We start from the raw sequence: 252,527 nt of genomic DNA, 5'->3' as shown, positions 1-252,527 counted from the left end.
GCCAGAGGAAATGACATTTTATGTTAGTTTCCTGGCAGCAAAAATGTAGTGATTCCAATATCATTAGAATACTGATATTTTGAAATAGAATAGTTCAGTGACGTGCTTTCTAGTTTTTAAATCAGAGACATTTGTCAAGCTTATGGTATAGGCAGCCAACCTGAGAGTTACCAAAACTGAAAAACAGTTCTTTTTTGCAGAAGTGAAGATGTTTCATTATTCAACCATGGTACATATAATCTCTCTTGCCTCTATGTTAATTCAGTTTTTATCCACTTATTTAAAAAGTTTCATTATATATAGGCCTAGCCATGTGTCCCTTTAGTCTTTCAGGGTGCATATCACTTTAACTACTACTGTTGTTTTTGTTAGGTGCTGGACTAGAACATAGAGGGTCCTTGCTCTCAGCGAGTTCAGAGACTAAGGGAAANNNAGGAACAAAGAGTACAAAGGCAGAAGTATTCTATGTGGAGGTAGTGCTGTCTGGAAAGGCATCATAGGACAGGTAACAAGCTAAATCTTGAAACATGAAAAGATATTCACCATTTAGAGAGAGGAAGGAAATGGAGGACATATGTATGAATTTGGGCAGATGCTTATTGGAAATGGTTCTGTTGTGTGTTTATGGTTTGAGCTTAAGGTTCTGAATTGTGGGTATAGTAGAATATGAGTTTAGTGGAGCAGAGAAGGCTAGAGTTGTGGGCAGTGGCCCGACCACATTAGCCTGTAGGTGATTGGAAACCACTGCAGATTTTTAAGCAGAAGAATAACAGCTTTCTAACAGGATTTCTTTTACTTCACCCTTGCTTTTAAGGCTGTACATGCAGCCTTCTATTGCTGAAGTTTGGCGACCTCTGGTGTTGAGCTATTAAAAATAAAGCTGTGAAAACTGTTTTCTTAGCTTTTGTCAGATGATTCCAGCTTTATGTCTTTGAAGAAGTAAATCCTAATTCCTAATTTAATATTTGTCAGTGTCTACATACATATGTAACTAAATGAACGAGAAAATGTTAGAACAAATGTGGATGGGACCTGGGTACAAATGAAATGATGAATTTAACCATGCACGGCATCCCAGAGGAGTGTGACCGACTTGATTTCTGATTCTTTGGATCTTTTCACCACCTAACCCCTCATGATCTAGGATGATGGGCCAAAGAAAAGGTGCTTTTTTGCAATAAATGGAAAGGTCTTATTCTAATAATAGCTAACTGAGAATATATACTTTTTCCAATGGTGTGATAATTTTTAACATCCCCTCCTTTTTTTAAAGAATATATTTTTTAAAGATTTTATTTATTTATTTTACAGAGATAGAGACAGCGAGAGAGGGAACAGAAGCAGGGGGAGTGGGAGAGGAAGAAGCAGGCTCATAGCGGAGGAGCCTGACGTGGGGCTCGATCCCATAACGCCGGGATCACACCCTGAGCCGAAGGCAGACGCTTAACCGCTGTGCCACCCAGGCACCCCCTCCCCTCCTTTTTTTAATTGTGTGGACTATCATACTTACAGAAAATACATACAACATTTATATGCAGTTTCATTTCCTTTAAGTCGAGGAACTCAGTTTTGAGGAAATCCAGAAATAAGGTTTTGTTTTTGGGTTGGTTGGTTGTTTTGTTTTGTTTTTTAAGTATATCTGTAGTCTAAAAGTTTGGGGGAAAATATTTTTCTGTCTTTTAAAATTCAAGGGAACTCTAACACTTGATTTGTATCTGAAATGATGAGGTCCATTTCAAACATATTTTTTAATCCATAAAATGAAAAGGTTCAATTTATATAATTTGAAAGATTCCAAATACATAATTCAGCTGGAGTAAATCAGGTAGAAGTATACTCTTCATAGAGTAAGTCAGGTAGAAATACACTCTGCATATAATAAAACATAATATAAAACCTAAAGATATACTCAAATAGAAATAGGACAGTTTGTTAAATTGTCCTATATTTATTATGTTGATTACAGATAGTGATGCATTTAGAATCTTTGCTCTTCATAACCTGTCAGCCACTTACCTTTCAGCCTTTAACATTGCTTTCCCTCCATTATCCAATTCTTAGTCTCTGTCAACACTCAGCTGTTACTTTATCCAAATCGGGCCATTTTCTATTTCACACTTAGTGTGTAGAGAATATGCTTCTGACTCATTTACTTCCTAGACTCCTTACATAAAATCAGCTCTTGTCTTTCCTTCCAGAGCCTTTCCTGAATCCCTTCCTCACTCGTGCAGGGTAGCACTTTTACCTCACACGTATCTACACTTAAACTTTGTTGTACTGATCTTTGCAGATTTTATAAGTCTCTCTGCCCTAGAGTTCTTTGAAGATAGAAACTCAGTAAATGTCTTGAATGAATGAATGACTTAAGAGGCTGATCAAAAATCTTTAAATGCCTGTTGATTGTCTTACCTTTCTTACATTCCTTTGCATCTTAAATCATACCTTAGCTTTCTTCAAGACTATTCATATTGTATATAAAATAATTCTGATTGTAGGGTTTGATATAGACTCTGATACTTTTAATGCTAGCCTTAACAGAGCAACATAAGAAAGATAAACATCTGGTTTTATTTAGTGTAGTAAATGCATCACAAATTACATAATGGTCTGTTTTACTTTTTAAATCAATATCATCAGGATGTAATTTACGTAAAATAAAAGTAGCTATTTTAAGTATTCAGTTTAATAAGCTTCAACAAACATACATAACCACTGTCTAATTAAGATTTAGAACATGTCCCCCACCCCAAAAATGTTCCTCTGTACAGCCTGAGGTGAGTAAACATCCCAGTGTGCCCAGGACCTGAGGGCTCTTCCAGAATAGCACCAGGCAAAACCAGGACAGTTGATCATTCTGTTCATGCCCCTTTGTAGTCATTACCCCATCTTCTGTGTCAGGTGACTGTTGGTCTGCTTTCTGTCACTACAGATTAGTTTTTCCTATTCTATAATTTATATGAATGTATATTTCTTTTGTATTTGGCTTTTTTAGCTCAACATGTTTTTGAGATTCATCCATGTTATTGCTTGTATCACCTGTTTATTCCATTTTATGCCGGGTTGTATTCTATTAGAACATATCACAATTATTAATTATCACAAACACGGATGTTTGACTCTGGTTCTTAGTTATTACAAGTAAAACTGCTATGAATGTTTGTTTATAAGTCTTTTTGCAGGTATGTGTTTATATTTCTCTTCAAGAAAGGACTATGACTAAAGTTGCCTGTCATGTAATAAGTGTATGTTAACTTTATGAAAAGTTACCAAATTGTTTTCCAAAGCAGTTCTATTTTTCACTCCCACCAACAACATATGAGAGTTCGTGTGTTCTACATTCTTATCTACACATGGTATTCACATTAATTTCAAGTATAGTCGTAAAATTACTGTTATAAATAGGAAATGACCCTCTTTATTTTAATTTCCTTGCCCTGAAGTCTCCATTTTCTGATATTAATGTAGGCACTCCATCTTTCATATGATAAGTGTTTGTATAGTATAACTTTCTGCATTTTAACCTGGGTGTCTTTATAGTTAAAGTTTATTTCTCACAGACAACATATGCTTACTGTCTTTTTTTATAGAGTCTAACAATTTCTGCCTTTAATTGGAGTGTTTAGACCATTTACATTCAATGTAATTATCAGTATGGTTGAGTTTAAGTATTTTACTTTGATATTTATTTTTCATTCCATTTTTTTTTCTCCTTTACTGCCACCTTACGGATATAATGAGCCTTTTTTATTTCCCCAATGGGCAGTTTAAGCTATACATCCTTATTGTATTTTTTAAGTTATTCTAGGATTGAAAATAGGCATGTTTATTTTATCACAGTCTATAAATAATAATATACTACTTCACATATAAAGTAAGAACCTTGCAATAGTATATTTCTATTTCCCCTTCCTGTCCTTCATGTTAGTGTGTAATACATTTTACTTCTATAATACTTTTATAATACTTTGTTATTGTTTTGCTTTAAGCACTCAGTTTCTTCTGAAGAAATTTAAAAGCAAGGGAGAAATATACATTTAGCCACATATTTACTGTTTCTGGTGGTCTTTATTCCTCTGTATAGGGAGGAATCCTCTTCTTCCATCCTGAAGTACTTTCTTATAGTGAAAATCTGATGACAAACTCTCTTAACTTTTGTTTGCCTGATAATGTCTTTTGAAGGTTTTTTTCACCAGATATACAATTTCTTGGTTTCCAGCTTTTCTTTTAATTTCATTCTTTAGAACAGTCTCTAGTTTCTTCTGGCTTGAATTGTTTCTGATGTGAAGTCAGCTGTCATTACTATTGTTGATACCCTGTGTATATGATGTGTCTCTTTTTAGAGTTGTGGGAAAGATTTTCCCTTTATCGATGGCTTTTACTAGTTGACTATAACTCCGTATGGTATGTTTTGTATTGTACTGCTTGAGATTCATTGAGCTTTTCAGTGAATTTTCATCAAATTCGGAAGAATTTCAGCCACTGTTTCCTTAGTTTTTTTGCATTTGTTTCCCCGTTGCCCTTCTCAGACTTGAATCATATGTACATATGTTTTTCTGGCCTTTTTTACCTTCATGCTTCAGCTTTTTAGTTTGTGGTGTTGTTTTTAGATTATTTATTTATTTATTTTTCAGTGGGGGAGGGGGGAGAGAGAGTGCACGAGCCAGGGGAGGGGCAGAGGGAGAAGCAGACTCCCCGCTGAACAGGGAGCTGACGTGGGACTCAATCCCAGGACCCCGGGATCATGACCTAAGCCAAAGGCAGACGCTTAACTGACTGAGCCACCCAGGCACCCCTATGTTGACCGTCTTTAAGCAGTTATGGCTCCCAAAGTAATTCAATAAGAGCATTAGTTTCTGTAACTTAGGTCTTACAATAAAAAAAATTCTTGCAGTACATTTGCAACATGGATGGAACTATAGAAGGTATTATGCTGAGCGAAATAAGTCAGTCAGAGAAAGACAAATACCATATGATTTTACTCGTGGAATTTAAGAAACAAAACTGATGAACATAGGGGAAGGGAAGGAAAAATACAATAAGATAAAAACAGAGAGGGAGGCAAACCAGAAGAGGCTCTTAACTATAGGGAACAAACTGAGGGTTGATGGAGGAGCGGTGGGTGGAGGGTTGGGGTGACTGGGGGCCATTAAGGAGGGCACTTGATGTAATGAGCGCTGGGTGTTATATGCAACTGATGAATCACTAAATTCTACCCCTGAAACTATATGTTAACTAATTTGAATTTAAATTAATAAGAATTAAAATTGAGGTAGAAATTCATGCTACTTACAATATGCACAGCTATATTGCCCACCATTTAACGTTCAAACCAAGATTTTACACATGTGAAGCAATCACAACAGACAAAAATATTAAAAGTTGTGTCCTTCATATTGCACATATACTTAAGCATGAGTAAGCATGGGATTTACAGTGAAAATCTACAATTCAGACTGAAAGTGATTTATCAAAATTGCTAAATCATAAGAATTCTTGCAAGAATTTGTAAAATAAGTTTGAGATTTGTTAAACTTTCTAATTTTCTTTAGCTAATTAGATGCTTGCATTTCTTCATGTAATTCTTCTGTTGCCTTAAATCTATAATATTAACAGTACACAATATTCTTTTTATTAAGTTGAATTATTAGATATGGGTAGATTTTATTTAAATTATGGAGGGTTTTTGTTAAGTCTGTTTTTTAAACTTACAGCCTCGTGATCTTATAAAATCTTAGTATATCCTGCACAATTCAAAAGGATTTAGATTTCATCTTATGGTATAATCAGTGGAGTTTAAGAAAATGATTTTTTAAAAATTAGTTTTAAAAAATCTTTTCCCTGTTTTTGCCCTTAATGTTGGGTAGACTTTAGGAAGTCAACGGCACATGCGTTTGAATCCCATATTTACAACTGACAAACTGTAGCTTTGAGAAGTCAATTTACCTCCATCAACTATAGGTTTCTTTTAAGTGTAAAATGGGTAACCAAGTATTATAAAGTTTAAATGAGAAAAGAAGATTGATATACCTCACACAGAGCCTTTACATACTGAGTGCTCCGTAAATATTTCTTCTCTTTGTTCTCCCCTTTTCCTCACTGTTGGACCTTTTGAAAGGAGAACTTAATATATACTGTTTCTGCTTACTTATTTCAGGTGATTATGGTCTGCTTGTTCTTTTCAGATGATTATGGTCTGCTTGCTCTTTTCATGGTTGATCTCACCATGATCAGAAAGGAAGTCACTTCCTGGCCAGATATAGTGAACACCTTTATTTTATCTGAGCTAATTATGTCATAAGTTACTCAACTCTTTGTTCTTTAAATGTTTACTTTCTTTGGCTTCCATGGTATCATTGTCTATAGAACTTCTTCCAGTTTCTTGGACTTCTGTCTCTGTTTTCTTTTTAAATTTCTCTTTTTCCACATATTTGTGTCCTGTGGGTCCCCATCTTTAGTACTCTTCTCCTTCAACCTGCTTTACCTGTTACACACTTTTGCAGCCACCTAGCATCTGCACATCAGGTACTACCAAACCTGTTTTTCTACCCTCAAGCCCTCTCCCAAATGATATGTCCATTATTTATCACTTACTTCTTCTTGATTGTCTTAAATATTATTTTCTCTTCCAGCTCTGTGCCTTCATGCTTAATAGCATCAGCATCTTCCACAACTACCAAAATTAGAAATAGAAATTGTTCATTTTGCAACCAAGTCCAATAAACAGATTCTTTGATACCATCTCCTAAAATTGGTTTGCCACTGATGAGATTTGAATTACGTCCTAGCTCTGGCTCTAATTAGTTCTGACCTCTGAAAAGTTGCTCCTTCTGGGCCTCAGTTTTTCTTATCTTTAAAAATGTTTGAACTAGGTCAGAGGTTGGCAACTAGGGCCTAGGAGCCAAATGCACTCTGCTACCTATTTTTATAAATAAATTTTTGTTTACAGCTGCCTTGTGCTACAACAGCAGAGTTGATTAGTGACTGAGGCTCTATGGCCTACAAAGCCTAAAGTATTTACTCTCTGGCCCTTTACAGAAAAAGTTTGCTGACCCCCTGTTCTAGAGGGTCTTCCATTTAGTTCCATCTCTATTAGCCAGCCTGGGAAGAACCTGGTTTTAAGATTTAAAAAAATAATAAGAAAAAGAATAGAGAAATGATTATAGTAGTTGAGTATTTGGCAAGAGAAATTAAACATAGAAAGTCCTGTGACATTAGAATCTTTGTTTTCCCATCTAATGGCCTTAATGATTCAAGATCATGTGGCTGTAACAAAGGAATAAGATCTCCATTGCTGCTTTGTGGTGACAGACTAATTTATTTGGTTAATTGTTTTAAATGATTGATAGTGTATAGATCAGAGATTCCATTTACTGGTTAGTAATTAGCTTCTTAAAAGTCACAAATACACGTATTTTGAAAGAAAAGGACACAGTTAAACTCTGACCATCAATCAGAATTATAATTAAGAGTCTTTTTGATATCACTGTTTGTTGAAGCAGATTATTTTCCACATGTACATACTGTGTATATTGAAGGAAGATTCCAAGTATGTAAAAAAATGCTTAAATAAAAGTCATAAATATTTAACCTGAATTATATATATGCTGACATGTGCTAATGTCTGCAGCTGACTTTGAAATGTATCAAAAAAATAAGGTGGATTGATATATGGATAGATGGATGGAAATGTGATGAACCAAACATAGTAAAACAATCATGGAATCCAGGTAGTTGGTATAAAGGAAGAGGGTTTTCACTGAAAAAAAAAATTGTGACTTTTCTCTGTGTTTGAAATTTTTCATTTTAAAATTTTGGGTACATGTTTAAATGTGAGTGGCTGTGAGACATGAATTTAGGGAGAAGATATGAGAGTGAAAACACACATATACACCTTATTAAAAGTTCGTATTAAGTAAACCTTGTGTATATTGCATATGTTTCTCAGCTGTTTTATTGTGTATTTCACAGATATACTTCAATTGGAAATATCCTTCTATTGGGAATGTTCTTAGGATGTAATAAAAAACAATAAGAATTATAATATTCACTTCAAGTAGTGTCCTGCCTTTTTATTATACAGTTTGTAACTTGAATTCTCTCACATAGCCTCTATCAGAAAGTTAACCAAAGGGCTGATAAGTCCATGTGATCTCTGTCCATACAGTAAAAGGATGCCTTTACTAATGGACATCATACAATTCTCATTTTTTTAGCATTCTTACCAACTTGTGGGGAGTTAGAAGCATGTCTTGTGTTAACAAAGTACTGAATAAATAGAGGGGGACTGCACAGCAAATACTCACTGATTCAAAAGTGGGCATTTCTTTTTTTTTTTAATTTATTTTTTTAATAATAATTTTTATTATGTTATGTTAGTCACCATACAGTATATCCTTAGTTTTTGATGTAATGTTCCATGATTCATTATTTGTGTATAACAAAAGTGGGCATTTCTTAAGTGTCATTTTGTTTATTGTGATATATGTCATAATCCAAAATATATTAAAATGTGTTCAGTGTAAAGCACAATAATAAGGCAAATATCCGTGTAATTATCACTCATACTAAGAATTAGAGGAATTACTTAAGTCCCATCCCAGTCACAATCTCTCTTATATCTTCCTATTAAGCTGAATAATCTATACTTGAATTTTTCTAATAAATATTCCCGTGTCTATTTTTAGTTTTACTATTTTACTATATTTACTATACAATTTTACTAAAATATAGTTTAGTCTTGCCTGTTTTTAAGCTTTATATAAGGCAGTCCTTATGTATGTATTTATTTATGTATGTATTTAGTATGTATTTATTGCTGAGTGAAAACTCACCATTTTGTGAGATTCATCAGAAGGTATGTGTAGCTCTGCTTCATTCATTTTCATTGCTAGTTAGTGTACCATTTTATGACTACACTACAGTTTATTTACTAATTCTACTTTTGGATTTTTGCTTGTGCCTGTAGTATTTTATTATGAACAATGTTGCCTTGGATATATAAAAAGTTCCTCTAGACTAGAGTATATACCTTAAAATGGAATTGTTAACTTGTAGAGTCATTGAAGGTATACATTTTTAAATACTCATTTATTCATGTCAGTGCTGTTGGGTTTTTTGTTCAGCAGTTAAAAGAATCCAGTGGGGTTGTATTTGGGGGGTAGAATTATTGATTAGCTCACTCTCCCTTTTTCACTCCTCTCCCTCTTTCCCAGTACATATAGACACACACACAGACACACAAGCGTGCACACACACACCCTTCATCAAGGGGTAAAATAGGATGTAAGTGTCTGCTTTATTATTTAAAAGTAAAAATTAAGATTCCTTTTTAGCCTTCATATTTTAAGTGTGAGATTTCCTGGCTTAAAAGTGTCTGTTATCTACAGCAACAAAGGCCAGAGGCTTCCCTTCCCAATACTAGATAATACCTTGCTCCTCTCTATAAAGCTGGATTTCTGCTGCTGCAAGAAGGAAGGGAGATACGTGTTTCCAGTGCCCAAAAGCAAGCTCTCCACAGAATGATGTGTTATAATTTAGATTATTTTTATACATATTTTCTTTTCTTTCCAGTAAAATCAGGGGTTTGCTCAGAAATTGTCTTTTAGAGATAAAGGTCAGTTTATAGTTAACTAGATTCCTTTTATTGACAAATAATACTACAGCTCTATAGCTCAGAATGTCCTTTCCACTTATCTTACTTAAACTTTATGTATTCAGATATTTAAATGATTCCTGAAAGATGTAATTGGCATACAATAAAGTACACATACTTAAAGTATACAGTTTGGGAAGTTTTGGCATATGCATGTACACATGAAACTACCACCATGAAATCAAGATAATGAACATATTCCTCACCCCCAGTAATTTCCTGGTGCTCTTTGTAATACTTCTCTCCAGCCTTTCACTATCATGGCTTTTCTTTCTGTTGCTGTAGACAAAATTTTCTAGAATTCCATATGAATGAAATTATACAGTAGGTGCTCTTTTGGGTCTGGCTTCTTTACTAGGTATAATTATTTTTAGATTCATCCATGTTCTTTTTTTATTACTGAGTAGCATTCCATCGTATGGATATACCACCATTTGTTTATTCATTCATCTGTTGTGGACATTTGTGGACATTTAAGTTCTGCTTTTTGGCAGTTGCAAAAAAGATCCTTTGCACATTTTTGTTAAAGTTTTTGTATGAACATATGCTTTCATTTTTCTTGGGTAAATACTTAGGAGTGGGAGTGATGGATGTATGGTAAGTATATGTTTAACTTTTTAACATACTGCCAAAGTGTTTTCTAAGGTGCCATACAATTTTACATTTCCACTAGCAGTGGGTGAGAGCCTCAGTTGCTCTACACCCTCACCAAGGCTTGGTATACACAATCTTTTTTTTAACTTTATTCTTCTGAGTAGGTATGTGGGTGGTGTCTTACGGTTTTAACTAGCATATCCCTGTTGATAATGATGTTGAGTATTTTTTCATGTGCTTATTTACTATCTGTGTCTTCTTGGGTAAAGTGTCTAGTTATAGCTTTTGCCCATTTTGGGGGGGTTGTTTGTCTTTTTGTTTTTGAATTATAGGAGTCTTCTGTATATTCTAGATAGAAGTCCTTTGTAGAATGTATGTTTTACAGATGTTTTCTTTCAGTCTGTAGCTTGCCTTTGTGTTTTCTTAAGAGTGTCTTTTGAAGAACAAAACTCTTAAAATCTTGATTAAGTTCTGGTTTTAGTGAATTCTAGAGAATTAGAACCAAAGAACAAACAAGCAAAAAAATCCCTGAAATTCTTACTTTGCCCTGATCACTGGTTGCTACCACAAATCAAGTACTTATTACATTACACTCCTTTTGTGTCACTATTTTTGAATTGTAAATGTCTGAAAATTTTAACATTTTATATCAGGCTTTAGAATTATAAAGATGAGTAATATATGTCATCTTTCTTCAAAGTGCTCATTTTTAGTAATTAATGTTTCTTCCCATCATCTGTCTTATGCAGTCAGTTCTGTATGCTTTCCTTTGTCCAGTGCATACTATATCTCTAGAGGCAATGAAGTAATCAGTATATTTTTATCTTGTATTATATTTATACTTTTTCCCACACACAAACATGTGAGTTCATTATAACAAGAAATCTCTTGTTCTTTGTATTCTTCATTTGTCATCGCATAGTTCCTTTACACAGGTAGCAGTCACTAAATATTCACTGATTGAATGGAGTTATTGATGACAGTGTCTGAGTAAGGTTCTCCTGATTAATTTATTGATAATAAAACCTTTGGCTATACTTTACTAAATGAATAAAGATCCCATTTCAGATGCCCATGATTGCAATAGATGGTTTTTCTCGATAGAACAAAGATGTTTGATTTTTACTTGAATGTTTTTAAGTGATCTTTTTTTATAACCCTGGTTTAAGATGATTATCATAAAAGTCTGTGTAAGGTAGTATAGCATAAGATCTATAGTCAGTTAAAAATCTTTTGTGAAGTCTGCTCTATTTAATGCGTTACAGACTTCATGACTTTGGAATTCTTTTTTCCAATGAAACCAATACATTAAAACGTAAAGACTGTATTTGTAAGTATATATAAAAATACGGCAATAACTTGCTTTCTCTGTCTAGGTCCTGGGGACACCAACAAGGGAGCAAATTAGAGAAATGAACCCCAACTACACAGAATTCAAATTCCCTCAAATTAAGGCACATCCTTGGACTAAGGTGAGTCAAAATGAGTTTTTTAAAAAGCAATTAACCAATAGTTAAACTTGGGTTTCTCATTGTTCTTAAACTGAACTATTTTGGTACTAGATAGCTGCCTGAGTAAAAGTACACTGCAGTTCTGCATGTAAAGATAGTTGGGAGGTTGTACTTTAGTGTTTCATTGGCTGTATAGTTTTGTTCCCACTGATTTCCTGTAGACCGTTTTCAGCCGGGGTTTTTATTTGTAGGTTGAGGACCTTTAAAATATAGAATTTCATTAGGAGTAGTATTGTATATATAAATTTTGACTACTTAAAAACTCAAAAGTTAATTTCTTTACACAGTTAGTAGTGCTTACTCAATATCATATAGCATATGAAAACATATATTTCATGTATTTTCTTTATTCTTTTTTGAAACAGTTTATAGGCCTTGTAAGTGATACTGTGTGTTTTTCTTCTTTTGTTTGCCTTCCTCTTGGTATTTTGGGAGGGGAATAAAAAGATTTGATCTTGCTTGGAGTATACATTGAAAGCATCAATATGTTAACGGGATGTCATTAGCCATTGGATAGCCTGACCAATTCTTAGAGCATAGATGGAACCAATTTGAAGAGCATAAGTACTAATTTACCAGAAAACTTTGTTTTTTGCTTTGATCCTTAATTGAAATGATTTAAGAGAGCTTTTGTTTAAAATTTTTTTCATTTCAGTTTAATTTGTGACATTAAGGGCAGAGAACAAAAAGTCTCATTAGGGCTTATTGCTAGAGTGAATCTCTAGCATCCTTATTCTACAGATTCAGAAACTCTGGTCAGAGATACCAAGTGACTTATTCTAGATTACATAGGTGGCCATGACAAAAAACTAGGATTAAATTTCTATTCGTGTGTGTGTGTGTGTGTGTGTGTGTGTGTGTGTGTGATGCCAGACTTATAGTTATGTACCATGCACCTCCTCTCATATTCACTTATATTTTTGTGAGTTAATAAATTTAGTTCAACTCTTGTGTAGTTCAAGCAGAGATTTTCTGTACTGAAAAAGGTACATATAACAGTTTGTTTTGAGCATTGATAGGTTCATTTAATTGGTTATAGATCTTTTATAATAAGAGGTGAAATAATTGAGAGCTGTAGATGAAATAGTTTATATTCCCAGGTTCAAAGTATGTCTTTTTCTCTCTCTAAATTGTATTATGATTCTAGTTACTTCCTTCAAGTTCTCACAATCTTATTATCTCTCTTCATTGCAGAAGATCCTTTTATTACTAATTACTTATCAGAGACCTTGGTATTTTAGTTCCATAATTATAAGTTAGCTTTCACTGACCATGATGTTGCCTTCCCCACCTCACTTAAAATTTATAATAAACACTCAATGTTCTGAGATAAATCATTCTTTGATCTTTACACTTAAAAGTATATTTTGAATCTCGGTCAGAAGGTACTTAGGGTCTCTTACCTGGCTCTAAATTCAGAGAATCCTAGGTGGCCTATTGGGATTTAAAGGTTGAGTTGCAGTTTGAATCCACTGAAGTTTTTATAAGTTAAAGTGCTTATAAGTGATTTGTGGTATACTATGATTTCAGTCATGTTAAAGAAAAAAAACAAAGACAATTCTGTATAATGAATAAATATAGGAAAATATTCCAAAATGCTAATGGTAGTTTGGGTGAGAAGAATGTAAGTGATTTTATTTTTGTTTTGCATTTCCATATTTTCATTAATAAGTATGTCATTTTTATGAAGAAAGGAAAATAAAGCTCTTTTTTGGTGTAATCTAAGTATTCCTCACATGCTACCCTTAATATAGAGTATCCGACCAATATAATGCTGAAAATGAGGTCATGAAATTTTATTTAACAGTCCCTATCACTTTTTTTTTTTTTTAATATCAAGACTGCTACCAGTATTAGTGTGTGTCATAGTCGACATCCTCCCCCCGCCCCTGGATTATATCTTTTCAAGTATTAGCCAAGATGGAATGTGAGGAATGGTAGGTTATAATTAAAATGCAGTCAATAGAAGATTTGTGGTCAATTTGTATGCTTTGCTCATGTGGATTCCTGATGTTTTATATCTTACACTAATGCTCTTCAAACTTGAATAATCTACACAAAGCCCTTTTATTTGTTTTATTTAGGCTTCCATTCCTATTTCATGTGTAGAATGAGGACTCCATTCTCCCACCTGTTTTTCTGATGAAAGTACTGTGAACTCTTCATTTATATAGTGTGCATTGAAATAATTTGATTTTCACTTGGTACAAATATATTTATTATATAATAAGCACACTTATGTTAATTTCTCATTAGTGTACACAGCTAGGTTGATGTTATTGTGGTTGTAAACATAAAACCAAATTCAGAACAGAAATTCCATGGTACCGTTCTGTCATCTGGATGAATCTAAATGATCCAAGATATGCTTATATTGTTTTTTAAAATAGGTTATTATCAAAATGAAAATACAAAATTCTTAATTTCTAGAAGGAACACAGCCCCCTCTCCCCTCTGTTATGATAGTAGACACCAACTTGAGAGGGCTGTCTTATGCTAGGCAGCCAATGAAGTTATTTTTTAAGAAATACATACTACTTTTCTCTAAGAAAAGAGCTTCTTGCTCTTTGAGGGCAGGTAAACAGAGTCTGGAAACATAAGCTGTTTTGCCTTTATTTTGGTCTTCTCGTAGAACCCACTTTAGCCCCATTTCCTAAAGCTGTGGACATGTGAACCCTGCTTCTCTGTGCTGCAATGTAGTACAGCTGTATCCCCAAGGATAGGAAGCTGGTGTACTCAAAAACATAGGCAGACATAAAGATCAAGAGATAAAATGTCTTCCATGGAAACATTGAGGTGAAGGGATTCAGGTGTCTAGGAAAGATAGCAAACAGAAGAACTAAACAGTGGGATGAATCTAGTGTGGTTTATGGCAAGAATCTTGAGAATTTAGAAATCCAGTCAGTTGCCCTTAACTATTACTTAATAGCCAGAGTAATCTAATTCATTGATAAAGGAAACTGGTGCTAATGTTTTGAAACAGGGACTGTTACTGGATCCAGTATAGGAGGATAAAGACCTTCTGCATTGGTGTTTACGCTGTAAACGTCAAAGAATAAAAAGCCAGAAAGAAAGCAAAACAAATGATGCATAGGAAATTTGAGAATTAAATAGAGATGGAGATTCATTTGGCAGAAGAGAGGAAGCTTAAATTCTGCATTTAGTATATGGAGGTATGGTTAAATCACAGTCTACTAGGTATGAAGGGAGGATCTGCTTATACTCTTTGTGCATCAAGTTTTTTCTTTTGTAAGGTAGTAGTTAGCTACTGTCTTTCTGATTCTTTTGTAATATGCATATAAAGGGATATTTTATTTTAGTTTTAAATAAATATAAAGATCCTGCCTCCAGTATAGTTCTATGATTTGTCTTATCTCCACTGCCCTGACTTTAGGCCATCGTCATATCTTAGAATTTGTTAAAACAACTTCCTAACCAATTTCCCTCTTTCAGTTTAACATCTTTTATAATCCTTATTGCTCTCAAAGTTAGTTTTCTTAAAAGCACATGTAATACTGTCACTCCTACATAAAAATCTTCTCTGTTTACGTATTGCCTTTAGGAAAATCTGACATAATGTGCGTATAAGGACAAGGGTGATTGTATGTTCCACTTAATGCTTGTTCAGTGTAATTATTAATTGAATGCCCTTTCACTCTCAAAAGTGTCCCATTTCTGGGTAAAGGTTGTATAGTCATTCTATCACTTACTGTTTCTGTCTTTTCTTTCCAGAGAAGCAAGAGGCTTATTCTTGTCCTGTTCCTAACCTTTCTAACCTCTTATTTTTGCCCAGAGAAGCCATGTATGTTTCTTTTTTACTAGTGTCTTCTTTTCACACTTAGAATGACCTTCTTCTTCTCTGCTTACCAGATCTTAACCTTTTCTCAAGACCTCAAATCTTAGTTCTCCCATGAAATACTTTCTAATTATTTGAGTTCTCCATGATTAATTCCCACCATGTAACTCTTATAATACCTTCCAAGTCATACCATATGTATTATAGCAGTTCCTAATTTCTTTTTCATAGTGGTAATAATAAGATGGATATCAATTACTTTAAAATGTTTGTTACTAAGTTTTTGGCATACATGATAAGTTTATTTAATAGTTAAATACATGTTAAATGTTTATGGGATATGTGGGACCATAGATTAAGTATCCTAGAAAGCAGTATCCACAAGTCAGTCCTTACATACTCAATTTCTTAGAACAGTAGCCACATACTTGAAAATGAATGAATTTAGTACTATTTACAACTAGCTAAGAGTAATCAGGAAGTTGAAGTTGAGGTCAGTTCAGCTGTTAAGGTACCAGACTAGACAGGACAGGTTATATTTATTATTCTCTATGCTTAAAGCTAAACATAAAACCCTACTATACTTATTTTTTTTCCTACTAATTTTTTAAGACGTTCTTTATAATCTTACCTTTTTTTCTGAGCCTTTCAATACAAGATTTTTCACTTGGTAAACTTACCTATTTCAACTATACATATTTATAGTTTAAAAAATGCCTTCGGGGTGCTGGGTGGTTCAGTTGGTTGAGCTTGGTTTCGGCTCAGATGGTGATCTCATGGGTTGTAAGGTGGAGCCCTGCATTGGGCTCCATGCTCAGCACGGACTCTGCTTGAAGATTCTCTCTCTCTCAAATACATAAATCTTTAAAAAATTGTTTTAATAATTAGAAATGTCTTCAGAGGGGTCAAGAGAGCACAAAACAAAACTTGTCAGACTTCTTTTTTGCAGGTAAACTCTATCAGCCTTTTCTGGTTTTGCTCACATGTGCTCCAGAAAGCATACAACTATGTTGGGACTTTAACTGGTTCCTAAGATTGTACTTGTCTGTTTTGTTCTATTGCTTAGGTAAATTAGTTTCTATATTATTACTTAACATCCCTCGACCCTGAACATTCTACTAATCCATTGTCACTTGTCTCGTTAAATACACTGTGTTCTCTACTGAATTTTCTACCTACATCTTTGTTAGTGTTAGAATGATCACTTTTCCTTGTCTAACATTTATTTTCCTATGTGAGTAGACTTCCTCACTTTTCTGGTTGTACTGGCTACAATCCCATTTCTTTGCTGGGAACTATGCACTTTAAAATCTAGCTACTTGGGTGGCTAATTCCTATGTAAGAGGAACAATATAAAAAAGAAAGAACACTAAGGTTTAAGTTTCAAGATCACTTGTGGGGAGCAGAGGGATAGGGTTGGGGTGGATTAAAAAAGAAAGCAAAAAATCTGCTTTTAATATATCATTTGTTCCTTAAAACCCGTATCTCCTATGTACCCAGCCCTGTGCCAGATACTATAAAGGATGCAAAAAAAAGTAAAATATATAGCCCTTGTTTTTGAAAAGCTTACAGGCGATATAACTGACTCAGTTGAAGCAAGTATTGAATAATATAACATAACCACATACTTGATTGTGCTCTGTAGGTGTTCAAAGGTGTTTCACATGCAGTAGGTCTAAGTCAGATCTCCAGTGAGGGTAGTGGAGGAAAAAAGGAAGCCTCCCTAAAGGTGATAGAAGGACTAGGTGGGGTGGGCTGTTGAAGGAGGATTTAGATTTGCTTAGATGTTGGTAAGGTCAGGAATTGTTGTAGCCTAGGGGACTGTCCCTTAAGATGAGGAGGTGTGGATGAAAAGAAAATGTTCCTATATTCCTAAGAAGGTCAGTCTGACTATAGTAACTATTTTATGAACAATAAGAGATTAAATTGAGTAAGTGGACATTTGGTAAATCAGACTTCTATGTAAGCCTGCAGTACTATTTTATTAGTGAATGAAGTTAGAGGAGGAGATTACATTGCATAGTTAACTGCTGATATCAACACATATAATATTTATGTGTAGTAGAGTTCAGGAAAACTCGGTAAGCCTTTTAATAAGTACAGATGAAATTTATTGAATGCTGGCTCTGTTGTGGCTAAGGAAAGGATGTTTGTGTTTCTTATGAATTATGTACCTCGTATCAGCTGTTTAGTAGACTTAGGTTCTTTTTGTAGCTACTTAACCTGGTTAATTAACATACTATTCAACAAATCCATGGCATTGTCTCACTTTTAATCCTGTATTTAGGTTTACAAATTGCAAATAATTTTAGATGATTAATCCATTACTTGAGAGCCAGCATTGGGGTTGCTCCTTAAGAGTTCATGGTTTATCAGTTTTTAACATTGGGTGCTTGTGTATTTTGTTTATAACCAGAGAACAGTGTCTGTTTATTTATCACAATGAAATCTAGGGAGCAGTAGCTGTTCGGAACTGGCACAGCACTTGTTCTGTGTTCTACTTAGATTATCATTGCCCTTAGGTATTTTACATTGCTCTGGTTGGCTGTTTAATACAGTAGAATTGTTGAGAGCTGATGCTGCAAGAATCAACTGTAGGCCTTGATATTGTATATATGATTTGCAAATGGTAATTTTAAAAGGCTTAAGATTCAGTCGTAACAGTTAGCTCCAGGTTGAAATTTGATACTGATGGCGAAAGTCTGTCCTAGGCCATGTAAGGGGAAAATTGCCTCTGTCATTTTTGAGTTATCCAAATGCAAATTTATTTTGAATAATTCTTCATTTAAGGACTCATTTGCATTTGTTCAATACCATAGAGACTTTCTTTTTGAAAAATGAACTGTTTCTCTTAGTTTCTTCTATGGACTAGTATTTGTGGTGACAGTTTGTTTCAATTTAAGAAAATGAGTTGCTGCACAGGTGAGGTAGTATTTGAATCACTTAAAAGTTCATGTCAGTGTTTTGGTTCTTTTCAATTTTTCCTTTCTGTTCTCTTTCTTTCTTTTGTTTATTTATTTATTTTTTGCTTTGTTCTGTTTTGTTTTATTAATTTTATTTTGTTTTTAGTTTTTACAGGGGGGTGTTTTGGGCTCTTCATGGCCTTGCTGACATACTTGGCTGGCCATATTTAGTCTGCGCACTAATTGTTAGTTGGCCCAGTTGAGTCTTACTTTGTGCTTTCAGTTTTTTTAGTCTCGCTTTCTATTTTTGTCCACCTGACTGTGTTTTAGTTCATGAGAGATTTTTATTCTGATGGGCCGGATTTTAATCCGTGTACTAAATTTTAGTCTGCAGACTAAAAGTAATCCGCGGATTATTTATTTTTGCAAAATATTAATTCCCCCACTGGAAACTATCCTAAAAGAATGTTAAATTCTCTTAGAATAGCCAAGGGAATTCACAGCTACTGGTGAGTTCTGCCATTTTTTGTTCTCAATACCTAGACATAATAGATCCTGCTACCTCCCTTGCATATTTGGCTCCGTTGTGCCTAGGTGTTGGTGTACATTACTATGCATGTCACCTATAACTGTGACTGTCCCTTAGTTGTATTGTTTATTGTATATATTTTTTGTTTAGCTTTTGGTGGGTGAATTGGGCATATTTGCACATGGAACTGTGTTGAATTTGTAGTGCTCAAAGATACAGGATTTTTTTTCAGTGAGTTTTTCCAAAAAGGAAAGAATGTTCTATATTTATTTTTACTAAGTAATGGGTGCAAGGGTATGAGGGGGCAAAGCCCACAATAGAAAAAGTAAGTTATACCCGCACTCCTGAGGTGATATGTCAATTGCCTGAAGAATCCTAAAATAATGAGAATGTCAGCAAATATCTTTTAGCAGGGAAGTCAATCCAAAATGGAGAATAATCCGCGGTGGCCTGATCCTTCTTAGCTCACACAAATTGAAAATATCTGGCTTGAAATCTGTAGTAATATAAATTAAATCTATTTATTACTTTCCTCTCATCACTAATAATTAAGCAAAAATGTTTATACTGTCTAACTGGAATATATTAATAGATAAAAATTAGCATATTGGGAACTGATATCTTTAAAAGCAGGCTAATATGCCCCCTCCCAGCCATGTCAATGGATGATGAATCCAGGTCGTAGAAGACCAAACACTTTACTTTGGGAAGTTTACTTCTAGATTTCATTTTGATTTTAACTTTTTTTGGTTTTGTATTTTTTTAATAAACGCACTGGCATTGGAACATAATAAATTAAAATTAAAATGTTTCTTTATTGTGCCTCACCATTGCGCAATCAAAATTTTTTTTGCATACACTGTGGTGAAATAATTTTTAAAACTTGGACTTGCTACTGTGGAGACTGATGTTTAAAGTTTATAACTGTATAAACATTTTCTATGTCCCCCCCCACACCATGGATTTCTTATAACACTGGATATATTTTTCCTTGCTGGACTATTCTCTTTTGGATTGACTTCCCCTGTTTGGATTATTTCACTGCATTATCATCTTTAGGATTCGTCAGGAACAGGACATTTCACCTCAGGAGTGCGGGTATGTACTTAATTTTTTTTTCCCAAAATTTCAGGGCAAGTCTATAAAACTAGGGGGAAAACCTTTTTTTAGAAAGGCTAAACCGTTACTCATTCTAGAAATGTAATAGTAAAAACAATGTAGGTAGCTGTGATTTTTTTTTTTTTTTTAAATCCACTGTGTGGGATAGGTTTTATGTATGGTATATTTAGATTATCAGTCTCCTGAGTGGTTTATTAACATCTAGACTGAAGTTTAGGAACTGTGGGGTTTAAAAATTATTTTTACAGGAGTAAATAGTATCAAAGATCCACAGAACTAAAGGTTCTGAATGTTAATTTAAATGAGTAAGGATTAAAATGGCATTAGAAACTTCGTTATTAAAAGCCATATTTCCGTTGTTATTGGTTTCCTTTTCTTTAGAAACAAAGATAAGTCAGAAGAGCTATTTTCTAGTTTGGCCTGTAATTTTTTGAAGTTGCATGCTACCACAAACGGTCACAAATCTGCAGCTTAGAAGACACTGGGCTTTGACTCCACATAATTTCCCACTTAACCTTTATCCATAGAGTACTAAACCAAGGCTTTGCTCATCAGGAATCTCTCAAAGGGTTTAAAATAATAATGGCTATTTTTTAAAAGGCAGATTAAGTCTTGATTTTAATGTGGGCTCTTAGAATGAATTCTTCTCTATTGTTTTTAACTCTTTGATTCCATGAGTTAGGATTCCCTGGCAAAATGGGCTAATATGTGTCTTAGTGCCAACATGGATGGTTACTTGTAGCCAGTAAGATACCAAATGGATGTGGACAATTTTTTTTAAAAATAATTAGAGATAAGCTTACAATAGTAGTTTATTAATAGCTTTAATACAATATCCTCATTAATGTAACATGAAATTTTTTCACTTAAAATACATTCACTGTCCAGCTACCCTACATTTGAATGTTGGCAAGAGATATTTATTACTACTTTTGGTGGTAGTTTTAATTTTAATTTAATTTAATTTTAATTTAACCCATATTGGTGCAAAAGCATTTTTCCTTAGACTAGCTAGCAAAATAAATCCATATGCTGTGAAATAAATACAAACAGCCCTCAGGGATCAAATATGTCGTAATGCTTAATATTTTTGTGAAAAATTTTCTGAGTTTTCCCACTGATTATTTTCTTTTACATTTGGAGTTTGATTATGGACCTGGCTAGGAAGCAAGAGAGGGAAAAATTACCGAGAACAGTGGAAGATCTAAGCATTTCAAATAATACAGTACCTTTAAGGTTTCCTTGACTGAGGTGAATCAGATCACTCAAAAGAATAAAGATAAAGCAACTTTTGACCATACAGAAGGTTTTCTAATATAGTCAAATAAATAATTAAGGTCTTTGGTGTTCTGAAACAAATTCCTAGGATCCTACTCAAACCAGTTTCTCAATTTCCATGGAAAATATCTTTATTAATAATAAACTTTGTGTAAAAACAAAAGAAAAAAAAAAGGTTTTCACTGTAGAAAGTTCTCTTATAGCCTCTTGAAAAGTAATGAGCTCTGTAGTAGTAACTAGTTCTGCTGCCTTCAGCCTAAGTGATAGTCAGATGTTATATGAGCCATTCTCATTAGGAAACCTTACTCCCAGTCTCCTCCATCCTCATCACAATCTACATGTCCTTCCCTCACTATTTCCCTCACTTTATACACTTCTGCCTCTCTCTTATATGTCTGTCCACTACCACTACCACACTTTGTTTGTTTTCCCCATCAAGGGATATATGTTTCATTTTTCTTTAGTTTCAAAGGCTTTCTGTCCATCTGTTTATGTTTATTTCTGTTTTTCCCCTTTCTGCTTTTATTCTTCAACTGTCCATAATTTAGAACAAAATTATTTTCATAGTTTTATGTATCGATTTGGAGTTTAAGACATAGATGTGTAGAAAGCTTTCTATTCTTTTAAGCAGACTAATTTATTTGCATTTTGCTTCAACACAGCCTTCAGTTGACTTTTTCTATGAGTTAATGGCGCTTAATGAAAAGTACATTTCTCTCTTCCTAATTAAGACCCTAGAATATTCATTCAAATGAGGGTAATCTGGCCATGTTTGTGATAACAGCTGTTCTTTGAGAAAACAGTTTTGGATATTTTGTCAAGTTCTGGGTATTCAAGAATTTCTTCAAATAAGATGGGCTCTGTTTATTGAAGAGATAATACCAAATCATTAGCATTTCTAGACCTAAAGTGAATAGCTTTTCTTTTTCAAAAATACTGATTGCCAAATTTGAGTAGTGCTGTCCGCTACTAACAATTATTCTGCTAAAAATCACACACAAGAGGCAGCCTTTTATTCTATTGCCACAGTAGTCAAAACTTTTAGAAAATTTCAATATTCTTCTAGTTATGCCTTCCTCCAGAACTCAGCCTTTCTCTTGTGCCTATCATATCATATTTTGTGTACATATTTAATTGTACTGCTCTATGATTAGCAAATGTAGAATTTTTTTTTAATTTCCCCTAGTTTTTTCTCTGAGTTTTTCTCATATAGTTCGTAATTAGCTGTTCACCCCAGTGTGGTGAATCATATGGAGTTAACTCTTTTCATTCTAGAAGGTTCTTTTCACAAATGCAACCATGTTGTTGTACATGGTGGGAATTAACTCATACTCAAAAGATAATTTGCTACAGTTCTTACAATAAAGCATTAATTGTTCTTTGCCCTTTTTTGTACTGCAGGTCTTCCGACCCCGGACGCCACCGGAGGCAATTGCACTGTGTAGCCGTCTGCTGGAGTATACACCAACTGCCCGATTGACACCACTGGAAGCTTGTGCACATTCATTTTTTGATGAATTAAGGGACCCAAATGTCAAACTACCAAATGGGCGAGACACACCTGCACTCTTCAACTTCACCACTCAAGGTAATTCCAAACACTTAGTTTTGTTTTTTACCATTTCTGAGAAAGCTACATATGTGTGTGAAGTGATATTCTTTTAATTAAAATCTGATAGGACAAAAGTGGACATGTTAAGTACTTATACAGGTAGGAAACATCCTTTCTAACCACTTATTAGGCTACTACTTGTATGGTTTTGAACAAAATAGTGGCAGATAAAATTTTTCCAGTAGAGGTAGCTTTTCTCATTTTTGGCAGATTATAATAAATCTTGGCACATGAGAAGTAATAGAGATTTCACTATTAAGACTAATGTACAATTTAACCTTCAAGTTTGTATTTGAAACTTAGAATATTAGCATTTCTTTTACTTTCCAGGATTTATATCAAATTTTTTAAACATGGAAATAAATTGGTGGCTATATTTGTATAAAGCCAGATATCTTACAAACAGAAGGAAAACTGGAATTCTAGTACTCTCTTTCTTAGAACTTACATAAGGGATGTAGATAGGGAAATTCTCTTGCCTTCTGGGGCTTGGCACCATTGATGCTGCTGAGAAAATGTTGAGAGGGAAAACGGAGTTTGTGCACTGATGGTTTCTAGGGAGAGTCATTATTTCTTAATCACTTTAGTGTTTGCTTTTCTTTCCTCTCTGATTCAGACCCTAAGTGATTCATTTAATCAACTACACTGCCTTTGATGCTGATTTTCTTCATAAACTGAACATTAAAAGTATGCAATTTCCTATAGATAAAACAAGCAATAAATAGCCGATGGATTGATTAGCAGCTTAGTCAAGCTAAAAATATAGAAGGGAGTTGGAGAGCTTTCTGTGACCAGGAAATAGATATATTTCCTTTATTCTAAGATGAATTTTCCTCCCATATTTAAACTTTTCTAAAATTGAAGGTGGGAAAATGCATCGCTTAAGTAGTAGATTTGGAAGACATGAGTTGCTAGTAAAATAGACTTGGATGATTCCATTGACTATCATCTTATGCAGTCAATAACATGTGACTACTAGCAGTGCTGCTATAGTCTTAAACTACATTCATAAAGGAAAAATGTTCAGATATCCTGGGATTAATTCTATTTAGGGCTGATCAGAAATCATTTGGAATGTTGTTTTAGGTCCTGGCTACACCATTTTAAGATTAACGTTAATGAATGGCTAGTAGGGTATACAAAGGAACAGAATTGACAATAGATCCTGGGAAAGTGAAGACTTAAGGAGCTTTTGAGACTGGTCTAAACATACCTCATGAATAATCTTCTAACGAAAGGTGTAGACCTGTATTCTTTCTCCTGATCATAAAATTGAAAATAGTAGTAGCAGAAAATTAGAGAACAGTACGTATTTTAGTTTATTATACAAACCTCAGCCCCTGGCATAGATCTATAGAGACTAAATAAAATTATTGATTCAATGAAGTTTTCACTTGTTTAACAGTGAAACAAGTTTTTGTTTGTTTGTTTCCAAAATACCGATCTTTATATCAGGAAAAAGCTGGATGATGTCAAATGTTATAGATAAGATTATTCCAATTTGGCCATAGGTTAGACTCTTTTAGAGCAAAGATTCTATGATTTTGTATCATTAAGAAAATAAGTTTTATTTTCAATTTTTACTGCTTTGTTTTAATCAAGAGTGGTACGTATGTATTGAGGAAAATGTTGAAAATGCAAAAGAAGTATAGAGAAAATTAAAATCACAGTCCCCAAATAATCACTTTTTAGCATTCGAATTAATCACTGTAAGATTTTATAGTGTAGCTCTTTTCAGTCTTTCCTCTAATGCATATACTGATAATCCTTGAGTATAAAGTGATACTCTACTTTCCCATTAAGAATATCCCAAAAAGGTTTCTTTTGGTTAACTCAAATGTATTTAAAATTATGCATTATAGTCTCTCATGCTTAACTGAGGGCTTCAGAGGGGAGGGGGGTGGGGGAATGGGATAGGCTGGTGATGGGTAGTAAGGAGGGCACGTATTGCATGGTGCATTGGGTGTTATATGCAACTAATGAATCATCGAACTTTACATCAAAAACTGGGGATGTACTGTATGGTGACTAACATAATATAACAAAAAAATATTATAATAAAAAAAAGATGATTTCTTTCTCCAAAGTCTATACAATAATTTCTATACTTACTTTTGTTTTATCTATGAATACAACTTCAACTATGAAATTCAGTTCAATATTCTGTGTATGTCAGGTAGCAGAGAAGCATGCCACAAATCCTTTGTATTTCTCTCCTATTTAGCTGTGAAAGGGAAAAGAATAAAATTTTTAAATAAAAAAATTATGCATTATATAAAATTAATATTTAGGAACTTTACATTTTTTACCTCTCAAATTTCGTAAAACAATTTTATTAATACTTTTTATATGTATCTTTTATATCTGTGTCTTTGTCATAGTAGAGCTGCATTTTGAGCTACCATAAATTTTTTTATTTGAAGCAGTTTTTGAGTCTATATGAGGCCACCACTGGAAATTCTACAAGTATCCATTTTCATAGGTTGTTTTGTTTTTGTACTCTAGGTATCTGTTTATTATCTGTACATATAACTATCTTCTGAGTTGCTTTTTAAAGTGGTCTCTAAAAGGCTGTGTATCCAGTGACATGCAACACTTGGCAACTGCAGAATCTTGGCATCAGAAACTAAGTTAATGTTAAATTTATTTGTCTCCCTTTTTTTAACCAGTTCTGTCAGGTGAACTTTAGAGTTTCCCAAACCAGTATTGATTGTGGTTTTATTCACACTAAGTATCTTCTCCAATAAGTACTTTGTTTCTCAAAATACATGAATCAAGGAAGCCTTTTGTCAAGTAAGCAACTTGGTAGAACCCCAAACACAACAAGATATTTATGCTGGATACATTTTGGAGAATAATTCTCCCTATATTCAGACATATTAGGTATGTACTCTGTAATGTATGTGTTAAACATTTTATTTAATCAGATTTTAAAATCCAGGATTCCGGGGCGCCTGGGTAGCGCAGTCATTAAGCGTCTGCCTTTGGCTCAGGGTGTGATCCCAGCGTTCCGGGATCGAGTCCCACATCGGGCTCCTCCGCTGGGAGCCTGCTTCTTCCTCTCCCACTCCCCCTGCTTGTGTTCCCTCTCTCTCCGGCTGTCTCTGTCAAATAAATAAATAAAATCTTTAAAAAAAAAATCTTTAAAATCCAGGATTCCATTTCAGTGCTCATGTGTACCATTTTAAAAATAACTGCGTTTGATTCTTTAGTCATTGACTAATAATTTTTCATTATTACTAAGAAAATAAAATTTTAAAAACAACTAAATTTGTTTTTCTATGAATTTCTAAACTTTTTTGAAAACTGAGAATTCATATAACATAAGGTGAGCCATTTTAAAGTAAGCAATTCAGTTTACTTAGTATATTCACAATGTTTTACCACTACTGCCTCAATCAAGTTCCAAAACATTTTCATTGCTCCTAAAGAAAACTCCATACCCATTAAGCAATCAGTCTCCATTAACTCCTCCTCCAACCCCTGGAAACCACCAGTGTGTTTCCTGCTTCTGGACTTAACCTATTCTGGATATTTTATATAAATGAAATAATATCATGTGACCTTTTGTGTATGGCTTCTTTCACTTAGCATAACGTTTTCAAGGTTCATCCATGTTGTAGCGCTGTATTAGTATTTTATTCCTTTTTATGGCTGAATAATATTCCACTGTATTATGTCTTAATCAGTACAGGCTCCTGTAACAAAATACCAGAGGCTCTGTGGCTTAAACAGTAAACATTTTTATCTCAGAGTTCTGGAGACTGGGAAGTTCAAGATCAAGGTGCTGGTAGACTCAGTGTCTGATGAGGGCCTACTTCCTGGTTTGCAAATGGCTACTTTCTTACCGTATCCTCATATGGTAGAAAGAGATTACCTCTCTTGTTTTCTCTTACAGGGCCACTAATCCCAATCAAGGGGGTTCTACCCTCATGACCTAGTTACCTCTTAAGGGCCCCATTTCCAAATACTATTACATTGGGGAGTAGGACTTAAGCGTATGAATTCTAGGGGGGTACATTCAGTCCACAGTGTATGGATACACCACATTTTTGTTTATCCATCATCTTTTGATGGATATTTGGTTTGTTTCTACCTTTTGACTATTGTGAATGGTGCTGCTAGGACCATTTGTGTACAAGTATTTATTTGAATACTTATTTTTAATTCTTTTGGGTATTGCTGAGTCATATGGTAATTCTATGTTTAACTTTTTGAGGAACTGCCAGACTATTTTCCACAGTGGTTTGCATGTTTTACATTCTCACCAGCAATGTACAAGAGTTCCAGTTTCTCCATATCCTTGCCAATACTTATTTTCCTCCTCTTCTTCTCCTTCTCCTTCTCCTTTTTTTTTTTTTTTTTCAATAGCCATCCTAGTGAGTGTGAAGTGGTGTTTCATTGGGCATTGTGGTCCTGAGTTTATTGCAATATAATGAATCATGACCTGGTAAATGTTATTTACCTATTCTCTAGTAAATTACACTCAGACAAATGGACATGAAAATAAATTGGCTTAGATTTTAGAATATGGTCTTGAAAATATTGGAAAGACTTGTGAACAGGCAGTTTTCATATTGTAAACTAATAGAATCAATAACTTTAATGTCCTTGAAAGTCCCTAAAGATTTTATTAACTTCAGCTTTGACACGTGCCTTTTAAAGTAAAGGCTCAATTTGAAGAAGAATAAATAATGTGGTTCAAACTTTATACATGTCTGATATTTACATATTTTTAAAAGGTGTGAAGATTGTTTTATTTTGAGATTTCAAATTGTTATATTTGCCCAGAATATCAAACATAACTATGGTTTTCTGTATGTCTGGATGTACATATGTATCTTTGGAGGACTTAAAGAATATGTATATATTTGGATTTGGTGTGTGTAGATGTAGTATGCAATCTCTACAGCTCCAAGTATTTCTGTGACTCTGCAAGCAATGAAAAGGATGTACATGAATGAACTCTGTAAATATGTCCTTGAAATTATTTTCCATAAAACTAAATGTATTAAATTGAAAGTTCCATCATTTTGAGAGATAGCCCTTGTTTTTTAAGCATTAAAATGCCTTATCTTAGCAGCTATTCTGAAACTGGGTTATGATCACCTGTAGTACTTTCTTCCTTTCCTTCTACATCAGTAGTACACTTGAAAAGTGTTTCTGTGTAAGGGCACAGCTGTCCAGGAAAGAAGTATTATTTGATGTTGTTATATTTGATCCTCTATATTCTGATTTTGGATCAATGCTTCCAAATGATGATCTTGTTTACCAAGGCAAAGATGTAACTGTTGTGCAGATACAACTTCAAAGCACATATTACTTAATTGCAATTAATAAATGATCAGAATAAAACTGGGTAATACAAGAGTTTGAAAAAAGGAGAATCAATCACCCAATTGGTTGTATAGCTAGAGAGAGTCCAGAGATAAGAAACACTAAGGGTGGGAGGGTGTTAGTCAAGTTCTGCTATAAAACACTCCTCCATCCTCACAAATTTTTGTGAAGTCTGTACTAATCCCCCCCAAATGGAATAAAGATAATTCCTTGACTGCATGTAGTAGGTACTTAATGAATGTTTGAGTGACACATGCCACTTTTAAATAAACCCAGTGTTGGTTCATGCAACCAATATTTATTAGACATTTCTAATGTTCTTTATAGTTGCTGTTAGTGTTGGGGTTTTTTTGAGAGAGAGAGAGAAAGAGAGACAGAGATAACGAGAGAGCACAAGCCAGGAGGAGAGGCAGAAGCAGGCTCTGCACTGAGCAGGGAGCCCGATGCGGGGCTCAACCCCAGGACCCCGGGATCATGACCTGAGCCTAACCGACTGAGACACCCAGGCGCCCCTAGTGTTGTTTTAATTAGTAAAGTAAACCTACATTTTGAATAGAACTATGAAGATTAAACACTTGAATAAAACACAGGGTTGTATTAAGGTAAAGCTTAACAACAAAGCTAATTGCACTTTGATGTTTATTTCTGTGCCATGAGTAATTAGCTATAAATGATAATTAGTATTACACTCATATAATTAAAACAAGTATTTCTGTGATGAGCTAGAGGAGGAAGAGAGATGAGCAGATATGAGACAGAAAACTTGGAGATCCTTTTGACCTCCTGGATCCACAAGTCAGATTATCAGATGTCTCATTTTTCTGGCACTGGTGCTTCAGTGTTCTGGGACCCCCTGACTGATACTGTCTGCATCTAGACATTGGAAACCTGGACAGACCTTTGGCACGCCCTCTTTTCCTTCGGTGTTTGGATCTCAAAGGTGGGACATAACTGAATCAGACCTTAGGAAGCAGGTGGAATCAGGAAATTCCAACAGGGATCATTATTTTCTATATTCACCAATTCCTTGCCTATTCCAAGGCTGGAATATATTGGGAAATAGGTTGCTTTGTATGTTTAAACGTGAGTCTCCCATTAATCCCACCACACATTCCCAATACCAATTTTCTACCTAATTTATAAGAAATTCTGCCAAGTGAAGTTATTTTAGCAAACATTATCCCCTGAGGGCAAAGGACAAGTTGGGAGTTGAGCAAAGATGAATAGAGATTATCAAAACATTAAAATGATTTAGTTTGAAGATTACTGTTTTATTACTTAGTTGGGTTATCTGAGGGATTGGTAGATTTGTGGGGATATATAGAGGAGTGGTGGCTTATTGGCTGGACCAGAAGAAGGGGGAACTGCTTAAATGAGAGTTAAAATAGGATGTTTGAGGCTGCCAGAGAGCACCATGCAAACTCAGGCAAATTGGATGTCTTGGGGTAAAACGGCAAGAGTATCTGCACATGAGGAAAGCAGATGAAATAGCAAAGAGGTTCCAGAAAGCAAGTGAAAAAAAGGACAATAATAGAGAAAACAAAAAAATAGGGGAAAAGGGGTGCCTGGGTGGCGCAGTCAGTTAAGCGTCTGACTCTTGGTTTCAGCTCAGGTCATGATCTCAGAGTCCTGGGATCCAGCCCCGAGTCGGGCTCCACACTTAGCATGGAGTCTGCTTGAGATTATCTCTCTCTCTCTCTCTCTCTCTCTTAAATAAGTAAATAAAATCTTAAAAAAAAAATAGGAAAGGGATCAGAGAGATTTTATTTTATATGTTACAGAATAGGACGTAATGAAAATGGAATTGAGATTAAGTTGGGGATAAGCAATAAAAGCAAGTGTTCTAGAATCCCAGTTCATCAATGGGTTATACTTCCTTCATTTGAAAGCAGATTACTTATTTATAAAATTTGTTATATGGAATTAAAATTTTTTTTTAATCATTGTAAATCATTATCATTATTTAGGGGGTTCCATGATCTTTGTAGCAATGAATTTTAAACCAATTTTCCTGTTACAGAATAGTGATACACATAAATATGGTCAGCTACCTGCTTATCTGCCTTTCTATGTCCTGGGCAGTTTCTTTTAGCCTCCCTTATCCTTAGCTACATCTAAAATGGCCACAGTAGGGGCGCCTGAGAGGCGCAGTGGGCTAATCATCCAACTCTTGATTTCGGCTCAACGTGATCTCAGGGTCATGAGATAGAGCTCCGCATCAGGCTCTGCACTCAGTGTAGAGTCTGCTCCAGATTCTCTTTTCCTCTCCCTCTGCTCCTTCCACTCATGCTCATGCTCATGCTCATTCTCTCTCTCTCTAAAATAAATAAATAAATCCTTAAAAATTAATTAATTAAATAGCCACAGTATTTCAACAACTTGAGGTAATGATGATTCTTCCGATATTATTCTCAAATTACTATAAATCCCTGAGTTGGGATTTTTTGGTTTAGACTTATTATAATTATTACATATTATTATAATTTACAATAGCAAGGATAAATTTACATAAGATAGAAACTCTTGTTTTACATGTGGGATATGAACCAGATCACAAAGTGAAACTCATAGACTGTTCTAATTTGCAATGCCTCTGTACGTTTTGTTTTTTTTTAAACTGAACTGTAAACTTTTTATGTGGCTATCCCTGTTTCCTATTGTGTGTTCTTTTGAGTGAAAATGACTATAAAAGGCCTTTATAGAACAATGGACTTGAGGAAATTTGGTTTTAAATTAAGTGGATTATTCTGGTAAATAAATAAGAAGTGGAGTTGTTCATACTTATCAAGGGAGTTGATGTCAGAATTATTCTTTAATATTTCATAAAAAACCTAGAAGAGTAAATTTTCTAGGTAAGCAAGTTGTACTCTTCTAGGTGTTAAAATGCTAAACCAATGGAAATACACTACAGGGAGAACTTGAGAAAATTCTTGAGTGACTGAAAGGAGGCAGATAAGTCTCTTAGTTCAGGTAGCTAAAGAACCAATGACAAAAATGTTGACTGTATTCAAGATATTAGGATCTAAATTATTAATTATTTATGAGAATTAATTGTCATTTTTCCCTGAGGTGATTTTGTCCACTGTTTGACCATACTACAGGGAAGAATGTGGAATGGTATAGGAACAAACAATCAAAAATTAATATCTTAAAGTTCTGTGTGTGGTTTGGACAGATATACTTCCAGGAAGACCAGAACACTAGTAGTATATGATTTATAACCAAGGCAATAAAGATATGCAGTATTGCATATGAAAGGAGGTAAGTCAGACAGACCTAAAGTCTAGTTCTCAGTCTTTAAACTAGTTGTAGACCTTGGCCAAGGTACTATCTCTGAGTTTCCTCACTTAAAAAAAAAAAAAAAAATTGGAGTAAAGAATATTCAAGGACACTTTCAGCTCCCAAATGCTGATTATTATAAAAATGAATTTACTTCAGAAAGATGAAGGAAGGAAGGAAGAGAGGGAGGGAAGGAGGCGGGAGGGAGCTAAAAACCACGATAGGGTGAGAATGTAAAATCATGGTATAAGTGGATACAGAAAACACAGACTCACTTTCTCAGGATGCAGAATATTAGCAGTATTATTTTTAGATGCCACAAAAGGTTATTAGCCAGCTAGATAAAATAATTCATATGCTACATTTATTATACTTCATCAAGAATGGAGTTGGTTAGGTTTGTAGGTTATTAAGACCTATTCTTTTTAATCACCAGAACTTTTAAAATACTAGCATTTTGCTAGATAACTTTCAAAGTCTATCACTTCTATAAATGTAGTATACTAAACGCATTCAGACATTTTTGGGTGACTGGTATAAATTGTGATACTCCCTCTTGGGCAGTTCCAAGGCAAAGTAGTCATGGATTTGTGTAGATATTATGTAGTCCTCACATTAAACATCGTTAATATCACCAAGAAACAGTAGTGAGCCTTGTAATTATTTGTTTACTATTTGTCTGATCTTCTAATTAATTTAGTTATTTGTTTAATTTTAGGATTTAGTTAGAAACTTAGGGATTTTCTGGGCACTTTGAAATTGTTAGGAGAGGAGAGGAGCCATTGTGATAGGGTTGTTTATCTTTTAAAAAAATCCAAATAAGCAACATTAGAATTTAGTAATGTGTGAAATCAAGTTGCACATCCCAGCATTTGAATTATTACTCAAAAAAAGTACACAAATAAAATGGACATGCCATTCTGAAAATCATCTAAACCTTTCTGTAGAGAAATACCACTTTGTATAGACAACCACCGGCAATTTTCATACATAGATAGGAAGCCTGATACACACAGGAAGACTTCAGACTAACTGTAGAAGAAAAAGTAAGTCTGCCTCTTTTAGTGACTCCTTTCTGGAGATCTGCAGGTTCGGTTTCACAGCTAATGAAGAATGTAACTTTCTACCTGATGACTGGCATTTTATTATATCACTGTAAGAGAAGGTCTGGTAAACAAAGGGATTGATTTCTTCCCTCTGGTTAACACATTGATCGCTTCTCCCAAATGTATTATCTTTATTATCAGCTTTCCCAATATCCACAGTTTGAACAAACATATATACCCTACATACCCACTGACCCACTGCTCCCCGCCCCCCCCACAAAAAAAAACCCAGGAAGGTTTCTTATCTACCTCTTATCCTTAAAATTGGGACTCATATATTTGGAAGAATAGAAACTTTAAGGAGTACTCAAGGTTTTGTCAACTAGATTTATGTTTTATTTTAATATTTTAAAAGATTGTTTTATCAGGCAGTCCAGTATGGTTAAATTTATTCAGTTTATCTTTTCATGGGAATGTTTCCTCTTTCATTTGCAATTCTAAACAACAGTGCAGCAAAATTCAATTAAATGAATTTGGTCTGCCTTTTGGCTGATAGATATCTATCTTGGTTTTATTGATAACTTTTTAAATTCATTTGGCTTTTCTTTAAACTGTCCATTAAAATGTTTGGTTATGGAGCACATAATGATTGATACACTATCAAAAGATTCTTGATATTCCCTGATAAACTATTGTGTGGTTTTTTTTTTTAAGAGACTTTTTTTTTTTTTAAAGATTTTATTTATTTATTTGACAGAGAGAGAGACAGCCAGTGAAAGAGGGAACACAAGCAGGGGGAGTGGGAAAGGAAGAAGCAGGCTCCCAGCCAAGGAGCCTGATGTGGGGCTCGATCCCAGAACACCGGGAGCCGAAGGCAGACGCTTAGCGACTGAGCCACCCAGCCGCCCCTACTGTGTGGTTTTTGATGTCATCTGTTTCATGTCATCTGCAGTTGGTTAAAGAAACCTTCACCATTGTTAACTTTTCTAAAACCTTGTGAACCTGTTGCCATGTTATTTTGAGCCACGTCTCTGAGATAGCATGGTCTGTCTTGTTCTTCCTACCTCTTCTCCAAAGCTAGCCCCACTTCAGTATTATGGACCTCATTGTTCCTTAATTATCTCCCTACTCTCAAGCCTAGCACACATATTTATTCAATAAGTATTAGCTTGCTTTTTATTTTCAGTCTCTTCTACACTCCTTATTCTTTGTCTTCAAGAATACATGCATTCTCCCTGATCCTGAAAGGCTCTTTTGCTCTGCTGTTCCTGTCCTCTAAGATACCATCCTTTTTTACATTCTTTGCCCACCCTGTAGTTTGTATCCACACTCACTGACTCAGTTTCTTTACTGAGTACTCACTGTCATGGATAGACAGGGAGACTGGGAGTAATTGTCATGAGCAAAAAATCATTTCAACCATTTTGTGCCAGCCCCATAGGAATGCCCGTGATCTGTCCCCACAAAAGGGGCAGACTTTAGTGTAGAGAACAGGACTATAGCAAGAGTTTAAGGAGCCTTCCTCTTCCACATAGGCGAAAGTTATGACAACAACCTTTCTGAAGTAGAGGAAAGGTAATAGATGGAAAGCAGTGGACCTCAAGAAATTCCTATAATTAGGGAAGAGAAGGACAGTGAGTTTATAGAGGTTGGGGGCGGGGGTTAGCATTCCTTAACTTTTAGAATGTTAAATTCAAACAAATTTGCAAAAGCCCTCCCCTCCACCCAAAGGCTACTCATTGACTCTAGGTTAAGAATCTAGTCCTTTTAGTTATTTTGTGGACTTTACTCTCCTCTTTGTCTTTGAAAATGGCAAAACCTCCAGGATCTCATAGGTTCTCCTTTTCTTGCCTCTTATTTTCTTCACTTTTCTCCTTCTTTCCTCTCACTAGTTACCTCTCTCTCCCTATCCAAGACCAAAATGGCTGTCTCCTCTCTAAGGAAAAAGAAGCTGCTTTTTTTTCAAGCCCTGCCCGTGTGTGTGTGTGTGTGTGTGTGTGTGTGTGTGTCACATAAAACCACCATGCCCCCACAACTGGGCATACAGATACATAGAAAGATAAGTGATCTGATAAAAGAGAGTAAATGAATGGGAGAAAGTGGGTAGCATGGACCACAAGTGAAGGGACGATATTCAGTTTATTTTAAAGATTATCTTAAAAGTGGCTGTGTCAAAATGTCTTATCTTAAAATCTCTGATCATCTTTTCCTTTTTTAGATTTCCTTTTAGATGTTGGGCACTTACTTGGTCATAGAGATTTTTTAATTTAAAAAGTGCTCCTATCCTGAATAGGTTAAATGCCTTTCTTGCTAGCTTATTTGTGCAGTTGTCCTTCCATTTTCAATTTCTGTTGATCAGACAAAGACAGTTATCTTTTTCTGTCCTGGGACCTAACTCACTGTTTCATGCTCAGTATTGATAGATAGATGGGAGCATGGATGGATGGATGGATGGATGTTTAAAAAAGGCTTTCTATTTTAGCAGATTTTAATTGTTACTGGGTTGGTAAATCTTCCTTTTAGGTTAATGAAGAGTAACTGCCACATTCATTAATTTTTATTCTAGAACCATGGAGTCATCAGCCATGGTAATTGGGATTCTCTTGCTTTCCTAGGTATAAGATTATGGGTTGAAATTGGACTAATTTGAATAAAACAACCTAGGATCTTCCTATTCCTCAGTGAGAACCAATACAGCTACTAAAGCTGATTTTGAGAAAACATTATCTCTTCAAACCTGATAAGTAGGGCCGTGATTTTCCAACTGTCTTCCACCTGTTAATTTGAGGAGCTTCCCTACATCTTCTCACTTAAGGGGAAAAAATAATGAATAGTCTTCTCTCAGTTTTAGGCTTTTGGTCCCATTCATTTTTCACAAATCTTGGCATGAGCTTGTTGGTTTTTGGTTTTTTGGTGTTTTTTTTTTTTTTTTAAACCAGAATCTGGTATCATTTAGCACAAAATTTAGGTGCCAGTTCAAATAAGTCAACGGGGCTTTGCAACAAAAAACATTTTTATTTTTTTAAATTTGTTTTTAAAGATTTTATTTATTTGAGAGAGAGAGGGAGGAGCAGACCCCACGCTGAGTGTGGAGCCCAGCGCAGGGCTCAGTCACACAACCCTGAGATCATGACCTGAGCTGAAATCAAGAGTCGGACACCCAACCGACTGAGCTACCCAGGCACCCCCAGAAGACATTTAAACTACAGTATTAAAACACTCTTTCACTTGCTAGGGGCTGGTGGGAGAGATGAATGGGGAGTGACTGCTGAAAGGTTTCCCTTTGAGTAATGACAGTGCTTTGAAACTAGACAGAGGTGATGGATGGTTGTACAACATTGTGAATGTATGAAATGCCACTGAACTGGGCACTTTAAAATGGTTAATTTGATGTTATGCAAATTTACTTTAAGATTGTACTATTTCTTATTTTTTTTATTCCATGCTATGTCTGTGAATTGTCAAAATGTATGTTTTAGCACAGGGAATAAAGTCTTCCTGTAGCTAGTATGGTTGTATAATTATCCCTTCGAATTACAGCACTTATTTGAGTGAAAATGAAGTTACTGGGTAAATGCTCGAATAACAAGAATTAACCAGGGTTATCCTGAGAAGACCAGGAGAACGGTCACATTACCTAAAGCTAACACCAGATTCTTACATGTAAAAGCTTACCACACTCCTTGCTATCTGTCTACATCATTAGATCCAATATCATCTTAAATTATTTCTTAAGGCTTATATATAGAACTTGATTCTCTGAAGAAAGCCACTCTGTATAGTATTGACAGAAACTTCTGCGTGCAGGTAAAAAGCCTATTTCAAACTAACAAAGTAACAATCTTACTGAGTTAAAAAGCAAAATAGAATGGAATAAGAGCATTCTTATTTTTAATAAAGCAATGAAACTTTAACTGTTGGGTAGGTTGGTCCATGCATGCGGTGGTGCATACATACATATACACACACAGACATTAGCCCTGTTCTCTTTTCTATAACACCATCACTCTCAATTCCTGTAGTCAAACATTGTCAGAGTAGTGTGGGAAAACCTAGTATATTTAAGTTAATGAAAGATGGAAATATATCTTAGTAATATGCTTATTCTCAAACTTTTGGCCAGTACGTTCCCCAAACTACCTTTAGTTCTCAGACATATTCTAAGTTTAGCAGGTAATGCCTTAGTTATATGTAAACATTTCTGTGGACTTTCTGTGTAAGTTGATTACTAGCTCATTGATTTAGTTTTAGGTGTAGGTTTATTGTGTCTTTTTTTCTTTTAAGCCAGTGTTTAAATGCACTTTTATGTTTATTGTTACCAATAAAAGTAGTTTCACCTACAAAGTTAAGAATGACCTCTAATGTGTGTCTTACCTTTTCTTTAGAACTGTCAAGTAATCCACCTCTAGCTACCATCCTTATTCCTCCTCATGCTCGGATTCAAGCAGCTGCTTCAACCCCTACAAATGCCACAGCAGCCTCAGGTGAGAACATAAGTCTCTTCTCTAAAAACATTTTATTTTTTTAGAAAGATGCGACTACATCTATTTTATTTCATGCGTTGCATATGAACATTTAATACCCTCCAAGCTTCAAAAACATAGTACAGCCAAATGAATAAATGTGAATAAAATGTTTCTTTGTTTCCAAAAAGCACAAATGGACTCCATAAATACTTTATATATAAATTGTAAATATCTTATTATAATGTTAAGTTCTGTCATCTTAGTTATCTTTAAAGTCATAATTTCTTGATAAATACACATCAGATGAGATGCCCATAGCAGAAAGCAATCTGTACAAATGCAAAATTATTGAAGATAATTTACTTTTGTTTCATCATTCTGAGTATAAATTATATTTGTATATTGGGGAGGCAAACTTTCAAGAAGTATAAAATATAGATTGGTGTAATTTAATCATTTGAAAGGACTAAAACTGTAACGCAGATACATTTAAGATTTATACCAGAATGTGACTAGATGTTGTCTATCTTAAAAAAAAAAAAAAAAAATGCCTTTATAGTCTCCCAGGTTAGAGCTCTGGTATACTGCTGGTCTCTTAGCCAGCTAATGGGGCCTGATTTAGTGAGAATTACAGATATTCTGAAAATAATCCAACCTTTGAATGAATTTAAAAGTTCTTCAAAGAATGGCTGGATGCCGTTTAAAATCAAGTTAGAAATATATAACAGCATAATTGGGCTCAGAATTTGGTACCCTTTTTTATCCCCCTCTAAAAAGCAGATGTCAGGAGCTGGCTCCGTTTTCATTAAATCATCTATTACATCGAAGTGAGTTGGATCAGACTCATTTTTGCCTAAGGGTATTGATGCTGCAGAAGATAAAATCTTTCACTATTAGTTCTTGGAATTCCTCGGTAAGGTCATAATCCATCTTCTGTTGCCTGATGCACAGTTGTTTGTTCCCGTGCAGAGATTTTTTAGAGCGTTGCTAATAAAGATGAGAAACATTTCTAGTCTATGTCCTGCCTTTGTTCCAGAAAAAGTCTGGAAAGAAAGGTTTCTTTTCTAGTTCTAGTTCCATCAGCACATGCTACTTTGAGAAAGTCATTTGAACTTTATTAGTTTTAGTAATGTCTTACTAGTTTTCTCGATCTGTAAAATGAGTGGCATCGCTCTCCTAGAATAATGTAAAAATCAAATATGTGCTGAATTGTGCTTTAAATTTTTTAAATAATAAGATTTTTAAAACTATGGCCAATTCATTTAGAAGGAAGATAGAATTGCTTATGTGAGCTATTAATAAACCTAAATAAATCCCTAACCCAAGTTAGATTTTAGATTACGTTTATTGTTCAAACCATGAAATAGTCCCTAGCCCTGAACTAATGCAGTTACTTATTGAGCTTAGTTTCCAGGACTTTTATTAAAATTGCTTTAGGGGCGCCTGGGTGGCATAGCAGTTAAGCGTCTGCCTTCGGCTCAGGGCGTGATCCTGGCGTTGCGTGATCCTGGCGTTACGGGATCGAGCCCCACATCAGGCTCTTCCGCTATGAGCCTGCTTCTCCCTCTACCACTCACCCTGCTTGTGTTCCCTCTCTCGCTGGCTGTCTCTCTCTGTCGAATAAGTAAATAAAATCTTTAATAAATAAATAAATGAATAAATAAATAAATAAATAAAATTGCTTTAGACTATGAATAAAAATGAAGTTAGAGATATAATAGCACCAGTTATGATTGGTAAGTTTTGGGTAATTTTAAATGATTTCCTTAGTATGAGATACTAAACAAGTTAAAGTAAGGTTTTTGGGCAAATTGCCTAGTATGACCTGATTTTTATGTTGCTTCAATACAAGTTACAGCAGATCCCCAAAAATATTTCATTGCTATGTATATATTCTTAAAGCCATTTAAATCAGATTTCAACATGAATATTCAAAATGACATTGGACTCTAATCCTAAGAGTTTACTTCACAGTTGAAATACATTAGAGTTTGAGAAATTTAGTAGAGGAATAGCAGGCTGAGGCTAAGGTCAGAAATTAAAACTAGTTGAGAAAAATGCCTGCCTTGGGCATCTTGGTAAATAGTTACCAAAGAGGGTATCAGTTACTGCTTTGAGCTTCCTAGTGGCTAAAGTAAATAAAGGAATATTAACTGTTAAAATTTCCCATTGTTCATTAGATAAGCATTCTGATGGCTTAGGAGAAGCAGAATGTTTCTGGGCCTGCTGTTTGAGAAGTACTTCTCCCTTAGGGCCTCAGATTTGGTACCGTAAGAGATAGTTTAAATGAAGTTCCCTTTACCAGTCCAGCAATAAATGTAATAATGAGCCTCATGTGGATACTTTTTTAAGTGCTCCTCTGTGTGAGCCAATGGCAAAACACCACAGTATAGTCAGGGGAAAAGTTTTCTTTAGGGCCAAAGTAGTGAGAACCAAGTATGTTACCAAACATATCTCAGGAAATGCTGATCTAGATGTAGGAATTGACTGTGCGACATTAATGGCTGTCTGTATTTAAATATGTACATATGTATGCATATATATATGTTTTAAATAAGAATCTGGCAGTGTGGGTTATATTCTTTAATAAGACCTTAAAATATACATGTTCTTGTTGTCCCTCTTAGCTTCAGTTTCCTTATCCATAAAACAGGAATAGTAAATACCCACTGCATAGACTTGTGAAAAGTAAGATGTAAAGTGTACAAAGTACTTAGCTCTTGTGTTACGTTCAGAGTTCAGATAGTGACTGCAGGTGAATTGATTAAGACCTGTTAGAAGGCATTACTATATACAATAAGAACTATAAGAGTTCATACTTTTTAGCTCACTAATCCCACTTTAGAGATCTTAACTTCAGGATACTTCTGATAACAAAAAGCCACCATGTACAGAGATGGAAATAGGAATAATTATATATTAACGAAAAGAAGAGCCAATCTGATCTGAATGGTCAAGAGGAAGAAGTTGTTTTGATACATTATGGAATCTCCATCTTTATATAATCATAAAAAAATCGATTATGTAGTTTATAGACATTTGTAGAAATATATACCTGATCTTATGTACCATGTTGGGAACTGCCAAAATGAATATTTGCATGTGGGTAGGGACAAGATAAAAACGGTTGTGTTAAATTAGTGGGTGTGGATGTTGATTTTTTTTTTTTTCTCATAACCTTTCATATTCTTTCTAAATTGTTTTTAAAAAGTACCTCAGTATCAGGAGGCATTATGGTTGATCATGGCTCTGATGAGAAATTCTTGAAAATTACATATACTATTCTCAGTCCATAAAGTATAATTTTACATATGTATAATATATAATTTTAGTATATAACCTTAGTATATATAATATGTAATATTAACACATATACATTTAATATATATAAAAATTCTGATTTTCTCCACACCCCCAACAGATCCTCTCATGTACTCCATTTGAGAAACCATTCATCTAAGCAATTTAAAGTAGTAAATCTTGAGAAACTGTGGTTTTACTGATCAAATATGAACCACTTTAGAGATTATGTGGTCCAGTGCCATGTGAGTTAAGTGTGAGATGTGGTAGGGAATTTCAAGTAGAGCAGTTTTCTCTGTTTTATCTGTTTTGTATATCAGTCTTCTGGGTAAGGTTTCTTTTAGTGCAATGGTTCCACTATTAAATTTAAAAAACACTGATTGCAGCTCATGTTTCTTACTCTCTGCTGAGAAGTAGCCATCTATCCCATGCTTATGTATATTCAGTATCTGGAAGCTCATTACTGCAAAAATAAACACATTCCATCTTTGTATCATTCTGTTAGAAAGTTTCTCTTTTTTTCACCCTGAAATTTGTCCCCCTATAACTTTCTTCCATTCAGTGATCCTATGCTGGGGTTACACACTCAAGTCCTTCCAATTTTAATGATAGCTAACTGCCTTCCATATTAATGAGGGTTTCAAATTCTAATCCTGAATATGTTCTAAGTGTCAGGGTGGGTTTTCTATACAGTTATATATCATCTGCACATTTCATAAACATAACAATTTTTTGCCTCTATTTAAGCAACTAATAAAACATCAACAGTACAAGGCAGGGCCTACTTAGAGATGTTTTTGCCTTTTCCCAAGTTACTGATAAAATAAGTTAAATGGTACTAGGCAGGGCTTACTAGAGATTATTCTTCTGGTGATTTCTGAGTGATTGTTTACCCCTCTTGTTCACTGAGCTACAGAAAAACCTTACAATATTTCATTTGTATAATAATGTTTTGAAAAACTTTGTAAAATGCTTTGTTGTTGTCAAGAAAACTTTCAAGAAAGTTTTTCCATCCAAAAGGTAACTCTGTCAAAAATGGAAATTAAAAAATTTTTTAAGACTTAGGGAAATTTCTGATGTCTGCTATTTGTCCACTGTGAGTTTCTGTAATCCATTTTAGAATTTGTTTCTTGGAGTTTGGATCCTGGGTTTAAAGACATTTAAAATGTGTAGATTGCCCTCACCTTCCTTGGGCTGCATTTTGTTTATTAGGATTTTTGTTATATCCTTTCCAGGTTGAAAACCCTTCTAACAGAAAAGGGAATCATGATAGGAGTTGGACAAGGTCTGTCTTCTCTTTTTACCTGGTCAGGGGGTTTAACTTTTTTTGACCTTGCTTTGACAACCTTATGCTGTTATTTAAACCAAATCTGGCCTGTTCTTATAGGTTCCCATTGTTTTCTATTCTTCCTTAAATGTGTGCCCCTCTTCTTAAAGTTATCTGTATTTAAAATGATAAGCTCATCAAAGAAAACCCTTTTGTTGGTTTCTTTGGTTCTTCTCCCTTTACTTTGCATTGAGATTATTTACAATTGCTTGGTCAGAGTTTTGTTTTTTTCTAATTTTCTATTTCTTGTCAGTTTTGAGCTCCTTTTGAAGACTATAGCCACAAAATCATACGTATTGTTCCCTGAACTTTTTGAAATGCGTTATACTGAAGTCATGGCTCAGATTTAGCCAGGGCCTGTGGTTCCCTTTACTTACTGTACTACAGTTACTTTACCCCAGAATTCCTGTCACCTACATCACCAGCCAGTCCTTTCTAGTTGGGTAGAATTAAACCCAGAATAATTTCTCCCATTGTTTATTTGTTTCCACTAGTTTTGAGAGTTGAAATGTTAGACAAATTAAGTCCATGGATCAAATACTTTCTAAAATCACAGTTACCATCCTTTCATCCCCTCCCCAAGTACTATTATCCTTTGACTCTTTACCACTCTACAGTGTTCTCTAGGAAGGCTGTATCCGTATCTTGTCTGGTTTTAGAATCTTCATGGTATTGCCCTCAAGTGTTCCTTTTCCTAACCCTTTCCTTTCTGTTGTCTCTTTATCTTAACCCAAATAGATATGGAATTTCTAAAAATACATAGCTTTTAAAAATGGGGATGTTTTTCCATTAAAAACATATAGTTATTTTGGAAAATTAAAGTCTCCCATATTCTCAATTCTAAAAATAATGAAAGGTAACATCATTTTATATTTTAGTCTGTATATGAATGGGCAGAGAGACACGCCTTTTGTTTGTTTGTTTGTTTTAATGGGCCCTGCTGTTCAGGGGATGGGGTATATAACTATGCATCCTAAGCCTGTACTATAATTTATTTAACTTAATTTCTTATTCTTAGACATTTGTATTGTATCTCAGTCTTCAGAAGTGTAATTGCCTTCCAGAAAGCTTGTCCCAGTTTATACTGCCACTGGCAGTGCACATATTTTTCCATTTCTCCATTACCTTAACATTAGCCAGCCCAGAGTGGGGGTGGAGAAGGTGCTGCATGCATGTGTGCACATATATTTTTAGGTGTTACCAACTTGGTAGCCAAAGAATGTGGGTGTCTTTTTTAGGTACAGTGCTATACCCATTTCCTCTTTTTGGCTCTGTGTTTGAAATACAGACTTCCATCCACATATGCCAATTTGATAGACTGACACCAATGAGGATGTATCTATCCTGAGTTAAGGTTTCAAGTTTGCTTGGCAAGTTATGTGTGTAGATACCTAAAGTTAAGCCAGCTCAGTCATTATTTTCCTCAGAGCAGCGTTAAGTATCATTTCGAGGAAATGTTTCTTTTTATTCAAAACATGTTTTCTCCTATTGAGTCAAAATTTTTGCCTGAATTTCTCCCCCTCCAAAAGTAATGTAAAATCATCTTGATTAAGTCGATAAGTGTTCTAACAAACATTCTTCTAGATGTTCTTCAAATGTTCCATAGTTCCTTGCTTAAAGTCACCTGCTTACAATCATATGGCTTTTCTTATTCTTTTTTCCTAAATTAGATCTTTTAACTTAAAAGGTGAAAATGTTTCCTGTGTCATCATAGCCTTTAGTTACCTACCCTGAGCAACCAACCCTCAGAATTAAAATATGCTCTACCCCGGAGCCCAAAGCACCTAAGATCTCTCCGCTGCTGGCAGATAAGAGATAAAGTCTTATTGACAAGCCCTCCAACTTTGTTAGTTTTTTGGTGGCTTACTGGCATCTGAGTTTTATTTCTATTTTTGAAATGACTGAAGCTACTTTGGTGTCTTGTGTCACACCTTTTCCTCAGAAAAACAAGAGAAGAGAGTAATGATGCTTTGCTAAGGAGGGGCCACCCTTCCTCTCCCTCATTATTATACACCCCAAATTGTCAAAGTCATAGTAGATACTATAAAGAGAAGAATGAAAATTGAGTCCTTCTCTTTATAGGTGATAATTTTACTTCATTAATGTAGATTATGATTTCAATTAAAATGTAAATTTAGGATGTACAATTGTTTCTCTGTGAAAATGGTCGTTTGTTCCTGTGTCAGTTAATAACACTAATACCAGAAACATAGTTTTTTAATAAAGACATTTCTACTTGGAACAACTTGAATAGGAACTTCCTGAGTATAAATAACATATCCCAGGCTGCCAAAATTTTATTTTTTAGAGGAGTTGACCTGTCATGAGACATTTGTAACTATTACAGAATGAGATAGTAGAAATAGAAACATAAAATGAGCTCAGAGAGCTTAAAGGAAATAAGGAAATAAAAGTATACTTAAAGTTAACCAAATATAAAGTCCTTGTAAAATACAAAAAGGATTCGATATCTGAAATATGCTCTTTTACTAATCTGCCAGTAATAAAAGTATTAAAAATTTAAGGATTTTGTAGCTTTTGAGAACTTGAAACATGTTTAGGATAAATAGGGAACGGAGTTTTTATTTTTGTTTAATTTCAGTTAAATTTAACTAACCATATGTAGTTAGCAGCCACCCTATTAAGACAGTACAGATAGAACATTTCCATCATTGCTGCTGGGCCAAACAGTGAACACTCCTATCACTCAGAAGGCTTTATCTTTTAGATAGATCCATAGTTGCAGAATACTGATTCATGGTGGCAGAACGTTTGGAACCCCAGCCTCCTATTTTTACCCACTGTGCTTTCCTCCCAGCCTGTTTTTCTTACTTGCTACTCTCTTTTTATTTAAACACTTTGGCAACAGATTATAAATGTAGGACCTTCCATTCACTCTCCTTCCCTCCCCATTGGCACATTTGATTAAACACATTTTGAGGCAGAATGGACAGGACTTGCTGATGCATTAGATGTAGGAGGGTAGAGAAAGGAAAGAATCAGGTGACAACTTTTGGTTTATGACCTGAGCAAGTAGGTGGGGCATTTTCCTCAGTACTGAGACAGCTGCTCAGCAAATCCATGACTCACTTATCTAGCAACTCTTACAGATATCTGAGAATCTAGGAGGTGGAGAAGAAACTATGGGTCCAATCCTAGAAAAATGTATGTATATCATATATGGAATTTTACACATCAAAATTTTCTCTAGGACAAAAATTGCAGCCTCATGGATTCTGTTGGGAACCTGATACCTTAGGGGGCTTCACCCTTGGCTTCACTATGGGGTTGCCCTACTTGTCATTTTTATCTCTGAATTCACACAGAATAAAATTGGTTTCAGTAACTATATGTACAAATTCCCTTTGCCATATCCAGCACAAAAGCTGTAGAACCATAGACTCTTCTTAGAATTAGGGAAAAAACAAGTGATCATCTGATGCAATTTTCCTTATCTTTTGTTTATTTTATTAGGAGCATACCTACATATCTTGTAGAGGGAGTTGTTCAGGGATGGTCTCATGGGCTTGTGGGCATAAATTCTACCTGGCATTTAATTTATTTGGACTATATGTATGTGTTACTTAAATGTTGCTACAGATCAAAATACCCCAAAATTTAACAGCTTAAAACAAGAATAAACATTTATTATCTCACATAATTTATGTGGGTCAGGAATTCAGAAGCAGCCTAGCTGGATGGTTCTAGGGCACGGTCTTTTATGAGGTTGTAGTCAAATGTCAGCTAAGGCTACAGACCTGGGAAGGCTTACCTGTGGCTGGAAGATCTACTTCCAGAATGACTCATTTATGTGCTTAGTGAATCAGTCCTGGCTGCAAGAGGCCTCAGTCCCTTACCATTTTTGTACCTCTCCCTAGGGCCACTTAGGTGTCTCACATGGTGGCAGCTGGTTTTCCCTGGACCAACTGATCCAAGAAAGAGGACAAGGTAGAAGCCACAGTATCTTTTATGTCCTAACCTGAAAGTCATACCCCATTGTCTCTGCAAATATCCTATTGGTTTCATAGGTCAGCCCTATTACTAGGGGAAGGAACTACATTAGGGCATGGACACCCAAGAGACATGACTCATTGGGGCCATCTTGGAAAGGGGCTAGCTACCACAGTGTATAAGAATGATCTTATACCTTTGTCCCTCAAAGCTGATTATTCTGTCTGTTCCTCCTCAAGTCCATCTTTGGGTGGTTGGTTGCTTGGTTCTGAAGTAGCATCAGAAGGATGGTAATGGGCATTGGTTTCTAGGAAGCTTGGAAGTCAGTGAAATATCACCTCTGTAGTGGTTTCCAAAACACTTATTATCTCTGCATACCCCATACAGACTGTTTGAGAAGTAGGAAATAAAATAACTGTACTTTTAATTCTTCTTATCATAAATTCACAGATCTGTTTTATGTAGTAACCCTTTTGGACAATAAAAATCGGCTTCTAGAAATCATAGTGGATTATGTAGGCGTTAGGTCTGAATGAAAGTCCCCTTAATTTCTTTTCTTCCTTTGCTAGGAAATCTTCTCTGCTGTCACTTGTAGTACCCATAAAGGCCATCATTCTCTTCCTCTAATACTTCTGTGGTCAGTTCTCCCATTTGTTAGCTCTACAACCATGGTCACATTGCTTGATTTCTTTGTGCCTCTATTTTCCCATTTGCAAGATGGGGGCAATAATTGTACTTATCGTTTGGGGTTGCTCTATGGGTATGCAGTGTACATAGTATGATGTCTGGCGCATTGGTAAGCATTCAGATGTTAACAGTTGCTGCCACTGACATTATGGTGGTGATGATGGTTATTGCAGTCACACTAAACTATACAATTTATGTATTTTTAGATGTCTCTTTTGCCTTTCCACTTATTGAACAATTACTATAACCCAGGTACTGTGCTAAGCCCTTCCTAGGCCTTATTTCATAGGCAGGTGGTACCGTCTCCATTTTACAGATGAGGAAATTGAGGCATAGAGAGGTTAAATAACTTGTTCCATGTCACATAGCTATTAAGGAGTACAGCTGGGTCTCATACTCAGTGTTTGTGGAGTTGGATCAGATTGAAGAAAGAAACATCATTGTGAATTTCAGGATAGCATCTCAAGACTAAAAATGAGATTATACAGTCTTTGGTTATTCATTGTTGAATTGGATGCTTTATAATCAAAAGATGTTAGCTGTCCTTTAAACCACAATGCCAAGTAGCATCACTTTTACCAGTATGAATGTAAAGGGAAGGGAATGCAGGATCTAGGAGCAAAATGAATTGTGCTGCTTTTAAGGAGTTACGGTTTAAATATTTGAGAATAGAAATTACAGTAAACATCCAAATCCAGTGACAGTTTTTAATTAATGAACATTTTTATTATAAAAAGCCCATATTAATTCAACTATGTAAGATAAGTTTACAGAATTGGCAGTAGGAGCAAAGTAAGTATGTACCAAGAAGAACTTACGAAATGTAGTTTTATTCAGTCAGTAACCCGGGTGTTCTGTGGGAGCTACTCTTGAATTTGTAGAACTTTACATTTTCTCTGTTGTGTGTTTCTCCTCCCTCTACTTTGCCTCTGAAAAACAGATCTCTCTGTTGTTTTTCTCACAAAGGACATAGATAATTTGATTTTAAATGTAATTTGTTGCAGTAGGCAAAAGTTTTTTTGTTTTTGTTTGATGAATGAATGCAGTGCTGTGACTTTAGCTTTCAAGGATATTTGTAATCAAAATATTTAGCAGTTAAAATTTTACTTAACCGGGGATATGGAGATAATTCAGAGAAAAAAATATGAAGTCATTAAATTACAAACCTGAGGAAAATAAGTGTCTTTTCAGATTTTATTTCAGAAGTTGAATTTGGTTCTTCAAATTCATGCACACAGTAGGATTTTGCTGAAGAGTAAATTAACATAATGAACTGGATGGCTATATAAATGAACCTTAGTGGGTATCCTCCAGTGTAGCTGATGCCTGCCATGCCTGTCATGGTCAAGCAGGTAAATTCCTCAGGATTGGTAAATCTCTTAAGTCTGGAAGACCAGAACATGAAAGTTTTACCTGTCCTCTTCATATACGAAGAATGAGAGAGAAGTGCTGCTGGATGATGATCGCGCATAGGTTCTGAGTGCCGTCCAACGCGGCACTCCTAGCTGTAGCAGGAATTTTTTTTTTTTTTTAAGATTTTATTTATTTATTCGACAGAGATAGAGACAGCCAGCGAGAGAGGGAACATTTGGGAGGGTTGTTATCATTCTGAAGTAGCTCTGCGGCCTTTCAGGCTTTTTCTAGACTTGTTTTTGAAGCACCCTGTGCCTGGATTATGAAAATGATTGTTTTTCTTGAGAAAGGCTTACAGGAACATGTGACCTGGACAGAAATTGATGTTCTCATTGATGACAGAATTTGGATGATCATTGAAGAATAAAATTCCCGCTAAGAAGGGCATATCTAAGAAAGACCAGGAGTCATGAATGAAGTATTAGACATAGTTATGTAGTGATTATTGGAAAAGGCATACACCTGCCCTTGGAGAAAGGTTCTGTGTCATATACCTTGCCACCTGTCCCATGGGCCATACCGAGGAGTTAATATGACTCCATGCATGGACCCTGATGCTGTAATGTTTGCACTTATTTTTGTGAAAACAGGATTAGAAGCAGCTATAAGTGTTTTTGAAGGAAATTAAATGAATTAAACATAACCAGTCAAATCGAGAGATATAAACATTTCTTCCCCAAGAGCTGAGTTAAGTGTATATAAGGGCAGATTATTTTGAGGGCAGGGAAATCAGGAATTTAGAAAAGAAGTTTTTATAGAGTGGCCATTGGAATGATAAAACGAATAGCTAATTCTTAAGTAAAGAGTTCCTGTGTATCTTTGGGGTCTTTTTGTTTCTTGCTCTAATTAAAAAATTCAAACAAAAAAGATCCAAGGACAAATGTTGCATTCAGTCATGACAGTTGTTTACTCATCAGAGGATATAGGAGAACTTCAGTCTCTAGGGAGACAAAACTTCTGAACTTGTTTTTTTAGTGTCACCAGCTTTGATGGTCAAGAGCAGTATGACTTCTAGGAAGATGGCTCTTCGAAGTTACCCATCCCAGTCAAGCCACATCTTTTCTTGCTCAGGGCTCAGTGTGAGGTGTTTGGGGGAAAATACACCCAGCAGTGTGAATTAGCAGTCACATGCATGATGACACAGGGACGCGGCTGGACTAGCCAACTGAAACAGCGGCCTGTTGCCTACCTGAGATGCAGTGCTGATCCAGGTGCAGCCGAATGCCCACTTAAATATGACTAGATGCTGTGGAATAGTAATGGACCTTTAAAGGGGGGGTAGGGAGTTGAAGTTAATTATAAAGTTATACATACTTCCAAAAGGTTAGGCAAAGTAAGCTCAGTGCCAAGATACTTAACTACAAGATGCTTTGTTGAATAAGTGAATCAGTCCTGCACTGGCTGTTTCTTTTTTTGCTCATTGTCTTCCATTTCTACGGATAATGAAGAAGAACTGTACTTAGAAAGTAAGCAGCTGAGGTTGATTTACGCATAGTGCTTCTGCCTCTCAGTGCTGACCCATGTAACGTTCAGTGCCTCCACGCATTTCACCCACTTAAGCAGATGGCATACATACTGTAACCTGGTTCAGAATGATTAGCAAGTTTTCCCAGCTGTGCACTGTTCACTTATTTTCAAGTGATCCAGGCTCGCAGCTGGGTATTCGTGCCCATACTGCTAATCCTAGCTGTAGCAGGAATTTTTTTTTTTTTAAGATTTTATTTATTTATTCGACAGAGATAGAGACAGCCAGCGAGAGAGGGAACACAAGCAGGGGGAGTGGGAAAGGAAGAAGCAGGCTCATAGCAGAGGAGCCTGATGTGGGGCTTGATCCCATAACACCGGGATCACGCCCTGAGCCGAAGGCAGACGCTTAACCGCTGTGCCACCCAGGCGCCCCTGTAGCAGGAATTTTGACAGAGTGGTCTCTGGCCCCAACTTATTCAAAGACACTTATCTTCCCTGCACCAGGTCCAGGCCAAGGCATGGACTCAGCTTTAAGCAGAAAGAAATTCAGATTTCATAGTATTGGCCATATTTAAAACAACCTTTTCAGATACAGCTTGGAAGACCACACAGCTCACAGTCTGCAGTTGAGGCAGTGTACTTTTCTCTTTGGGGGGATAAAGCATTGCTCATGCTCTCTCTTGGGACTTTTGATTTGCAGATGCTAATGCCGGAGACCGTGGACAGACCAACAATGCCGCTTCTGCATCAGCTTCCAACTCCACCTGAACAGTCCCGAGCAGCGAGCTGCACAGGAAAAACCACCAGTTACTTGAGTGTCACTCAGCAACACTGGTCACGTTTGGAAAGAAAATTAAAAAGAAAAAAACCTGCTCATTTTAGTGTTCAATTTTTTTATTATTATTGTTGTTCTTATTTAACCTTGTAAAATATCTATAAATACAAACCAATTTCATTGTATTCTCACTTTGAGGGAGATCCAGGGGTGGGAGGGGTTGTGGGGAGGGGAAAGCGGAGCACTAGAACACACAATCTCTTTCCCACGACAATCTTTTTTTATCAAAAGTCTGCTGTTGTATACTTTGAAAACAGGACTCCTGCCTCATGCCCCTTCCACAAAAGAAGACTTTGTTCTGTGCTGAAGTTTTTTTGAACTTTGTTTTCTTTTAAAGTCAAGTGTAAGACTTTGGTATAGTGCACAGCTTGAAATTGGTTGGGAGCTTAGCAGGTGTAACTCAATGGGGACTTCAGTGTCACTTGTAAAATTAATCCATATCCTCGGGTATTTGAAGACTTGCCTTTGGCATGTTGGTGGCAGGTGTGGCAGACAAAAAAGGAAATGTGTATCATTTGTATGTAACCCAGGGAGGTCAATAAAGTTTGAAGATTCTTAATTGACTCGATAAGGTTTTGTTTTGCTCTTAATCAGTGCTAGTGGTGAAGAAACTTAAATTGGAGGCTATCAAAGGAAGAGCATGCGTGCTCTGAGGGTGGATCTTTGTGTGCCTGACCAAAGCTTCCCTGCAAATCTTAGTACAGTTTTAAACTAGTGACCAGAAGACTGAAAAGGATGTTGAGCCAGTCACTCTGGCTGCGGAGGTCAAAGCTGATGAACCTGGAGGAAGGGGACAGGCCAAGAGGAGATCTCACCACTGTGAATGAATTTGTCCACATTTGTTTCTAAAGTTGCTTCCCTTGGAAAGATACACTTGAGAGGACATTATAGTTAAATAATGTGAACTGTAACAGTCTACTGGTTTATTTTTCATATTTTTAATTACAAATTGAGCTTGTAGAAATTGCCACATTCTGCACATAGTTCTAATTTTAAATCCAAATCTAGAATCTGTATTTAATTTTAGCTTTTTTTTTTAACCTCATGCTTTTAAAATTTTATTTATTGATGTATGTCAGATAGACCATTGTGATTTTAGGTGGTAGAAATATTAAGAACTACACATCAGAATGGTATAAACAGTCACGTGTACCTGCTGACTTTATAGGAAAGCTGATTATATAAATGTGTGTATGTATATATGTTATATATACATAGATTCAATACTGCCTTTTATTTTTGTTTTGTCCACAGTATCAAAATCAACTGGTTGAAGCATGAGAAGAATGTTTCCTCCCACACCCAGTTAAGAGTTTTTGTTTCTGTTTTCTTTGTGTATCAGTGAATGGTGTAAGACTCAGTTTCTGTTTTTGAAGAAAAAGCAATATTCCTTGGAAAGCAAAGAGGATTGAAGGATTATGTTTGCAGTGAGGAAATAGATTTTCACAACTAGTTTGTTTTATACTTTTAAGGTTGACATCTTTGTGGGCCTTATATACTCTAAAATGAACCTTAGTCACCTTGGTGCTTATGGGCCATTACTTGACCTATGAATCTTTAAGGCACAATCAGTTGTACTTTACATATAAAGATCACTTGAGTGATGGCCGCCTTTCCCTTCTACCCACTCTTTCCCTACACACCTTCCAAGGTTAGTTGATAACTGTAGGGCTGTAGAGCTGAGCCCTTGATCGTGTGTAACCCCTTCACCTTCATCATTGCCACCTTAGGTCGTGTTAGGGGTCTTGCCCTCCAGGTAATTTGGAAGTGGAGTCTCTTGGCAGCCCTCAGCGCAGGTCCCAGTACCCTGTCCTGCTTCTTTACCAAGTGTGTGTGACTCTCCAAGAGAGTCCTACTGCCTGCTGACGTGAACCAGTACCCAGAAGGGCAACTGTGAGCCATCTTAGTTTTCAGTCACTGTTCAGCTAAGCTCTTAGGCCACAAAAGGGGTTTCTCAGACCCCTGGTTATATCAGAGTTCGTGAGAAAGGAAATAACGCTCAAACCAAATCGAACAAATTGACTTTTACATTTCACGATGCGCTTCTGAGAGCTAATTAAGCTTTGAAAGAAGTCTGAATCAAAGTATTTGGCCGGGTAATTCCTAAAGGGAATGGCTTTGGTAGACCATTTTCAGACAGGATTTATAAAGCTGAACAGCAGGTCTATGACAGAGAAATGGACCTGCTTTCACACCAAACTGCCCAGCCAAACATTTGGACACAGACACTACTCTGGACTTGGTATATTTGCTAGAGTCTGTAAAAATCTTCTTGTTTTAGGAAACACTCCCCCTCCTTTGCCCCCATAAATGGGGTAAGAGAAGAAGAGAGAAAAGTCCGTTGCTTTTCTCTCACTTCTGTGTGTGTGTGTGAGGGCTGAGGTGCGTGATTTTTCTTTCTCAAGGATCATGGCGGTATCACAGAACTCTTTTATACAAGTGAGATCCAGGTCTCTGAATATCTTTTTGTAAATAATGATAATAATAATAATAAAAAGCTCCTCACCAAATTCAAGCTTGTACATTATATTTTCTTTCAATGTTTTTAAATTTAAGTTTTATTGTTTTGTATGTAAATATGTGGACCCAGGAACTGTTAATTAATGAGCAAAAAGTTACTGTTCAGGGCAGTGATTCTGTTTAATAATCAGACAAAATGTAGACGAGCTTTTTAAAGCCATATAGTTTTAACTCTGTACAGTAGGTACCGGCCTGTATTATTGTAACAATAACTCTAGCAATGTATAGTGTATCTATATAGTTTGGAGTGCCTTCGCTTCCATGTGTTTGTTTTTTGTTTTTGTTTTTCATTTTTCAAATTTTAATTGGTTTTTAAATCCATGTCTCCCTGTCCTACCCCTTTCCCTTTGAAATAATAACTCACTCCTAACAGTGTCTTTGCCCCTTCCACAGTTAATTTCAGTGATACCATGCTCAGGAGTGGAAAGAGGAAACCGTGTTCATGAACTCACTTCATTTAAGCCCTGCCTTTATTTTGGTTCTGAGCAGCTGTTTCCTCCTCAGTCAGTAGCAGTGACCGGTTTCATTTCATACTTAGTCCATCCAGGGACTTTGTGTCATGCCGGGGAGCCCTAGAGCTGGAAGAGACCGAATCGATGCGAGTTTGCTCATCTCTTCCCCAAATCCCAACCATGGGTCTTAACAAACAGCAGATTCAGGAGTCTTCCATGCTCCCCCTTTATCTACTTCCTTCCCAAATGAAAGACAGAGAGAGACAGTGGGTTTTTATAAATCCAAGTTTCTTAATAGTACCAGGTTTTGCTCCATTGGTCTAAAATGCTGTCATGTGATTACTAGCAGTTACTGCGCCCAGTGCCACCCAGCGGAGAGAGGACTGTTGTGTTAACGAGGGAACTCAGCCCATCCCCTCCCTCCTGCCACCTCTACCCCTGTTCAGTGAAATGTCATTTTCATTTCCTTCTTAAAAAATAAGTTTAATTCTTACTGTGTGCCCATCATGAAGGCCTTTTTTGAAAGAAAAAAAATCAAAATCATTTGTTTTGCCTCCAAGTACTCCATATAAGATGTCTTGAGTAGAAGAAAACACAAACTTTACCAAACCAAAGGTTGCTATTTTTGAAACATCGTGTGTTCATTCCAGCAAGGCAGAAGACTGCACCTTCTTTCCAGTGACATGTCGTGTCCGTTCTTTAAGTCCTCTTACTTTTTAAACACATATTTTTGGTTTGTGTTTTAACAAAGCCTGCCAACCAGTCATCTTGTCTGCACCAATGCAAAGGTTTCTGAGAGGACTATTGTATTCTCTATCCCTGTGGATATAAAGACACTGGCATTTCATTTCTTTTTCCCTTTCCTTTTTAAGGGATTTAACTTTGGAATCTTCCAAAGGAAGCTTGGCCAATGCCAGATCCCCAGGAGTTTGGGGGTTTTTCCTTTGTTTTAAACCAAAATTATATCTGATTTCTGTTGTTCTCATGTTAGTGATCATCTAATCACAGAGCCGAACACTTTCTCCCCTATATAGAAATTAAACTAAGCATGCTTTACAATAAAATATGTCTTTTCTGGTAGAAACCTGAGCCACTAAAAATAAGACAACTAGAAGCAGAGTAGAGTCCCAGACTAAGGTCTATGTTTGAGAGGCTTGAAAGTAATCCCTGGGGTTTGGATTATTTTCACAAGGGTTATGACGTTGTATTCAAGTTTGTTGCTCCGTTTTGCACCTCTGCAATAAAAGCAAAATGACAACCAGTACATAAGGGGTTAGCTTGACAAAGCAGACTTCCTTGTGTTCATTTTTAAGTTTTTTTTTTTCTGATTATATCTGTCTACAGGCAGATACAGATAGATGTATGAAAATGTGCTTGCCTGTAAAATTTGCATTTATAAATGTGTTGCCGATGGATCACTTGGGCCTGTACACATACCAATTAGCGTGACCACTTCCATCTTAAAAACAAATCTAAACAAAATTTATTATATATATATATATATATATATAAAGGACTGTGGGTTGTATACAAACTATTGCAAACACTTGTGCAAATCTGTCTTGATATAAAGGAAAAGCAAAATCTGTATAACATTATTACTACTTGAATGCCTCTGTGACTGATTTTTTTTTCATTTTAAATATAAACTTTTTTGTGAAAAGTATGCTCAATGTTTTTTTTTCCCTTTCCCCATTCCCTTGTAAATACATTTCGTTCTATGTGACTTGGTTTGGAAATAGTTAACTGGTACTGTAATTTGCATTAAATAAAAAGTAGGTTAGCCTGGAAATGAAATTAAAATTCACAAGTGTGTGGTCTTTATTTCAGTACCCAACCCTCTTTTCTTTACCCTACCTATTTTGCTACTGCAATATGTAGTCACATCACCATTTCCATTCCTCCAATTAGAGAAACATGGATCTTTGTTATAAAATCAAGACATGAACACTAGTTCCCGTTCTTTAAATGATCTTACTCCATTGTATAGCCCCAAGAGGTGCAGCTTCCATCTTGGAAACCTTTGGATTTGATGTAGAGGAAGCTTTGCAGACACTGCTTTGAAAAGAAAGAAAATGTCCTTGAAAGGGACGAATTTTTAAAACGTGTATAAGCTGCTGTCTTTGATTACTGTGTTCATGGTTTGGTGTAGCTGTATTTTCTTTTAACTTTCATCCCATTAGTAATGGTCTTTGGGAGTATCTGTAAAATATATGAACACCACAAACCATGGGGCTGTACCTCCCAGGTAACGAACACATGTTGTGTTTGAATCTGCTCATTTCCAATACTGGATGATGTATGTAAACATGTTATGTCTCTTAGTGCAAAAAGAAACATCATTTTTTTAGGGCTGGCTCACTCTGTCAGGCCTAATCTAAAGGCTAGATATAAAGTCATGTGACTGCTGCTTCAATAAAAACAAATTTATATTGGATAAAGTCTGCTCCTCTGTTTATTGCTCATTTTATTTATTGTGGCGGTGGGGTTGGCTAGTATTTGAAAGATAGTTAAACATGTTTACCAGTTGCAGGGGGTTGGGGGGAAGGAGGGAAAAATGCAAACATAAAGATGGCACCTGTGGGATGGGCCTCCTGATGGCATTTGAAGTGCATTTGTTTGGGATTCACTACTATTCTATTTCCTGCCCTATTTGAGTTGGAATTGAGCAAGGATACCCTTTTAACTTAAAAGCCTGAAAGACTGTGTTTTTAGTTTTGAAGGTTTTCCAAAGAGTACCGACCAACCTGTCCTTTGGACCACATTTCAGGAAAACAGTGATAGTGAATGCCATTTCATAGGAGTTCTAGATAGAGTAGTGAGGAAAGGGAGGGGTCAGGTTGCAGAGCTCTTCATGGAGAAGTTTGAGAAAGGAAGTAACCCAAAGTGATGAGATGAGCACCCATTTCTCTGGTGCAGAATACTCATCTGCTCTCCAGCACCCTCAGACCTGGGAGCACCGTGGCATGGTAAGGGAGCATGTCCGGAGGAAACTGAAGCTGCTGTGTAACATGCCATGATGCGGCCCACAGTTGTCAGAAGCTGGGAAGGGATGGCCAATCAAATGTCTGTTTCTCTTTACATCCTCTTCTCCAGAAAGGAGAGGCCACACACGCGCACACACACACACACACACACACACACACACACACATGCCGCAGCCTTCCCACAAGAAAACTTGTTGACGTCAATGCTTTAATTGGGTCCTTAATGTCTGGGCCGGTTAGAGCTTGGCTGTTGAGTGTCTCTGGCTCATGAGGGGGCCAGAAGGCAAGCAGTACTTACTTAGAAGGGCTTTTCTCCTGAGCTTTGGAGACGGACTCCATCCTCACCTAAGACAAGACCTCGAAAATGAACAGCCGCCACAGGGATGCCTAGAAACTGACAGTTCTATGTGTTCAAAGGCACAGGAAAGGGAGTAATGGAGCAATCCAAATGTTTGAGAGTAGCTAAGTGGACTCCGGCTCCTAGCCCTATAAAGTCAAGAGCCACAAAATTATTGAAGTATCCCTGTGTGAGCAATTTGGTGTATCTCACCTTGAATCTTAACTACACTTGGACTACAATAATTTTGATAAGATATATAAATCCTATGTACATATCAACTCAGCTACCCAGGTATTTTTAAAGTCAATACTAGGACATGGGAGTTGATATCCCACCTTAATTTTGCCTTACTGTAGCCTATATTTAACAATCATTTCGGGCTCTTGAGTGAATAGCACACTCAAAATTATTTCAGTAGGGAAGAGGAGATGCATATGATTTATGAATACAGTTGAATAAAATGTATATTTCCCAATGAGTGTAATTAGACAAAATTCCTGGGAACAAAACCTGTGTTCATTGTATTTGGAGAGAGAAGCTCCCCCCTCCCCAGTTTCTTTTCTAAAAATGAGTGTGTTCTATATCCTTAATGCAGAAGAGGCTGGGAAATCTGGGGAAATGGCAAGGAATATGTCTGCTTGCTTTCACTTAGAGTGTCAATGATTTCTTACGTTCTCAAAGTCGGGCCTGCTTCTTGTGAAATGGTAAAAGCTAAACAAGTCTCTGTTCCTTAAAATTCAGTTAACTTATAGCTTCATTTGCCTCAAAACATTAGACATTAAAAATTAATTCAATTACTGCATTTTTAATTTTGGTATATACACACCAACACATATACCATATTGTGGGGTGTGTCATTTTTATATGGATTTTTATATGGAATAATTTTATGAGCTAAACCAAGTTAAATCATTTTTGTTTTTACTCCAACAGCCTTCGGATGTGTAAAGGGCAATAGTAAAACAAGTAATGAAGAAATAGATATGTATATTATATAATAATATTTCTGTTTTCCCACACCCACATTTCTTTTTTTCCCCAGAAAAGAAGGCCAAAAAAAAGGTTTAAATCTTTAGCCAAAAATTAATTATTCAAGTCCTCTGGCCTTGATTTGCCACTGAACTCAGGAACATATTTGCTAAGTCTTGTCTTAGGTGTAGGATGCCTTAAAATTAGTCAAAATGTAATTTGCACAAAAGGCAAAAACGTTCTTACTCAAAATGGCTATAAACAAAGCAACCACTTTCATATTCTTTAGCTTTCAAAGGAGATGTGCAAACAGGAACCTAGAGTGCATGCATAGCTAGCATGTTTATTAACTGCCTGTCAACCTTGTCGCAGAGAGCACCCCAGTGTTCCAGCCTCAGGGGCAAACCCAAGCCCCAGGTCAGACGTGGAGCAGACCTACACTAAGTCACACGTATGTGCACACAGCCAGTTAGTGCCCTTCCTCCCACCAACACATGTTCCAGAGATCCCTCACTTGGGTCGCCCGGTGCATGCAGAACCCCACATAGCTCAGCATTCACAGGAAGAAATTCCTTGTGCTTCTTCTGGCCCTTACCACGCCTTTAGATCAAAGCTCTTTGTGTGTCTGCTTTGTTTTCTTAAGTTGAACTTGAAAGTCTTGGCGGTCAGGAACTATGTCTGAGTCGGCGTATACCCCATAGCAGGCTGCATATTGTTGGTGCTTACTAATGTGTTTGCATGGATGCAAAGACACAGAATGAAGGACTCAGAAGGAAGAAAGAATAGACACAGAGGTCATGACAAGCCTCTGACGTTTGCTGTAGACCTTCTGGCTTCTCTCACAGACACGAATGCACCTGCTGATGGACACAGGCCTGGAACTCACTGAGCAGCTCAGGATAGGAGGCTGCGGGTTGGGGAATGACTGGAGTGGGGAACACAGGGGAACTTAGTGAAAACATCCAGGAGCTAATGAACTTGGGTGTGGGCACAGACTCTCGGATGGTCCAGCCTCAGTCACCCCTTCCCCTCTCCCACCATGACACTAGATGCCCAGACCACAGGGCCATTTCTAAGGGGAGGGTGGTCTTGCCTCTGGATGGGCCTGACCTATAGGCCAGTGCACTCTCCATCAAAGTGTCTATGGCCTCACTCTCCCCAGACTGCGGTGGGGCCTGGTGAGACCCTCGTCCCTTTCCTGAGGAATGCTAGGCAGCACTGTCGGAGCTACGGCTGTGAGTTCCCCGGGAAGGCAGGGCCTGAAGGGCACCGTCAGCTCTCGGCGGCATCCGTCACTCTGGTCCCAGGAATGGCAGCTCCAAGGGCAGGACTCTGGCTCCGGCTGCCCCTCGGAGCTCTCCCAAGGCGGCAGCTGCTCAGCCATCTGTGATGTTGAACAACTCCCGCATGAGGGGGCTAGCGAAGGGGTGTATGTCCTGGATGCGCAGCAGCCTCTGGGTGTGCTGGGCGTTGATGCTGCGAAGCTCGGTGAGCACGGCCATGATCTTCAGGAACAGGAAGCTGCAGGCCGCCAGAGGACAAGTTGGGGGTGCGGTCCACCCTCACCCCATCCCCCAACCCTGGGACTGTGTTGAAGTCGCACAAGTTTGGCCGTATTACTCTTAGAACATCTCCGGCAAGCCAAGAGACAAGGCTCGGTTGAATTCCTTAAGCTTCTCTTCGTCTGCGGGTGAGAAGGGCAGAGCAGCCTTGGGGGGACTGAGGCGCGGACTTGCACCCCTCGCTTGCCCCTCATACCCTGGGCTGGAGTCCTTGGGCACAGACACCTCCATGGGAAAATCCAGGCATTGCTGGAGCCGGGTACAGAGGACGGTCTCGGGGGCGGGGTGGACTCCCTGCCCTGGCGGATGGCCGAGGGCCAGGACCAAGCAGAGACGTTGTGGAGGCAGGGACTACAGGCTGCCTGGCGGACCCTTCCTGGGTCCAACCTGGGATCCAGTGTCTGCCTGATGCCTCCTGGCTCCACACAGGGGAGGACCCCGCAAATCAAGACATGGCCCAGAGGCTGAGCTCACAATAAAGTCGAAGTGGGCCAAGGAAGGCCTTGAGGTTTGAAGTTCAGCCGGCATACCCTGTGCGGCCTTCACCCCTCAAGGCCCGGGCCTGTGGGACTGCTGAGAGCCAGTGGAGGGGTGGAAAGCCCTGTTGGGCCGAGCCCTGAGCAGCCTTCCTCCTTTGGCCACGACCAGAACAAACTAAGGAGTTTCCTACCCTGTCTGCTCGTGTTTGCTCCTGCAGGAGATCAGGTAGCACTCAGAGGCATGGGCTCTGGATGTGTCTGCCCGGGGCCACCTCCAGATCCCACCGATCTGGCTGGGGACCCTGAGGCAGTCGCCCTGAGCCTCCAGACCCTGGCGGGGGAGTGGCGGCACCCATCTCGTGGGGCTGTGTTCACGATTAAAGGGGACAATACGTGTAAACTGCTTGGTACCTGGGCAGGCACTTCTCCATGCAAACTGATTTGTTATTACCATCATCGTTGTCACAGTTATCTTTACTACCGCGCTAGTTACTGCGGGCTATTGTCAGAAGAGCCTGTAGGAGCCTCGGGGAGTACCTGGCTGCACCCATCCCTTGCCGACAGGAGTGGAAAAGGGCAGACAGGAGCTGTGCCTCAGGAAGCAACGTCCTTGGCTGGGCTTGGCCTCCGGCCCCCCTCAGCTTTCTCCGTTGTTAGGCTGGAGCTCAGACTGACTGGGCTGGAGGCCTCAGTGGAGGCCCCAGAATAGGGCCCCAAAGCCCTGGGAATCAGAGGCTGCCCTCTCCGAGAGGCCCAGACAGGCGGGGGGCCTAGAGGACGGGGCTGCTGGAGCGACCCCCTCACACCCTCCCTGCTTGCTGCTCACCGGTAGGCAGGCTGGGGCCGATTGCACTCAATGTAGGCCTTCAAGGCGATGGCGAACCTCTCCTGCAGCTGGTCCACCACGCTGCACTGCACTACCCCTGGGCGGTCTGGAGGGGAGGGAAGACGGCATGGTGCCAGCAAGGCCACGGGGCAAAGACAAGATCAGCCCGGCCCAGAGAGGGCCAATTGCCAGCCAACCACCTTCCGGAGCCAGAGGCGCCCAGGCAGGGAACGGAGGGTAGCCCTCCGAGGGTGCGTCAGCCCACCAAGCCAAGGAGAAGCCAGCCGGAGGGCCCCCTCCTGGTCATGCAATGAATGGGGGCAAGGCCACCGACTGGGCCCTTCCCTGGGGAGGGCAGGGGTGGGCCTGCCACCTCCTCCAGCTACAGCTGAGGGGGTGCAAGCAAGCCGGGGGCGGGGGCCGGGGGGGAGGGAGTGGCCAGGCAGGACAGGTGGGGTTCTCACCTGGGGAGAAAAGGGAGATGGCCTGCATCAGCACGTACTCCTCCTGATGCAGCTGCAGCTTCTTCAGCCTGTAGTGGAACTTCAGCATGGGCTCCAGGAGAAGCTGCTGGAAGCCACCTGTAGGTGGGTGTAGGATGGAGGGGCCAACTTCTCAGCCTTCCCTCAAGGGGGTCTTTTTTCCCATTGCCCAGTCTCTGCCCTGCAACCTCAGGACCCGCAGATCCTGGTGTGGCTCCTCTCCTCCCTCCACGCGTGTGTTTCCTTCCCTCCACCGGGGCCGGCAGGCCTCTCGCAGGCACCTGCGGGGTCTTCCAGGCAGTAGGACAGCCGGCCGCACTCCCAGGTTCCCGTCTCTGCATTGAACACCGTGTTGAATCTCAGCTGGCACAGCTCAAAGGTGGCCCCCTTCAGCAGGGAGATCTGGTCCTCGATGGGCAAGTCCCTGGCGGCAAGGACGGGGGGGGGGTGCCAGCTTCCACGCGGGGTGCTACAGGCCAGCCCCCTCCCATATCCAGAAATGGGGCCAGGGCGGGGGGCGGGAGCGGGCTGCAGTGGCTTTCAGATCGCCTCCGATGCCTCCCCTCACAGCAGCCAGGCAGGCTGCTCCTCCCCGCCCCCTCCCTCTAGGCGCCTGTTGCCGCGGGGGTCCGCACTGCCAGTGCAGCATGGCACCCCGTCTCCTCCAACTCCCCACACAGCCTCTGGCCCACGGTGCATGCCTCGGCTCCTCGTCCCCAGCCTCCTACTTTCTGCCTCAATGTCCCCACTTGGGATGACTGCCCCTTTAGCTACCCGTAAGTAAATCCTGCTGGTCCTTCAAGCCACACTGTCTTTGCACCTCCCAGAAGTCCTTCCTCAGGTGCCACTCCCTTGGCAGGAGGTCCACACTGAAGGCATAGCTGCTTCCTGCCGTCCGTTTTGGATTTAATATTTCTACTGCTTCTCTCCAGGCAGCCCAGATGCCGTGAACCCCCTCTCCGGGCACTGAGGACAGGCCTAGCCACAGTGGCTACCTCTGACATTCGTGGTTAGGCTGAGCCCCCTCCCAATCTGAGAGGCCTGACTCCCCACTGAGGGGCATTCCCAGTAGGAGCCCAGAAGGAGGACATTGAGGCTGGCTCTTGAGGGGCCCTCTGCCTGGCTTTGGTCTCCTTGGAAATTCGGTCCCTTGTTTTCTGCACCACCCCCTCTCCATTCAGATCCATAATCGCAGGAAGTTGATCTTATTCTCTCAGGTTTCCCAGCGCCTGGCTCAGGACCTGGCGGGTAGCTGGCTTTGAACTCTGTGCTCCCTGCTTCCAAATCCGGCCCCTCTGATGAACTGCGACCCTGTGCAAGTTCCTTGACCTCGGTGAACCTGTTTTCTACTTGTAGAATGAAGGCGGTGGTAATGCATACCTCTGGAGGCATTGTGCTCACAACTGCGCTCCCAAGAAATGCAAGTAACCTCACACCTTGATGTTACACTCTGGGTCATCGGATGTCAGGGGGAGTCTGCCAAGATCCACACACGTAAGCAGGCCTTCTCTTACTGCCTTGACCTAATTCGCTACCATCTGACCCGTGGCCACCCTCACCCCATTAAATAAGGCCTGCGTGTCACAGGGCAACTGTGGGCTCCTGGACTATAACCTGCCCTCTGTCTACTGATGGAATCAGGGGTTCCTTGTGTGTGTGATTCAGCTGTACCTGTCCAGGCCTGGAAAGGCCAGTGGCCAGACCCAGGAAAAATATACCATGGCCATGTCCATACCAGGCAGACTACGTATCATGGGGCTATGGCTGCCACCACGCCACAGGTCCCGGGGTTCCTGCCAACTCCAGCCGCCCATCGTGGCCCCCACACCCAGGTCTCAGGAGCCCAACCTTTGGTTCTCAGGACCCTTCACAACCTTCTCTTTGAGTCTATTCCTGTCTCTCCCCTTCTCCCTCTGGACTTCTTCCCTGTCCTTCCTACTCCTTCTTTGCTCTGGAACTGTCAACTTGTGATTCCTGCCCTTCCGCGGGAAAACAGGAAAGAGGTTCACTATCTGAATGTCCACCGTGTATGTGCCGGACGTTCCCAAGACGTTTTCTCATCTCATACAACAGCCTTGCAGCTGGGCATCATGGCAGACGCGGAGGCCGGGCACAGATGGCTTCCGTGGCAGGCCCAAGCTAATGAGCCTACAGCCAGGGCTCCACTCCCCAGCAGCACCAGCTGCCCTGACGCGGCAGGGTAGGTAGAGATAGAGGAACGTCTTTTGGCACCAATATCCCCCAGATTTAGGGGAATGCACCCTAGACCCTTTGCACCTGCTGGCCACTGCCCGCTCCTCTCCACACGCATCCAGCCAGCCACTGTGTCCTACCTGAAGTGGGAGATGACTTTGGCAAAGTTGATGATGCCTTTGAACATGTAGGTTGACATGTCGGCCATGTGGGGCAGCAGGGAGAAGATCTCTCTCCCGCAGCTGTCAGCCTGGGGTTTGTAGTTCCAGATGCTGCCGTCTTCTGCCCGCAGCCGCAGAGAGACCTTCAGTGAGCACAGGTCTTCCCTGATCTGGCTCCACTTGGCAGCTTCTTCCCCCACCGGAGTCTGCAGAGATTCCGGAACCTCGCCACCACTGCTGAGCGCTTCTGGAAGCTGAGACAGGAGCCGGGAGGTGGAGAGGGGACAGGAGAGACGGCATGTATTCTCCCAAACAGGTTCCTACACAGGCCACTGCTGCAGCCCGAGCAGATGCACACTAGTGCAGGCATACACACGAGCGCACGCACACGCATGCACACTCAGACACACACGCATGCGCGTGTGCATGCACACACACGTCAGGTGGTGCACTGTCTGGATCTGTGCGTCAACATTCCCTCGCATCTCTGCCTGGTCAGAAATGGGTTTGCTCTCTGCCCAGGGGAACGTAAGGGGTCTCCACCTATGGGTGTGTCCCAAGCATCCCTGACTTAAAAAGGAGGTTGTGGGAGCCACGGATGGAAAGAACAGACTTCCGGGGTCACTGGCTGACAGCTCTCTGAGCGGAACTGGTCACCTGCATGCCTGTGAGCAGAAAGCAGGAAGAGAGCACCGGCGTCAGACGCGGCTATTGTTGCTGAGATGACAAATGTGTCTCTGTTCACAAATGCCAGACCCCCAACAGGTCCTGACCCTGTCCTCACAAAGCCCTGAAGGCCGACCACCCTGGAGTAACTCAGCTTCCAAAACTCTGTTTCTGGCTCAGCTCCACTTGCTACCTGCCATGGAGGGAGAGAGCAGAGATTCTCAAACCTGAGCATGTGTCAGAATCACCCAGGGGTTCTTGTCGAAACACCAACCGCTGGGCCCCACGGTCAGTGTTTCTGATTCAGCAGGTCTAGAGTGATCCGAGAACTGGCATTTCTAATGATTTCCCAGGGCCCCTGCTGCTGTGCGGACTGGGGCCACTCTTTGAGAACCCCTGGGAATGAGACTAGGGTTTTGAGGAGCTAGCATAATGGCTGAGCCAACTCGGGAAATCCTCATACCCGGAAATTCTTGAAATTGGAGAAGGTGGTGTCGAAGGTTCTCGTCTGAGCATCCATCAGCTCTCTGATCATTGTCTGCTGCTCCTCAGTCAGACCCTTGGCTCCCACCAGCTGGGTGCCCATCCGTTCTCTCTTTTTCCTCCTGATCAGAGCCCGCCTCTGCTCCACAGCCGCATCGGACATGATCACTGCAGCGACAGCCGGGAACAGGCTCAAGCACCTGCAGGAGCTTGGCTGCACATGGTGACCCTCCCCAGGCAGCAGGAGGGGACGTGCTGGTGACAAAAAAACCCACCCTGTCCTAGACTGTGGGCTCCCCTGGAGAAACCCTGGGTTAAGGACAGAGAACGAGGTGCAGCTGGTATGCACCCTGTCCTAGACCACGGGCTCCCCTGGAGAAACCCTGGGTTAAGGACAGAGAACGAGGTGCAGCTGGTGTGCACCCTGTCCTAGACCATGGGCTCCCCTGGAGAAACCCTGGGTTAAGGACAGAACGAGGTGCAGCTGGTGTGCACCCTGTCCTAGACCATGGGCTCCCCTGGGGAAACCCTGGGTTAAGGACAGAGAACGAGGTGCAGCTGGTGTGCACCCTGTCCTAGACCATGGGCTCCCCTGGAGAAACCCTGGGTTAAGGACAGAGAACGAGGTGCAGCTGGTGTGCACCCTGTCCTAGACCATGGGCTCCCCTGGAGAAACCCTGGGTTAAGGACAGAGAACGAGGTGCAGCTGGTATGCACCCTGTCCTAGACCATGGGCTCCCCTGGAGAAACCCTGGGTTAAGGACAGAGAACGAGGTGCAGCTGGTATGCACCCTGTCCTAGACCATGGGCTCCCCTGGAGAAACCCTGGGTTAAGGACAGAGAACGAGGTGCAGCTGGTGTGCACCCTGTCCTAGACCATGGGCTCCCCTGGGGAAACCCTGGGTTAAGGACAGAGAACGAGGTGCAGCTGGTGTGCTGCCCGAGGCAGTAGTTTTGTGACAACTTTGTGGCACGGTGGGAAGAGTCAGGCTGCAGAATCAAAAGGTGCTGGTTTTGAGTGACAGCTTTGCCACTCTCTAGCAGTGACCTTGAGCAAGCTCCTTAACCTCTCCAGTTTCCTTAACCTCTTTCAGTTTCCTTCTTCATAATCTGGAGCGACAGTGCTCCCCTCGCGCTGCTGCCACAATGAGGCATGGTGTGCCTAGCTGGCTCCAGGCACATGGTAAGTGGTCAGTCAGCAGCACCTGACAGTGACCTTCTTTGGTGGATTAGACACCAGCCAGACTCCTCAGAGCCCACCCCCGCCAAGGCATCTGGGACCCTAGAGAGCCGGGGCTACTGCTTAGCAAGAAATATCTACTCCAGCCACTTTCTATGTAGCCTGGAGCCTTAGGGTCTTCCTTGGATTTCTGGAACCTGCTTACATGTGCTGAGCAAAGAGGTGGGGGTTGGTACGAGGAACAGCAGGGACAGCCAGGTGAGGGCCTGACTCTGAGCTGGCCTGCAGGAAAGGCCCTCTGTCCACGCGCCCAGGGAACTTGTCCCCTGAAAGAGGCTGCCCACTCTGTGAACCATGGAGACAAATATGCACTGGAAGCTTCCAGCATTTTCCCCATCAGCTTTAATCTCAGAGTGACCTGGGAGCATAAGCGTACACCAGAGATCGACAGGTAGAATGAGAGCATCCTATGTCACCTGTCGCCTGTCTGCAAATGGTTCCTCTGTAGGACACCAGGTTTGGGAGGCTGATGGGCACTAGCTGCTGGAAGGTTGGGGGTCATATCACACCACGTGTCTCTGGCTTCCTTCTCCCCAGTTCACCTCATTCAATTTGGCTAAACCACCTTTAGGACAATTATGACGGCGACATAAAGAATCACGCAGGGACATCTGCGGAGGAAAAGGAGACTGAGATGCCAACCACACCTCCCGGAGCAGAGAATAAAGGTGCACCGGCATCTGTCAAGTCCCTCCGGGATGGGCCCGTGGTTGTGGGGCGGGCAGCTTGCGCGTGTGGCCCACAAGCTCTCCTCCCTGAGTCAGCCTGTTGCACACAGGCCACACGCTGACAGAGGCCCCTGTGCGTGTCTGCACACGTGCGCATACACGTCCCCACGCTTCCTTCCTACTTGAGCCCCGGTACACCTGTCCCAGGCTCACGGTGCGCCTGCGCCCCAGGCCGCGCCCCTGCCCGCCCAGGGCACTTCCCGCTGCTCACTCTCCTTCTTCATGCCGCTCTCCAGGCACTTGCGGAGGCGGCAGGCCTGGCATTGGCGCCGGGTCTTCCGTGTGATTTCGCAGGTGCCCTTCCGGAAGGGACACCTCAGCCGGGTGTTGCGTTTCATGGCTCTCCTGCGAGAAAACAAAGAGCGAAAGTAAGGTTCGGGGAACACCCAGGCTTCCTAGGCCGGGGGTGGGGTGGGGGCTCCAAGCTACACTTGTCCCTGGACCCTGTTGTACTCCACACGACACAGATGTTCATCTCTTGCTGGAACGTGGCCGCCGACGTGGTTGCTTTTGGACCTGCACTAGTCCCACCGAACCCCGTGGGACCGGAGAGCCCCTGAGGCTTCGCCACATCAGCCCCAAAGCGGGGCTTCTTCACTTAGGAGACGCCGAGCTGCCGCAGTGCCTCCCTGGAGGTCCTCCTGTGGGTTTGGCCCCCCAGCTGCTGACTGGCAGCCCAACTTACGGATTGTAGGGTGGGTCCTGGCTCTAGGGTCCATTTCCAGTCACATGTCCAGGCACCAAGAACTCTGCAGAGGGCCAAGTCATGCTGGCTGCCCCGGGACCTCCTGAGGGTCTCAAGTGGGCCCCTAGGTGGGAGCTGCTCTCCGCATACCCGGCCCTCCCTGAGGGCAGACGCCAGCTCCTCACACATTCTTTCTCTGCTTCCCTCCTTTTCTGGCCTGCTTCTTTTCCTCTTGATCTGAGCCCCGCATTGGGCTTTGGTCTTCATTTGGACAATGTGAACCCTTCTGTGCAGGTCTGTCTTCCTGTGAGCTGGTACTTTTCAGTCCTTAATTTTTTGACCTCCCTGTTTGCCTGTTTCTAGGTGAGACTGTTTTGTCCTATTCTTCTTTTATGCCATTCTTTGCTTAACAACCACTCCCTGAAGCTGATTTGAGCACTTGTGTTTTGGCTTTTCAAATTCTTTCCTCTTTTATGAACTGATTTTCCATTTTATTCAAGAGCACATGGAGGAACAAAAGGGGTATCTTAATGGAAGGGGCCCTTTCCCAGGTAAGATAGGAAGATGGAAGATGAAACAATCCTCTGAGATATTCATGGCTCTCCTGAAACAGTAGGAGGCTTTTGAATTGGCCACTGCCCCACATTCTGAACCCAGGAATAGGTCAAGCTGAGGCCCCGAAGCAGTGCCCAGTGGGCCAGTGGCAGAAGCTGTTAGACGTGACCCAGTGTGTTGGGGTGACAGGTGGGTGAAGGCTGGAAGGTAACTCTACCTGAAAAAGCCCTTGCATCCTTCACATGTCATGACATTGAAGTGGTAACCAGTCGCCTTATCCCCGCATACACGGCAGATTTGGGGACCCCCATCTCCCTCATCTGCACTGATGGCTGGCTTCCCAGGAGCTGAATCTGCTTCTTTGTAGGACACAGGGTCAGCATGCTTCCAGCTTTCTCCAGGTCTCACCTCCAGGTTTGCTTCCAGGCCTCTTGGTCTAGAAGTGAAGAAAACCACAGGGAATGAAGGGGCTGGACAGGGATGTGCTGAGACACTCCTCCCTGTGAGCCGTTCACATTCGGTCCGCTGAACCATGGGAGAACTGGGGGTGGGGTTAGACTCGTTATCGGGAGAGATGTCACACTGGCTGTGTGTGTAATAATAGGGCCTTGCAGGAACACATGTGAACAAGAACATGGCAAGAGAAGGTTACGAGGAAGAAATGAGAAGGAAAAAGAAAAGCCTGCCTGGGTGAGCAATTCTTGAATGGACTGAGATTAGCCTATGACCTGGTCAGAGGCCCAGGGGACAGGCCGCTTGTTGGAGATGCTTCTGGGAATGGGGAGACCTAGGGGAGACAGCCTCTCAGGCATGTGGTGGCCCAAGCTCCCAGAGAAAGCTGAAAAGGCTGGGAAGAAAGGGTAACCAAGCAAATGGGGAGAAAGAGAGGAGCCAGGCTCCCAGAGCACTGGAAGATAGTGGCCCACGTCCCAGTCAAGCTGGGGCATAAGTGCGTAATCAAAGAACTGGCAGCCGTTTGGTAGACTTGTGTTTGAGATGCTCGCCCCGGGGAACGTTCACCTTGACAGTATGCCTTGAACTCTATACTTGGAATGAGCACGGAGGATGGTGAGCAGAAATGGGGATCTGTCCTGTTCATGATGCCTCCCGAAAGCCTCTGGGCACTGATTGCCCAGGGCCACCACACCACTGATGATGTTGCCTTTTCTTAACCTCAAATAAAACTTTTAGTAAAATTTCAACACGAAAGTTTCTATTTCCAGCAGCATGAAAGATGAAAGCAAACAGTTTTGCCTGTAAATATGAATTAGAAATTAATCTGTCTGCAACACTGCCCCTCCAGAAAACTGCATATAAAATAGGCTGACTGGGGAACTTGAACTGAGCAGATGTGGGGGGAATCCCCCCTGATTTTTCAAATCATAATCCCAACCTCATGTGGGCTTGCAGACAAAATGCATACTTAGAGTGTTCCCAAAAATCTGAAGCTACGGATTTGGTGTAAAGAGATCTCAAGTGGGCAGTGCTCCCGGACACCCACAGAAGCAGACACACTCCTGCTCTTTAGGGGAACTTTCCACCAAGGCACAAAGAATCACACAAGTAATTTTCAAGAAATATGAGTAAAAAATCACAAATCATGAAGCAAACACCAACATGGCACCATAAGCAAGAGCCAGCAGAAACAACTTAACAGCAGAATTCAACATGCAAAGAATTGTCTGCCAAAGGACAAAGGGGAGGAGATGTTTACTTACACTGTGTCTGACTGATACATTCTCCAACTCTGTAATGAGGAGGTATTAGGATTAATGCCAGAGTCTCACCTCATAGCATTTGTGTAACTTTTACTTTGTTTTGCCTAAGTTTACCGTTAAGTAAACAGATCTGGTACATTCTGTAGTTCATTCTCTCATATCCTTATGAAGCCGCAGTTGGAGAACCCATGACAGCTTTGCTCCGAAGTCAGCTTCCAGCAAACCACACCTTCTGGGATCCACACCCTAGTGCGTCCTCTCGCACGAGGAATCTGGGATGGCCTGTGACCGATAGAATTGTGGAGAACCAACTGTGGGGAAATGACACTGTGTCAGTTGTGGGCCAAAGCCACAAGAAGGCCTGGTAGCTTCTGCTTCTGCTCTTTGGGGGAGCCCTAACCTACCGTGTGAGAAAGTTTAGCTATGCTGCTGGGGTGACCACCCAAAGGGACCATGTAGAGAGGCCATGTCAAGAGGGAAAGCCCTGAGAGGACAAGATGAGAAAGGCCCATATGCGCCAGTGCTCCAGCCCTCCCCACCAAGCCCCAGACAAGTGAGCAAGCCCTCGTGGACGTCCCAGCCCAGGTAAGCATCCAGCTGATGCCATGGAGCAGGACCCCTAGCTGAGCTCTGGCAGCACGGAATCATGGCAGAAAATAAAATGGTGGCTGGTTTAACCCGTAAGTTTTGGGGAGGCTTATTACGTGGCAAGAGATCATGGAAACAGAACTCCGAGAGTTCCGTTAGAGCTGACCTGGGGTGGATGGGGGTGCCATCTGATGCCTGCAGTTCTACCCTACTCCCCCCTTACATCAGTCCTGCCGGCATGGTGCCCTGTGGACAGGAAAATGACAGTGCCTGGGTGACTGGTATGTGCCAGCCACATCTCTTGTACATGTGAATTTAATAAGACTAATTAAACATGCAGTTTTAACTGAATCCATCTGGGCTCGCTCTGATGGTCGCACCTGTTCCTCACCGAGCTTGGTCATCTGAGCATGCTGGAGAACATGCACTGCAGGGAGGACACGTCTGAACTTGGGGAGAAAGGAAGGAAGGAGAGTGGTGAATCCCAGGGTGATAATGGAGGGAAATTCTAAAGGAAACGTGGAGTTAAGTTTCTGCTATGGAAGGAGCCAGGATCCCCAAGTGGGGCTGGGGGAGGACTCCGGGCTGCCCAGGAACCGGGGAAGGACTGCAGAGGCAGCCTTGGAGGATGAGAACTGCATGGCCCCTGGGTGGGCTTTGACCGTGGAGGACAGTGGCTACAGGAGGCTCACACAGACACCCGCGCAGAGCACCTGCATGGTGCTAGCTGAGCAGCTTCAGGCTCCAAAAGGAGGCCAAATGAGGCCCTATCCACAGACCTGGCGCCTGCTGATCAAGGGGGATTGAGCTGTGAGAGGCAGCACACTAGGCGTGAGTGTTTACACGACCTGGATGGTATGGGGTAGATGGCTGATCATGACAAAAGACCAAGAAAATCAGAAAAGTGTGTGAATATTCACGCTCCTCCCCAGCAGAAGGAATGTGTGAAAAGGAGGTGCCGAGAAGAGAGTCTACTTTGGGGAAGAGGGGGGTGGGAAGCCATCCACTAGTGACCCTTGGAGTCAGATATTGAGAGACTGTGTGTGAGAACATCGTGAGCCATGCTGTCGATACATCCAGGCCAGATACCGGGTATAGACTTGGGAAGCAGCTTTGTGTGCAGGGAAGAAGGAAATGCCCAGTAGAAAGCCCATGATGTTGCCTGTTGGGTTGCCAAGTTTAGCAGAGATGTCTGGAGGTGGAGAAAATTCTCACCAGAGCAGGAAGAGGAAAATGCTAGAAGGGGAAAGAGCAGGAGAGACACCCTCGCCTGGGTGCCGAAGTAGATTTGGGAAAGAGACAACACTAAGGAAGTGAGAGTGGAGATTGTCGTTGAGGAAGAGTCAAGAGCAGAGAGAACAAAGTTCAGGGACCCGCATGACCAGTGGCACAGGTGGCAAGGTGGGAGGAGCATGAAGACATGGAGAGGAGAGAGTAAATGGCCAAAGGGAGACTCTGATGATGGGTGTTTTTCGTAAGACAGCGGGAGAGAAGAGAGACTTTGGTTAATCCTGGGGCCAGAAAAGAATCCCAGAGAGAAAGCCAGCCATGATTGTCTTGGAGCCACAAGGCAGAAAGAGCAGACTGGCTGAACCAAAAAGCATTGTGGCAGTTGCCAAAGCAGGACATTTACTGAGCTCCCAGTGCAACGGTTCAGGGGCTCTCCCACCTCCCCCCACAACGTGCACCCACAGAGCTTGGCGTTCATCGGAGCACCCCTTACAGCACATGGGCACGCTGCACTTTGCTCCGTGATTCTCCAGAGTCACTGAGTGAGACACGGGCACTCTCCTCTTAGGCTCTTGCCCAGCTCCCTTGCCGGCCAGTGAGCAGAAGCACCCCAGCCAACAGCACACCCTGCCCAGCTAGTGCGGGAGAAATTTCATTAAGTTCTCGACTTAGTCAGTGGGCAAGTGGAGGTGCCATGAGTCAGCTTATGTGAGGTCTCAGCTTGTACAATTGGAGGGGTCTTCTTCAAGAAAAAGAACGCACGTTGCAAACACAGAATTAGGTACCAAAGAGAAGATGTCCTTGGGAGAAAGACTGAGAAAAGAAATCACAAAAAATTACAACTATTAATATTGTCCTTTGTGGGAGACAGAATAATGGCTGCCAGAGATATTCACATCCTAATCACTAGGACATGTAAATGTGTTTCCTTATATGGCAAAAGGGTCATTTACAGATGTGATTGAGGAAACAGACCTTGAGAATCAGAGAAACTCTCCTAGGTCTGGTCAGAGAAGGAGATGTGATAATGGAAAAGTGGTCAGATGCTACGTTACTGGCTTTGAAGATGGAGGAAGGGGCCGTGAACCTAGGAATCCAGGCAGTCTCTAGAAGCTGGAAAAGGCAGGAAACAGATTCTCCCCTAGACCTTCCAGGAGGCACCAGCCTGACAACATCTTGGTTTCTCCCCAGTGATACTGACTTTGGACCTCTGACATGTAGAACTATAAGATAATAAATTTTGTATTAAGCCACCTAGTTTGTGGTAATATGGCAGCAGCAGTAGAAAACAAATTATTCCCCTCATATAACAATGATATGGTAATGTCATTTTGCATGTGAAGAACCGAAAGATAATGAAGTTTTTTGTCCAGTATCATTGACCAAAATTTGCTTTTTATTATGATAATGAGAACATTTTCATCTTCACTTCTAGCTGAGGACTATTGTCAAACATAAGAAAACCTCTATCAAGATTCTTCCATATAAGACTTCATATTTGGAAGAACTTTCCGTGGCCGAGGTTCTGGCTCCACACATCTCAAACCTCACTCCCCTCCTTTAGCCCGTGCTGCCACCTGCAAGGATGGTGGATGAGCAGCAGAGCTGGGCATTCCTGGGACCCGTGGCTACACTGGGTGGTTAGCGGTAACTCCACATGCAAGTAACCGCCACCATATGCATACTCAACTGCATGTACCCCAACCCCATCTTCAGTGAGCCCATGGCCATTCTGCCAACACCTGACTTTAGGGAAAATAGGACAGTGGAGTAGAAACCGTCTAAAAACACCCGTGCTTGAATATCTTACTTTTGAAAATGTTACAAAGCATCACTGTGGGAGGGAGCCCATGTACGGAAGGGCCCAGAGGCCTAAGCTTCATTCGCTAGAATCAGTGTCTGCTCTGGTTCCGCTGTACCTGTCAACGAAGGGGCACAAGCCGCTGGAGTCTCCAGGAGAGATCACGTCTCAGACTGGCCGACAGAGCCTTTCCTGCTCAGTCTCCTCTGTGTGGCAGCCCGATGCCAAACGCCCTGACAAACACGGCAAAAGGAAGTCTTCAGAGAAGCCCCTTCCACTGGTCAGGCAGAGCGGGGCTGCCTCGCCTGCCTGCGGTTGACCCTGTCCTGCCTCTCTGCTGCGCTGTTAACTCTTTAATCTCCTTCAGTGACAAGGACTGAGGCTTCTTTTTCTATCTGGCCACTGTGAAGGGGGAAGAGCTGGCTTTGACTAGGGTCGGCAGCAAGGTGGGAGCTCCAGTGAGATCTGGGGCTTTGAAAGGAGACCCATCAAACAACGTTTTTGGTTTTTTTTTTTTTAAAGCACAGAGATCAAGGAAAGCTTTTGATAGAAAAAAGCATTACCCCCCTCCCTTGTCCCCTCACATCAGAAGACAGGATGTGTCAGATAAAATGCCAACATTTGTGAGACAATTACATGAGAAGAACCGGCGTGGCAGACGAGTATGCACAGCCTCCCATCTCTGTCCTCCTAAAGGAGACTCACAAATTCACTGAGCCTGACCTTGTGGGAAGAGGACACTCAGTCGACCTGCCCCACCCACGGCCACCCTCAGGGGGGCGCCTGGCTGGACCAGGCTCTGCAGGCCTGTGAGGATGGTGTGACTGCTCTCTCTAAGGGACAAGTGATCCACCGACCCACTGAGACCCTCTCCTAGTGCTACTGGATGTCAGATATACAGACAGAGCCAACTTAAAGGGCTGACGGGCTGAGGGGCTGCCTTGGGAGCCACCGTATTCAAAGGGTATCAAAACATTGCTGGAATAACTCAGAAACGAAGTAAACCATCAATTGTTTCCTTTCCTATGCTCCTTGACAGTGTAGACTAGTCTCTGTGGAGTGACCAGGGGCACTCCTATGCCTGTCACACGGGGCCACTCCAGCCAGCCGCCTGAGGATAAGGCTCTGACAACCCTGAGTAGCCTGCGAAAATCGGCAGACAGACCCAGAAACAGAATGATGTGCGGTGCAGGGCTGTTTGCAGGCAGTGAGTAGACTATTTTATTACCTAAACACTTAAACATCCCTTCTAAGAAGTTGTCTGGCTTGGAAAATGGCACAGAATAAATTACTTATTTTGGCCATGAAGGAAATGATACACATTTTGCATTAAAAAAGCATCACTTGCCAATAAATATATGAAAAGATGCTCAATGTTACTAATCATTAGACAAATGCAATGAGACCTCACTCTACACCAATTGGGGGGCTGCTGTCACAGAAACGGAAAATAACACGTGCTGACGAGGATGTGGAGAAATTAGAATCCTCGAGCACCGTGGGTGGGAAGGCAAAATGGCACAGCCACTGTGGAAAACAGGATGGTGGGTCCTCAAAAATTTAAAAATAAAACCACATGATCCAGCAATTCTACTTCTGGATTGAAAGCAGGGTCTTGAAGAGGTATTTGCACACCCATGTTCACAGCAGCATTATTCACAACAGCCAGAAGATGGAAGCAACCAAATTGGCCACCAAATGATAAAGGGTATACACATATAATGTAATTTTATCAGCCTTGAAAAGGAAGGAAATCCTAGCACATACTGCAACACAGATGAACCTTGGGGACATTATGCTAATGAAGAACCCATCACAAAAGGACAAGTACTGTATGGGTTCGGTTGTAGGCATCTAGAGCGGTTAAACTCATAGAAACACAAAGTCAACTGGTGGCAATGTACAGTCATTAGAGTTGATAATACAGTATTGCTAACGTAGTTAATCAGCTAGTAATGTTGTTTATTGGAAAGTTGCTGGGGTAGAAATTAAGCATTCTTCACACACACACACACACACACACACACACACGCAGTTAACTGTCTACTGTGTGGGGTGAGGGATGAGTTAATTATTTTGACGTTGGTAATCATTCTAAAATATATATGTCTATCAAATCATCACATTGTACTTTTTTGGTATTATTTATTTGAGAGAGAGAGAGAAAGGGAGAGTGAGAGGGAGAAGCAGACTCCCCACTGAGCCGAGAGCCTGATGTGGGACTCGATCCCAGGAACCCGAGATCATGACCTGAGCTGAAGGCAGACGCTTAACTGACTGAGCCACCCACGTGCCCCACATTGTACATTTTAAATATATACAACTATATTTGTAGTTACTTCTCAATAAAGTTTTAAAAGGTAGGAGAGTGGCTGCCAGGGCCTGGGGTGAGAGAGTAATAAGGAGTTGTTTAATGGGTAGAGTTTCAGTTTTACAAGATGAAAAAGTTCTGGAGATCAGTTGCACAACAATCTAAATATACTTAATGTTACTGAACCCTACGCTTAAAAATGGCTAAGATGGTAAATTTTATGTTATGTGTATTTTACCACAATTTAAAAATATACCATCACTTGTCACTAAATAAATGTTAATCAGATATTTAAAGAATATTAAAAGGGAAGCCAAAATATTAGACTGAAGCGGGTGACCACATACCTCAGTCCCGCTTCGCCTGGGCAGCCCTAACGCCCACAGAGAAGGCAGCCCGTGGAGCCAGGTGCCGGGCGGGGCTGCGAGGAAGCAGATGGCCAGGAGGCAGACGAAGCTGGAGGAAAGTAGTTAAAGAAGCAAAGGAAAGAAGGAGCAACAGTGGTTCAAAGCACTAGAATAATGAATAAAAAGATAACCAGGTCACAATCCAGCTGCACTGGAGCTTGGAGGACCTTCGCTTTCCAACCACATCGGAATCTCCGTGACAGTTAAGATTGCTGTCTGCTTCAGAATCCGCACCAGGTAACTCAGAGCACGTGCTTATAATCGAAGATCGGGATTCTGCAATGTTAAACAATGTGCAAACAGATCACCTGGGGAGCTTGTTAAATGCACGTTCCAAGCCCTGGGCCTGGGGTGGGTCCCGGAGTCTGCTGGCGCCTCTGGTCTGCCTCCCCACTTGGAGTAGCAAGGACCTACGAAATCCAGCTAACCCAGACCGAAAATCGGCAGTCCACCAAAGGGACGCGATGGAGAAGGTGACCGAGCGGCAGGCAGAGGGTAAGGCAATTCAAACATTTTTAGGGGTCGAGAAAATAGAGGAAGTAATCAAACACACATGTGAAATCACTGGCATTGTCAATTGTTGTTTAAAGTCGATATGCGTTTGGGGGTGAGATAGACAGCTCCTTCCCAGGGAAAGGGTGTGGGGAAGAGATGAATATATATTTAATCTTCAAATAAGCCAAATCAAACAGCTTTGAAGCCAGGTCACCAAGATTATGGGGAGGCAAGAGTGGGAAACTTGGAGTCGAAGCTGCAAGGGGTCTAAGTGGAGAGGGAAATTATAGAAAGTTCATGATTTTAGGGATAGAAACTATTGGAAACAGCAGGATTGTAATATATATGTATGTTTTATATGTAGTATGTCTTATGTGTGTAGATAGACATATATGTATCTACACCCGTAAGTGTATAAAATCAGAAATGTATGGATGTGTGTGTATATATGTCAGAACTGACCAGAGGGTAAAGAGGGGGAAAAAGCAGGTAAAGGGAAATTATAAAAGAATTGAGTTTCTGGGGCGACTGGGTGGCTCAGTCAGTTAAGTGTCTGCCTTTGGCTCAGGTCATGATCCCAGGGTCCTGGGACTGAGTTCTGCTCAGCAGGAAGCCTGCTTCTCCCTCTTCCTAGGCCTGCCGCTCTCCCTGCTTGTGCGCCCTCTAGCTCTCTCTTGCTCTCTCTCTGTCAAATAAAAAAAAAAAAATTGAGTTTCTACGAAGTTGACGGTGACGCTTATAAACTATTGGCTTTGTTCAATGAAGGGAAAAGGTTGGCAAATTTTAACTCATGGTACAGTTTTATTATTTATGAAGTGATTGCCAAATCATCATCTCAGGTGGGAGCGCCTGTGAGGTCTGCAGAGAAGGGTCTCTGCGAGGTTGAGCAGGGCCAGACAAGTCTTATTATCCCCTTTATGACTGAGGACTCTGGGGCTGTGTGTCCAAGGTCACAAAGGCAACAAATGATACAACTTTTCCCTTGATTCTGATTCTTTCTCTAGTGTGAAGGGATACACTACATACTATGTAAGTTGCATTTTGTAACAAAAGTCACAGGGATAAAATGAGATCATATATTTAAAGTTTTTTGAAATGGATCAAATATTGTGAACACAAGTGTCCCCCCTCCTTGGCCCTGGCATGGGACAGGCACCCAGAGGAAACTCAGACAGGAAACATCACACTGCATAAATTCAAGCGAGCAGTCAGCTGCTATCTTCAGGTGGCCATAAATGCAATTTGGCCTTTGTGCTTCCTAGGATGCAGTCATCAGATCCAAAGGGTCAGAAAATTTGTTCCCAGACACAGATCAGGGTTGAGATCTGGTGTCAGCCCAAGTCAAAAGTACACCCAGTACTATCTTTCAATATTTAACCGAGCACGATGACCTCTGAGTCAACTGCCTGTCTCTTCCATGTGTTTGCAGTGTTCCTGCTGCCTAGGGTTTCAGAGTGTGGCTCTGTTTGGAATTCATAGAGACCCAGGAGAATTGTTTCAGACAGTACATGAGGAATTTGGATGTATCTCTTTATGTTAATTTTCATTTGGATATTGTTATTTCAGTGTTTCACAGAAGTTTAGGAGATATGGCGGGTGGATGAGCAGGTGTTGGGTGGCAGCGAACTCTTCCCAGTCTCCTTCAAATCCTAGCATTTAGAAGGCCCCTGTAAGCCAGAAGAGTCCCCCACACACTCCTATGTCAAAGAGTCCTATAGAGAAGTCTCCAAGAAATAGGAGTTCACAGCATGAAATAATAATTAAAATCAGAAACATTGGGGCACCTGTGTGGGCTCAGTAAGTTAAGCGTCTGGCTCTTGGTTTTGGCTTAGGTCATGATCTCATGGGTTGTGGGATTAAGCCCCACATCCAGCTCCCTGCTCAGTGCAGAATCTCCTTGTCCCTCTCCCTCTGCTCCTCCCCCAACTCACTCTCTCTCTCCCCCCACTCTCTCAAATAAATAAATAAAATCTTTAAAAACAAAAATCAGAAACATAAAAATACCTAGACATCAAAGGTTTTGTGAATGGTATCCCTAGAATTGTGCAGTGTACAACTCCTACAACTGTATACATCAGCCCTGAGATTATCCTCAGTCATAACTAGTACTCTGCATTGTGCTGGAAGGCCAAGAAAAGACAATAAGACCAAAAAAAAAAAAAAAAAAAAAAATCTGACTCTGTAAAGGTGAGGAAGGAAAGAATAAAACTCATTTTACATATATAATATGGTTGTCCACCAAGAAATTCCAACAGAATTAACTGATAAAGTTTTACAAGTATTAAGAGAATTCAGTAAGGTGACCAGACAAAATATCAAAACACAAAATAGATTTTGGGGTGTCTGGGTGGCTCAGTTGGTTAAGCATACAACTCTTGGTTTTGGTTCAGGTCATGACCTCAGGGTGATGAGATCGAGCCCCATGTCGTGCTCAGTGCAGAATCTGCTTGAGTTTCTCTCTCCTTCTTCCTCTTCCCCCTCTCACTCTCTATCTAAAATAAATAAATAAATCTTTAAAAAACAAAACACAAAATAGATTTTGTATATATCAGTAAAGATCAATTAGAACAAGTAAAACTATAATAGAAGTTGGCTCTATAATATTTCCTATGTTAGAATAGGAAATAAATTAAAAAAAAAATCCAGCAGCAGACATGTAAAAATGAGAATTTAGTACACAATAGAGGCAACTTTCTTTTTTTTTTTTTTAAAGATTTTATTTATTTATTCAGCAGAGATAGAGACAGCCAGCGAGAGAGGGAGCACAAGCAGGGGGAGTGGGAGAGGAAGAAGCAGGCTCATAGTGGAGGAGGCTGATGTGGGGCTCGATCCCAGAACACCGGGATCACGCCCTGAGCCGAAGGCAGACGCTTAACCGCTGTGCCACCCAGGCGCCCCTAGAGGCAACTTTCAAATGAATGGGAAAGGGCAGAATTAATTTGGAAGAAAGGACTAAAGGCCTATTTTTTTTTAGGTGATAAAGTTATTAAAAGAAAGTGTGCTAATACTTTATTATCATCATCATCTTGGGAGGTTGAGAAGGCTTCCTTAAATAAGCCCCAAAGAACAAAATCCGTAAAGGATTTTGAGCGCATGTAGGAGAGGTTGTGTCCTGTGGGACAGGCTGCCTACAATAAAGGTAGAACACTCACGGGGCCCAAGCCCCAAGGGCTGGAGAGGGGGTTGGAAGAGCCTCTGAGGGACCCCTTGCAGAGATGATGAGGCCCTGTGACTGTCGTGCTGCTGTCTCAGCCCTGGCCCCGAGGGCTGCCAACAGGAACTCAGCGACTGAGAGCAACCGGGGCTGAGTTGTACCCAGCCCCCACCGGCCCGCACCTTGGTATTTTTCTAGATCAGGAGACTCCCAACTCTGCAACAGAGAGGGGGGCCGATTGTATGTATGACTCATTGTGGCTGATATAAAATTGAGATTTCCACTGTGATTATTTCTTTAGGAGGCAAGCGCATGATCAGGAAGCGTGGTTAATGGAACTCAGTATTAAGCGACCATCTTCATGGTTCTTCCCATCCTGGAAATGCGAACAGCTAAGGCCAACATGACACACAACCCTCTAGACTGCTGGCCTCAAATGTTAAGATCCATTTGTGTTCCCACACTTTTTTTTTTGCAGGGAGCTGGGGAGGCAATCTGCCCCCGGCAAAAGAGAAAGAAAGAAAGAAAGAAAATCCATACCTGCTTGGTGGCAACTTCTTTGCTGTGACTTCTCCTTTGGGGTCCGCTTCGAATAAGCAGGAACAAAGGATCAATCAGTACCCCTGAAGTCCTTGCCTTGGTGAAGACTGGAGCATTACCTTAATCTTTTGTCTTCTTGCAGTAGTGAACACTTTGGGCAGAGGCTCTGGCTCCCGCTGGAGTGAAGCAGTGCTTCCTCTTCCCTAGTCGTAGGTTGTTTCCCAGGATGTGAGCCAATCTTGTCTCTCCCCTACATTTCAGTCCAGGTCAGAGGTAGGCTCTGTGTGGCCCCCATCCGGCACTCCTAAGTCCCAAGTCCAGAGCTCCAACTAGCAAATGAACCGATTACCGTATTTACTCTCATTACATGCCCCCACTTTTTTCTCTCATGTCTTCACTGTAGAGCTGGAGAAGGGGAGGAATGCTGCTAGTATCTGCTTTGTCTAACTGGTTCTGTGCAAATTCATGCATCTGATGCTCTCTGTGCTATGGCCTCTGGGGCTAAGTTAATTCGAACCTAGATCTCCTAACATGTCTTCCTTTGTCTAAGCCACCTTCCTGGACAGTGTTACTTGACTGGGTGATGAGTGAGGGCCAGCGTGTGGAGGTGAGAGGGGGCATGCAGGGAGAGCGGAAGAGGGAGGGGTGAGGGGGCTGAGCCTACTGCAGGGGAGTGTGACCTGCAGCTCTAGCCTTAGGACTGACGGCTGACCGGGAGCCAGAGAATGGGTCTGAGACTCTGTCCTCCTCCAGGCCTGCCAGGAACCAACAGCCCCTCAGTCCACAGCCTGATCCTTCACGTTCCCAGGGGGGAGCTTGATGGCTGTTCTAGCTCTCAAGTCAAGTGAAAAGAGTAGACAAAAGCCAAAAGCAGTGGGTTTCACAGTATCTGTTTCTTCTACTTGCTTTTTTAAAAAGCTGCTCTGTGGCAGACGTGGGGAGTGGACTAGGCACGTGCTTCTGACAACAGTACAGCTGGGTCTTGGCGGAAGGAAAGAGGGGAGGAGGAGGGGGTGGGGGGAAGGAAACTAATCAGTTTCCCTGGACAGGGATAAGAATTAGAGCTTTCCAAACAATTAGTACCATCTTCTTGGGAAAATTTGGACTTCCTTACATTTGCTTCTGATTTAAATTGTTTTTATTTTGAATTAGATATTTTAATCCAGCCCTCCTGATAAGAAAAGCAGGAGTAAGTATGGTTTTCTTGTTTTTTAGTTAAACTGGTTTCTTCTCTTCCCCTCAATTTTCCCGTCCTGGATGTGAGAACGATTGGAGTCTAGGGTTAACGTTTATCAAGCAGTTGCTCAACTTGCTGTCCTCAACCAAATGCAGAAATACAACAGTACACACGTCTCACTGTTACGGGGCTGCAGCCAGCAGCGGTGACTGTGACCCATGGCCATGGGACTCCTTTCTTTCAGTCCCGTTTCTGTCTGTCCACAGGGGATTCTGCTAGCGCTGGGGAGCACTGGATTATAAATCCCACTGGTTGGGAGGTTAGCTTGGGCCTTGGACAGGGAGGACCTGGGAGAGATGAAATACTGGCTTGGGCTCGCGGTGGAAGCAGCCTGTCTAGGGCGCCCTGGGGGCTATATTCTGGGCCCAGCAAAGCTATGACCAACAGGCCAGGACCACAGCCGGGGGTGGAAGGCTGAAAAGGGTTAGGAGCTGACTCCAGGAAACCTTTATTCCTGAGATTAAAAGTAGGCCTCTCTGGGAGCACAGAGGATTTTTAAGACAGAGAAAACACTCCTGTATGATACTGTAATGGTGGCTACATGTCATCAAACAAACATTTATCCAAACCCATGGAATGGACATCACCAAGAGTGAACTCTAATGTAAACTATAGACTTTGAGTGATTATGATGTGTCCGTGTTGGTTCACTGATTGCAGCAAACGTACCGTTCTGCTGGGGGACGTCGGAAACGGGCAGGCTGCGAGGCTGAGCCTGTGCAAGGACGGAGAGCAGATGGGCAGTGCTGTACCTTTCTCTCCATTTTTCTCTGAACCTATAACCACTCTAAAAAAAAAGTCTCAAAAAAAAAAAAAAGTAGACCTTTGTAAAGAAAGGCATTTCTGTGCCTAGGGGCACAAAGGGGGGCAGGATCCCAGCTCAGGTGGGGCAGCTTGGCAGAAGTCCTTGGGCTGTGGGCAAAATACACAGCTTTCATCATCTCTCGAATCTCTCCCGGCTCACAAGGGCCTGGCCTTATCTCGCCTATAAAAATGGTGAATTATTTACAGCAGAAACGGGAGACTAAGAACAGGGCAAAGACACTCTTCTCAGGGATCTTCTGGGGCTCTTGGGAGCCCGTGGACCAGCAGGCGGGAGGAAGGCTGCGGGGCAACAGCCGGGAAAGGCGCCACCCTGGGTAAGCGCGGCACAGGGATGCCCGCGACGAGGGTCTGAGTCGGCCTCGGCGCAGCTGGCGAGTCCCAGCCCTCTGCTCTGCACGGCTTCCGTGGCAGCCCCGAAACGTGGAGCTCCTGAACCACTCGTCAGGGGAGAACAGATCTGACCACCCGCGGGAGTTTCCCCAGGGTGAGTTCACGGAATGTGTTACCTGGTCAAGGAATATTTATATTTGGAAAGAACAGCAGCGCAGGGGTGGTGGAGCGTGAGAACAGGTGTGTGTTTCACCCAGACAAGGGGTCCTCCTCACGATCTCTTCCGATTCCTCTGGGGGGCGCTCATGTAGGCGGCACATGTTTCTGAACACGTGTCCCCACCCGGGCAAGCAGGGTCCTTTCTAAATCTTTCTTTGTGGTCGTGTTTGTTATTTCTCCTCTTTCATTTCTGGTTTTGTTGGAGCCCTCTTTCTCTCTTCTTTTAGGAGGAGTCTGGCTAAAGGTTTATCAATTTTGTTGATCTTTTCAAATAAGCTGCTTCTGTTTTCATTGATCTTTTTTTTTTTTGGTTTTGTGTTGTTTCTATTTTGTTTATTTCTGCTCTAATATTTATTATTTCCTTCCTTCTGCTGGTATGGGGTTTTGTTCTTTTTCTCCTTTAGGTATAAGGTAAGGTTGTTGGTGATTTTTCTTGCTTCTTGAAGTAGGCCTGTATTGCTATAAACTTCCCTCTCTTTTTTAAAGTTTTCATTTAAATTCTAGTTAACATGCAGTGTAATATTAGTTTTAGGTGTACAGTAACTCAACATTGCCGTACGACACAAGGTGTTCATCAGGGACAGGCGCACTCCTTAATCCCCATCACCTCTTTAAGCCGTCCCCCCACCGACCTCCCTTCCGGTAACCATCAGTAAACCAGCAAAGGGGGGGGCGGGGGGGGCCCGAGGCAAACCAAGAAATAGACTCCTAACTATAGAGTAGAATTCCCTCTTAGAACCCCTTTTGCTGCATCCCAAAGATTTTGGACCATTGTGTTTTCCTTTGTCTCCATGTATTTTTTGATTTCCTCTTTGATTTCCTGGTTGACCCATTCATTGTTTAGTAGCCTGTTATTTAACCTTTATGGATGTATGTTCTTTCCAGATTTTGTTTATGGTTGTTTTTTGGTTTCATGGTGTTGTAGATGGAAAAGATGCATAATACGACTTCAGATTTTTTTAATGTGTTGAGGCTTGTTTTGTGGCCCAACATGTGATCTCTTCTGGAGAATGCTCCACGTGTACTTGATAAGAATGTGTATTCCACTGTTTTAGGATGTGATGTTCTGAATGTATCTCTTAGATCCAACTGGTCCAGTGTGTCATTCAAAGACCCCGATTTCTTGTTGATTTTCTGTTTGGATGATCTGTCCATTGTTGTAAGTGGGGCGGTAACGTGCCCTACTATTATCGTATTACTATTGATCACTTGTATGTTTATTATTAGCAGCTCTATGTATTTGGGTGCTCTCGTGTTGGGTGTATAAATATTTACAATTGTTATATCTTATTGTTGGATTGTTCCCTTTATGATTACATAGCATCCTTCTTTATTTCTTGTTACAGTCTTTGTTTTAAAGTCTATTTTGTCTGATAGAAATATTGCTAACCTGGCTTTCTTTTCACTTCCATTTGCATGAGAAATGTTTTCCATCTCTTTACTTTCAATCTGCTTGTGCCGTTAGATCTGAAATTAGTCTCTTTTAAGCAGCATATGGATGGATGGTTTTTTTTAAAGTTATTTTTATTTATTTAAGTAATCTTTACACCCAACATGGGGCTCGATCTTCCTTTTTTTATCCATTCCATCACCCTATGTCTTTTGACTGGAGCATTTAATCCATTTACATTCAAAGTAATTATGGATAAGTCTGTATTTATTTCCATTTGTTACTTATTTATGATTATTTTTGTAGTTCTTCTCTGTTCTTTTACTCTCCTCTCATGGTTTGCGGACTTTTTTTAGTGATGTTCTTGGGTTCCTTTCTCTTTATTTTTTTGTGTATCTATTACTGGTTTTGGATTTGTGGTTACCATTAGGTCTATATGTAACGTCGTACGCACATAGCAGTCTATATTAAAGTTGGTGGTCGCTTAAGTTTGAACCCATTCTAAAAGCACTAAATGTTTATTCCTCTTCCCCTCACATTTTAGGTATATGGAGCCATAATTTACATCCTTTTATTTTGTGAATCCCTTGATTGGTTTTTATAGACATACTTAATTTCACTGCTTCTGGGCTTCCTACTTTTCTTACTCCTGCTTATGGTGTTTCCTTTCTACTCAGAGTCCCCTTAACATCTCTTGTAAGACTGGTTTTTAGTGGTGATGAATTCCTTTAACTTTTATTTGTCTGGGAAACTCTTCTCTCCTATTCTGAATGATAGCCTTGATGGATAGAGTATTCTTGGCTGCAGGTTTTGTTTTTTTTTTTTTTTTTTTCAGTACTTTGATGATATCATGTCTCTCTTCTGGCCTGTTTTCTGCTGAAAAACCAATTGATATCTTTATGTGGTTTCTCTTATATGTAACTGTTTTCTTGTGCTGCTTTATCACTACTTTTTACCATTTTTTACTATGTGTCTTGGTGTGGACCTCCTTGGGTTTATTTTGGGGGGGGCTCTCCGTGCCTCCTGGATCTGAATTTGTGTTTCCTTCCCCAGATTTGGGAAGTTTTTAGCTATTATTTCTTCAAATAAAGTTTTCTCCCCCCTTTTCTCTCTCTTTTCCTATTTGGATCTCTATAATGTGAATGTTATTATGCTTGATGGTGTGGCTAAGTTCCCTTAATCTATTTTTACTTTTTATTTTTTTCTCTCTCCTGTTCATTCAGCTTGATTGCTTTCCACTAATCTGTCCTCCAGGTCACTGACCTGTTCTTCTGCTTCCTCCAGTTTACTATTTATTCCCTCTAGTGCATTTGAAATTTCAGTGATTGAGTTCTTCATCTCTGATTGGTTCTTTTTTATGTTTTCTCTTTGTTGAAGGTGTCACTGAGATCCTCCATTCTTTTCACAAGTCCAGCAAGTATCTTTATGGCCATTTCTTTAAATTCTCTATTAGACATGTCATTTATCTCCATTTCACTTAACTCTCTTGTGATTTTTGTCTTGTTCTTTCATTTGGGACATATTCCTCTGTCTCCTCATTTTGCGTAACTCTGTGTCTGTTTCTGTGTGTTAGGGAAGTCAGCTATATGTCCTCCTCTTGAAAGTCACGGACTTATGAAGAAGAGGTCCTATAATGCCCTGTGGTGCAATATCCCCTCTTTACCAGAACCTGGCACTTCGGGGGTGTCTGTGTGTGTCGTGTGTGCCCGACTATTGTGGCGGAGTTATATTTGCCTTCAGTCCAGTCATCTGCATTTTGTGGGCAAGGCTTGGTCCCTGTGCTATTAATGAGCTAGTCTGGGCTGCCTTGGCTTGAGTTGAGGCACAGAACTGCAGGGCACTCTCCCTCTGTTGTCCCCTGGGAAGCTTTCCTTGGTGGGTGGGGCCTGTAGTTAGACCAGATGTCTGCCTCGGCCCACTGCTGGGGCTGCAGTCAAATTGGTATGTGTGGTTTTCTTCCCTTCTCTCTGGGGCAGAAGTCACTTTAGAGTGGGCTGACCCTGGTCAGGCCTACTTGCACGCTGCCAGGCTTGTGGCGCTGCTTTGGATGGACTCCTGCCAAGGGCGTGTTTGATGGGGTGGATCTGCAGGAGAATATGGGGCCTCGGGGGTGTGGTGCCAGCAAGGTCCCACCTGGTCTGCTGCGGGAGGGAAACTGCAGCCACCTAGGAAGACTCCTGCTAAGGCTGGGCTGGAGAGGGCAGTCTGCAGAAGGGGGTGGGGGTGACGGTGCATTGTTAGCAAGCTAGGTGAGAGTGTTCACATTGTGCTGGTACCCTGCAGGCAGGCGAGAGGGCAGGGGAGGGAAATGGTATCCACCAGCTCTTTTGTTCTTGCTGAAGTCTCCCAAAGATCCCTGCCCCTCCAGCATATGCTCTGAGATTCCTGAGCAAATCTCCTTCCCCTATATGCCAAGTATTTTTCATTCAAACAGCTGCTTCTATGCTGTATCTCCATGGGGCTGTTTGTTTCATTGTCTCTTTAAGGGCAGGGACTCAGTTTCCTATCACCCTCCAGCTGTCCCAGGGGTGGGCTCACTGATTTTTAACGTTCCAGCTGTTAAGCCCCACTGATTGTAAGAATGCACGGTTAGGTCATATGGTTTCCAAAGCCGAATGTTATGAGGATTCGTCTTCCCAGTACAGGTCCCTTGTGCCTGGGGTGCCTGGTCTGGGGTCTGCTCCTCTCCTTTCCCCAACCAGTGGGTCCCTCCCTCCTGCAGACCATCCTTAAGTCAGTTTAGTTCCCGATCACGTCATCGCCCTTCCTGCCATTTTCACTGTGGCCTCTCCTCTACATTTAGCTGTGGACAGTCTGTTCTGCCAGTCTTTGAGTCATGTTCTGGGCTATTTATACTGATGTGGGTGTTATATATGTGTATCTGTGGGATGAGGTGAGCCTAGGCCCCTCCTACTCTGCCATCCTCCCCAGAAGTCCCGTGATCACTTTCCTACCATTTTTAAGTTGTCCTTTTCTTGGTTCAGCATCTGCTTGGTTGTTATAAACCTTTGACTTTTCTCAAGAGTTCTGGCAATGTTGGTTCTAATAGTTGCTGTTTGTTCCTCAGTGTTTCTGCGGAGGGGCAGGACTTCGGAGCTGGCCACTCTGCCATTTTGCTGAGTATCCCCAGTGCGAGTGGATGCCTCACTTCTTAACTTCGTAGTGCACATCTCTGCTCCCTGCACTGTGCAAGGAAGTGAGACGGGAGGTTTGTAGTAAGACTTTCCTTTTGAGAAAAGTGTTCAATGAAACACGAAAGCCTATTTCAGAAGCCCGAGACCTTGCTGTGTTGGGTTTTGTGTCCATATTGGTCATAATGGTAAAAAAAACCTCTCCTCAGAAGAATCTATAGGCATATTAGCCTTTTTTTTTTTTTTATGATTAGTATCTTTTGGGTCCTCTGCAGATAAGTCATGAAGACATTCTCCAATGTTTTATTGAAGGAAATTTATTGTTTAAGCTTTTAATTCTGAGATCCAACCCAAATTAATTTTTGTGTTTGGTGTGATGTAGATATCAAGACTCATTTCCCCCCCTTTATTTATTCAGTTTTTCTAGCACCATTTATTGAAAAGACTTTCCTTTCCCCATTACACAGCTTTGCTACCGTAGTCAAAAGTCAATTAACTGTAAATGTATGGGCCTATATCTGGGCCCCATATTCTGTAACATTTATCCATTTACCTATCCTTATGCTAACATTATGCTGTCTTTATAGCAAGTTCTGGAATCAGCTTTATAGCAAGTTCTGGAATCAGGTAGCATGAGCCATTGCACTTTGCTCAAAATTGTTTTGACTGTTTCATAGCCCTTTGTTTTACCATGTAAACTTTAAAATCAACTTATCAGAGTTAAAATGCCTGTGTTGTTGGTGATTGCATTGAATCTATAGATCTATTTGGGGAGAGTTAACATCATAATAATGATGTATGTTCCAGTTCACAAACATTGTATATCTCTTCATTTAGGTCATTAATTTTTTTTCATGGTGTTTTGTAGTTTTCAGTGCAGCAGTCTTCTATGTCTTTTGTTAAATCTATTAAGTTTTAAGTGTTTAGGTCTTTTGATACTACTGTAAATAGAACTTAACTTTTCTTTGTATCTTCCAATTATTGGTAGTATGTAGAAATACGTATTTTTCTGTATATTGCCCTGTGTCCTTTGACTTTATTAAATAAGTCTAGTAGTTTTTCTTTAGTATTTCTTAGGTTGTTCTGTATAAACAATTGTTTTCTGCAAAATGTTTTTAGTTTTGTTTCTTTCCAATCTTTATGCTTTTTTTCCCCCTTACCTTATTGCATCACTTAGAAGCAATCTTGAGTAGAAAGGTGGTTGTGAATATCCCTACTTTGTTACCAGTTCTGAGGTGGGTGGCATTCAGTAGTTCACCATTAGCTATTATGCTAGCTGTAGGATTTGTATGGATTCTTTTGTTAGATTGAAGAAGTTCCTTTCTAGTCCTAGTTTTTTGAGAATTTCTAGTCCTAAAAGAGTATGGGATTTTAAATTTTTCTTCAATTATTATGATCATAATGCTTTTATCCTTTTTTTTCTATTAATATATTTCTATTAATAATATATTGATTTTTTTAAAAGATTTTATTTATTTATTTGACAGAGATAGAGATAGCCAGCGAGAGAGGGAACACAAGCAGGGGGAGTGGGAGAGGAAGAAGCAGGCTCATAGCAGAGGAGCCTGATGTGGGGCTCGATCCCACAACGCCGGGATCACGCCCTGAGCCGAAGGCAGACGTTTAACCGCGGTGCCACCCAGGCGCCCCTAGCTTTTTATCAATAATATATTGATTTTTGAATGTTAAACCAACCTTGCATCTTTGGAATAAATCCACTGGTCCCGATGTAGTGTCCTGGTTTTTGTTTCATTTGTGTAGTGCTGGATTTGATTTGGTAACATTTTGTTAATGACTTTCAGCATCTTTATTCATGAAGGACATAGATCTTTAACCTTATTTTCTTATCTTTGTTAGGTTTTGGTATCATGATTTTACTGGCCTCTTAAAGTGGGATGGGAAGTGTTTCCTCTTTACTTTCTGAGTTTGTATAAAATTGATATCAGTATCCTTAAATGTTTGATGAATTTATGGGATTGAATTTATTTATTTGATTGATTGATGAATTCACCACTGAAACCATCTGGTCCTGAAGGTTTCTTTGAGGGAAAATTTTTTGATAAACAATTTAATTTACTTAACAGGTATTGAGCTATTCAGATATTGTATTTTATTCTTATATCTGTTTTGGTAAATTCTGTGTTTCAAGGACTTTGTCCATTCCATGTAAGCTATCAAATTTACTGTTACAAGTTTTCCAAATATTCCCTTATTCTTTTAATGCCTGTAGGACCTGTAGTGACATACCTTCTTTCATCGTGGTGATACCGCTCTCATTTTGACATTGATAATTTGTTCCCTTTTTAAAACTAGTTTTGCTAGGAATTAATTTTATTAATCTTTTCAAAGAACTAATTTTTTTTTATTGTTTGTAAGTCTTCTATTCATTGATTTCTGTTCTTACCTTAAAAATCCCCCTTACTACTTAACTTTGGGTTTACTTTTTCTTTTTGTATCTTTCCTATTGTGGAAACTTACTTGGTTTTAAACCTCTTTTCTCATATGAGTATATAAAATTATTTCTCTCTAAGCATTGCTTTAGCTGCATCCCATAAATTTCAAAGTTGTATTTTCTCAATCATTCAGGTCAAAGTTTTTTCTAACTTCCATTGTGATTTATTTGATCCAAAGTTTATTTAGAAATATATTAATGTCCAAACGTTTGGGAATTTTCTTACCTTATTTTTTTCTTTTGATTTCAATTTCAATTCTTTGTGGCCAGAAAATATATTTCATAAGATTTCAATTTTTTGAAATTTGCTGAGACTTGTTTTACAGCACAGGATATGGCCTATCTCAGCAAATGTCCTGTGTACACTTGAAAAGAATGTATACCCTGTGGTAGTTAGGTGTCGTGTTCTGATTAGCATTAGGTCAAGACAGTGAGGAGTGTTGTTCAAATCGTCTGAAACTTTACTGATGTCTTCTTAAATGTTTCTGTCAACCACTGAGAAGAAGGTGCTACCTTTAGCATGTAATGTCATAAGATTTCTCTCCATTTCCCCCTCCCTAAGTCAAGTCTTTCTTCTGTGGCAGCAAAGCTGCTGGACTGGAGGACTGCCATTGCTGCAGATTGAGCACGGGGGTTGGGGAGTGGGTGGTGTGTAGACCTGTGCTGTTCTAACCTGAATCTTAAATAGGTTTTCAATGTGTTGGCCATCTCTGATCAATTTCTAGTGCCCTAAAATGGGCGCTTTTGACAATTTTTCTAGTCTGTCTATCTATCATCTATCTATCATCTATCTATCTATCTATCTATCTATCTATCTATCTATCTATTAGTGGAGGAGAATTGCTGGCCCCTTCTTTCTGTAATAATTAGAAGCTGATTTTATGGTAATGTTTTAATATGATGTCTTTAACCTTTATTAAAAATATTGAGAAGAACATTTCTGCGTCTTCTCTAAAACCTTTGTTGGAGGTTTTTTAAGTTATTAATGTTGTTTGTCCAGAAGAAGTGGGATAAACTCCCTTCGGGATGCAGGAGAGATGGCCCCTACGCCCTTTATGACTTACTTAGTTCCTTCGTAATACTCACCAGTTGAATCATAAGGACTTAAATATTTATTTGCTAGAAATGAATATTATAAATTAGAATTTTATTCTTGAAAACTCCTTTCATACCATAAAATACCAAGACATCACAAATGTTCTTCAAAATCATACAAGTGTTTGCTTTTACAAACATTATATAGAATTTCATTCAGTAAATACTTATTGAGAGATTCCCATGTGCCAGAGACTGTGCAGGCCCCAGGAATAATAACAAATGTACTCAGGAGGCATAGCCCTGCCCTCCCCGCAAAGCTAACAGTCCAGTTGGTGACAAAGATGGTTACGCAGGCAATTACAACCAAGTGTGATCTGGGCCATGGCAGAGGAAGTACAAGTGTTATGATTGTGCCCAGTATCTGTGTTTGCTCCTACAATTTTTTTTTCTGGTCTTTGGAATCCTTGAGGCTTTAGAAATAAAATACCATTAAAGCCTAGACTAGAGACATGTCTCCTATGGTACGTTTCTGAATGGTAAATACTTGGGGAGGGACATCCTATTCTAAATCTGGAATGTACATTAGATCACTTGGGAAGCTTTAAAAAAATACCCTTGCCTAGCTCCGCTTCTGAAGATTCTATCTTAATTGACCTGGTGAGGTCCAAGAACCAATTTGTTAAAGTACTCCATGATTTTAGCAAGCAGCCATAGTTCTGAACTATTAGGGCATTGGTTTCCAGTTTCCTCAACATTTGACACCTATAATAAAAGAAGCCTCCTTCAATGTTTTAGTTAAGTTTTCTGGGAAATCCTTCTTCACAATACTTATGGCTTCCTTCTACTGCTCTGGTGTCTGGTAGAGAGTGAGCCCTTATTGTCAACACTTCGAGATTCTAAAGAACATGGGCACTCATTCCCCCCGCCCCTCACTCACTCATCCCCAAGTGAGTTGGAGAAATTCATCTGATGGGTTAGAGTCGGACACTCGCTGAGCCACTTTCTGCATAGCAGTAGATGTAGTTACTTTGCTCTACCCATATCCTTTGCTTCTATCCCACAGTGATAATACAAATAGCTCAATGGTACTTACTGAATGCTTACCATATGCCAGCTGCTGTCCTGAGCCTTTTACATGAATGAATTCATTACATCCTCATACCAACCCCATGATGCACATTCTGTGGTTATACCATTTTAGATATGAGGAGGCTAAAGCTTAATGAGGTTAAGTAACTTGTCTGAGGACACACTGTCATTGGATGGGATTTCAGTGCAGACCACCTGGCTCCAGAGCATATTCTCCTAAGCTCTATGCCGCTCCCTGGCTAAGCGCACACTTGCTGGCTGGCCGTCTCCATTCTTCTGGTAACTGGGTCCGTAAGCCTCTCTGCGCAGCTTGCTGCGTGAAAGTACCCCAAGTCGTCTTAGTAGGTGCAACTCTACTCCCAAGTGGGTACCATGGTCCAGAATTGAGGAGGGGGATGAGAATTCCCTTGAATCAACACATACTTAGACTTTAAATTGTCTGGGAGTTCTGCACTTAAGGATTTGGAATCTCTAACAATTTTGGGCTTAACAGTTTCTCATCTCAAAGAGACCCTTAACTCATACTACACACTTCTTTGGATTTTACTTTGCTCGTTCTTAAGGATTTTGAAAAGCAATGCCTTTGTTAAGTGGCACAAGGATTCTCTATATATGATTATGCATCCATGAAAAAAAGTTCCCTACCTTACAAATCAGTTCATTGTGATTGTGTGTTGCTATTGATTATACTAGTCTAGTCCAACCAACTACATGGCTCCGGCTGCCACGGTCACATGGCTTTACACACGAGTTTTGCTCGTCACTCACGGTGTTTTATTTCTAAGAGCAAAGGTTATTAAAGTTCAGGTGTTTTAACTAAAGCCACTGTAAGTAGAAGGTTGCTAGTAACAGAAAAAAGTTTTCCTTCCCTGGTAAACTTGAATTAGCTAATGAGAATTCTGTAATACCTAGTATTTTCCTTTTTATCTAAATACAAATCTTCGTTTTAGCAGACTGCATAAAGATTGTTTTAGAAAATATTCTAAGTTTCACTATATGTTAATTATTAAAACCACTGTAAACACTTTCTTAAAGTAGGTATTGATTTTAACTCTAGTTCATTGCTGTATAGCAGGGATGGGAAACTACAGCTCATGGTCCAAATCTGGCTGCTGCCAGTTTTCGTAAAGTTTTATTGGAACATATTCATGTTCCTTCTATGTGTTATCCATTGCTGCTTTCACCTTATAATGGCAGAATTGAGTAATTGCAACAGAAACTGGCCCACGAAACCTAAAATCGTTTCTACCTGGCTCTTTCCGAGTAAGTCCGCTGTTGCGTGCTGTAGTACAGCGCCCCCGCCCCGCTCCCGGCTTCTATCCCATCATGCCTGATTTGCTGCTTCTCCTTTTGTCTTGTGTTCCTGATTTTTTCTTTTACAAGTGAATAACTATTACCTCATTCAGGATAGCATTTTTATTTTTATTTATTTTAAATATTTTATTAATTTATTTGACAGCGAGAGAGAGAGAGCGCGCACACAAGCAGAGGGAGTGGGAGAAGGAGAAGCAGGCTCCCCCCTGAGCAGGGAGCCCAATGTGGGGGCTCGATGCAGGGCTCGATCCAGGACCATGGGATCAGGACCCAAGCCAAAGGCAGAGGCTTAACTGACTGAGCCACCCAGGCGCCCCCAGGTTAGCATTTTTAAAGGAACAAAACAAAACGCAACTGCCCCCTTATTTGTGCAGTACTGTTATTTGTCAGTGATTCTCTGGCGAAAATAAGTTACCCTGACCACAGTTTTACTAATACAAGGTAAACCTTTTCAAGTTTATATGATCAAGTATTTTTTCAGCTCAGAAAATCTTTTATTATAACTTTATTTTTATTTTATTTGTTTTGTCTTTTCTTCTTTAAGAATTCATATTGCTTCAGGGTTGGTGATCCAGACCAACCTCTTTGTCATTTTCATCTCTTTATCCTCCCCAAGCCGCACTGGATGACAACACATTGAGAGCAAAATCACCTCTTTTATTCTCTGCTGTGATATTTCTGTTCTTTTACCTGCATCCAAATGTGTTTCACTGGATTTTTTAATCTTTTTTTTTTTTCATCTTAGCCAGTTTTCTTTTCTTTTCAGCCTGTATCTGTTGGTATCTGCTCTTGCTATTCTCTGCTGCGGTTTCCTAAGAGGCCATTTCTTTTTGCCTCCTAGTAAAATCGCCAAGCAGATACTTCTGAAGCTTTTCCTGTTTCCTAGAGAAGGGTATTTTCTAAGATAAGATTTTATTCTGTTTTCAGAGTAACATACATATGGGGCCCATGCAGATTTGTTGTTGATACTTTTTTTTCCTATTTACCAATCTTTAAATGAGGAGGGACCTGATGTTTGTCAACACACAGGATGGGCAGATTGCTCCCCACCAACACCTTCTCTGTGGGTGTGGCAGGAATATTCTTCTTAGACCTAAAGCTCAGTGGTAACTTGATAGCCATTGCACGGCTGTACCACAGCTTATTTTTCTATCCCTGTGTCCATGGAGGTCTGGGATTCTAGGTTAGGGGCGTCATGGAAAGTCCTGCTGTGCACATTCTCGTCATGCCTGTTGGTACACATACTTCTGGATTTCTACTGAGTATGTATCTAGGAGATGAAAAGCCAGGCCATGGGGTATGCATGCTTTCAGACTTAGCAGATAAGGTCAATGTACTATGAATATCAAGCCAAAACTACAAAAAGAAATATTCAGTAACATTTCCTTTTGCTTGATTCAGCAAGCGAGAATATCCTCCTAGTTAACGAACTGTTGAAATGAGAAATGAGAAAATTTTCTCTTGAAGTACAGCATCTGGGAAACCGAAAAGAATAAACTCCTTCATTTGGTTATTATTACTGAAAATCATTTTAGGTTATTGGAAGTTTATGGAGAAGGGAGATCTTTCCTCATGAATTATACATTGCCAACTCCGTAAGAGGTGCACATTTTGGGAGGAGCATAGACGATGGAATTCCATGTGATGATTTATACAGCTTCTTTTTAAAAAGATAATCTGTAAAAAAAAAAAAACCACAAAAAAAACCAACAAAAGTTTGATTATGTCATCTTTTAAGTAACAATCATTAGACCAGTACATCCAAAAAATTACTGTGATGCGATTACACAGAGCCTTGGTTCAGAAGCCAGACATCACCAGACATATCCCCGCTCTGCCACTTATGAGCCCCATGATCCAAATGTTTCTTAACTCACAGGGTCTCAGTTTCCAAATCACAGGACTTACAAACCTTACATTAACTGGATTATAACTGAAAACTTAATATGTATACACTGTAAAAAAAATTCAAACTACAAAAGGACATAAACATGAGGAAAATATATCTATTCCCCCCCCCCAGTCCCCAGGCCTACCGACGAATACTTAACCAAGTTCTTATTGATCTTTCCAGAAATATTTTGTGTATATTGTAGGCCTCAGGAATGTATATATGTTTGTATATATCCATATATATTTCTAGCCTTTAATTAAGGAACAGGACACATATGAGAAAATAAGAGAAAACCAATGTGCAGCTTAGTGAATTCATGTTAAATATTCGTCTGTGTAAATACCACCCAGGTCAAGAAGTCCTATAAGCTCCCACTTACTCCTTCCCAATCACAACACTCTATCTTCTAGAAGTTATCACTATTCTGATTTTTGTTTGGTTTTTACAGTATTCACTTCCTTGATTCTTTGTATCTTTACCTCCTAAGTATGCAATCCCAAATGCCAGAGTTCGGGCTGATTTTAGACTTTGTATAAAGAGATCCATACTGTAGATTTCTTTTCTGGATTTGGCATCTTTTGATACTTGCTCTATTTGTGAGATTCATCCCTGCTGTACTTAGCTCTGCTTCGTTCATTTTAACTGCTATGTAGTAGGAACTGACAAACTTTTTCTGCAGAGCGCCTGATAGTAAATATTTTAGGCTTTGTGGTCCCATAAACAAAATTGAGGATATTATGTAGGTCCTCAACAAGAGAAAACAAATTTTCACAAAATGTCTGATAAAATTCAAAGGCAATATAGAGGTAATAATAATTGACTACAGGTTTGTTTTTAATACAGGTCTACTAATGAGAAAAGTGGAAGTCTTATTTAGGGGATGACATTTTGCTTAATTGAGGTTCAGATCATCAACATTGATTACATATCACCAATAGCAGATAAACATTTGCAATGAGACCCCCAGCACCCTCCCCCCCATTTCAGCTTTGAAAATGTCCGTCACACAGATAGGTGCTGCCAACACTGATATCAATCTGTGAGCATATGCTTTTAATTGTGCATATTGATTGCTTGTGAGGCATTTACAGAACTCCATTACATTCTTCTCTTGATATTTCCCTCTTAACATGTCATTACAATGCATATTCATTGCTTCCACTTGAAGGTTAAGTGGACATTCCTCCATCGCACAGTTCGTTAGCAAAATTTCCTTTGCGCTTGTTTCAGAGTCCAAAAAAATGCTCCTGGAGGTGTAAACTCAGAAAACATATTCACTGCAAATATGTGTGGGAATTAAAATCTTGCTTCTTGTTTTAACTTGTGACAGCACAGGAAGTATAGAAAGCAGCTTGCCATTACTTGTGATTCAATGTTAGCTGCCATTGAAATGACTTTACCATAGTGTAAGTTCTGCCCTATAAGCTCTGTTTCGCCTTGTGATTTTAGGTTGGATTCATCAAAAAATATTATCAAGTCTACAGCAAAAGCTAATTTCCAAAGCCATTCAGTATTTCATAATAGTGGATAAGGGTAGTAATTAGAAAAAATCTCAATCTTAATCTGAGCTCAAAAACTCACACTGAAAGGTTCCAGTGCTAAGCCATCAAGTATCAGCGAGGTAGGCAAGTCAGGACATACAGCTATTTCTGACCAAAAAAATAATAATAATAATAATAAATGATGGAACAATAAATTAACAATGGTTAAATCCATGAGACTGAGTGAAGATCACTATTGAAACAGCTGGTTATATAACACACCATAGATTCAAACATGTGTTCACCAGTAAAAGGTTTATCCACTAAAAATCTGACATTCTGTGGGGAAATTTGGCCATGCATTCGGGCTCCTCTCGCTTGTAATCCATCACGTCAGCCCTTACTGATTTTAAAAGCCTTGCTGGTTTCTGTTTCCCCTAGTAAATAAAGACCCTCTGCCCTTGGCAAGCCTGAGCCCCAGCTTGTACCCAAACTGGACCAGTGCCCCAAGGCAAGAAAATGGCCAGTGATCTCAGATCACTTAGGAAGGACTTTCCTCTCTGCTGTTACAGTTCATCTAGTCCCTTCGATTTCCATAGCTCTCCAATGTCTTTAAAAATATGATGTTTACAACATATCCATTATTTTCTCCAAATGTTGCAGCTACCTACTACAACCCACCTGAAATCAGAAGACATGTCTATTTTCTGTTTCATTAAATTCTTTTTTCCCCAACTTATGCATGTTTTTCTTCAAATTTTTGTTTTTTCTTTCCTTTTGCTTTTTTGCATCTAATTGTTCTTTTTATAATTTCTTGAAAAGGACGCCTAATCTTACTTTCATCTTTTCAAATAAATGCCTTTAAGACTACAAATTTCTAAGCACCACATTAATAGCGTTCCACAAATTTGATACATAGAATTTTTGTCATTTTTCAGTTCCAAGTATTTTCTAGTTCTATTATGACACTTTCTTTGATGAACAGATTATTTATATCTGTATTTCTTAATTTTCAAACGTATTAGAATTATCTTGTCATTGATTTCTAGTTTCATTGCATTTTTATTAAAGAACACACTTTGCAGGATTTCAGCTATTCGAAATGGTTGACACTCGCTTTATGACCATATATATTCAGTTTTTGTGCATGTTTGCTGTGCGTATTCTTAAATAATATGCATTCTGTGGTTGGTAGGTATAAAATTGTATAAATGTGCATTAAGTCAAATTTCTTAATTATTTCAAGCCTTCCGTTTCTTATTTTCCCTCTGATTGCTCCATCAGTTCCCGACAGAGATTAAACTGTCTAGCACCGTTTGGATTTGTTTCCCTGTGCGGGCCTACTAAGTTTGCTGTACAAAGTCTGAGGCCATGTTACTAGATACATTCCTCTTTGCGACTCATACCTTCCCAGTGAATTAAAATCGTTATGAAGCATCCCTCATTTTGTGTGGTAGGGCTTTCTGCCTTAAAGTTGTCTTTGTCTAATATTAATATCGTTATGTCTGCTTTCCTGTGGATGATGTTTTCACGGTATCTTTTTTTTATCCTTTAACCTGTAAGCATTCTGTATATTTAGATTTTGTATATGCCTCTTACAAACGGCATTTATTTTTATTCAGTCTGGCAAATTCTGACTTTGAGCGATTAGCTGTTTACATTTAACATAAATTAATGATGAATCAATGATAAACACCTACAGTTTTATTCAGTGCCTTCTATTGGTTCTGTTTCCTTTTTCTCTCCCTTCTATCTTCCTCTTATACCGAGTGGGGCTTTGCTCCACTTTCTCCTGTTAGTTCAGATGTCCTGCGTCTGTCTCCTGTGCTTTAGGGGCTACCTCAGAGGTTGGACTGTCGCCTTGAGTCATCAAAGACAATGCTAAATAATACTTTACTCCCCTCCTAGGTAATGCAGATGCCTCAAAACAATTTAGCCCACACACGGATTTTGGACTCCCACACTACGTATGCTGTGTAACTGTAATGCCACTGGTGTTGCTTTTTCTTATTGTTTAATGCAGTCAATAAATATCCACATGTTCTTTATTTATCTCTGACTTTCCAACTGGGATAATCTTCCTTCTATTTGAAAAACCCCCTTTAGTAATTTCTTGTAGTGAAGATCTCCTAGTGACAAATTTTGTTTCATTTATCTGAAAATGTCTTTCACTGTCATTCTCAAAGGATATATTTGCATGGTATAGAATCCCATGTTATTACACTATTTCAGCATTTTGAAGCTATCATTCTGTTATTTTCTGCCTTTGTTTCTGATGAGGAGTCAACTTCAGGTTAATTATTGCTCTTCTGAAAGTAATTCACAGCCTTTTCCTCTGAAAACTTTTAAGATTTTTTTTCTTTTGTTTTCAGCAGTCATATTAAAATGTATGTAGGTATAGTTTTTTTAATATTTTTCTTCTTGGGGTTAAGAAGGGTTGTTAAATATTGAGTCTTTCACTGGTTTGTAAAAATTCACATTTCATAGGATTTCCCAACATATTTCTTCTCTTAGTAGTCAAATTTCTTGAATCAGTGGTCCAGTCCTACTATCCTTCTGTCTCTTCCTAACGAGTAAGTTATCCTACATCTACCGTTGCACCTCCTCTGTGGTTTCCACCTTTTTGTTCCTTTATTCTTTCTAGGTAAATCCTTCTGACCTATCTTCTAATTTATTAGTTTTCTCTGTAGCTGTATTTATCCTGCTCTTAAATCCATTCATTGAGTTTCTCATGTTGATTACTGTATTTTTAGATTCTAGAATTTCTATTTTCCTCAAATCTGCTATATCATTTGTATCATTTCCAGTTCTCCTGAAAATTTCGATGTTGACTTTTATCTCTTTAAACTAAGTGTCTTAGCTCAGGCTGCTTTAACAAAATACCTTAACTGGGTAGCTTAAACAACAGAAATTCATTTTTTCACAGTTCTGGAGGCTAGGAATCTGAGATCAAGATGTCAGCATGGCCGGTTTCTGAGGTGAACTCTCTTCCTGGTTTGTAGATGGCTGCCTTCTTGCCATGTCCTCACATGGTAGGGAAAAAGAGAGAACAAGCTCTCTGGTGTCTCTTCTTGTAAGGGCACCATTTCCATCATGGGGGACCCGCCCTCATGATCTCATCTAAGCCAATTATCTCCCACAGCCCTCATCTCCAAATACCATGATATTGGAGGTCAGGGCTTTAACATCTGAATTTTGGAGGGACACAAGTCTGTAGTACTTCATCCCAGACCCCCCTCCAAATTCATGTCCTTCTCACATGCAAAATACACTCATTCCATCCCAATAGCCCCAAAGTCTTAACTCATTAGAGCATCAACTAAGTCTCATTTAAATATCCTCTAAATCAGGTATGGGTGAGAGTCAGGGTATGATTCATCCTGAGGCAAATTCCTCTCCAGCTGTGAACCAGATGAGTTATGTACTTTTTTTTTTTTTAAGATTTATTTATTTATTTCGGAGACAGAGAGAGAGAATCCCAAGCAGATGCCATGCTGAACACAGAGCCTGACATGGGGCTTATTCTCATGACCCTGAGATCATGACCTGAGCTGAAATCAAGAGTTGGACATTTAACCAACTGAGCCACCCAGGCGCCCCTAGTCCCAGCTAGGAGCTGGAATCCCAACCCAAATGGAGGAGGCTTACCAGGGCCTCCAGCATGATCCTAGTTTTTGTCCCCCTAGTTTTACAAAGCTGGTGAAAGTATCACTCAGCTTTTTAGCCCCATTATCTAGAATGTGCATATTCCCTCGAGGTGGGGGGCGGGGAAGTGGCTGCAAATGCCAGAATCAACTCCCTGAATTTGTCTTCTCTTAGATGTTTGCCCAGGATTCCTCACTATAAGCTCTCCATTGTCTTCAAGCTGATTAAGAATATTTTAAAATCAATGGTCCATGCCCACATCCCTAAGCATTATTAAATAATCTCACATCTGTCCTTCCCTCCTTCCCACAGAGAAGGAAGAGAGAGTACATACGATGGGGGCAACTAAGCATCATGTTCCAAACATTAATAAAGCAGTAAAGAGATGCTTTATACTCAGAAGTAAATGCAGACATACTCAATTTGAACTATGTAAATTATTAATCTTATTAAATTTTCATGTAAGAAAAATGACTATCCAAGTATTGAAGGTGATTTTTTTATCACAATAATAAGATAGGCAAAATGCTATGGTCCTTGAATTTATATGATATAGATGTATGGATAATGTTACATGTAAATACATGGTTTATATCTTTGGGGGATTTCAGAGGTTATTTCATTATTAATTAAAAACAAAAAATTTTCTGCTGTGCTATTTTATAGCCATAGCTTGGTATTTAAGAGTTTATCAGTTTTCTCTCTGTTTTCTTTCTTAACTGCCCCCTCATTTCAATATTCCTTCCGTGATCCTCTTTGATTGAAACTTAAGGTCCACTAGATTCCCTTGCAGAGGGTCTATTGGTCACATAAGCCCAGGCAAACCTCTAGTGAAGGGAAATTATTGTATAAACTTACACAGTTAGTGGCAGAGCTGGTTAACACTCAAATCTTCTGAACGCCAGGCTCAAATCTCCCCGTAAGCCTTGTGCCTTCCCTATCCCGATCGCATACTCTCAGGCCAGAATAGCAGATGGTGTGCTTGAGCAAAGGAGGTTGAGAGAGACGGTGTAGGCAAAGGGTTCACTCCCTTTCTTCTGAGAATTCTCATAAGAATTGTACTTTCAGTTCACTCCCTAGCTCTGTTTTCTAGCTCTGTTCTCCTAGTAATTCAGTAAGGTAGTTTGTATCAACTATGTTACTAGGCAACACTACCTGACCTCCAGGTGGTAACTAGCATTTGATTGGAAGGAGTTATAAATGAACTAGTAATACCTAATGGGAAACCAGAGGTTTGAGTTTTCCTGAGTGTGCTGACTTTTGCAACCAAGTGCATCCATTAGGGGGCCCTGGACAACATGCCTATGGAATCATTACAAGACATCCTGGCCCCTGAGGCACGGAAACCAGGGCAGGTCTGCGCCTACCCAATGTAAATCTCTTCCTTGCACCTGAGCTCTGTAACCAGGGGGACTAAATAGCTATGAGTTCATCTGTGTGGACACGGCAAGAGCTTCCACATAAAGAGAAACATGGCTGCTGCCCTGCCCGAAGCTGTGGTTCTATTTATCTGAGTTAGACAGATACTCAACTCCTATCAAACCTGGTCTGTGTTAGTCTTGAGAATAGGAATGTTTAGTTGAGCCTCAGACCAGCTCCTGGTGGGCACTGCAGGCGGCATCTGAGCTAGAATTGGACAGGCTGTGCCTCACGCTGTGCTTACAACCAGCGTGATGAGACAGGGATACCCTGTCTACTCCCTCAGAACAAGCTGCTTTTTATAACACGACACATTGTACAGCTTTATTTGTGATGGAATACCACCATGTGCTTTAAGGACCCATAAAAAATTATCTAGAATCCTGTTTTCTGGACACAAGAGTCTGATTGCTATGACGTCATCTCTGTTCTCTAAGAATTTCAGTAGTAGATTGCATGACCTAGATGAAATGTGTCCATTTGAATGGGAGTGTGTCACTTCCTTAAACACATGATGGTTGTTGGAGTAGAGAGATGGCGGGACGCCGCCGCCCCTCCTGCTTCCTTTCAGATGAGAAACAAACTCACCTTAGCTGCGTTTCTCATTTTTGAGTTTCTTCCTCAGGTGACTTGTCGGTGTGTGAGGCCGCCTCCTCTTGCTGCCGCTGCACAAAATCCCTGTTGACCATGTCCTCTGCGTGGCTGTGGATGATCTGGTGGGCGGCAAGGATATGCTTCCGCTGGGCGGTCCGCACTGCGCCAAAGCGACAAGAAATTTTACTCGGAAAGTCTGAACAGAATCATCCCAAAGATTTTCAAGAAAGTAGTGACGGAAATGAGCGTCCTGTAACCCACATACTCCGTTGCTGAAGCTGATGAGACGCAGCAACAGTGACCGGCTCCCCGAAGTACGCCTTCTGCAGGGGAGCGGACCGGGGCTGATTACGGCTGCGCCCCCGTCCCGTCGTGCTCCCCCTCACCGGGCTGCCCTCCCCTGCAATGCCTGCGCTCCAAATCCTACCCTTTCGACAGAGCCCAGCAGGTCCCAGCTCCTCCAGGAAGTCTCCCCGGACTGGGCCGGCCCGCATTTACCATCGCCACGCTTGAGTTCGTCCAAACGCACGCGGCACTGAAGCACTCGGTGTGAGTTCCGTTTTGTTTTTTAACTAGGTTGTAGTGACTTAAAGGTAGACACCTTGTCTCCTACTTCTCTTTGAGCCTTTGTTCCTAACAGGGAAGATACTTGTTGGCTGATGATGAGTTTCCGAGCTCATGGCTTTAGAAGGTGGTCTTCGCTCCATACTCTAAGGATATTTGTCATCAAGGATTAGTGCATTAAGCATCCCGTTTCCCTCGGAAGGGACTAATCATGATGATGATGATGTTAGCACTTAGCATTTGTCCTTACTTTGTACCAGGCACTGTTTTAAGCAGTTGGCATATATTCATTTAAACCACCCCCACGACCCTAAAAGACTATTAACAATATCCCCATTTTCAGATAAGGAAACGGAGACACAGAGAGATTAAGTAATTTGCCCAAAATCATACAGCTAGTAAAGGACAGTAAAAAATGCTATGGATTCTGTGCTATTCAGGTGTCAGCGAGCTGTTTTTTTTTTTTTAAGATTAATTAATTAATTAATTGAGAGAGAGAGAGAGAGAGAGAGCATGCACACGCACAAGCAGTGGGAGCAGCAGGCAGAGGGAAAGGGGGAAACAGAGTCTCCTCCGGGCAGGGAGCCTGACGCCGAGCTCGATCCCAGGATCACAACCCCAGCTGAAGGCAGATGCTCAACAAACCGACCCCCCCAGGCGCCCCCCAGCAAGTTTATAGGGGATAAATCTCACAGCAATTTCCACTTCACAGCAGTATGGTTGAAAGAATGGGGACTTTGGAGCCACACAGACCATGGTTCAAATCCGTAAGTCATACAAAATCTCTAAGCACTAATTTCCATAATTGAAAAATGAGAATACATCTACAGCTATTTTAAGAAATTGAGATAGGTACTTTTTAAATGCTTAGTAGAGTCTAGAACTTAGCATGCACTTAAAATTTGGTAGTTACTGTTATTTCACATCTATATACGGGTCTCTTCAAGGTCTTTTCAATCATGCAATATCTCAAAATGGTCTGTATATATTATCTTAATTTGGGGTAAAGAGTATATATAATACATATGGTTCTTTTATTTGAAAAGAGAAACAAAAGGTCCTAGTGTGTGCTCCCTGTCCAGAGAAGAGGCTAAGGACTTGCCCCGCTTCCCCACAGACAAGTCCCACAGGATTCCTTCAGCTCAAGTGCCTCCTCCAGCTCCTTCCTCTCAGAGCCCAGAGAAGCTAGGGGAAGGGGTCACTGGTAACTATTAGACACACTATTTCCCTGCCTCCTTCAATTCCCTCAGTTAGAATTGACCTGAAGCAGGCTGACCTTGCTTTGGACCTGGAAAAATAAAAAGGAGCTGCATATTTTCTTACAGATTCAGAAAACACAAGATCCCTTTTATAAGGTAACAAAGAAACATGGATTATTTTATCTGAAAATTAAATACTGTTGGCATAAGGACTATCCTACACCGCTGACGGGAGTATGAATTAGAACAATCTTTTTGTGGGGGCTATTTGGTAGTATCCAGCAAAAGTAAAATGCACATACCCCATTTCCAGCACCGTACTGCTAGGAATTTACTATCAGTAGCATGACCAGGATAGGCATAAAATAGACTGCTTGCAGCACTGCTAGTTAAAGGAAACACACTGAAACAAACTAGATACTTATCACTAGAAGGTATAGGCTTAGAAATTACAGTACAATCATATAATGGGAAAATAAGATATTTCTTTGTTCTCTTTGAATGCATTAGAACTCTACCGTTGCTTTATTCCTATTAGGTGATCTGAAATGTTATACTTCTCTTAAACCTGTCCAGAATTCCCCTGCACAACATGGAAACCTTGTAAAAAAATTTTAAAAAACCAAGCTGTTAATGCACTTAAATTTTTAAATTTAAATTCAATTTAATTAACATATACTGTATTATTAGTTTCAGTGGTAGAATTCAGTGATTCAATCAGTTGCATATAACACCTCACCCCCTCCCCTCTGCCATCTTTCCCCCCTCTTCCGATCTCATTCTTTCTGATGGTTGAGTAATATTCCATTTTATACACACACACACACACACACACACACACAAACACACACACACACACACCACATCTTTTTATCCATTCATCAGTTGATGGACATCTGGGCTCTTTCCGTATTTTTTTATTGTAAATATTTGAGGCTTACAAAAGATAATTTTAATTTTTTAATTCTTTTTAAAAATTCCAGTACAATTAAAATACAGTTTATTAGTTTCAGGTGTACAATACAGTGATTCAACAATTCTATCCATTTCTCAGTGTTCATCACATTAAGTGAACTCTTAGTCCCCTTTGCCTATTTCACCTATTTGCCCACCAACCTCCCCACTGGTAACCATCAGTTTGTTTTCTATACTTAAGATTCTTTTTACTTGTCTCTTTTTTTTCTATGTTGATTTGATCTGTTTTTAAATTTAACATAGGAGTAAAATCACATAGTATTTGTCTTTGACTGACTTATTTCCCTTAGCATACATTCTGGATCCATCCATGTTGTTGCAAATGGTAAGGTTTCATTCTTTTTTTATGGCTGAGTAATATTCCATTGCAGATATACACCACATGTTCTTTATCTGTTCATCTATCGATGGACACTTGGGCTGCTTCCATAATTTGGTTATTGTAAATAATGCTGCAATAAACACACAGGTGCATATATCTTTTCAAATTACTGTTCATATTCTTTAGGTAAATACCCAGTAATGGAATTACTAGATCATTTGGTGATTCTATTTTTCATTTTTTTGAGGAACCTCCATAGTGTCTTCTACAGTGGCTGCATCAGTTTGTATTCCCCCCACAACTGCATGAAGGTTCCTTTTTTTTTTTTAACACATCCGTGTCAACACTTTTTTTCTTATGTGTTTTATTTTAGCCATTCTGACTGCTATAAGGTGATATCTCACCATGGTTCTAATTTGCATTTCCCTGATGATTAGTGACGGATCATCTTTTCATGGGTCTGTTGGCCATTTGTATGTCTCCTTTGGAGAAATGTCTGTTCATGTCTTCTGTCCGTTTTTTAATTGGATTTTTTTTTTTTTTTTGGTGTTGAGTTGTAGAAGTTCTTTATATATTTTCTAACCCTTTATTGGATATATTGTTTGCAAATATCTTCTCCCATTCAGTAAGTTGTCTTTTAGTTTTGTTGACTGTTTCCTTTGCTGTGCAAGAAGCTTTTTATTTTGATGTAGTCCCAATAGTTTATTTTTGCTTTTGTTTCCCTTACCTTAGGAGACATATCTAGAAAAATGTTGCTATGACAAATGTCAGAGCAATTATTGCCTGTGCTCTCTTCTAGAATTTTTATGGTTTCAGGTCTCACATGTAGGTCTCTAATCCACTTTGAGTGTATTTTTGTGTATGGTGCAAGAAAATGGTTTAGTTTCATTCTTTTGTATGTAAGTGTCCAGTTTTCCCAACACCATTTATTAAAGAGACTTTTTCTCATTGCATGTTCTTCCTCCTTTGTGGAAAATTAGTCAGCCATTATAATTGTGGGTTTATTTCTGGGCTTTCTACTGTGTTCTGTTGATCTGTGTGTCTGTTTTTTTGTGCCAGTACCATACTGTTTTGATTGATACAGTTTTGTAGTGTATCTTGAAATCTGGGATTGTGATACCTCCAGTTTTGTTCTTCTTTTTCAAGACTGCCTTGGTCATTCAGGGTCTTCTGTGGTTCGTTACAAATGTTAGGATTATTTGTTCTGGTTCTGTGAAAAATGCTGTTGGTATTTTGATAGGGATTGCATTAAATCTGTAGATTGCTTTGTGTAGTATGGACACTTAACAATTTTGTTCTCCCAATCTATGAACATGGGATGTCTTTCCATTTGTTTGTGTCATCTTCAATTTCCTTCATTGTTTTGAGTCCGCTCTCTCTCTCTCTCTTTTTTTTTTTATGAGTCTGGCTAAAGGTTTATCAATTTTGTTGATCTTTTCAAAGAACCAGCCCCTGGTTTCCTTGATTTCTTCTCTTGTTTTTTAGTTTCTGAAAGAAACTTATTTTTATTACTTCCTTCCTTCTGGTTTTGGGTTTTGCTTGTTATTTTTCTAGCTTCTTTGGGTATAAAGTTTGGCTTGTACTGCTATAATCTTCTTTCTTAGAACAGATTTTGCTGCATCCCAAAGATTTTGGATTATTGTGTTTTCATTTCATTTATTTCCATGTATTTTTTGATTTCTTGGTTAACCCCATCATTGTTTAGTAGCATGTTATCTAATCTTGATGTATGTGTCTTTCCAGTTTTTTTCCTGTGGTTGATTTCTATTTTCATAGCATTGTAGTTGGAATAGATGCATAAAATGACTTCAAACTTTTTAAATTTGTTGAGAATTATTTTGTGGCCTAACATGTGATCTACTCTGGAGAGTGTGCACTTGAAAAGAATGCCTATTCCACTGTTTTAGGATGGAAAGTTCTGAGTGTCTCTTTGATCCGTCTGGTCCACTGTGTCATTCAAAAGCACTCTTTCCTTGATTTTTCTCTTTGGATGATCTAACTGTTGATGTATGTGAGCTGTTAAAGTCCCCTACTATTATTGTATTACTATCAGTTACTCTCTCTACGAATGTTAATAGCTGCTTTATGTGTTTGAGTGCTCCCATGGTGGATGCATAAATATTTATAATTGTATCTTCTTGTTGGATTGTTGTTCCCTTTATGATTATGTAGTGTCTTTGTTTCTTTTTACAGTCTTTGTTTTCAAGTCTACTTTGTCTGAACTAAGGGTAGCTACCCAGGCTTTCTTTTCACTTTCATTTGCATGATAAATGCTTTTGCATCTCTTCACTTTCAATCTGCATGCATCTCTAGGTCTGAAATGAGTCTTTTGTAGGCAGCATATAGATGGGTCTTGGTTTTTTTATCCATTCTATGACGCTATGTATTTTGATTGGAAAATTTAGTCCATTTACATTCAAAGTAATTATTGATAGGTAAGTAACAAAGAGCAATAAGTACATGTTTTATGGTTGTCTTTGTAGTTCTTCTCTGTTTCTTTCTTCTCTCACTCTTTTCTCCCCTGGTTTGCTGGCTTTCTTCAGTGATATACTTGGATTCCCTTCTCTATTTGTTGTATATATATTACTGGTTTTTGTTTTGTGGTTACTATTAGGTTGATATGTAACATCTTACGCAAATAGTAGTCTATATTAAGTTGTTGGTCCCTTAAGTTTGAACTCATTCTAAAAGCCCTAAACTTTTATTCCTCTCCCCTGCCATGTTTTAGGTACATGGTATCATACTTCATATCCTTTTATTTTGTGAATCCCTTGACAGATTTTTATAGACATACTTAATTTTATGGTTTTGTGCTTCCTACTTTTCTTACTCCTGCTTACAGTCTTTCCTTTCCACTCACAGAGTCCCCATTAACATTTCATGTAAGGCTGATTTAGTGGTCATGAATTCCTCCAACTTTTGTCTGTCTGGCAAATTCTTTCTCTACCCTCTCTCCTTCTATTCTGAATGATAGTTTTGTTGGATAGAGTATTCTTGGTTATACATTTTTCTCTTTCAGTACTTTGAATATATCATGCCACTCCCTTCTGGCCTGCGATGTTTCTGCTCAAAAATCAGCTAGTTGTCTTACGGGGTATTTCTTGTATGTAACTACTTTTTTTTTCTCTTGCTGCTTTAAAAATTCCTTACCACTACTTTTTGCCATTTTAATTACCATGTGCCTTTGTGTGGACCTCCTTGGGTTGATTTTGTTGGGGATGCTTTGTGCCTCCTGAATCTGGATTTCTGTTTCCTTCTCCAGATTTGGGAAGTTGGCAGCTATTATTTCTTCAAGCCCTCCCCCCGCCCCTGCCACTTCTTCTCTGTCTTCTCCTTCATGGATCCTTATAATGCAAATGTTATTACACTTGATGGTGTGATTGAGTTTCCTTAATCTGTTTTCATTTTTTATTCTTTTTTTTCTCTCTTGTTCAGCTTGATTGCTTTCCATTACTCTGTCCTCCAAGTCACTGATGTGTTCTGCTTCCTCTAGTGTACTATTTTTTTCCCCTCTAGTGTATTTTTAACTTCAGTTATTGAGTTCTTCATCTCTGATTGGTTTTTTGTGTTTTCTCTTTGTTGAGTGTCTCACTTAGTTCTTCACCCTTTCCTCCATTCCAGTGAGTATGGTGATGACCATTACTTTAAATTCTTTCTCCATCAGGCATATTGCTTATCTCCATTTCATTTAGCTTCCTTGTGATTTTGTCCTGGTCTTTCATTTGGGACATATTCTTCTGTCTCCTCATTTTGTCTAACTGTGTTTGTTATGTATGTATTATGAAAGTCAGCTACATCTCCGGCTCTCAAAAGTCATGGACATATGAAGAGCAGGTCCTATAGTGCCCTGCAGTAGAACATCCCCGTTCACCAGACCCTGGCATTCAGGGGTGTCTCCTATATGTGTTCTGTGTGACTACTGTTGTGGCTGAGTAATGTTTGCCTTCAGCTTAGTTGTCTGCAAAGGCTCTCTGCCTGTTGTGGGCCAGGTTTGGTTCCTGTGTTGTTAGTGGGCCAGTCTGGGGTCACCATAGGCTTGATTTTGGTCAGCCCAGATGTTTGCCAGAGCTGTGGTCACATTGAATTACAACAGGGCATTCTCCCTGTGTTGACCCCTGCGAGGCTTTCACTGGTGGATGAGGCCTGCAGTCAGACCAGATGTCTGCCCACTGCTGGGTTCACAGTTGAACTGATGTGTGTGTGGCTATCTTCCCTTCTCCCTGGGGCAGGAGTCACTTTGGAGGGGTGCTGGCCCATCGGGGCTGCTTGCATAATGCCAATTTTGTGACACTGTTATAGATGAACTCCTACTAAGTGGAGAGGTTGGGAGAAGGTGGATCCACAGGAGAACATGGGGATGGGGCACGCTGTTAGCAAGCTAAGTGGAGAGTGTGTGCACTTTGCTGGTCCTTGTAGGTATCTGTTTATCTAGGCTGGGGTTGAGGGAGGTAAATGGCCCCTGACCGCACTTTTGTTTTTAGAGAAGTCTCCTAAAGATCCCTGCCCCTCCAGCACATGTTCTGAGATTCGTAAGTCTTCTCATAGACTCAAAATGCTGCTTCCATGCCGTATCCCAGTGGGGCTGTTTGTTATGCTGTCTCTTTAAGGGTGGGGATTGTTTCTTATTGCTCTCTGGCTCTCCTAGAGCCAAGCTGATTTATAAAGTTCCAAGTGTTGAGCCCTGCTGATTGTAAAACTTGTGAGGTTAAGCCCCTCTGGTTTTCAAAGCCAAATGTTATGGGGATTCATCTTCCCAGTGCAGGTCCCCCTTGCCTGGGGTATCTGGCAAGGGATGTGCTGCTCTCCTTTCTCCATGCTTGTGGTGTCCCTCCCATGGACAGTGTCATGGGTCAGTTTGGTTCCCGACCTGTCTCCGCCCTTCTTACCATTTTTGATGTGGTCTCTTCTCTACGTTTAGGTGTTCAGAATGTGTTCTGCCAGTTTTCAGGTCGTTTTTCTGGGTTACTTACACGTTTTTCTGGGTTGTCTAGGTGTAACCATGGGACAAGGTGAGCTTATAGGATCTTCCTATTTGGCCATCTTCCCTGGCCAATATTTCACTTAAATATTGATCTTCTGGTTGCACCCCTCTCTCTGGTAACCTGTCACCAATAGTCTGAAAGCTCCAGAAGAGGTGTTTTTTTTTTCTTGGTTTTTTGGTTTTTTTTTTGTTTGTTTGTTTGTTTGTTTTTAGTGCTTTTTTTGAGGGGGGGCAGTGGGCAGAGGGAGAGGGAAAATCTCAAGCTGACTCCACGTTGAGTGTGGAGTCAGACATGGGGCTTGATCTCAAGACCCTGAGATCATGACCTGAGCTGAAATCGAGTCAGATGCTTAACCAACTGAGTCACCCAGGCGCCCCAAGAGCATTCTTTTTTTAAGTCAATTTTTTTCTCTTTCTCTATTGACTAAAAGCATCAGTCTTCAAAACATGCCACTTTTGACAAGTGAAGATATTTGTACTTAGATACAGTCCTGGCAGAAGCAGAAGTTGTCTGTGGCACAGGCAGAGCAGCAGAATAGGTTTAAGCCCTTCAAGCATCTCAGCTTTCCAACACCCACCTTGTATGTGTCCCACCTCCAAAGGGCTAGTACAGTTTGAACCTTCTGCATCTTGTCAACATTTGCTTTATGTCTTAAAAAAAAAAAAAAAAAAAAACCAAATCACAAAATACACCTCTTTGGGGAACTTGGGAACTTCCTCTTAAAGAAGGTTTGGCACTGATACTCCATCACACTTACTAGAACTGTACCCCATCTATACTAGAGGTGATTACATTCTGGAATCAGCATGAAGAGAACTTGACAAGCTCTGAAATAAGAAAAGTCAGTGATTCTCCTTCAGAAATTTCTTCATACTTCTGGTCATTTTAAATCTCAGGGATATTGAAAATAGTTTATATCTTTTAAAAGAAATCACAAAGTAAAGCATTACATTGGCTTACCTTTTTCTTTGACAAAGTCCTTTTGCACCTCTGGGATCAGGAAACTATAAACCAACTCAGCCACAATCTCCTCTGACTGAAGCTGAGTTCGGCTAAAAAATAAAAAACAAATTAAACGATTTCCTTTGTTGCCTTACTTGAGCTGCTGATTTCTACTTAAGTTCTTGCTTGTGTAAGGGACTCCACTGCTCAAATCCCACTACTGCCTCTTCCTTGATTACGTTGTCTGAAATACTACACTTCTGGTGGGGCTGGTTAACTTCATACAAATTCGGATTTGACCCTGTCTTTCAGTTAACGTACCTGCCAGTAAGGGAATGTTAGAGATATATAACTTATACAAGAAGCCAAGACCTTGGGGGTGCGGTAATGGTGCACTTATTCACGTTGCTTTCATGCTTTGTGGTACTCTAAAAGTAGTATGTTAGTGATCCAGACTGCAGAGGATAACTGAAAATTCTACCCCCAGCACTCCTGCCATACAAAGATTTAGGCATGTTGACTTCTAAAGAGTTATGCAGTTAAAACAATGGACACTGAAGCAGGAGATATATACTTGTTTCTCCTTGGTGGTAAAATCTTAAGCTTTTGAAAAATACATATGAGTAACAGCAAATGCGCTATCCATTCTGCCATCTGTTCTCTTGGTACAAACCGGCTCTCCATTTCATAAGCAATGTCATTGATTTCCTCAGCCATCTTCTCAATTTCTGCCCTGGCTTGTTCTTCTGCAGTGTTCTCTTCGGTATTCAGTATTATGTCTTCCAGATAGGAAGTTACAGTACTTTGGTGAACTTTAATCACCTGCAAAAAAAAAAAATGCCCCCGTTACTGAGAACAGGAATACTACTGTAAACAACACCAAAAAAAAAAAAAAAAGAACACTGATTGACCTTTTTAAAGCACATCTATTTTGTTCATTAAGTCAACAGTCCCCTCATTGATCATTCCATTTTTTTTTTTTTCTCCTGTCTGGTCAGTCTGTTTCTAGCCCACCTACCCACCCATTCTGGGTAGCCCCCATCCATCTAGCCCACTTTAGAATTATGGGTCTTACTTAGGGTGGGCAATACAACACTGCAGAAAGATCATGGGCTTCAGTCAATAACCCTGTTTTGGTTCCTGGCTTTGTTCTTTCCAGCAAAGTGACTTGGTCAAACTACCCAACTGTGGCAGAGACTAAGAGGTATTTCCCAATGTCCTTTCTCTCCTTCCTCTTATGTAACAGACCCCCTGAGTTTTAGCTCTGCCAATAGGTGTTTAGAATAAAGACTACATTTCCTAGTAACCATAGTTCTGGTACATGCAGAAGTCATCTGTGCACTTTCTAGAAAGGATTTTTTTTTTTTTTAAGAGAGCGAGCACAACCAGGCAGGGGAGAGAGATAATCTTAAGCAGGCTCTAGCCAGTGTGTAGCCCAAGGTGGGGCTCAATCTCATGACCCTGAGATCACGACCTGAGCAGAAATCAAGAGTCAGACACTTAACTGACTGAGCCACCTAGGCGCCCCTAGAAAGGATTCTTAAAGGGAGAAACCTAGTTTCTCTCTCTCTCTCTCTTCTCATTTCATGGGGACCTAATGCTGGAGCACCAGAAGTCATCTTGTACTGCCACGAGGGCCATGACTTAAGGACAGAAAAGGAGTAAGCTAGAAGGATCCTGGGTCTCTGATGAATTTTTGAACTATCATACCCTGGACTGTTACTTTTTTAAGCTTTCTGAAGTTGTGAAATAGAGCCCACGTTTTAAAAAGTGCACAGTGACAGATGTACTGTGTAATGAATTAGGGTAAAGTCAGTACTCATGTAGCCACTGCTAGAATTCTAGAAGGCTGCTATGGGTTCTTCTGGACCACAGACCCTTTCCACTGTCATGATTTTATGGTAAACATTCCCTTTTCTTTACAGTTTTCCAAGTATGCAATCAGAAATAGTTAGAGTATGGATTAGAGGCATTGTAGATGTTCTGCCACTCCAGTTAAAAAGCTGACCATGACAATATGTAACTCAAAACTTCTTAAGCTGTGTAGAGGGAGAGCAATCTGTTTGGTTTAAAACAAAAAGAAATTTGAAACACACACAACAAATACTATTCATGAATCAATCCTAATTCCATAAGAATTGTGTAAATCCTGAAAATACCAGATCAAGTAAGAAGATCTCAAATGGATGCATTTTTAAAAAAAAAAAAACCTGATAATCCACACATATAATTCAGACAGCCCTCTTGGATAGGAAATTTTTTAAGGTCCAGGTTGGTTTTCTCTCTCTTTCCCGTGGGGTCCACATCTGGTCCAGGGGAAACTCTCACACAGCCTTTGCCTTGACATATTCTGGCTAGCCACCCATATAGCGTCATCTGTGCCCCTGGCTGGCCTAGCTCTCCTCCTCTCCATTCCTAGGGAGTCAGACACCCTAACTGAAAGAATACATATCAATCTCGCCAATGACCACAGGAAAAGAAACCTACCTCTGGGTGGGTTTTGGGGTGTGTGTGTGTGTTGGGGAGGGGGATGGGTAGTCACAGCACAGTTCCCTTTAAAGGAATCTTCTTCATAAATCCCCTTCAATTTTAACACTTGAGCCTTTATATTCTTGATGAGGGTGAGTGCTCTGAGATATTACTAGCTCCTTGAACTTCCTCTGAATTTACATATTGCTCACTTTGGAACGTCATACCCATTATGTCTTGGTCAGAATTCTAACTTACCAACCTGGTGCTCTAGTTTATATCTTTAGCCAAAACCTCTCTTCTAAATTCCATCTTGTCTATCCACTTGCTGAAATGACACCTTCACTAGAATGTCTCAAGCCTAATAAAAATCAAATTCCTGATTCCACCCTGCTCCTAAACTAATTTCCATGCTCCGCTTTCCCACATCAAAAAACCGTACTATCATCTTCCCAGCTGCTGAAGCCAGAAACTGGACATCTTCCTTGACTTCTTCCTGTTTCTCATTGGCATTAACTACTTCCACAGCCTCCTTCCTGATCTCCTTCTTTCCACTCTGTCCTTCTTCCAACCTGTTCTCCACACAGCAAGCAGAATAACCTGTTTAAAATGTGTAACTGGGCCCCATCTGTTTGCTTCATGAAACTTACTATATTTCCTAATTCTACACATTTATAGTACTTAAGCTCCAGGAGAAAAGGGACCATGTCTGGTTCCTCCCCTCCGAAGTATCCCACAGTGCCTAGCATATTGTAGGAACTCAATACATATTTGTAGAACACAATGAAAAACAAAAAATAAGTGCCATTTCATATCGTGACTTTCCTCTGGTGTGATTCGGCTCCTTACAAATAGCTTCCAGACATCCAGCTACACCCCCACTTGCCTCCTTAAATATCTGGTCCTCCTCCCTCAGGCGCCTTTGCTCGACTTGGCGCCGACCACTCTCTTCAGCTTCTCGCATCCTCCGCTGCCGTTCGGCCAGCATGGCAAAGGCATGGATCCTCCTCTCTTCCTGTAGTCTCACCAGCTCTTTGGACAGGAAGTCAAACATGTCTGCTAGCACCCTTCCTTCCAGTCCAGCCAAATGGTTTTCAACCAGTGAGACCTTAAAAATAATAGTAAAATTTTAAGGATACAAAACCTAAGCATGTGGATGTATAAGGAGGGATGCTGGATCACCCAGAACTTGCGACAGTCACTTCACTGGCAGAATGCACTTCCTGTTTATCAGGAATATTATCACTAGGATGGTGTCATCCCAAGCGTTCTTACTAAGAAAACTTATGATACAAACTTACACATGAGAAAGTGGTTAGCTCAGTCACTAACAGATTACAGTCCTCAAATTAGGAGGAGGATTTAGCAAAAACATTTCTTAGTATCCACACAAATTGGGTTTTTTCTTTCATTTTTACCCAGAAGGTAAAGTACTTCTATTTTCCCAGACATGAAGGGAAATGTCAAGATTTTTATTAAAAAAACTTTTAGAGTTCAATAAAATAGAGTCTTCTAGAAATTCACTCATGAAACCTTTTAATTTTTTAATGGTCCTTTGACACAAGTTTGGGGAATTCTAAGATCTTGAATAACATGAAAGTAGAAAACTGTGGTACTGTATTCTTTTAAATAACTTCAAAGTCATTAAGAACTATCTTTGAAACAGAGCAGGAAAAAGCCTTCAGGTCTATGTAATCATTGAGGTAAAGTCAGGGCCTGGAGTTCTCTGCCAGGAATAAGCCACAGTATCTATTCATGGATCTGTCTGTCCTGGCTTTGACACGTGGAGAATGAAAGTGTTTAAGAAGATTGAGTCCTTTGCAGCTTCATCCTGTTCCTTTTCTATCCTCAGGTCTATGGGAAAGGGCTCTTCTCTCAGTCATAGGCTCCCCAGAACCGACAGTTCTTCTGTGCTTCTCTGGTTTGTATCTGAGGAGAGGAAACCCACATAGGTCTCCAAAGGTGGTGAGGCTACTGTGTGAGACTGTCATTCAAGCGTGGACTTTAGCCCCGACACCCTCCCTCACCTCCCCCCAGCCCACACATACTTTCTAACCACAGAGTTCAGCTTTACTTATACGATAGGGGGAGGTGGAAAGAAAGGGCCACGCTAAGAGTGCCTCACTACTCCTTCCTTCTATAAACAGTGGTCATTCAGCCCAGAGACCACAAACAGATTCTCTCCTTGTCCCAGGATCACAAGCTTTCTCAGTTGGGGGGCAGATGCAACCTTTAAAATCCCAAATGGCTACCGTTCATGTCCAGCGTCCTCCCCCGGCAAGAAATTTGAGTATGCTACGGTAGTACAATCTAATTTGAAAATTAAGTAAAAATATTTAGGAAGTTGATTTTGCCGTGATCATATCATGCAGGGCAGGACATAACTGGGAACTGTGCATTTTCTGTACTATTCCCCATAGAAAATATAAGAGGAGAAAAGGAGAGGCTCAGCTGGAGGCAGACATGAGGCGCCGCCTCCCTCCGACTCTGGCACGTCACTGGTGGACCTCGGTCAGGCAGAAGGTAAGCAGGGTGAGTCCTTTGCTAAGTGACAGCTCTTCCCATTAACTCCTCCTTCAGCTCTTGGATGACATGGTATGAGTCAAGTATTTACCTACTAACTGGGACAGATGAGTTAAAAAGCCTGGACTGGCTTAGGTGCACCTGCTAAAGTCTATAATCAGAAACTTCGAAGGGCCAAGGAGGGCATTTTTCCATCCAGTTCTTGGGCCCTGGTGCTCCAGGGCGTTCTGCTCCCATCTGAACAGAAGTGCAGCCTGACTCTGTCATTTCCAGGACTCTCAGACCCGCGGATTCAGAGAATCTAGTGTACATATTCCCTTCTTCTTTCTCTGACCTTCCGTTGGGTCTCATAGCCTGTGGCTTTCGTCCTCCCTCCCCTACACCAGCTCCCCCAAATCAGAGACCATCCACAAGCCTGGTGTCACGTAAACGGAATAACGTGCTCATTTTCAAGCTGCCTGCCATTTGTGCCCAGTCCCACACGGCACAAGCGTTGTGTGTGTTACTAGGGTGGGTTGCATTAACGCCACAGTAAACTTACTTTCTCACGACACTAAACTCTGCAAATTGATGCTTTTTCATACCGATTTACAGATAAGTGGGAGTGATAGTAAAAGCATGTCTGCTCTGTAGTCAGCAACATTAAAAACTGTATACACAGACAAATGCCAGAAGAAAACAGGAAAACATTTACAGTTGTTGGGGTAGAGCTGCAATGAGCAGCTGTGGTCGGGCGACGCTGATGAGAGTCACAGAATACCCTGAGATTTTAACACACTCAACGTCAGTTTACCCAGCGTGAGCTGGGTGCAGCTCTAAAACTTACAAACAAGTGCCGATATTTTAAAATAAATTTCATGTCTCTCGCTTTTTTTTTTTTTTTTTGCTTTTACTACTTTTCATTCTGTTGAGCTCCCACTAAAATACAGTAGAATTACCAAATATCTAAGAAAGTTGGAAGGAAAACCTTTTAAAATGTGAGGTTTTTTCCTTTCTTTCTTCTTTTTTTTTTTTTTTTTTTTTTTTTTTTTTGCCAATAAGACCGTATTCAGTTCAGCGAGGGCACAGCCCATCGCAGTCCTGGACTGCGGCAGCGTTGTTTAAAAACGCCAACCGTGATAGAGTGATGGGATTGGGGGGGATGTTTCTTTTTTGTCATTTCATTTCCTGTTGTTACAATGCCACTTGTGCAATAATAAAAATCCGGGGAGACACCCTAACAAGAAAGCAAAGAACCTTGTGCTCATGCAAGTTCCTCTGCCGCTGTAAGGCCAGCGTCACTTGCTTCTCGGCTTTCTTCAGCAGCCTGTCATCGTCTTGTAGTGCGTGGCTGGTGCGCAGCTCCTGGATCAGCTCCAGTCGCTTCTCCTTCCCTTCAAACATCTGTAGCAAATCAAATCAAAAAGAGCCTTGCAAGTTCGCGTCCCCTGTGCGAGGCACTAGGACCCATGCGGGCACTGGTGAGGCACTTGGGAACAGTGGGTTCGGTTCTGCCTTCTCCACAGAGCAGGGGTGCTCTGCTGAGCTTCGAGTTCAGCCCTCTTTTCTACATCTCCCGCTGCTCAGGTCGAGAAAAAGCTGACTTAGCAGTTGTTTCCTCAGTTTCTTAAAGTGCCTCTCAAAGACAAAGTGGTTACTATAGGGTCATATTAGGAAACTAGACCCTCCCCTTCACTTTCTGTGCTCCTTCCCTACGAAGACTGAGGATGGTATTTTTCATAGCCGTGCTTTCTGTTCCAAGAGGTCTGCCCCCTGGTTTGTAATACGTAATCTGCTGTGACATTTTTCCTGGGGAAATATTCAAGGAGAGTAGAGAATAATGCTGAACACAAAATGCTCACCCAGCTTCCCTGGACATACTAGTTATAACTGAGTCTCTTATGAGGTACAGCTGTATGAGGAGAAAATTTTTTTTTCTGATGCTTTGTATCAGTGGTGCACTGGGTGTTATACGCAACTAATGAATCATCGAACTTTACATCAGAAACCAGGGATGTACTGTATGGTGACTAACGATATAATAAAAAAATTTTTTTTTAAATTAAAAAAAAAAACTGAGATGTGCTTGCACAAATAATGTGGCAAAGGCTTTACAGTCAGGAGGACCAGAGTTGAATTTGCTAGCAGTTAACATAATCTCAGACTCCAATCACTTGCCAGGAAAATGGGATAACTGATAGGAAAAAATCAGATGATATATGTAAAGCAAAGAATATATAATGTGAGCTTATAGTATGGGTTCAAAACTGTAGTTAGTACTACTTAGCTATTTATTATTCAGGTATTGCTAGCTATATACAAACTCAAAGAATTATGACTTTGTGGAAAATTAGGGAATCCACTTGGTCTGTGATGCCTTAATAGTCAAAATTCAGAAGCATCTGTCTGGCTTAGTTGGTAGAGCATTCAACTCTTGATCTTGGGGGGTCATGAGTTCAAGCCCCATGGTGGGTGTAGAGATTACTTAAATAAATAAACTTTTAAAAATAAGTCCAAATTCAGGTAAGAAAATTGCTGGATTTAGTGATTCTAAGGAAGATACTAATTTCACTTTGCCTCAGGTACAACTGTGACAAACAGCAAGCAGGTCCTTTCTCTCCTTGACACTGTGCCACCCACTTGGACAAACTATGACAGAAGGCGATGGGTAGGTAATTCAAGAGTATACAGTTCCATAAGACAGCAGGGTGCAAAAGGGAATTCACCCCAAGGAAGCGTGTACATACGCTTTCTATAAATCTATTCTCAAAGGAGAAGCAAAGGACCAGTGGTTGGACCCTACACACCGTGTTCTGAACAACTCTTCCCCGGAGTAACTTTTGAAGGTAGATCACAGCCATCTCTATATCTTCTTCTTCCTAAAAGAACAAAGTAAGAACCAAGCAACTTGAGAAGAGCAGCGGTCAGCATCAAATATTTTTTTGAAGACTTAGATCAAGCAAAAGACACTGTGCAAGATGCCAGAGGATTTAAAGAGAAATAAATAAGGCCTACACTCTCATGGAACATATAGTATTTTAAATGTTACGTACTGTATTGTTAAAATTATTTTTATCGTAAGACACCCTTAAAAAATCTTATCCAAAGCAAAAATTCATTCTATTCCTACAAATTAAGACATTTTCATTTTTCTGTACTCCTTTTCAGCCAAATCTTTCTTAAAGCAACAAGTATTGCTTATAACATCCCTTTTGCAATAGTTTTTTTCATGTTTGATCATGAATAGACAAGGAATACAACAGTCCGTGTCAGAGTCTAGAGTAAGGTGCTTCTCACAAGAATTTAGATAAGCTGGTAAAATCAGCTTAAGTAACTATGTGTCAAAAGCAGAAAGCAGAGCCTGCAAATTGACTTAAAGTGCCTCTCAATGCAAAAGAAAGCAACAGAAATCAACGGCATAAACACATGCGGAAGACAATGTGTCAACCACAGGGAGTGACTGGCACGAAGCCTAGAAAGGGGATGTCCAGAAACACATCCTGGCCAGTCAGTGGGAGTACCAGCAGTGCCTCCGCACAGGTCACCCTTCAGAAGCGCTACTGAGAGCTCCTGTCAACATCCCTACCTCTGACAAAGCACAACCACCTTCGCAATACGATCTGGCATCTTGTGAGAACTGCCCCGTACCGGCAGATGATGGGCTGAGAAGAAGGGCTGCTAAGAAGAATATCCTCATCTACTAGGCAGGCAGTTACCCTCCTGTCAAGCCGTACATCTGTACTGTGGCATCTCTAGCAATTTCTTGTGTGGTCGCGGGGGAGGCTGTCTAGTCCAAGTCAGCCCTGAATCCTGACTGACTCTGGTACCTTGCCCACACTGAGTTTGGAGATCTATGAAGGTGAGGTATGACCCTGGTCAGGGTGAACTCTTTGAGCCAGAACTACCTCAGAAGGCAGCCCGTCCTCATGACAACTCTGGCACTTCACTCCTGACTCCAGCTGTCACAGCCACCTCCCCATGTGGCTAGATGCTTATGGTAACTGATCATCATTCTACCTTCTTTTTTTATTTGACACACATGACGATTACCTTCTGATGCCTATTTTTCTTGGGAAGATTTCATTTTGCTTATTTGTGTGTGTCTGATGTTTGAAGCATAAGAAGAAATGCCATATAAGTCAGATCTTGAAAAGGTAACTCTGTTAAATTAGGTTTGCTTTTAACCCAAAGTATAAGAATAAACAGACAGCAGGGGCACCTGGGTGGCTCAGTTGGTGAAGTGTCTGCCAGTGGCTCAGGTCATGATCCCAGGACCCTGGGATCAAGTCCCGCATTGGGCTCCTTGCTCAGCGAGGAGCCTGCTTCTCCCTTCCCTGCTCCCCCTGCTTGTGCTCCCTTTGTCTTTCTCTCTCAAATAAATAATCTTAAAAAAAAAAAAAAGAATAGACAGCAATACTGAATTTAGCTTTTCAAATAGAGTTTCAAACTTACATTGGAACTCATTTCCAAGGTTGGAGTTGGAAGCCGAGGTTGAGGTAGAGCCTTTCTTTGAAGAAAGCGCAGAACTTTCTTTGGTTCGAGAACTCTATTCTTCTTATCCAGTATTGCCTGGAATAGCACCAACTAGCGTCACTTTTTACCTTTGTATTTTTTTCCACTACTCGATCTAGGCTACAGATCGACTATTGATCAGAAATAATCTTCACTGTGGTTATGCTAGGACAGTTTGAGAAAGGCCAAACCTGGGTGCTTGTATGACCCAAGGGATGGTATGATATTCTTAAACATCAGCTAACACTGAATAAACTGGGCACATATTCTAGGTTTATCCATTTTAATCAAAGATTTGGGGGATTAAAATAAATTTTTTTTTTGAGATTTTCAAAGGTTTTGTCGTGTATGTGCAAGCAAACCCAACTCCTATTCTTCCACAAGAGCCAATTAGCTGTTTAAAACAAGTGCCTGGGCAATAGAAAATTTCCCTGTGCCACAAAGGACAGAAATATTTGGTATGTTATGGGGGAACTGAGGAGCATTAAATGGCAATTGTCTCCAAATAAAGAAAGAGCTTTCCTTTGGCCGTGAAGGCCTGCACCTCACGTTTCCTGAAAATGAACTTGTTTTCTTGTGAAAGAGTGTATGTGTGTTTTAATTTCAACATACATTTTTATTGATTTTACTTCTGATCACCAAAAGTCCCCAGAATTATATATGACATAAGGTTCTGTTCATTGGTTCTATTTTCAGCCTCAGGGGGATACTTTTAACTTAAAAGTATCAAAAAGTCTGATTTCCGTCATTTAAAAATCATATTTTAGAATCATGTTTTTCATCATATAATTTTAAATTAGTTTTCTCACAGAAAACATAGAGAAGTGATAAAATAAGCACTAAGCCAAAACTTGAAATTAGTAAACACATGTAAGTTGAGTAAAATTTGAAACCACATGAAATTATTGTGGTTTTAACAGACCCCTCTGAGTTTCTACAAAATAAAACTGACACCAAATACGTAACAGCTCTAATATATAACGGCTCTGCAATAACCACGACTGAGTCAACAGAAAGCAGCAGCAGTCTAAAAAATAGTGATTCTGAACTCGGGCATCTCTTGCATGTGTTGCCCTGAATAGCACCACAGGAAACCATTTTAAAACCAGTCAATCATAATGTGTTGGTAGGGATCTGGGAAAACAGGCACCCTCACATATTCAGCAATTAGTACATCATTTCTATAAGACAATTTGTCAGTATCCATCAAAACTATAAATGCAGGCACACTGCGGACCAGCAATTCATGTCTAGGAATTTTCTTCTAGATATGTTCATACATGTACCAAATTATATGCAAACCAGATTACTCAACGTAGCATTCTTTTTGATACAAAAAACTTGGGACAATATAAATATCCATCAAGAGGGAACTGGCTAGACATGGTACATTTATATGATGACATACCATGCAAAAAAAGATGTAATACAATTATGGGATGATCTCCAAGATATATTAAATGATAAAAGCACAGACAGAACAGTGTGCATTATATATTAACATTTGTGTAAAAAAGTTTAAGAAGATATTTGTATTTGCTTTTATATGTTTCTAAACATACATATATACACACCCATGTGCATATCTCTATATACAGAGAGCTATATGGATACAAATATGTTTGCTTGTAAGATCTTTCTGGAAGGAAAGATCTGAAACTAAAAAACACTGGTTGCCTCCAAAGAAGGAATTGCATAGCTGGGAGACAGGGATAGAAGGTTTACATTTAATACTCTTGTATAATTTACGAATTTTGAACTATGTGGATATTTTTCCCAGTCAGTAAATAAATTCTAAATATAAAAGAAATAATTTAAACTTTGAAAAAAAGCAATTGGATTTTAACAGTTAAAAGAAAAATGTTTGGTCAGGAAGTCCAATGAAAAGCATAATAAAACCAACAAATGAAAACATTTGAGAATTCCTTCAATCTGTCTTATTATCTTGAAAGGTAAATCTCAGAGAGAGAGAGAGGCGGGGGGAAATATGAATGAATATAAGAATATCAAGGAAATGCTGTTACCAAACAATACATTTTAACATGCTTAAAAGACAAACAGGTTAGGCAACTGAGTTTAATCCATGGTTTTCATAAATGGAAGAAAGAACTCATTGGTACACTCTTTTAACCTGCCTTAGGACATAAGCAATTTGACAAATCTTCAAAAATATATTCCAACCAAAATTGTACCAAGAATAGCCTGAAAATACTGTGCTGTGGAAATTATTTTATACTATTCCAGGTATTTCTCCTCCATAATTACTGTGACATAGCTCATGAAGTATTTTTTAAGCTTTATATCACCTGTACCTTCATATTTCTATGATTCTGGATTCTCAAAATAATGTAACCATAAGACTAAGCAGATAAACTGTCTGGACATAAACCCAGTATTTAGTGACTCACTTTAATTCAAACCAATATTCCAACTGACAGATTCCATCCTAAAGAGGACAGATAAAAGCAAGGACAATGAAAGAATGTGAATTCTCTGACAATATCAGCTACAACAAACATTAAACAGCCCAACATCCAGCCAGATTAATATAAATCCCACACTGCAGCCTCTTTACCTCAGTTCCTATTGCTTCATAACAGATGTCAGGCTATCAACAAAAAAACTAAACATTATTCCAAAGGCAGGAAAAAAAAAAACACAGTCTAAAGAGAGAAGTAACCATCAGAACCAGAGTCAGGACATAAATGTTGGAATTATTCAGACAGAAAATTTAAAATAATAATGATTAATAAGTTAAGGGCTCTAATGGAAAAGACAGATGACATGCAAGAGCAGATGAGTAGCGTAAACACAGATAGAAACTCAAAGGATCAAAAGGAAAGGCTGGAAGTCAAAACACAAACAGAAATGAAGAATACAGGGGAGGAGTTAAGATGGCGGAGGAGTAGGAGACACCGTTTTCAGCCGATCCTCCGAGTCGAGCTGGATAGGTACCAGACCAGCCTAAACAACCACGGAACCAGCCTGAGACGCAGGAAGACGCATCTGGATCTCTACAAATGAACATCTCCAGCGCTGAGTATTGAGGTACGAAGCGGGGAGCCATGAAACCGTGCACAGATATCGGAAGATAAACGGAAGGGGGAGGGAGCCACCGCGTTCGGGCGCCGGGGCGGTAGCCACTCTGCACGGAGAGCCGGGCGGGCTCATGATTTTGCAGCAACTCCAAAACAGCAGACTGAGATCAGAGCCGGGTGCGCGCGCCACCAGGCATCGCTGGCGGCATTAGAAACACAAAGGACAGAGACGCGCCGGCCCTGGAAGTGAGGGCTGGGACGCCGGGTGTGGGGCGCACATCCCGGACGCTGCAGGGTTGAGCAGTACCAACAGAAACAGAGTTAAAGTGGCCAGAACATTAGTAGAGAACAGGCCGCAATCCCTCTGTTCTGTGACAGAGGCTGAAATTTGGCCGCTGCTGCTCTGACTCTCAGAAGAGGCACAGCAAACCGCCAGGGAAAGCCGCCAGAGAACAAAAGCCTGGAAATACCGGCTCAGGGAGTGCCCATCCCCATCCTCCCTCGCAGGGGACACGGAGACTCTACCCAAACAGGGCTGCCTGAGTATCGGCGCGGCAGGCCCCTCCCCCAGAACACAGAAGGCAGGCTGAAAAATCAAGAAGCCCACAACCCGGGCGCCTGGGTGGCGCAGTCATTGAGCGCCTGCCTTCGGCTTAGGGCGTGATCCCGGCGTTCCGGAAAGGAGTCCCTCATCGGGCTCCTCCGCTGGGAGCCTGCTTCTTCCTCTCCCACTCCCCTGCTTCTGTTCCCTCTCTCGCTGGTTGGCTGCCACATAAATAAATAAATAAAATCTTTAAAGAAGAAGCCCACATCCCTAAGATCCCTATAAAACAAGGGGCACGGCCTGGGACCCAGTCAATAATTTGGGCTCTGGAAACCCCGCAACCTCTCTTCATCAGAATGACAAGAAGGAGAAGCCCCCCCCAGCAAAGAAAAGACAGTGAGTCTGTGGCCTCTGCCACAGAAATAATGGATATGGATGTAACCAAATTATCAGAAATGGAATTCAGAGTAACGATGGTCAAAATGATGAGTAGAATTGAAAAAACTATTAACGAAAAGGTTACTGAGAATATAGAATCCCTAAGGACAGAAATGAGAGCGAATCTGACAGAAATTAAAAATTCTATGAGCCAAATGCAGGCAAAACTAGAGGCTCTGACGGCCAGGGTCGCAGAAGCAGAGGAACGGGTTAGTGAATTGGAGGATGGGTTAATAGAGGAAAAAATGAAAATAGAAGATGGTCTTAAAAAAATCCACGCCCACGAATGTAGGTTACGGGAGATTACTGACTCAATGAAACGATCCAATGTTAGAATCATCGGCATCCCCGAGGGGGTGGAGAAAAACAGAGGTCTAGAAGAGATATTTGAACAAATTGTAGCTGAAAACTTCCCTAATCTAGCAAGGGAAACAAACATTCGTGTCCAAGAGGCAGAGAGGACCCCTCCCAAGCTCAACCACGACAAACCTACGCCACGTCACGTCATAGTGCAATTCGCAAATATTAGATGCAAGGATACAGTATTGAAAGCGGCCAGGGCAAAGAAATTTCTCACGTACCAAGGCAAAAGCATCAGAATTACGTCAGACCTGTCTACACAGACCTGGAATGAGAGAAAGGGTTGGGGGAGCATATTTAAAGCTCTTTCAGAGAAAAACATGCAGCCAAGGATCCTTTATCCAGCAAGGCTGTCATTCAGAATTGATGGAGAAATAAAGACATTTCAGAATCGCCAGTCACTAACCAATTTTGTAACCACGAAACCAGCCCTACAGGAGATATTACGGGGGGTTCTATAAAAGTAAAAAGGCCCCAAGAGTGATACAGAACAGAAAGTCACAGCCAATACAAACAAAGACTTTACTGGCAACATGGCAACATTAAAATCATATCTCTCAGTAATCAGTCTTAATGTAAATGGTTTGAACCATCCCATAAAACGCCACAGGGTTGCAGATTGGATAAAAAGAAATGACCCATCCATTTGCTGTCTACAAGAGACTCATTTCGAACCCAAAGATGCATTCAGACTGAGAGTAAGGGGATGGAGTACCATCTTTCACGCAAATGGACCTCAAAAGAAAGCTGGGGTAGCAATTCTCATATCAGATAAATTGGATTTTAAACTACAGACTATAGTTAGAGATGCAGAAGGGCACTATATTATTCTTAAGGGAAGTATTCAACAAGTGGATATGACAATTATAAATATATATGCCCCCAACAGGGGAGCAGCAAGATACACAAGCCAACTCTTAACCAGAATAAAGAGACATATAAATAAAAATACATTAATAGTAGGGGACCTCAACACTCCACTCTCAGAAATAGACAGAACACCCTGGCAAAAACTAAGCAAAGAATCAAAGGCTTTGAATGCCATACTCGACGAGTTGGACCTCATAGATATATATAGAACACTACACCCCAGAACCAAAGAATACTCATTCTATTCTAATGCCCATGGAACATTCTCAAGAATAGACCATGTTCTGGGACACAAAACAGGTCTCAACCGATACCAAAAGATTGAAATTATCCCCTGCATATTCTCAGACCACAACGCTCTGAAATTGGAACTCAACCACAAGGAAAAATTTGGAAGAAACTCAAACACTTGGAGACTAAGAACCATCCTGCTCAGGAATGACTCGATAAACCAGGAAATCAAAAATCAAATTAAACAATTTATGGAGACCAATGAGAATGAAAATACAACAGTCCAAAACCTATGGGATACTGCAAAGGCAGTCCTAAGGGGGAAATACATAGCCATCCAAGCCTCACTCAAAAGAATAGAAAAATCTAAAATGCAGTTTTTATATTCTCACCTCAAGAAGCTGGAACAGCAACAGAGGGACAGGCCTAATCCACGCACGAGGAAGCAGTTGACCAAAATTAGAGCTGAAATCAATCAAGCAGAAACCAGAAGTACAGTAGAGCAGATCAACAGGACTAGAAGCTGGTTCTTTGAGAGAATCAATAAAATTGACAGACCACTGGCAAGACTTATCCAAAAGAAAAGAGAAAGGACCCAGATTATTAAAATTATGAATGAAAAAGGAGAGGTCACGACGAACACCATTGAAATTGGAAGGATTATTAGAAATTTTTATCAACAGCTATATGCCAATAAACTAAGCAATCTGGAAGAGATGGAATCCTTCCTGGAAACCTATAAACTACCAAGATTGAAACCGGAAGAAATTGATTCCTTAAACAGGCCAATTAATTATGAAGAAATTGAGTCAGTGATAAACAACCTTCCAAATAACAAAACTCCAGGCCCGGACGGTTTTCCTGGGGAATTCTACCAAACATTCAAAGAAGAAATAATACCTATTCTCCTAAAGCTATTTCAAAAAATAGAAACAGAAGGAAAGCTACCAAACTCATTCTATGAGGCCAATATTACCTTGATCCCCAAACCAGGCAAAGACCCCCTCAAAAAGGAGAATTACAGACCGATTTCCCTAATGAATATGGACGCCAAAATCCTCAACAAGATACTTGCTAATAGAATCCAACAGTACATTAAAAGGATTATCCATCACGATCAAGTGGGATTCATACCTGGGATGCAAGCGTGGTTCAATATTCGCAAATCAATCAGCGTGATACATCATATCAACAAGAAAAGACTCAGGAACCATATGATCCTCTCAATCGATGCCGAAAAAGCATTTGACAAAATACAGCATCCTTTCCTGATTAAAACCCTTCAGAGTGTAGGAATAGAAGGTACATTTCTCAATCTCATAAAAGCCATCTATGAAAAGCCTACTGCAAATATTATTCTCAATGGGGAAAAGCTGGAAGCCTTTCCCTTAAGATCAGGAACTCGACAAGGATGCCCACTCTCGCCACTATTATTCAACATAGTACTAGAAGTCCTTGCAACAGCAATCAGACGACAAAAAGGGATCAAAGGTATTCAAATTGGCAAAGAAGAAGTCAAAATGTCTCTCTTTGCAGATGACATGATACTCTATATGGAAAACCCAAAAGAAGCCACTCCCAAACTATTAGAAGTTATAGAGCAATTCAGTAACGTGGCGGGATACAAAATCAATGCTCAGAAATCAGTTGCATTTCTATACACGAATAACGAGACCGAAGAAAGAGAAATTAGGGAATCCATCCCATTTACAATAGCACCAAAAACCATACGTTACCTTGGAATTAACTTAACCAGAGACGTAAAGGACCTATATTCTAGAAACTATAAATCACTCTTGAAAGACATTGAGGAAGACATAAAAAGATGGAAAGATATTCCATGCTCATGGATTGGAAGAATTAACATAGTTAAAATGTCCATGCTACCCAGAGCAATCTACACTTTCAATGCTATCCCGATCAAAATACCGAGGACATTTTTCAAAGAACTGGAACAAATAGTCCTTAAATTTGTATGGAAACAGAAAAGGCCCCGAATCTCCAAGGAACTGTTGAAAAGGAAAAACAAAGCTGGGGGCATCACAATGCCGGATTTCGAGCTGTACTACAAAGCTGTGATCACAAAGACAGCATGGTACTGGCACAAAAACAGACACATAGACCAATGGAACAGAATAGAGAGCCCAGAAATGGACCCTCGGCTCTTTGGGCAACTAATATTTGATAAAGCAGGAAAAAACATCCGGTGGGAAAAAGACAGTCTCTTCAATAAATGGTGCTGGGAAAATTGGACAGCTACATGCAAAAGAATGAAACTTGACCACTCTCTCACACCATACACAAAAATAAACTCCAAATGGATGAAAGACCTCGATGTGAGACAGGAATCCATCAAAATTCTAGAGGAGAACATAGGCAGCAACCTCTACGACATCGGCCAAAGCAACCTTTTTCATGACACATCCCCAAAGGCAAGAGAAACAAAAGATAAAATGAATTTATGGGACTTCATCAAGATTAAAAGTTTCTGCACAGCCAAGGAAACAGTCAGAAAAACTAAGAGGCAGCCCACGGAATGGGAGAATATATTTGCAAATGACACTACAGATAAAGGACTGGTATCCAAGATCTACAAAGAACTTCTCAAACTCAATACACGAGAAACAAATAAACAAATCAAAAAATGGGCAGAAGATATGAACAGACACTTTTCCAATGAAGACATACAAATGGCTAACAGACACATGAAAAAATGTTCAAAATCATTAGCCATCAAGGAAATTCAAATCAAAACCACACTGAGATACCACCTTACGCCAGTTAGAATGGCAAAAATAGACAAGGCAAGAAACAACAATTGTTGGAGAGGATGTGGAGAAAGGGGATCCCTCCTACATTGTTGGTGGGAATGCAAGTTGGTACAGCCACTCTGGAAAACAGTGTGGAGGGCCCTTAAAAAGTTAAAAATTGAGCTACCCTATGATCCAGCCATTGCACTACTGGGTACTTACCCCAAAGATACAGACGTAGTGAAGAGAAGGGCCATATGCACCCCAATGTTCATAGCAGCAATGTCCACAATAGCTAAATCGTGGAAGGAGCCGAGATGCCCTTCAACAGATGACTGGATTAAGAAGTTGTGGTCCATATATACAATGGAATATTACTCAGCTATCAGAAAGAACGAGTTCTCAACATTTGCTACAACATGGACAGTACTGGAGGAGATAATGCTAAGTGAAATAAGTCAAGCAGAGAAAGACAACTATCATATGATTTCTCTCATCTATGGAACATAAGAACTAGGATGATCGGTAGGGGAGGAAAGGGATAAAGGTGGGGGGGTAATCAGAAGGGGGAATGAAACATGAGAGACTATGGACTATGAGAAACAAACTGAGGACTTCAGAGGGGAGGGGGGTGGGGGAATGGGATAGACCGGTGATGGGTAGTAAGGAGGGCACATATTGCATGGTGCACTGGGTGTTATACACAACTAATGAATCATCGAGCCTTACATCGGAAACCGGGGATGTACTGTATGGTGACTAACATAATATAATAAAAAATCATTTAAAAAAAAAAAAAAAAGAAAGAAATGAAGAATACAGTCAATGGGCTCATCAGTAGACTCAACACAGCTAAAAGAAATGATCCCAGGAACTTGAAGATATATCAGTAAAAACTTACAAAACTGAAATGCAAAGAGAAAGAAATAAAACAAAACACCCTAGAACTGTGAGACAATATCAAAAGGAGTAATATGTGTAACTGGAATACAGATGGAGCAGAAAGAAAGAATGCAGAATAAATATTTGAAATAATAATGGCTGGAAACTTTCCTAAAGTAATGACAAACACCAACCCACAGATCTAGAAAGCTTAGAGAACACCAAGCAAGACCTTAAACAAACAAACAAACAAACAAACAAAAAAACACCTCAGGCATATAATATTTAGAGAAAACCTCAGACAGAGAAGTTTGAAAGAAGCCAGAGAGGAAACACACCTTAGCAACTAGGGAATAAGGATAAAATTTACAGTGGAATATTAGTCAGAAACCATCCATGTGGGATGCCTGAGTGCCTCAGTCAGTTAAGCATCTGCCTTCGGCTCCGGTCATGATCTCGGAGTCCTGGGATTGAGACCCACAGTGGGCTCCCTGCTCAGCTGGGGTCTGCTTCTCCCTCTCCCGCCCCCTGCTCTTGCACTCTCTCTCTCTCTCTCAAATAAAGAAAATCTTGAAAGAAAGAAAGAAAGAAAGAAGAAAGAAAGAAAGAAAGAAAGAGAAAAAGAAAGAAAGCCATCCATAAAAGAAGAGAGTAGAGTGAAATCTTTGAAGTGTTGGAAAAAACCCGACCAACTTAGAATTCTACACACAATAAAATCATTATTCAAAACTGAAAAGATCACAATTTTAAACTTACCTGTTTCAAAGGATACTATCTAAGTAAAAAGACATCCCACAGAATGAGAAGAAAATCTGCAAATCATATCTGACAAGGCTACCTCAGAATACACACAGAACTGCTACAACTCAACAATAGATATTAAAAGTAATGTCTATAATAAACAATAAAAAGACAACCCAATTAAAAAATAAGCAAAGGATCTGAACAGACATTTTTCCAAAGAAGATACACAAATGACCTGGGGTGCCTGGGTGGCTCAGTTAAGCGTCTGCCTTTGGCTCAGGTCATGACCCTGAGGTCCTGGGATCAATCCCTGTGTCAGGCTCCCCGCTATTGGGAAGCCTGCTTTTCCCTCTCCCTCTGACCCTTCCCCTGGCTCTTGCTTGCTCTCTCTCCATTGCTGTCTCTCTCAAATAAATAAATAAAATTAAAAAAAAAATCTACAAATGACCGGAAGGCACATGAAAAAGATGCTAAAACTCATTAATCATTAGACAAACGCAAATGTAAACCATAATGAGATACCAGCTAGGGTGGCTATAATAAAAAAAGATGGGTGGTAATAAGTGATGACAAAGACATGAAGAAACCAGAATCCTCATACATTCCTGGTGGGAATGTAAAACAGTGTAGCCACTTTTGAAACAGTCTGGCAATTCCTCAAAAAGTAAAACAGTTTACCTGGTGACCCAGGAATTCCATTCGTAGGTAGACTGCCAAAAGAACTAAAAAACTTACATCAACAGAAAAATTTGTACACAAATGTGCATAGCAGCATGATTTATAATCGACAAAAAATATCAACAACTTAAATTTCTATCAACTGTATCAGCCAGTGAGCAGATAAACAAAACGTGATATATCCACACAATGGAATATCATACAGCCATAAAAAGTAATGAGGTACCTGCTACAACATGGATGAACTTTGAAAACATTATGCTAAGTTCAAGAACCAGACACAAAGGCCATACATTGTTTGATTTCATTTATATGAAATGTTCAGAAGAGACAAATCCATAAAAAGAAAGATTAGTGGTTGCCAGGGGCTAGGGAGAAGAAGGTAATTGGGAGTAACTGCTAATGGGTACGGGGTTTCTTTTTGGGATAATGAGAATGTTTTGGAATTAGATAATGGTGATGGTTGAATAATCTTGTGTATATGTATACTAAAAACAACTGAATTGTTTATTTTAAAAGAGTGAATTTAATGGTATGTGAATTATATCTTAAAAAAAAATCATATAGGAGAAATAAAGACTTCCTGAGACAAACAAAAACGGAGAGAGTTCATTGCCAGGAGACCTTCCCTATAATAGATGGCAAAACAAGTTCTCCAGGCAGGAGCAAAATGACATAGGTCAGAAACTTGCATTTCTATAAAGAAAGGAACAGTGGCATAGAAAGAATAAATGAAGGTAAAATAAACTATTTTTCCTTATTTTTAATTGACCCAAAATATAATTGTTAAAGCAGTGAGAGTAAAAATGTATTGGGTTATTATAGCATATGGATCAGTGAAATGAATGACAGCAATGCCACAGGGACAGTAGGGATGAATGAAGAATAATCTGTTATAAGGGACCTGCACTACATGTAAAGTGACAGTACTATTTGAAGGTGGACTTAGATGAATTTATATGTAAACTCATATACTAGTTCACAAGACAAGCCTCACTAAGTTTCAAAGAATAGGGATCCTTGACCATAGAGCAAAGGAGTTAGAAGTTAATTCAAAAATGAGTTAAAATTCCTGCATATTTGGAAATTTAAAAACTTAAATACTCACAGGTTCAAAAACCATAACAGATGTTTTAAAAAATTAGATACTAATACTGATAAACACTCCATATAAAAAATAATGGAATATACCAAAATCAGTGTTTTGAAGGAAATGCTTACCCTTCAATACTTTTATAAAACTGATGAGTGCCTGAAAATTAATGAGCTACATGTCTACTTTAAGTTAGGAAAAGAACTACAAAACAAAAAGAAGAAAGATATATATGAATGGGAATTACTGCAACTGAAAAAATAAATATAGTAGAGAAAATCAACAAAGTCAAAATTTCATTCTTTGGAAAAACAATACCAAGAAAATTAATAAGCCTCCAGTAAAACTGAACAAGGAAAAAGAGTGAAAGCACAAATAAATAATATGAATGAAAAAAGTAGGCATGATTATAGATACCACAAACACTAAAAAGATTTTAAATAATACTATCAACAACCATACGCCAAAAAAATATGAAAAGTTAGTTGCAATAAACTTTATAAAGAAAATGTAATTTACCAGGGCACCTGGTTGGCTCAGTCGGTTAAGCGTCCATCCAACTCTTGGTTTTGGCTCGGGTCATGATCTCAAGGTCGTGAGATTAAGCCCCAAATTGGGCTTTGCACTGGGCATGGAGCCTGCCTAAGATTCTCTCTCTTCCTCACCCTCTGCCCCTATCCCACCCCTCTCTTCTCTCCCTCCCTAAAAAATAAAAATAATAATAAAAAAGAAATTTAAAAAAATTGTAATTTACCAAAAAATTGCAGACAGTTCTGTAAGTAGTAAGGAAATTGAAGGAGTAGTTAGAATTTTCCCATGAAGAAAATATCAGTGTCAGATAATTTTAAAATGAATATTCTACGAAACTGAAGAAATAGATCATCTTAAACAAATTTATTTAAACTCTTCTTCAAAAATAGAAAAGAAGGAATACTCTGCAGTCATTTCAGAAGACCTGCATAACTCTGACACCAATGCCATACAGAGTCAAAATGAGAGAGAAAAATAAGGCCATATCACTCATGAATATGGAATCAAAATTCTGAAAAGCATATTAGTAAATCAAATCCAACAATGTATTGTTTTTTTTTTTCTTTTTCAAATTTTTATTTCAATTCTAGTTGGTTAACATGTAGTGTAATATTGGTTTCAGGAGTAGAATTTAGTGATTCATCACTTACATACAGCACCCAGGGCTCATCACAACAAATGCCCCCAATACCCAACAGTGTATGAAAAATAAAACACCTTGACCAAGTTAGGTTCATCCTGTATGTAAGGATAGATTAATGTTTGTTTAAAAAACAAACAAACAAACACCTATAAATGTTCCTTATTACAATAATTTTAAAAAGAAAAATATATAATTACCTCAATAGATAGAAATAAAACATGTGAAAAAATTCAACATGAACACATGATTAAAAGCTTAATAAATTAGGACTAGAAGAGAACTTCCACACCCTAATAAAGAGTATTTGAAAAAAAGCTCTTACAGAAAGTGAGAGAATGAACCCAGAGTTCAGAATGGGTAAATGGAGATGGGAATGAGGTGGGAAAGAACCACATAGATATACATGAATTATTGTCAAAGTCCTAATTTTTTTTTGAGAGAGAGAAAGGGCACATGGGCACCTTGGGGGTTGGGTAGGGGCAGAGGAAGAAAGAGAGAGAGAATCTTAAGCAGGCTCCATGCCCAGCATGGAGCCACAGCAGGGCTCGATCTCACGACCCTGAGATCATGACCTGAGCTGAAATCACGCATCAGGCACTTAACCAACTGAGCCACCCATGCATCCCAAGGTCTTAATTTTTATATTGAGTAAGGGCTTCCATGGATTCTTTTTTTTTTTTTTAAAGATTTTATTTATTTATTTGACAGAGATAGCCAGCCAGCGAGAGAGGGAACACAAGCAGGGAGAGTGGGAGAGGAAGAAGCAGGCTCATAGCAGAGGAGCCTGATGTGGGGCTCGATCCCAGAACGCCGGGATCACACCCTGAGCCGAAGGCAGACGCTTAACGACTGAGCCACCCAGGCACCCCCATGGATTCTTATTCTTTTACTAAAACCAACTGAACAAACAAATGCAGATACCCGTAATGAGATTACATCACGAGCCAGTGAGTCTCAAAGGGTAGTTCCCGCAGATCAGCATTACGTGGAAACTTGTAACACATGCAAATACTCCAGCCCCACGCCGGACCTACTGAGTGAGAAACTTTGGGGATTGGCCCAGCAACAGGTGTTTTAACAAGCCCTCAGGTGATTGTGATGCATGCTGAAGACTGAGCAGCGTGATCATAAATCACGATTTCTCAAGTCTGGACACCTATAGTCAACGGACAAAAGGGAAGCACCGCTGGTGGGTGCGATGTGCTTGTTCCATGGGGACAACCGTTGCACTTTCGCATTTAGTTGAGATTTAAACCAGATTAGAGAGGACTTGAATGTGACTCCCTTTCTTCCTGATGCCCTGGTAACAAATCTAAAAGGAGAAAATGAGGCCTATTACACTATTAAAACCAGCAGTAATTCCTAGCACTAGAAACTTGCTACACCTCAATGTAGTGTCAGATTTTATGATGTAGATCCAAAGTCAGACCCACTTTTAGGAAGCAACATGACTTCTGCAAATGGGGAGAAGAGTCTACAGTTTGAAATGAGGGGAAAAAACACTGGTTCCACATAGCACTGGCAACTTCCAGAAGACAAAAGTCTGGAGAGGAGAAAAAATGTGGAGCTATGTGTTGGAGAAGTACTGGACATTGCAGTTTTGGAGCTGCAGTATTTCACTGCAGAAGTCCCGCTAACAGCCCCTTGTCTACGAATAAGCTTTGTACCTTATGAACCTCTGCCAACTCATGGTCCATCCTTGCTGCCCTCTTGAGAAAACCGGCTTTCGTAGTAGTGACTTTTGGCTTTGGAGGTCTGATTCGGGGTTGTGTCACAAAATCTGGGAGACATGACTCAAGTTCAACTAATCCTACAGGAAAGAAGTGCATGTTTTTAGTATTCAGTGATTAAACTTAGCGTTTTGAAAGCATATTGTTAATTTTAGTAGCTGTTTGCCAAGTGGTTTCATGTAGAATTATTGATAAGATATAGCTCACATAATTGAAGTGGCCCCAAAATGTAAAGCAAATTTCTGCATAATTAACTCATGTTCTCAGTAATTTAGACCATAAAATGAGAAACGCATTCTTTTTAAAAAGGATTTTATTTATTTATTTGAGAGAGCAAGGGAGAGAAAGAGAGCACACAAGCGGGGGTAGGCGCAGAGGGAGAAGTAGACTCCCCACTAAGCAGGGAGCCCGATGCAGGCCTTGATGCCAGGACCCTGAGATCATGACCTGAGCCGAAGGCAGCTGCCTAACCAACTGAGCCACCCAGGTGCCCCAAGAAATGCATTCTAATTAAATATTTCCCTACTAAAAAGTATTAAGTTCTATGATAATAACCAACAGAAAATTTGCGATCAGATGACACATGGGACCGCCACCCCACAGGGGACACACACCAATCTATCACAGTCTGCTCTGGAGATGGCCAGCCAGAGCTACACGTTCAAGAGTGTGACCATCAGTTCATGATCTGGGCCATGTTTACGGGTCAACTTGTCAACCAGAATTTATATAATCTAAATAAGCCTCTCCGGGACTTGGTAAGAGGTGTAGCCCTCTCCATGAATTTGTCCCCTACTTACCCATTTCCTTGCCCACCAGTTTCCTAGCACTTCTTCTTAAAGGGCTGATGTCATGATATATTTCTTGTTTACTTTGAAAACCTGGCATAAAAGCTTTTTTGGTTTCATTTTTGTGTAACTTTATTAGTGACATTGAACATGCTTAAATGTTTAGTAGCTCAATACTGATATATTGTTACATAGTATATCCATTTTTTATTTGGGTTTTGGGAGTTTTTATTGGTTTGTATGAACTCATTTTAATAACATTGAATGTGTTCATTGCTATTTCTTGAAACTTTTTAATTTGTTGTTTAGCCTTTAATCTAATACTTCTCTTCTAGTACTTTAATACTCCTCTTAAACTGGACTTGTAATTATGCAAATTGCTTACCTTCATAGGTGTTGAGATAGTGGTTTTTTACTACAAAGTCCTCTGAATTGTTGTCAGGGAAACGACCAAGACGAGACAGAGGTCCGTAGACCTGTGATGCATAATCACAATAATCCCTGATGATATTTCTTCTCTCCAACTTCCCTTCTATATTCTTTCCCTTTCGCACAAGTTTTCTGATTGCTAGAATAAAACATACCTTTGTGACTATCTTCAAAGTATTGTTCTGAACAAATGCATATTAATAAACCAGTTCTAGTTTTATTCACAGGGAAGCTACTGAAATGAATTTCATGACGGCCACTCACTGCAGCTGGGTCTGTCATGTGTGTGGCCCAGATCATCATGAGACAAGTGGGTGTGACAGAAGCTGAGTCGGTTAGTGTCCTCGGTTGGTACTCAGCAAAAATCTTTTGTAAGCGCATTCCAAGCTCTGAGGCAAGAAGGGGTATTCAGTAAGAGTTTGCCAAGCTAATGAAAGAAACTCAAAGTAACCAAAACATACACGGTCAGTGGAGAGTTGGAGAATTATTTTCTCCTAGGAAAATAATTGCAAGGGAGGGAAGACTATATGTTCTTCAATAGTCTCTTTCCATCTTGGCTAGCAGCAGAATAAAACACAATATACCCCAGCTTAGAGCTTTCAGAACTGTCTGGCAGTCGGAGGGAAAAGGCTCAGCTGTGCACATGGACAGTTGACTCATCTAAGGAGTCATGCTTACTTCCTCCGCCTGCACCTTTTCTTTCAGTCCCATCACGGACCCACCCCATTTGAGGGCTCCGCACCGCGCACTCCCCATGGGTGCAAAATCATACTGTGGGACTGCAAAGTCTTACTGTAAGAGGCGGCTGCCGGCGCCACTGTTGCCTTGTGGGCATTTACGTTTGATTCTCCATGCTTTTGTGTGTGACTCGGGCTTTTGGAATTAAATAAAAATAGTTTACAGTTTGTCATTTATCTTTTTCTTTATTAATTTCAGAGGTAGAATTTAGTGATTCATTAGTTGAATATAACACCCAGTGCTCATTACCTCAAGTGCCCTTCTTAATGCCCACATCACCCAGTTATCCCTTCCCCCCACCCACCGCGCCTCCAGCAGCCCTCAGTTTGTTATTTATCTACAAAAGTTAGTCAGCTCATCATTAGTTATAACAAGTACTGAAAAGAGAACATGTCGACAATATCTAACTGCATACCTAGCGGCTAGTTAAAGTTACTTTCTTACACACAAAAAAAGTTCAGGGGCATATAAGTGAGAGCAGATACCAGGCACCCGACTTATGGAGGGGGGTGGTCCTTGAAGGCCTCCCTGAGGAAGTGACATTTGAGTTCTGTCTTAGCCTGGGTTCCCCCAAAGGCAGAGCCTGAGACAAAGGCATGTGTGCAAGGTAGTTTATTTGGAAGGCAGCTGACCCCAGAGGGCAGGAGAGAGGGACAGGAGGAATTAAAAAATTAATTAATTAATTAATTAAGATAAAATATAACAAATAAGATAAAATAATAGGATAGGCTGGTGATGGGTAGTAAGGAGGGCACATATTGCATGGTGCACTGGGTGTTATATGCAACTAATGAATCATGGAACTTTACATCAAAAACCAGGGAAGTACTGTATGGTGACTAACATAATATAATAAAAAATATTATTATAATAAATAAATAAATAAATAATAAAATAATAAAGTAAGCAAGCTAGTAAAACCATCGTTAGTATTGTGAAGTACTGAAAAGAAACTGTTGACAATACCTAAATGCATACCCAGCATCTAGTTAAAAGTTATTTTCTCACATCAAGAAAACGTTAAAAGTTCACTGAGAATAATTTTAAGGAATTTTTATAATTGTTTTACTTTTGCTAGAAAAATAAGAAATTTGATTTTTTAAATATTGTGATTTTTCTATTATACATAGAAATTGCTAATTTGCACATATAACTGACACATTATAATTTTATAAGTAACTTACGTTAAAAGTTACTAAGCAAATAAAACTATAAAGTTAAATACTAATAAGTTAAAAATTTTTAAATTTAAATTTTATTTTTTTTGAGAGGGAGAGAGATAGAGGTGGAGGGCAGTGAGGGGCAGAGGGAGAGGGTGAGAGAAGCCTAAGCAGGCTCCACGCCCAGTGAGGAGCCCAGACTGGGGCTTGATCTCACGACCCTGAGATCATGACCTGAGCCAAAATCTACAGTCGGACATTTAACCAACTGAGCCACGCAGGTACCTCCTTTTTAATTTTAATTTAAAATTTTTATATAGTCATTCTTAATTATCCACTGACTGCCCTTTTTATGTGTATAGATATAATACATAAACAGATATACAGTATATCCATGGTATTAAAATTTCATGGAAGGGGGTGAGCAGGAGAAAAGATGTCTAAATGTCTCATTTAAGAGCAATAATAAAAAAGGTTGAGGAACAGGGCTCTCTATCCAGGACGTCAACCCATGAATATGGGAAGCCCAGCCCCTTACACTTACCCCCCACACACACATACTCACCCCATAATGTCAATAACTTGACTACCTGTTAGAACATCATTACTTGGTTTTCTTAGTGAGGAATTTTCCTCTACTCTTCTACTTTTGAGAAATAATTCATCTCCTTTACTTAATAACACTAGGACTCAAAAGAATTATATCTAAATCAGGTTTGATCAAAGAGTCAAGGCAAAGCCAACCCTCCCGTTCTCTACACCGTTCCTATTACACCATTACCTGATACATGTGTGTGCTGAATCTGTGCCAATTTTACCTCCTTTGCTTCCTGCAGTTGAGACCATCGGGCATTCAAGTGCTTCATGTTCACTTCGTTTTGATTCTCATCACGCTTTCGCAGCAGCTCTTTTAGAACTTCCAGGCGAATCTCCTGCAGTCTTTAAGTAAATCACCAAACGTAAAGACGTATTTGGTATCTCAGAGTGTTCTACTAGAGAGAAGGGAAACACCTGCCATAAACAGGATCCTCTTTTGGGGCTGGTATCATATTCATGTATTTAAAAAGACTGTTCTGGCAAAAGTGTGACAAATGGATTGGGTGTTTGGGGGAGGCAACTCAATGGGGAGCCTCTAAGAGGAATATGTACGGGCATAGTTCTGAAAGGCAAAGAAGAGTGTGCCAGGTAAATAAAGGGGCTCTCTAGGCAGATGGGCCTGACTGAACAACAAGATGTCTGTGCACAGCTCCAGGTCCACAGGTACTGGGTGGCGAGTTAAGTAATACAAGTGAAGAGAAAATGAGGCAGCATGCTATTTTAAGGAATAAATGTGAAAATGCCAGTGTCTGGTGCATATAGACATCCAGTCAATCTTTGTTTCCCTTCCACTTCCCTCTAGCCTGGTCTCCTAGAGCTGGCTACCTTGCTCGTGTACATACAACCACATACACATGACTTCAAACTTTGTACCTCTGGCCCAGGTATTTCTGAACCAGAATTCTGTCTGCTTGAATTTCCAGCTACCTCCTGACCACCTCAAAAAAAACCCACTCATTTTGTTCCCCCAGAAATCTACCCTTTCTTACATCTTCTTCCCTCCCCTAACAATTCCTCCTCTAAAACACTTCTCACATCCATTCCCTAGCTCGTGTTTTTATCATCCCTCTCCTAACCTGGACTCTAGTTGCTAATCGAGTCTCTCCTTCCAATCTTGCTCCACACAGCTGTCCAGATTTCCCTTCCTAAAATAGACATTTGAACATTTTGCTCTTACTTAAAAATTCATAGAGTAATTTATTCAGCCACTCATTTGTCAAATATTTATTAAGTGCTCACCGTATGCCAGGCAGGAAACAATGATGAACAGGATAAAATACCTTCTCTCAAGAAGCACTATTCTATTGGAGCAGGCATCTCAACTAGCATTTAAAAGACAAGGAGATAAAGACCAGACCAGAAGACTGAAGACTGTGGGAGAAGAAATGACAGCGTGCTATGTCTAGCACTATTCCCAGTGGATCCAGCAAGGTGGGGAAGGCTTCCTGACAGGAGCCATTAACTCCGTGGTCTTGAAGATAAACAAGGATTGGGATTTGCTACATAGACAAGGAAAAAGTGAAGCCTCAGCAGAAGAAAGTTCAACTCAAAGGACTAGGGACAGAGCGAACATGTCATACGGGTGGAGCTTCTCAAAGCAAACATGCAGGGGAGGGTGGGGAAGTACTGAAAAGTGAATATGGAGAAACAGGTGTTTTTAAAAATAAGCCACAAACCAATAGTCACCTTTCTCTCTGGAGTTAGAAATCCTAGGTTCATTCTCAAATTCATCACTTACCTAATTCCTTCAGTCATAAAGTGGACATAACAGTATCTATCCCATAAGGTTGTTATGAGCATTAAATGAGTTAATATATACAACATGGTAGAACAGTAGTTCCCAAACTTGAGCATGCATCAGATAATCTGGAGTCTACCACCTGACTCAGTAGGTCTGGGATGGTGCCCGAAAATCTGGATCTCTAACAAACTCTCAGGTAATGCTGATGCTGCTGGTTTGTGGAGCACACTTTGAGAACGACTGGCTTGGAACATGGCTCCAGCACATAGTAAGCACCCTGCAACTGTGCTCTATGAATATCATCAGACATTCATACATCTATGAATGTCATCTACAACACGCTCTGTGAATATCATCATCATCATCACTCATATTATCTACCTGATGGCTTCCTACTCACCCTTCAACATCCACGTCCGAGGCTACCTTCTCTTAATAATTTTCCCAAGTCTCCACCCACCCCAAACAGAACTAGCCAGAAACATTTTAAATGTTTTTAATGCCCTTCTGATATGAATATACCTCTCCAAATTGCAGCAATATATTTAATTTTCTACAGACAGGATTGGGTAACCCATACCTACTTTGCATTCTTTAATTGCAAGCTTTTACCAAAACATCACACAGTCTGGATTCAGGGTTAATAGAAGATGTTGTAAAAAGATAAACATATTTTGAATTCAGAACCACTCTGAATCTCTGTCTTGGTTCTTTTTTTTTTAAGATTTTATTTATTTATTTGACAGAGACAGCCAGCGAGAGAGGGAACACAAGCAGGGAGAGTGGGAGAGGAAGAAGCAGGCTCCTAGCAGAGGAGCCTGATGCGGGGCTCCATCCCAGAATGCTGGGATCACGCCCTGAGCCGCAGGCAGATGCTTAATGACTGCACCACCCAGGCGCCCCTCTAACTGTCTTGGTTCTTAACTTTCTTTTGTATAAGCACTGTCAGGGGCTATGGTAGCATTGTTCTGAGCAATGAAGTGCCTCAGCACAGCCTAGGACAAAGGACAACCTCAACAAGTTCCCCTCCGCTCCTTTCTTTATTGCTAGGGAGTTGTAATTTTGGGGTTTTCATCATTTCCACACATGCCAAGGACAGCCTCGTTACTGAAAATGTATTTGTTAAATGATTAAAAACCAGAAGTACCTCAGCATATTGTTACCAAGGTGTCCTGACTGTGAATCCAGTACCAGGGGGAATAAGAGGATTAGCTAGTAGGCTGATGGATATGAAGAGGGCCAAGGCCTAGGCAGAGTGGCACTGGGAATGAACAGAAAGGGTCAGTTTGAAAGACTGATGAATGGATAAAGAATATATATATATGTATGTATATATGATGGAATATTACTCAGCCATGAAAAATAATGAAATGTTGCCATTTGTAACAAAGTGGATGGAGCTAGAGTATATTATGCTAAGTGAAATAAGTCAGAGAAAGATAAATACCATATGATTTCACTCATACGTAGAATTTAAGAAGCAAAACAGATGAACATATGGGAAGAAGAAGAAAAAGGAGAGAGGGAAGAAAATTATAAGAGACTCTAACCGATGGAGAACAAACTGAGAGTTGATGCAGGGAGGTTAGTGGGGGATGGGGATTAAGGAGGGCACTTATGATGAGCACTGGGTGTTATATGTAAGTGATGAATCACTGAATTCTAATCCTGAAACCAATATTGCACCATATGTTAATGAACTACAGTTTAACTAAAAGTTTTTAAAAAGAAAGAAATTTCAGGGGCACCTGGGTGGCTCAATCAGTTAAGCATCTGCCTTCAGCTCAGGTCATGATCCCAGGGTCCTGGGATCAAGCCCCACTGAGTGGGGAGCCTGCTTCTCCCTCTCCCTCTGCAGCTCCCTCTGCTGCTCCCCCTGCTTGTGCTCGCTTTGTCAAATAAATGTAAAAAATCTTAAAAAAAAAAAAAAAGGCATTTCAGTGGGATTCTGTGATAGTCTAGATTATATTTTCTTTAAAGAGAAAAGGGAAGTCAAGAATCACAGATGGTTTGAGGAATTGTTCAAACCTGGGTTCCAGGCTTAACTTTAGAGAGAAAATTATAGAGCTCTTATTTCCAAAAGAACCAGAAACCCAACTTTCTATCTCTATAGGTAGAAGGTTGCTTTTAAACCCACACATTTGGGAAAATGCTTTACAGATAAAAAGTATTTACATTACTCCACCAGCACAGGTGCAGCTGTCTGGGTAATCTAGAACTTACTTTTCAATCTCCTGCTCTCTGAAGGCCCACTCCTTCCGCTCCATCGCATTCATCATCCTCCTCCTCTTCTCAAACTGGGAGGTGTCACTCAGGCAGGGAAGAGTGGCTTCCCAAGCACGCTTCTCCCGGGCACGTTCTATCATCTCAACCTCAGCTTGTCCTGCCGGGAGCCCTCGGCCTGGATGATGAAGCAAAGCACTTTAGAAACACAGGGACAAACTCATGTACCTTTCAGAATTTAACTCACTCCCTTTCAGTTCCTGTCTTCTTTAACTTCAAGGGTTTTGACAAGACGAAATGATACTAGGAAACATCCTCCTGATGTGCCTCACAGCTTGTTATCTGTGCCCTGTACTGCCTCTTTAGTTGTTCAGCCAGAAGACATTTAATTGCACATAAGATGTTAGACAATATTTGAAGATTATGTGACTACTGAATAATTATACCTTGGAATGCCCTATGTTAGACAAATCAATATTTTGAAATGCAAGGAAATATCAAAGTAACTTACAGAAGGTCACAGCTGGTAAGTGGTAGAAATCGGGATTTAAACATGGCAATCTGACCCTTGTGGTGTTATCTACTATTCTATACTTCCTCTCTATTAGAGAAATGAAATAAAAATGAACTATATAGAGAAGCCCACAGCTAACATCATACTCAACAGTGAGGATGAAAGATATTCCTCTAAGATCGGGAACAAAACAAGAGCCTACTCTTATGACTTCTATTCATCATCGTACTGGAAGTCCTATCCAGAGCAATCAGGCAAAGAAGAAATAAAGCCAACCAAATTGAAAAGGAAGAGGTAAAATGGTCTCTGATGATGATCTTATATATAGAAAACTATAAAGACTATCAAAAATGGTTAGAACTAACAAATGAATTCAGTAAAGTTGCAGGATACAAAATCAACATACAAAAATCAGCTGCATTTTTATATATTAACAATGAACTACCCAAAAAAACAAATAAAGAAAATAATCCCATTTATTTATTTTTTTTTTTAAAGATTTTATTTATTTATTCGACAGGATAGAGACAGCCAGCGAGAGAGGGAACCCAAGCAGGGGGACTGGGAGAGGAAGAAGCAGGCTCATAGCAGAGGAGCCTGATGTGGGGCTCGATCCCACAACGCCGGGATCACGCCCTGAGCCGAAGGCAGACGCTTAACCGCTGTGCCACCCAGGCGCCCCATTAATCCCATTTATAATAGGATCAAAAATAATAAAATAGGGGGGGCACCTGGGTGGCTCAGTCAGTTAAGCATCTGCCTTCGGCTCAGGTCATGATCTCAGGGTTCTGGGATTGAGCCCCTCCTTGGGCTCCTTACTCAGTGGGGAGCCTGCTTCTCCCTCTCCTTCTGCCCCTCCCCACCCTGCTCATGCTCTCTCTCTCTCTTCTCTCTCTCAAATAATTAATATCTTAAAATAATAATAGTAGGAATAAATTTAACCAAGGAGGTAATAGATCTATACACTAAAAACCATAAAATACTGATGAAAGAAATTGAAGATGACAAAAGTAAATGGAAAAATATCCTATGTTCACGGATTGGAAGATTAATTTGTTAAAATATACATACTACCCAAGGCCATCCACAGATACAGTACAATCCCTAGCAAGATCCCAATGACATTTTTTACAGAAATAGAAAAAACAATTGTAAAATTCATATGGAACCACAAAAAAACACCAAAGAGCCAAAACAATCTTGAGAAAGACGAACAAAGGTGAAGGCAACACACTTCCTGGTTTCAAACTATATTACAAAGCTATAGTCATCAAAACAAGATAGTATTGGCATAAAAACAAACACATAGACCAATGAAACAAAATCAAGAGCCTAGAAATAAACCCAAATATAGTCAACTAATATTTGACAAGGGAGTCAAGAATACTCAATGGGGGAAAGATACTTTCTTCAATAAATGGGGCTGGAAAAATTGGATATTTGCATGTAGAAGAGTGAAACAGAACCCCTAACTTACACCAATTATAAAAATTAACTTGAAATGGATTAAATACTTAAATGTAAAACTCCTAGAAGAAAACATAGGGAGAAATCTTCTTGATACTGGTCTTGGCAAAGATTTTTTGTATATGGCACCAAAAGCACAAGCAATAAAACCAAAAATAAACCAAATGGGACTACAACAAACTAAAAAGCTTCTGCACAGCAAAAGAAATGAGTAACAAAATGAAATGGTAACCTATGGAATGGAAGAAAATATTTTCAAACCATGTATCTGATAAGGGGTTAATATCCTAAATATATTAGGAACTCCTACAAATCAATAGCAAAACCAAAATAATGCAATTAAAAATGGACAAAGGACCTGAATAGACATTTTTCTGATGAAGCTATACAAATGGCCAGCAGGTACATGGAAGGTGCCCAACATCATTAATTATCAGAGAACTACAAAAGAAAAACACAATGAGATATTACTTCACACCTGTTAGGGTAGTTGTTTTCAAAAAGACAAGAGATAACAAATGCTAGCAAGGATGTAGAGAAAAGGGAACCCAGTACACCGTGTACACCGTTGTCAGGAATGTAATTGCTACAGCCTCTATGAAAAACAGTATGGAGTTTCCTCAAAAAATTAAAAATGGAGGTACCATATGATTCAGCAATTCCACTTCTGGGTATATATCTGAAGGAAATGAAATTACTCTCTCAAAGAGATATCTGTACCCCTCATGTTCACTGCAGCATTATTTACAGTAGCTAAGACATGGAAACAACTTAAGTGTTCATCGACACATGAATGTATAAAAAATGATATAAATGTATATAATTCCTATATAACGTATTAAATATAATTAACATTATATTGAATATAATGAATATGTGATGTAATAAAATTCCTTGTGTTTTATATGCAATATTTAATATAATTAACAATATACTGAATATAATTAATATGTGATGTTTTATTATTATATATAATATAAAATATATAAAATTCAGCTACACACAGAGGAAATCTTGCCATTTGTGACAACATGAATGAAACTTGAAGGCATTAAGCTAAGTAAAATAAATCAGGCAGAAAAGACAAATATTGTGTGATCTCACTTATGTCTGGAATATAAAAAAACTTATTTCATAGAAACAGAGAGTAGACTGATGGTTGCCAGGAGCAAGGGGGTGGGAGAAATGGGTGAAAGTGGTCAAAGGGTACAAACTTTCAGTTACATGATGAATAAGTTCTGCATATCTAATATACAGCATAATGACTATAGTTAACAATACTGTATTATATCCTTGAAAGTTGACAAGAGAGTAGATCTTAAATGTTCTCACCACACATACCAAAAAAAAAAATGGTACTATGTGAGGTGATGGGTGTGTTAAATAATATTATTGTGGTAATCATTTTGCAAGATATATGTATATAAAATCATCACATGGTATGCCTTAAACTTACACAATGTCAATTATATCTCAATAAAGCTGTGAAAAATGAACTGTACCTAAGTAAAAATATAACATTGTCTCTTATTTGATTTTTACATACATGATATTTTACTCTAAGTATCATTCTGCAACTTTCTTTTTTACTCAATTTTGTTTTGGGGACACTAGTCACACTGATACGCAGAGGTCTAATTTCATTTTACCATTGTAGGACTTGACCAAAATTTACGCTATCTTCTAAAAATTGATGTTTTAGATTGCTTCAGTTTTTTGATCACACATAGTAATGCTGCCACAAACATCCTTGTACTGGTCTCATTATGCCCATATGCGAATTTCTCTAGGATCCTTAGAAAGATCTAAAGTCTAGCAGCTAGATCATAAAACATAATCACTTAAAATTTTTCTGAATATTGCCAAACTTGCCTCCCAGAAGTATAATTTTGTTTAAGTCTTCTGAGATTGCCGTGGTGCTCTCCCACAGCCCATGCTGCCTTACCTCCTCCCACATTGTTTCTGCCTAATCTCAGTGGCTTTTTGTAGTCCTAACAAATACCTAGTAGTAGTTCACAGATTTGTTTTTTTCAGTTTCACTGAGAGTGTAATTTGTGGGAGTTGTGTTGTGCTTGCTGCTTTTGTGTGCTTTCTGGGAAGAGAAGAGGAAAGATGCTGATTTACATAGACACAGTTATACTGGGAATAGGGATTTGGATTAGAATTGCTCGAAGGTAAAAAATGTTTAGGGGAGAAATAATATCTATTCAAGCAGGAGTCTTCCATTTATAAACATGGTATGCTTCACTTTTTATCAAATCTTTGTTCACATGCTTAAGGAACACTTTATATTTTTCCCCATAATGCTGTGCACATGTTTTTGTTAAGTGACTTTCCTAGGTTATTATTTGTTTTTTTAAGAATATGATATTTTCAAATATTTCTAATCAGACATGAGCAATATCTGGAAAGCTGCTCTTTGCATGTCAATTTCACAATCACCTATCTTGAACTCAGGTTCTTAGTTCTGATAATTTGTAATTTCATTTGATTTTCTAAATGAGTAAATTGTCTGCAAATATAGTTTTACTTCTTATTTCTAATCCTCATACCTCAATTTTTTCCTCTTACTGCACTGAGTCAACATTTCTCAACTAAAGTGATATCACTGCCATATTGAGCAAAAAAATCAGTGGGTTCAGCTCTGGGAGAGTGGAGGATGAGAGGAAACTGAGCCCAAAACTAGCAGAAGGAAGGAAATAACAAAGATTAGAGAATAAACAAAATAGAAATTAAAAAAAAAAAACCACAATAGATCAATAAAACCAGGAGCTGGTTCTTTGAAAAGATCAACAAAATTGATAAACCTTCAGCCAGACTCATCAAAGAGAGGACTCAAAAATACAAAATCAGGAATGAAAGACAAGAAATAACAACCAACACCACAGAAATACCAAGGATTATGAGAATATTATGAAAAATTATATGCCAACAGATTGGACAACCCAGAAGAAATAGAAACATAACCTCCCCGAACTTGATCAGGAAGAAATAGAAAATTTGTGCAGAGTGATCACTTGCACAGGAGATTGAATCAGCAATCAAAAAATTTTGAGAAACAAAAGTCTAGCACCAGACATCTTCACAGATGAATTCTACCAAACATTTAAAGAAGAGTTAATACCCATTCTTCTCAAACTATTCTGAAAAATAGAAGAGGAAAGAAAGCTTTCAAATTCATTCTATGAGGCCACCTGTACCCTGATACCAAAACCAGATAAAGACACTACAAAAAAAGAGAGACAGGGAACTATAGACCAACATCTCTGATGAACATAAATGCCAAATCCTCAACTAAATATTAGCAAGTCAAATCCAACATATCATTCACCACAATCAAGTGGGGTTTTTTCCCGGGATGCAAGGATGGTTCAGTATCAATCAACATGATATATCACATCAATGGCAGAAGGTATAAAAACCATATGATCATCTCAATAGATGCAGAAAAAGCATCTGACAAAGCACACCATCCATCATGATAAAAACCCTCAACAAGTTTAGAGGGAACTTACCTCAATAAAAAAAAGAAAAACATAATATGAAAACCCCATTGCTCACATCACACTCCATGGTGAAAAACTCAGAGCTTTTCCCCTAAGATCAGAAAAAGACAAGGATGTCCACTCTCACCACCTTTATTTAACCTAGTACTAGAAGTTCTAGCCAGAGCGAGCAGACAACAGAAAGAAATGAGGCATCCAAATTGGTAAGAAAGAAGTAAAAATTGGTAAGAAAGAAGTAAAACTTTCATGATTTGCAGATGACAAGATACTATATAGAGAAAACCCTACGGATTGCAACCAAAAACTACCTGAACAGATAAATGAATTCAGGAAGGTCACAGAATACAAAATCAATATACAAAAATCTGTTGGACTACACACTAAATTATTAGTGTAGCAGAAAGAGAAATTCAGAGAACAGTCCCATTTACCATTTCACTAAAAAGAATAAAATATCTGAGAATAAACTTAACCAAGGAGGTAAAAGACTTCTACTCTGAACACTATAAAACACTGATGAAAGAAACTGAAGATGATACAAACAAATGGAAAGATGTTCCATGCTCATGGATTGGGAGAACAAATATTGTTAAAATGTTCATACTACACAAAGCAATGTACAGATTTAATGCAATCCCTATCAAAATACCAACAGCATTTTCACAGAACTAGAACAAATAATCCTAACATTTTTATGGAACCACAAAAGACTCCAAATAGCCAAAGCAATCTTGGCAAAAAAAGAACAAAACTGGAGGTGTCACAATCCCAAAATCCAAGATATACTACAAAGCTGTATTAATCAAAGCAGTATGGTACTGGCACAAAAACAGACACATAGATCAACAGAACAGAAAGCCAAGAAATAAACTGACAGTTATATGGTCAACTAATTTTCCACAAAGGAAGCAAGAACATGCAATGGGGAAAAAAACAGTCTCTTCAACAAATGGTGTCGAGAAAACTAAATAGCTACATACAAAAGAATGAAACTGGACCACTTTCCTACACCACACACAAATACACTCAAAATGGATTAGGAACCTAAATATGAGACCTGAAACCATAAAATTTCTGGAAGAGAGCACACACAATAATTTCTTTGACCTTGGTTATAGCAATATTTTTCTAGATATGCCTGCTGAGGCAAGGGAAAAAAGCAAAAATAAACTACTGGGACTACATCAAAATAAAAAGCTTCTGCACAGCAAAGGAAACAAAACAGAACTAAAAGACAACCTATGAAATGAGAGAAGATATTTGCAAATGACATATCTGATAAACGGTTAGTATCCAAAATATATAAAGAACTTTTACAACTCAACACACACACACACAAAAATCCAATTAAAAAATGGACAGGAGGGGCGCCTGGGTGGCACAGCAGTTAAGCGTCTGCCTTCGGCTCAGGGCGTGATCCCGGCGTTATGGGATCGAGCCCCACATCAGGCTCCTCCGCTGTGAGCCTGCTTCTTCCTCTCCCACTCCCCCTGCTTGTGTTCCCTCTCTAGCTGGCTGTCTCTATCCTGTCAAATAAATAAATAAAATCTTTAAAAAAATAAAAAATAAAAAATAAAAAAAAAAAATGGACAGGAGACATTAACAGTCATTTCTCTAAAGAAGACATACAGATGGCCAACAGGCACGTGAAGAGATGCTCAGCATCACTCATCATCAGGGAAATACAAATCAAAAACACAATCAGATACCACCTCACACCTGTCAGAATGGCTAAAATAAACAAGAAGCAACAAGTGTTGGCAAGGATGTGGAGAAAAAGAAACCTTTATGCACTGTTGGTGGGAATGCAAAATTTTTTAAAAGACTTATATATTTATTTGAGAGAGAGAGAGTGCATGCATGAGTGGGGGAGGGGCAAAGGGAGAGGGAGAGAGAGAATCTCCAACAGACTCCCCACTAAGCACGACCCCGACTCGGGGCTCAATCTCAAAACCTTGAGATCATAAACTGAGCCAAAATCAAGAGTCCAACACTCAACCAACTGAGCCACCCAGGTGCCCCAAAACTTTTTTTTTTAAGATTTTATTTTTAAGTAATCTCTATACCCAACATGTGGCTCAAACTCATGAACCTGAGATCAAGAGTGCAATACTTTTCCAACTGAGCCAGCCAGGTGCCCCGTGAATGAAAACTTCTGCAACCACTGTGGAAGACAGTATGTAGGTGCCTCAAAAAAATGAAAACTAAAATTACTATATGATTCAGTAATTCCACTACTGGGTATTTACCCAAGGAATACAAAAGCACTAATTTCAAAAGATGTATGTACCTCTATGTTTATAGCAGCATTATTTATGATAGACGAATTATGGAAGCAACCCAAGTGTCCATGGATTGATGAATGGATAAATAAGAAGTGGTTTATATACACAATGGAATATTATTCAGCCATAAAAAGAATGAAATTTTGTCATCTGCAACAACATGGGTAGAGCTAGAGAGCATAATGCTAAGTGAAATAAGTCAGTCAGAGAAAGACAAATACCATATGATTTCACTCATGTGAAATTTAAGAAACAAAACAAACCAACAAAGAAAAAAAAAGAAATACAAAAAACAGACCCTTGACTATGAGAACTGGAGCTTACTGGAAGAGGGGGAATGAGGGATAGGTGATGAGGATTAAAAAATACACTTATTGTGGGGCGCCTGGGTGGCGCAGTCGTTAAGCATCTGCCTTCGGCTCAGGGCGTGATCCCGGCGTTCTGGGATCGAGCCCCACATCAGGCTCTTCCGCTGGGAGCCTGTTTCTTCCTCTCCCACTCCCCCTGCTTGTGTTCCCCCTCTCGCTGGCTGTCTCTCTGTCAAATAAATAAATAAAATCTTTAAAAAAAAATACACTTATTGTGATGAGTGCTGAGTAATGTATAGAACTGTTGAACCACTCCATTGTACACCTGAAATATAACACTGTATGTTAATTATAATGAAATTTAAATTTTAAATTTTTTTTCAAAAATGTAGTGCAAAAGCAGGCAGACAGTACATAAACAAATGAGTGTGGCTGTATTCCAGTAAAACCGCTTTAGAGTCACTGAAATTTTAATTTCATGTAATTTTCACATGCTATAAAATAGCAGGATTTTTTTCATCTATTTTACAATGTAAAAATCATTCTTAGCACCCAAGCTATATAAAAAAAGGCAATAGGCCAATTTGGCTTGTAGACCATAGTTTGCCAATCCTGACCTAGTTTTAGTACTTGCTCCTTTTTAAAAAAAAATTATCATCTTTATGGGGCACCTGGGGGGCTTAGTCGGTTAAGCGTCTGCCTTCAGCTCAGGTCATGATCACAGGGTCCTGGGATGGAGCCCCACGGTGGGCTCTCTGCTCAGTGGGAAGCCTGCCTGTCCCTCTCTCTCTCCATCTGCCCTCTCTCTGCTTGTGCTTTCTCTCTCAAATGAATAAATAAAATATTTTAAAAAATTATCATCTTTAGGGGCACCTGGATGACTCAGTCAGTTAAGCATCTGCCTTTGGCTCAGATCATAATGCTGGGGTCCTAGGATCAAGCCCGTGTCGGGCTCCCTGCTCATCAGGGAGTCTGCTTCTCCCTCTGCCCCTCCCCCCATTTGTGTGGGCTCTCTCTCTCTCTCTCACAAATAAATAAAATCTTTAAAAAAATTACCATCTTTAGAAACTCAACACCTAACAATTTTAATGACATGTTTTTCTGGTTTTTTGCATATCACGTTCTCAAACCCTGCTTCTTCCTTTTGAGATCATTTTTCTTCCTACAGAAGTGTATCCTTTCATCTTCTTTTATTCAGATTAATAGCTAACATTTATAGGAAGCTTATTTACATGCTAGGCACTGGTCTAAGTACATTACATAAAGGAATTTTCTTAATCTGTACAATATCCTATGAGATAGATCCTATGAAATGTCCTATCCTATGAAAAGTCTTTATTTCACCTTCACTCCTGAATAATAGTTTGGCTGGTAAAAGAATTCTAGATTTGCAATTATTTTCCCACAGCATTTTTTTTTTTTAAAGATTTTATTTATTTGTCAGAGAGAGAGAGAGCACGCGCGCACGCAAGCAGGGGGAGAAGCAGGCAGAGGGACAAGCAGGCTCCCTGCTGAACAAGGAGCCAGATGCGGGACTCAATCCTAGGACCCTGGGATTATGACCTGAGCTGAAGGCAGATGCTTAACCGACTGAGCCACCAAGATGTCCCTATCCCACGGCACTTTAAAAATAATTCTATAAAATGTCAATTTGGTTTCTATCTCTTTGCAGGTAATCTGACTTTTCTCTCCAATAGCTTTTGCAGTTTTTTCCTTTTTCCTTTATTAGTAGGTGTGATTTTTTTTTTTTTATCCTGTTTGGTCCTCAATGAAATTTTTCAATCTGTGGACTCATAACTTTCTTTAGTCCTGGGAAATTCTCAGCCATTATCTTTTCTTGCATTGCTTCTCCACCATTCTATTATAAGATCTTACAATCCTATCCCCCATGGCTCTTACTTTTTTTTTTTTTATCTTATTCTAACTTTGAATATTGCATTCTGGAATACTTGTTCATTTAATCTTTCATTTCACTAATTTGTTCTTCAGCTCTGCCTAGTTTACTACTGAGCTCATTTCATTTCAAACTTCAAAGTTTTCCTTCCCTATGATTGCAATTGGTTCTTTTTCATAGCTCCCACTCTTGTTTTCATGCTTTATCCCCCTTTATCCCTTTGAGGATATAAAAAGTATTTCCCAAGTCCTTTTCAGATTGCTCCATTTGCTCTGTTTGCCCAGGAATTTATTTTCTCTCTCTCTCTTTTAATTTTTGTGGATCACTCCTGGTATCTGTGTTCCTTAGATGCTTTGTGATTCTTGGGTTGATATCATCTGTAGATTTCTCTCATGAGCACCCTGGGTAGTAACACTCTTTGACCTGGCAAGAGGGATCGCTCCCCAGCCTCATTCTTTAGAGCCCTGCCCATCATCATAGGACGAGGAGTTCAACAGACTATGCCCAGCTAGAGCTACTTTACTCTTAAAGACCTGAATTCCTTGAACAAATGGCCCAAGCCTCCTTCCACAATCTACATGGACATCTTCCCAGAATTCAGACTCCCAAGGGCAGATTATATGCTGCTGTCCATTCACCCTGTTTAAAAAGATTTTATTTATTTGACAAAGAGAGAGAAAGAGCATAAGCAGGGGGAGCAGCAGAGGGAGAGGGAGAAGCAGGCTCTCCACTGAGAAAGGAGCCCAATGTGGGGCTCGATCCCAGGACCCTGGGATCATGACCTGAGCCGAAGTCAGAAGCTTAACCAACTGAGCCACGTAGGCACCACTGTTTGTTCACCCTTAAACCCAAGGGGTAGCCAAGTGGCAGCTGTTTACAGGGATATGTACACAGAGATTGGAAAAACAAGATGAAGTAATCACATGCATACATGACAGGACCCTCATGATGTGGAACACAGCCAGAGGAAAAGGTAAGTCACAGGCAGTCTCTTCCCTTGCTGCCCCATTCCACCAAAGAATCCCAAGGAATCTAAGAATATTCTTTTTAATTAATTAATTAATTAATCTGTCTACCTATCAGAGAGAGAAAGAGAAAGAGAGAGATACAGAGCACAAGCAGGGGGAGTGGCAGGCAGAGAGAGAAGCAGGCGCCCTGCTGTGCAGAGAGCCGACAGGGGCCTTGATCCCAGGACCCTGGGATCACGACCTGAGCTGAAGGCAGACGCTTAACCGACTGAGCCACCCAGACATCCTGGAATCTAAGAATTTTCAATTTAAACTTATCATTTCAATTTGTTATAAAGATGTATTTGTGAAAAATACAGATTTTTTACTTAAAATATTTTACTTAACAGATATTAACTTTATTTATAATCTTTAAACATCTATACATACAGTATATAGGCCTCCATTTAAACTCCGACTCAGGGCCTCAAAAATGAGGGGGTAGGCCTGACTCGGTGGTTTTTACTGAGACTTCAACCTCTGTGTTGGCAGGCATTGGGCTTCAGTCCCACCTGTGGGCAAGAGAAAAGTCCTGCTTCCTCTAGTTCAGGCAGGTAATTCAGATCTGGCTCCCCACCCTTCACAGTCTCTGCTCATCATCATAGGTTCCCAGCTGTTTCTTTCTTTTAGGAAGAAGTCCTAAGTCTCCACTTCTAAACTATGGAACTTTTCTTCCTTTTTTTTAAAGTGTGTGTGTGTGTGTGTGTGTGTGTGTGCATATATATGTACATATATGTGTATGTACATATGTACACATATACGTATATATACATACATACACACACTAATAAACACATAACCAATATATATACTCATATATATACACTAATACATATTTAAATTCAGAGCAGAAGGGAAAAGTTTCAGCATATTTTTAATCTGTCATCTAGGTCTGAAAGTAGAGCTTATGCTTTCAAGTATGTTTGTCAAGAATGCTTCATCTGAATTCGTAAGGTGAGCCAGGAAATAAGAATCAAAACTAGAGCTCAGATATTAACGTCTTCATTGTCTATGACACAGACTTGACCACAGCAAATCATCACAACTGGGAAACAAAGGTAATCTCATTTTAATAAAAATCATTCCAGTGTACCAACTATCTCCACCACCTGGGAGGAGCTGGCCTCTCTGGCTCTGTTTCCCAGCTACAATCAAGTGAGTTCAAGAAGCTAATGTCTAGTCATTTCCAAAAGCCCCTTTCCTTATTAGTTTTTCTAATTTCACATAATATAGACCTAGGTCAGATTTTATTGCATTCTAAGAGTGAATTTCTGAACCTGAACATAGTAGCATTTCAGAGATAACACCAAAAGAAATCACTCAAATCATCCAAAAGGGTATGTAAGAGAGCTTTGATAAACTGCAAGATATTTTGGCCAGGTAAGATAATACTGTTACATATGGTGGCATACACACTCAGTATTATATACTCAAAAAAGATTTATGTGTAAAGAGGGAGTAAGGATTGCTCAATGAAAAGGAATTGATTCACTAGAAAACCAATGTGTGGGGGGGGATGAGTAGTCAGCAAATAACCACAAAATTAAGCTGAAATAGAACTTCAGCTTCAGGGATAAAGTATAATAGGACTCCTTACAATGGAAAGGGTATACCTCTCTTTGAACAAAAGTATCAGTAGAAGTATGAGTCTATGAGGTAGCTCTGCTGAGCAAGACATTTTAAATAGTAACACTTTATACCACAGTTGCCTCTAAGCACATCATTTCCAGGAACTCAAAAGCACGCACAGTTATCAGGACAGGCATCCTCAAATATTCAAGCCAATTACCAACTCACCCCAAGTAAGCGCAGCCAGGGTCAAGAGTTCAGGGATTGAATCCTGACATACTACATATTCTGGAGAATATGGATCAGTCTGAACTTCAGCATCCCGATAATCAGTCTGAGTACCCACAGTATACTTTGAAGGTACGGGAGGGTACTTAGCAGAAGTAGGAGGGAAAATATATGCCTCTGTCCTAAAAGGGAAAATTATTATAAAAATTAAAACCTGATCCAATCACTTAGAATACTATACAGTCAAGTAGAAATAAATCTTTAGCTTCACTAAGCCCATTCCCCCTTTAAACATGCACAAATTCATGAATCCAGTGTAACCAGGATTGTGCCCAAGTATCTTGAGAGAACTGCCTTGTTAGTCTCACCTCTACCAAGAAACTGAAGGGATAGAAAAGCCCAGGTCTACTCACAAAAGTACCTGTTTATCTGTGTATCACTGGGTGGGACTGTAGTATAAAACTATATAACCTAGATTCTAGGATGTCATACAGTTCCTTCTGAACCTGTTGGGAATTTCTACTTCTTGGTTTCTTTTTCCTCTGCTTTTAGTTATACAACCAAATTTAACTGTTTCCCTCTAGAAATGCAGGAGCAGAGAAAAGAGAAGAGATGCTTTCTGATTTTTTAAAAAGGCAAGGTTCTTTCAAGATAGATGACTCAATAATTAGTGCTAGGATTACTTGGTTATCTTTGGAAAAGTTACCTCATCCCTTGGACAAAAATTAATTACAGATATTTTAAGGCATTTAATGTAAAAATGAGACTACAAAAGTACTAACAGGAAACATAAGTAAATATACCATCTTTGAGTCAAAGTCTTTTTCAGCATGGCTAAAAAGCCAGAAACTATAAAAAGAAATGATCAACAGAGTTAAGGTTAAGTTGAAACTTCTATAGCTCAAAGTATTATAAACAAATTTAAAATATGAATGGCACACTTAGAAATAGGATGTGCAACATACATGATAAAAGTTAAACAGCCTTTCTATACAAAAAGCCCTTGTAAACCAGGACGACAGTAGTCTGTACTGTCAGTACAGTACATCAACACCAACAGAAAAATGGATAAAGAACAATTCACAAAAATGAAAACTTCTAACAAACATATGAAAAAATAATGAACATAACTAGTAATCAAAGAAAAGTAAAATAAAGCTGCAAGATGCTATTTTATTACATCACATAAGCAAAGATTTAAAAGACTGAAAATGCCCAGCATTGATGAAGGTATAAAGAAACAGGCGTGCTCAGAAACTGTTGATTGAAATACAAATAGACATAACCTAACAGGTAACTTAGCAATATCTATCTGACCTTTAAAATACTATCTTGCCCCAGCGAATATACTCCTAGGAATTTATTCTAGGAAATAACTGGACAAGTGTACAGAGATATATGCAAACACATTCATGAAGTCTGGTGTGTAAGAATAAAAACAAACTCTTTTTTATGGCCAAGTTTAAAAAATGGTTGTACCTGAGGTTATTAGGCATCAACCTTGTACCCATATTTTCATCTTTTTTTTTATTCTGGCTATTTTTAAGTACAGAAAAAAATTTTACATTAATTCATTTAAACATATGTCTACTCTTAACATAATTTTTATAACAAGTATATTTTATATACAATTTTTATAACAAGCACATATGCTTTCATGTTCTAGTTGCAGTGCTTTTTTCTTTTTTTTTTCCTAAGATTTTATGTTTAGATGTCCATCAACTGATGAGTAGATAAAGATGTGGTATATACATGCAATGGAATATTACTCTGCCATCAAAAAGAATGAAATCTTGCCATTTGCAATGACATGGATGGAACTAGAGTGTATTACACTAAGTGAAATAACTCAGAGAAAGACAGATACCATATGATTTCACTCATATGCAGAATTTAAGAAATAAAACAGATGAACATGGGGAAGGGAAGGAAAAATAAAATAAGATAAAAACAAAGGGGGCACAAACCCTTAAGAGACTCTTAACTACAGGGAACAAACAGAGTTGCTGGAGGGGAGGTGGGTGGGGGGATGGGGTAATTGGGTGATGGGCATTAAGGAGGGCATGTGATGTAATGAGCACTGGGTGTTGTATGCAAATGATGAATCGCTAAATTCTACCCTTGAAACTAGTAATACAGTATATGTTAACTTACTTGAATTTAAATAAAATCTAAAAAATAAAATAAAATAAAGATTTTATTTTTAAGCAATCTCTGCACCCAATGTGGGGCTCAAACTCACAACCCCAAGATCAAGAGTTGCACCCTCCACTGACTGAGCCAGCCAGGCACCCCAGCAGTGCTTTTTTCTTTTACTTTTTGAGTTTGCTTCCCTTAGTATCTTTTCCTCCCTTATCCAACTACAGCAGTACCTTCTCTGTATATCCTAGATCTAGGATATACTTGAATTATCCTTGAATCTTGCTGTATTTTTATCCACCCTTATTTTTCTACACTCACACAAATACACACATATAGAGGATTATTTTATTGTTTTGCTAACATGGAATCACATTATAAATACATTTTTGCATCTTGCCTTTTTAAACTAAACCATACTTAATGAGACTCTTTCCAATCTATTCACGTGGCTCTTTTTCAAGAAAGATTAAACTTAAATGATCACCACCAATAGAAAAACTAGTTCAAAAAATATGGCACACCTGTAATGGAATTTATGCAGCTATTAAAAGTAAAAATGTGACCAGTATTTATAAACATACAAAAATGTCCATGATTCAATGTAAAGTAGGAAAAAGGCAAACTACAAAGCAGTCTATATGTACAACGGGAGTACATTTTTATGTTTAAAAACTGTGTTTTGTGCATAGAAAAATGCCTAGGTGGATATACAACAAAATAACAATTATTTCTGGATAGGATTAGAGAATTTTTTCATGTTTATAGTTTTCTAAATTTTCTAATTTTTTTTTAACCTCAACATGTACTACTATTAAAATACGGAAATAAAAACAATATGGCCATTTCCATTTAAAAGAAAATATGTTTTCTAGTTGGTAGAAGAATTGTTAAATTACATAAACAAAAAAACTAAATATAATGGCAAAAAAGAGAAAGATCTCCATTTTAAAAAATAGTCAAAGGCAATGGGAACTGTTTATATATAGGCCAAACATACAGAGCTTAGCTCTAAGAAAAATGCACTTCAAGTCAGCTAGAAAGAAGCACCTACTTGGAAGTTCAACCTGTAATGAAATAGTACTTTAAATTGTTATTACTGCTGAATTCTATTGGTATTCATTTTTTCAGCAGCTGCTATGAATTTCTAACTTATGTAGATAATTTAGATATTTGTAATTTATGTTTTCAGCAGAAATTATTTGACTATAAAGATTCTAGTTGAGAAAATAACTTCAAATCAGCTTTTAGTTTAAATTAGTTTGAATCAAGAGAATAAATTGTTTTCCACATTAAAAATTACACATTTGAACCATCTGATCAAATATGCTAAGATTATGATAAAGCTTAATGAATCCTTCTAAGTTTTCTGATGACTTAGATCCTTCTAGGTGAATCAGAGGAGAGGATGCAAAGGGGGAATTCTACTTTGACAGAAGTCCTACGGTAACTTAACACAGTTTCTTTCCTAACTAACTTGTTATTTTTCTCCAACCTATTCTCTTTTCCTCCATTCCAGCTGGTTTTAGGGGAGAATAAACTGAATAAGAAAGAACAGTGATCTCTTTCCTACCTATCCCCAACTTCAGTCAGGACTCAAAAATGAGAAAGACCCCATTATCTGCTTCTTATCCGGCTTGAACCCTGGATCCCATCCACAGGCTCACTGGTATCCTGACAGCACCTACTGCTACTCTGTTCCCTCCATCCAGACCCTTCCTCCTCCATGACTGCACAGGCACCAGGAGTGTGCATGGTCTGCCATACCCCCTTCTAGATTTTACTTTCCAGGCCCAACAAAACTAAACACAAAGAGGAGTTTCACAAAGTAGCAAACCCTGTTCTGTAATTATGAACTCTAATAAAGGTTTGTGTTTTTTAAAGACTTAATGTTTTTGGAGCAGTTTTATGTTCACAGTAAAACTGAGGGGAAGGTACAGAGATTTCCCATATACACTTTGCCTCCACACATGCATAGCCTACTCCATTATCAATATCCCTCACCAGAGTGGTACATTTGTTACAACTGAGAAACATACATTTACACATGATAAGCTCCCCATAGTGTACATTAGAGTTCACTCTTGGTATTATACATTCTATGGTTTGGACAAATCCTTTCAATATATAGTATACATATATAATAACATCTGTCCACCATTATAGTATCATGCAGAGTATTTTCCCCACCCTAAAAATTCTCTGTGCTCCTTCTATTCATTCATACCCCTCCAACCCCTGGCAATCAATGATCCTTTTATAATCTCCATAGTTTTGCCATTTACAGAATGTCATATAGTTGGAATCATACAGTATGTAGCATTTCCCGATTGGCTTCTTTCTCTTAGTAATATGCATTTAAGATTCCTCCATGTCTTTTCATGATTTGATAGCTCGTTTCTTTTTCATGATGAATACTATATTACATTGTCTCATATACCATAGTGTATCCATCAACCTGCTAAAGGACATCTTGGTTGCCTCCAAGTTTTGGCATTTATGAATAAAGCTGCTATAAATACCTATGGTAATGTGCAGGTTTTGTGCAAACATAAGTTTTCAACTTCTTGGGTAAACACCAAGGAGCATGATTGCTGGATCATATAGTAAGAGTATGTTTAGTTTTATAAGAAAACAGCCAAACTGTCTTCCGAAGTGGCTGTAGCATTTTGTATTTCCCACCAGCAATGAATGAGGGTTCCTAGTGCTGGTGTTATCAGTGTTCCAGATGGTGGCTATTCTAGTAAGTACATAGTGACATCTTATTATTGTTTTAATTTGCATTTCCCCAATGACATATGATGTAAAACATCTTTTCATATGCTTATTTGCCATCTGTAGATCCTCTTTGTGAGGTGTCTGTTAAGGTCTTTGGCCCGTTTTAAAATCAGGTTGTTCTTTTTCTTATTGTTGTGTTTGAAGAGTTCACTACATAGTCTGAGTAACAGTCCTTTAGCAAGTATGTCTTTTGCAAATATTTTCTGTCTGTGGCTTGTCTTCTCATTCTTTTGACATTGTCTTTTGTATAGCAGAAGGTTTTAATTTTGTTTTCTTTAAGCTTTTACTTAAATTCCACTTAGTTAACACACAGTGTAATATTGGTTTCAGGAGTACAATTTAGTGATTCATCATGTACATATAACACCCAGTGCTCATCACAACGACTGTCCTCCTTAATCCCCATCACCCATTTAACCCATCCCCCTGCCCACCTCCCCTCCAGCAACCCTCAGTCTGTTCTCTATAATTAAGTCTGTTTTATGGTTTGCCTGTCTTTTCCCCCCTATGTTCATCTGTTTTGTTTCTTAAATTCTGCATATGAATGAAATCAAATGGTATTTGTCTTTCTGACTTACTTTGCTTAATAGATAATACATAATAATGCATAATACACTCTAGTTCCATCCATGTCATTGCAAATGGCAAGATATCATTCTTTTTTAAACATTCCATTGTGTGTGTGCGTGTATACATATGTGTGTGTGTGTGTGTGTGTGTGTGTGTGTGTGTGTGAGAGAGAGAGAGAGAGAGAGAGAGAGAGAGAACTTCTTTATTCATTCATCAGTCGATGGACATTTGGGCTCTTTCCATAATTTGGCTGTTGTTGATAATGCTTCTATAAATATCAGGGTGCATGTATTCCTTCAAATCAGTATTTTTGTATCCTTTGGGTAAATACCTGGTAGTGCAATTGCTGGATTGCAGGGTAGTTCCATTTTTAACTTTTTGAGGAACCTTCATACTGTTTCCCAGAGTGGCTACACCAGTTTGCATTCCCACCAACAGTGCATGAGGGGTCCCCTTTCTCCACATCCTCACCAACATCTGTTGTTCCCTGTGTTGTTAATTTCAGCCATTCTGACAGGTGTGAGGTGGTATCCCATCATGGTTTGATTTGTATTTCCCTGATGATGAGTGATGTTGAGCATCTTTTCATGTGTCTGTTACCACCTGGATTTCTTCTTTGAAAAAATGTCTATTCGTGTCTTCTGCCCATTTCTTAACTGGATTATTTATTTTTTTGGGTGTTGAGTTTGATAAGGTCTTTGTAGATTTTGGACACTAACCCTTTATCAGATATGTCATTTGCAAATACCTTCTCCCATTCCACAAATTGCTTTTTAATTTTCTTGATCCTTTGCTGTGCAGAAGTTTATTATCTTGATGAAGTCCCAATAGTTCTTTTGGCTTTTGTTTTCCTTCCCTCCAGAAACATGTCTAGTTAGAAGTGCCGAAGCCAAGGTCGAAGAGGTTGCTGCCTGTGTTCTCCTCTAAGATTTTGATGTTTTCCTGTCTCTCATTTAGGTCTTTCATCCATTTTTAATTTATTTTTGTATATAAGAAAATGGTCCAGTTTCATTCTACTACATGTTGCTGTCCAGTTTTCCCAACACCAACTGTGGAAGAGACTGTCTTTTTTCCATGGGATATTCTTTCCTGCTTTGTCACAGATTAATTGACCATATAGTTGTAGGTCCATTTCTGGGTCATCTATTCTGCTACATTGATCTATGGATCTGTTTTTGTGCCAGTACCATACTGTCTTGATAACTACAGCTTTGTAATATAATCTGAAGTCCTGAATTGCGATGGCTCCAGCTTTGCTTTGCTTTTACAAGATCGCTTTGGCTATTCAGGGTCTTTTGTGGTTCCATACAAATTTTAGGATTGTTTGTTCTAGCTCTGTGAAAAATGCTGGTGGTATTTTGATAGGGACTGCATTAAATGTGTGGATTGTTTGGGTGGTATAGACATTTTAACAATATTTGCTCTTCTAATCCATAAGTACTGAATGCTTTTCCATTTCTTTGTGTCTTCTTCAATTTCTTGCATAAGTGTTCCATAGTTTTCAGAGTACAGATCTTTTACCTCTTTGGTTAGGTTTATTCTTAGGTATCTTGTCTTTGGTGCAATGTAAATGGGATTGATTCCTTGATTTCTCTTGCTACTGCTTCATTATTGGTGTATAGAAATGCAACAGATTTCTGTACACTGGTTTTGTATCCTGCAACTTTACTAAATTCATGTTATCAGTTCTGGCAATTTCTGGGTGGGGTCTTTTGGATTTCCTGCATAGAGTGTTATGTTGTCTATGACTAGTGAAAGTTTGACTTCTTCCTTGCTGATTTGGATGCCTTTTATTTCTTTTTGTTGTCTGACTGATGAGACTAGGACTTTCAGTACTACTTTAAATAACAAAGATGAGAGTGGACATCCCTGTCTTATTCCCGACCATACAGGAAAAGCTCTCAGTTTTTCCTCATTGAGGATATTAGCTGTGGGTTTTTTGTATATGATGTGGAGGTATGCTCCTTCTATCCCTACTTTGTTGAGGGTTTCTATAATGAATGGATGCTGTACTTTGTCAAATGCTTTTTCTGCATCTATTGAGAGGATCATATGGTTCTTTTCCTTTCTTTTATTAATGTGGTACATCATGTTGATGGATTTGAACCACCTTGCAGCTCAGGAATAAATTCCACTTGTTTGGGGTGAATAACTCTTTAATGTACTATTGGATTCAACTTGCTACTATCTTGTTGTGAATTTTTACATCCATATTCATCAGGGATATTGGCCTGTAATTCTTTCTATTCAGGTTTTTCTCTGGTTTTGGAACAAAAGTAATGCAGGCCTTATAGAATGAGTTTGGAAGTTTTCCTTCCATTTCTGTTTTTTGGAACAGTTTAAGAAGAATAGGTATTAACTCTTCTTTAAATGTTTGATAGAATTCCCCTGGGAACCTGACCCTGGACTTTTGTATGTTGGAAGATTTTTTGATCAATGATTCAATTTCTTTGCTGTTTATAGGTATGTTCAAATTTTCTATTTCTTCCTGCTTCGGTTTTGGTAGTTTATAAGTTCTAGGAATTTATCCATTTCTTCCAGACTGCCCAATTGGTTGGCATATAATTTTTCATAACATTCTCTTATAATTGTTTGTATTTCTGTGGTGTTGGTTGTAATCTCTCCGTTCTCGTTTGTGATTTTATTTATTTGTGTCTTTTCTTTTCTTTTTGATAAGGCTGGCTAGGGGTTTATCAATTTTATTAATTCTTTCAAAGAACCAGCTCCTGGTTTCATTGATCTGTTCCGTTTTATTTTTTAAATTTCTGTACCATTTATTTTTGCTCTAATCTTTATTATTTCCCTTCTTCTGTGGGATTTAGGCTTCACTTGTTCTTTTTCTAGCTCCTTTGGGTATAAGGTTAAGTTGTGTATTTGAGATTTTTCTTCTTGATGTAGGCCTACCTTGCTACATACTTCCCTCTTATAATCGCTTTTGCTGCATCCCAAGGGTTTTGAATTTTTTTTTTTTAATTTGACAGAGATAGACAGCCAGCGAGAGAGGGAACACAAGCAGGGGGAGTGGGAGAGGAAGAAGCAGGCTCCCAGCGGAGGAGCCCGATGTGGGACTCGATCCCGGAACGCCGGGATCACGCCCTGAGCCGAAGGCAGACGCCTAATGACTGCGCTACCCAGGCGTCCCTGCATCCCAAAGGTTTTGGACCAGCATGCTTTCATTTTCATTTGTTTCCATGTATTTTTTTATTTCTTCTTTAATTTTCTGGTTAGCCCATTCATTCTTTAGCAAGATGTTCCCTAACCTTCATGTATTTATGGTCTTTCCAAATTTTTTCTTGTGGTTGACTTCAAGTTTCATAGCATTGTGGTCAGAAAATATTCATGGCATGATCTCAATCTTTTTGTACTTGTTGAGGCCTGATTTGTGACCTAGTAATTAATCTATTCTGGAGAATGTCCCATGTACACCCGAAAAGAATGTGTATTCTGCTGCTTTAGGATGAAATGTTCTGAATATATCTGTTAAGTCCATCTGGTCCAGTGTGTCATTCAAAGCCATTGTTTCCTTGTTGACTTTTTGCTTAGATGATCTGTCCATTGCTGTAAGTGGGGTGTTAAAGTCCCTTACTATTATTGTATCATTATCAGTGAGTTCCTTTATGTTTGTTATTAATTGTTTTATATATTTGGGTGCTCCCAAGTTGGGGGCATAAATATTTTCAATTGTTAGATCTTTTTGGATAGGCCTCTTTATTATGATACAATGCCCTTCTCCAACTCTTTGTTGCAGTCTTTGATTTAAAATCTACTTTATCTGATATAAGTATGGCTACTCTGGCTTTCTTTTGATGTCCATTAGCATGATAAGTGGTTCTCCATTCCCTCACTTTCAGTCTATAGTCACCTTTAGGTCTAAAGTGAGTCTCTTGTAGGCAGCATACAGATGGGCCTTATTTTTTTTTATTCATTCTGACACCCTATGTCTTTTGATTGGAGCATTTAGTCCATTTACATTCAGAGTGATTATTGTTAGATATGAATTCAGTGCCATTGTATTACTTGTTTTGTCCTTGTTCCTGGAGATTTCCTCTGTTCCTTTCTAGTCTTGGTTACTTTTGGTCTTTCTTTCCCACTCAAGGAGTCCCCTTTAAAATTTCTTGCAGGGCTGGTTTAGTAGTCATGAACTCCTTTAGCTTTTTTTGTCTGGGAAACATTTTCTCTCTCCTACTCTGAATGACAACCTTGCTAGATAGAGTATTCTTGGCTGCATATTTTTCCCATTCAGCACATTGACTATATCATGCCACTCTGTTCTGGGCTGTCAAGTTTCTGTGGATAGGTCTGCTGCTAACCTTATTTGTCTTCCCTTGTAAGTTAGTGACTTCTCTTGATGCTTTTAGGATTTTTTCCTTATCTCTGTATTTTGCAAATTTTACTACAATGTGTCTTGGCGTTGGCATGCTTTTTTTGATTTTGGTGGGAGTTCTCTGTGCCTTCTGGATTTAGATATCTGTTTCCTTCCCTAGATTAGGAAAGTTTTCAGCTATAATTTCCTCAAATAAGCCTGCTGCCCCTTTTTCCTTCTCTTCTTCTTCTGGGACTCCTATGATAAGAATGTTATATGCTTTGTGGAGTCACTGAGTCCCCTAAGTCTACATTCATGATTCAAAATTTTTCTTTACCTCTTCGTTTCAGCTGCATTATTTTCCATAATTTTATCTTCTATATCACTTATTCATTGTTTTGTCCATCCTTGTGGTCATTACATACAGTCAGTTTTGTATCTTGGTTATAGCATTTTTTAATTTCAGCCTGACTAGTTTTAGGTCTTTTATCTCTGAGGTAAGGGACTCCTTGGTGTCTTCTATGCTCTTCTCAAGCCTAGCTAGTATCCTTATGGTTGTTGTTTTAAATTCTGTATCAGGCATATTACTTATATCTGTTTCGATTAGATCTCTAGCATGACCTTTTCTTGTTCTTTCTTTTGGAATGAATTCCTCCGTCTTGGTATTTGTTTAGGTCTCCATCTTCTTCTCTGTGTTAGGAAAGCCTGTTATGTTTCCTTCTCCTGAGAGTAATGGCTTTATGAAGAAGAGGTCATATGCTGTCTAGGGCCTAACACTTCAAGAAGTTTCTCTAGTATATGCTGTGTGCACTCTGCTGTTGTGTTCTGGCTACTCTTTCCCTCAGGTCAGTCCTCTGAAGAGTTTCACCTTGCCTACATTGGGGACTGTTTGAAACTTGGCCAGAGTGTGGCAAGTTTTAACTATGTGTGCTCTGGTCTGCTTATTAAAAGAGACCTGATGCTTTGTAGCACTCTATGGTCAGTAGACTTGGTGTATACAGGGGGATTATGCTGGTCTTCTGGGGGAGGGGCCCACAGCTCAGGTTCTCAGGCACACTTGCCCAAGTAAAGAAGCACCTGCAGAGTGGAGGGGGCAGGGCTTGGTGTAAGCAGTTTATGCTGCCACCATTGGCTTGTGCTGCTTACTGAAGTTAGTTTATGCTGAGGGGCCGGGAAGGGAAATGGCACCAGCCCTCTCCCTCATCCTGGAGGGGAGAGATTGTGTCCACCACTGTCTCAGAAGCCCTTACTGAAGAGCAAACAATCTCCCCTGTGTGTCCCAGGTGTCCCTCAGATCCCTGCCTTCACCCTGTGTCTGGCTGTCTGCCTACCCAGCATTGTAGGGCACCTGTGTTTTATCCCAGGCAGGCCGCCTGAGTTTTACAGCTCCAAACTTTAGGGACCTGGCGTGGCTTGGACCTGCGCATTGGTCGTCTGGGGAAGGGTCTTGCCACACTGGTGCTGGTACAGGTTTGTCCCAGAAATAGCATGAACACACAGGAGTTTGGAGTAAAGGGAAGCAAAAAGCCAGTGTCCATGTTAGCCACCCTCAGGAGATGTCTGTGTCTATGCTAAGGGGTGGAGGAGCATAATGGTGCCTGCCACCTCCTTTTTCCCTGGAGAAGCAATTCCACTCCTCCCAGATGCACTCCAGGAAGGGGGAACCATCTCTCCCAGTGCATCCCAGGGGATCCTCAGGTCACACCATCTGCTCCCAGGCTCTCTGCCCTCCTTCTCCACAGAAGCACTGCAGCACCTACTGGGCTCCACACTGGCCACAGCGTGGGACTCTAAAACTCCAGTCTTTGAGTTCTGTTGATTGTAAAAACTCATGATAATCAGCCCCTCTCATTTTCCCAATCAATGGCTTTGGGGAAATGTTCTCCTTGTGTGATCCCCATGCAACACCCCCACCTTGCCTCTCTTCATGATCAGGGCTCCCTCCTCTCTGCAGCACCCGCCGTCTCTTTCTCCCCCACATCACATCTCCACACCGCCAACCTTCCTCCACGTGGCCGTTTCTCTCCCTCTGGTTGTGCAGTTTGTTCTGTCAGTACTCAGACTTCTTTTTTTTTTTTTTTAATGATTTTTTATTATATTATGTTAGTCACCATACAGTACATCCCCGGTTTCCGATGTAAGGCTCAATGATTCATTAGTTCTGTATAACACCCAGTGCACCATGCAATACGTGCCCTCTTTACTACCCATCACCGGTCTATCCCATTCCCCCCCCCCCCTCCCCTCTGAAGTCCTCAGTTTGTTTCTCATAGTCCATAGTCTCTCATGTTTCATTCCCCCTTCTGATTACCCCCCCTTTCTTTATCCCTTTCTTCCCCTACTGATCATCCTAGTTCTTATGTTCCATAGATGAGAGAAATCATATGATAGTTGTCTTTCTCTGCTTGACTTATTTCATAGCATTATCTCCTCCACAGTGCTTTCCATGTTGTAGCAAATGTTGAGAACTCGTTCTTTCTGATAGCTGAGTAATATTCCATCGTATATATGGACCACAACTTCTTATTCCAGTCATCTGTTGAAGGGCATCTCGGCTCCTTCCACGATTTAGCTATTGTGGACATTGCTGCTATGAACATTGGGGCGCATATGGCCCTTCTCTTCCCTACGTCTGTATCTTTGGGGTAAACACCCAGTAGTGCAATGGCTGGATCATAGGGTAGCTCAATTTTTAACTTTTTAAGGGACCTCCACACTGTTTTCCAGAGTGGCTGTACCAACTTGCATTCCCACCAACAATGTAGGAGGGATCCCCTTTCTCCACATCCTCTCCAACAATTGTTGTTTCTTGCCTTGTCTATTTTTGCCATTCTAACTGGCGTAAGGTGGTATCTCAGTGTGGTTTTGATTTGAATTTCCTTGATGGCTAATGATTTTGAACATTTTTTCATGTGTCTGTTAGCCATTTGTATGTCATCATTGGAAAAGTGTCTGTTCATATCTTCTGCCCATTTTTTGATTTGTTTATTTGTTTCTCGTGTATTGAGTTTGAGAAGTTCTTTGTAGATCTTGGATACCAGTCCTTTATCTGTAGTGTCATTTGCAAATATATTCTCCCATTCCGTGGGCTGCCTCTTAGTTTTTCTGACTGTTTCCTTGGCTGTGCAGAAACTTTTAATCTTGATGAAGTCCCATAAATTCATTTTATCTTTTGTTTCTCTTGCCTTTGGGGATGTGTCATGAAAAAGGTTGCTTTGGCCGATGTCGTAGAGGTTGTTGCCTATGTTCTCCTCTAGAATTTTGATGGATTCCTGTCTCACATCGAGGTCTTTCATCCATTTGGAGTTTATTTTTGTGTATGGTGTGAGATAGTGGTCAAGTTTCATTCTCTTGCATGTAGCTGTCCAATTTTCCCAGCACCATTTATTGAAGAGACTGTCTTTTTCCCACCGGATGTTTTTTCCTGCTTTATCAAATATTAGTTGCCCAAAGAGCCGAGGGTCCATTTCTGGGCTCTCTATTCTGTTCCATTGGTCTATGTGTCTGTTTTTGTGCCAGTACCATGCTGTCTTTGTGATCACAGCTTTGTAGTACAGCTCGAAATCCGGCATTGTGATGCCCCCAGCTTTGTTTTTCCTTTTCAACAGTTCCTTGGAGATTCGGGGCCTTTTCTGTTTCCATACAAATTTAAGGACTGTTTGTTCCAGTTCTTTGAAAAATGTCCTTGGTATTTTGATCGGGATAGCATTGAAAGTGTAGATTGCTCTGGGTAGCATGGACATTTTAACTATGTTAATTCTTCCGATTCATGAGCATGGAATATCTTTCCATCTTTTTATGTCTTCCTCAATGTCTTTCAAGAGTGATTTATAGTTTCTAGAATATAGGTCCTTTACGTCTCTGGTTAAGTTAATTCCAAGGTAACGTATGGTTTTTGGTGCTATTGTAAATGGGATGGATTCCCTAATTTCTCTTTCTTCGGTCTCGTTATTCGTGTATAGAAATGCAACTGATTTCTGAGCATTTATTTTGTATCCTGCCACGTTACTGAATTGCTCTATAACTTCTAATAGTTTGGGAGTGGCTTCTTTTGGGTTTTCCATATAGAGTATCATGTCATCTGCAAAGAGAGACATTTTGACTTCTTCTTTGCCAATTTGAATACCTTTGATCCCTTTTTGTCGTCTGATTGCTGTTGCAAGGACTTCTAGTACTATGTTGAATAATAGTGGCGAGAGTGGGCATCCTTGTCGTGTTCCTGATCTTAAGGGAAAGGCTTCCAGCTTTTCCCCATTGAGAATAATATTTGCAGTAGGCTTTTCATAGATGGCTTTTATGAGATTGAGAAATGTACCTTCTATTCCTACACTCTGAAGGGTTTTAATCAGGAAAGGATGCTGTATTTTGTCAAATGCTTTTTCGGCATCGATTGAGAGGATCATATGGTTCCTGAGTCTTTTCTTGTTGATATGATGTATCACGCTGATTGATTTGCGAATATTGAACCACGCTTGCATCCCAGGTATGAATCCCACTTGATCGTGATGGATAATCCTTTTAATGTACTGTTGGATTCTATTAGCAAGTATCTTGTTGAGGATTTTGGCGTCCATATTCATTAGGGAAATCGGTCTGTAATTCTCCTTTTTGAGGGGGTCTTTGCCTGGTTTGGGGATCAAGGTAATATTGGCCTCATAGAATGAGTTTGGTAGCTTTCCTTCTGTTTCTATTTTTTGAAATAGCTTTAGGAGAATAGGTATTATTTCTTCTTTGAATGTTTGGTAGAATTCCCCAGGAAAACCGTCCGGGCCTGGAGTTTTGTTATTTGGAAGGTTGTTTATCACTGACTCAATTTCTTCATAATTAATTGGCCTGTTTAAGGAATCAATTTCTTCCGGTTTCAATCTTGGTAGTTTATAGGTTTCCAGGAAGGATTCCATCTCTTCCAGATTGCTTAGTTTATTGGCATATAGCTGTTGATAAAAATTTCTAATAATCCTTCCAATTTCAATGGTGTTCGTCGTGACCTCTCCTTTTTCATTCATAATTTTAATAATCTGGGTCCTTTCTCTTTTCTTTTGGATAAGTCTTGCCAGTGGTCTGTCAATTTTATTGATTCTCTCAAAGAACCAGCTTCTAGTCCTGTTGATCTGCTCTACTGTACTTCTGGTTTCTGCTTGATTGATTTCAGCTCTAATTTTGGTCAACTGCTTCCTCGTGCGTGGATTAGGCCTGTCCCTCTGTTGCTGTTCCAGCTTCTTGAGGTGAGAATATAAAAACTGCATTTTAGATTTTTCTATTCTTTTGAGTGAGGCTTGGATGGCTATGTATTTCCCCCTTAGGACTGCCTTTGCAGTATCCCATAGGTTTTGGACTGTTGTATTTTCATTCTCATTGGTCTCCATAAATTGTTTAATTTGATTTTTGATTTCCTGGTTTATCGAGTCATTCCTGAGCAGGATGGTTCTTAGTCTCCAAGTGTTTGAGTTTCTTCCAAATTTTTCCTTGTGGTTGAGTTCCAATTTCAGAGCGTTGTGGTCTGAGAATATGCAGGGGATAATTTCAATCTTTTGGTATCGGTTGAGACCTGTTTTGTGTCCCAGAACATGGTCTATTCTTGAGAATGTTCCATGGGCATTAGAATAGAATGAGTATTCTTTGGTTCTGGGGTGTAGTGTTCTATATATATCTATGAGGTCCAACTCGTCGAGTATGGCATTCAAAGCCTTTGATTCTTTGCTTAGTTTTTGCCAGGGTGTTCTGTCTATTTCTGAGAGTGGAGTGTTGAGGTCCCCTACTATTAATGTATTTTTATTTATATGTCTCTTTATTCTGGTTAAGAGTTGGCTTGTGTATCTTGCTGCTCCCCTGTTGGGGGCATATATATTTATAATTGTCATATCCACTTGTTGAATACTTCCCTTAAGAATAATATAGTGCCCTTCTGCATCTCTAACTATAGTCTGTAGTTTAAAATCCAATTTATCTGATATGAGAATTGCTACCCCAGCTTTCTTTTGAGGTCCATTTGCGTGAAAGATGGTACTCCATCCCCTTACTCTCAGTCTGAATGCATCTTTGGGTTCGAAATGAGTCTCTTGTAGACAGCAAATGGATGGGTCATTTCTTTTTATCCAATCTGCAACCCTGTGGCGTTTTATGGGATGGTTCAAACCATTTACATTAAGACTGATTACTGAGAGATATGATTTTAATGTTGCCATGTTGCCAGTAAAGTCTTTGTTTGTATTGGCTGTGACTTTCTGTTCTGTATCACTCTTGGGGCCTTTTTACTTTTATAGAACCCCCCGTAATATCTCCTGTAGGGCTGGTTTCGTGGTTACAAAATTGGTTAGTGACTGGCGATTCTGAAATGTCTTTATTTCTCCATCAATTCTGAATGACAGCCTTGCTGGATAAAGGATCCTTGGCTGCATGTTTTTCTCTGAAAGAGCTTTAAATATGCTCCCCCAACCCTTTCTCTCATTCCAGGTCTGTGTAGACAGGTCTGACGTAATTCTGATGCTTTTGCCTTGGTACGTGAGAAATTTCTTTGCCCTGGCCGCTTTCAATACTGTATCCTTGCATCTAATATTTGCGAATTGCACTATGACGTGACGTGGCGTAGGTTTGTCGTGGTTGAGCTTGGGAGGGGTCCTCTCTGCCTCTTGGACACGAATGTTTGTTTCCCTTGCTAGATTAGGGAAGTTTTCAGCTACAATTTGTTCAAATATCTCTTCTAGACCTCTGTTTTTCTCCACCCCCTCGGGGATGCCGATGATTCTAACATTGGATCGTTTCATTGAGTCAGTAATCTCCCGTAACCTACATTCGTGGGCGTGGATTTTTTTAAGACCATCTTCTATTTTCATTTTTTCCTCTATTAACCCATCCTCCAATTCACTAACCCGTTCCTCTGCTTCTGCGACCCTGGCCGTCAGAGCCTCTAGTTTTGCCTGCATTTGGCTCATAGAATTTTTAATTTCTGTCAGATTCGCTCTCATTTCTGTCCTTAGGGATTCTATATTCTCAGTAACCTTTTCGTTAATAGTTTTTTCAATTCTACTCATCATTTTGACCATCGTTACTCTGAATTCCATTTCTGATAATTTGGTTACATCCATATCCATTATTTCTGTGGCAGAGGCCACAGAATCACTGTCTTTTCTTTGCTGGGGGGGGCTTCTCCTTCTTGTCATTCTGATGAAGAGAGGTTGCGGGGTTTCCAGAGCCCAAATTATTGACTGGGTCCCAGGCCGTGCCCCTTGTTTTATAGGGATCTTAGGGATGTGGGCTTCTTCTTTAAAGATTTTATTTATTTATTTATGTGGCAGCCAACCAGCGAGAGAGGGAACAGAAGCAGGGGAGTGGGAGAGGAAGAAGCAGGCTCCCAGCGGAGGAGCCCGATGAGGGACTCCTTTCCGGAACGCCGGGATCACGCCCTAAGCCGAAGGCAGGCGCTCAATGACTGCGCCACCCAGGCACCCGGGTTGTGGGCTTCTTGATTTTTCAGCCTGCCTTCTGTGTTCTGGGGGAGGGGCCTGCCGCGCCGATACTCAGGCAGCCATGTTTGGGTAGAGTCTCGGTGTCCCCTGCGAAGGGGGATGGGGTTGGGCACTCCCTGAGCCGGTATTTCCAGGCTTTTGTTCTCTGGCGGCTTTCCCTGGCGGTTTGCTGTGCCTCTTCTGAGAGTCAGAGCAGCAGCGGCCAAATCTCAGCCTCTGTCACAGAACAGAGGGATTGCGGCCCGTTCTCTACTAATGTTCTGGCCACTTTAACTCTGTTTCTGTTGGTGATGCTCAGCCCTGCAGCGTCCCGGGATGTGCGCCCCACACCCGGCGTCCCAGCCCTCACTTCCAGGGCCGGCGTCTCTGTCCTTTGTGTTTCTAATGCCGCCAGCCGCCAGCCGCCCCGCGCGCGCTCCCGGATCTCCCGGTCTCAGTCTGGATCCAGTGAGCGCACCGGGATTCCGGTGATCCGCGAGATGCCTGGTGGCGCGTGCACCCGGCTCACGGTCTCAGTCTGCTGTTTTGCGGGTGCCGACCTCGAGCCCGCCTGCTCCCCCGTGCAAGTGGCTACCGCTTCCCGGCGCCCGAACACGGCGGCTCCCTCCCCCTTCCGTTTATCTTCCGATATCTGTGCACGGTTTCATGGCTCCCCGCTTCGTACCTCAATACTCAGCGCTGGAGATGTTCATTTGTAGAGATCCAGATGCGTCTTCCTGCGTCTCAGGCTGGTTCCGTGGTTGTTTAGGCTGGTCTGGTACCTATCCAGCTCGACTCGGAGGACCGGCTGAAAACGGTGTCTCCTACTGCTCCGCCATCTTAACTCCCCATCGCCAGTACTCAGACTTCTTGGGTGTTCAGAAAAATTTGATATTTATCTAGCTGTGTTCAAGGGATAAGGTAAGCCTAGGATCCTCCTATTACTCTGCCATCTTTGCTCCAAAACCAGAAGTTTTTAATTTTAATAAAGTCCAGATTATCCATCATTTCTTAAAAGGATCGTACCTTTGGTGTTATAGCTAAAAAGTCATTGCCATACCCAAGGTCATCTACGTTTTTTCTTGTTATCTTCTAAAAGTTTTACAGTTTTGCATTCTACATTCAGATCTGTGATTCATTTTGAATTAATTTTTGTGAAGGATGTAAGGTCTGTGTCTGGATTGATTGATCTATTTATTTTGCATGTAGATGTCCTGTTGTCCCAGCACCATTTGTTGAAAAGACTATCTTTGCTCCATTGTATTATCTTTATTCTTTTTGTCAAAGATTAGTTGATTATATTTATGTGGGCCTACTTCTGGGCTCCCTATTCTGTTTCACTGATCTGTCTATTCTTTCCCCAGTACCACTGCATCTTGATTACTATAGCTTTATAGTAGGTCTAGAAGACAGGTAGAGTCAGTCCTCCAACTTTGTTCCTCTCCTTCAATATTGTGTTGGCTATTATCAACACATATTGACTATTCATATAAGCTCTAGAATCAGTTTGTTGATATCCATAAAATAACTTGTAGGGATTTTGACTGAGATTACATTAAATCTATTGATCAAGTTGTGAAGACTTGACATCTTGACAATATTGAGTCTTCTTATCCCGGAACATGGAATAACTCTCCATTTATTTAGTTCTTCTTTGATTTCTTTCACCGAAGTTTTATAGTTTTCTTCCTATAGATCTTGTATATATCTTATTGGATCTATACCTAAATATTGCATTTTTTATGGTAATGTAAATGGAACTGTATTTTTAATTTTAAATCCCGTTTGTTGCTGGTATATAGGAAAGCAATGGACTTTTGTATATTAACCTCGTATCCTACAGCCTTATTATAATCACTTATTGGTTCCAGTTTTTTTAGTCCTTTTTTCCCCTGATTTTCTACATAGATAAACATAGCATCTGTTAACAAAGACAGATTTCTTCCTTCCCAATCCATATAACCTTTAGTTCCTTTTCTTGACTTATTGCATTAGCTACGACTTCTATGATGTTGAAAAGGAGGGGTGAGAGGGGACATCTTTGCCTTGTTCCTGATCTTAGTGGAAAAGCTTTGCATTTCTCATCATTAAGTATGCTGTAGGTTTTGTACATGTTCTTCATCAAGTTGAGGAAGTTTCCTTCTATTTCTAGTTTACTCAGAGTTTTTATCATCAACAGTATTGGATATTGTCAAATACTTTTTCTGCCTCTATTAACATGATCATGTGATTTTTCTTGTTTAGCCTGCTAACATGATGGATTACACTAATTGATTTCCAAATGCTGAACCAGCCTTGCACCAGCCTGGTCATGGGGTGTATTTCTTTTTATACACTGTTGGATTTGATTTGCTAATATTCTGTTGAGGATTTTTGTGCCTATGTTCATTGATCTGCCATTTTCTTTTAATGTCTTTGTCTGATTTTGGTTTTAGAATAATGCTGGCCTCATAAAGTTAGAAAGCATTCCCTCTCCTTCTATTATCTAAAAGAGATTGTAGAGAATGGTATTATTTCTTCTTTAAATGTTCAGTAGAATTCACTGGCAGACACATCTGAGTCTGGTGCTTTAGGTTTTGGAAGGTTATTAATTATTGATTTAATTTCTTTAATATATATAGGTCTATTCACATTGTCTATTTCTTCTTGTGTGAGTTCTGACAAAACTCTTTATCCTAAAATATCTTGAATTATTTTGTGTCTTTCAAGTAATTATTTTCTTTAAAAAAAAGATTTTATTTATCAGAGAGAAAGCAGAGTGAGAAAGAGAGCATGAGTGGGGTGGGGGAGGGGCAGAGGGCGAGGGAGAAGCAGGCTCCCTGCTGAGGAGGGGGCCCAGGCTCAATCCCAGGATCATGAACCAAGCCAAAGCCAGATGCTTAACCAACTGAGCCACTCAGGTGCCCCTCAAGTAATTAGTCTTTTTATCTAGGTTATCAAATTTGCAGGCATAGTTATTCCTTTATGTTTTTAATGTGAATAGAACCTGTAGTGATGTTCTTTCTTTCATTTCTGATATTAGTAAGTTGTGTTCTCTCTTTTTTTTCAGTTATCCTGGCTAGACATAGTGATCTTGTTGAAGAACCAGCTCTTGGTTTTGTTGATTTTTTTCTACTGATTTTCTTGATCAATTCCATTGATTTATGCTCTCCTTATTATTTCCTTTCTTTTGCTTGCTTTGGATTTAATTTGCTCTTCTTTTTCTAGTTTCCTAAGGTGAAAGCTTAAATGATTAGTTTTAGTTCTTCTTTTCTAATACATGAATTCAATGCTATAAATTTCCCTCTAAGCACTGCTTTCAATGTACCCCACAAATTTTGATAAACTGTATTGTCATTTTCATGAAGTTCAAAATATTTTTTAATTTCTGTTGAGATTTCTTCTTTCTCCCTTGTGTTATTTAGAAATGTATCATTTAATCTCTACATATTCAGGAATTCTCTGTTATCCTTCTGTTATTAATTTCTAGTTTAGCTCCACTGTGGTCTGACAGCAGACATTGTATAATTTCTATTTTTTCACATTTGTTAAATTGTGTTTTATGGCCCAGAATGTAGTCTATCATGGTGAATGTTCTATGTGAACTTGAGAAGAATGTGTATTCTGCAGTCGTTAGATGAAGTAGTCTGTAGATATCAATTATATCCAGTTGACTGATGGTGTTGTTGAGTTCACCTAGGGCCTTACTGATTTGCTGCCTGATAGATGTGTCCATTTCTGCTGGAAGGGTGTTAAAGTCTCCAACTATGATAATGGATTCATCCATTTCTCCTTGTAATTCTATTAGTTTTTGCCTTACGTAGTTTGACCTTCTGTTTTTAGGTGCATACACATGAAAGAATGTATGTCTTTATGGAGAACTGAGATTTTTATTATTATATAATGCTTCTCTTTATCCCCAATAATCTTCCTTGCTTTGAAGTCTGCTCTGTTTGAAATAATTAGTATAACTATTGCAGCTTTCTTTTAATTAGAGCTGGCATAATGTATTTTTCTCCACTCATTTACTTTTAATCTATAGGTGTCTTGGGGCACCTGGCTGGCTCAGTCAATAGGACATGCAACTCTTAGATCTTGGGGTTGTGAGTTCAAGACCCATATTGGGCATACAGTGTACATTAAAAAAAAAGGGGGGGGACACATTACGGGGCGCCTGGCTGGCTCAGTTGGTGGGGCTTGTGACTCTTCAGCTCAGGGTTGTGAGTTCAAGCCCCACACTGGGTGTAGATATTATTTAAAAATAAAACCTTAAAAAAAATCTATATGTGTCTTTATATTTAAAGTGGGTTTCTTTAAAAAGAGAGAGAAAGAACAAGAAATAGACTCTTAACTATAGAGAACAAACTGATAGTTACCAGAGGGGAGGTAGCTGGGACAGGGGGCGGGGTGGGGGGGGGGAATGGGTGAAATAGGTGATTGGGGGTTAAACTGTAAATTTATCATGCTGAACGATGAGTAATGTATAAAACTGTTGAATCACTATATTGTACACCTGAAACTAATATAACATTGTATGTTAACTATACTGGAAATAAAATTTAAAAACTTAATAAAAAAAATAAGGTGGATTTCTTATTGACAAAGTATAGTTGGTTCTTGTTTTTTTGATCTATCTTGACTGTATCTGTCTTTTAATTGGTACATTTAGACCACTGATGGTCAAAGTGATTATTGATATATTTGGATTAATGTCTACTATATTTGTTACCATTTTCTATTTGTTGTCCTTGTTTTTTGTTTCTATTTTTTCTTCTACCATTTTTCTGCTTTTTGTGGTTTTAGTTGAACATTTTATATAATTTCATTTTATCTTTTTTTAAGTATTATCAGTTATTAAGTATTATCAGTTACACTTCCTTTTTTGCTTTTTTTAATTGTTGCTCCAGAGCTTGCAATATGCATTCAAAACTAATCCAAGTCCACTTTCAAATAACACTGTATTGCTTCATGGGTAGTGTACCTACCTTATATAATAACAAAAAAATCCTAATTCTTCCCTTCCATCTCTTTATCATTGCTGTCATTCATTTTACTTATATATAAGCATACATAAGCATACATACACACACACACACACACACACACACACACACACACAGAGTTGACCCTTGAACAACACAGGTTTTAATTGCATGGATTCACCTATACATGGATTTTTTTCATAAATACAGTACAGTGCTGTAAATGTATTTTCTCTTATGATTTTCTTAACATTTTTTCTCTAGCTTACTGTATTGTAAAAAAATATAGTATATAAATATAGTAACATACAAAACATGTATGTGTTAATCAACTGTTTATATTATTGGTAAGGCTTCCAGTCAACAGTAGGCTACGAGTAAGTTAAGTTTTGAGGGAGTCAAAATTATGCATGGATTTTCTAATATGTGAGGATGAGTGCCCCTAACTCCCATATTTTCAAGAGGCAACTCTGTGTGTATCAACTGTATATATGTTTCCAAACACATTGTTGCTATCATTTTGAACAAACAGTCAACTGCTGCATTAAAAAAATAAAACTTTTCATTTTACCTTCATTTATTCCATCTTTTCTTTATGCAGATTCAAGCTTCTGACCTTTATTATTTTCCTTTTCTCTAAAGAACTTCTTTAAACATTTCTTGTAAGGCAGGTCTAATGGCAACAGATTTCCTCAATTTTTGTTTGTCTGAAAAAGTTTTTATTTCTCCTTCACTTTTGAAGGTAATTTCATAGGATACAGAATTCTAGGTTGATTTTTTTTTCTCTCAACACTTTAAATTTTCACTTCTTTCTTGCTCACATGATTTCTGAGAAGTCAGAAGTAATTCTCATCTTTGTTCCTCTAGAAGTAAGGTATTTTTGTCCTCTAGATTCTGTCAAAATGTCTTCTTTATCTTGATTTTCTTTAGTTTGAATATGATATGCCTCAGTGTACTCTTTTGGCATTTATCCTGCTTGGTGTTCTCTGGGCTTCTTAACTCTGTAGTTCAGTGTCTGACATTAATTTGGGGAAATCCTCAGTCATTATTGTTTCAAATATGCCTTCTGTTCCTTTCTCTCTTTCTTCATCTGGTATTTCCATTACACATTTATTATATTTTTGTAGTTGTCCACAGTTCTTGGATATTCTGTTCCTTTTTTCAGTGTTTGTGTCTTTATTCTGTTTTCCAGTTTTATAGCTTTCTGTAGTTATATCTTCTAGCTCCAAAATTCTTTCTTAAGCTGTGTCCAGCGTCCTAATGAGCCCACTAACGGCATTCCTCATTTCTGTTACAGCATTTTTTATTTTAGCATTTTTTTTAGTTAAGATTTCCTTTTCTCTGCTTACATTGTCTATCTGATCTTGCATGCTATCCCCTTTATCCATTAAAGTCCCTTAGCATATTAATCATAGTTGTTTCGAATTCCTGATCTGATAATTTATCTGCCATGTCTGGTTCTAATGCTTATGCTGTCTCTTCAAATTGTGTTTTTTGCCTTTCAGTATGCCTTTTAATTTATTTCTTAACTGCTACACATAATGTACTGGGTAAGAAGAACTACAGTAAATAGGCCTTTAGTAATGTGTTGGTGAGGTGGGGAGGAGGGGGAAGATAAGTGTTCTATTGTCCTATGATTATGTCTCAGTCTTTTGGTGAGCCTATGCATATGGACTGTGAATTTCTTAAGTGTTTCTCAGTTTTTTCTCCCCCCGCCCAGGTGAGGCAGGATGGCTAGTGGAGGCTAGAATTGTACATTTTCCTTCCCCCAGGTCAGTTAGGCTCTAATAATAGCCAGCAGGTTAGGCTCTGATTATCTAGTTTCTCCTTATAGCTGACCTTGTTAAGAACAGTGCTCTCGCATATTTCAAAATGGTTCCCTTTCCACTCCCCCTACCAGAAGCACGAGGGGATATTTTTCCAATATTTACTGTGAGAACCTAGTTGAGATCCTGGAGGTAAATCTCACAAAATTGTGGGAGCCTCAATGACTAGGTCCCTCTAGAATTTTAATTTTCAGAGCCTCCAGCAATTCTTCAATTATTGTTCAGGTTTTCTTACCTGGACTTGGTTTCTGGAGTGGTTTCCACTCATGAATCTCTGGGATTCTGGGAAGCCATACCTTCTTGTAACCTGACTCTCTAATCTTAGGGAAGCAGTTTGCCCTGAATCCTCCCCTTTCTTACAGATCCAAGAAAAGTTGTTGCTTTTTCAGTTTGTTCAGCTTTTTACTTGTTGTTAGCAACTGCCAAGCTCCTTACATGTGGAACTAAAAACCACCACTGAACTTTTTAAAAGTACTAACTTTTTATCCTTTTCACCAAGATGCTTACATGAATCCAAAGGAAAGACTCCAACAGCTAACCATGAAAGGGTATGGCTGGAGAAGGCCAGCTGGTCCCCAGACAAGTCTATCCCTGCTAACATAAAGTGGATTATCCTCACTGCTCAGAAATTCAACCCTGCCGGAATTCCAGAGTTGACTTCATTCAGGAATACTGACTAATTCTTTAAAAACTTCTAAGAAAGACAGAGAGTATCTAAGATGTCAACTGTTATGGTTTAATTCTTATAGGGAATCTCTCATATCACATTTAGAGAAGAAGAGGCTTAGTGTTCATCACTGTAGACCTTGGAACTCCCCACAATTAAACAACTTTTAGACCTGATGTAATTATTAGCTCCAAAGTGGGTGATCCAGTAAGCCTGCTTTTAAAGAATTATCAAAGGTATCTATAGGGATCTACCAATCTCATATGTTCCCCTTTTCTCATACAGAGCATTTCACTGAAAACAAGGCTGCAGCTGTCCCCGAGTAAAGTGACACCACACAAAGTTGCTCTCTTTGGGGGGAGGGCAAGAAATCTATTCTCCATCTATATAAGAGCCAAAGGTATCCACACATAGTCTTAAAAAATCAGAGCCTGGGTGGCTCAGTCGGTTAAGCGTCAGCCTTCAGCTCAGATCGTGATCTTGGGATTGAGCCCCGTGTCAGGCTCCCTGCTCAGTGGAGAGTCTGCACACCCCGCACCCTCCACCGCCGCCCTGCTCATGCATAATAAATAAATAATCTTTAAAAATGAATCAATAAATTATCAGAGAATTGGATCATAACAGGCACTTATCTTAAGGATTACAGACATTTGATAACATATATTCTATTCATAAAATGCTGTATCATTAGGGTACCCTTTAAATGCTTGTTTGAAAGCCAAGCCCTATCTAAATTTCTGCTCAGAAATCCGAGACCTTAAAAAAGGTTTCTTTTCCTGATCATTTCATTTTTTTCTGTTATACACACATTAAGTTATACTGACACAGGAAACAGTATAGCCCTAAACAAGACTGGAGAACTGCACATTCATCCCAGATTCGGGGATGTTCTTTACTTCTCTCTCACCTTGGTCCACTCCTCTGTGGGACAGAAACCATGTTCTATTGATCTTTGTATATTAAATTACCTTGTGTAGATTAGATGATTATTAAATTATGAAATTCCAGTACTCAAAAACTATTTCATAACTGATTAGTTTTCTCGATAAAATTGTTGAAGAGCTGTTGCCAAATAACTATGTGTTTCAGGGAAGCAAAAGAGGATATTTAAAGCATTTTTTAACTTTTCTTTTTACCATAATGCATAATAAGAAAAACATTTTACATTATAATCATTACATATGAACATATATATATGTTAATAACATATTTGTTATAACATATTTGCTAATAACAGAAGTTATTAGCAAAAAGACAATTTACCCTCAATGTATCTCATGCTTTTGGTTATTTTCTATTTCATTTTCTAAAATGCTGTTCATGACCCACTAAAATATGTCATGACTTTCTAATGATTTGTGATCCAGAATTTGAAAAATGTTGATTTAGAGAACTATCTTCTGGAAACAAATATGGGAACAAATAATAACTAGAAAAAAAAGTTGTAAAATAATGGTTACTTACTTGGTTGCTGCAAAAACAACATTGAATGGCATCTGTTGATGAAATGGAAGGAAAGGCCTGGTGAAGAAAGAAGAACACAAACGTGTGGGATTTTTACATTGTGTGCTCTCTGGGCTTTATTCCAACCCTCATAGTAGTCCCTTAAAATCAGTGAGCTTGAATATCCCATATTGGTAATCCTCAAACCTGGACAAACACAAAATCACTGGAGAGTGGGGAGATTTTTGTTTAAAATGCAAATTACCAAGTCTAGCCCAGGAGACCCAGTAGATTTAAGGTCGTGCTAATGAACCTGCATTTGTACCAACCATTCCAATATTTTGCCTGCAGATGGTAAACAAGTCACACTTTCAAAAGCAGGGCCTCATGCCTGGGCTTCAGCGGGTCATGAGCTCCCAGCAACTTCTACAGTTCCCTGAGACATTCTGAAATTCTCAATGATTTAGTTTTAAAAACTACCCCCATAAAGTTTAGGAATTGAGTATACTATGTTGAAAATTTAACAGTTCTCTAAAAAGTCAGCATTATAAAACTTCTCTAAGGAAGTTGCTCACAAACAACAATGTGGATTACAAATTTCCTTTTCATGGAAGCTTATGTACATATGGCATCGAGACCATTTTTCTAACCACACAAGACCTATAGGGAGATCCTCATTTTATTCTAATCTGACTATATGACTATCACATGAGTATTGATCACAAATGAAGCAAAGTGAAACTTTCGACCGTGTTGGTTTTGGCAATATTCACACAAACACAGTGAATGTCGCCTATTTGTCTGCTTGTAACAATTTCTCATGTGCTACAACTGTCATGATGTCTCTGCTGTATCTCATTTGATTTGATGACATTTTGTTCTCAAATATACATTCTTATTTACAACTAGCATCTCTGAAGTTAGGCAGATTTAGCTAGAATCCCAGATCTGCCACTAGCCAACTTAAGAGGCTTCAAGCAATTTATTTTTCTTCTCTTGGTCTCAGCTTCCTTACTGATAAATAGGGATAATAGATCTTATTCTACATTTCTGTTGTAAAAATTGATTATATAGGGGCACCTCGGTGGCTGACTTGGTAGAGCATGCAATTCTTGATCTCAGGGTTGTGAGTTTGACCCCCATGTTATTTTTATTTTAAAAATAAATTTTTATTAAATTTAAATTAAATATTAAAATTTAAATTTTTATTTTAAAAACAAAATCTAAAAAAAATTGATTATATATATAAAGCACTTAAACTGGTACCTGACACACTGCATGCACTCAAAACTGATAGCTGCTATCATTATCACAAAGATATTATCATAAAGATAAAAATAATATCAGGGCTCATTTTCATTAGTAATTACTTTTTACCTTTCAAAATATTTATAGCGATTCCGGCCAGTAATTTCAGGATCTTCATAAGCCTCTTTAGCCATCTGAAAAGATGTATCAGTTCTAAAATGAAGCAGGAAAACATTATTAAAGTCTAACATGTCATTTCCAAATATAATTTATATTTCATATTTTTATGTCTATAAAGTAGGAGATGCACAGGGTATCTGAGACTGAGAGCCAAGTCTTCTACAACATGCACCTGACTGACCTACATCTCAGACTAGATAATAATTAGTTTCCCTGAGCCAGGAAACCAGGAGCTAACAACAGGAAGTAAGAGTAAGAAAAGAGTAGATTTATGAAATCTCACCTACAAAAATGCACACTTTCAATTAATAGTACATTGGAATAACAGAGTTTCAAGAGACAACTTTTTATGTCCAAGCTGAAAGGTAGCTTTTTTCTTTTAATTTACTAGGCATGACTTGTAAATAATTAAAAGAATAAAGAATGCAAGAGACTTGTCTCTGAAGGTGCTTTGGCTGCAAATCTCCAAATATATATGCATATATATTTAGATACTAGCAGAAGGGTATAGCTGCAATTTCTAAGATGGATCAAAGAAACAGATTCAATCACCTCTACCTCTACCTTTGGTGGCAAACTGTCATTTAATATATGTATTCACTCCAAGCTTCTGAGAATATCTACTAACCTATAAACCCATAACCATTGCCCCTGAATCAGGCCCGTTTTGGTTAGAGGGTTTAAGAGAGAGAATTTGGGGTCAATTGATCTAGGTGTAACATCGCAATTGTACTTTTAAAAAAATGCAGAATAAAAAAATCTTAAGAAGAAAAATGCTTTCATTACAAACATGCGTAGCAGCTGAAGCTACCTGACACTTACATGGCGAGCTGCCCGAGGGCTTCTCTGTGTTTCTCCTCCTGTCCTTTCCATTCCCGGCAGATGAATGGTGGGACAGGGTCTGCCTTGCTCCGATACAGAGAATATCTTGGGTAATGGATCAGATTACTGAACATGGCTCTAAACCTGGGAACTTTTCTCTAATATTAGGACAGGGAGATAGGGAGGAAAAGGACAAAATTTTACCATCAGATGTTCTAGAGCATTTTATTTATTACTGTAAATTTTGAAAGGTACAAACCAGTGTATGTAGCATAGAAAGAAGGGTAATTGTACATGCATAGAATATCTCTAGAAAGATACCCAAGAAACTGATGATAATGGATGATTATGAGAAGGGGGCTGAGGGTTAGAATTTGTTTCATACTATATATGTTTTTGTACTACTTGAATTCTTTTAACACAGGCATATATAACGTTTCCCACTGAAATAAATTAGGTTATAATGAGTCCTTTATTCACTATTAGTTAATTAATCTCCACACTGGGCTACAAGTATCGAGATGTCTTATGCCCTAGTAATCATGGCAGAGTAATTCCTGCAGAATATAAAATCCACTGGAGATCTCATGATTAGTCGATCTGATTAGCGTGGTTAGCAAAACTAGATGGTCCAAGTTCATTAGGCTACCTTAGTAATTGAATTAGACCTACCAGTCTCTTTCGAATCAGGTTAGCTTGGATATTTGCCTGTGTGTGGTCTTTCTCACTTGACACAATAAACAATGGATCTGCAAAATAAACAATAAGTGGTACAAGGAACGGAATATATCTAGACTGAGAATAATGACAAAATAATGTTACTTCTTAATTGGAAAACAAATTACAAGATTTAGATATTGCCTAACTCTACGACAGCTCATTGCCCTGTTAATCTACCACCAGTGAGAGTCTGTAAGATGCAGTTTCCTCTGTGTATTCCAAAGTCAGGTTATCGAATTGGAAGGCACGAAGTAGGCCTGATATGTTCTCAAGCACCAGGGCCTAAACACACCGTCTTTTCTCTCCTATGAACAAACCACTTTCTGGGTCTGGGTAGCCCAGGAAATACTCTAAGATGAGAAACCCTATATACACTAACTACACCCATTTGCAAGTGAAAAAAATAACACATTGGGGCACTACCTCCCATATTCAGTACAAGGGAAATATACACACTCTTAACAATATGTCACCTCAGAATTGATAAACATAGTAAGAAAATGTCATTCTCTAATAATAAATAAATAAAATCAGCTATAATTCACTCCTTAAATTTAGAAGGATGTTGATGATGGGACTGTTTTTTCTCCAAAGTTCAACAAAAGAATGCCCTATTATTGTAAGTATGGGCTTATTAGGTATATCTTTAAGGCAATGAAGAATATTTATGATTGATTATACCATCCCTTAAAATTAAACAATATATTAAATTCACAAGCAACCTCCAGATAGCGACTTGATTTCCGAAATAGATATCTCTTGAGAAACAAATACCCTGACCAACTAGTATAGATGACTTGGCAACATATTTCTTCACAGAAATTAATAATTGTTATTGTGATTTACAAGTAATTTAAATTTAATTTAATTTAGATAATGTGAGTCAATTCCTAGAGTCTAATAATTCCTCAGTTACCCAACAAAAATAGTATATTGGATGCAGACATTTAATATTCTCCCCAAGGTTGAAAAACTACAAGAGGTTCAGTTCTCTTTCACTCAAGAAAGATTTATTGACAGGTTACTATGTTCAAGGTGCCTGGAACATATCGAGAAAAAGATAAAGATCCCTGACTTCATGAGAGAGACAATAAACAACACAACAAATTAGCATATTATATAATATGTTAGAGGATAGTAAGTGCTACTAAAAAAAGTGGGGAAAGAGCAGGTAAGGGAGATTGGGTTGCAATTTTACACAGGGTAGTCAGGGCAGGCCAGGCCTCATTGAGGGGTGACTTTTTTTTTTAAGATTTTATTTATTTATTTGACACAGAGGGAGAGAAAGAAAGACAGAGAGAGAAAGCAGGGGGAGCAGCAGAGGGAGAGGGAGAAGCAGGCTACCTACTGAGCAGGGAGTCCGAGGTGGGGCTCGATCCCAGGACCCTGGGATCATGACCTGAGCGGAAGGCAGACAGTTAACCTGACTGAGCCACTCAGGCACCCCAAGGGGTGACATTTAAGGAGACTTGCAAGTGGAGAGTTAATTACACAGTCATCTGAAGGAAGAGCATTTGAAGCAGAGGAAATAGCTAGAGCAAAGGCTCTAGGATGGCAGCATGCCTGACATGTTTGAAGAACAGCAGAGACCAACAGGATTGAAAGAGTGAGAGGCAAAATATGGTAGATAAAAGGTCAGGCAAGTTACCAGGAGCCTAGATCACATGGGGCTTTGTGGACCACTGAAAAGACTTTGGTTTTTAATCTGAGCTGGGAAACCGTTGCAAGATTTTGAGACAAGATGTGACAAAATCTGACTTACATTTTAAAATGTTCACTGTAGGGGCTCCTGGGTGGCTCAGTTGGTTAAGCATCCAACTCCTGGTTTCAGCTCAGGTCATGATCTCAGCGTTGTGGGACTGAGCCCCGCATAGGGCTCTGTGCTCAGCGTGGAGTTTGCTTGGGATTCTCCCCCATTCCCTCTCCCCTTCCCGTCTGCTCCTCTGCCCCTCTGCCCACTCACTCATGTGTGGCTGCCCAGTAAAGAACAGACTGCATGGAAACAATGGAAAAGACAGGGAGACCTATTAGGAGGCTCATACAGTGAGCCTAGAGAAGAGATGATAGTGATGGCAACAGAAGTGACAAATTGGGGCAGGATTCTAGATATATTTTTAAGGTGGGACAGAGAGGACTTATTAATGGATTGGAATGGTGTGTGTCAGAGAGAGAGAGAGACAAGACAATGATGGCTCCAGGATTTTTGGACTTAGCAACTAAAGCATGCAGTTGGTATCAACTGACACAGGAAAGCCTGTGGTGGAGCAGGTTTGTAGGGAAAACATGAAAAGCATGCCCTCGGTGTCTATTATATGTCCAAGTGGAGAAATGAAGTAGGCAATTTGATATAAGAATCCAGAGTTCGGGAGAGAAGTCTGGACCAGTGATGTGAATTTGGGAATCATCACTTTTAGATACACTCTTCTTTAGCAGCAGCACCCAAATTCACACCTATGATTCAAGTTGAGAAGTGATGAAACTGGGCTGATTAAGAATGATGGGGCCAGATTTTGTGGCCCCAAATTACAGGCTAGTGAATTAAAGGCTGAATGAATGCACCTGTTTAAAGGGAAGACGGCTATAGCTTCAACATGTCAGATATATTGGGAATAGTATGGGACAAAGGGAAATTTTTTTAAAGATTATTTATTAGAGAGAGAGAGTGTAAGCAGGGGGAGAGGCAGGGAGAGGGAGAAGCAGAGCTGAAGGCAGAGGCTTAATTGACTGAGCCACCCAGGCGCCCCCAAAGGAAAATTTCTATTCATACTCTTAAGTAATTTAAAAGATGTTACTGGGTCTACAGTTCCAACTGTGTTGTTCATCTTAAATGAGTTTAGGCTGCATTTCCCCTAAATCTGAATAATAAATTATAAACCATTCTCTTCTTCCCATAAGGCGTACAAAGACAGGCTATCTATAGAAACATTCCTGCCGCCTATAGAAGATAATGACACAATACTGTGTGACTTAGGACTACACATTCTGCAACATACCCTACAACTGTGATCATAATCAGTGCTCAAAAGGCAATATAAGGACCTCTGAGATGCCCAGGTAATACGACTCACCAGGTATCACCTGCTTATTCCTAGACAGGTATTAAGTGCTTTATGTGCAATATTCCATTCAATCCTCACAAAAACCCAATGAGGTAGGCACTAGGCCTTCTTTTCATAGGGGAGGAAACTGAGGCTTCAAGAAGTTAGCCACTTACTGACAGTTCGAATTTCAACTCTGATCCTTCTGGCTTCCAGGCCTAAAATTATTGAAACCCCATGAATTTTATGGGTGAGAGTTTCCCACGGAAACCATGAGAAAGCCCTTCAGCCAATGTGCCCATACTGTAGAAACTGTTCTAGCAAGCCTAGGAAGTTGTCACAACCAAGTAATCATGAGAGAGAGGAAGTGCATTAAGCCCCAAAACAGAAGGATTACTTTTCGGCAAAAGTATAATAATTGCATATTCTGGGTAAAAAGAAAAGAGGAAAGAGCTTATGGTAAACCTAGAAAGCATTTTGAAAACATTTTTGGAAGCTAGGAAAACTATACCATATATTTCAAAGGCTTTCATTATCAGCAGTGTAGCTACTAACCAATGTACAGACTCAGGAAAGTGACAACATACGGCGGTCACTTCGAGAGGCGCTTGGGAGATACAAAGCATTTACCAAAAGACTGAGTAAAATACAAAATGGTATATAAATGAGGTAAAATCTATTAAGAAAATGATGTTAACCTAAAGTACCAAAAAAATGTAAGGTATCTGAATTCATCTTAATTGCTAGAGTGATCAGAAGAGTAAAGATTACATTTAATGAAGATGCCCAAAGCTTCTTAGAGGAGCAAAAGCCTTGCAGACAATTAATTCTGGGAAAAGCCCACTGGGTTTGAGGGGTGGGGGTGGGGGAAGTGTGAAAAAGCTGGAAAGGTGTTCATGCGTGCACCACTGACCACCACACTGACCCCACCACAGTTTTGTCAGGATGGAGGGTGGAAATCGGACCCAAGCCAGTCAATTCACTGGCTTGTCAACAACCTATCTTATTTCTCTCCTCAATTTTCAGCTAAGATACACGAGGACTCTATACAATTGGTGATAAGCTTTAGGATGAGAGGTCATGTAGACTGTCACCCCAGTCCCAGTCAGAGTAAGAGAAATCCATAAAGAAGTGGCTTTCTGTTAGATGGAAGAAGGAAACATATGTGCAGCAAAAAGCAAGGGTTAGAGTTGCCAGATAAAATATAGGGTGCCCAGTTAAATTTAAATTTCATATAGGCAATGAATAACTTTTTATATAAATAGACCCCAAATATTGCATGGGGCTAAAAATTTATACTAAAATATTATTCGCTATTTATTTTAAATTCAAATTTAACTGTGCATCCTGTATTTTTACTTGCTAAATCTGACAGCCTACACAATGCAAAAAACCATAAGGGCCAAGAAATCACACAGAAGGGCCCCACATCTTAGTTCTGACCTTCCCTGACTTGATTCTACTTTTTCCTGGCTATACTATGCTTCCTGTCCACTGATAGCTGTGAGACTGCCTGTTTTATTGGGACAATCCAAACTTTATTTGTTCTATTTTGATTAAGTTTCTGTTCCTTGAAAGAACATGGAAACATTTAGCAATCTCTCTGCAAAAAAAAAAAAAAGAGAGAGAGAGAGAGAGATTTTTAATGATAAAAGAGACAAGAAGCTTGATAAATTCTTTGCCTGTCTTTACTGAAGAGGTCTATCCAATTCCCAAATTACCTTTGAAACAAACACAGTGATGGTAAACACAGTTTACCTGACTTATTTTACAAGATGAAGCCAAGAGTGAAAAAAGAAAACCATGGGTCATAATAAGTAAGCAATCATTACATAGCCTCTACACCAGGAAATGGGTAACCTGTGGACTCCCATCCAATCCCCAGATGATCCTGGGAATCCTAGAGAAGATACCACATGGTTAAAAGCAATGCAAGGTTCAGGTGAAGAGCATGAGACTGATGAGGGCAAAATTAGAAAAAAAAAAATCATGCTTAACTGATTAAAATTCTTATAATAGTAAACTCAAAATCCAGTAAACATTTATGAAGTACCTAGCATATGTATCCACACTGGAATAGGTGCTGAGAAGGCTGCAAAACTGTATAAAACAAGTACCTAAAGAACTCAAGGAACTTCAGGTCCAGTAAAAGAGACAGAAATAAACAGACAAGCAGGGCATTAAAACAGACTGGGCCTGCCTTTATTGATCCCAAAGAATCCAGTGGACCTAGTTTATAAGCAATGCTTTGATGCGTAACAATAAGTTAAAAAATAAAACAAAACTGAAAACAAAGGTGAGATAAACTGCCACTTCTTTATCTACAAAGCCAAATTTGGAGTTGCCCAGGGAATGGGAGCGGGAAGGTCTTTTTTGTTGGGCACTTTACACAGTTTGAACGTGGGAATGTTGAGGGAATCTCCAAGTCTGCAAATCATTGCATACTTTTCTGGATAAGAAAACACCGGTAACAGGTTTCAGGAAGACTGCTTAAGGCTGTGCAAATGATCAGGAAAAGACGGTGGCGAACAGTAAGGCGATCCCGCGCCGTGTTCGGAGACGCTGAGCGCACCTCGGGCTTCCGACGCGCGCGGAGAGCACCGCCACCTGGGGAGCTCGGAGCTGCTCCCACCCAACAAAGGATAACCGCGGACAAGGGATCCGTCCTGAGGCTCGTGTTCCGTTCACCGCGCCCCTGGCCCTGCCACCGTCCCGAAGCCCACCTAGCCCAGGAGTCAAAAACCCCGGAGGGAGGTCTGGTGCCACCCTTACCGTACAGAAAATCATACGGTCGACTGGAGGAGACGTTGCCCCGGGCCCCAGACCTCACCCCGCACCGGGTCTGAGACACCTGCGGGTTGGCCTGGGGCTCCTCAATAGTCACCACATGGCTCATGGTGTCGCCTCTTCTCTCCGGCCAGCCGGGGACCAACTAGGGACGCCTAGCTGCAGTGTGCACCGTGGCTATGGTAACCTTCTCCCAAGCGCCGGTGTAAGGGGCGGGGCTTGAAACGGAAGGGGCGGGGCTGGCGTGGGAGAGGACAAATAGGGTCAGGAAAAGGGCGGGGTGCGGCTAGGCTGTGGAGAGGAAGGATTTGGCGGGTAAAGAGAAGCTCCGCAGTGCGTGAGGGGCGTGTGGGGCTCGAGGGAAGAAAGATCGAAAAGAAGGGCAGGCTTGAGGAGGGGAGGCTGCTGGGGTGGGGTAAGACGTCCTCGCTTCCCACTACACTCCCAAAACTGCCGTGCGCCTTCAGCCGCCCACCCTGGGTCGGCTCCCGGAGAGCCGGTGTCTGCTGCTCAAATCCAGCAGCGATTTGGCAATTACAGTTCTCAGCTCTTTCGGAAATCCCCGGGAAGTCTCAGAACCTTCTAGAATAATTGGGGGTCTTTCATTTTGGACATCCCCTTTCCGCGGGACTTGTTCTGCTTTTTAAAGCTATTAAAGAAGATTTTAAACATAGGCAAAAGTGAATCCATTTTTAATAACCCTCACGTACCCACCACCAAGAATCAACAATTAACATTTTGTATCTAGTTTCATCCCCTCCCACGCTCTGTGCTTGAGTATTTTGAAACATATCCCAGACATTATTTTACCCTTAAATTAATGTGCATCTCAAACTGATACGGATTTTTTTTAACTTCACCATTATCACATCTAACAATAATTCCTTCATGTCATCTAATACTCAGTGCCTATTCGAATTAACCTTGTTAAAGCCGAAACGTCATTTAATAGTTTTTTTTCCTATCAAAAGATTAAAAAAATAAAAAAACCTTCACATTGCATTTTGGTATAGCTCTTAAGTCTTTTAACAGTAGATTTCTAATACTTTCAAGGATTTTATTACCTGGGATTCTTCTATAAAAAAAATTTTTTTTGAGGGGCCTGGGTGGCTCAGTGGAAGGGTCTGCCTTCAGCTCAGGTCACGATCCTGGAGTCCTTGGATCAAGTCCTGGATTGGACTCCCTGCTCAACCGGGAGTCAGCTTCTCCCTCTGCCCCTCATCCAGCCAGTGCTCTCTCTCTCTCTCAAATAAATAAATAAAATCTCAAAAAAAAAAAAAAAAAAAACTTTCACCAACTCATTGGTTATCCTGAAATACCTGTATCCTAGAAGAAAGACTGGATAAATGTTGTGGTTTTTCATTTTAATTATAAAATTTCAGAGTAATGAATTGGTGCCCTAGCAATCTCCAGTGTTAACCAGTAAGGTTTTGTTTGTTTAGTATCATTAGGAATGCATACATTTTACAAAGCTGATGTGTTTTAATCCATTGTTATTTATGATACTCCAATGATCCCGTTAGGCTAGTGGCACATCTTAGAGTTGACTTCTTTGTCCTTTTGATGTGATCCATAGACACTTATTGAATAAGCGTCCTGGCTGTCTACACCTCTTTCCGCACATACTCCTGGTTTTGTTTACTCCTAAACTTCTTGGGGGTTTTGCAAACCAGCCATATGCTTTGTCACTCCCTAGCCCTTGTTTGAGCTGATTTCTTTGCCTAAAATGCCTTTTCCTATTTATGCATCCCAACTAATTTAGGTATCCTTGAAGATTCGGTGCTAACTTTACTACCTTTAGGTAGTTTCCTCAAATCCACCAAATAGAGCGAGGCTTCATTCTTTCTTCCAATGGTATAGTAGCACTGATAGCATGGACCACCTTGAATTAGTAATTGTTTGCAACTCTGCCCCACACAACTGTGACTTCATTGTGGGCACGGGCCCTCACATGAATATTTTGTATCTCTGAAGTTCCTGATAAATGAAAACTTAATAACATGATTCCTAAATTAATAAATCCATCTGTTTATTAAACAAATTTACTATCTGCTATAAAATAGGTATTGAAGATTCTGAGATAATTTGTGCAGCTTATTGAACGATGGAAAAAACAGATACAGAAACAAAATACAATGTTATGATAATATTTTTCTGTCTGTGGGCATGCTACATTTCCCACTTTCTGTCCCTTCTTCCCAGAATGCTCCTCATCCCTGTCCTGCATCTTCTCACTGCTGACTCCTCAACATTTGAGTTCTCAGCTAAAATGTTCCCTCCTCAGAAAGACTTCTCCTCAATGAATCACATAAATTATCTTCAGTAGCCAACAGCCAGCCCCTTCCATAAATACATTGGAAGACATTAACCCATAGAATATGTCAAACGCAATGAGATATATGTGACTATGTGATTGTCTTATATAGACAGTACAGGCCATTCTACTGGAGTTGTTCACTCTCTCCCTTGCATGGAGGAAGCAAGTGGCCATGTTGGGGAACCCCACATAGTAAGGAACAGAGCCTCTTGAAGCTGAGGGCAGCTTCCAACCCACAGTAAAAAACCAAAACCCTCAATCCTACAACTCAAGAAACTGAACTCTGCCAACAACCTGAGTGAGATTGAAAGCATATCCTTCCTCATTAGAACCTCAGACAAGATCACAGTCTCACCCAATATCTTCATTGCAGTCTTGTGAGACCCTAATCAGAGGAGTTACTTAAGCCGTGCCTAGATTCCTAACTATAAAAACTGAGATAATAAACGTGTATCACCGCTAGGTTTTTGGTAATGCTACACAGCAAGAAATAATGTGCAGTCTTTATGAAATTACATTGTGTCTTGCGGTTTACTTGTAACTTTGATATTGTAGAGGGGTTCTAGTTAATAAAAAAATCACTAAAGTTGAAGTTATACTTTGCCATGTTGGAAGACAGTTGGCCATGTTTCTGCTTGTCTTGTAAGGGGGATGCTCTCTGCCCTTGTTCCTTTGTGCAGGAAACAACCTTGGACAAAGGGAGATAGTATACACCTCTACAGCAAAGGGCAGGTTTGCTTAGAGCTTTAGAAGTCAGTCTCCTGGGTGCCTGCATGGCTCAGTAGGTTAAACGTCTGCCTTTAGCTCAGGTCATGACCCCAGAGTCCTGGGAGAGCCCTACATTGGTCTCGCTGCTCAGTGGGGAATCTGCTTCTCCCTATGCCCCTCACCCCACTCATGCTCTCGCGTTCGTGCTCTCTCAAATAAATGAAAACCTTAAAAAAGAAAAAAAATGTCAGTCTCCCTTTGAGCAAAGGGCAGACATTCTTACTGCCCATTATTAAAGATTTGGGTTTCCTAAGCTCACTACTTTTTTTCCTGTAATGCAACCCAGTGTGTATGCAGATGTCATTTGGCCTTCTTCACATCACCCTGCGGAAACTGAGGCTCCGCAAACTGACACAAAAATGCTGATACATTGCTGCTAGGGCTGTAAGTAATAAATCATCCTATATCTCTGACCTAGCAGTTTGCGGCTCTACTAGCATTCATGGGACTGTGGTAGGCAAATAGGGTAAAGTTTCAGACCCTTCAGAATTCTTGAAAAGCCATAGAGCATGATATACAGCACATATTTACCTGCAGAAATTGGAAAGCTTTTTTTCCCCCAGGCAGAAATGTAAATACTATACAAAATTACGTCTGAACTTATTAACTAGGGAAGTGAGAATTCAAGCCTTGTAATTCTTCCCTCTCAGCATATGGTGTCACTCCTCTACCAACATCCACTTCCTACCCTTACTTGGTAAAGTCTCCACACCTGGAAATTAGTTAGGCATAAAAAATAGCTAAGTACTTTCATCATGGTGGGATTTTAGAAAGTATTTCCTTAGTTGTTGCTTGTTACATTACCAGAGCTGTCACCCACAGAATGATTGCTTGGTGCCATTCATTCCATTCAGTACCACACCATAACATATTCACTGTACTATAAGAAAGTCCATTACAGTCACCATTTCAACTCTTGCTGCCCATTAATATAGCAATTACAATAGCAATAGCAAAGAGCCCCACAGGCTTAAAATAGTAAAATATTGTTGGTTAGAATCAGAATTGGCAAGTAAGAACTTGATATGAAAGGTACTAATCAAACCAGCCTCAGAGTTGCCTCTGTAAAACAGATAGTTGAATCTAATCCTTTATTATTTAGTTTTCACATGCCACCTACTCTCAATTTAATCTCCAGTGACAGCTCTAAAATTGTCATGTTTTTCTTGGGGGAAGTGGGTTTTTGAGATTTTTCTTGGGGGAGAATGGGAAACACTAAATGTCACTGTTTTATACTCCTACTTTTCCTTTAAGAGTAAGGCCATCCTGTTGCTGGGTGAACCGGGGAGACCCTGGTTCCTGAGCCATTGACCCAGCCAGACCTGAAGGAGTTGCCGAAGGTTCTTGGTCTCGTCACAAGAAGGAATTCAAGGACCAACATGCAGCACGGTGGATGAGTAACAGAAGCAGGAAAGTTTATTAAGGCAAAAAGTACCCTGTAGAGATACGAGAGCAAGAATGATAGCAAGAGCAATGTGTGAGCTGGGGGTTCCGTTTCTGTCTTTTATTGACTGTAATTAACTGAGAGACAAAATATTTATTACTTGGGGTGGGAAGCAGTGTTTCACACTTTTTCTTCCTAATTTGGTCAGGGGTTTCCTGTCATGGCGTCCACCATCTTGAGCCTGTCTGGTTGGATCTGGCTTCTCGCAGAATGCTGCTGGGACAGGCCTCTGATTTTCCCAATAGCTGGCCATGACTTCCTCAGTGCTGGGCTCCAGGTATCCTGTTAGAACCTAACTCACCGCCTACTCTAACAATCCCACGAGTCTAAAGACACCGAGTAAGAAAGTAAAGAATGGTCTTTATGCAAAAATCAATCATTAACCTTAAAGCTTACCTCTTCATAAATGAAAAGAAGAAAAAGCAACCTACATGTGTAGGGTAACTGTACCATTCTGAAACAAGAGGAGAGGTAAGTAGCTGGATATAAATAACTAAGTATTTCACTTTGGAAAGGATTATCTTTTGGTCTTTTTTTCAAGGGCAGTAGAATATTCCATCCCAAAGAAGCAGTTGTTGGAAGGGTTTTAAACATCACGGTAGCTCAACTGATGAGTCACCGATCTCTACTCCTGAAACCAACAATACACTATATGTTAATTAATTGAATTTAAATAAAATAAAATAAAATATTTTTAAAAAGTCACAGTGCTCAGGGAGGAAACTAAGAGCTTGCTAATATCTGGAACACAGCCTGTTAAAGGAAGTGGGGGCAGGACAAGAAGGGGCTGCTACCCAACTTCTTTGCCTGAGGCCTGCCAATACTAGCTTACCCTGAGGAAGTCACAGAGTGTTGTCACTGCAGTACCCTTTCTTCACTGAAGCAAGGAAGGAGACTGGGCAAGAAAAATCTTTTCTCAATTGCAGAAACTGTTACAGTATTTTGGTCTATAATCTACACCTACAGTTTATTTCAATTCTCTTAACTCCTTAAATTCTCTTAAGATATTTCTTTCTTTTCTTCCTTGTTGATTTTCTAGACACAAAATTCAGTAGCACATTAGAGATCAATGATTAATTTAAAAATAAGAAATATTCACCTTGCATTTAGACAAATTAAGTGGGATAGTAGATGGAGCACAGACCTTAGAAGAAGAAAATGTTGAGCCTCAGGCCTCAGCTTACGAGTTATGTGACCTTGAACAAATCACATCCCTCTCTCAATGTTCTCACCTATAATGTAAATAATAAGCTCCACTGCTGTGAAGATCAAATGATGGTTCACAATCTCATCATGTATGGAAGACATCGCAGCTGAATATTATGCTGCCATTTCAACTGCCTGTACATTCTAAGTGAGCCAATCTTACAAATCTGGCTTGTCTATTAAGAATTACCAGTGCTGGGGGGCCTGGGTGGCTCAGTTGGTTGGGTGTCTGCCTTTGGCTCAGGTCATGATCTTGGGGTCCTGGGATCGAGCCCCACATCGGCTCCCTGCTCTGCAGGGAGCCTGCTTCTCCCTCTGCCTCTGCCTCTGTTTCTCATGAATAAATAAAATATTTTTTAAAAAGAATTATCAGTGCCAATATGAGAGTTATTGGACAGTACCAGAGGGGAAAAATCAGTTCAAACAACATTTTCTTTTTGTCTCTCTGCTTATTTAAGATAGATCTATGGGAAAAAAAATACTTCAAGATTCTTTGTAGCAACAGGGCAAAATAAAGCTTTTTTGGGGGAACAATCTATCTGAATAAAACTTTATGCTGTGTCTACCATCTGCTAACTACTGTTGGGGCACCAAAAGGAGTATGACAAGATCACAGCACATCATCTACAAATTCACAGTATGTCTTTATGACAAAATGATTATTTTTGCTTAAAAGCAAGGACATGGCTAAAGCTCTTAGAATAAAACTTACCTTGTTTCATACCACCTAAAAGGGTAGTGAAAGAGGACATTAAAATCATTAAATTCAATTACTACCCCATGAAGCAGTGTTTTCCAAATTGCATTTAGTGGGATACACTTGTTTTTCAAGTACAGATAATTGACTTCCTTATCCTGCTCTGTGATAACACATTGTCATCATTGGTCCCTGCAAGATCACTTTATTTATTTGCATTTATCTCCATTCTCTTTCCCCACTTACCTTCCTTCATAAACAACCACTCTATTTAAAGCAAGTCTTTTTACACATATGCCTTTTTATGTGTATTTTTGGGTTTTGTACCCCTTCTTTAAATTTATGTAAATGGTATTGAGGTATGTATCTATTCTCTTTCTTTTTTTCATTACCCACACTCCTTAAAAAATTCTTCCATGTTACTTTGTATATGTTGTCAATTTCTTCTAGTATGTGCCCAGGACTCTACATTTCCCCATCCACCCCCGCAGCGATGAATGCCCACATTGCCTCCAGTTCTCTGCCCCATAAACACGCTGTGACAATTTTCCCCATATATGTTCTCTTACGGACTTGCTGGGAAGGTCTTTGGAATACAGATCCAGAAACAGAATTGCTGAGTCACAGAAGATGCACCTACTCTTAAATTAACTGGATACTGCCTAACTGTCCTCCAAAATGGCAGGACCACTCCACTTTCCCAGCAGTAACCTAGAAGGGTTCCTGCATCCTTACATGTACTTGGCATTATTCAGCTTTCTAATTTTTGTCAGTCTAATGGGTATAAAGTGATACTTCACCGTTTTTCATTTTCCATATCTATGATTCATACTCATTTGGAATAGCTCTTTTTATGAGTGTTGGCCTCAGGTTTTCTCTTCTATATATTCTACATATCCTCTTGCAGTAAGTAGGCAAACAAAAACAAGTTGCTGGAACATTTCGGCTTCTATATACTGTCTGTTCGTATCTGTTTTCCATTTCTCTATTGAGGTTGCTATTCTCTTATCGTTACTTTCTATATGTTCCTTAAATATTCTGGACTTTAATCCCTTGTTGGATTTAGATACTTCAAGTATCTTTGACCAATTCATCATCTATGTGTTAACTTTAGTTTCTATTAAAAGATAAACTGAGGCATAATAAAAATTTAAGAGTTTCTCTGAACAAAAACTGGTACAAATTGGGCAGCAGAAATGGTTAGGAACACTCGCTCCACTGACAGGAGCTCAGAGAGAGGCTTCTACAGGGAAAATGCAGAAGAAAAGTAAGCAAATTATTGACTGGCTACAGCTTAAACCTTAGTAAGCTGTTCGTGAATGCTTGTCCTTAGCATTTTTATTTTGTAACCTTGAGATATTTATAGGCTTAACTTTTGGTTTGCTTAATGTAGGGCACTGCACCATTAGTGCCCCATCAGTCTAATGGCTTCTTTAATTAATTTAACATGTCCTATGGAAAACAACAAGCCTTTGTTTTGATGTAATTAACTTCATTTTTTTTAACTTATGATAAGAGAAAAACTCTCTAAAGGCCTGATATACAAGGGAAGCCATTTTAGATTTCTAGGTTAGCATGACTGTACATAAACTTTGTTCAAACCAAAAGCCTGATTTATGGCCTGCCACACATGCATTGTACCTGCGCTTTGTGAATGAGTAGCCTAAAGGAAAACCCTCTTGTTCTTGAGATAGCAATCAACACTCTTGTTCCCTGCCTTCCTTTACAGTAAAACTTGTAATTCCTGTCTATATGCTAACATATAATCTTTTGAGCTTTTACAAGATGTAAAAAAGTATATAACTCTGTAAAAACTGTTCATTCTCCAGAGTACTTTCTTCCCTGTGAAGAGTGTTTCCTGGGCAGCTGTTTTAACTTGGGCTCAAAACTCTCTTTACTTTTAGAGATTCTAAATGGTTTGTTCAATTTGCATTGACACAATCTGTGCTTTTGAAATGCTGTCAAACAAGTTGTACCCCACTCCTCAGTATAAAGATAACCTTCACCAACTTTATATGAACATATTTTGGGGTCCAAAGTAACAGAGAGATGCTATTAAGATTGTGATGATTTTTTTTTAAGATTTTATTTTTAAATAATCTCTACACCCAATGTGAGGCTCAAATTCATGACCCCGAGATCAAGAGTCGAACGCTACTCTGAGCCAGCCAGGCACCCCTAAAGTTGGGATGATTATTAAAAAAAGAAGAAAAAAAAAAGCTATGTTCCACTGTTATCACTACCTTCTATTAATTTCTTAGTTTGACTTTTCACATGTACACCTTTAATGCATCCAGAGCCCCACCTTTTGATGTGGTGTTTAATTTTCTTCCATTTGTTTTCTTTTCCCCATTGATTTGTGCAGCCATGTTTAGTCTACATTACCTTTCCAACTGATGTTGATGTTGGTAGTCCAAGAAGAACTGTTTAAATAGCAAGACATTAAACAAGAGTAGTGAACACCTAGTTGAAAGAACTGATAATGGTAGATAACGGTGATTTTAGGAGAACATAAGGACAATACCTTGTATTTTTAAACATATCAATTCATAATGAAGTAAAAATCATGCTCATTAAAAGTTTTTAGATGATAAAATGGGGATTTTTTTTTAATGATTTTTATTATATTATGTTAGTCACCATACAGTACATCCCCGGTTTCCGATGTAAGGCTCGATGATTCATTAGTTGCGTATAACACCCAGTGCACCATGCAATACATGCCCTCCTTACTACCCATCACCGGTCTATCCCATTCCCCCACTCCCTCCCCTCTGAGGCCCTCAGTTTGTTTCTCATAGTCCATAGTCTCTCATGCTTCATTCCCCCTTCTGATTACCCCCCCTTTCTTTATCCCTTTCTTCCCCTACTGATCATCCTAGTTCTTACGTTCCATAGATGAGAGAAATCATATGATAGTTGTCTTTCTCTGCTTGACTTATTTCACTTAGCATTATCTCCTCCAGTGCCGTCCATGTTGCAGCAAATGTTGAGAATTCGTTCTTTCTGATAGCTGAGTAATAAAATGGGGATGGTTTTATAATTTGGAAAATACACGTGGAGAAATTACTTCTAGGGCGCCTGGGTGGCTCAGTTGGTTAAGGGACTGCCTTTGGCTCAGGTCATGATCCTGGAATTCCAGGATCCAGTCCCATAGCCACCTCCCTGCTCAGCAGGGAGTCTGCTTCTCCCTCTTACCTCCCCCCTTCTCCTGCTCTCTCTCAAATAAATAAATAAAATCTTTTAAAAAAAGAAATTACTTCTATATAACGCCAGTTCACAGACAAACCAATGGATTCCCTGAGCTAAATCTCTGAAATACAGAAACAAATCTTGTTTAGGTGATACTGAAAGTTTGATTACCCAAAATATCAATCAATAGGCATCTATTTCAACAATGCCTTTAAGTCCTGGTTTAACAAATAAGTTTATTCCCTTTCTCCAACAATTCTCTGCAGGGAAAAAAAAAAAAACCAACAACCCACAATTGTAAATAGTAGGCGCCAGTTTACCCATATATCTAATCGAATTCGAGAAATGCCAAGGAAAAGTCGTTTTTCGATTTTATTAACTAGTATATTATGCCCTATGATTGAACAATTCATACTGAAATCAAATCAGCTAGAAAGGGAGCTATAAACACCAATTCGCTAAGAATTTAGAGTGTATAGGGTACGGTATGAGTATCAGAATTTCCCCCCCACACTTGTGGATTGCACACGTTCAAATGTCTTTGCTGATCATTTTTAACTTAAAGAGAAAAAGACGGAGGTGGAGGTGGGGATGCGGAGGGAGGAGCAGGCTGATAATACAATAGCAGGAAACATGCGGAACTAATCCGTTACTGGAGGAAACTCTCATTAGTGGTTTCTCTTGTTTAGGGTGAACAAGTCATTTCACCTTCTTGGGGCTTCGGTTTTCCACTGTTGGGCCGAGAGGCTAAGAAATATGAGTTAACGTACTCCTCTCTTCCTTTTCGAGTCGTCCCCAAGTTGATTGACAAACCTATCCCTTTCATCCCGCCTCTCTGCGCCTGGAAGCGCCCTCGCTTTAATACCTCCATTAGCCTCTCCTGCGCAGGCGCCACTTTTTTTCTTCTCTTCCCCCGCCTGATTCCCTCCCGGTCTGAGAGAGGCAGGACTTCCTGTCCCCTGTAGAGCCACTACCGGAAGTGACTGCAGGCAAATCGTCGTTCGCCAAGCCTGGGAGAGTGTAGCGTGTTAGTGCTAGCTGCTGCTTTAGGCTTCAAAGATGCCAGGTCTGGCGGCCGCAAGCCCTGCCCCATCTGACTCACAGGAGAAGAAGCCGCTGAAGCCCTGCTGCGCCTGCCCGGAGACCAAGAAGGCGCGCGATGCTTGGTCAGTGCGCAAGCGGGGAGGGGGCGGCGGGCAGGCCCCGCGCGCCGCCTTCCGGTGCCTTAGTGCTCTGCTTGGCCTTGGGCTGCCAGTTTTGCGGTGCTGCGCTCTTCAGAGTTACAGGACCTTGTAGGCTTTGAGTCAGCCGTCACTTGATTGAGCCCCTAGCCCGGCTCGGAGACATGGATGAAGGGTTAGGAGAGAGGTCAGGTTGAACCGGGTTCGCTTCACCCACTCATCCTTTACTGCAAAGGGTTTTTGAGCACCTGTTATGTGTCAAGCACTGCCTTAGGACTACTAAAAACAGAAATAAAGTTGCTACTTAATTTAAAGGAGCTTAAAATTAATGGAGACATATACTAAGATTGCTGTTACCACGTGGTGTGGGTTATGCTAGAAGATTTGGCAAGATCAAAGTGTAAAAGTTCTGGTAAAATTTTGACGTGGTAGGACACGGTACATTTCTTAAAGTACTGGGGAGTTCTCCTTACTTCTCCCCCCTCTTTGGGTAGCTAAATTAAAAATCAATCTATGACGTTGGTGACACCGCGTTCAGAGTAGTACATCCAAGTTACTATCAACGCACAAAAGCTTTTGTTTGTTCTCATTTTATACAGCCTGTGTTGTGGAACAGATCGCATTGGGGCAATGCTCAGGAAATGTCAACGTATACCTCTCCCTCCAGCCCCTTTTTGTCCTCATATAAAAAAATAATCAAAAGTGGCATAGTGGGGTTAGTAAGAGTTGTAGGAGCTTAGTGCTTTTTATTAATACTCAGTACTTTACAAATAATACTGTGAAAGGAGGAGTGAAAGACTACAATTTGATACTGAAAATTGCTTTCCTAGTTAGCAGTACTAGTGCTTATGGAATCTAAAGATAGTATGTCTTAGTCAAGACTGAGAGCCTGGGATCCAGAGTCAAGGTTCTAATGCTGGTCCACCAGCTTTGTGACCCAGAGCAAATTATTTAAGGTACCTGCCTCCCGTGTCTGTAAGATGGGCCTAATAAAAGTATCTGCCCCTAGGATTACTGTAAGGGTTAATGATAGAAGCCACACAAGTGCCTTGCTAGCTGTTATCTTCATGGGGAGCTCGCTATCTATCCCAAGCTTCATTCATTTGCAGGCAGCCCTTGAGCTATTGAAGGATGTGTAGGATTTAGATCTTCAAAGAAGGAGAACCTATCCTTCAAACTGTTTTTGTGTCAGTTGCCTCAGACCACTATGCCCAAATACTTATCGTCAGTACTCAGTTTTCTCTTATAATTGAATTTGGCTTAACTTGATCTTTGCTAAAATTACATTTTCAGGCTCTAGAAATAAAACTGTGTGGTCCTAGGTTTTACTTTGTGAATTTTACAAATAAAAAGTTCTTTGATCATCACAAGGGAGGCTCATCAGGCTGCTGTTGGCTGCCAGATCTTGTTGTTTGAATGTTGTTGGGTATTTTATGATTAGGAGATTTAGTTAGGTCTATTTGAATGTAGGGCAGAATAAAAAATGTAATTCCTCTGTAATAGGCAAAAAATTAAGTTCTTCTCTCTGTCCTTCATTTAAGGTAAATATTGTATTCGGATGGTTTATTTTATTAGAGAACTGTATTGTTCCTTATTCTCTGCCCCTATTCTTAGATATGACCTAGAGGCAACATTATGCATAATTATTTCTTCTAATTAGATTCTCCCTAAAAACTAGTTATCTGTGGAACATCTTCATGGGCATGGGAATATCACAAGAGCCAATAAAAACAAAGCCATTTGGTGTAATAGCATTTTTTTAAAACCCCAGCTACATTCCATCAGACCCATGTTCTCCCTCACTCCATCACTGTCATGCATGCTTATTTACTGTTAATGTGTTTCATGCTTACTTTGTTAGATAACAAGTACATTTTGTTTTATAGCATCATTGAAAAAGGAGAAGAGCACTGTGGACACCTAATCGAGGCCCACAAGGAGTGCATGAGAGCCCTGGGATTTAAGATATGAAATGGTGAGCACGACACTTTCTGATTGGGAAGAGAATACATAGACTTATTGCTTCAGATTTGTGCTTTATAGATTTAGCAGTCATTGGGCAACATTCTATTCAAAAGGTAGTTCACCAGGTTAATCAAAGATGCTTAAGTATCACTTAAAAATAATTTTTAGTTTCTAATATAGGGAGTAAATGATGCTAATAAATTGAGAGGCATTCAGTGGATTTGGGGGAGGGAGAATTTATCTTTCAAAAAAGGGTTTGATAAAAGCCTTTAGAGTTAGAGTCAGAAGGAATAATGGGTTAGGAAGTTCAAAATATTCAGTTGTCTGACTTAAAGGAACTAAAAAGAAAATAGTCTTTATTTCTTGTTTCTGATGTTGTGGGTCGTTAGTAGGGGCTTTTAAATAGGGAGTAAGCAGTACATGGAAGCATTGCTTTCTGCAAAAGAGAAAGGAATTATCACTATTTCTTTTGTACCAGGCTTCTAATACTACTACAACCTCAGACTTTTTTTTTTAAGTATTTATTTATTTATTTATTTATTTGCCACACATAGAGGGAGAGCATACAGGTAGGCAGAGCGGCAGGGAGAGGGAGAAGCAGGCTCCCTGAGGAGCAGAGACCCAGATGTGGAGCTCAAACCCGGGAGCCTGGGATTGTGACCTGAGCTGAAGGCCGACGCTTAACCAACTTAGCCACCCAGGCACCCCAGACAGTTTTTCTTTAAGAACTTTGAATCCAAATTTTAATGCTAAAAGGGACCTTAAATTATACAATAGTACCATAAATAAATGATCTTTTGTTTGGAAGCTCTTTCTTCAGATAGCACCTTAATTCCCTCCCTCACTTCATTCAGGTCTCTGTTCAAAAGTCTCCTTATGAGGCGCTTGGGTGGCTCAGTCAGTTAAGTGTCTGCCTTTAGTCATGATCCTGGGGTCCTGGGATTGAGCCCCACTTCAGGCTCCCTGATCAGTGGGGAGTCTGCTTCTCCTTCTCCCTCTGCCCCTCCCCCCTTGTGCTTTCTCTCTCTCAAATAAATCAATAAAATCTTTTTTAAAAAAGCCTCCTCATTAAAGAAGCTTTGCCTCAACACTCTATCTGAAATAGCATCCCTTCCCCATCACTCTATCCCAGCACTGTCCAGTAGAATTTTCTGTGATAATGAAAATGTTCTGTCCCTTCACTCTCCACTAGGCCATACGTGGAGCCATATGTGACTATTGAGTCCTTGAAATGTGGCTAGTAAAACTAAAGAACTGAATTTTTAGTTTAATTTTAATTTGAATAACCACCTTCAGCTAGTGGCTACCCTATTCTTAACATACTGCTTGCATATTAGGTATTTATTTATTATCTGCATTGCTTTACTCCAAGGAGAATGTAAGCTCTGAGAAAGTAAGAATTTTTTGCTTTACTCACTGTCATATCCCCAGGACCTATAACCATGCCTGGCACATAGTAGGCGCTGAATAGAATGTTGTTAATTAAATGAATAAATAAATGAGGAACTAAGGCTTATAGGTATGGAATGGCTCTCAAGGTGAGTTAGCAGGATCAGAGTGGAACCTCTGTCTCCAGGCAGACTTCCTTTGTTTTTTGCCCCACTCCCACCCCCCCAACACCCACACCACACTGCCACTTTTAACTTAATAATAGCTGAGAGATAATGCCGAAGTCACATACCAGTATAACTAATAGAAAGCCTGGTTTCTTTCCCTTTCACCTCTCTCCTGCCTCTTTAGAATTTCACGTATGGCTAGTCTTCCTCATTGAGCTATAAAAAAGGATGGATAAGGAACCTGTTCCAAGCTGATAAGAAGTATCACTATGTAGTGGAAAACAGTCTAGGGTGAAAGTCCTGAGGCTTAATTTTGGTTCTCCTGACATCTAGCTTAGCATGTGTTTTACTTCAGCTACATTTAACATTCATCAAGACACTAATCCTCTCTGGGTTTCATTTTTTTAATTCATAAAAAGAGAACCATAATATATTTTGTGATTTTATATATGGTATGGTATATCTACTCTGTGTACATGACATACTTAAATGGCTTTTAGATTTCTTTAAATTCCATGGTGAATTATTTTGTAAAATAAGTAAGTTTGGGTGTATGTGAGGGGGGTGTTCTTTAAAAGTGTAAGTATACCTATTGATTATTTCTAAGACCTGGAATCTTAACATTTGTCACGGTTTCCTTGTTCATAATCTAACTCTCTTCGTATGGTATTGTGTAAACTGTTGGCTAGTGCCACGCCTGTCTTGATAAAAAAGGTGATTTTTAAAAATGCTAATTTTAGGAGCAGCAGAAATTTCTCTTGGACTTCACATGGACCACAAAGGTGCTACAACTGTTGTCATAATTAGCATAAATTCGCAAGGACTAGAAGATATCCTAGTTTTCTTTATATTATTGGGATAGAGAGTGAGAGTGGTTCCTGTGTACTTCGTTTGTGTGTAGAAGAAAATGCAAGAACTTTGGACTTACAAGACCTGATGTTTAACTGGTTGTGTGGTCTTGGGCAAGTCCTTAACTTTCTGAACCTTAGTTTACTTCATAGAGTCATCGTGATGATTAAATGAGAGGTGTATGAACAGGATTTGTAAACTATCAAAAAGCAGAACGGAATAGCCTATATGTTGGGAATCGTGGGTAGCAGACATTCAGTTGAGGTCTGTTGAATATATGACCTGATTACATATTTTTGAATACTGGTTATGAGAAGAACAATCTGAATCCACATAAGGCCCTTCTTAGAATTCAGATGTCATGTTTTCATTTTCAGCATGATTGTGCTTTTGAAAAGGAACAGGTGTTTGGATTTCCTTTGGTCCCAGGTGTCCTATTTCCCCAACCTCCATTGGGAAATGGACAAACAGTGAAGTAAAAAAAAAAGACTTGTTAGAATGGATAGCTGGTGGAATTAAAACGAGAGTCTAGGTCTTTTGTGTTCTCCAAAACACAGATGCTTTACACTTCATTCCTTGCACTTAATGAGATCTTATTGCAAACATACTCAATTTTAGGACTGCACATCATCTTGATTTTCAGTCCTAAAACTATTATGAATGCAAATTAGAAAGACCTATTGTTGAAATGCGTAGGTATATATATCTCAGTAACCAGGTCACTGGCTGTAAAATCCAGTACTACTGTCTACATTGTTATAAGATAAACCTAACTAAATGGGTATCCTTTAGATTATTATATCACATTTTTCTGAGGATAGCTATAAAGGAAAAATACTTTTGCAGACCTAGATCTTCCCAGTAATGATCACAAAAGTTACTTTTAATTCAAAAACCTTTGTAGATTTTAATGTTATATCCTAAATAAGATAGGTCTTATTGTACCTTGAATTTAGTCCATTGGGACTTAATATAAAAGTAGGCTACATTCAGCCAGAGGTATACCTTGTAATCACCCGAGGACTGTTTTCCAAAATTCACATGCCCTAGGCCTTGATCTGTTCCTGTTGACGCAGAAACTCCTAGATAATTTTCTCGTGCCCCCTTTAAGAACCATTGGGTTAAGCTGAAGAAGTGGCAGGGATATTGCTAAATATAAACTGCCTAAAGATTTAGTAGTAGCAAAGGCAGAGACTCGAAAACTGCTCCTAAGGAAAAATAGGTGTATGATGGTGGTGATTCTAGACACTTTCTTCTATCTTATGACTTTTTTTTTTTTTAACTGAAAGAGAAACTAGAGGAACCGAGAACCTGCTTAAAAATGTAAAGAGGAAATGGGAGCTAGTATCTTTCTGACTTTAGGAGTCAGAAGGAACCTTGAGAACTCAGTCTGAGGGCTAAAATCATTGAAAGAAAATGAAAGGACTAGCACTGAACAGTGGGGATACTCAGTATTTACTGTTTAGCAGAATTTAATAGTCGGTTAAAATATGCTGATTCCACACACACACCTGATTATGAAAATATGATCCCAAGAAAATCCAGAAAAAGTGTCATTTCTTGCTATTTGAACATTTATTCATTCAATAGATATTTGTTGTTTAATACCCTGAAAAATGCTAACGTGAGAAAGACAGGGTCTCTTCTCTCCAGGACTTTACATCCAGATACATAACCAAGAGGTTTACACCCAGAGGCTCTCAGGAGTAGCCCCTTCTGATACATAGTTATCGGCAGAAGAGGTAACAGTACTATGGATTGCTCTCTCTTACAGTATTGAGTGGCTTCATTTCTGCTTATCTTTCCTGCTCAATCCTTTCCTTAAGTGTATTCTTCCTTTGAGCCTTTTAGAAAAGAGAGTTTAGGTGTTTGTATTGTTGATGAGGCTTATCTTTTCTAAACCACATTCAGGGAATAATAGCTAGATGAAGGAAGAAGCGCTTGCATTGGGCTTGCAAGAGTTGTCAGGCCCAAATTACTTACCTTTTTAAGCATTGTTTTCTGTCTTCTGGGATAGGGACTGGGGGTGAGAATGGTCTGGAGAGAAGCCTGGTACTGATTGACTTAGACCAGCAACCGTTATCCTCTACTACTTTCCTTTTTTTGATTTCTAAATGGATTTCAAAAGGGTTGCCCATTTTTTGGCCTGGGGATAAAGTGAGTAACTTTACACGAGAAGTGACTTATATACAGAGCTGACCTTCTGCCTTCCACTTCGTGAATCTTTGCCAAACATACTGGAATCAGCAAGGAGGGGTTTACAAGTCTCTTCTATCCGTAAAAATAAACTGCCCTAGCCTTTTTGGGAAGGTATTTTTTTAGTAAATAAATATATATAGTTTTTAACAAAGGCTTCTGTAGATTAAAAAAATGTCCTGGATTGAACAGTTTCAGTGATGTTTTTTAGTTAGACAAAACTAGAATTTAATAAAACTGTAGGCTTTTATTCTAAACCACAGTTTAGAGTTAATAGTACTTGGCTGAGACATTCATTTCTAGTGGTCTTAATTCCCTAATTCCATAGGTCTGGCATGATGTTTGAAATCTAATTTTCTAATATAAATTTTTTTTTGTAGGTGGTTTACTCTGTGAATGAATAATTCCTGAAGAATGAAGAAGATTCAGTAGTTTTGGGAATTCTTTGAGGAACTTTGATAAATGGAAAAAGTATTTATAATTTATTAAAGAAAAAGGAAAATATCTCTGGTCAGAAATCTTCAGGTGTGTTTCTTTTTGTGTTCCTCACATCCTTACATGACACTTATTTATTTTTCTTAAAGGATATAGTATAAAAAATCTTGTAATATTGATTTCTTCTGTTGTTGTGTCATTCTGGGAACTCTAGATATTCGTTGTAAGGAGAAAGCAGATACTGATCTCAGTCAGTGAAATCTCCAAAATGAAGTGCATAGAAGTAAGGAAATAACCCTTTACCAATTTAGAATGAGTGTGGTAGCCATATCATCTCATTAAATGTTTTGTTTTTTATTTTTAACTTACTTAAAGGCAAGAACTGGACAAGCCTTCAGTCTTAATATTTTATATCATTATTGTTATTCTTGTTCTCTCTTTTGAGAAAGTTATTTGTTTAGATTTTGGACCACATTCATGTGCCTTGGCTTGGAAGATCTTAACTATTTGGCATAATTAATCTGTACATGTCTAGTTACATTTTAAGATAAACTAGGATTATTAGTTTAATGCCTACTGGCCAGATAATTGTCTCTTATTGATCACAAGCTGGCCCAGACCAAAGGCTGGACTAGTACAAATAAGTCACCAATGAAATAGCTCAGTGCTCTGCTGTAGTGATACCTGGGGTAGAACATAGAGTGTATTTTACTTACTATACAATCCCATGGTCCTGTTAGCTGCTTATGGGCTAACGAAGCAAGGTCATATTCTGCCCGAAGTAAATTGAGTTTCAAATCTCAACAACAAAACTACTGATGAACGTAAGAGTATATGTAGTGTCCATTCGTCATTCTGTGGTGAGAAAATTGCCTCTTTTATAAAATAAAGGAGCTGAATTAAGTTATTCCTTAGGATTCCTTCTAGTTAATTTTAACAGTGTGGCTTTGAAGTATGACAGACTTAGGTTCAACAGGTCACAACCTCTGTCTGTCTGTTTTTCTCATCTGAAAGAGAAAAAGAAAGAAGCAAGGATAGAAGTAATACTTAATGTACAAGATTGTGAGTACTAATTAAAATGGCATATGTACTGTGCATTTGGCACAATATCTAGCATTTAGTGTTAATTAACATTCTCTAATTCTTTGATTCTATACTCATATTTCCACCTGAATATTTGTTTGGATATAATACTTTAAGGAAGTACTTTATAGCTTTCAGAGAATTCTAGGTAAAGAATAGAATCTTGGATTCCTAAGACAGATAAAACTCAACTTCCCACCAAACACCAGTCCTTGGCAGATGGGCATCCAGATTCTGCTTGAATATGTCCTGGACTACAAAAAGGGGGAAAAAAATCTATAAACTTACCACCCAGTGTTAACATTTGCTGTATGCTGTTCCAGACTTTTCTTATGCATTTATACATGTTTTAAAATAAAAAATGAGGTAATTTTTCTATGCTATATATTTTTAATGAAATCATAATATTACTTTTTCCCTTTGATACATTTTACTAGCCATGAATGTAGTCCTCATAACATGATTTGTATTGGCTATGTATGAATCCATTCTGAGCTTACTATAATTTAACTGATTCCCTATTGTTAGTACATTCATTCATTAAACAAAATGTTTTGCAGAATGCTTGCTATATGTCAGGTACCATTCATGGAATTGAGTATTGGTCTTGAACAGGACATATACCTGATACCTAAATTATTTCTGATTTTGTTGTTGTTGTTTTGTTGGTTGATTTTATGGAAACATGTAAGAGAGAGGAAGAAATCACCTGAAAGCTTACCAGTCTACAATAGGACTACTTTTTGGTGACTTTGCCATTCATCTCTTTCTGCATGTATATACTTTATTTTTACTTTATTTATTTATTTATTTATTTAGGCCATTTCATAATAACACTGCACTGGAAGTTTCCATAGGAAATTCTTTACAAGTCCTTTACTAATCACTTAGCTAAGGATGGGCCAGAGGCTGTGCATGTTTTCAAGGCTTTGGATGAGTACTGCCTGACTGACCTCTAGAAATTGGTTACCCATTTGCACCTTTGTATCTGAGGGTGCCTATTTCCCTAAGTTCTTAGCAAGGTTAATTTTTTCAACCTTTGCCAGTTTGATATGTTCACGTGGTATGTAAAGAAACTAAAGCACCCTTCTTGACATCTGCCATAGTTAAAAATGTATCTCACGAGACCCTCTGCCCACCCTTCCCTAGATCTTAAGCCTTCCCAAAGATTATGCATAACATTTTGGTACTAATAATAGAGATGTTACCATAGTAATTTGAAAAGTGAAAAAGTTCACTTCCTAGTAGGTGACCACCACATTCTGACATACATCTTTGCGAAGCCCTTGCTATTCACAGTAATTCCCAAATTCAACACAAACACATTCCCACCCAGGTCATGATCGCGGGGTCCTGGGATAGAGTCCTGGAGTCTGCTTCTCCCTCTCCCTCTGCCCCTCCCCCCTGCTTGTGCACCCGTGCACACGCTCTCTTCTCTCAAATAAATAAAATATTTAAAGAAAAATAGGGCCATGACCCTAAGCAAGGCCTACTTTAGGATGACTATACATTTCATTCGTCTGATGTGAGGCTGCCAAAAAACCAAATCCCCATTTTACAGGTGACAGGTACTCAAGGAAATCACTGTGGTCAAATAGCTGGTGATCTGGGCTGTGAGTCTTGGTCAGTAGAGTTCAAGCCCAATGTTCTTTCCTTTTTTTTTTTTTTTTTTTTAAAGATTTTATTTATTTATTTGACAGAGATAGAGACAGCCAGCGAGAGAGAGAACACAAGCAGGGGGAGTGGGAGAGGAAGAAGCAGGCTCATAGCGGAGGAGCCTGATGTGGGGCTCGATCCCATAACGCCGGGATCACGCCCTGAGCCGAAGGCAGACGCTTAACCACTGTGCCACCCAGGCGCCCCCAATGTTCTTTCCTGTACCAAGTATCTAATATAAACATCACATATTCATAGTTTTAAATTCATTTATTCATTCAGTTCATATTTAGTGAAGGCCTACAAGGAACTGCCCTAGGTGTTGAATATTCATGTGTGAATCAGACATACATCTTGCCCTCGAAGAGATGAGAGGCTATTTGACTCAACATTTTTTTTCCAGGTAAGAAAGTAAACATTTATTTAGAATGAAAAAAAGATAATAGTTAAGAAAGTAAAAGTATTTTAAAATCCATAAAATAAGTTTTAGTAAGTAACTACTTGACATACATTGATAATTTTCCTACTTTTTTTGCTGCAAAATTTTTTAAATTATTAACATGTAATGTATTATTTGTTTCAGGGGTACAGGTCTGTGATTCATCAGTTTTACATAGTACACAGCACTCAACACATACCCTCCCCAGTGTCCATCACCCAGCCACCCCATCCCTCCCACCCCCCTCCACTCCAGCAACCCTCTGTTTCCTGAGATTAAGAGTCTTAAGGTTTGTCTCCCTCTGGTTTGATCTTATTTCATTTTTTTCCTCTCTTCCCCTATGATCCTCTGCCTTGTTTCTCAAATTCCACATATCAGTGAGAGCATATGATAATTATCTTTCTCTCATTGACTTAGCATTTTGCTTAGCATAATACCCTCTAGTTCCACCCATGTTGTTGCAAATGGCAGGATTTCATTTTTGATGGCTGCGTAGTATTCCATTATAGATCTCTCTATATCTGTAGATCACATCTTCTTTATCCATTCATCTGTCGATAGACATCTGGGCTCTTTCCATATTTTGGCTATTATGGACATTGTTGCTATGAATATTGGGGTGCAGGTACCCCTTCAGATTACTACATTCGTATCTTTGGGGTAAATATCCAGTAGTGCAATTGCTGGGGCATAGGGTAACTCTATTTTTAACTTTCTGAGGAACCTGTTTTACTGTTTTCCAGAGTGGCTGCACCAGCTTGCATTCTCACCAACAGTGTAGGAGGGTTCCCCTTTCTCCACAACCTCGCCAACATCTGTCGTTTCCTGACTTGTTAATTTTAGCCGTCTGTTGGCCATTTGGATGTCTTCTTTGCAGAAATGTCTGTTACGTCTTCTGCCCATTTCTTGATTGGATTATTTGTTCCTTGGGCTCTGAGTTTGTTAAGTTCTTTATAGGTTTTGGATACTAGCCCTTTATCTGATATGTCATTTGCATATATCTTCTCCCATTCTGTTGGTTGTCTTTTGTTTTGTTGAATGTTTTCTATGCTGTGCAGAAGCTTTTTATCTTGATGAAGTCCCAATAGTTCATTTTTGCCCTTGCTTCCCTTGCCTTTGGCAATGTGTCTAGGAAGAAGTTGCTGAGGCTGAGGTCAAAGAGATTGCTGCCCATGTTCTCAAGGATTTTAATGGATTCCTGTCTCACATTTAGGTCTTTCATGCATTTTGAGTCCTTTTTTGTGTATGCTGTAACGAATTGGTCCAGTTTCATTCTTCTGCATGCGGCTGTCCAATTATCCCAACACCATTTGTTGAAGAGACTATCTTTTTTCCATTGGATATTCTTTCCTGCTTTGTCGGAGATAGTTGACCATGGAATTGAGGGTCGATTTCTGAGTTCTCTATTCTGTTCCATTGATCTATGTGTCTGTTTTTGTGCCAGTACCATACTGTATTTGACTCAACATTTACTCGGGACATAATATATGCTAATTGTATGCTAAGTAGTGAACAAAGATTAAGACACAGTCTTACTATAAGCTTCTCAGAGAGCTTATAATCTAGTAGATATATGTATATAAACTATAAACATAAAAGTTGAATACTCAGTACTATAATGAATATTCCAAGATACTTTCCTAAAAAGAGTGCATGTGTGACTACCCGGGGTTTCTTTCTTTAGCTATCAAAAACTGCTAGCTCTTAGTTCTGTCTGTGTTGATTATGGTGATTTTGAAAGGATGTAAATAGAAAATCCTCATCAAGGGAAACTCATATGATGGGAAATCCAGAGTTAGGGCAAGTTCTAGATGCAATGATGTCAGAGGTTCAATGATCCAAGACTCAAGTTGTTTTCATCTCAGAGCTCTTTCTTCCAGGCCTGATGAAACCATGTACGTTCTTGTTCAAGTCCAGCAGAAGAGAGAAACCATTCACAAGACATGAAATCCCCCCTTTTTTTAAAGTCTGATTGAGACAAATTAGGTTATATGTATTTTTATGGACCGATAATAGTTGCCAAACAGAATGCCTTCTGCTGATTGGTTTAAACAGGACCCCCCACCCCCCGCCTTGGATCCATGTCTAATTATAGTTATCAGCCCAAAACTGGAATTCTGTAACAAAAGGAAGGGGTAAATGGACTTTGAGTAGACAACCAATGTTCCACTAAACCACCTCGTTCACTTAACAACCAAGTCATCCTGAATGGTCAAATTGAGTTTAAAGGAGCGTTTCCTCTCAAGGTTTACTCAAACTTTTGAGAGAAATGTATTAGTAGAACACAATAAGTTGTCTGATGTTAAGTTTTCATAGAATAATCAGCAGATGTTCAGAGAACTGTTTCCTGAAGAGTGGTCCTTCTGGAGATCCTAGGGGAGATCTGGATCTGGAAGCACTCACCTGCAAGTACCGGAACACCCAGCTACAGCATGTAAGCGGTAAGTGAAGCAATACATGTACTTTACCTCCTGTCGTGAAGTCTGGAGGTTGAAAGCTCCAGATCTGAGACACAGTGGCTCAGTAATACTTCAGAGAAGTGTGACTTGTTCTATTTTTCAGCTCTTTATCCTTCTCATCCTTAGGTATATCACATCTCATGGTAGTTCCGAGCATTATATCACTGCACTGGCTGCACTGGTCAAGCCAGGGTAGAAGGTAGCAGGCCTTCTCTCTGTCAGGAAGCCTTTTTCCCAGAAGCTCCCACATACACTTCCTCTTACATCCCGTTAGTCACATGCCCACTCGTAAGGCAGTTGCCATTGAGGGGAATAGGATATCGTGCTTGGCTTTGACCAGTCTTTTTTTTTTTTTTAAAGATTTTATTTATTTATTTGACAGAGATAGAGACAGCCAGCGAGAGAGGGAACACAAGCAGGGGGAGTTGGAGAGGAAGAAGCAGGCTCACAGCGGAAGAGCCTGATGTGGGGCTCGATCCCATAACGCTGAGATCACGCCCTGAGCCGAAGGCAGACGCTTAACCGCTGTGCCACCCAGGCGCCCCGGCTTTGACCAGTCTTATTTCAGGCTCTGGCAACTGAGGGAGAAGCCCACCTTCCTTAACATATTGCCCAAGCAAAATCACAGTTCCGTAAACTAAGGAATGAGGAAAGGCTACAGGATTGACAAACAGTAGTATCTAGCTAAGGTCAACTTAGCAGTGTGTCCAAAGCCTAGATCATGCCTCTGTTCTATTTTAATAGATAGTAGGAAAGGATTAATTTCAAGCTCAGTGTTTTTCAAACTATATGTGGTTTAATTTTTTCCAATTAACAACCACTACTAGGAAGATGGGAATAATACAGTTTAAAAAACATATACCCTACAATCCCAAAGTTTTTATTGCATTAAAAGGCCTTAATTCCCTCTGTCAAATTGCTATAAAAATGTCTAAGTTCTCTCGGTTTCTGTACTTATCATGGACAGTAACTGCTCACAGACCGGCCGTCGTTCACAGCTGCACTTGGAGAGGCAGGTTAGCCCGCTGGCTTCATAATCCAGCCCCCGCCTGCCTCTCCTGCCTCGTGTCCTGCTGCTCCTTTTGACTCGCCCACAGCAGGCTATACCTGTTACCAGAAGATGTCGTGTATTTTTGTTTTACTTCTGGACTTGACTTCACATTCTGTTCTCCTTTCCTGGAATGCCCTCCTCCTAGCTGGGGAACACCTCGTCATCTTTTTAGACAAGCTTAAATGTCACCTTCCCTGTGATGTTTTTTCTGAATTCTTTCTCCCCAGTCAGTGCTTCCTTTGACCCCCAGATATATTTATTTCATTGGATCGCAATTATTTCTGGGTCAGTCTCCCTCGTTAGACCAGCAGTTCCTTGAAAGTGACGATTGTCTTGCTTATCCTCATATCCCTGTGCTTGGCGCACATACTTTGCCCTAAATAAATGCTTATTGAATTGCATCAACTCAGCAAATGGTGTGATGATGTGATTTCTGTGCATTTCCTTTTATTCTCCCCCAATATTTTCTACTGTGCTTCTGCGTGCATGTTTGTGGAGCTCCTTATAAGAACATACCACTTGGGGGCATCTGGCTGGCTCAGGTGGTGGAACATGAAACTCCTGATCTCAGGGTCATGTTGGGTATAGAGATTACTTTGAAAATTAATTAATTAGAAAAAAGGACATACCATTTTTACACGATTTTTTTCCCTGTTCTAGCAAATGTGGTTTTATTTATTTATTATTTATTTGACAGAGAGAGAGACAGCCAGCGAGAGAGGGAACACAAGCAGGGGAGTGGGAGAGGAAGAAGCAGGCTCCCAGCGGAGGAGCCTGATGCGGGGCTCGATCCCAGAACGCCGGGATCACGCCCTGAGCCGAAGGCAGACGCTTAACAACTGAGCCACCCAGGCACCCCTAGCAAATGTGTTTTTAAAAACAAACAAGATACAACTTGGCATTGTTGTATTCCCATCACAGGTCCCATCCTTCTGGCATCAATGTCATTGTCATTGCAGGCAGCATGTGGAGTTTATGCACTGGTGATGCCACCCCCCACCCTCACCCCCGAAGCAGAGTCAAATCCCCTGGAGCAATAAAGGAGCCTGTATGTGGATACATACAAACTCCCAAAGGTACCTAGCAAGGTGGGACTACACAGAGAGCATACAAATTAAATGACCTACGCTTTAGTTCACATACTAGCTCTGTGACCTTCCTTAACCTGAGTTTGTTTCTTCCATTAAAAAAAAAAGGTACGGTGGGATGACACGAGGAAACAAGAACTGCTTGACAAATGTTATCATCCTCAGATGAACACGTATGTGGACTGACAGAGGAGGGAGGCTGAGAATAACAGTCAGTGGGTCTGCCTGTCTCTTTAACGGGTCGGGGCCGGCCCAGGCGCAGTCGTCAGGCTTGCTGAGAAAGATGACCTGCTTTGAAATTCTATCTCGGGCAGAGCCTTGGTTGCTTCTCCTTTCCTGTTTCTGATTTCCTGGCTCACAGCTGGCAGGAATAGCCACTCTGGCAGCTCTGGGTGCACGACTAAGGTGGAGGGAGGAACAGCTGCTGCTTGCTAAAGTCGGTGGGCTGGTCGGGAGACAGGCAGGTGACATAAAAGCAGCATATGGAAATCCCCAAACTCTACTGCTCAAATGACATCCATATCATTGCTGTGGGGAAGACTGGGGGCAGGGCCTTGCCTTCTCGAGGCCCTCTCTAGCTCTTTTCCTTTTCCACCAATTTCCCCTCCTCAACTTTAGAAAGAAGGGAATAAAATACACATCTGTCAGTCAGTTGATTTTAATTAAAAAAAAAAAAAAAAGACGCCTCGGTGGCTCGATCGGTTAACCATTTGCCTTGGGCTTGGGTCATGATCTCAGGGTCCTGGGATGGAGCCCCTCGTCGCATCGGGCTCCCTGCTCATCGGGGAGTCTGCTTCTCCCTCTCCCTCTGAACCCTCCCCCCCATGCTCACTTGCTTGCTCTCTCTGTCTCTCTCTCAAATAAATAAAATCTTTAAAAAGAAAGAAAGAAAGAAAGAAAGAAAGAGAAGAAAGAAAGAGAAAAAGGAAAAGAAAGAAAAAAACTGGCTTTCTTCAACATGTCATGCATTTTCACAGCTCTGTGGTTCTGCTTCTGCCGTTCTCACCACTAGAAATGCTCTTCTCCTTCTACCTACTTGGGTAATTCAATGCCTGTGCCTCAAATCCAGTGTTAGCTCTTCCGTCTTCCCTCCTGCACACCACCCTTCCTACTAGGCAGCCACCTCTCTTTAAGCTTAACTCAGTTATTGTGATTCACACACTGAATTGCCATTGTTTTTTGAGGTATCTTTCCTTTGATAGAGTGAAAGCTCTTAGGAATCTGATTCTCTAAGGGCTTGGCTCATAGCAAGCACCCAGTAAATATTTGTTGAGTTGAAACTTCTACTCCTCAGCACATTTGCCAATTTCTAATTTCCTACTAATTTTAGTTAGGTTGCAGCAGTATAATAAAAATCCCTATGGATTGAGTACTCAAATAGTCCTAGATGGTTACTGAGTCCCCCACCCCATCTCAGGGGCAATAGGAACATTGATAATAAATACTAACTAGCAGCAAGGGAAAAAATCATGGAGTCATTTGGAAGCCAGAGGGACGTGTCTTAATGTTTGCATATTCCAGATTTATTTTTTGATGACCCAAAATAGACCCCAGGTTCGTCCAGAAGTTCCTTGGACGTCATCAGACTTCGGGGGTGGGGGTGCATGCGGGGTTGGGAGTCATGGATCTAGTCTATTTCTACTTACTGTGCAAACTACTTGGCACACAGCAGAGTCCAACTTGGGATCAAATCCTGGCTGGACCACTTACTGCCTATGGGAACTTGTCACTTCTATGAGCCTCAGTTTCTTTCAGATGTGGAAGGAGGACAATACTTATTTGGAAAGGTTATGTGATGACTAAATAATATGTGTATTAAGTACCTGATCATGGTCTGGCACTTGGTAGGTGTTTAATAGGTGGTAGTTACTATAATTTGCAAATAATGGGTAGGGTGATGGTCTGAGTACTGTATTACCATCGTATTAACTATATTACTAGATCGAGACATATGCAGGAGAAAGTCAGCTTAGAATTCAAAGAGCTGCTTTGCATAGTCATTTTTGTTTAATGGATGTCAAATAAATGCCTTGTGATGTTTATAATGTGACCTAATAAAGGCCTCTGAGGGGTTTTCCAGTTCTCACTGTTAGGATTTTTTCTTATAATAGTCCCCTACTTTCCTACTTTGATGTGTCCTCCTACCTCAGGAGAGCCCCTAGCCGTCCCCACAGGAACTCTGAACAGTATCCTGCCTGAGGTGTTGTGGTAAATTCTGTGCTCACTTTTCCTTTGCTCTCCCCTGCCTGCCTCCCTGGCTCCGAGGTCTTGTCCTCTGGGGAGATATGTTAAGTGCTCTGCCAGGCTGCCTGTATGCCTGGCCTGTTTTTTCTCACTGCCAGTACCTCTTGGATTCCAATTCCAAACATGGTATCCATCTGGGGTCACCCTTTCTTCCGGTGCCAAGAGAGACGCATTCCAAATGGAACACAAGTGTGCCTCCCGTGCTGGGCTCTCCTCATTCTGGTTGGGGACAACTGAGAGCAGGATGTGGCCACTTTATCCCTCACGGCTGAAGTTTTCAGGCCCAGAGTCCTAGCTTTGCCTTGGGACAATTTAGGTTTTCTGCCGAGAGCCAAATGTGAAGACAGTCCTAAGAAACCTGGAGGCAAGGAAGCTCGCCAGAGCTCTGTGGAGAGGGCCAGGGCCTTGCTGAAGGGAAGAGAGAGGGAAAACAAGCTTAAAAATCCTCCATGAAGTGTACTATGCTCTGCCACTTGCTCCCAAAGCTACTGGAAGCATTCCTCTCAGGAAAGGTGGAGTTGGTGGCAAGAAGCCGGACGTGAGAAGACTCCTGGGAGGACAGATTAATCCATTTTTTTGCATTTCCTATGTGGGGACAGTCTTAGAGCCCGGCCAGGCTTTGAGACACTCTGAAGATGAGTGCTAACAGCAGCACCATGAGCCAGCTTCTCTGGCAGGGCCCAGTGTGCGTTGGCTGGAAGCGGGATCTGGAAGGGGCCGTCTACCATCTGGCCAACTGCTTCTTGCTCCTGGGCTTCATGGGGGGCAGCGGGGTGTACGGATGCTTCTACCTCTTTGGCTTCCTGGGCACGGGCTACGTGTGCTGCGTGATGTGGGGCTGGTTTGATGCTTGCGGCCTGGACATCATCCTCTGGAGCGTCCTGCTGGCGGCGGCCTGCCTGCTGCAGCTGGGGTACCTGATAGACCGCCTGCGCAGGAACACCCTCCCCGAGGAGTTCGACGCCCTCTACAAGACTCTGTGTCTACCCCTGCAGGTGCCTCTGCAGGCGTACAAGGAGATTGTTCGCTGCTGTGAGGAGCGGGTCTTGACTCTGGCCACTGAGCAGACTTACGCTGTGGAGGGCGAGACACCCATCAACCGCCTGTCCCTGCTACTCTCTGGCCGGTAAGCTGCTCTGTCGCTGCTCAGCATTTCCGCCCTCTGCCCATGCCTCTCGTTTCCTCGTGTGTCCCTTTCCATTCTGAGGCTCCTGCCATTGAGGGAAGGATGTGGCAAGTCAAACAAACAAAAACAGATTTTTTTCTAAGCATGGGTTTGGTTCCTCTTTCTTAGCATTTTCCAAGAGGAAATAAGATCATGAGGTATCTTCTTGGTTTATAGGAAGGACTATGTGTGCACTTGGTGCTGGGAGGTGTGGGGTGAGTGTGTTTCTTAAACCTGGGTCTAAAATGACCACACACACACACACACACACACACACACACACACACACACATATTACACACACCAGCGGGTCAGGCTTGAGCTGCCACAATATCTCTGTAAGCTTTGAACAATTGAATATTTCAATAAGGTCGATTTGTTCCTTACATGTGTATTCAGTGTTTCCTAAGCACCGACTGTGTGCCGGAACAGTGCCTGCTCCTTGCCAGGGCATCAAGGAAACCGCCCCAGGTATGTTGAGGATATCCTACATAGCCTCTTTGGGAAAGCCATTTGGTGTACAACCAGATATGGAGAGGACATATGCCTTGTCCACTTTTCCATTCCCATTTGTTCTATTGAGATTCTTACAGACCAGTGATCAAGTACCAAAAAGACCACACGGTGAGGGAAGAGTAGTGATGCCCACACGTGTCTCATTGAGGATTTGGTGGAGGTAACTGGCTGATTCCTTTTAGGATTGGTGACAGCAGAAACGAGCAGAAATGGTCTTAGTCGAGATTAGTGGATGTCCAATTACCCTATACATGAGTGTGGCCGTTGGCTGACATCTTCTGAACAAATACCACAGGGCTCCATGCTGTATGTTTGGTAGGCCGTCGTAGAATCTTTGAAATATCGCCCTAGTGGGACTTACATGTGGGGCTAAGCATCAGACAGTGAACTGCATCACCTGGGACACTTGGGCTACCTCTGTGAAAGCAAAGATTTCAAAAGCTTTGTTCTCAGTTTCCTTCCCTGCTTTCTTGAGACCGGGAGAAGGTGATAGAAGAGATAAGATAGTAATCTTATTAGAAGGCTCTGATTCTGAGGGAAAAAAAATAAAAAAGTAACCAGATAAGACTGCCAACCACACAGTGGGGAAAAAAGGAGTTTCAGAATGATGATGACGGTACTACAAGGACTACTAGTAGTAATAATCCGCGTTTCTGTGCTACTGTGTAGAATCAAAAGTGTTAGGTATACGTGTGTTTTTGTTTGGACTCGAGAGTCCTGGGTTGAATGATCTATGAGATTTTGTGGGGAGACGTTTCATTTCATTTGTGAATAAATTGAAGGTAAACAAATGGACTTATTTGTGAACAAATACCTGTGTTAATAGAAGTACATCATGACTGTTGCCAAATGTTTGACACCTACAGTTCCATGCTTAAACTAAAGACAATTTGGGATACCAGGTGGCTCAGTCGGTTAAGGCTCAGGTCATGATCCCAGGGTCCAGAGATCGAGTCCTGCTTCGGGCTCCTTGCTCAGCGGGGAGCTTGCTTCTCCCTCTGCCTGCCGCTCCCCCTGCTTGTGCTCTCTCTCTCTGACAAATAAGTAAATAAAATCTTTAAAAATAAAATAAAATAAAGACAATTTAAGAAACATTCTCATCCAGGAGATCCAGGATGTTATTTGCTGCCTGTAACTCCTCTGTTCAAAGGACGGAGCTGAGACAGGTGGGAGAAGGACCCACAGCACTTGGGTGGTGTACGTTTATGGAAGTATATCATGATTATTGTATGATTCAGCTATTTTTTTTATGATGAATGTACCGTGAACTTGTAGAAGACTGCTTCCCCATGAGGGGGAGAGATGGGCCTGCCCCCTCCGTGTGGCTTTTCCTAGTATACTTAGCATTAAAAACCTGAGTCAGAAATTAGACAATTTTTTTCTTGCTTTTCAAGGTTTGGAGTAAGAGTTTTATTTGTTATCTTTCGATGTCATCCTGTCCCAACATTGCTAAGTTGGAGCTGGGAGAAGAGGCTTCCCGTCTGTGACCAGGCTCCAGTTTTAAAGGAGAATCATGGTACCTTGGGCTGGTTACAGTTGAGGTACCGAACACCTCAAAGCTGTGAACAAGAGCTCTGTGCCAGGAAGTAGGGGCTTCTTGTGCAGACCTCCCCCATATCACGTGCGGGCGCTCATCTGGAGCCCTTTGCTGAAACCTCAGATGCCCTTTCTATTTTATTTTAAAATATGCAACCAGTCCCTTTTAAGAAAGGCCAAGTGACTTCCCCAAAGTTTGTCACCTTGTTAAGCTGGGCTTACTGTGGGTGAGTTTCTCTCCTACAGAATTCTCTCATGCACAGCCTCCTGAGCAGACCGCTAACTGTCTGAGCCATTCATGTGGGAGGAAATACCTGTGGTCCAGGGGATCAAGAAGGAAGAAGAGACTTACATGATAAAAGGCATAATATACCAATTCAAATGGCTTCAGGGAGCCATGAGGGCTCATCAGATGTTATACTTTAAATGATGTCACTCCTCATAGTTTGCTCAAGTGGTCAGATCCTTTGCCTGTAGAGTTGGTAAGAGGATCTGGTATATCCACCAACCCCCTTGTTCTCTCCCGCTGTCTCTCTTCCTGTGTTCGAGAAGCTTTTCCTTGAGATGTTGGTCCCCTTTTATGGTAACACAAGTGAGTTCACACAATTTGTTCAACTGTTCCTTTCTTCTCTCCTTCTCCCTCCATTCCTACCTTCCTTTCTTACTTTTCCCCTTCCAAAAATATTTATTAAAAGCTCTAGGGGACTTAGGATCCAGTGTTAAAATATGAAAAATACTATCACAGACATATTTCCAAGGAGAAATGCAAAGTGCACTCGGCACGTACCTGGTGGAGCTAAGTTTTCTGGGGAGGTCAGATGAAACTTCCTGGGAGAAGGAATGTTTAAGCTGAGACCCGAGGAGAAGGTAGAGATTGGGAAGAGGGCCAGCTAGAGGGGACAGACTACGGGGAGGCCCTGAGGTAGGAGAGCATGGCACTTCATGTTCTCTTGTATCCTTTTCTTTCTCAGGGAAGTTCTGCCTGGCTATCTCCATATATTACCTGGTCTTGTAGGAGCAACTGTGTGTCTGTCATCAGAGACTATGGGCTAACACCACAGGCAATAAATAGCCTTTGGTGATGGTCTTTGGTAATTTGTACGCATGCATATATGCAGGCATTCAATAGGAGCAAGATTTGGGGCGCTGATATTCCATTTGGCCAGAACTTAATCACGTGGCTATACCTAGCTGCAAGGGGGTAGGGACATGCCATCTACCTGAGTCACCGCAGGCCCCACTAAAACTCTAGTACGGTGGAGGAAAGGAGAGAGCACAGAAGAGAAAACAGACGACCCCACCACCATCTAGCCCCATCCTCATTGGCTTCTTGGCATCCTATTCTTTTTTCAAAAGTCAACTCAGATGTCATCTTTGAGAAGTGTGCACTTGAAGAGAACTAATCAGCCTCCTGCCTCTAGTCTCCTGTCCACAACAGACACAGAGACTCACAGCCAGTTATTTGCACACCTGTGATTTCCACTAAGTTGTGAAATCCTTAAAGGCATGGATCAGATCCTACCCTTCTCTGCTTTTCCAGACTTCCAGGAGCACAGGAAGCACTCCATGCGTATGTATTTGGCCAGTAAAGTTCTGGAAAAGAAAAAAAAAGAAACAATAGCTCCTTCCCAATGGATGGAGTGTACCTCAGAGATCTCTTTAACTGCCCCCCCTTTGTTTGATAGAGACACCTCCTCTCCTGGTATAAATCAACGTTAGAGAGAGGTTGAAGCTGAAACCCTGAGTCTTCCAGGGGAAAGAGGAAAAAGCCCATATTGGGTCCTAACCATTTTCCATTTTTAAACGTAATTTCGACTGAAGAGGGTTGGGTAGCCTTCTCCCACACGGTCTCTTCTCTCCCTTTGCCAGGGTTCGCGTGAGCCAGGATGGGCAGTTTCTGCACTACATCTTCCCGCACCAGTTCATGGACTCTCCCGAGTGGGAATCGCTGCAGCCCTCAGAGGAGGGCGTGTTCCAGGTAATCGGGGGCCTGTGGCGGCACTGCCCCACCCCAAACCACTGTGACCCAGGATCATGCCCCCCCATCTTTCCCCACTCACATCTTTGAACCACTGCCAGTGTGATGCTAGGGGTGGGAGCGCTCGCCTGAGGACAGAGGGCCTGGGCTGCCAGCAGTGGGGGCGGGCAGGGAGGTGCTAACCCCTGAGAGGCCATGTCACTCCTGTGCCTAAAACTCGTCCAGAAGAGCCCCATGACCACAAAATAAGAACCCACACTCCTTAGAGAGTAACCTAAGACCTTCGGTGACATCCAGCCACATCTCCAGCTCTTCCCCCTTCACACTTTTTGCTCATACCAGCCATCCGGGAACGGAAGGACTAGTACTTCCCTAAACACATCCCACTGTTTTGCAAGGGCCATGCTTGGCCCCTAATGTTTCCGAAATGCATTTCCCTCTCTAAATGAGGCTGTGGCATCTTACTTCCTCTGAAGCCTGCCCAGACTGACCTCATCAGCTTCTAATCCCCACAACCCTGTGTTCCTGTCTGTGCCTTTCTATCCCTTTTACTTATGCTGACTGGGCACAGATTGCTCTCTGCCATAAGGATCTGGTTTCCTTTCCTAACTCTTTGAGGTAGAAATCTGGGCTTCCTCTTCTCTATTCCCAGGCTCCAAAGGACAGTACCCTGAACACAGTAGGTGTTCAATAAAGGTTTGCTGAACTGGCTTGACAGTGGAATCGGTGTCTCAGAGAACTCTATGGGGCATTCACAGACACACTCCAAGGTGAGGGCCTGGCTGCTTGGCCCCTGCTCTCTTCTCTGCAAACCTTCAAACCTTAGTTCCTTGCTTTGTAGCTCTCACTCACTGAATGGCTAGTATGTGTCAGGCACTAAATATCGTATTGCCTTACTGATTCTCACAACACTCCACACTTAACAGACAAGGAAAGTCAGCCTCCAAAACATCAGTTTGCCCGAGGTCTTCACCTAGAAAGTGGTAAAGTGAAGTTGCCTGGCTCTGCTATTACTGTTTTTTTTTTTTTTTAATGAGTAGGGCACCAGTAGAGCGGAGTGTATACATACACACATGCACACACACACGCGCACACACACGCACATACACATACGCACACATGCACACGTGCGCGTGTGCACGTGCACACACACATGCACACACACACACACACACCCTATTATAGGAACTCCCCTGTCCAGATAGTTTGCTAGTACTGGGTTCCCTGTGACTTTTACCACTTCTATTGGGGAGTCCCTTAAGCTAGCCCAAGAGCTAACCCCAGAATAGACACATGCCAGGCAGGGCCACCTGGCTGGCCTATTTCTGCCCCACCCTGACTTCTGGCTCTGTGAGAACAGACCCTGAGAGGAAATCCCGATCCCACTGCTGGGCCACCAGCCATAGACCTCCACTGATCATGTTCCCCGTCCACCACGCACACCCCCGCTCTCTCCAACCAGCCCAGCAGTCTTCTATGAGAACTCCTTCAGGCCCCTAAGAACCTCCGGGAGGGCCGAGGCAGGTCCTGAGCCAGCCAGACCAGCCTCTGTCTCTGACACTGACACCGAGGAACAGGTGGTGGTTAAGCCGGGTGTCCTCCCCTAAGCTCTGCTTGAAAGGAGAGGCTGTAACCCCAGATGGCCTCTCAGCCTGGAATGTAGCTACCGTCATATTCCTCCCATTTATATTTTTAGTGCACACCTCCTTTGGGAGCAATGAGGTCCACACGTTCGCTATTGGCTGTGTAAAGTCCTATTTCCTCTTTGCAAATGTCAGGTGTTATCCTGAGTTATAGTTCATCCTGTCCTTGCCTTTTGCAGTTACGATCTTTGCAGATTAATAGGGCAATCCGCAGTGACCGAATCATAATTCTCATTGTGTTTACCACAAATGAATCAATGTTCCATCACGCCTCTCAGCAATCCAATTAAATAAGAATTTATTGACTCTTCAGCACTGTGAGCCTCTTGTTAGTCACAGAGCATAGCATAGGAGGTATCACACAGAAATCCTCATTATTTCTCCAGTTTACATTGTGTCTTACTGGACCGAGCCCTCTTTCCATATGTTATTTCATTTAATCCATTTACCCAGCCTCTGAAATGAGAAATAGAGAAAAAGGTTGTCAAAACTTCATTACAGACATATGCACATATACATGTGGGAACCAGGCAATGAGCAGGTTTCCTGAAGACCTTCGAGGAAGGACTTTATACGGGACCTGAGAAAGTGACATTCGGTTGTTTTGCAGCATATAAGATTTGTGGACTCATTCATTCGCTTCTGTAATGTTTACTGAGCATTTATTATACACCAGGCACTGTTAAAGGTGCTTGGAATGTATCAGTGAATGGTACAGAGGACGTTCCCTGCCTTCATGCAATTTGCATTCTAGTAGGGGAGATAAAAAATAAGCCATTGACATAATGATTAATTATGTAATATGTTAAAAGATAATGAGGGCTAGTAAAAAAAATAGAGTGGTATAAGAGAGGCCTAGTTGCAATTTTAAATAGGGTGGTCATAGAAGTCCTTGTTGAGCAGGTAACATTTGAGCAAAGACCTGAGGGAGGTGGCAGTGTGAGCTCTGCAAAGCTGAGGGCAGAGCATATTAGACAGAAGGAAGAGCCGGTGCAAAGGCCCTGTGGTGGGAGGGACTAGCATGTTTGAGATGCAGAAAGGAGGCCAGTGTGGCTGGAACAGAGAGAGGAAGGGGAGAGAATAGCTGGAGAGGAAGTCAAAGACAGGATGAGGAACCACATCATGTAGGACCAGTGCGTACATTTTCTAAATGGAGCCAAAAGTATTTCCTAATGCTTCGGATTTAGTGTGTGTGAGAGAAAGACGATCAAGGGAGACTCTAGACTTTTGGTCTGAGCAACTGGAGAGATGGAGCTTCTATCAACTGAAAAAAGGGAACCTACAAGTAGAATAGGTTTGGGGGGAAGAGAGGAAGTTTGCTTTTGGCTATGTTAGATTTGTGTCATCTGTGGACATTTCAATGAAGACGCTGCACGGTCTAGAATTAAGGAATGAGGTCTGAGGCTGAGATACAGATTTGGGAGTTCTGGCATACGGGTGATATTTAAAGCCGTTGGATTGGATGAGTCCACTGAGTGAGTGAGTTTGGAGAGAGAAAGGGTTTAAGAACAGACCAACCCTGGGCTACTCTAGTGTGTAGGAGCTGGAGATCAAAAGGAACCTCAAAGGAGCCGGCAGGAGATTGTCCCAGGAAAGGGAAGCACCCTGCGAGCCAAGTAGAGAAAGCACGTCAAAGAGGAGGGAGCATCAGCAGGGTTGACCAGGAAAACTGATGTCACACAGCATGTTAAAGGTCACTGGTGACCTTACCAGGAGCAGCGTGTGTGGACTGCAAGGGGCAAAGCCTAGCTGGTCTCAGAGACAGAGGAGAGAAGCTGGAGATAGCAGGTACAGGCAACTCTTTCCCTGGAGTTTTGCTGAGAAGAGGAGTAAACTAATGAGGTGGTAGCTAGCGAAAGAAGTGAGGTGAAGAAAAAGGATTTCAATTTATTTTAAGAGGGAAGGAAGTAAGATCATGTTCGTAAGCATGCCCATGGTCTTTGTGTTTGGCGTCAAGGGCGCTGGTCATGTCCAGAGTGGCTCTGACACACACCTGCTTCAGGGTCAGGACTCTGATGTCTGCTTTGGGAATCGTTAGTAAGTACAGCTCCAGCGCGGGCCCTGGCAGACAGCGGGCAGATTGTGAGTACGACTTTCGGCACTTTTCCTCATGAGGCAGCCTGTTCAGAGAGACCAGGTGATTTCTCTGATCACACAGCCGGTCAAGGGGGAAAGCTGGAACTTGGAGCCAGCTCCCAGCCTTGATGGGGTAATTTAGGGGCCCAACTTCAGTGCTGGGGAATAGGGGGCAACAAGCAGAGGAGAGGAAATGAGTGAAGAAAGTGGACAAGGGGTACTGCAGAAGGGGAGAAGAGAGGAGGGTAGTGGGAGCTCTGGGACACAATGCAGGAATTAAAAGGATTAGAGAAGATCTCTAAGAAAGGATGGTTGGAAGTCAACCCTACCTTTAGTTAGAAAATCCACATGAAGAATTGAACACTATGCCTGGCACACAGTCACCTCCTAATAAACGTTAGCTGCTGTCATCATCGCCATCATCTCCACTGTCTCCATTCACAAACCTTCACCATGAGCCCTGCTGGCCTTCTCATTTTTTTTTTTTTAAGATTTTATTTATTTATTCGACAGAGATAGATACAGCCAGCGAGAGAGGGGACACAAGCAGGGGGAGTGGGAGAGGAAGAAGCAGGCTCATAGCAGAGGAGCCTGATGTGGGGCTTGATCCCATAACGCCGGGATCACACCCTGAGCCAAAGGCAGACGCCCAACTGCTGTGCCACCCAGGCGCCCCTGGCCTTCTCATTTTTAAAGTACTATGGCCATGGGGCGCCTGGGTGGCTCAGCATCTGACTGCACCTCAGGTCATGACCTGGGGTCCTGGGGTCAAGCCTGGTGTCAGGCTCCCTGCTCAGTGGGGAGCCTCCTTCTCCCTCTCCCTCTGCCCCCCTCTCATGCTCTCTCTCACAAATAAATAAACAAAATCTTTAAAAAATTTTAAAAAATGAAGTATTGTGGCCAATCCAATTATAGAAAATTGTGCGATTCTACACCCTATTCCTTTACTATTCTAGGCACGTTTCTAGTTTAACGCTAGCTTTACCACTCGTCGGTGTTTTAATAAGGATTTATCAGGCACCTGCTACGTGCCAGGCACACATTACCTACCTGCAAGTGTAATTCAGCTTTGCGTCGTGGGCCGGTAGTGAATGCTTGGAAATCCCTAGGTGGCTAAATAATTGGAGAGTGGGGTGCCCTCGACTTTGTGCTCTTAAGAGCTCCTCTTCCTTCATGCCCTTCTTCTGACTTTAGCCATCAGATCGCTTTGGTTACTTGTTGTGGCCCCGTCAAGAGCAGCTTCCTGGGCCTGAATTCCAGGCCAGCATTCTGCCACTTGACGCAGCTTGGCATGCCTAGTCAGAAGCTCTTCTCTAACTGAATTGCTTTCCAACTCTCCCTTAATCCCTCCTGCAATATATTATCCTTCTTTATTCTCAAAACAAACTGTCATCAGCCTGCCAGCCTATCTTCAGAGCAGCAGGAGGCCCCGTCTCTCTCACAAGATCACAACAGACTCAGAATCTCCCTTAGCTGCTAACGGTATCAGCCATGGGACCACAGAATGTGAGAGCTGAGGAGACTGGACGTGGAAACTGAGGCTCCAAGGGGCTGAAGGCCCAGTGAGTGGATGGCTGGACCCAGGGCCCCTGACAAGGACCCCTCCAGATCAGTGCACACAAGTCAAGTCATTCACTGGACCTCCTCCGGGCAAGGCCATGGCGGGCGCTCCCACAGTTTCTTCAACAAAAGTGCAGCCGTTTGTTGAGTAACTGTATGTTTCTCTGTGTTAAGCATGGACACATGGTCTAATTTAAACCTCCGCTCTCTTCTCTGGACCCCTCTCAGGTCACTCTGACTGCCGAGACCCCATGTAGCTACATTTCCTGGCCCCGGAAAAGTCTCCACCTTCTTTTGACCAAAGAGCGATACATTTCCCACCTCTTCTCGGCCCTGCTGGGCTATGACATCTCAGAGAAGCTCTACGCTCTCAATGACAAGCTCTTTGCCAAGTTTGGGCTGCGCTTCGACATCCGTCTCCCCAGCCTCTACCACGTCCTGGGTCCCGCGGCCTCTGATACAGGGCCAGAGTCGGAGAAGGAGGATGAGGAAGCCCGTGAGCCGGCCATGCCCACATCCGCCCAGCAAACGCCCCCTTGCTCTCCTCTTGCGGCCGCCACCGGCCCTCCTGCCCCTCCTTCCCGGGCCAGGATGTCCAGGCCCGACAGCGGCGTGCTGGGTGAGGACTCCAGCAGTCTGGTGCTGGAGGATTTTGAGGAGGTGTCGGGATCAGAGTCGTTCATGGATTATAGGAGTGATGGGGAGTACATGAGGTGAGGGAGGACGAGCACGGGCTCAGCCGCCCGGCTCAGGACCCTGCGTAAGTACTCAGAAGGCCGCGGACGCCTTCCTGCCAACAGGTGGCCTTAACTCGGCTTGTAAGGGCAAAAACACTCTTTCATGGAGCCTGTCCTCTCAGAGGACTCCCAGAAATTGGCGGTAGCCCCACCTTGCAGTAGCAGCTCACTCCAGGTGCATGTGAGGCGTGAGGGGGTGTTTTAAACCCATTTTTAAGTGTGATTGCATTTTGGAAAGCGGGCTCGTTGACATTTTGAGCAAGCAAATGGTTGCGAAATTGTTTGCAAGTTTGTGTGAAGAGTTAAGGCCATAGATGGCCAGGGCTCAAGGGGATTTTATTTGTGGCATGCGTTTTAAAGGGGAAAAAAAGCTGACATGGTTCTAATGCCTATCAGTTCTTCCGAGTGTAGCGGCAGCTCTAAAAAGCAGTCGCTCTTTAGCTTGGATTGGCAGCTAGCTGTGTTAAAATCACAAATTTCAAAGAGGCTTGTGATATAGGCGGGTAACCCCAGGAGGAAAATGGCCCACTGCTCTTCTCTTGCCTAGTAGAGAGTGCCTTGCTCATTCAGACAGGGGCCGGTGCTGCTCTGTTACCATGATCATATGGGTATACAGCAGCCTGGCTTTCCCCCGAACCACACCTGTGTGAGGTGGATGGGCACAAATGTGGGAGGACCTAAGGGAAGCGCAGGATTTCCCTCACAGCTCAGGAGAATGTACAAGAAAGCTCTACTGAGTAGTTCTGGGAAATTGCTGTCATATTCCCCCTGGTTGCTCTCACAATGCAGTGACATTTTCCTCTGGGACTCCACCTAGCCATGGTGGAGACCTGGCTTTTCCTGAGGAAAATCCCACTGTTGCCAACTGGGAAGGCATTTCCAAGCATGTGTGTGTGTGTGTGTGTGTGTGTGTGTGTGTGTGTGTGTGTAATGCAGGGGCCTAAGAGACCCATCATCCTTTGGGAAGCACGGACAAATTTTTCAAGAAACTAGCCCAGTGAGGAAGGTTTCCAGGGTATACAAGGTGAATGAGTGAATGTTTGTATATTTTGTAAAAACAAGTTATGTAAATGATGGAAGAGGCAGGGGAAGTGAATGATAAGAAATTAGATGTCTTGTTTTATGGGTATGGAGCTCGTCATCTCCTGTAGTACCAGTGCCCCTAGAACCATAATTGGGCTGATTCTGGAGTAATTCCGTGGATCTCTCCAGGACCCAAGATCACTTGTTGACTTCCTCCATTTGCACTGAGCGCACTCATCGCCCCTTTCCCGCTGTGCTCACCCTCTCCGTCCTACTTGTCCACCTCCATCCATGCCTACGGGTCCCATCCTGTGGTTCCCTCGCTTTCTCCAGCATGCCCACCCCCTGTACACACTCTTCACTCCTGGCAGCTCTCAGTGTTCTCGTGTTTTTCCGGGTTTCTTCTCTTCCTGGTTCTATTTGCTCTTCTTTCTTTCCTCTTTCTGACTTCTGCTCAGTCCTTGGTTGCCTCCGTTTGCTGCTCAGAAGAAGAAAAAAGCCGTTTCCTTCTTCTTCTTAGGTAATTTCTCATCTCTATACTTGTCCCTTCCTTTTTCCCCATTTTATCATTTACGTATTTCTCTATTACCTTATTTTCCTTTCCCCCCCCACTTTCCTGCCTTACTCTCTCCCTAAACTACCCTGCACCCTCATCTTGGTCTTTAATCCATACTCTTCCAAGATTAGTACCTCTCCCTCTGCCTGTAGATGAAACCATTTGAGTGAAAGTGTGACCATTCCCAGCTGCACGTGGCTACACATTTCCTGCATGAGTTTTCCCAGACATTAGGAGGCAGCATGATAAGCCAGAAAAAGAGCCAGTTCTGGCTTCTGTGTCTGGATCTGCTACTTTTTGCAAACCACACAACGTCACCAAACCTCACTTTCTGCGTTTGAGTGTGTGGACCAGCTGGACCCCAAAGGTCTTCTTGGCTTTAGTAAGAAGGCAATGGATGAGTTGTTCAGAAGAGGAAAAAAGAAACAGTTAGCAGTATAATGACCCAGGACCCAGGACTTCTGGGTGTCTTTCAGCAAGAACACTCTGCCGTATTTCACTACAATTTCTCTTTTGACTTGGGACTGTCCTCCGTGCTGAATTGTGGGTCCTGCTTGATTAGAAATGCCCTCCGTGCTGTACTTGTGAAGAGGCTACCCCCTACCATGTGAGGACGGTGCAGGTGTCCTATGTGAATGGGGGTCACCACTCAGTCTCGAAGCTCCTCCACCCTTAACACTCTCATATGAAATGCCCCTTTTCAGATCCAGCTTTTTCTGAACCTCAAGAGGAGCAAACTGCTCATATAACTCCCTTTCTAAAGTATTGGTATTGACAATATGAAGAGAGTAGGTTTTTCAATGTTTGTTATTTAAGTGATAGAAAGTAAAAAACATATTTACTTCCAAACCACAGAGTTCTGAGAACAACTTGAAAACCTGGTCAAGTTGCACAAATTTCAGATGGCTTTCAATTCAGTCTGTGATAATGGGATACTTTAAACCAGAGACCCTTTTCTGGAGCTGTAATTTGGGGTGCTTGGTTTGACTTCATTTGCCATCAGACCCTTTCTAGGGCTATTCTTTTAATGAGTAAGCCTAGTCCCTTGTGCTAGGTAGCAATTTCCTATTGTGTCCTTTACAGTGCAGGGCACACCTCACCGTCTATTCTCTGGCTCCTCAGTTAGCAGCCTTGTAAGCTCATAGCTATTCATCCCGGCACAGCACCGACAGAAGAGGCAGGAAGCCGGCTGAGTTCTGCCTCACTGAGAAGGACACAGCTTCATCGCATGGACACGGGTGCTTGTCCCTCACACCAGGCCTGGCTACAAACAGTCAGGGCTTCCATTAGAGCTCTCTGTGGAAGACAGTGCATCTTTTGGTCTGGTGGTGCCCGGGATTGAATGTTGCTCCTTTTAGTGGGCAGAGCAGCACTGCCGCCTAATGCACTCATGCAAGGTCCTCCAGTGAGACCTCACATTAACCTGGCCTTCACGACACGCTTGAATGCTGCGGACACTCTGCAAATGCTCCATTCGGCGTCTTCCTACCAGAGATGCTCAGCGAATGCAACTCTGGAGTGAGCAATGAAGTCAGATCACAAGTCTGTTAGCACAAATTAATTGAAAGCTTGAAACAAATTAATTGAAAGTTTGAAATTTGGCCAATTTTGATTATGTTTTCAAGTTATTCCAAAAAGTCTGTGATTTGAAAGTAGAAACCATACGTTGCTGCCTTCTCCCTATTATTGAAATAAGCAAGCAAATGAGAAACAGATGATAACATGGAGGCTAATTGTGGTCAGGGAAGGAACACAGGACCGGTACAATAGTGCCAAGGGCCAGAGAACCAATTCAACAAACATTTGCGTATCTACCATATATCTGAGGCGCTGTGCCAGGTATCATGAATTTTTTTTCATGAATTTATTCATTACATCAGGAATCATTGTGAATAACAGTAGAAAGACTTGAAGGTGTTTAATCTGGGAGAGATGAGCAAGAGTGATAGCCCCACATTTCAAAAAGAAGGGGAATTAGAATTTGCCTTCAGTTGGGTAGTTCTTGAGGGCAGAAATGAGGTGAGGGCTGACTGTCGTAAGGAGAAGGGCTTTGCTCAGTGTTAATAATGGGTTGCCTCATGGAGTTGTGAGTTTCTCACCATTGGAAGAGGCCAAGCAGGAAGAAGAGGAAATCTCAGAGATCTTGTAAGGTGATTCGGGCTCTGAGAGAAGGATGCCCTAGGTTATTGCTGGTAAGGTGCCTTCTAACTCTGTGACGCTATGATTCTGTGATTCTAAGAGCTGACTCTGGTTCTGTCACTCAGCCGCCGTCTAGAGGAGTTTCGCATCAGCAGAACAGGACTGAGAGGCTCATACATAATTAATGCCTACTAATAGGTAGACAGGTAGCCACTGTCTACCTTAGCAGGTTGCGGTTAGGAGTAATTCAGAGAATGTATATAAAGGTAGTTTGTAATGCGTAAAGCGCGGGATGAGTGCGTAAGGTATTTCAGTATCCTATTATGTGTGGAATTGTTTAGCAATCTCCCTCTCTCTCCGTCAGAGACACACGATTTTCCCTCTCATTTCCCCCAGTCTGGCTTTCCAGGGAAGCTGGCAACTGGCAGGGGCTCCTGAGAACAGAAGGGTCAGCAGAAAGGTGGAGAACCAGAGAAAACACACACGAGGAGCTCCTCGGCCCCTGCGTGACCAACAACTGGCCAGACCCTCACCTCTTTTCCTTTATTGGCTCGGGAGAGACAGGACACCATCACACTGTATCCACTCTAGTCACACTCTAGTCATCACACGCAATGTCTCTCTGCAGCGGCTGTAAGGTGCTGTTGTAGCTGTCAGTTTTGTTAACACTTTTCTCACAGAAACCACTGGGAAGACTCCTAGAACGGAACACGTGCCTTCGACCGTGGCATGGCAGGAGCTGCCCCGGGGCCTGGGGTTCTGGGTGTCTGAAGGTAGCACCGCTCTGCCTGCCAAGGCCCCGTGTTGGGTCAGCTCAGGCAGAGGCCACGGCGCCCTCCCAGCCCTCTGGATCACAGCAGCCTGCCACCCGTGCCTGCGCCGTTGTTCTCCTGCTTGTGTTGTGCAAGCCTCATTCACCTACCCCTCTCTTTGTGAAAATAAAAGGCAGGGGCCTTATTAAACTCGTCATTTTGTGATATCGATTTTTTGGAAACTCATGCAGTAGTGCCAGACAGGAAGTAGAGTTCTGTAGATTCTTCATAGGAAGCACTGGGAGTTCATCTCTTGGTCTCTTCCCCTGTGAAACAAGAGGTGGGGCTGAAAAACTTCAAAGCTGGTTCATCCTAATACTCTAGAATGAAATGATTCAAAGATACAACTGCCCCCACCATGTCAGGCCTCAGGTACAGCTAAAACATTGGGAATCAGCAGAAGAAAATAAAACGGAGAAGAACCCTGAGAAGTTAGGCAAGCCAGCTGGAGCCACAGTGCTGAAATCCTTCCTCTTTTTCTTTCCACAGCTTCTAGAACGCCTCTCCACAGTTACTCTCAAGTTATGTCCAGGGGACAGGCCCCCTTGGCTCCAGCCCACACTCCTGAACTTTAAGGATCCACGGGCTGTCTTTTTCTCTGGCCACACTAAGGTTCACAGGAAGGTCACTTGAGTGCACACCCGTCTTACCCACGGAAGGCTCACGGGCCAGTTCGGAGCAGAACCAGGAGACGCCGGCGCTGCAGCTACACCAAGGGCCCCCAGCGACTGTACAAATTTGCCTTTGCCAGCCTTCCTTCCAGAAGAAGGCACCCAAAAGTACTGATGCCATCCTTCGCTAACTGCAGAATCTTGGGCAAGTTCCATAGGCTCTCTGAGCCTCACCTGTGAAGCTGGGACTTACAAAACCCATCTCACGGGGCTGTCGTGAGCGTCGAATGAGATGACTTAGGTAACACACCGCAGACATGGCGTGGCACCTCGCAAGCACTCAATAAATCACTCGGGTTTTTTTCCCTATGTTGTTTCTTTGAACTGTCTGAAGGGGTCTCTGAAGTCAGCTAGCCAAGAAGTTTTCACGGTTTGCTCGCTTGTTGGTTTGTTATTTCCCAGTTAGATTCAACTGATGGAAGTAGAAATTTAGAAACCTAGTTTTCCCTTAAGCTTTTAAGTTCAACTTACAAATCTCTTGTTCTGTTTAGGACCCTAGCATCAAACAATAGTTTTTAGGGGGACTTTAACAAACTCAGTTAATTAAATTTCCTCAAACATTTTAAAGTGGATTTATAAATTTAACACATTCTATTTCACTTTTTCCCTAAATACTTCAACATATATTCCGGTTATCCGTTGTCATGTAACATTCATACCTGAAACGGTGACTTAAAATAGTTTACTTGCTGATGCATGGGGGGCTTGACTGGGCCCAGCTGGGCTGTTCTCACTCAAGATCTCTCATGCTGTCATGTTCAGATAGTGGCTCAGGCTAGAGTCATCTCAAAGACTTCTTCACTCATGTTTGGAGCCTAGTCTGGGGACAGTCAAACAGCTGAGGACCAAAACAGCTGGAAGTCCTTGGGTATCTGTCTCTTTCTCTCTCTCTCAGTAGTTTGTTCATTGTGTTGCTGTTTGCAAAATTGCTGTTGCAATTCTTTGTTGCATGAATATACTGTAATTTATTTATCCATTCTACTGCTGATGGGCATTTGGGTTGTTTCTAGCTTGGGGTGATTATGAATAGTACTGATATAAGCACTCTTGAACGCCTCTCTTGGTACACATATGTGTACATTTCTGCGGCATATACCTAGGACTGAAATTGCTCAGGTACTGGGTACATGTATGTTCAACTACAGGAAATACTGCCAAACAGTTCCCTAAGTGATTGTACCAGTTAAGATTTCCACCAGCAGTATGTGAGAGTTCTCGTTGTTTCTCATCCTCCCAATTGTTGACATTGTCATTTAAAAAAAAAAACACGTTTTAGCCATTTGGATATAGGTAGCAGCATATTGCTGTGGTTTTAATTTTCATTTCCCTGAAGAGTAATAAGGTTGAGTACTTTTTCATGTTTTTATTAGCCATATCGATATCCTCTATTGTGAAGTGTCTGTTCTTATTCTTGCCCATTTCTCTATTTGTTTGTATGCTTTTGCTTATTGATTTAAAAGAATTCTTTAAATATTCAAGTTAAAGATCCTTCATTGCTTATATATATTCAAATATATTCTCCCACTTTGTAAATCTTCTCTTTTTTCTTTAAATCATGTCTTTTGATGAACATGTTCTATTTTTTTTTTAGTTTATTTATTTATTTGAGAGAGAGAGAGCATGAGTGGGAGGAGGGACAGAGGGGGAGAATCTCAAGCAGACTCCCCACTGAGCATGGAGCCCAGTGCGGGGTTCAATCCCACGACCCATGAGATCATGACCTGAACCGAAATCACCAGACACTTAACCGACTGAGCCACCCAGGCGCCCCTAAACATATGTTCTTAATTTCAATATAAAAATTTGTCAATCTTTTCCTCTATCAGTAGTCCTTCCTGTGTCATGTTTAAGAAGTCGTTTCCTCCCCTGACGGTATTCCTCTGTATGACCCTCTAGATGTTTTCTTGTTTTACGTTTCACAGCTAGATCTACAATCAACCTGATTTGATTTTTGTGTATGGGAGGAAGTAAGGATTAAATTCTTTATTTTCCAGTGGATATCCAATAGACTGAGCACTATTTACTGAAACAATTATTCTATCCCCACTACTGTCCAGTGTCCCCTTTGTCATAAATCAAATGTTTACATAACTTATCAACTCATCATTAATCTGTAGAGTCTTCAGGATTTTCCATAGATTCAAATACATCATCTGTAAATAATGATGGTTTTATTTTTTCCTTCCTAACTTATACCTTCCCCCTCCTCCACCTCTTCCTCCTCCTTTTTCTTTTGATGCCTTGGTGCTCTGGGTAGGACCTCCAGTACAGGGACGAGTAGAAGGGATAAGGAAGACATCCTTCTCTCATACCTGACCTTAAGGAAAATGTTTCCAATATTTTATCATTAGGTATGATGTGTGTTATTAGGTTTTTATCAGATTAAAGAAGTTCTATTCCTAATTTGCTGAGGGTTTTTTTTTAAATCATGGATGAGTATTGAATTGCATTAAATGATTTTCTGCATTTATTGAGATTATTTTTCTCCCTTCTGTAAATGAATTACATTAATAGATATGTGAATATTAAAATAACTTTTCATCCTAGAGCAAATCCAATTGTATTATGTTGTATTTTCCTCTTTACCTATTTCTGAACTTAGTTTGCAAATATTTTTTTAGGAATTTTACATCTATGTATTTTGTAATATCATTGTCAGGTTTGATATCAGGGTTATGAACTTTGTAAGAGGAGGTAGGAAGTATTCTCTCTCTTCTTTCCTATTCTTTGAAGATCTTTAAACCAAACAGCTTTATAGCTCTTGAGTACTACCTCACCCACTTTACCTCCTACTTTCCACTCAGTTGCCCTTGCCTAAAATCTTGGAGTCTTTCCATCCATCTTAGCTCTATCTTCACAATGTATTCTGAATGCAATTCACCGCCTTTGCTGCCACCACTAATTTCAAGCTACGTTTATTTCATACCTAGATTAACTTCAATAGACTTACAACAGGTCCCTTAATTTCTCCCTTTTCTCCTCCTCATAATCTATTGTATACACAGCAAAGTGGTCATTTAAACATGTATTTGATCTCATCACTGTCTTGCTCAAAATTTCAAATGCCTTCCAGTTATACTTAGAATAAAATCCAAACTTCTTACCATGTGATATTAGAATCCGTTTATTATGACTTAATAGCACAAAGGTTTATTTCTCTCTTAAAGTCTACTGAGAGTCTGCATGACTCATAAGCATAACCGTCATGATGTTGCAACTCGGTGATTCAATCTATTTTGACCTTCTGGCTCTGTCACCAGAAGAAAGAAACAGTTTGACATTCTCGTGCTAGCTTTTTGATGCTGTGGCTCAGAAAGGATACAAATCACTTCTGCCCAGGGTCCACTGACTAAAGGTGGTCAAATGGGCCCACTTAATAATCAACTTTGTGCTTTGTTGATTGAAGAGACTGGGAAATGTGGGGAAGCAAAAGTCATGATTGGTGAGTCCTATCCTTCTGGCCATGTATAAGCCACCAAGCCCTACCTGCCCATCCCTCAGCCATATTACCTTCTGATCTCATTCTTCTATATCATGTTTCAGCCACACTATTCTTTTGGGTGCCCGTCAGGCATACCTAGCTTCTTTTTCTGCGTTAGGGCCTTTACTTACTTCTTCTCTCTGAAATGCTTTTCCCTCATAACTTCTCTTGGCTGACTTCTCCTGGCCATTCCGTTCCAGCCCCTGTCACCATCCCACCTACGATCACCTTCTGTCCCCTTGTCCTGCTTGGACTTTCTTCAGAGTCCTATTTTCTCCTTTTCTCCTTCCTCTCCTTCCGGGATTCAAATTATGTGCTCGATAGAACTGTTCAGTGTGTTCCATATAGTTTTTACGTTCTTTTATCGTTTTTCTTTTCTGAAATCACATTGTGTATTTCTTTTCTTGTTTGATTTCTATCTCTTCCCTCTATAATTCACAGTATATTTCTCCCCTGTCCATTTTGAGAAATTCAATGGCTCTCTTGTCAATCCTTGAGGGCTACTGTGGAGAATAAATGAAGCAATAAACAAACAACGAACAAGCTCATACATTGTAAATTGAGGCTCAGTGTTACCTGGGATATGGTGCCGCCCCTCCAGCTAGAGGACTGCCCAAGCAGAGCTATTGTTACATACGTGTGGTATATATCAGCGGCTTCACAGGATGGGAACTTCTTTTAATGTGTGTGTCTATGGTTTTTTTTTTGTTTTTTCTAAAGATTTAATTTATTTATTTGAAAGAGAGAGAGTGAGCGTGTGAGAGGAGGAATGGAGGGACAGAGACAAGCAGACTCTGTGCTGATTGTGGAGCCTGATGCGGGGCTCGATCTCACGACCCCGAGATCATGAGCCAAAATCAAGACCCGGTCATTTAACCTGACTGAGCCACCCAGGCACCCTGTCTTTGTTTTTAAAAGGAACAGACCTTACCTGGTAGAAGTTGTGCTTTTGTTATCTAATGGTATATGTAATGGCAAAAGATATCTGGATTCCTATATGGTTTTTAGATAAATTTGTGGGTATGTAAAATTCAGCACAATGGTTTTATGTACTTGAAATCTAGCATGACATGTAGGTACAAGGCATCGTATTTACTCAGTCTATGGAAAATTCTTGACATGATACGGATTTGTGAACCTCCTACACTAAGCCCACACTAGAGGTCTACACGTGTGAAAAGAAAATCTTTGGGGTATAGCTTAATATTTTCAGCAATGAAGTCTGACATATAGTCAGATTTGCTCTGAGGAGAAGATAGTAAATATTCTTTTATCTCATGAAAACTTATTAAATATCCACTTGTTGTCAGACACTATGCTGGACACCACATACTTCAATAGGTGAATCATTCATGGTGTCTGTCCTGAAGGAACTTGAGCTCTAGCAAAGGAGAGACATGAATCATAGGCACCCTATCCCCTCCCCACCAAGGCCTGACTCCTCTGAGGATTAATCTTTTCCCAGAAGACTCCTCAGTCCCTGTGTAAATAGGCTTCTTGTGACCCATAAATAGTTTAAGATGTAGCTGGATCCCTGACGTATATACAAATAAGCACTATGTCAGTCCATTGTGGAAAACATTACATGAGCGGTTGAAACCACTATGTGACATATAGAAGTTCAGCAGAAGATACCACTTCCTACTTCTGGAATCAGGAAGGGGTCATGATGAAGCTGACTTTGAGCTGTGCCTTCAAAGACAGAGCTAGGCAAGGCAGAAGCAATCTAGGGGAAAGAATACATGAGTCAAAGACCCAAGGCTGGAAGGTACAAGAAAAGCATGGCTGGAGAAGAGAACCAATGACTCTTAGTGACTAGCTGTGGAATCTGAGCTCTAATTGGAAGGCAATGGGAAATGAGCAGGAAAATGGTGCATCCCAGAGCAGTGCTGAGGGAGGTTGCATTGAGTGCATACCACAGAGGCGGGCAGAGTATAGTTATTTCATAAACGTTCACCTTCTGAGAGACTTGAGAATACAAAGCCAGGAGAACAGTGTTGGCCTTTAAAATGGTCAGTGAGGTTGTAAGGTACCAAGGGCCAGAATACAGAATGACGATGGCAACAGAGAGGCAGACTCCTGAGAGATAGCCTGCGGAGAATTGCTTGGGGGAGGAGTCAAGTCCATCTCAGAGGTTCTGCGTCTTCTTCCCCATATATTCTTGACACCCAGGTTTCCTGTAGACTCCCCTACAAATCTTGACTGAAAAATGTGAACAATGCTCTCAGAGGTTTCACTTCTAGTTGTCATGGAATTCATACACTGACACATGTCTCCCACTCAGAAATTTCCCTGGAGATCACGGGATTTTATTTCACTTTTGGTTCACTTCTCTTATGTGATCCTTACCAAGAGTCCTCTTCTGCACAGCACATGATTGCCAACTGTCGACTGCCAACTGACGGTTGCTCAATGGCCTGGAATTGCCCTCTACCCAACCAACCCACTGCTCTGAATCCTATTCATCCGTCAAGGCTAGTACAAACGTCCCCTCCCCTCCTACACGGTCCCTGTCATCTGCCCCACCTCTGTCAGTATTAATCTGTCCCCTCCAGGACTCTCAGAGTCCTCTGGGACCACCTCCCTCAGCTTTCATCTCCCTCCAGACTTCCTCTCCAGGTGCTTGAAGGCTAGGCGGATTCTGACTTATTGCCCTGGTCCCAGCACCTTACACAGTGCCATGTGCCTAGCATTTAGTTGGTAATTGTTAGATCTTTGTTAAACTCAGCTGCTAAACATTTCAACATCAGATGAGGTCAGATGAGGATTTTAGAAACTTCTAGTTCTACTTTCCAGTGTTCTTTTGCTTCCGCCCCCATTCAAGCTAGGACACTTTGTCTTTGACTCAGGTGTGACTGAGGAAGTATCCTTTCTGTTTGGTTTCTCCAGGCCCTGCTGAGAAGCTCAGGCCTGCTGTCCCCCATCTCCTGCCTGTGGACAGCTCAGACTGCTTGTCTGTCCCTCCCTGAAGTGTGTGAGAGGAGAATGTTGGTCACTCCTAATTCTCCAATGTGGTTTCTTCTCTTTTCCCTGAATTGTGTTTCTTGTAACCTGATCCTTCACTATTCACCACATACCTTCTACTTCTCTTCTCCTTTTTCACCTTCACCAGCTCTCAGATTATTTGAACGTCTGTCATTTCTTCATCACGAATATAAACACATATTTTTTTAAAACCTCCTATTTATGCTGTGTTACTCTACCTGACTCAGTAAAACCCACTTTAATGCAACATGGCCAGACACCTTGCCATTGCCAGGAAATTACGTTTAAAAAACAAGAAGGAGATGGGGATGACATAAGAAGACACTGGTTGAGTTAGGATACCCTATCAACATAGCGTGAGGTTAAGAAAACAAAGTTCCGGAGCTAGACCACCCGGGTTCGAATTTCAGCCCTGCCACCTTCATTATCTGGTTTCCTAACTGCTCTGAACCTCAGCTTGCTCATATGTGAACTGGCAATAGAAAACGAACCTCTCTCATAGGTTGCTGTGGGAGTTTCATGAGACTTAAAACCAGGCACATATTAAGCATTCGATACGTTGTAGTTATTATTAAGACGATTGCCATCAGAATAGTGCCTGACACGTAGTAGGCTTACAATAAAGGTTTGCCGCATAAGTGAATGAATGAATGAACGAATGAACATTCTGGTTTTGGGATCACGTGTCTCCAGTTTTGCCCATTTCCTTGTACTCTCCAGAGAAGAAATACAGCAGAGGGCAGCTTCTGAAATGCACCCTGGGCTGAGAGTGAAAAGGAATGATCTTGAGGTTGGGGTGGACCGAGTTTCAAGTCCAGACCGACTTTCAAGTTGTATGGTCATGAGGGCTGGTAACTGCAAGAGAGAATCTGTTTACCCTGGCACAGGCCTGGGTAGATGGGAAAGACCCAGAACTTCGAGGTAGCAGCAGGAGTTCACTTTCAAGTAAACACCGTCACTCGTTAACCTCCAAAAAGTTACTCAAGCTTACATTTCACATGTAATGAAGAGTCACTTTGAGTTACTAAAATCCAACAGAAGTGCCGCCCAGGTTGGAAGGGCAATACGAACGGGAGAGCAGCTGTGCTATTTCTCTAGTGGCTGTTTGACCTCAGGCGATTCCCTCCATCTTTCTGGGCTCTGGTTTCCTCCCCTGACACTCTGTGGCTTATTGACTAATCCAGGGCCTTACCACATGTCTGAGAGAACAGAGAGGAAGGGACAAATTATCAGACACATTTTGAAGAAATTGAGAGACATAGCGTCTAAGTGTAAATAAGGTATTGTGAGGGAGAAAGGAGGATAATGACTTTATTTTTTCTTTCTTTCTTTCTTTGTTTTGTTTTTTGTTTGTTTGTTTGTTTTGTTTGTTTGTTTTTGAGCATTATAGTGTTCTGAGCCAAAGATGACTCAGGCTTCAAGTCTGGATGTTGGATGATGGTGTTGTGGCTATTACTGTTGAGGAGAGGAGGAACAACTTTGGGGGTGATGTTGAGTTGATTTTGGACGGGTTGAGTTTGGGCTGTTGTCAGGACACTGAATGGTCCCATAAAGTGAACAGTTATGGTTTCATAAATGAGAGGGTGAATACTGAGGATGGGGAGGATTTTAGGGCCTGGGGCATGGAAGAACTCAGGCATGGGGACGGTCACATCACCTCCAGGCTCCCTCTGAGGGGAGGAAGCCAACCTCTCTGGGGTAAAGATGGGGCTGTGATGGTCACTCAGGGCCTGAGAGTGCCCAAGAGTGAGGTCAGAGGTATGTTTAAGGCTGGGGGCAGCAGTGTATGTCTCTCTGAGAAGATCACTTAGGACCACTGAACAAGGAGAGCAAGGACCGGGTGAGATTTCAGCAATTTGATGAGATTTATGGTTCAATATAATTCCTTTTATACACCCAGAGCTTCCTCCTGTAGAGATTTTTTTTTTAATTTTATTTTTTAGTAATTTCTACACCCAATGTGGGGCTTGAACTCACAACCCCAAGGTCAAGAGTCACATGCCTACCGACTGAGGCTGCCAGGCATCCCACTCCTATAGAAATTTTTAAAGGTTAAAATGCAGCACTGGCAAGCAAAATTTTAAAACAAGATGAATAAATGAAGGCCATTCTGATACTAATGGAAAGACACCAACCCCTTGTTGGAGTTAAGCCTCTCAGATCAGTTAAGCCTGATCTCTCTTTGCTTTTGTTTACATCATTAGAAAGCGGTCTTTAATTCCCGGAAGCTTTTATTGCATGCTTACAATGTGGAGGACACGGAGAAAGCGAAAACACAGCCCCTGCCTTTAAGGACCTTACAATCTCTTCACAGAAGCCTGGCATACAGGCAGTGACGTATTGACCACCATTGCAAGGCAGCGTAGCTCCTGACTGAAGCGACATATTGATGGCCAGCCTTCCTGGAAGAGATAGACCTGAAAGTGGACCCTACACGCCTGGTAGAATCTGACGGGGATGGTGGGGGCAGCAGGTGCAGGGGCATGGAGGTGACTTCGTCCACAGCATGTTTTAGGGGGATGCTGGCTTCCGCACACTGGGGGACATAGCAGGTAATTTCAGTTAGGCAGAGTGGGGCCAGACTGAGGAAGTTTCTATTTCAATAAGACATTTGGATGCAAGTGCTAGAAACCAACTTGAGCAGGCTAACCTGTATTACACGGTGGTTAGAGCCCAGGTTCTGGAGGCACATGGCTTGGTGTGAATCCTGATTTCACCCGTTGCTAGCTGCATGACCACGGGCAAGTTGCTCAACTTCCCTCTCCCTCCGCGTCCTCATATGTGAAATGAGGTAATACATGGAATTGCTGGGAGGATTAATGAGATAATTTATATAAAGGGATTAGACCACTATCTGGCATGTACTCAATGCTCAGGAAGTTTCGTTTTTCACTTTCTCTTTCTTAACTTTCTGTATTGGCTAAAATTTTTTTTTAGATGAGTTGAATTTTTTTATCATAAAAAATAAGCCTTTATTTTTTTAAAGTTCTTTATAGCTCTTCCCTCCCAGTGGTTTCACTGCTCAGAGTCTACTGAATCTGAATGAATGCCATTTTTAAAAGGTAATGAAATCTCAGGCCCCTATAGTTCTAAAAGAAAGTGTCATTCCGATTTCACAGATGGGTATGAGTTGGCCAACTTGGAACCAGTTGAACACCACATGGGTACTCCAGAGGAGAAATCTGGGGATTTGAGTAACTTATTTTAGGAAGACAAATACTTGGATAAGTAATTGCAAGAAAACAGTTTCTTTGAACCATTGTCAGAGAGTATGTGAATTGGTATGCCATTGTTGGAAAGTGATCCAGCATTACTAACCTTTTGATATATCCATTGACGCAGCAATTCTCACAGGAATCTACCACACAGCAATGGAGGTACCAGTATATAAGAGAGGTGTACAAAAATATCTATTGTAGCCTCATCTGTAGTTGAAACAACCTCAATATCCATCACAAAGAAAATGGTTGACCAAGTTATGGCAGATCCACACTGTGGATGATTACAAATCCAGTGAGTAAATTAGACCCATGTCTAACAGGAGGGATAGTCATGATATGTTGTTAAGTGACAAAGGAAAATTACAGAGCAATAGTTGTGCTATGATTTCATTTTTGTTTTTTAAGAAAGCTTTGTATGTTTGTAGTTGTATCTGCATGGAGAAATGTGTAGAAGCGTGTATATATGTCTCTTAACATGGATCATCTCAGGGCCATGGTAGCTGTATGTCTACAGTTTGACTTGTTAAAATGAGCATCTACTGATTTTGTAGTTTCAAAAACATATATAATAATGTAGAGGAGGTGTTTTGTTTGGAAATTAATCTGAAGGTCAAGATTGAGAAGAGATCACCCAGCTGCTTTAAATGAATCCTGGGACCCAGACCCTGAATCACGGTCTCCCTTTAGAAAGACCTTGCAGGGTAACTGAGCTCTTTGTTCGTTGATCAGTGAATAATCCCAAAGAAAAGAAGTTAGAAGATGGTGGGTAGATACATTTCCTCCAGTGACCAGAAAGAGGGAAAGCAGAGATTCCAAGGAAGTTTGGTATGTTAGTCAGCAAAGTCCAGGAACAAATCACTAACAACATCGCTTATGTATATTTAGGAAATGAAGTAGCAATTAGTAGGAGAGCCTACATGGGCTCCTGGGAATTAAGTCGTGCTAAAACTCAATCATATTATTTCTCTTTCCTCTCTCTCCCTCAAATCAGGGGATCCTTGTAGATATAAAGTATTGAAACTTTTCTCATAATACGTGAGTAGTCAAGATAAACATGAGTTAGAAATATATGCGAAGGGTCAGACCCAGGGTGTTGATAAATCTTAATGAAGCTTCTAGAGGTAGGGCTTTACCTGTTACCTTCTCCTTTCAAGTTCTTGGCTATAAATATAAAAAAGGGGTCTATAAAAATGTCATATATAAATGTGCATGTATATTTATATGTGTATATATATAAAATAAATATGTAAAAATTACATAAAGCTTGGAGGGAGAACTGAATGTTCTTAAGGAAAAAATCAGGGTATAAGAATTTCCTGACAGGGAATTTTTTTTTTTTTTTTTTTTTTACCAGAAGGCATGGCCTTGTTCCTGAACCTCAGGGACCTATGTTGTGATTTTTTCAATAGGGCTTGCCACAAACTTCACACAGCATATTTTCCCACCACTGATAACACCAGACGATCCGCCAAGTCATGTGACTCAAACGGGAGGGCTGCCGGCATTGCAGCCGGGACTGGCTGCAGAGCCCTTTCCTATTCTACAGCTCTCAGATCCAGCCACTGTTCCCCTCTGGATGTGGGCCATCAAAGTATCACTGGCTGTAGAACGTGATGCCTCCAGACCCCAGAAACACCTACCTGGCATTGGGCATCCATCTTCATTGTGGTTGGTGAAAGCTGTAATTGTCTTTCTCTCTGGAGGGGACGTCCAGCATGCCTTTAACCACAGGACTTTTTTTAAATTTTAATTCCAGTATAGTTAGCATACAGTGTTATACTGGTTTCAGTGTACAATATAATGATGCAGCAACTCTGCATATTACTCAGTGCTCATCAAGGTAAGTGTGCTCTTAATCCCCATCACCTATCTCACCCATTCCCCCACCCACCTCCCCTCTGGTCACCATCTGCTGTTCTCCGCAGTTAAGAGTCGGGGTGGGGGGGGAGAAAGAAAGAAATTCCTGACAGGTTGGAGAGACTATAACAATAATATGTAATGGAATTGGGTTATATGAAAAGTTCATTCAGGTTCAAAAAATTAACTCCACAAGAAAGCAAGCTGGATCAATAAGAATACAGACTCTTTAAAAATATAAAATAAGAATATAGACTATAAAAATACAGACTCTACAGTTAGCCTGAAGTGACTCTTGGGCTGACTTACTGGAGGATTATAACGAGGAACATGTGAAAATGTACTCCTGGTGTATTCTGTGGAGGAAGGCCTCCAACATCAAGGCCAGTCCTGGATTATGGCACAAACTGGACATATTCGGGGTAAGGTGACCAGAGAGGAGCAGGGTCTAGAAACCACGTTTGTGGCGCCACGTACGGGCATGGGCTGACTATTAAAGTGAGTTACTTCTGTAATAGTCCCTGTTCATGAAAAGAGCTTCAAAGAGGGTGTGAGCAACGTGGGTGCGGAGGGGAAACCCATGCTCTTGCCTTGCCATCGAGCAGAATTCCTTGTTACCTCTCCCTTTTTTTCAATCCCACACATACCCCACCTACTTGAAGCCAGGTTTCCTAAAGTGTGGGCTGCTGGGCAAGATGGTTTAAGGTAGCACACAGACCCAGCATTAAATAACATTAAATCTCATGGATGTACTGTATGGTGACTAACATAACATAATTAAAAAATATTATTATAATAAAAAATATTAAAAAAATAAAAAAACAAATCTCATGGTAAGATTGCTATTTCTGTTTTCATTTTCTTTCAATTCACTGATTACATACAGAAGAAAGTCTCTGGCATTCATACAGTTTTGACATCTCTCATATTTGCTGCTCTTCCCTTTTCAATAAGGAAAAGACAGGCCTGGAGCATGGTGCCTTCAGCAAGCCACAATGTCTAGCTGGAATTTTAAACATTATGTTCTCATTGTATTAATTTATGATAAGGGAAACTGGATTTTCTTTTAAGGTGATGATCTAAAGTTTCCAATGGGGAGGAAAACCAAATGTGAGAGTCTAATGGCACTTTAAAGTAAGAAGCTATCAGCAAAGCAACACAGGGGTGTCTGCACACACTTCGAAGCGATAAGCAGTAGGAAAAGCCAAGGAAGCACTATGTGCTAAGCAGTGTCTCCCAGGATGGCCGACGAGTTACAAGGACACGGAGCTGAAGGAACAGGAAGAGCAGCCCTACCGCAGCCCTGGGTAAGCCCGTCTCCTGGCGGGTTCTTGCCTGCAACCCGGGTGGAGGAAAGGAGGGAGGAAAGGAAAGAGGGGCTTTGGATTTTGAAAAACAAAAATCAACTCCAAACCTGAATATTGGGGGAAGTTTCTTCAGACGTGTTAGGGTCCTGCTGACTGTGCTAGCCGGTGCAGAAAATAAAGCAGGTGTGTTAGTATTCGCAGCACGTTACCTGTCCTTTCGCTGCATTTCTGCAGCCCAGACAAAGGCCCAAGCTCCCCAGTCTGGTGACTGGTGACTAGGGAGCTGGGTGACTTGGCCCCAGAGAAGCACTTGAGGCGTGTGGCTTACATCATTTTCCCGCCTGTAAGCAGAGCGTGAATCAGCAAGTCAGCAGTTTCTTTCAAAGCATATTTATTTAGGTTTTTTTTTTAAAAAAAGGTCTTGAACAGATATTTGCACACCGATGTTCACAGCAGCATTTTTCACAATAGCCAAAAGGTGGAGTAACACAAGTGTCCACGGATGGCTGAATGAATAAACAAAATGTGGAATGTACACACAATGGAATATTATTCACCCTTGAAAAGGAAGGGAATTCCGATGCATACTATAACATGGGTGAACCTTGAAGACATGACGTGAAGTGAAATAAGCCAGGTACAAAAGGACAAATGCTGTATGATTGTATGTGGTATTCTAGAAGGGTAGAAATCATAGAGACAGAAAGTAGAATAGCGATTACCTGGGGCTGGGGGGAGAGGCAATGAGCAATTGTCTAATGGGGACAGAGCTTCAGTTAGGGAAGATGAAACAGTTCTGGAGCTAGGAAGTGATGAATGGTTTGCACAACAGGATGGACGCACTTAAGACTACTGAGCCGTACACTGAAAAGTGATCAAGACGATGTTTTAAAGAGTTAAAGAGATCGATTAAGTCTGGAGAGTCCAGGGAGTACCTGGCTGTGGAGAGTGGTGAAGGTGTGTGCCATATCTCTGTTCCTCACCCACACCCGTCATTCTCCACCCTTCCCCGTCCTGCTGTAGGTCCTGGCTCACATCAGCATGCCTCTTGCCTTCTGGCTTCTGGTTGGAGTCATTCAGTGGGGAGCATGAGCCGGAGACGAGGGCGGAGAAGAGAGAGGTCAGAGATGCTATTTCCCCAGTCCCCTCCCTGCAGGATTTCTGCCCGGTGACCATGTCCCTTGTCTGAAGGTCTGGCAGCCCCTTTCAGTCTCAGGATTCTGGTGCTCTTTCCCCTTGCCTGCAGTAGCAACTGCCACGACCCCTGACCCCAGGGAACCGCACTATCCCTTGTGGTCTTCCCACTTCCTACTAACCCCTTGTCAACAGTCTTTTTATTAAATTCTCTGCAAATTACCCAATTTGAGCACATCATCTGTTTCTTGCTGGACTATGGCTGATGAGAGGTAACTTACAACAAAGTTGGGGAAACACTGACCCAAAGAAAATCCACTTCTATCCCCAAAATATCTCTCTGATCCCCAAAACCTTCCAGATATCCAGAGGAGGCACTGGTAAGGGATCTTCCGTCTTCCTCCCTGTCCTCCATCCCCTCTCTTGTTCCAAGAACTTCTTTTCAATTGCTATTTTAATACAGAGAATTCAGCATCCAGTTTTCTCCAAACCTATAGACAATCACATTTTTGTACATAACGGAATTCCATTCCAATAAAACAATTAAATCATTCAGATATTCCGTGGTGTTTTATTATTTTTTTTAAAAAAGCATTTTTCCCGTGAATGTTTCTACTGAATCCTGGATACAGGTGTTCAAGGATATGGGGCAACTGCAGTTATATATGACTAAAAAGCTGAAATGGTATTTTTGTAAGGCTGTTCAAATTGGTAATGGAGACAAAGCTCCATTGGATGAGCTATCTCTCCCCTCTAAAGTGAAAATAAACTGAGAGTTTCACCATCCTTCTAGTAGTAATGGCCTAGAATAAGTTGAACAAAGCTCCCCAACCTCCTCTGAAATCCAGATGTATGTTGTCCAGGCTTAAACTATACACACGTTATTTTCAGGTCAAAAGAAACAGTCACACTTGCTTGTAAGGTCACCGGCTCAGGAAAGCAGACCATCTTTTTGCTGCAAAAGAAGAGCAATAAGAAGGTGCACGCTTCGGGCAGGTTCCCGATTGGTCAGGAGGGAGGGCTGGGAGTCGTGTGCTCTGGTGAGGTTCCACGATGTCAGGCGAAAGAAGCCTACAGTCGTCCAGTATGGGAATCTACTGCTCCTGTCCTCCACGAGCCCAGAGGTGCTAAGACTAGTATAAATCCCTACTAGAGGCACAGGTGGACCCACACCTGTGAATGTGACCAGGCTGTCCAATGGGAAATCTTTGTTCCAAGAAAATCATACATAGAAACTAAATAAGACATATATAAAGCAGATTCTATATTTATACATAAAATTATCCAGCTATGTATCAGATAAAATGAAGTTTCTTATACTGAAGTGGGAATGGGAAATTGAAAGTGGTAATCGTTGCACAACAGTATGGATGTACTTAATACTACTGCATTGTACACTTAAAAATGATTTAAATGATTTTTTTTAAAGAGTTAAAGAAAACAATTAAGTCTGGAAGAATCCAGGGAGTACCTGGCTGTGGAGAAAGTGGTGAAGATGTGTGCCATATCTCTGTTGCTCACCCACACCCCAGCCACTCTCCACCCTCTTTGGCTTTCTAACAACTCCAACCCAAGATGGCCCCATAGGAAATTCAAGAAAACCCTGGGTCTTTGTCATCTCTTCATTGAGGAAGCTAACCACTGTGATGAGATTACACCTCAACAAATGTCACATCTAAGGTCAGGACTAGTCCGTGTGGGTGTATTGGCGGCGGGGAGGGGGGGGGAGGTAGGGTGGATTTTGGGCTTACTTGTCATTGACCGGCAAAGGAGCAGTGCAGAACTTCCCAACAATGGTAGTCCGGTCTTTTCTCCAAACTCGGTGGGAAGAGTGAAACTTGAGTTTCACTTGGTTTATCTGGCACTGAGGGTTGGCATGAGCTATGACACCTTTTCCCTGGAGTTCCTGTCTAGGTCTGCAAGGGAAAGGGAAATTAAGTTACCTAAACACATGTGGCTTTTGCTTCCCCCCATGGCTCCTGTGGGGCTCTGCTGGTAGTGTTGGTTAGCTGGCACACACAAAAGAACTCCTTGAAGGTGGGGCCCACGAGCCTTTGTATCACGCTCACCTGCCCCTCTGTTCACATATCACAGCTTTGAACATGGCTCAGAAAATAGCTGTTGATTTTTAAAAACAAACAAGTGGGCATGGCAGCAAAATAGTAGCTCTTGGATTTTCGAATCTGGAAAAAATGTCCGTGTTCTTAGATTTCTAATTGGAGAATATCTTCACTTTCAGATCTACCTGCTGGAAGTAGAGCCCTCTTTTAGGGCATTCAGTTCCATAAATTTTGTGTGGATCACTGAATTTTAGACTGAGTATGAATGTGTGGATCAGAAAAAACAAACAAAAAACGGATCTTGAAACTAGACAGAGCTGGTGTGGTACCCGGTTTTGTCTCTTCCCAACTGTGTGGCTTTGGAGTCACACGCCCTGGGTCTAATCTCCAGCTCTCCCACGTGCTAGCCATGAGCCTGACCCACGGGGTTTGGTACACCTTCACTGCAGCCTAAGTGACCCAGAATGAAAGCAGAATCAAGGTCTCTCTTGGCCCAAGATGGAAGGAGGAGTGTGAAGCGATCAATCTAGAGAGGTGACAAAGGCAAGATTCAGGTGCGGAGGAAGGAGGCCTGCTGGGATTTTGCCAAGCTGGGCAAAGCCCTAGGGAGCAGGAAAGACGCTTGCCTCCTGTGCCCTTCCGGGAGCCTCTCCAGTCGCGTGGGCGTTAGGGATCATCGAAGAGGGGACGAAGAGGGGACGCATGGCTCAACCACATGGTTTCCCTTTCTTTTCTGGCCTCTGTGGAGTGATAAAATGTCTTTATGTACTTTTTAACCCAAGGTTAGTCACATAGTTTGTTTTTTTCTTTTGAGGAAGATTGAATATGACTTTAAAAGCTGTTCCTGGTTTGTTTTTGTTTTTTAATTTTAGAAGTGTTTTGATATACGTCAGAGGGAAAAAAATAAAAGTTTTCCTTTTAAGAAGCTGCATGGATAGAAGAGCTTGTAAACTAGCGGAGCGTGAAGGACGCTGTGAGGGACCTAAGGTCTTGGTGTGGGTAATTTTTCTAATTAGAAGGAAATCTTGGGGTTTCACAACGCTATAGAAAGTAGGGAAAGACCACACATAAACCCCCCTCCTTTTTTTCAATTTCTATTCTGCAAAAAGGGAAAAAGAAAAACAAGGAATTGAAGATAACCATGTTCTGAGTCTTCTTCAAAAGAGTAAACGCAAATAGCTTTTGGGAGAAGGAGGAGACTCTGTGGCTGAACATTCCAGTCACTCAGGGCCGTTTCAGAGTGTAGCGGTTGAGGCGGTGCCCAGAGACGCTGCCGTGATTGGCCTGGGGCGGGGCTGGGGGGGGGTCGGTGGTGCTTAACGCTCTCCAGGTGATTCTAATCAGCGGCCAGCTGCTGTCACTGTCTAGACTCCTGCCTCTGTTGGCTCATCTACCAAAGCCCAGGAGAGGCGATGAAAACAACACGACCTCGAACTGATCTAAGGAAAATTATTCAGCTATAATCTGCAAGACCTGAAGATCTGTGTTGGGATCCTGACTGCCTGCCGTCCCTTTCTCTCTGTGGCCTGTGAGCTGGAGCCCTGGTTGGCGGCAGGGTGTCTGGGAGTTCCCTGATAGTACAATGCATGTCTAACACTGCAGCCTGAGCAATGGTTCTAAATTCCAATCTGATCCAGTCACTCTCCTGCTTCAAAGTCCCACTGGATCCCCAAACTGCTCTCAGAATAAACACCAAAATCCCTAACCTGTCCTTCAACACCTGGCACAGTCTGGCCCTGAGCTGCCACCCACTACCCCCCCACCTCCTCTCCCAGTGCCTTCACCCCCTGCTGTCTGCTCCCTGGGGGGCATTCTCCAACGCCTGGACTGCGTAACTCCTGCGAATCACTACTCAAACATCAGTTCAAACTCTCCTCAACAGCACCTTCTCACCCTTTGTCAGGCTCTGTCTCATTTGTCCTCGTGCACCTGCCGCTGCGGACGACCAGACATTCCTGTGCCGGTGCTTCACCCGCCCCTGCAAACCACACTTCTCGGGCTCCCCTGCCCGCAGGTCCCAGTGCGGTCTAACTTGCAGGAGGCACACTTAGTGGGGAGACCACTTTGGGCTGTGATTCCAGAGGGGCTGTATTTCCTGCCGGCTTCCAGCTCCTGCCAGACAGCCCCCTCGG

At 40.6% G+C, this 252,527-nt stretch overlaps 6 protein-coding genes across 14 annotated transcripts in view; 3 read left to right on the top strand and 3 right to left on the bottom strand.

Annotated features, from left to right (window-relative positions):
• The window catches only part of GSK3B (glycogen synthase kinase 3 beta), a 197,797-nt gene extending 147,132 nt beyond the window's left edge, over positions 1 to 50,665 (top strand). The window contains exons 8-13 of one of the 4 annotated variants that reach the window (XM_040621305.1): positions 11,623 to 11,718; positions 20,045 to 20,083; positions 22,784 to 22,970; positions 37,042 to 37,140; positions 45,628 to 45,697; positions 49,968 to 50,665. In XM_040621305.1, the coding sequence (XP_040477239.1) occupies positions 11,623 to 11,718; positions 20,045 to 20,083; positions 22,784 to 22,970; positions 37,042 to 37,140; positions 45,628 to 45,697; positions 49,968 to 49,974 (498 nt within the window). In that variant the 3' untranslated portion in view covers positions 49,975 to 50,665. The remainder of the gene's footprint in view (positions 1 to 11,622; positions 11,719 to 20,044; positions 20,084 to 22,783; positions 22,971 to 37,041; positions 37,141 to 45,627; positions 45,698 to 49,967) is intronic. The other 3 variants (XM_040621306.1, XM_008708193.2, XM_008708194.2) reach the window with 3 other exon arrangements.
• Positions 50,666 to 57,190: 6,525 nt separating this feature from the next.
• Positions 57,191 to 69,976, bottom strand: NR1I2 (nuclear receptor subfamily 1 group I member 2). The gene is made up of 10 exons (XM_040621723.1): positions 69,960 to 69,976; positions 68,451 to 68,597; positions 67,648 to 67,866; positions 66,402 to 66,535; positions 64,203 to 64,390; positions 63,053 to 63,327; positions 61,001 to 61,143; positions 60,702 to 60,818; positions 60,238 to 60,343; positions 57,191 to 58,891 (listed from the first exon to the last, which is right to left on the bottom strand). The coding sequence occupies exons 1-10, from the start codon at positions 69,974 to 69,976 to the stop codon at positions 58,747 to 58,749; spliced, it is 1,491 nt and encodes a 496-aa protein (XP_040477657.1). The 3' UTR covers positions 57,191 to 58,746.
• Positions 69,977 to 94,194: 24,218 nt separating this feature from the next.
• CFAP91 (cilia and flagella associated protein 91) lies at positions 94,195 to 190,313 on the bottom strand. Its single transcript, XM_008708195.2, has 18 exons — positions 190,098 to 190,313; positions 184,240 to 184,316; positions 183,568 to 183,725; positions 182,695 to 182,778; positions 181,339 to 181,395; positions 155,186 to 155,367; positions 142,408 to 142,585; positions 138,628 to 138,785; positions 135,905 to 136,087; positions 134,669 to 134,811; positions 120,140 to 120,256; positions 118,495 to 118,566; positions 116,945 to 117,091; positions 114,072 to 114,293; positions 111,390 to 111,538; positions 110,735 to 110,826; positions 101,727 to 101,892; positions 94,195 to 94,376 (listed from the first exon to the last, which is right to left on the bottom strand). Exons 1-17 carry the CDS (start codon positions 190,219 to 190,221, stop codon positions 101,741 to 101,743), a joined length of 2,295 nt encoding a protein of 764 aa, XP_008706417.1. The 5' UTR covers positions 190,222 to 190,313; the 3' UTR covers positions 94,195 to 94,376; positions 101,727 to 101,740.
• Positions 190,314 to 200,708: 10,395 nt separating this feature from the next.
• LOC103678788 (cytochrome c oxidase copper chaperone) lies at positions 200,709 to 207,997 on the top strand. The gene is made up of 3 exons (XM_008708198.2): positions 200,709 to 200,902; positions 202,804 to 202,892; positions 207,864 to 207,997. The coding sequence occupies exons 1-2, from the start codon at positions 200,796 to 200,798 to the stop codon at positions 202,886 to 202,888; spliced, it is 192 nt and encodes a 63-aa protein (XP_008706420.1). The 5' UTR covers positions 200,709 to 200,795; the 3' UTR covers positions 202,889 to 202,892; positions 207,864 to 207,997.
• Positions 207,998 to 217,368: 9,371 nt separating this feature from the next.
• Positions 217,369 to 234,657, top strand: POPDC2 (popeye domain containing 2). 3 transcript variants are annotated; one of them, XM_008708196.2, is made up of 4 exons: positions 217,369 to 219,064; positions 223,025 to 223,133; positions 228,641 to 229,031; positions 234,169 to 234,657. In XM_008708196.2, the coding sequence occupies exons 1-4, from the start codon at positions 218,574 to 218,576 to the stop codon at positions 234,252 to 234,254; spliced, it is 1,077 nt and encodes a 358-aa protein (XP_008706418.1). In that variant the 5' UTR covers positions 217,369 to 218,573; the 3' UTR covers positions 234,255 to 234,657. The 3 variants fall into 3 exon arrangements, with proteins under 3 accessions (XP_008706418.1, XP_040477238.1, XP_040477237.1); XM_040621304.1 differs by having other exon boundaries at positions 233,232 to 234,657; XM_040621303.1 differs by having other exon boundaries at positions 228,641 to 229,172; positions 234,169 to 234,257.
• Positions 234,658 to 248,888: 14,231 nt separating this feature from the next.
• Positions 248,889 to 252,527, bottom strand: part of PLA1A (phospholipase A1 member A) — a 27,103-nt gene continuing 23,464 nt past the window's right edge. For 2 of the 4 annotated variants that reach the window (XM_008708199.2, XM_008708200.2), the window contains 2 exons: positions 250,087 to 250,251; positions 248,889 to 249,290 (listed from right to left, as the gene is read on the bottom strand). In XM_008708199.2, coding sequence (XP_008706421.1) covers positions 249,206 to 249,290; positions 250,087 to 250,251 — 250 coding nt within the window. In that variant the 3' untranslated portion in view covers positions 248,889 to 249,205. Of the gene's footprint in view, positions 249,291 to 250,086; positions 250,252 to 252,527 lie in introns of those variants that run through there. The other 2 variants (XM_040621302.1, XM_008708201.2) reach the window with 1 other exon arrangement.

Source organism: Ursus maritimus, unplaced genomic scaffold, assembly GCF_017311325.1.
Source record: "Ursus maritimus isolate PB19 unplaced genomic scaffold, ASM1731132v1 scaffold_4, whole genome shotgun sequence".
In the NCBI taxonomy this organism is placed as follows: Eukaryota; Metazoa; Chordata; class Mammalia; order Carnivora; family Ursidae; genus Ursus; species Ursus maritimus.
The sequence above is the reverse complement of the archived record's forward strand: the minus strand, read 5'-3'. Positions and strand labels throughout refer to the sequence as shown.

What these genes read in the sequence shown, in the direction of transcription:
- NR1I2 (XM_040621723.1), bottom strand. An exon ending in AAAGTCATCTCCCACTTCAG is followed by an intron (nt 61,144 to 63,052) that starts GTAGGACACAGT and finishes CCTTGCCGCCAG; the next exon opens with GGACTTGCCCATCGAGGACC. An exon ending in CATCTCCCTTTTCTCCCCAG is followed by an intron (nt 60,344 to 60,701) that starts GTGAGAACCCCA and finishes CCTCCCCTCCAG; the next exon opens with ACCGCCCAGGGGTAGTGCAG.
- CFAP91 (XM_008708195.2), bottom strand. Translation starts at nt 190,221, where the DNA reads ATGAGCCATGTGGTGACTATTGAGGAGCCCCAGGCCAACCCGCAGGTG. An exon ending in GTTGTTTTTGCAGCAACCAA is followed by an intron (nt 155,368 to 181,338) that starts GTAAGTAACCAT and finishes TTTCCCTTTTAG; the next exon opens with GACAGAGGCATATATTTTCC. An exon ending in TCAGCACACACATGTATCAG is followed by an intron (nt 136,088 to 138,627) that starts GTAATGGTGTAA and finishes GTTTTATTCTAG; the next exon opens with CAATCAGAAAACTTGTGCGA.
- LOC103678788 (XM_008708198.2), top strand. Translation starts at nt 200,796, where the DNA reads ATGCCAGGTCTGGCGGCCGCAAGCCCTGCCCCATCTGACTCACAGGAG. An exon ending in AAGAAGGCGCGCGATGCTTG is followed by an intron (nt 200,903 to 202,803) that starts GTCAGTGCGCAA and finishes TTTGTTTTATAG; the next exon opens with CATCATTGAAAAAGGAGAAG.
- POPDC2 (XM_040621303.1), top strand. Translation starts at nt 218,574, where the DNA reads ATGAGTGCTAACAGCAGCACCATGAGCCAGCTTCTCTGGCAGGGCCCA. An exon ending in TCCCTGCTACTCTCTGGCCG is followed by an intron (nt 219,065 to 223,024) that starts GTAAGCTGCTCT and finishes TCCCTTTGCCAG; the next exon opens with GGTTCGCGTGAGCCAGGATG. An exon ending in CAGAGGAGGGCGTGTTCCAG is followed by an intron (nt 223,134 to 228,640) that starts GTAATCGGGGGC and finishes GACCCCTCTCAG; the next exon opens with GTCACTCTGACTGCCGAGAC.